A 216,570-nucleotide genomic window follows, 5' to 3' on the forward strand; every position below is an offset into this window, starting at 1 on the left:
TCTCGGACCCTTTCTTATGCTTGATTTCGAGATTGTATCCCTGAACCACCAACGACCAACGCATAAGGCGTTGATTCTGGTTGTACATTCTCGCAAGGAACACCAACGGGTTGTGATCTGTATAGACGACTATAGGGACACTTGAAGAACCCAAATACACTTCAAAAAATTGAAGGGCGAGCAGCAAAGCCAGAGTTTCCTTTTCAATAACGGAATAATTTCGTTGATGCTTGTTAAACTTTTTGGAGAAATAACAAACGGGATGATCTACTCCGACATTATCCTCCTGCAAAAGCACTGCCCCAGCTCCCACAGCGCTTGCATCAACCTCAAGTTTAAAGGGACATTCGAAATCTGGAACAGCTAAAACAGGAGTATTATACAGTAAAGCTTTCACAGTTTCAAACGCGCTTTGACAATCCTCAGACCAGATAAAAGAATGAGCAGGGCTAAGCAAATTTGTTAGTGGACTAACTACCGTAGAAAAGTTCACACAAAAACTACGGTAGTAGCCTGCCATACCTAGAAAACGTCGTAATTCTCTCCGTGAGGTAGGCACGGGAAACTCGGTAATGGCAGTCACCTTAGCCTCTACAGGTTTTACCTGTCCTCCGCCCACTTCTTTACCCAGGTAAGTCACACTCGCCTTACCAAAAACACACTTAGCGAGGTTGAGTGTCAATGTTGCCTTCTCTAAACGCTCGAACACGATACGAAGAAGTTTCAGGTGTTCTGACCACTCCGTTGAATATAATACCAGATCGTCCAAATAAGCATTGCAATGGGGAACTCCAGCCAGTACAGTTTGGATTAATCTTTGAAAGGTGGCAGGTGCATTTCGTAATCCGAAAGCCATCACGTGATACTGCATGAAGCAATCTGGAGTTACGAAAGCAGAGATTTCAGATGCACGAGATGTTAACGGCACCTGCCAATACCCTTTCAGTAAATCCAACTTGCTGACAAACCGGGCTGATCCTAAATTGTCAATGCAATCTTCCATTCTAGGAAGTGGGTAACAGTCAGGAACTGTAACTGAATTTACACGGCGATAGTCCGTGCAAAAACGAAACGACCCATCAGGCTTATGCACTAAAAGGCAAGGAGAACTCCAAGGGCTACTGCTATGCATAGCCAACCCATTCTCCAACAGATATTCAGTTTCCTGCCTCATTATTGTTCGTTTTACAGTATTCATCCGGTATGCATGCTGTTTAATAGGTGATGCGCCATCAACATTAATATCATGCTGCAACACCGTAGTCTGCGACGGCACATCTCCAAATAGAGATGGAAAATCAGTGATAACACCCACAATATCCTGCACATGAACATCAGATAAGTGAGTAAGATGCATCGGCAAATTCTTCAGAACCTCAGAGTTTTCCAGCTTAGCACACTGCTGAGAAGTATTTCGTAGGACTATATCATCAGCAGCACTAACCTCATCCTCCAGATTTAATGGTAGTCCACAAGTCAGAGCCACAGAAGCTTCCATGGGCCCTATGGTTCCCTCAGTAGATCTGCTCCGTGAACCATCTCTGGTGTGATAAGACTTGAGCATGTTAATATGACAGACGCGCGACTGGCGCCTTCTGTCAGGGGTTCGAATGATATAGTCAGTCTCGCTAATTTTCTTTAAAACTACATAGGGTCCTGAAAAACGTGCTGATAATGCCGAACCCAGAATAGGCAGCAGTACTAAAACCTCATCACCAGGGTTAAAAGAACGAGGCACAGCTTTTACATCATATCGTTTCTTCATTCCAGACTGAACGCTCACCAGGGAATTTTGTGCAAAACTACAAGCATGATGCAGCCGTTCCCGAAATCGACTGACATAGTCCAAGACATGAACCTCTGACCCAGAATTAACCTCCAGCATTTTCTCTTTCAGAATTTTTAGTGGTCCCCTTACAGTGTGTCCGAACACCAATTCAGCGGGACTAAAACCCAGTGACTCCTGTACGGCTTCTCGTGCCGCAAATAACACGAGAGGAACACCCTCGTCCCAGTCATTACCCGTCTCTAAACAATATTTCCTGAGCATTGATTTCAATGTCTGGTGAAATCGTTCAAGAGATCCTTGACTTTCAGGATGAAATGCGCTGGATACTCGGTGTTCAATAGATAATGATTTCAAAACCTGTGCAAAAAGTTTTGATAAAAAATTAGTTCCCTGATCAGTTTGTACGACTCTGGGAAGTCCAAACGTGGAAAAAAATTTAAGCAATGTTTTAACAATCACAGGAGCCGTAATTCTTCTCAACGGGATGGCCTCAGGAAATCGAGTGGCCCTACACATAATCGTGCACAAAAATTGGTTACCGGACTTTGTCTTGGGTAACGGTCCGACACAATCTACAAGCACCTGTTCGAACGCTTCACCCACTACAGGAATGGGTACCAGAGGAGCGGGTTTAATTACTTGATTCGGTTTTCCCGATACCTGACAGATACTGCACGTTCTACAAAATCTAGCCACATCCCTCTTTAACCCTGGCCAAAAAAAATGTCTTAGAATGCGATGGTACGTCTTTGTCACACCTAAATGACCAGATAATACATGTTCATGCGCCAAAGATAAAATATGTCGACGATACTCACTGGGGATGACAATTTGATAGACAGCATTCCAATCTGAATCGGAATCAGCGACAGAGCTCCATTTACGCATTAACAGTCCAGCGTCTATAAAATATGCGGTGTTATTGAGTCCGTTCTCAACAGTCTCAGATCGAACAACATTAGAGAAACACTTATTTAAGGACTGATCCTTCTCCTGTGCCAAAATAAGCCTCCCGCGAGTTACAGGCAACTCTAAGACATTATGATCGAGTACACCGTCAAAACATTTTAAACTAGACTTTTTCTCTGGGGTAGCTGTCTTTCCTTGAACAGGTAGATTTTGTACCATAAAAGTATCTTCCAGATCGATATCAGTGATCTTTTTCTTTGACTGCGCGCGAGTAGTTACGCACGCCGAAAACACCTCCGGATAATCCCGAGTTAACTCGTCAGAAGGGAGACACATGTTAGGGGTATCTGCTACTTCTAGCATAGGTATAACTTTACCCCCTGCCAAGTCATTCCCTAAAATGAAAGTTATTCCTTTCACCGGAAGCGATGGGCGTACTCCCACCTGAACGAACCCTGTAACAAGCGCACTCTTCAGGTACACCCGATGCAGTGGTACCTTAACCACGCTCATTTCAATACCTCTCACAAGAACACTAGAACCACTGTATGATTCGGCTGACAAGGGTAATACATCTGCCAAAACAAAAGAGTGACTTGCTCCAGTATCCCTCAATATATGGATTTCTTTTTGGTCATTTCCATCATCCGATAACGAAATAAACCCAGTAGTCACAAAAGGTTTATAACTTACGTCAGGAACATTCTCTTCCTCTGCTAGTTCCACATGAGATAGACCAACAGCGTTTACCAAGCCAACACTTTTCGTCTGACCAGTCTGTTGTTTCCGTTTCAAGATGTTACACTCGGCAATTAAATGGCCTTGCTTATGGCAATAAAAACACTCACGAGCTTCTTTCGATGACGACGAAACGAATTTCGTTCTGGGAGACTGATCAAAATTAGGAGAATTTTTAACTACAACCGTAGTCTTGTCTATACGTGGAGAAAACACAGTCTTGTGCGTAAGGACAAATTCGTCTGCCAAAACAGCGGCTTGTGACAGCGTGGATACCTTCTGTTCGTTTAAATAAAGCACAACACGATCAGGTAGACAACCCTTAAAATCTTCCAGCAAGACCAATTCTCTCAGTGACGCAAAATCATTGGCTTTATTTGCATAACACCATTTATCAAGCAAATTACTTTTCTCTCGGGCAAACTCGACAAAAGTAGAATTAGAATTTTTTTTATGACTTCGAAACCTCTGCCTATAGGCTTCAGGAACCAATTCATACGCACGGAGAATTGCCAGCTTCACGGTCTCATATTTTAAACTTTCTTCAATAGGTAGAGTCGAAAATACCTCTTGTGCCTTCCCTACCAATCTACATTGGAGCAGGACCGTCCACACTTCCTTCGGCCAAGCGAGCGAGGTCGCAATACGCTCAAAGGCACAAAAATAAGAGTCAACCTCGGTTTCCCTGAAATGAGGTACTAACGATATGTATTTACCTACATCAAATGTGTTTGTTGCCGAACTTGAGACTGGAATCGGAGGAGCACTCATGACTACAGGAGTAGCGCTCGCAGCTTCAGAAGGAACGGGCTGCACAGCTACGCCACCAACAATTCTCATAGCGTCTAACTCTAGTTGCCGCATCTTTACTTGCTTCTCTGCCTCAATCTCAAGGGTGCGTATTTTGAGACGCATATCCAAATCTGCCTGTCGGTTATGCGCTTTATCTTGAGCTTCCATCTGTAAACGAGCTAAACGAACTTTTAACTTCGTATCTTCTTTAGACGAGGGGGAGACAGGTGAAAATGGTTCAAACGGCGATAAACCGGTCCGCCTCTCAGTTCCAAACACAGAATCGGTAACCTCACTTCGCGCACTATCTTGATCCGTTAAATTACGATCAGGAGGACCACCCTCCGCACCATCAAACTCGTCTGACACAGGCCCTACTAATAACTTTAATTCCACTAGACGATTCCACACAGCAGTTTTAATTTCCCTCTTAAGAGCCTGTCGCACTACCGGAATCTGAAAATGACCCGCAATGGATAATAAATCATCCTTTCTGCATTTCTCAAACTGCTCTAAAGTTGGACTCTCAACAAAAGTTTGTAAGTTAAACGAAGTCATGATTATTATGCCTATCCAGTACACTATATTCCACGACATGAACGATACCAACTTACAAATTCAAACAATCCATGACCTGTACCATTACAAAATTTTCCAGTACATGAACAATATTTATATTATCGGGAAAAATTATAAATAACGATCCCGGACGAGCCCCCATTAATGTTACAACCTTATTTAATATCTAGAGGGATTAAGGAATGTAACATTAAAATAATGAGCGTGTACTGGAAAACATCAAACACAACACCCGATTGAGTCTTTTTAGGGAAGTGATTTATTACAATGAGTCTCAACATGAGAAGGACACCTCAAAGTAATTAGTTAGATTATAATAAAGAAAGGTAAAGAGAAAAGAACTAGATTTGTGCCAAATCAAAGAACTAAATAAAACCAAAAACCAGTCTTACTAAAGAACAAAAAAACAATGTAATCTGACTAGATCAGCGTCCAGCAAGAACCAAAACAAAACATCTTCAGCGTCAACAAGACGCCCTAAATAAACTATTCTTACTAACAAAAACAAAACTTACAAGGAGTGGCACAAGTCACTAAACTGGTGTTCTAAACACAAATTGATCCCTCAGTGTGGCATATGTATATCACGTGATATCTAAGCTGTTCTTTTCTCTTCCCCCATTTAACAGTAGATCAAACCACCAGACAGAATAAATGGTGATACTCACAAGGAAAAAAACAGCGCAAATGAGCCTCACTTACAGAGGTCTCACTACTGAGTTCTCAAAGAACACAATCCAATTAATGGTACAGGTCAGGCAAACTAACAAACGAGAGCTCTAGCGTGCGCAAAGTCATCTCCCGCCTCCAACACAGGTGCGCTTCTTATAGGCACATGGCGCGCCCTCATTGGTGTAGCCGCGTTGAATCATCATCCAACAGCAATGATGATGATGACGTCGCCCGGATGATTGACAGATGGATAAGCCAATCAGGTAGCCGCATCGTCCTGCTGACAGTGAAAGTGAAGCAAAAGAAAGAGCGTACGGGAGGGAAACAAACAACAACAACTCCAAACAGATGACAGTATAGGACGTAACATGATGTAATTGCTAATAGAAATGCCATCTTTAGATCAATGCACATATTCGCTGCCAATTCCAAAGGCTTGAAAGGTGCCAAGGACAACCCTTCCAATGTGATGGCTAGATCCCAGGATGGGACTCATTAAATGAGACACCAAATGGTGCTTCCCCAAAGATACACCACCCACATGTGCGTGGAAGGCTGCAATGGCCACCACAAAAACTAAGTGTGGACGGGGAAAGACCAGCAAAAAGCGTTCTTGCAGAAACTCCAGCACTGAAGCCACTGGGCAGTTAACTGGGTCCAAACTGTGCACTCTGCACCATAAAGTGAATACTCTCCACTTTAAAATATAAAGTTTCCTCGTAAAAGAAGCTCAAGAACTGAGAATGTTCTCTATTTGGTGGAGAAACCTGCATTTAGGAACTGATCCCCTTCAGAGGCCAGACCCAAAGTTTCCACATCTCCTGCGGGGGGTGAAATATTATGCCCACCGGCTGTGATAGAAGGTCCCTCCTCGCTGGAATCTCCCAAGGGAGACCGTCTAGGAGAGCTGACCCCAAGTGCTTGATGTGGTTGAGCACGACATCTCCTGAGACTGATGGGCTAATATTAACCAGTCGTTTATATAGTTATATGGATACCCTGGAGTCTCAGAGGAGCCAGAGTTGCATCCATACACTTTGTGAATGTGTGAGGGGATAACACTAGGCCGAACGGAAGAACACAATATTGGTATGCTTTGCCCCCGAAAGCGAACCTCAGAAACTTCCTGTGTTGTTGAAGGATGGAAATGTGGAAGTATGCATCTTTCAGATCAATCGTGACAAACCAGTCCTCTGACCTGACTTGATACTCAATAAACCTGTAAACCTGTACCCTAAACCTATATCTCCTCAGAGGCCGGTTCAAATGCCTCAGATCTATAATGGGACGCAACCCCCCCATCCTTTTTCGGAACTATGAAGTACCGGCTGTAGAACCAAGGAATACGCTCTATGGCCCCCTTTGCCAGAAGAGAAAACACCTCCTGTTCCATAACCAGAGCCTGCTCTGAGCCCATTATCATGATCAGTACCCCATTGAACCTGGGTGGCTGACGCCCAAACTGGATTCTGTATCCTTTCTGTACTGTACGCAGGACCCACTGAGACACATTTGGTATAGCTCTCCAGCCTGCCATAAAGTCTACTAGAGGAATAAGTCTCTCGAGGCTGACCTCGGGTGTATTTATATTTAAAACTTTGGTCCCCTGAAGCGAATGTACGCCAGGGAAAACCCGAACTGATATTTCTACAGGCCTCCTTGAGGAGGATGAACCCCCCATGACCGCAGGGTTTTCGGGCGGACAATGAGGTTCGGGTTCGTTGGAAATCGGTGTTGCCCTGAAGCGCCACCAACAAAGTATGGAATGGCTTGGTGAGCAATGTCAGGGCTTTCAGGGATGACACAGCGTCAGGGGAGAGATAAGCAGCCAAAGTCTCTTCAACCCTGGGCATCATCCCATAACCATTCTCCTTAAGCCCCACAATCGAAGAGTAATGATGGACTGTGTGAATAGATATGCTGGAGGAGAATGGCTTTTTCCACAATCTCGACACCTCAGTGTGGAGAAATCATTCTCATTGAATTATAAGAGCAGACTGATTCCTATAAAAAGAGGGAAGTGCTTCCAATCATTGTGTTCTTGTGTTCGCAATGGTTAACTCCAAAGAAAGATGTGCAGCCATCATCGCTTTGCATCAAAATAGCCTCACATGCAAGGAAATTGCTGCAAAGAATATATCATTTACAGGATCATCAAGAACTTCAAGGAGAGACGGCTGTCTTCTCCTGAGTCACCTCTACATAATCATGTCTCATCAGTGCAGAGCTGGGTGTCAACAGCCTGGTGTCAAGAAGGGCAGCAAAGAAGCCACTTCTCTCAAAGAAAACCATCAGGGACAGACTGAAATTCTGTAGTTTAAGACTGCAGCAGAAGACTGGTGCAAAGTTTTTTTCTCTGATGAAGCTCCCTTCCGACTGTTTGGGACATCTGGAAAATCTATTTTCCGAAGAAGGAAAAGTTGAACGCTGACATGAGTCCTGTGTCGTACCAACAGGGCAGCATCCTGAGATCATCCATGTGTGGGGTTGCTTTTTATCCAACGAAGTGGGTTCTCTCACAATTCTGCCCAAAAAACACTACCAGGAATAAAGAATGGTATCAAAACATACTGAAAGAGCAACTTCTCCCACCGATCCAAGACGAATCTGGTGATGATCTGTGCATTTTCCAGCATGATGGAGCACCAAGTTACAAGGCAAGGGTGATAATGAAGTGGCTTGGAGATCATTACTTTGACATTTTGGATCCATGGACAGGCAACTCCCTGGATCTTAATCACATAGAGAACCTGTGGCCAATCCTCAAAAGGCGAGTGGACAAACAGAAGTTCACAAATTGTGATCAACTCTAAGCACTAAGAATGTTTTTGCCAATTAAAGCCATTAAAACTTATGAAATGAAATTCCAGTATACCATAGAAACGTGAAAAAAAATATATAGAGAGAAAAACTGAAATACGAAACATACTTTTTAAAAGTATGCTAGTGTACTTTTTTTTTACAACGGAAATTATGACAGAATTGTTCATTTTTGGATGAATCATTCTTTTAAGGGTGTTTCTTCAAAAAGTTAGTTGACCCCTATATCTATAACTAGATCTGTTCTATCTTCTCTATGCCAGAAAAGAAAAATGTGCCATCCAGATATGTGTAAAATGAGCATGTGATGAGTTCATCTTATAAACCTCACATCTGATCACTGTGATGCATTTTGGTAGTCCACAAATACTTTATAAATGTTGCTGCGGCACACAAACATATTGATTTGTCTGATTAAATTGAAATGAGGTTATGTTTTCTCACATACACCAGAAATGTGAGGGCAGAGTTCCACTTCCACTGTAGCTATTATTAGTCACTCTCATGTTCAGGTGAAATCACCACAGGTGTCACACAGATGCTGTGGATTCATTCTTGCCTGGACTGACATTATACAGTGTTTGGTATATGTGTCATACCTCAGAGCACCTGTACACACTCAAGTGTGCTTTACTGCCAACAAAGACACACAGAGCACAGTCTAGTGCACTAAACCTCTTACACTCCCACCAACAGCATTCACCAGAGCAAACCATCAGTGTGCTTCTGTGGAAAACATTAATATTTACTATTTGTAAATACACTTCATGAACATTACTTACAGTGCCATTGCATTACATTAAAACAAGTGTCATTTTAGATATGCACAAAAGCATGAGATGATTGAGAGATGGAGAAAAAAAAAACATTCCTCGAAAGCCTGATGGACATTTTAACATATTTGTTTTCTAAATATATAGTGAGAGAGAGAGAGAGAGAGAGAGAGAGAGAGAGAGAGAGAGAGAGAGAGAGAGAGAGAGAGAGAGAGAGAGAGAGAGAGAGAGAGAGAGAGAGAACAAATATGTTAAAATGTCCATTAGGCTTTTGAGGAATGTTTTTTTTTCTCTCCATCTCTCAATTGTATTACATTGCATTATATGTTTTAAAAATACAGAGCTTTGATCATAAAAGTCAGCATTTAAATATAATCTTACTAAAGCCCTATTTGCATGTGATTAGTATTATCTGGGGACCTCGTGTAATTTAGATCTGAACTTTGTTTGGCGCATTCGCACAGCATAAGCAAAGCCTGTGATTTTTCTCGAATTTACTGACTTATCTCCCGGATGTCAAGGCTTTGCGTAACATTGAGAGTCCGGTTGGTTTGGTTAGATGGATTAAAAAAAAGAAACAAATAGTTTTGTGCCCTGTGTCACATACATTTCACCAGGTTAAAATCTAATAGCTCAAGCTTTACGCTTGATTTATTTGTAACACATTAACCTCGAATTATGATGTGAACTCACTTGATTGTGCACTATTTTGGATAGGCTATTGCTTGGAAATATTTTGACGTTACAGGTCTAGCTGTATGATAAATCATAAATAGAAGAATATTCCTTACCGCATGCTGCTATACATGTCATCCATCTCCATTCTTTTTGTTTTCACTCTTCTGATGGTTTTCAGCTTTCTCTTTCTGCAAATTGTTTAGTTGTATGATGTATAGCGATATGACCCAGCACCCAAAATACTATCAAAACACTCCAACGCAGCCTCCATTCTTCGCGAAAGATGGATAAAAAGGCGCACAGGAAACAAAAACCTTGAGAATGATATGTGACCCCGCCAAATCCTGGCCAAATCACAGAGATGAAGATTCTGTGAAATATGGTAGGTCATTTGCGGGGAAATATTTACTTTACAAATTACAGACATGGCCGATTATAAAGATCTCAATGATTCACATTACAAGCACCATTACAAGGCCTTAGGCCACTTCACCACCAGCATGATGGCTTCACCTCGGGCCTCCAGGCCCATTGCTCCACCTCAGCCTGTCAGCCCTCCGGCTCCACCTGGGCTCTGCTGTGGTCAGCCATCGCTCAGGCTCCATCGGGCTCCCTCGTCCCTCCGGTTCCTCCTTGGTGTCTCGTCATCCTGGTTTCACCACAGACTTCCAGGACTCCAGCTGCGCCTCTACCCTCCATCCTTTCGGCTCCACCAGGCTCCTCTTTCCTCCGGCTCTGCCTTGGTCCTCACTCCCTCCTGTGTCGCCCCTGTAGTGATTGGTACTCACGTCACCACTGATTCTGTGATTTTTGGATTACGTCACTTAAGGTGTGAGTACATCATATGACCACTTCCTTCCTCTTACTTCAGGGCACCATCAAGGTCTTTTACCTTGGCAGTATGAGAACACTCCCAACAGGAGGCTGTTCAATCATTCAGGATTAATGTAAAGTGGAGGGAGTTGGTCAGCTGATTTATCTAAATGATTGGTGGGATATCATTAACTTCTAGAGCCTCTTCTGTATTATCAGCACAGGGAAGACACAATTTTACTACTAAATTAATACCATGAATGATAAAAGAATAAAGTGCATAAGACGCATAAAATACAAGTGATTAAGTTGAGTGTGGCTATGGAAGAGTTATCTTATAGAAAGATAAACTGTTGTTTCTCTGAAACTAATAAGGTGAAGAACATTATGCATCAAACAAATAAATTAATTATTATTTGTTATCAACTATCAACTAATTACCTCTAATGTAAATTAGAAACTGATATACTGATAATATACAATGCCAAGGTCTCTGGAAAGAGGTTTGGTAAAGTGATATGTCTGTGGGAAGCATATCTCCTGGAGCACCAAAGGGTCCTAAAATCTAGAGCATGCAGATGAAGGTTTCTTCTCCTGAGCTGAACCTTGTTGCTAATGTCTCTGTGTGTCTTCTGCTTCTCAGACACTCAGAACTCGGTCAATCCGCTCTCGTCTCTCTGGCATGGAGACTCGGGATGTGCTGTAGTCGTTACTGTCTCGCTGGACGAAAACTCTGAACGTAGTGTTTGCTAAAGTAACGGCAGCCTTGGTAAGCAGAAGAGACTTCTTTCAAAAACATTTTAAACTCCCCCTGTAGTCAATAATTGTATCCCTAAAAACTCACCTTTGACCACTCACCAAAATATCATATTTAAAAAAAATGTTGGGTTCTATGAATATGATCCCCGCCTCCACTCACTCACAGCAGCTCAGAGATCCACTCGTTGACGATCGCATGTTGATCTGATTGGTTACAAATCAAAGCGTGTTTTTGAGACTGTCTTCGGTTCACTGCAGTTTTAAGGAGAAAATACTCAGCAATGGTGTCGACTTATGAGTTTACACATGGTTTGTCTTAAAGCATATTAAAAACATCACATAGACATATAAACATTAAAGGGTACATAACATGCACAGTTTCACCTAATCTCATGTTAATCTTGAGTACCTATAGAGTAGTAGTGCATCCTTAATATCTCAAAAAAGTGTTTAGTTTTATTATATTTAGAAAAGAAAAATACAGCTTTCCGATTCTCTCCGGAAAAAGCCGAGGTCCTGGAGGCGGAGCTATAGAGTCAAGCGGTAGTACCGGTACTTGATTTCCAGCAAAAGACAGAAATCTGATCCAGTTGTACTTACATGAATGGGGTCTTTTATCACTGGGACCGCTCCACGTTTTAATAGCAAACGATTTGCAAATCCAGCGTCGACCTGAGCCTTGTTAATAAAACATTCGTCACTGAAATGGCCAGAACACACAACCGCACTTCCTACACTCCGTTGCTGCCCCGGAAAAACAAACGGCATCCACTGTTCCTGTAACACTGGGTTCTTTGGAAAACTGAACACGGTAAGCTTTCCCTCACATCCAAATACACACTTTTTTGGAGACATTCTTGAACAAATCCTATGCAGCGCTGCCGATGATTTCCTGTTGAAGCGCGTTGATGTGCGCGGTCTCGCTCTCCTCTAGTCGACGTGCGCGCGGGCGAGCTTTTCCGAGAGAAATGCTCATATAAGGAGTTGCACTCTGATCTACGTCATTAGGTCCACGATCTAAAAAAAACAGCCGAAACTTGTGGTGCGTTCAAGTCATCTCGTATAGATCGTATTTACGAGTTGAACGCACATGAACGCCACCACAATGTCGTAAATACCAGTGGGGAGCTCGGGATTTTCTTTAAGCCCCGATCTGTACGAGTTGGGGGCGTGTCAGTGATTAACATGGCGGAATACACAATACGTAAAGGTATTTAGCTGTGATATTGTCAGGCTTTTCTATTTACAGAGCAGTTAGCTAATCGCCAACACAGAATATGATAGTATTATAATATAACAATGCAACATATAACGATGAGCTGGCAGTGGCTTTATAAATTAATTAAAAACATAAGAATACAAAGTACACCTGATGCACATTTCTTTGTTCTTCATTTTCTAGAACAAGAGTTTAAGAATCTTACTGTATTTTTGTGTAATTAATTAAGAGAAAGTACTCCGCCATCTTGCTCCGACGAAAGTGACTTGAACGCACATGCCGTTACAAAGCACGACTTCCCACCTCGTACGTACGAACTTCCCAGGAGGACTTGAACGCACCATTGTACCAACCCGGAAGTAAGATTTTCAGCATAGAAATTCTCCGTTATTCGTCCAAAATATTTTTTTTAAACTTTGCCCATGTTTAGCATGAGAATCTATCTCTTTAACACTGTAAACAACTCTGAATACATGAAACACCATTGTACCCCCCCTTTAAAAGCTTGATCTTCACCACAGGGGGACTTTTAAAAAATCTCACTGATCCCAAACTTTGAAACAGTATTGTATACTTTAATCAATATAATTATTAAAAATGATATATTCCATGCCAGAAATAAACAATTCCTAACAAGTATCTTAAACAACATGAGATAATAAAAACTGTGTGTAATTTTAATAAAATAATATTCCGATGATGGATATTTTTATAAATTCTGTTTTGGAAAATGTCACACTGCAGGATCCTGCTGCCACGCTATGGCATTTCATATGTCAAGCGTTTTAGACTTTCGCCATTAATAATTAATGCGTTCCTCTGAGTAATGACAATGGAATGATGTCGTGTTTCTGTCTGTGTTCTGGCATTTGCGGCCATACATAAAACACGGTTTCTTTTTAAAGAGAATATCTGACAGAGACGACCAGAGATGATAAATATTTGACTAAGGTTTTCATGCTTCTATTAAGAGGCCCGTGTCAGAAAACAGGAAGCCGCAGTCATTTTGATGCAGCTATTTTGGTCGACGGTGCTGGCATTGAGAGGCCAGGTGTGGAAACTTCACCATGATATTCAGTGATGGTGTGTGTAGGACAGGCGCACACACGGACACACTGATGGATTACACAGATTAAAACATCCTGGATGACAAAAGAACTTGTCAACCTAAAGAAAGGATGGAGCTCAGAAACACACACTGAGCCAGCGTTAACTTCACCCAATGATGATTTTCATAAAAACAAGCACAGAATTATTTACTTTACTAACTAGAATTACAGTGTCTATGATGAACGCTTGCTATATGAATCGTTGTCATGCTGCGCTCTAGTGGCCTCTTTTAGTAATGCTTTTCTTTAAAGAGACAGTACACTCAAAAATAAATCATTAAATTAACATTTCTTCTGATTACTGACATTTAATATACAACACAAAGAGTTATATTGAAGCTATTTTTCATATAATGAAAGTAGATGGTGACAGCGCCTAATATAAACCTACATAAGTATGATATGATAGCATTTTTTTTTTTTTTTAAATACAAACATGCCGCATGAAAATGTTGCCATGCTAATAAAATCAAATAACAAATTTGCTTACATGGTTGCAGTCCTTTTGTTCCACTTTTTGCAGTCAGCAATTATTCAAATTGTATGTCCATAATTAATGTGTGTGATATATATTATTTTAATATAACAAAAATCTTTTTTTTTTTTTAAGCCATAGTCACCATCCAGTTTGATTGTATGTTTATATACATAATCATAATCATCAATTACAATCATCACAGTTTTCCATTTTCATATAGGGAGTTGTATGGACTAACTTTTGGAGTTGGACAGCTCTTGTCAGACTCCGCTATAATTATTAATATAATAATCATAATTCCCCATTTTAATGAACACAGCGGCACTTCAAGAGTTTTTGACAGATGACATTTAATTCAATTGACATCTGACATTCAGATCACTACTGGCTCGCCCATTGTGTTGACAACTAAACCTCCAGAGTAAATCTGAGACGTCATAAATAGACAAAGCCGAAAACTAAGAGCATTAAACAATTGTTACAAAAGCTTTCAAGTCAGTCTTCATGTTTATTTCATCTAGCACAATGCAGTGAGACAGTCTGACATGTAAACTACATTTAGTGAACCGCAGTGTGCGAAGAGAAAAGCTCTAGATAAGTGGTACAGGCACAAGTAATTCTCCTATCACGTCTGAATACAGTATATATATACATACATACAGTATCTAGAGTGTTTATCTGAATGCTACACAGACCCAATAGGCTTAGACGGCAGAGGAAAGAGGTTAATAGACTGATGACAGCACAGATTGAGAGTGAGGAGAGTGGGATGTGACAGTTTCTATATTGTTATGCTCTACACTGATCTAGTATATTATACGTGATATTAGCAGAAAGATGGGTTCCACATTGACACCAAACACACCAGTTCATTTAAGGTCATGGTGATTCCAGTTGGGTGAAAAGAAAGAAAAATCAGGGTCATAATTCAACCCATAAAAAAGGAGAAAAACTTCAGAGAAAAGAAATTACATAATGCAAAAACGAAGCAATTTTTAAGCTCAAAATGTTTTTTTGCGACAGGAAGTTTCAGCGTTTCAAGTTTTTTGCAATTGTCATTCTTAATAGTAACAGTACCAATACATAATATCTAGTTCTTGTACAGTATTATAATAAATATATTACTATTAATGATACATAATATATAATTATATAACTGAATCATTACATAATCATTATACAATTAAGTGTGTGTGTGCATATGTATGTATGTATGTGTGTTTGTGTGTATGTATGTGTGCATGTATGTATGTGTGCATGTATGTATGTGTGCATGTATGTATGTATGTGTGCATGTATGCATGTGTGCATGTATGTATGTATGTATGTATGTGTGCATGTATGTATGTGTGCATGTATGTATGTATGTATGTGTGCATGTATGTATGTGTGCATGTATGTATGTGTGCATGTATGTATGTATGTATGTATGTATGTGTGCATGTATGTATGCGTGCATGTATGTATGTATGTATGTGTGCATGTATGTATGTGTGCATGTATGTATGTGTGCATGTATGTATGTGTGCATGTATGTATGTGTGCATGTATGTATGTGTGCATGTATGTATGTGTGCATGTATGTATGTGTGCATGTATGTATGTATGTATGTATGTGTGCATGTATGTATGTATGTATGTGTGCATGTATGTATGTATGTGTGTTATGTATGTATGTATGTATTTATTTATATATATATAAATATAAATAGGTATTTATATATAGGTATATAGATATTTATACACAAAATAATTAGAATGCGATTTATTTCCATTACAGTAATAAGAATTATGGGGAAATGTGCCTAATTGTCTATAATGCAAAATAAATTTCACAATGCAAAAAAAACTCGTTGTGTACTTAAAACAGCCTTAATTTTCTTTAAGCAAAAGATTACTTCTTTTTTTAACGTTACAGTGAGATTCACCCAGTTAGTCCACAGACATCTCCATCGCTCCTCAATGCTCTGTTGGTTTCCCAGAACCGGAACGCTGAAGCCAGCCACAGAAGATCCGGTTCCTCTCCCTCAAAGCCCAACAGAACTCCGCGTCTCAGTGCCATCTTCATGATTGTTAGAATTAACCAAGCTGACATTTAAGGACAAAGAGCTTTTTTTAACATGTGACGTTGACCTAATTGTGGGGCATCACTAAAGACGCAATGAACTCTGGGAAACATCCAAAGGAACCATAGTGAGAAGATTCCGATTCGGGTAGATTCTGTCAGGATGTGTGTGTTGGATGCCAAAGAGTCAACTGGATATCCGTGTTTTATTGGTGGGGTCAAAGTGCAAATGTCTTTGGCAGCTGCGTTACCGTGGTAACACTGCAGTGGCGTTCGCATGGAAGGAGTCATCAGTTACTGACGCCCTCGTCTATCGAGTCGGCCACATCTGTGACCTCCAGACTTCCTCTCGCACGCCAGATCTTCACTGTCCGGTCACTGCGGGGCGAGAGGAGAGGGGTGGTAAAGTGAAGGGACTTAAGGAATATGATTCTGTTTCTGATTACATTTTTATGTAATAATCCTAGTGATGTGTTCTAGTACCTCTGATGAGGAGACCCCCTTTAAATAATGGGTCCTAATTGTACACACACACACACACACACGTCTGGTTCACTATCTTTGTGGGGACTCTCCATAGACGTAATGGTTTTTATACCGTACAAACTGTACATTCTATCCCCTTACACTGCCCCTGCCCCTAAACCTGCCCATCACAGGAAACATTCTGCATTTTTACTTTCTCAAAACAACTCATCCTGTGTGATTTATAAGCCTTTTGAAAAGTGGGGACCGCTGGCTGGTCCCCACAATGTAGGTGATCTCAGGTTTTACTATTCTTATGGGGACATTTGGTCCCCATAATGTAATATAAACAAGGGCACACACTACACACACACACACATACAGGCACAGACACACACACACACACTTTTGTATTTTGTATTGGGTCAACGATCATGAAAATGACAGTCGAGAAAAAACGATTATTGTGCAACAATCTGTTCCTTTCCTTTAAAGCGGAGCACTTTCGACCCTCTTTAAAAGCCCAAAATTTTATTTTTTTATATTTATTAATTACTGAGCAGGATTTATTACACTGTAATCGATTGTCGAGTTCACGCGCACTGGTTTAGTACCTATGATCATGCACGTGAACTCGACAATCGACTTCTGTGGACTTCAACCGAAAACAGGATGTAAATACAGGTATGTGCGCTGGCTGAATAAACATCATTTTTATTAATATCTTTCACATCTACTGCAGTCAGATTCACCGTGTTCACTCTGAAGGAATCACTCACATGACCTGTTCACTTGTAATGACACATCAAGGATGTTAAGAGGCTAAAAGCAGGTTTAAAACTTGCCCCATTGAAGTCAACAGGGTGCAAATTTTAAAAAGAGGATAACACGGTGTAGGCAACACTGATTTTTGTCGTTGTTCTCTGTATTGACAGCACTCCAAATGTACAAAAAAATGAGCTCAATGTTAAAATTTACCGGAGTTCTCCTTTAAGACATTCCAACTTGTAAAAAGCGGTCACGTCCTCGCAGAACTCGTAATTACAACTTGTAACCTGGGAATTTTCTTAGAGCTCCTACTTTGACCATGTGACCTGTGTACCACCTGACCTCTGCAGACTCATTTGGATGTTGATAGTGTTTCCATAGAAACGCATAATTCCCAGTCTTATTCTCAGTCTAATTCTTAACATCTTAAAATAGAACGTCACGTGTTGTCATCACGAAATTACGGTAATCATGACATGTTATGACAACGCAGCAGGAGTTTCAGGGCTGAACTAGAATATTATTGCTAACAGGATTTAGAATACTAAATCATAATAATGAGCCTTTAAATAGTTAACTCTTTACCTGCCAGCGTTTTTGATCATTTTCACAAACTTTTCATGGACCCCCCCTCCCCCCTCCCCCCTCCCCCCAGAATATTTTGTTGTATGAATTTCTGAACATGCAATATATCAAAAGAAAGAACTGACACAGCTTTCATTTTAGCTTAATGCATTATTATTATTATTTTTTTATCAACATTTGATTGTGGATAAGTTTTAGCAGCAAAAAGCTGAGAAAATTGAGTTTTGGTCAAAGACTACGTCCGGATGGGATTCAGAACGATGATCAAAACATAGATGGAGTAGATCGAGTCCATCAACACCCTCAAAGCTTCACAGTCCTGGGTCGACATTTCATTAGGTAACATAAGGCAGTTATGATTTCTGCAGCTAAATGTTGATGATCGCGTTATTTTACATACGCATGCTTACATATGCATAAGTTTCTGCTTCTTCGCCTGTTTTGATCAGGAGATTCAGTACTTATTCAGAAGATGCGTAACAGCGCCCCCTACCGCATAACACGGAAAACCGGAAATATCCGTCAATGGCGGGAAAGTGTTGTCTCATAAATTATAGAAATGTCCACCAATGGCAGGGGACAAAGTCAAATGCTAAAGTACATGCATAAAGCTTAAAAAATGCATAAAAAACAGGAAGGAGACCGTCTGAACATTAATAACTTATTAATAAACTTTCAGGAGTCAGAGACGGCTGCAAAGATGAAGTTGACAGTCTTGAATCATCATATCCGCAGTATAAGTGGATGCGCCTAACAATAGCGCACATTTATCTAGGTGAGCGTTAGAGCGAGCGGACACAAAGTGGCTAATGTTAGGCTACGGTTTCAAACGATAAGCCATGTTTAAGGTCAATGAATGATGACTTTTAATGCATTCTACTTCTTTCTTTGAATCTACTTTGCAACAATGGCTAGGGTTTTTGATTTAGGGTCCTTTGATTTCAGAGCAAATGACCCAGTTATACTCCACCATGTATTATTTGGTTGTGAATGAGAAGCAGTTCTCGATTCCCAGTCATAGTGTCCTGCGTGTAATACTCACTCTGAGGCGGTAAACAGAAAACTGCTGTTGGTAGAGATGCTGTTGATGGGACTGTCATGGCCTCGGAGCTCTCCCAGCGGACTCAGGGTGTCCGTGTGCCAGAGTTTGAGGACTCCTCCCCTACAGCCGCTCAGCAGGATAGCAGACGCAGGCACGACTCCCAGAGCACAAACCCAGTCACGATGAGCATTGGGTACCTGCTGTAGGGCAAACAACATGTCAACTCATCAGACCCAGGACAAACACAGTTTGAGCCCTGATTGATTCACGTCCTGATGAGGTAATTAGCCTCTTCCTGATTTTATCCTCAGCACTGATTAATCAACTGATTGGCTAATTGTCCTTGTGGAAGCTACTAAACTTGCATTATAAATGTTGCCAGAGTGAAGCCAAAAAGTATTTGGAAACTTAAGTGACACTTTATAGTGAATAAATATATAAATATAAATCAGTCATGAAATTCTGCAGCCACTGAGATTGTTTTCTCAACATTTGAATAATGTGGTTCAGTGTTCATTACAAGCTGGTCATTGTTCCTCTGAACCCCTCCACCTCCCCCAGCTCCACCTGCCTAGATCTGCTATTGGATATTTGTATGTGTACTCATGCAGCAGCAGCAGCATATCTTACATGCTCACAGAAGTGTGTCTGTGTATCTATTGGCAGTAGCAAGTCCAGCTGCAACAGTGTGTGTAGCAGATCTATTCCGCCAAAACTGAATACATTAACATTATCATATCTATTAACATGCTAAATTATTCAGAGAGCTGACATGATCTCAGGCAGATTTCTGTGCAGAGAAAAACACAAATGAGCAAAGTCTAGGCTACTTTGAACTTCGGATGCGTGCCTTAGCGGTCAATGACACACACAAACATCTCAAAATGGCCGCCTTGGCAAGCACTGCATCCGTGTCAGTATATCAGATCCGTGCATTCGGTCTTAAAGAGAGACTGCAGAAAGTATATTAGGCTGCTGTCAGTCAATAATGTATCTGTGGCTTTATGGTCGATACGCAGCCATTATACACACATACATATATATATTTAGTTTAATCATGTATAATGTTGTTAATATAGCTTGTCATACCTGCAGTAGGTCCTTGCGGGTCAGGTCCCATTTCTTAATGCCGTTGTCTCTGGAGCCGCTAAACAAACAATCACCCTGAACCACCAGGGACTCGATGCCATCGTAGTGGGGCGGCTCGAAGTTATGAGTGGGGCTGATACTACCCACAGCACCCTCCGTCACATCAAACATCTGCAGACACAAATGACATCATATTTGGTAGGGGTTAAAGGGGTTTTTTTCAGTCAACATTTATGTGATTAAAGTCAAGTTAACATCGATTAGTCGCCAATGAAGAAATAAGCCTGAACCTCGAGCCGAGCCTCAGGCGTGGGTTGCCTTGTGTGCAGATATGGCGTATGACACAGCGCTGCCCACAAGGCTATTGCTCCTACGTAACAGCTTATTTTTATCACTTCACTTTTGTCTTTGGGTCGGTACATTTCTCACAGATTTCTGCTCGCTCTAAATCAGAATCAGATAAAGCAGCACAGTGAAGATTACATTTATATAATGCATTAATGAGAGAGAGCGATTGCCTGTGAATTAATCCTGGCAGCGTCTCTCTACTAATAGTGAAGCTGTGGGTTTTAGTTACTAAGAAATACATGCTAGATTTTTTCAGTGTCTAAGCTATTGGTAACACTTTACAATAAGGTTCATTAGTTAACTACATTAGTTAGCATGAACTGATAATGAACTGCACATATACAGCATTTATTAATCTTTGATAATGTTAACTTCAACATTTTCTAATACTCTATTAAAATCTTGTTAACATTAGTTAATGCACTGTGAACTAACATGAACAAACAATGAACAGCTGTATTTTTAACAAAGATGAACAAATACAGTAACAAATGGATTGCTTATTGTTAGTTCATGTTAGTTTCAACATCAACTAATGAACCTTATTGTAAAGTGTTACCAAGCTATTTTATTAATAAATCACAGAACAGTGTTGACTCTACATTTCTGCGCTACTGAATGTTTCGGTGTGCGCGATCTGGACGTTAAAACGTGCATTCTCCTGATCAATCTTGAGCATCCAGAAGGTATAATCAAACACATCTTGTGGAGCGCTCTCAGAGTGTGCATTTATTAGTCATTTTAACTGTTGGAAACAGAGCGTAAAGGTGGACTTCAAAGATTTATTATCCTGTTGCGCCCTCTATAGGTCACGATCAGCGGCGTCAAAGCATAAAGCATCATGACAGAGCATTAAAGTCAGTGCAACCCCTAGTATTTGCCAAAAATGAAACTTTCTGCGCATTTACCAGACAAGTCTGAACAAGTCTGACTCGCGCATGCGTGAGGTGGAGAATTTTGTAAAGTCATCTTATGTGAGATTCCGAGTTACGAGGGCTGTATATGCTCGGTACGAAGGGTACGAAACAACATTTATGGGACAGTTCATGTCAGATTTTGTTGCTGATTTGAAATATGTTATTTGATTGTGAGTTCGCCAAGCAGTTTTTGAGATTTCAGGATTCCCCTGTTCAAATAGATGGGGCTTCAATTCAATTAATCGCACTTCTTTTTCACAAGGGTACTCATTCTAACACATTTTTTATTTTTTGTTGTTGTCCAATTTAATTGAACATATATTTTGATGTGTATTTAATGCTTGTTGTTAGAATAAAACAAAATCAAACAAATCAAGGTTTTAACTATATTTACTGTAGACATTTCCAAAACTTTTGGTAACAGCAGGGTTGAAAATATTAAAAATCTCTTCTATAGGAAATAAAAGTGCTCTTGAGGCTGAGCATCTCCTTTCACTGATCATTTGTTGAAATGGAAAAAAAAAAGATAGTCAGTGTCTATTTTGTAATTATTTATGGAAAACGCCAGCTAACGTCAACCAAATCACCGTTACAGATAGATATACAAACCTTGATGTAGTGATCCTTAGAGCCTGTGATAACTAGATCCTGTCCATTGCCAGTCTGATCAACAGTCAAGCACATGACTGGACCGAGATGGCCTGTTAATTTTCCTGTAGACACAAACCTGACAAAAACAGGTGGAAAACAACTGAAACTGTCAGATATATGATGCGGCAAATGATGTATAGCTCTCAGAGTGGGTGAAGTGAAGGACGCGGTGTCGAAGTCATACCGTCTCAGGTCCCATACGCGAACAGAGTTGCCCGCGGCAGCATAGAGAACGCTTCCAGACGGGTTCAGAAAGATCTGGTTGATCTGGTTTTCCCCGGCCGGGATGGTCACAGTGCGGTTCGTGCTGGCTGCACATGGGTCACCAGAGTTCACCAGACCTGACGATCTGAAGGCAGAAACACACAATCACGGAGGGAGAAGTTTTGAAAACCAGGACACTCAATGGCCATTTTGATCATTTAATAAATACATTTACAATTACTTCAGTACAGGAGTGTCCAAGCTGGTACTGGAAAGATTTTAATAGATTTTTACCAACATGGACTCAAGATCATCTGACCCAAATGTGAAGGAGATCTGAAGGAAGGTGTTGGACAAGCCAAATTCCAAATGTCAGATTTGTATAATATGGAATAGTGACGAGAATTCAGGACTGCTTTTATTCTGTGAACTGAGACGTGTTTGGAGATTCATCTTCAGATCTGGATGATCATACCACAGTGGTCATGGACTTTATTCGGTACTGTGTAAGTGACTGCATACCCAATAAAACAGTTCGCTCATTTCCTAACCAGAAACCGTTTGGTTTTCTGCTGAAACCCGTTACAAGATCCGTGCGCGCACTAGCGCGTTTCTATCTGGTTCTTCAGAAATACTAATGTTGTACACATCCTTTTTTTTCTTTTTTTTTAAAATCTGATTCCATGGAAGCTTGTTTCCGCCACAATAAAAAATAAAAAGGTAATTGCGACTTTTTATCTCACAATTCTGACTTTTTATCTCCGAATTGTGTGATATAAAGTCGCAATAGTGAGTTATAAAGTCAGAATTGAGTGATATAAAAGTCGCAATTATCTTTTCAAATGTTTTATTCTGTGGCGGAAACAAGCTTGCATAGACTCCATCAGTTTGAATGTCGAATAAATGTACAGGACCAGTTTATTTGTAGTACACTGACTATATAGTTTTAAATAATTCGTTTACAAAGGGATGCTTACAGAAATGCATTATATGATCAAAATAATGTTTGCAGGCTGAAATAAGGAATTTCCTTTGAAAGTCAGTTGTCCCTGTATTTTGCTAACCTGCTTCATCAAACCAAACTATCATCCACATGGGCCATTTATGCTTGGATCCCGATGATCGTCGCTTGCAGCTTCATTTTGAAGAATTAAATGTTTGTGCTTGTAGTTTCCGAATGCATGTCTGATATGTTCAGGAACTCACGTGAGCGTCCGGATGCACTTGGCCGAGTCACGGATGTCCCAGACTTTGATGTAGGAAGTGGAGACTGTGAACACCAGACTGGAGCTGTAACGCACAGACACCACGTTGTTGGGGTGTCCGCCTAGAGACATGATCTCCTGTCCCGTCACCAGGTTCCACACTTTACAGGTCCGGTCTGGGAAAAGGAAACAGGGCCAGGTTATAAAAACTGGCTGGACCAATTATTCTTACTAGTAAGTAATAAAATAAAATAAAAAATGTGAAGGAACTGAAATTTTTTAATTCTTTACAATCATTGTTGTAAAAATGAAAGCTAAATATTAATATTAAATTGAAAAACTTAATGAAAATTAGAAATGTTTGCATTGGCAACTAACTTAAATGAAAGAAGTTTGTTTAAAACTGAAATAAAAATTAAAGCTAAATAGAAATATTATATGTGAAGCACATAAAATCACTAAAGCACTTAAAAAAACTTAAAATGTAAAAATAAAAGCTAATTCAAATTATTACTAAATACTATAATGGTACATAAACATTCATAAAATAACTTGGTTTACGATTCCGGTGAATTTGTGAATATTATTCTCCAAACTAAAAATCCAAAATCATTTTCTTTTTGTGAAACAGGTCGAGTGAGCACAACAAAATCCTACTAGCATACAGTACATGCAGGCAAGAATAAGGCATATAATGCAGGTTGACTGGTGTTCTGACCTTTTGACCCGGTGAAGAGGAGGTCATCTGTGGAGTCAACACACAGCACAGCTTTACTGTGACCCTCGGCTATGTGAACACACTGCAGAGAGCCGCCACGACTGCTCTTCGACACAGGAACAGGGTTGATCACACCTCTGACGCACATCAAACAATCAACAATCAGAAGATTCCTCCATCAAAACTCGTGTGTCGAGACATCATCGTCTTCTATCCACACATTGCTGCAGATACAGTGCCATAAAGTACTTTCCCCATTCCCTCTTTAACTGTATATTTATCTCCATGTTTCATATAATCAAATTTTGACTCCGGAAACCGGAGTAAACAAAGCATAGTTTTGAAAAAGACTTGGAGAATACTTTCAGAAGTTAATTTTTTTTATCATTATTCATTTTGTAATTGACAAAATAGATCAAAGGGCCAAAGCTGCATCACATCGGGAACATTTTAAAAGATTCTAGAAAAACATTAAAAAAACAGTTACCATATCCAACATCAGCTAGTCGCAGTGTTTATGATTTAACAACAAAAAACACCCAAGTGTGTCATTTAGTTCTCAGCATAAACAATGAAAGAGATCCTGAATGCAAGTCATTTTTTTTTCATGGCACTGTATGATTTTGCCAAAATAGTTTGTGAAGCAAAATATGACAGGGCATGTGTGCCAATGAACGCTGTCCAGAAATTCATCCACATGCAGTGAAATAAACATTCATGATGCAAAATCAAAATAAATAAATAAATACAATAAAAGGAATCAGAAAGTTAAAATAGGGTGGAGAGGTTGACGCACATTAACAATAAAATTGTCTGATTTACTGATACTGTTGAATGCATGAATCAATCATGCTGGTCCGGCCCATCCTCCCGTAACTACTGAAACCACTATAAATGCATGAACATCCACATATTCACAAACACTCACAGAAATGTGGTCTTCAATTAACTTATGAAAAATGCCTAATTTAAGTTCAAATTAAAAACCAAAAACACTTCAGATGCAAATAATCAGAGTAGTCAGCATTTACAAGGCAAGAACTTCTCACGACCCCTGGTATGTTCCTTACTGAGGTGAATAGAAGGATTTTAGTTGCGCCCGGACACCCCGTTAGCGACATTTCATTTTGAAAGGACAGTTTTTGTTTCAGACCAGAGTTTATTTAGGCCCACGCGACAAGTTCTGCAGGGCAAAATCTATGACATCTTTTAAATCCAAGCCAATTCGGCATTTTGTGGCCACTTTTTATGTGGACTATAAGTCATATTCTGAATTTGAAAATGCCATGTAAAACCATTTTCTGGATTACTGTCATATGTCTAAGTTGGAATTTCGAGTTGTACACCATTTGTGAACCAGATGTTAATGTGCATGTGAACGAGGATATGAGTGGGATTCTTCTCATTCTTAATAAAGCGAGTAGTATGATTATTGCAGTCAATGTAAAGTTACCAGTGTTTTACATTTTGGTGTAAGAGTCAGAGAGCATGCTTCTTCAAAACAGTTTTTTTTTTTTATCTTATATGCCAATCTTTCTACACACAAATCCTGTTTGCAGGATTCGTAGGATTTATAGTTTGCAGGATTTATTATTTTCACAGTAGACTGTCTTAAATCCGACACAAACAGGCAGAAGCCGAAACCCTCCATAAATTGCAGTAGTAGCTTGCTGCCACTGGGGGGTGCTAGCTCTTACTGTGTGATATCTTTGGCTTTAGCCTTGTCAGCCATGGCTTGTCCCTTGTCATAAGTCTTCCTGCGAGAAAGAGGGGATGGTTCCGGTACTCTCTTTTGCCCACCTGCTGGAAGTCTGTTGCCAGAGCTGCTACTTTAAGATCCATTTGCAATGTGAAAGACAGAAACATAAAAATAAAACACAAGGACTGAAAAAAAAGAAACACAAACATAATGTGGGCAGCATGCATTAAAAAAAAAATACACAAATAAACCTAACATTGTCTGTTTTTTTTAAGCTACAAAAAGCTAATGAAACTCAAGTTACTACAGCAAAAACTTTATTTGCTGGTTAAAAAAAGACAAAAGAAAACATTGGCAACCATGCAAACCTACTGGCAACCAATTCTGTGGCGAATCACAGAAATATCTGCCACTACTGGCAAACCGTTATTTAGAAAATATTCGCCAAGACTGGCGGCAAACCTGTGGCAACTATACAAAAATTTCTCACAGCTGTTAAACTTTTCACTGAAGTGAAATGATTATTGAACTATTTGATTATTATTGAAATAATAAAAAAAAAAACTTTCAAATAACTTTCTATGTTTGGAATGTTTGTGAAAAAGGAGTTCAAACAGATGTCAGATTGTGATTTAGTTAAAAGAACATGAACGGTAATTAATGTGTTATTGTGAATAACACCCGTCTTAACCTCTTGCTGTAGATCATCACAGTTGATGTTTTTCTTGAACATGATCCTTTGCAAAAACTGTTTCTGGTCAAACTTGAAGTAAATTTCTGGTAAACCACAAATAGTTGCCAGAAGTGTACAGTTCTTCCCACTAAAAAGTAGTCCCCACAACTCACGCATGCTGTTATCTAGCCATCAGTAGTCCAAGTTGCAAGAGAAATATTAGTAATTGTAAATAACTATTTACTTTAATGGTCTGAAATCTTTTGAGACAAATAGATTGTATTGCCAAATCTGACTCTAGACTATAGCTTTGTTGTTTAGTGTTGTTAGCCACTCACATGGAACAGCAATGAAAGTCAATTGAACAAAAGTGATGAGAGAAAACCATTTTTGAAGTTTTTTAAACTTTTGACTAAACCGAAATTAACCAGATGAGATCAGTCTTAACAGTATAGCAGAAAAAATATTAGTGTGACATCAAAGCATCTTTCTTTAACAAGGCACAACATTTGGCGGAAACAAAGGACATTTTAAAGTAAACAAAGCAGGAGTAGTTAGTTCATGCATGATGTGAGATGGCGAAGTAAGTAAGCAGAGATTTTAGTTAGCAAGGTTTTAGGTTACTTTACACTTACATGCTACCCATTCTAGAGGACAATCCGGCAGGGGGGAGCATGTAGTCCCGATCTCTGACTGTGTTCCCAGCAGACTCCAGATCACTCGCTCCCTCAGAGGTCTCAGTCATTGGGTGTAAAGGGATGAATTCTCTTGTCGGTGTGTCCGGGCCAGAGTCGCAGTTGTTCACGTAGAGTAACTCCATCTGAGTAGTGGTCCTCCTTCGGGCCTTTACAATTATTGCAAAAACAAATGGACAAGGCAAGTTGAATATGGAACAGGATATGCAAGGAAATGGTTGTTATCTAAAGTCACTTATTAGGTTCAGTCCAACTGAGATGAGGTGTCTTGATTAAAGGCACGGTGATCATAGCTCATGGATCAACCTTTGAATGGTTTGCACATAAAATCTCTTGGTTACCAAGCTTTCGGTAAGGTAAAATTCAGGTAATTTGTCCCATACCTTAGTCCTAGATTTAGTTTCGCCACATAACTTCATGAGGTCTGAGGCCAGGGTGCTGAATTATGGGAAAAGATATTAACTTCGGTTTGTTCAATCATTAAAGCACAGTAATGAAAACAAACATATTTGCCATTGGCAGATTAACTTACTTTCCTTCCACTGCAGGACTTGGGGTCGACTCGTCGCTACTACTGTCGTCTCCATTTTCTAACGAGGAAAAAGAAATGAGAGTGGATATTCAAGCAACCACAAATGGGTGTCTAACTTGCACCAGAAGAATTGGAAGAACTTGCAAGATACTTGAATTAAGGCAAAAAACACGCCGACACTGTTATCTGTGATGTTTAAGAGACTTTCGAGAGTGTGGTAGTAATACAAAGCAAATGAGGATAAAGTATGCGCAGCGCTACCATGCTAGTTTCTTTAGTTGCCGTGAACGCTGATCCAAACCGTTTTCTGATATCAGCTGTGACCAGAAAGAGGCTATCGTCAAAGTTAGTGCAAAAAGGTTGTGGAGAAGAAGGATGAGGGAACACAAATGGTAAATCATTCAAAAAGGAGGAAAAAATTAGTTGTACATGGTCTGGAAGAATCACTTGTTTTCCTGCTGCTGGACTGCGATGTAGCCTATGCTATTGGTGATAAGTAGTATGTTGCTAGCTGGGGATTGATGGTTTAAAATGGTAAGAACCGGTAGAGGAGGTGTGGACAGATGAACAGAAGCCTCATGCACCTGCGGATGGGACCGCTAGCCTGTGGTTAGTCCAAGGAGGTAGACCCATGCGCTCATTACAGAGAGAGTGTGGCTATTGGTACTCACCCAAGGGCATGTTACCTAGTTCTGTTTAAATCAGGCAACAGGGGAACAGAAAAGATGAAGTTATATGGTATGATGGTATTCATGGATATACCACAATACAATGTGAATATGGAAAATATATGTCAAGGGTTTCCACACTTTTTAACCAACCCATTTCTATGACTTTCCCATGATTTTCCAGGCCTGTGTATCACAATTTTACAATTCCCTGATTTTTAAGGTGTTTAACGACTGTGGAAAGCCTGTACATGGGGACACCGTACAACCTTTCGTGGGGACTGATTGATTGTTATTTGACTGAAGTGCAACTTTGTTATATGTAGGTCCATTATTGTGGTCTCAGAGGTGTCCAATCCGGCTCCTGAAGGGCCAGTGTCCTGCAGAGTTTAACTCCAACCATAATTAAACACACCTGAACCAGCCTATCAAGAATTGCAGGACCTCCGCTAGAAATTTTCAAGCAGGTGTGCTTGAACAGGTTGGAGCAAAACTTCGCAGGACGTTGGCCATCCAGAAGCAGGACTGGAGACACAAAATTTAAGGTATCAAAAAATTAATTCTGGTCAGACATGTCAATAAGACAATCTCTTCCTGTCTAAAAAAGGTGGTTCTTGGGCAAAAAAAGCTGCAATGTGGAACACACTTAATGCTGATGCTGAGACCACAAACTCAACACAACAGAGTTCAGTGCTGTCGTCGACACCAGCTCATGTTATTCCAAGTCCAGGCCGAGACCCGAGTAGGTAAGGTCAGAGTCAAGGCCGAGCCCCATAGAGGGTCGAGTCAGAGTCAAGACCGAGCCCCATGGATGGTCGAGTCAGAGTCAAGACCGAGCCCCATGGAGGGTCGAGTCAGAGTCAAGAACGAGCCCCATGGATGGTCGAGTCAGAGTCAAGACCGAGCCCCATGGAGGGTCGAGTCAGAGTCAAGAACGAGCCCCATGGAGGGTCGAGTCAGAGTCAAGGCCGAGCCCCATAGAGGGTCGAGTCAGAGTCAAGACAGAGCCCCATGGATGGTCGAGTCAGAGTCAAGACAGAGCCCCATGGAGGTCGAGTCAGAGTCAAGGCCGAGCCCCATAGAGGGTCGAGTCAGAGTCAAGAACGAGCCCCATGGAGGGTCGAGTCAGAGTCAAGGCCGAGCCCCATAGAGGGTCGAGTCAGAGTCAAGAACGAGCCCCATGGAGGGTCGAGTCAGAGTCAAGGCCGAGCCCCATAGAGGGTCGAGTCAGAGTCAAGACAGAGCCCCATGGATGGTCGAGTCAGAGTCAAGACCGAGCCCCATGGATGGTCGAGTCAGAGTCAAGGCCGAGCCCCATAGAGGGTCGAGTCAGAGTCAAGAACGAGCCCCATGGAGGGTCGAGTCAGAGTCAAGGCCGAGCCCCATAGAGGGTCGAGTCAGAGTCAAGAACGAGCCCCATGGAGGGTCGAGTCAGAGTCAAGGCCGAGCCCCATAGAGGGTCGAGTCAGAGTCAAGACAGAGCCCCATGGAGGGTCGAGTCAGAGTCAAGACAGAGCCCCATGGAGGGTCGAGTCAGAGTCAAGACAGAGACCTGAGGAGGGTCGAGTCAGAGTCAAGACAGAGCCCCATGGAGGGTCGAGTCAGAGTCAAGACAGAGACCTGAGGAGGGTCGAGTCAAAACCAAGTCCAGGTGCTTCCAAACCCATGACAAGACTCCAAACAGACTTGTGTCAAACAATACTTATAGAGTTGCAAAGGGCACCCTGGCCTGCTCTTCCAGTTAGCCATGAGCACCCGGGACTATGCACATGATCTGGGTTTCAGCCATTAGCCTGTTTTATATAATATTCAGGCTCACACCACTACAAATGAAAGTGCATATCTTCATCACAAGATGCATGCTGCTTGCATTGTCATAAATAGTGCATACAACAACTACACATACTTCTAGTTTCTGTCAGGTTCTGGGCAATACTTGAATTGTTTGAGGCTGGGTTGAAAGAATTTTGGCTGGTGCAACTCCATGACTAGTCATCAGAGACTCAACACATCAACTTGTCAGAACATGGCAGAACTAATCAGCTACTTAGTGCAACCCCTAGACCAGGATTAGCAAATACTGCTCCTAAACCACTTTTCCATTGGGGCTGGTGCAGTTGCTGGAGCCAGGGCTTGCCCAGGGTGCGTTTTCCAATGATCAATGACTGACCAAGACCAGCAAGTTTTCAGGGCTGGTTTGGAAACAAGATTTGGGCACTAGTCCAGGGTTTTGTGTGTGGAAAAGCACAGCCTGCTTCCAGATTGGGCACCGACTCCAGCACCAGCCCCAGTGGAAAAGTGGAGCTAGAGGGTTACCTTCCTACAGACTTCATTTCCAAACCTGCTCCAACACATACTTGATATTTTCAAGTAATCCTGAAGACCTTGATTAGCTGGTTCATGTATGTTTGATTAGAGCTGAAGCTAAACTCTGCAGTATAGTAGCTCTCCAGGAGCAGGCTCGGCCACAATTGCACTTTACCTCAGATTGGAAAATAGTGACTGTCAGACATCTGGCATCTTTAGACCAAATTTTGTGATTGAGTATTTGCAAAATCACAAAACACTTCCGGGTTTCTTATGATTAGCAAAAGTTTTCATTATGGGTATTCTGGCATGCTAACAGGGCTGAGCAGTACCGCTAAGGTCACTGTTAAGGTCTTAGGGCCTGGGGTCAAATGGCTAACAGATAAGTTTCAGGAGGAACGTCCCTACCTTGCAGAGCATTCCCCAACAACGCATCCAGTTCCGGGTTAAACTCTGCCTTCTCTTTCAGCATGTGGAAGAGCAGCTGGTTTTGAGTGGCACTGTTGATCTCAGTTTGCTTGAGCCGCCCCTCCATCACCTTTATCTGAGATTCCTTCACAGCTGCCTGTAGACCCTGAAAGCATGTGGTCAGGCTAATGTTTTAAAAATGAATGAATCTATTTATGAGAATTGAACTTTTAACATTATAGCATGTAACAGAGAAGACCAAAGCAGCGTAACAGTTTTGTGATTGGATACCTTGTTGATGGCCATGGACATGAAATGGTCCAGCAGGAATCGAGATTCAGCCAGAGTGCAGGAACCAATCACAGACGAGACATCAATAACATCACCCTCTTCCTACGCATGAAGAAGAAAAAAAAACAGTATATAATTTTTTCAATACTAGTGGTTTGATTTAGAGTAATTTGAGTGAATTCATTCGAGTTTAAAAGCAATATTCCAGTGGTTTGATTCAAAGCTGCAGTCCGTAGTTTTTCCTCTTTGGGTTTTCTGTTCGAAATCTGCAATTGCAGTTATTCGCGGAATTTATAAACTTTACGTGGGTTGTGCCTCGGCACGGCACAGCGCGGATGAATTCAGTGTTTTGAGGAGAATGTGCGGCTGTCAGTCGCCGCGCCGGTGTGGATACTGGCATTCGCAATCACAGATTATACTTTTTGGACGTATGACCAACATAAGAATTTTCACCGGAAAATGTCGTCTGAACAAGTAACATCCACTTTTGTTCTGACCAACTAAGGGGAAAAAAGCATTGCAGTAAATTGCGCTGATTAAATCTAACGATCGCTTATCATATCACGTCAAACGTGCAAATTATACTTTGTTCTCAAATTGTTAATGTTCACAACATCAGCATTGCATGACTACATTTAATGCCCTTCCGATATTTATCCTTGTATTCGCATGGGTCGTTTGCAGTCTCTTTTTGTCTGTAGCCGCTCCGAAGTCCGAAGTCTTTTGCATTTTACAGCGGGTGAATCTCCTGGTGATTGTCGTTTGAACCTTTCTGGATCCTCCATCAAACTGATAAGTTTATATCAAGTGCTGTGAGAAAAGGCTATACATCTCCACCTCCAACATCCTCATACACAATATAGCCTACTAGCCGGGACCCCTTCTTCTCAAATTTTTAACCCCAAAAAGTTATGGACTACAGCTTTAAAGGGGCCATGACATAAGACATGTTCCTTTATCTTTTGACATATAAGAGGTCTTTCCCAGCTCCAGTTTTAGGCTGTCTACACTGAAAACATCAAAGTATACTTTGTAAATTGTTAAGTTTGTCTCTCTGAACGAGTAAAGATGAAGCTGTGTGGTATTGAAGCATCCACTGTAGCATGTGACATCGCAAGGCCCTGTTCGCTTTGAAGGTCTAAATGCAGTGAATTTTGTCTTGAACTTCTGTAACCGACGCCGAATGTCTTTTCCCATGCAACAAAGAGACTGACAGATCTGAGTGGATTGCTCTCAATGTTTGGATGGTGCTTGAAGGCCCAATGTTTACACCTTTGGGGGAGATAATGCACAATATGCACAATAAACTGGGTTAAGAGAACGTATTTTAACATTCCAAAAAAATAATCTTTTAATGCCAGTGACCTGATTCAGAATAGTTTCAGTGAACTGATGCAGTGTCATTACAGTGAATTGATTCAGAACATAGAAAGAGTGTTTCATTCGACTGTAAGTGCCCTGCAAAGAGTATTCACAGGATATTCCACCATCTTAAGAGAATTTCCAATTCGAAAGAAGAGAACATGTTCAGTTCAAAGGGCACTACAAACAGCATAGGGAATAAGAGTACACCAATACATCACTTAACAGGAAGTGGAGGGAGAAATTTACCCATCAGCCATTGCGTATCACTCCAGCACTTTCAGAAATGTGAATTAAATAAAGGCTCCACTGCTTTTATTGAGGAGTGGTTTGTATACAGTTGTTTGTGGGTTGTTCGCAGTTAGTGATCATGAGTACGTTTGAATGAGATAAAAATATACATCTAATCTACCCAAATTACGTTTATTTTCACATTAAACATCGCAACAGATAATTATCATTCATCTTAGAGCTTTCAAATATGACATTTAATATTTAATTAATAATAAAGGTATATTTCTCTAAATACACAGCATTATATACACGTATTTTACGAATGTATAGTAATTTATATTATTTTTATTTACAGAAGTATATTATGTCATCGCAGTGTAAACTCCTCTAATAACAAGTTTACACTGCAAAGGTGGTGTAGAAGCACTTCTGAAGTGGCATCTAAGTGTCTTTACACACTGTTTAATGCTGTTCAGAGGTGGCATAAATGCATTTGCACATCAATTACAACTGTATGATTTGACACTAGGGGGGTGAGGTGGGTCAGAGCAGACATAATTAAGTCTGGCTTTTATACGGCATTGCATCTTTACACTGAATTTTGAGCATGCACAGAGCAGCCTTAACTGGTCTGTGTAAAAAAGCCTTAATATACACAAAGTTGCATGGGCATAACGCATTTTGTCAAGAGACCTTGAACAGAGATCCCGTGCTCAGGGAGAAGGGAGCAGTGGGAGTTGCCTCACCTTGGCTTCCTCCATCTGCATGATGTTGGCCTGACAGTCAGAGATGCTGTCGTTGATGTAGTCGATGTTGGCCAGCAGAGACTCCAGCTCCTCATTCAGAGACTGAACATCTTTTTCTACCTCCGGTTCTTCCGCCAGCAGTCTCTCTCTCTTTCGGTTTATCTTATCCCGCCGACGCGTCAGCTCTTCACGTTGCTGTGGGCGGGATTTCAAACAATGAGAAGCTAAACAAGTTTGTACAGAGCTATTATTCTAGGAATGTAAATGCAATTAAATTTCAAAAAAGTTTCATATAAAAGTTTTTTAAATAAATGTGATCAGTGTATATATTTGTATCTACAATATTAGCATTCAAGGGATACTTCACCGATTAGCATTTAGCTTTGTATCAGTAGAAACCCGGTAGTATTTTCGAATGACCGTGCTTCCCTTCCTAATGTCCCCCTGAGACGAGAGATTTCTGTATTGTGTGTCTGTAAAAAAAACTCATTGTGCATCATCAGAGGCTTTTTTGTCCAGAGGCGAGAGACTCCAGCCAGTAGGAGGAGCTCGTCCCGCATGTCTTCAACCCGCCCATAGGGGGATCTCACGATAAAACGGCGCCTTTTCAGTTTCGAGTCGACTAGTAGCCTAGCTGTATCATTTCTTCCGATACTGCCCTCTGTAACCGGGAGGCGTGGCTTGGGAGTGTCCTCGTAGGGCAGCGAAGCAAGTGCACTGGGAGTTGTTGTCTTTCATCCACATGAGCCAAAAATACATTTTCTGGCTTTTCTCAGTCTAGAAGGCACCAACTTCTAAAATAATTTCACATTTCTACTACAAAAATGACCCAATTTAAATACACATTCATCTTTCCAGCGGTGAAATATCCCTTTAAGGCAGATTTGACATTGTAAAGTAAGCGTTTCTCGTGATAACAGGTTGATTTGTACCTTAAGAAGACGATTCATGTCAGTCTCCATGTTGGAAATTGTAACGCGCTGCATGATAATATCGGAGATACGGCGTTCCAGACTCTGCCATTTCCCACGAGCCACTCGGGTGGAGTATATCCCAGCCGGCCTGCGATAGTATAATCTAAAGCAAACAATTGTCAGTCACAGGCATAATAAAGTCATATGAACATATTTACAGTGCTCACATGAGGCCTGTATAATGTACCTGGTTCCATTAGGTGCTCCTGAGCCCGAGTATGTCCGACCCGCGGGAGGTCTGTAAGAGAAGTCCTGGTTTGACTCTAGATTGACCTTTCGTGTGACCTTTCCTGATATAGGCCGCACCTGTCTCCTTAGAGCGGTCACCTGAGAGACACAGCAGCAATCACTTCAGGAAACTTTTGAAAATCTGATATTGCCAAAATGAATAGGCAAGTAAAAAATAATCAACAGATGAATTGACAATCAAAATAGCTGTTATCTGCAGGGTTAAATTAAAGCATTTATATGATACTTTTCCACTCACATAAAAGTAAATATATATAATATTCAAATGTATTACCTAAAAGTATTTAGATAATAAATATAAATGCAGAGTGGCCCCAAAAAGAATCTGGGCACTTAAAAAGTATAAGTGCATTATAGTATACAAGTTCATCACTGTTATTTTACTATTATTTATATACTAATACAGTATAAAGTGAGGAAAATAAGTATTTGAACACCCTGCTATTTTGCAAGTTCTCCCACTTAGAAATCATGGAGGGGTCTGAAATTGTCATCGTAGGTGCATGTCCACTGTGAGAGACATAATCTAAAAAAAAAAAATCCAGAAATCACAATGTATGATTTTTTAACTATTTATTTGTATGATACAGCTGCAAATAAGTATTTGAACACCTGAGAAAATCAATGTTAATATTTGGTACAGTAGCCTTTGTTTGCAATTACAGAGGTCAAACGTTTCCTGTAGTTTTTCACCAGGTTTGCACACACTGCAGGAGGGATTTTGGCCCACTCCTCCACACAGATCTTCTCTAGATCAGTCAGGTTTCTGGGCTGTCGCTGAGAAACACGGAGTTTGAGCTCCCTCCAAAGATTCTCTATTGGGTTTAGGTCTGGAGACTGGCTAGGCCACGCCAGAACCTTGATATGCTTCTTACAGAGCCACTCCTTGGTTATCCTGGCTGTGTGCTTCGGGCCATTGTCATGTTGGAAGACCCAGCCTCGACCCATCTTCAATGCTCTAACTGAGGGAAGGAGGTTGTTCCCCAAAATCTCATAATACATGGCCCCGGTCATCCTCTCCTTAATACAGTGCAGTCGCCCTGTCCCATGTGCAGAAAAACACCCCCAAAGCATGATGCTACCACCCCCATGCTTCACAGTAGGGATGGTGTTCTTGGGATGGTACTCATCATTCTTCTTCCTCCAAACACGTTTAGTGGAATTATGACCAAAAAGTTCTATTTTGGTCTCATCTGACCACATGACTTTCTCCCATGACTCCTCTGGATCATCCAAATGGTCATTGGCAAACTTAAGACGGGCCTTGACATGTGCTGGCAATTTTGCATTGGCAATTTCCCCGTAGCCCTTTCCAGCCTTGTGGAGGTGTACAATTTTGTCTCTAGTGTCTTTGACAGCTCTTTGGTCTTGGCCATTTTAGTAGTTGGATTTTTACTGATTGTATGGGGTGGACAGGTGTCTTTATGCAGCTAACGACCTCAAACAGGTGCATCTAATTTAGGATAATAAATGGAGTGGAGGTGGACATTTTAAAGGCAGACTAACAGGTCTTTGAGGGTCAGAATTCTAGCTGATAGACAGGTGTTGAAATAGTTATTTGCAACTGTATCATACAAATAAAGTTAAAAAATCATACATTGTGATTTCTGGATTTTTTTTTTTAGATTATGTCTCTCACAGTGGACATGCACCTACGATGACAATTTCAGACCCCTCCATGATTTCCAAGTGGGAGAACTTGCAAAATAGCAGGGTGTTCAAATACTTATTTTCCTCACTGTATATGAATATTTTGAGTTCGCTATTGATTTTATAAACGCAGTTTTAATTTTAGTCATTTTGTTTCGTACTTTTGCCATTTTTACTTTTAATATTCTAGTTTAGCTTTAACTTTGTTTTGGTCATTTCATTATACATTATACATATTTGATTTGTTAGTCGCCAAAGCAATATTTCTATAATAAAATGTGTATTATAGTGTAGTGCATCAGTGTTGTTTCAGTATTATTTAAATACTATTATAAAATTTATTAATATTTAGAATTAGCTTTAATTCTTATTTGTTTTAATTTTGGTTTTAAGTTTGATTAATTTTGTTATGTGCTTTTGTCATTTCTATTAGTTATATATATATATATATATATATATATATATATATATATATATATATATATATATATATATTTAGCTATAATTTATTTTATCTCAGTTTTTGTTTTAGTAATTTTAGTACTTCAAATTTAATTTATTTTTTTTCAGTTAGCTGCCAAGGCAACATTTCTATTTTTTTTTTTTTTTTAAAGTTTAAGGTTTCATCTAGGGATGTCCAACGCTGAGTTCAACATAATCAGAATGTTAATGCTATGGGAACGTTTCTGCATGACTGTGTCAGAAGCACGTGTGAAATCACTCCAATCTCATTGGCGAAACGTCATGTGACAGATGACGGCGCAACCGGAAACTATAAAGAACACCGTACCAAACATTGTCAACTTCTGTGCCTTCAGTAAGTGCTCTGAATAAATCGATTGTCTTGGGAAATTTGGCGGTTTGGCACTGAGATGTCATCCTCACCCACATGAGGTGCCTGGGTTTAAGACTGAACTCCAAGAAGAGTGTGTTTTCTCCACTACGGAGAACTACTTTTCTAGGGGTGGTACAGGTATGTGACTTGACTACGAGTCAGGCACGCCAGTCTCCTGCTCTTATATCAAATCCATTCTCTCAGCCCTAGGCAAGATCAGGCTAGGCCAAGCTGTCACTGTAAAACAGTTTCAGAGACTGTTGGGACTCATGGCAGCTGCGTCCAACGTGATTCATTTTGCCCTTCTGTACATCACCTTTCAACTTTATTTATATAGCGCTTTATTAGCAGTTCAAAGCAGCTTTACGGGGATAAACAGGACAATATGATGCAAACAGGGTTCAATTCTCCTGTAAAGCTGTTTTAAAAAAGACAAAAGTGTCATTGTTCAGCTAAAGTTGATTCAGTTCCGCTCAAAAATTGTGTAAAGATCACCAAAAATGCTGCAATAATAATAATATTGTTGAATATTAAAGTGCCCATATTATGCCATTTTAAAGTTTTCCTAATGTTGTTTTGGAGTCTCCTACAATAGGTTTACATGCATCAAATGTCAAAAAAACTGTTTTATTTTCTCATAATATACATTTGCACATCACTACATTTTCAATGATTCTCAAACGACTCGTCAGGAGAATCAATCTCTCTAAATCCCTCCTTTCCGCGAGCTGCTCTGCTCTGATTGGCCAGACAGCTCAGTCTGTTGTGATTGGTTTACAGTGTACAGCGCATCGAAAACAAAAACACCCATTGCCATAACAACGTCAGCTCTGCGTGTCCTGAGGCCTCCTACACCGTAAATTAACACAGTAACGAACGATGACGTCGATTTTAACATATCAATGCGAGCGTGAGTCCGATGATGAAACACTGGAAGAACTAGTTATTCAATCCGAACCTCCATCGCAAGGACGACTCGAGCAGGACTCAGTGTTTCTCAGTGATGCACTACTCAGTTTGAGGGACATTATATGAGATGTTGCAACTGTAATTCCTCAGCATCAGCATTAACAAGTGCATGTCCATCAAACGAACCGATTATTTTACTTGTACTAATTTATTTACTGAGGATTTTTCTAATTTGTTGTGGTTAACTGTATCAATAACAGTGCATACATTAGCCGAGCTCCAGCGTGAATGACTGACAACACAAACGTTGGTAAAACAAATCTTGCTCCATGCTTAATCTTTCCTCAAAGTAGTGAGAATGACAGACAATCTGCATTAATAGACATAGTTTTAGGTAATAGTTTTAGGTAATAGTGGCCCACAGCTGATCAGCAGAAGTATTTCAGTAAGACAGTGATAACGTGAGTTAGCCAGTTAGCAGGAGGCCTACATAATATAAAACTCAAAACTGAGTATTTTGAACACCATCTTTCAAGAGCAAGTGGTTTGCGAATCCTGCATTGAACTCCGAGATTTGAGAAGCAGTCGTCAGTGAAATAAAGGGAAAGTTTAGGATTATACTGCTGTGATATCACGGTAAAGATGAACTTTAACCACTGATTCTTCACTTGCTTGACCTTGGGCAGTGAAAAGAAACTGGCTTTACCTTCACATTGTAGAGCACAGCGTCTTCTCGAGATGATGCTGTCCAGTATCCACAGGAATCAGCTGCTGGTTTGAGATTCAAGTTTCCCTGGTGTCTGTGTGCACAATAAGTGGGCGGGCAATATGCTAATGTTTCGTCTTGATGTCACAACGAAACGGCTTATGACCCGTTTGAAAAACAATTAATTTCGTTGACTCAGAGTCGACTCTTACTTTTGAAAGACAATAACTTTATATACGGTGCACTTTCAGGTTTAAAACTTTGCAGGATGTTTTCATTCACTTAGAGCTGTTACACACTACATGAAAGGTCATTTTCAAGAATCCATAATAGGGGCCCTTTAAGTGTCCCCAACTATGCAAGCCAGAGGACATGGTGGCAAGGAACCACAACTCCATCTGTGACAGAAATGGAGAAAAAAAATCCTTGGGAGAAACCAGGCTCAGTTCTCCTCTGGCCAAATGAGCCAACATGGTGTGATTTATGATTCCAGGCTGCATCAAGTCAGTTGCCTTTTGATTATGGTTGTATTTCTAGCACTGAGATATTTCCTCTCGGTTGCAGAGCTCCCATGTTCTTGTCCACTCAGACAACACATCAGTAGTCCCCTTTCTAAATCACCAGAGGGGTCTGCGGTCGGCCCTCTATGTGGTTTAGCGCAGCAAATACTCCTCTGGGAATCAGGGAGCAGACACCCAGTCGATGCAGGGACCCCGGGAATGGAGAGAAACAGTGGAACTGATTAAAAGAAGTTTGCCAGGCGGAGGTGGACTTGTTTGCATCAGAAGAAACGATGGACTGTCCGTTCTTGTTCTCCTTCACGCATCCAGTTCAGTTGGCTCCTCTATATTGAAGGTTTATGTGGCGGCCTTTACTGCTTCCCACACACCTTTCGGTGGTGGTTCATTGGGGAGACACCCTTTAGTGTCCCGTTTTCTACATTTAAGCCAGATGGCGAAGCTCAAGAGATGCTCAATTTGCTTTGCCCAGTAAACAGGCCCTGTATTGTTATGTGTACCACTCATCTTGGTGGTGTAAAACTGACTAGTTGTTGTGCTTTGATTCCCCCAGGTGTCCCCCTCAGTTTCCAAGCAACTATCAATCGAGGCAATTTCTGTGGCTCACGAGGCGTGTGATCTTCCTTCGCCCTTAAGTCGTAAGTTATAAATATATAAAACTTAATTTCAATATTTATTTGTTATTTTTTGCAATATGTTGCAGAAGGGTCTGTTGACCACTGGGAGGCGCTGTTTATTATGAAATATTTTGTGTTGTAATGGTGATTCAGCATTTATATATATATATATTTATATATGGAGTATGGGCATATGTGAATATGGGACTACTGATATAAACTTGTAGTTTATATTTACAATAAGCAGAATAATTGCAACTAAATAAAAAAAAAGTGAATTTAAGGTTAAAAAAGTGCGAACGCTCGTGGTGTCGGAATGCTAGTCTGTCTGGACGAAGGCACAACCCAAAGCAACGCGTTATGGCAACAACGTCTCAGATAGTCTGACGGCAGATACAAATAAACAGTAAATAAATTACTTTTGAGTGATTTGTTACAAAAATGCGCATCAAATATGTTAAACAAAGAAGCTTGAACATGTGCGTGTGACGCGCTCGAACAGACCTCATTGGTTCTCGTGCATCACATACACACACACACATTTAAGCTTCTTTTCCCTTTAATAGCGGACGGCAAACCCACTTGAAGGTGCAATTAAAGCATCGGGCTAAGGATAGCCGATACCAATAAGTGAAAAAAAAGCTTAATTAGCCACGACACGATACTTGAGAACTGCTCGGACATCCCTAGTTTCATCTAATTTGCTTTATTTTAATTAACAAAAACTATTTTTAATAGTTTAAGTTGACAATAACAACATTGAAGAGCATAAGTGCATTTTATAACAAAAAATACCTAAGTAAGTGAGTTATTTTCAGGGTAAATGCATGTTTAAGGAAATGAAATGAATTACATTAGGATTTTAATATTAATGTAAGTTAATAATATATTTTAAATACATTTTAAACATTATTTTATTATATGATTAAACAAATATCAATGTGTCACACTTTGTAGGTCCAGTAGAAACAAAATTCGGCTGAAAAATGTACCTCTTCAGTTTTTCTCCGCAGAATGAGTTCCTGTTGTCTCTTCTGAGCCTCAAGCAGTTTCATCTGATGCTGTACAAGAGAAAAAACATCACATTGAACAAATTTCATTCTCAGTTTCCTACTGTGCCAGTGTTATTTTCCCATCATGCACCTCCTGTTTGCGCTGGTCCTTCTTAAGCGTGGCGATCTCTCGGTTCCTGCGGGATTCGGCCATTCGGTTCTTCTCCTGCTGCTCCTTCATCTGCTTCATCAGACGCACCTGACAACAGTTCGTTTCAATACTAGTTTAGCAGGAGGATTTGTGCAACAGAAAGTGGATAGTGATAATTAGACAGATAATTGCCACTATGAAGAGTATGGACCTGGTTAGAATAGCTATTATACTGCTCATACTATTCCTGCAGGATGTGTACTGTGGACAGGATGGACATTTTCTCTAAACATGAAATAACCAGACAACCTACTGAGAACATGGCACACTAAATGAGGTACTGTGCATACAACGCTATGCATTTGCCTTGACTGTTAACTTCCAAGTGTAAAATTAAACTCATGCATCAACGTAACGTAAGTAACAGCTGTGTGTCATTCAGAAATGAATTCCAATTTGAATTAAGGCAGGAAACAAGGAGCGTAAAATAGAATAAAATTCAATGTCTTCATTTTCATCTTAATTGTCTCATTGATTATGAGAGAAAATTAATTGAGTAACTATGACAAATTCAAGTACATAACTGCCATATCATGTTATTAATTTGATTTTGGCCGACAGTCCTAATTTTAGCTTATATATTTGGTTACACTTTATTTTGATGGTCCCCATTCTGTTAAACTTAGGTAATGTTGCACCTACATGTCAACTAACTCTCATTAGAGTATTAGTATTACTAGACTGTTAGGGTTAGTGGAATAAGTTGACATGCACTTGCGAAGTAACTTATAGTGATCAGAATGTCTAAAGGGGACCATCAAAATAAAGTTACCATACATTCTATATATTCACATTTGCTCATTTTATGAAGGGTGGTAATAATTTTGGAGCTGACATTATATCTAGACTTGCCATCTTATTTAGCAGTACAAAATTAATGTAATTTCATTTGGACTATGGGAATTGCTGATAGACACGTTCATTATTAATATTATTAATATAAAAATGGCATATTTTAAACAACAATAATATTAATACAATAATATTATTTGTATAATCATCTATAAACAACTTAATTGTTTGGGTCCGTTGACCACTGGGAGGCGCTGTTTATTATGAAATATTTTGTGTTGTAATGGTGATTCAGCATTTCTCAGTGATTCAGCATACAGTCTTGTGCAGTCTCCATGGTGACACTCACTTTGGTTTTCTTCATTTCAGCCAGATCCAGCTGTAGTTTCTTCAGTTGCTTCTCGTACTGTGACTGGTTCTTCAGAAGGCGAGCGTGTTCTTTCTGAGCCGCCTGTAGTTTCTGCAGCTCTTTGTTCATCACACCGAGTTTCTTCTCGTATTCTGCTTTTATCCGCTTGCTCTTGTCCTCAGAGCATGACTCCACAGAGCCTGAGACAAACCAAAAAAACAGAATAGAACAAAGCAAAATCAAACAAAACCAAACAAAAATCAAAACAGAACAGAACAGAAATAAAAACAAATAAATAAAACAAGAAACAAAACTATTTATTTAGCTTTTCTCAGGGCATATTGTAGGCCGGACTCAAACCTGATCTACATGTTAGGAGAATTGTGTGTGTGTGTGTGTGTGTGTGTGTGTGTGTGTGTGTGTGTGTGTGTGTGTGTGTGTGTGTGTGTGTGTGTGTCTGACACAGTGTCATGACTCTAAAATTTAGAGAAATAAAAGCATTTAAGAAGTCAAAGTCACCATGAAATAAAAAAAATGATATTTACTTAAAGGGGCTATAAGAATTTTCAAGAATTAATGACTTTTTTATGGCCAATGTGTGAACAGCTTGTAACGAAACTTAACAAAGAGACCTTCCCCGACACCGTAGGTCCTCTATGAAAGCCTGTAGACTGACTCAGGCCAGTTTCACTAGGAAAATCAAATTGATTTGACAGTTTCACACACTCCCAAGAGCATCTCTTCCGAAACGAATGCTTGTACAATGTTCAGGTTAATGCCGAAAGAGCTGTAATGTCAGTGTCATGCAAAGAAAAGGGATTCATTCAAACTATAGTCTCACATAGCTAGATCTATACAGTCTCAAACATGCTTTATATTCAAACTATCATAACAGTGTAAATTGAATGACCTCATCTGTCGGCATGATGCTGGTGAATCGCAAACATTCACATCATTATGATCAGATGCTTTCTTAACTGCTGTTTTCTCACCGCTGGCATTTTTGTTTCGTGTGTTTATTTTGTACATATTCATCAGCAGCGCGGACGGCGTCGGGATGTTCGTTAGCAGTACATCGCTGTAAAGGTATTTTTAACTTCTTTTTATTTCTAAGCGAAGAGCGAAAAAGAACTTTGCCATCAGCATATCAGGGCCTTGAATCACGTTCAGTCTCTTGTACAATACAAGCAATAAGTTGCTGACTGCAGTTCACTTAACGGCCACCGGTGTCGCTAATATCAAGGGTTTCTGAACTCTACATAGAGCCCCTTTAATGTATGTATCTGGCCTTATTGTGAATGACTCATCAATGCATGTTGTTCCAAAGAAGAAAAAAGTTTGTGCTTTTCATAATCTGTCATTAAACTTGAATGACTGAAAGTAAGAACTTTACCTATTACTTATTTTTCAACGTACCCATGTTCTGCAGCACGCGGTCTCGCTCCACCTGTGTGTCTCTGATTTTGCACTGCAGCATCATGAGTTTCTGTTCATACTGTTGTTTGAGTGTGTGTAGACGTCTCTGACTGTTCTCAAGCTCATCGATCAGCTTCTGCTTGATGGCGATCTCACAGGTGATGTTGGCCAGATCTGCCTGGAAGTCCTCTGGTCAACGCAACAATAATGAATAAAAAAATTCAATAAGTTTACATACAGATAACTATTAAACAGACAATATCTTTACATGAAATATTAATAATTCACATTATATATGTGCTACATAATATTATTTAAAAAAATACCAATATTTTATTTGTACGTCATTACTTTAAAACGAATAGAATTTGCATACTGAAATACTGTTTGTGTCCTAATATTTTTATTATGACGCTTTAAGGGTGTTTTAAAAAATGTGTTAAACAGTCATTTGTTTTACAGTAAACATCAGTACCCTTCTCATCCAGTTCAGAGTCAGACTCATCAGAGCTTTCCTCAGCATCCATTTCCTCTTCCTCAACTTCCTCATCATCTTCCTCTCCATCCCCCTCCTCACGGTCACTGGCCTCCTATGGGAAACAATTTCATATCAAAGACTGAATGATGAGCTCCAGCCTTAAAATATGTTCTGATAGGGCAAGAGGACTGTCAATCATACCATCTCTGGCTCCTGATTGGTCGATTCTAACTGCTCTCTCTCGCTAATCTTCTGTTCGCCATCAAGCGTTTCATCTTTGTTGGCACTGCAGGGGGAAATCAAAACTAGAAATTAAAAATCTATTTTGTAAAAACACCTTTTTTTTTTAAATATGCAGCATAGGTTATCTGAAACAAAACAGAAAACAGACAATTAGGGGGGAAGGAAAGAAAACATGGCATTATGATGGAGATGATGCAACAGAAAAGTTAAATGGTTTGAAATGGTTAAATGGCTCTTTTGAAAAAATTGGCAATTCATAACTTCCTCTCTAGTTCACCCAGACTATTAAAACATCTGATTCAGAAATCTTCATGGTATGATGTCACACTGACAGCATGAGCTAATTTGCATATGCTCGTCCACATTCACATTTCAACACTTACTCAGAAAATTGACCCGCCCTGATGAACGACACTGTGAACTATTAGTGAAAACTTTTAAAAAGCACTTTTGGTTATTGAAATAAAGCTAAAATATAATAGAGATATTAAATGAAAGCTTCAGGGCAACTTCACACTACAGATCATGCGGCGATAACATCAAACAGGTTTGAAAATATTGCGAGCCTATGACTGTTCGAGACCGGCTCAGATCACGTCACTGACCTGCTCATACTTGAGCACCGATTTGGCCGTGATCCAGGGTTTCTGTCACAGACTTTGGAAAACAGCAAAATCCAGGCGAAGGTCGTGTAGTGTGAGCTTCCCTTAAAGGGTTACTTTTAAATCAAATCTGTCATTAATTACTGTACTTCATGTCGTTCCAAACCCATTAAGACTTGTTCATCTCCGGTACACAAATGAAGATATCTTTAATGAAATCTGAGCAAGTATTGACAGCCTACGCAACTACCACTTTGACGCTTCAAAAAGTTCATAAAGAGATCATAAAACGAATCCATATGAATTAAGCAGTTTAGTCAAAAAAATGTTAAGAGACTAGATCGCTTTTTATGATGAACAGATTTGATTTAGGCTTTTATTCACATATAAACATTGATCAGATTCAGAGAACATAAACAGCAGCTCAACCATAAATGAACCAATGAACCTCATTGGTTCTTGCTGAAGCTCAAACGTGATGCGTAACACAAGAATGAACCTCATTGGTTCTTGCTGAAGCTCAACCGTGATGCGTAACACAAGAATGAACCTCATTGGTTCTTGCTGATGCTCAAACGTAATGCGTAACACAAGAATGAACCTCATTAGTTCTTGCTGAAGCTCAAACGTGATGCGTAACACAAGAATGAACCTCATTGGTTCTTGCTGATGCTCAAATGTGATGCGTAACACAATAATGAACCTCATTGGTTCTTGCTGACGCTCTAACGTGATGCGTAACACAAGAATGAACCTCATTGGTTCTCGCAAGTCAAGCGAACATGCAAATACATCATTTGTATTCCGAAGACTCTTACGGGTTTGGAACGACATGAGGGTGAGTAAATCATGACAGAATTTTCATTTTTGGGTGAACTATCCCTTTAAATTGAAGTTCTAAAATGACTAAAACTTAAAGGTGCAGTATGTAATATTGACAGCTAGAGGTTGAATTTGGTACTGCAGTCCAATTTACAAATATTGGAGAATATTTTATGGTATTTTTATGCTTTAGTACAGTCAGATTACATACAACACCTTTAATATAAAATAAATTAAATATTAACAGAAATATTAAAAACAAACAAAACAAAAAAAAAGCAAAAGCAAAATTACTAAAAATAAAATTAAAACCAAAACTTAAAAAACTTAAAATAAAAGCTACTTAAGTAATAAAAACTATTCCATAAAAATAATAATAAAGTAACAATTAAAACAGAGGTTATTTACATACAGGTACAGCAGCAAAATGCCTGTTGTAAGGTTCAGATAGAAGGTGGAAAATGATCAAAAAACTAAATTCTCAGTGTTTATGGTGAAAGACTGAAGAAAACATCATGGAAATGTTGAAATGTCACCGGGACATGCTCTTAACAGGTTTCGTGAGATTCACCCATTACTTTGAATTACTTTTTTTTTACCCAAATTCACTTTAAAGTACATGAATGAAGTATACACATTTTCTGGGCTGTTCTCCAAGACTGGAAACTACCTGCCTGAAAGACAATCAAAATTTAAAGGTTGCAAGCAGAGACGGAACACAGGGGGTTATGGTTAATTATAGAGGGGAAAGAGAGACACAGGGACAAACCTGTCTTCCTCCACCTCTTCCTCCTCATCCTCCTCTCTCTTGTCACCCAGCAGCTGCTGGAGTCTTCAGCGGTCAGAGGTCAGAGGTGAAGGGTTAAAGAGAAGAAACGAGGAGCATAGAGAGAGACAGATAGGGAGGGTACGGTACAGACATTAGTAAAGACGTTGTTGATTACATGCAAACGTTCATTGTGGATAAGAACGCTTCTATATGATGATTTTATCTATATCAAGGATATCATGGCTGATATAATATCTCTCTAGGTTTATTTTGTTCACTGTCCCCCCTCCCCCCAGTTTTAAGTTTAGTCTTCTGTAAACCTTTGAACCATTTATTTGAGAGAAATATAACAGAAATATAATATAATATATATATATATATATATATATATATATATATATATATATATATATATATATATATATTATATATATATATATATATATATATATATATATACAGACCCTTTCCAAAAAAATTTTATATCATGGAAAAGTTTATTTATTTCCATAATTCCATTCAAAACGTTAAACTTCCATTGATTATAGATTCAGGGCCCACAACTTAAAAGATTTCAAGTATTTAGTTGTTTATTTGTACATAATTTGGGCTTCCAGCTCATAAAACCCACGAAAACAGGATTTCAAAAAATTAGAATATTACATGAAATCACACAGTAATTACACAGTGATACCATGGTCATTGAACCAGGTTTTGGTTCTTTTGGCAGTGTGGGCCGGTGCAAATCCTGCTGGAAAATGAAGGAAGCATGAAGTGCTCTGAAAATGTCCTGGTAGACGGCTGCGTTGACTCTGGATTTAATAAAGCACAGTGGACCAAAGTCCACCCTTTTCTGATGAGAGCAAATTTTGCATCTCATTTGGAAACCAAGGTCCCAGAGTCTGGAGGAAGAATGGAGAGGCACACAATCCAAGATGCTTGAAGTCCAGTGTGAAGTTTCCACAGTCTGTGTTGGTTTGGGGAGCCATGTCATCGGCTGGTGTTGGTCCACTGTGCTGTCCACTCAACGCAGCCGTCTACCAGGACATTTTCAGAGCACTTCATGCTTCCTTCAGCAGACAAGCTTTATGGAGATGCTGACTTCATTTTCCAGCAGGATTTGCACCTGCCCACACTGCCAAAATAACCAAAACCTGGTTCAATGACCATGGTATCACTGTGTAATTACTGTGTGATTTCATGTAATATTCTAATTTTTTGAAATCCTGTCTTCGTGGGTTTTATGAGCTGGAAGCCCAAATTATGTACAAATAAACAACTAAATACTTGAAATCGTTTAAGTTGTGGGCCCTGAATCTATAATCTATGGAAGTTTAATGTTTTGAATGGAATTATGGAAATAAATAAACTTTTCCATGATATTCAAATTTTTTGGAAAGGATCTGTATATAGTGCTTGACATTAACTATTTTGCTCAAAAGTCACTGTGGCTAGTGGTTTTCTAAAGTTACTAGCCACAATTATTTTTTATACTAGTCACAAATATTTTAAATATTATCTCATAATTTGGCAGCAGGTATATTAGGCTGATGTTACTTTCAAGGAGTCACAACTTGAGAAATCGAATTTTCCTTGAGCTTTTGACATATAAGAGGTCATTATACCATTAGAATATCCTGTAAGTTTCAGAACTGAAAACTTCCATGTTAGTCCAAAAACAGCTTTTATTGTAACCAAGCCCAGAGAACGACTTGTTGTGGAATGTGCCTTAGACACCTCTGTAGAAGAAAATCAATGCCTACTTCATCATTGCAACTTTGGCCCTGGCCACTGGTGCGTTAGTGAGATGACGAGGAGAGAAGTAAGATGCAGGATCACTGGACTACACATAACATTACCTTCCAAAGGATCCTAATGCTAGGAATGTGGTTATTTATTTTCTAAAATGTGAATGTCTCAGTTGATCATTGTTTGTTTGTTCGGTACATTTCACAGTGAATTTTTTGGTAAATCAGTCGCAATTTCGGCGCAGGCTTTGCAAACAGACTTTTACTTTAAAAGATATGGACCCGACAGTAATGCAACAACATGTAAATAACCGTGTTAATTCTAATGCCTGATCTGTGATCAGAGATTTCATATATGTAATGAATAATGTATAGACAGATGTTCTTTGTCTATGTGTCAGTAAATCAAACCAGTGACTAAATGGTCAATTTCACATTATTTCTCTGAGTATGATGAAAATAATCTGTTATTTAAACTGTGATTAAATTCTATATATAGAAAGCGATCAAAGAATGCTCCCTTTGCAATCGCTGTAGCTGTCAATCAAACAGCGCGAGTTTATCAGTGACTCTCGCCAAAACTCCCGTTATAATCAAAGAATCTCTTATTTACATATTGTTTGCACTGTTAGTTATGATGAAAGCATTCGTGAGAGTGCAGAAATCAAGTTGAATGACGAGATTCATGCTTCATTCATGACTGCATTCATGCGCTCAACATGTCTGTGATCAGCTACATGCTCATCACTGCAACCTTTCATGTCACAATCTAAATATAATGCTATAGATCTAAATATAATGCTATAGATCTAAATATAATGCTAAAATGAAAAATGTTCATGATTAGTTACCCTTGAGACTGAGAGCTGTAATAGTAAAATGTGCTAAAAGTTTGAGAGAATTCCACATGTAATACTTATTTTATATGCAAAGATGTCAGCCAATCACAGCAGTGGGTGTTTACACTGAAGTCTCACCGCAGACACGCCCCTTCAAACAGAGCGTTCAAATCAGAGGCATAGAAAATCAGCATAGAAAATGGCCTTTTATTTCGAAATTATGATTTTTTTTTAATCATACTAATATTACAGGAACTAACAACCCCAGGAAACATAAAATAATAAAACAATGCCGTTCATGAACCCTTTATTTAATTTAATATTCAACAATAATATTGATCTGCCTGCACTGACACTATTATACAAGAACTGAACTGAGTTGGACTATGATATCACGGATTACTCTGGCTATATATATATATATATATATATATTTTAGTGGTGCACGATATATCGGCCGCCGATATAATATCGGCCGATATGGTCATTTTTTTACACATCGGTATCGTTCCGATGTCAATATATGGCCGATTTGAACAGGCCGATATTTGACGTGTGAAGTTGAAGATGAAGTTGACGTAGAGAACGCGCCTGAGAGAAATACACATTTCATACAGATGACATAAGCAGAGAACAGTCTGTTTTCTTTCGTTTTGAATTGTTCTGTTTAAAAATAGACGTTTCAAGCTTTCTATATATGTCTCAGGTCTGTGAGGCAGGTAGGTTTCGGTTCATTTATGAGATGCGCTCCAGGTTCACGCGCCATCGCCTCCGTGTCCTGATTAAATATTTTCTACTATATTATACTTCTTATTTATTAAATCCAGGCAATTGGTTGATGAAACATTGATCAAAATTAAGATACGATTAATACAAAACGAAATTAAATTTAAAGACAGGCTTTGTGCTTTCTGCTTGAGGTCTCTGTGAAAGTTTTAAAGGAGTTTTTAAGTGCCGCTTTCAGAGCGCTCACGTCCGTAACGGAGAACTGGCCTGTCCGTAACATTGTTAACGCAGTCCAGTGGGACTTGTGTTTTTTTCCTCTTCATGACACATTTTTGACTGATCGTTTTTTGACTCGTAGATATTTGAATATATTGCTTGATATTTGATACCCGTTCGAATTTGATTTTTCTCAAAAGTGACAGCACGTGTGATTTGTGGATTACTGATAAGCGCGAGTGGAGAAACAGGCGTTTATTTATTCATTCTCAGTGTTGAGAAACGTAGCCTTCATGTGTTAGTGTTGAGAAACGTAGCCTTCATGTGTTATTGTGTTAATAATAACTAAAGTAGCCTACCTAATTATGTTACATATTTATTTTGTATGAAAACTAGCGCGTTCGTTACTTATGGATTAAAAAAGTAGGCTACCGTTGTATCAGTGCTGCGCGAGTGCTTCTTGCTTGTTTGTTTTTTTTTCTGTCAAAATGTCAGAAAGCATTTTGTATTATCCATCCGTGTTTTTAAAATTCGTTAAATGACGGACGTTTTACTGTTAACACAGCCCATATGTCGGATTCGTCTTTTAGCCTACTTGTTATTATTTTTAGAATAAGTGATTCGTTATGCTATTATTGGACTCCTGTCTATTCATTGTCAACTGTTTTCTATAAATATGTTTGTATTGGCTAACATTTATTCAGCTAATGCGTGTCCTGTTTAAAATGTGCAATATTCAAACGCAAAGACACGTCACAAGAAGCCCTTTTCTCTGTGGTATTTTTTTTTTTTTTTTTTTACTGTTTTCTAAGGGTTTCTTAATTTTAGACAATTTGACCAGCACACATGCAATGCAATATAATGCATGTGTGTCGTATGTGTGACATATTTTGCTCACATGAAGGTGCCCAATATCAGTCATTTCTAAAGTAAAAAAATGTGTTTTGGAAAATTGCTCTTTATTTGATAATCATTAAAATTTGTTTTCTATACAGAGATATCAACATTGGTAAATATCGGTATCGGCCATAACAGCAATATTAATATCGGTTATCGGTATCGGCCACAATTTTCACATCGGTGCATCACTAATATATATATATATATATATATATATATATTTTTTTTTTTTTTTTTTTTTTTTTTTTTTGGGATGCAACAATACAGTTAGCCCACGGTTCAATACATACTTCGGTTTTTTAACCACGGTTTTCGGTTCGGTTTGGTTCTGATGGCTTGACACATAAGAGTGTTTTTTTGTTATTCTATGCTTAGGTAATAGGAACAGTAAGAGGTTAAGGAGAAAAAAATTACACCGATTTATTGCAATACTCCTTTATTTTACTAAAAAGCTAAAAAAAGTCCACTAGTTCCTAGTGTATTGTATAATATAAAATTAACACTGACATCTCACAGCTGCTGGTAGCCCATGTACAAACTGTATGCTGTATGTATGCTGGAAGGATTCAGCGAGGGACTGTTGTTTTTTGGAGGACTTTATTACCTGCTCTGCTATCCTGCCTTCAGACAGTGATATTGCTGGGTGATGGCACCCAGGATGTGCAGTCATGTTGGAAGTGTTTCCATTTGAGTAGGCTACACGTGTAAAACACTGCTTGCACACAGTCATTTTTTTGTTTACCGTTTTTTCTTACTCGGCATTATACTCAACGGCAAAACCGAAATGTCCCCACACCACGGATTTGAAAGACGCCGGCGCTTCCTCGAACTGTAGCCTCACTTCACCGCCGCTCGCCATGTTAAAGTGTGGAATGATGGTTAAGCGCCCCCTAACTTTAGAGCATAGTGATTGAATATTTACTCGCGGGGAGGAGTTTCCTCATCTCAGCTCGTAGACTTACAGGCACACACAAACAGTCAATTCGGAGAGAAATAAAACGCACATAAATTATTTAAACATAAAACCGAAAAAAACGCCCATCACTGAACTTACTGTGACTTTTTCTTCTGGAAGCAAACTTTGTAGCATTATTTTCCTGTTATCTCTGTAAAGCTGCTTTGATACAATCTGTATTGTAAAAAGCGCTATATGAATAAATGTGACTTGACTCGACTTTAAGACCTGACACACAGATCCATTATACTGTTACACATGCGCTTTCTTTCTCAACTGTTTACGTTCATTTAAAATATAACTGACTGTGTTTATGTGAATACTCGCCAAGGCCGGCATTTTGACTTTATTTAGTGTGTATTTGACTGTTTAAGCGCAATAAGAAGCAGAAAGAAACTCAGTTTTGCACTGAGAGGTGGTTTTAAGTGCTGCACTTTGAGTGCGAGCACAAAATCTGCAGGAATGAGTAAAATGATGCGCAATACCACGCCGAAATTCAAGCCCTGTAACACCAGCAATATATTAATACGGAAAAAAATAAACAAGTGAGTGAGGGGAGGCGGGTTTGTGTGTCGCTGTCGGAGAGATGAGAGAGAGAGAAAGAAATCACTGCTGCAGAAAATGAGTATTGGAAGCGTTTCAGATATTTCTATATATTGCACTTTTTGGTTTATTATTTCAGATGGCTTTTTAAAAGACTACAATTGAAAAGGGCTGTGAAAAGATTAATCGCGATTAATCGCATCCAAAATAAAAGTTTGTGTTTACATAATATATGTGTGTGTATGTGTATAGTTATTTTGTATATATAAATACACACACATGCATGTATATATTTAAGAAAAATGTGTTATTTATATATAAAATATTTACATTTATAATATATAATATAAATTATATATAAATATATACAGTATATAGATGCAAATATTTCTTAAATATATACATGCATGTGTATGTATTTATATATACAAAATAACTATACACATACACACACATATATTATGTAAACACAAACTTTTATTTTGGATGCGATTAATCACGATTAATCTTTTCACAGCCCTAATATATATATATATATCTTGAAAGGAACTTGTGCAAAAAACAACAAAAAAAACATCCATTTCTCTCTGCCATTAGCAGGTGTGGTAAAAGATCCCTGATTACAGTCTATGCGATAATGCCTGATGTAGTAATTACACAGCTGAAAGAACAATACAGCTCACCATGAAACCAGACAAATCCCACAATGTTTTTGTTTCACTCAGCTAGAGTCGAGGGGCAATTATTCATAACACACTCCCTTTCTGCCAGTTACCACGGCAACAGCCCCTCCAGATACCACCTCACACTATGATCGCTCACACCCTTTTATTACCTCTTTTTTTTCTTCTTCTCCTTCCTCTTGAGTTTCTCCAGATCTTTCTTGGCGATCTCAATGATGTCGGTGGTCTCCTGGCTCGGGTCGGCCCCCAGCAGGGCGGGAGAGAATGATCCAGAGGGTCCATAAAACTGAGGGCGGCTGGACACTCGCGTGAGGTTACGCCTCAGGTTCTCATTCACCGCTTCGCTCTCCAGGAGTTTGGCTCTGAAATACACACAAACATTCAGAATACTTATTTTATAGAAAAACTAGTTCTCTTTTTATCTAGCCAGGACGTTGCTATGCAATTGCCATGGTGTTCTGGTTGGTTGCTATGGTGTTTTTAGCAATTCATTTTTCCCATAGGGATTTGTGAAAACCTTTTTGTTAAAGCACTATAAGCCATGAACCAAAACAAGCAGATATGAGGTGAATCATAAAATTACAGACTTGTATATAAAAGCAAAAGAATATCTGAAAATCAGACAAAAAGACAAAGGTACAAGACAGCGTACTTAATGAGGGAAAGAATTACAATCCCATGAAGCATTGCAAACAGCATAATAAAATGAAAAATGGTGAAATGGTTTAAAACGTTCATCACATAAAAGATAAAGCTTAATTTTGTGCTCTGTGACTCATTTTTGTGTTGATTTTTATGTTTTTTTGCATAATTGTCTTGATGGAAGATCCAACCACGGCACATTATAAGATTTTTAGCAGAGCTGGTCAGGAATTGATTTTTGATCTGTTGGTATTTACTAGAATCCATGATGCCATGTCTCTGAACAAGAAGTCCAGGACCTCCAGCAAAAAAAAAAAAAAAAATAGGGACACAACCTTAAAGATCCAGCAGTGTATTTAACCGTGGGCATGAGGTACTTTTTATCCCTGTTTTAAACACTAATTAAAAACAGGTGTTTAAAAAAAAAAAAAAAAAAAAATTATATATATATATATGGCGTTGAAACTGAAACACTGGCCAATATAGCGGAGGTTTCACGCTGATATATGCATTTTCACTGATTTCAGAGTGTGAATGTTGAATTAGCAGAGCAATAGCACAGCTGTACATAAACTACTGAAATCCACACAACATAATAGGAGACATATCAGAGTTCAAAAGAGGACAAATTGTTGTGTGACTCATGTGTGACCAGGACAGCAAGTCCTTGTGGTGTATTGAGAGCTACAGTATCCAGGGTAATGTTGGCGCGCCACCACAAACCACATCCAACGGGAGAAACTGTCGAAGCAAGAGGAAGCTGTCTGAAAGGAATGTAACCCGGATTGTATCCAAACAACATGAAACACAGCTGCCCAACTCACTGCAGAATTAAATCCTCCTGTTTCCACCAAAACTGTTTGTCAGGAGCTCCAGAATCAACATTCATGGTCGGGCTGCTATAGACAAATTAAAGTGATGCTGGGTGACGTCACTTCTTGTTGACACAAAGTATTGTCAAACAAAACTGAGGCTAGCTCGACCCTCCCTCCTCCTCATCCGCACACTAACCCCCCAAACCCCACCCCAAATTCTTCTTGTCAGTTATTGGCTGGAACAGTTTGTGTTTCGTGGTGCGGGTTAGCCCAGTTTGTTTTTGTAGCCGTTTGTGGAGCCTGTAGTGTCTGCAGAGACCGCGTTTTTCTATAGTGTGTTCAGGGGACAGGCAGCTAGCGGATAGTGAGGAGATGTTTGCTGTATGTGACAAAAAATGTTTGGCCTAAAAAGCGCGTGACATCGCTTAGAGCACCTTTAACTAAACAATCAAATTTCACTTCAAATAAATTTTTTTCCCAAAGATGTTTTCTGTCATTTTAGGTAGTTTTTAATCACGCTGATGTACGTTTAAGTGTTCGTTTTTTAAAATAAGTTTGATCTTAGTTCGTTATTTGATGCTATAGACCTTATGTAGCTCCGCCCCTTTGCAGCACTGCGCTCGTTGTCTTTGCATTTCCACAGCAATCTTACGTATTTATGACTGAACTGCCCGTTTTAAAATCTTCCCGGTCTACTGACATTTGTTAAGACGTCTGCTTTAAACATTACTCGTGATACCTTTCGTTAACTCTACAGTAAGTAAATACACTTCACCAGTGAATTACTCCTCGACAGCGATGCCATAGAGATATATAGAGCGACCGCTAAACCAGAAGTTCAAAGACAATATTCTAAAGATGGCTGCGCACTTGTTCCTCTGGCGCATAAGGTCTATAAAAACGGGAATGTGACGTCATGATTGACAGCTTCTTTAAACAAAGTAGTCACTGAGGCACCAACAGACTTTTTGGGGGATTTTCGGGAGGAGATTGGAGCTTCAACTTTAATTTCTACATATCCATAACTGTTTATTTCAACCAGTAAACTTTGTACTAACTGTTTGTGCGGGAGTGTGGGCAGGACCTTGATATCACGGCTTTACTTCACACTCACTAGTGCGCAGAATCAGGTCCCGCGTTCACTACTGCGCAGACTCGTTCACTACTGCACAGAATCAGGTCCCGCGTTCACTACTGCGCAGACTCGCTCACTACTGCGCAGACTCGTTCAATACTGCGCAGACTCGTTCACTACTGCGCACAATCAGGTCCCGCGTTCACTACTGCGCAGACTTGTTCACTACTGCGCAGACTCGTTCACTACTGCGCAGATTTGTTCACTACTGCGCAGACTCGTTCACTACTGCGCAGACTCGTTCAATACTGCGCAGAATCAGGTCCCGCGTTCACTACTGCGCAGACTTGTTCACTACTGCGCAGACTCGTTCAATACTGCGCAGACTCGTTCACTACTGCACAGACTCGTTCACTACTGCGCAGAATCAGGTCCCGAGTTCACTAATGCACAGACTCGTTCACTACTGCGCAGACTCGTTCAATACTGCGCAGAATCAGGTCCCGCGTTCACTACTGCGCAGACTTGTTCACTACTGCGCAGACTCGTTCAATACTGCGCAGACTCGTTCAATACTGCGCAGAATCAGGTCCCGCGTTCACTACTGCGCAGACTTGTTCACTACTGCGCAGACTCGTTCAATACTGCGCAGACTCGTTCACTACTGCACAGACTCGTTCACTACTGCGCAGAATCAGGTCCCGAGTTCACTAATGCACAGACTCGTTCACTACTGCGCAGACTCGTTCACTACTGCGCAGACTCGTTCACTACTGCGCAGAATCAGGTCCCGCGTTCACTACTGCGCAGACTCGTTCACTACTGCGCAGACTCAAGTCCCAAATCAGCGCTAAATGTCAGCGCCATATTATGACTTTGTCGGCTTCACTTCTCACCAATGGAAGAGAGTGAAGTGGCGTCGTCCATCTTTTTTTACAGTCTATGGTGCCAGCACAGGAAGTCTTGGGCTGTGGACAATGCGATACATGAATTGTTCTCTGACGAGTCCTCCTTCACCGTCTCACATCTGTGGGAGTTACAGTGATCACTCGGACTGTTGCTGCCCAGACTGAAGCACGGCGGTGGATCAGTAATGGTTTGGGCTGAAATATCATGACATTCCCTTCTGTGATGATTGATTGCCAAGAATCATTGAGCTGATCTGGAGGATCTTGTGCACCTAACGGTTCAAACACTGTACCCTGAAGGGGGTGACGTGTATCAGCATGATCATAATGCATCAGTACAGCAAGACTTGTGACAGAGTGGTTAGATGAACACGAAAGGTAAGTTTAACATCTCCCATGACCTGCACACCAGATCTGAATATGACTGAGCCTCTTTGGGGTGTTTTGGAGGAGCGAGTCAGAAAACGTTTTCTCCACCAGCATCACATAGTGACCTGGCCACTGTTCTGGAGGAGGAACAGCTCAAAACCCCTCTGGCTTCTGTGAAGGACCACTATCTGCCATTCCCAAGATGAAATGAAAAGGAGGCCCTACACTGTACTAATAAATTATTGTGAGATAATATATATATTTAAGAGCTAAAGAGCTATTTTTATTTTTTTTCGACTCTCTGATTGGTTTAATCTTCTGTACAGCATCATTGGTAATGTAGTTTTTCACCAAAAATTTCAATGTTAAACAGGATTATTATAAAATAAGCTGAAATAATGCGGTTCACGGCTTAAACATAAGCAAATACCATCGATTAACAACCTCGTAGCTCACAGTAGATCTGCCTTTAAAGGTTTATCATTAAAAATCTGTTTCCATTTGGAGAAAATGAATGGAGTTTTTCTTCTGGAACCAGACTGTGGCACTCTATTTTACATTATTAAGTGTGGAAAAACAAGGAAAAAACTATAGATTTTTAATAACAGTCTCAAAAAATATATAAAAATACTAGCTACTGTATCAGACAAATATTTAATCAAAGGTTGTTTTACCTCAGATCCTCTATCTCCTTGATGTAATTCTGAATCATATTTCCAATCTCCTCACTGCCTTCACCTGAAATAAAAAGTCAATATTCTGTCAACCATTCTTCCAAGGTCCTTTGATTGCTGTAACCTGACATGAGCAGCACTGATGTAGTGCGGTACCTGCTCTGGAGAGCACCTGATTGGCCCGTTCGCTGAGTATCTGCGTGAGTCGAGCGCCCTGAGCGTCGATGGCCTCCTGCATGGCCTTCACACGCATGCGCAGATTATTGTTCTCGATCTGCAACATCGAGTTCTCGTGGAACATGTCATTGATGCTTTCCAGCCCATCCTCTCCAACCATACGCTTCCCCTGAGAAACAGACACAGCTTTACTTCATTTAGCAAACATACACACAAACTATGCATTTGCTGCTTAATTTTCTTAATAAACAGTATTAACAATTGAGTACCAATAATAACTGAGCAGCAAATCAGCATATTAGAATGATTGACACACTGAAGACTGGAGTAATGATGCTGAAAATTCAGCTTTGATAATAAATTACACTTTCAAATATATTCACATATTTTAAATTGTAATATTACTGTTTTTTACTGTATTTTCAATATAAATGCAGCCTTGATGAGCAGAAGAGACTTCTTTCAAAACATTAAAAAAGACATTTATAAAAAAAATGTAAGACCTTGCTTTGCTTTTCATTCTATTGCTCATGTCTCATATTTTTAATGCAAAAACATGTTTTTGCCCATAACACAACCAAGAGTTGGCTCTTCAAGTGACATTAAGTGGTGAGTAAATCTGAAGATTTAAAAAATAAATAAATCCATCTATCAAAAATCCCAATTATTTCAGGGGTATTTTGTTGGACTCCTGTAACTAGTCATTCTTCAAAAGTGCTTTTTGTAGTAGTGTGGTAACCTATAAACACAAATTTGTTTCGCAAAGAGCTGAAATAAACCTGACCACCCTGACTCCAGGAATCACGCAGAAGCCAGCCAGTCAGATCGCTTGTGAATTTGGAAACTTATTTCCATTTTTGAGTGTGATATCCCTCTGATAGTCCAATCTCAGTAATTCTACAGTATCTGGGTCACCCGTGCTTTGAATTGAACATGCAAACTCTGTGTTAGTAGGTCAGATCTTTAACCACCTTTATTTTGGGAATACTCTGAAGACAACATGCCAGAATTGAAGTCCAACTCACGGAAACCTTTCTCAGGTCTAACAGTGGATAACCTCACCGTCCTGTACTCCATGAGCTCCATCTGCAGTCGGGCGATCTCCGTCCTGAGGGCACTGATCTGCTGGCTGGCCTTGTCCTGGTTCACCATCACCCTGTTCTTGATGTTGCGAGCTCTATTGGCGTACTTCAGCGTGTTCAGCGTCTCCATGAAGTCCTGATCCGATGGGCTGATGCAGGCGATCATCATCGTTCGACTGAGAGACCAGAGAAAATGTCAAGATTTATTAGTTTCCTCACATTGCCTAACGCTCCAGTGCCAAATAAAGCATTCGATCTGGATGTGGATCAATTCTGAAGTAAATGCGTTGATGAAAATTGCTATTATCCTGTTAGAATTCTGTTATTATCTTGTTATTATGCTGTTACTACAAATGTGTATGCTGTTCATGAGCAATACTGTGAATTAGTGCAAAACAAAGGGCTTCATTTCAGTGTTTAAAGAATTTTGATTGAATTTAAATATTTTTCAGATAAAAATGTACTTTATTTCAAGTCTTCTGAAATCATGATTCCTTTGACCGAAGTTTGATGTTTAAGTTGTTATTCAGTGATGTATTGAAATATTCACTGAAATCAAATATGGTGCCAGTTTTTTTAGGTTCTACGTCAATGACATTTAGTCAAGAGACATGCAAGAACAAATTTTGATGATGTCCTTGATGTCCAATCTGACATTATGTTCTGTTAAAAGGCTACATATTTGATTTGAAACTGACATCCGCGGTCAAGATTATCAGTGATTTATCCTTTCAATTTTAGTCTGCTTCTCACACAAAGCTATTGTATGACTTCAATAGATTTAGAATACACTACTATGCTTTATAGAGCTGACAGACTTTGTCACTACAAATGCTCACTGTATAAATAAAGAGCTTCTTTAAAATTACTCTTAGTGCTTTAAAACAAAACAAAAAACAGCGTTCTGGTTTAAAACCAAATGAACGTGAGAAAAAAAAAAAGACAAAACTTAAGATTTTTGTTAAGTCCAGAAATTCTGACACAGACCTGTTTCCACCCAGTGAATCCTGCAGAAGGCGAGTGAGTTTGGAGTCTCGGTAAGGCACATGCGTCGATCGTTTGCTTCGGTCTCCTAAAGCACTGATGACGTTCCCCAGCGCCAGCTAACGTCACAGAGATAAGTATTATAGCTTCTGTTACAGTTCACCTTACATTAACTAGTTCTAGCCTGAATAGATGTGTGGAAGATTTGTTTTTATTATTGAATAATATTACTCGTTCTGACCAATCCACAGTTAATGGAGATGCCCTCTTTGGCTCGGTCCCCGGTGGCCCCCGTCCTCTTGAGTCGCTCCGATCCAGCCAGATCCACGAAGTGAAACTTGGCTGTGAGAGTTTCAAACTCTTCCATCTCAGACGAGCTGTTGGCCAGTCGATTGTCTGTCTCATTGTCCTGCTCTGGGGGCTGAAAAAAAAAATGAATAAAAGACATCAACATAGACTATAGATGGAACGTATTCAAAAAAATGCATTTTTTCTACTCAATATGGCTGCTAAGCCGTCATTTAGATAAAAGAGCCTGATCTTTTTCGTGAAGAAGCGAAATTTATGCTAGATTTGACATTTTATTGTTGATTTGACATGTTATTGAAACATCATTTTGCTAAAAAGTTTGGATTTTGTTTTCCTCTATTCAAGTAGAGTAGTGTTCGTATGATATATCTCCAATACCAATATATTGGCTGATATTTGGAAGCGTGACTTTATATCAATATATTGGCTGATATTTGGAAGTGTGACTTTATATCAGTATATTGGCTGATATTTGGAAGCGTGACTTTTTATCAATATATTGGCTGATATTTGGAAGCGTGGCTTTTAGCACACCAGGGTGACCAGGAGCATGAACTTGTCCAGCCATAACTTCTTGTTTCACAGGGGTATAAATATGAGGAAACACAAAGGCCAAATTCCCTTAATCATCCATCACAATGAGTAAAACCAAAGAATATAAATCTGATTGTTCAGCTTCACAAAATAGAAAGTGTCTGTAAGAAAATAGCTCAAGCATTGAAAATCCCCATTTCCACATCAGGTGGAATCAATAATTAAGAAGTTCCAATCAACTAAATATTTTACGGATCTGCCTGGAAGAGGACGTGTGTCTATATTGTCTTAATGCACGGTGAGGAGGAGAGTTCGAATGGCCAAACTCTCCAGGGATCACAGATGGAGAATTGCAGAGATTAGTTGAGTCTTGGGGTCAGAAAGTCAAAAGAAAAATCCTCCTCGCTCATCCAAAAACAAACTCCAGCAAATTCAGTTGTCAGACATGACTGGAACTTCAAACAGGACTTTTATAGGTTTTTATAGTAATGTTTTGGTGCACACAGGGATAAAAAGTACCACATGTGCCTTTTTTTTTTTTGCTGGAGGTCCTGGACTTCTTGTTCAGAGACATGGCATCATGGATTCTAGCAAATACCAACTGAGAAAAAATAAAAACCTGACCAGCTCTGCTAAAAATCTTATGATGTGCCGTGGTTGGATATTCCATCAAGACAATGATCCAAATAAACAAACACAAAAATGGTTCACTGAGCACAAAATGAAGCTTTATCTTTTTAGTTGAGTGTGATGAACGTTTTCAACATCCCGATATTTTCACTGTGCACTGAATATGAAATTAGCATTACCTTGTCTTTATTTGAGAGAAGAAAAAAAATAATTCAAGTGTTTACCAGATTCCTGCGTGCATGAGGTCTAGGCTACGTTCACACTGCAGGGCTTAATGCTCAATTCCGATTTTTTGAAAAAATTCGATTTTTTTGCAAGGCCGTTCACATTTCCAATTAAATGCGACCTTTTGTGATCTCCTGTGTGAACGTGAAATGACCCAGAAGTGACCCGCATGCGCAGAAGAGTACTCAACGGTCAACGACGTCACTTGTTGTTTGCGGAAGTAGCTAAACTTGAACTAACTGTGATTCTCTCACACACACACACACACACACGAGCGCGCGCAGCGACCGTTACACAAAAGCCAGACAGCAGCCGCTGACCTATCTAATATCAGATTCAGCACAAATAAGTTAACATAACGTATATATAATGGCCGTGGGCTTTTTTAAAAAAAATTTTTTTATTAACGGGCTCGTCGAGGTCGACCCGTTCGGCAGATTTACCTCAGCTCGACGAATATGCAGTCCGTTTTCAAACCGACGACTACAGAATTATGACGTTTTTCGCGTATTAATGACGTGCGGGTCGGATACATGCGACCTGGCCGTTCAGACTGAAGTCGCATTTCAAAAGATCGGATATGTATCGGATTTGGGACCACATACCCAAGTGGCCTGGGTCGCATTTGAAAAGATCGGATCGGTGTCGTTCAGACTGTCATGAAAAGATCAGATACAGGTCGCATAGGGGCAAAAAAATCGGAATTGGGTCGTTTCAGCCTGCAGTGTGAACGTAGCCTAATTTCTGCCACAAACGCACTAGCTAATCATTTAGTAAATAAGGAAATAAATAGCCTGAGATATAATCCATCTACTTTCTAAGGGTGAGTGATAGAAGCAATAACTTGCATGATATTATTTTATAAAAAAAAAAAAATAAAAAAAAAATAATAATAATAACAACACAAAATACACATTTTATGAAAACTTGATTAAAAATGAAAAAAAAAAAGGCCTTTTCAGTCGAGGTGGTACTTACGTTTTCTGCGGGTGCACAAACACGCACTTGGCAGATGTGAATGGTGAAGATGGCATGAGATCGAGAGCTCTGTACATTCATCTGAGTGCTGGCAGTGGTGCGGGAGAGAGCGCCCAGCTTCAGACACTGGATCATCTACAGCACGTGGGTAAAGCAGTAGATTACACTCATTTTATGCATAATATATGGACAGAATATCTCAGAAAATAATCAATGACGCTCACTTCTGCCTCTGAGAAGACGTTGCGAGTCGTCACGCCTACAGTGTAGATGCTGCCGCTGGCGTCCTCGTGGATTTTAATATGAGATTTCTGCTTTCTCATCTCCATGTCACGTGTGGTGTCGAAAAGATCCAACACCTCCTCATTATACAGCTGAAGATACACATGGAGAGAAAACACAGACCATACAATATTTATAATAAAATGTATATTATTGAACTGTTTTTTGTATATAATCTTCCTTAAATAAACCATAACTATCATATTACAGCTTTTCAAACAGTCTATTACTTTAGTAATATTATTATATACTATTATAGAATTAATTCTCTTTTATTTTTATATAAAAATGTATAAAAAAAATGTATGTTATGTACTTTTGTCGTTTTTAGTAATTTTAGTTTACTTCAGTTTTAGTTTTAATTATTTTAGTACTTCAGCTTAAACTTTTTCAACGTGTTGTTTACATTTTTTTTACGTTTACGTTTTTATCTAATATTATATTTATTAATATATTTTACAGCTTTTTTTTTTTCAAATACCAAAAACTATTTTTAATAGTTAACAAAAACAACACTGCTTTGAAGATGTCTTCATGGAAATCATAAACGGTTCTGTTTGTTTGGGCAGCCAAACACACCCACTTCTGGCTCAACCAATGGAATGAGTTTGGGCTTTTTTTCTGACCAATGGTAGTTGGAGAGGAGTATCTGTCACACAAAAGTGAAGCATCATCCACAAGCACTGTACCTCCAGAAACTGTGCGCTGATCTTGAACTCCGGGACGGGTCGGCCCTGATCTGCAGCCGCCTGGCGTCTCTGCTCGACGCCTTTAAAGAGGTGACCGACCGCCCGCGGGATGATGCCCAGCTCCTCGTCTAGTATGGACATGTCAAAGCCCGTGCCCATCGTATACGTCTTCCCTGACCCTGTCTGAGATACAACATCAAAACATATTAAACTCTAAAATACATTTTTATAATTTTACAGTATTATACAAATTGTGCACGTTAAAGGAGAAGTTCACTTTTAAAATGAAAATTCTGTCATCATATACTCACCCTCATGTTGTTTCAAACCTGTATGAATTTCTTTCTTCTGCTGAACAGAAAGGAAGATAATTAGAAGATTATCAGTAACCAGACAGTTTTTGGGTCCCAATGACTTCCATAGTAGGAAAAAAAATACTATGGAAGTCATTGGGACCCAAAAACTGTCTGGTTACTGATAATCTTCTAAATATCTTCCTTTCTGTTCAGCAGAAGAAAGAAATTCATACAGGTTTGAAACAACATGAGGGTGAGTATATGATGACAGAATTTTCATTTTAAAAGTGAACTTCTCCTTTAAACCCAATTAAAGTTGTGTTGCAAGATTATGTGATTGCATATGTGAAGTACATTCATGTCATCACATAGACTAATCTTGTTTTTTGTCTACAGGAGTAGAGTTTGATGTGTCTGTCTGGCAGATGAGTGAGACTGTTGATAAATCTGGATTAACACAGTGGCAGAGAGACAGACAGATATCAGAGCTGTGTGCTGGTGTTTGGGGGAAGTCCGCCATGAAATGCAGGTCACGGGCAACGCTAGCCATATAGAGAGAACATGGAAAATACAGAGCTTGTGCAAATAAATACCAGGCCAAATAAACTCCTTTAACCTGTAATCTTAAATGATGCTGAATGTATAAATATCCCTCACCTGTGGGACAATACATTACCAGAAGCATCTTAAAGTCAAAATGAAATTGTACTAACAACCTGAAGAAAAATTAAAGGGATAGCTAATAATAATAATAATAATAACAATTTCATCATATTTACTTTATTCTGTGAAACATAAAATAGATAACTTTGGAGAATGATGTCATAAATTAAATTTTAGGGTGAACTAGGATTGATTGGATGGTATCTCCGTGTGATTGGAGGGGAGGGGCTGAAAAATAAGTCAAAGCTATTACATTTTAATGTTCACTTTCAATCAGACTGAGACCACTTTGGTCAGGCAATCTCAGACAGACTGTTTTTGTATGATTCTGATAATGACCGCCATGTTTGTACATGCCTGAATGAACTGAACAAATCCAAATGACACAGGTGTGAAAATGCCCTGACTTAAAGCTGCACGTTTAATCGTTAAAAGATGGCGATTCCGATTCAAACACCCGCGTGATCTCATTCCTAAATGACAACGATTCTACTGCGTTTCAGATTTTGTCACATTATGATGTAATATTGCGATGATAGATGCCTCTGCAGAATCAGATCAACGCCTACTTCTACATCATCATGTCTTTGGCCCCGCCCACTGGTGCGTTAGTGAGATGAGAAGGAGAGAAGAGAGATACAGGATCACTGGACTACAAATAGCTTTACCTTCCAAAGGAATGTGGTTATCTATTTTCAACTGTGTGAATGTCTCAGTTGATCATTGTTTGTTTGTTTCGGTGCATTCCACTGTGGGTTCTTTGGCCAATCAGTCGCAATTTCGGCGCAGGCTTTGCAAACAGACTTTTACTGTAAGATATGAACTTGACAGTAATGCCACAACATGTATATAACAGTGTTAATTCTAATGCCTGATCTGTGATCAGTGATTTCTGATATGTAATGATTCATTTACAGTCAGATGTTCTTTGTCCATGTGTAAATCAAACCAGTGACTAAATGGTCAATTTCACATTGTTTCTCTTAGTAGCATGAAAATGACCTGTTAAATTGTGATTAAATTATATGCAAAAAACGATCAAAGAACCTTCCCTTTATAATCACTGGACACAACGCTAGTTTATCAGTGACTGAGTGCACCTCAGGAAACATTATAAAATAATGAAAAATGCAGTTAATGACCCCTTTAAACAATCAGTTAAACAGTTCCCTTTAAATAACGGTTCACTCGACATTGCGTCAGTAGCTTCGGTTCCCTGAGATAGACTTGATTATATAATATAAGATTTAGGGAAAGAAACACAAACCTGTCCATAGGCAAATATAGTGGCATTATAACCCTCAAAACATCCTTCGATGAGTTTCTCAGTGCAGTTGGCATAGATGGTGTCCTGCGTCGAGTCCATGTCAAACACATAGTCGTACGTGAAGGCCTTGTCCTTTCCCAGAACCACCTGGGGTTCGCCAGGGGTCACAAATGTACAGATGTGGCATCCTTCAATCTTTTCTTTTGCCAGCTGAGGACGAATCCTGTGACAGAGAGAGACATGAAATGTACAAAAATAACATGCCCATTCAGACGCTGAATAACAATGAGAACCTCCTGATGTGTTGATAAAGTGCAAATTAGTCGTCTAAAATAAGCCTATAATCACTGGGTGTCTCACTGCACAGAATAAAATGTCTACAAATTAAATATTTGTCAATTTGACCTAAACAATACATCCTCACAATCAGCAAGATAAAGAAAAACGAAGATAATACACACTACTACACAAGGTCGATTTCACGTGCTTCACAATTTTATGTTTTATTTCATAACGTGAAACACACGTTCAGTTCCATGGAAAATTCACTGTAATAGGAAAATGCATAAATTTGCCATTAACAGCGTACAACTTATTTTTGCTGTGAAATAGCCTACATAATAACACAAGACAGTTTGATTTCAAAAGAGTAGGTATAACCAGTATCCCTGACCATATGCAATATGAGGTATCATTAAGAGCTAGAGAGAAGGAGATGCGCTGTTTGTGAAACTACAGTCCGAAAGAAATATTTCAAATTATTATTATTATGTCCTCCATTATAAATGTGGAGCTTATCGCGAGCTTAGCTTATTATACTGGAAATCGCGAACCGAAATTTAGGCCCTGAAAATATACTTGATGTATTGATACAATATCCTCACGCAAAATATCAGAATTCTATGCTGTATCGATTTCCCCCCATTTACTATGAAAAAAACATATTATATTCAACATTACATGTACTTCAATGTATTGTTCAACTTGTTTTTTATTATTCTAGTATTATTATTCTAGTTTTTTATTAGTAAAAAATACAAACCACCTAAAAGAAATTTACCCGAGTGTCACTTTACTTGAAAGATTGACCGATAATCAGTTTCACCAATATGTTTTCCGATATTTAAACATTTCCCCTTTAATGTAAGGATGTTTTATTGTTCACCAGGCAAAACATTGTCAGTCTGATCACTCAGAAAAGTAACTTCAAACCTTTTTTTAACAAGCGGCATGATTTGAGGTATCATTAATGTCTGTAGCACACTAAGTTAGTACGTTATAATACGTTTAAAATCACCAACCAGCAGTAAAAGTGATTCTTGGTTTCTAAAAAACACCACTAAAAAGAGACACTGATGTCATTTTCTGTGTGCGCACCTGACAGCAGAGGCTGAGCCTTCGCTCTGACTGTGAGAGAACGCTTTTGTTCAGAGCACAATTCACTGACAGAGGCACAGAGAGAGTATTGTGTGTGTTTGATACTGGATCTATCCTGTATTGCACAAGAGAGTGAGACAGAAAGAGAGAGACAGATATGTGGGTGATAGACACATGAGCAGAGGATGGGTTGGAGACAGTCTGTAAGATCTGTACTGTTTGAGTTTCAAACCAGGACAACATCACATAATTCATTTCACAGTTCTATAATGGGTGACATAATAAATAACGAACAGACTGAAATGTGTGCCATCATTCACTAATCTCTACATCTGTTCGAAGTAGCAATGTCTGATTTGAGAGGGAAAAAATATTTGCAGGTCTGAATGATCTACTTAGTATATGGAAAAGAATGGACAGGACATTCTTCAAAAAATACACCTTTCATGTTCTACAGAAGAGAGGCATACAACATAATAAACAGTTTATCCAGGACCAGGCTCTGGTGGCAGAGGGGTAAGTCCAAACCTCTTTTGCCCTGGCAACTTCCCCCAGCTCCTCCTGAAGAATCCCAAGGGGTTCCCAGGCCAACTGAGAGATATAATCCCTCCAGCGTGTCCTAGGTCTGACCCTGATCTCTTCCCAGTTGGACATACCAGGAGCACCTCCACTGGTAGGTGTCCCGGAGGAATCCTGACCAGATGCGCAAACCACTTGAACTGGCTAATTTTGAAGGGTAGTCTCTCCTGGATGTCTCCTATGGCCGCGTTTTCACCGAAATTACCCGGAACAATTTGTTCCAGGAACTTTTTTCCCCCAGACCTGTTGCTAGCCGCGTTTCTACCGCGGTCTAAAGTACCGTGAAGATTAGACAAGTAGTCCAGTGATGTAGAGCTGCGCGCGACTTTACAGTTCCCACTGGATTTCATCCTCTGAATTTAAGCTTAATAAAGCCTGAACCTCGTCGTCGGTCCATCTGTCGTATTTTTTTAACTCCATTGTTGATTCGAATAGCAAACGACTGTTACTGCACGCACCGCAACAGATGGTGGCTGAATAAAATGCTGCGTGGAGTCAACCAATCAAAATGCGGCATGAACTCAACCAATCAGCATGTTCAGGGCCAAAGTCCCACCCCTGAAAGTTCCTGAACTTTGAAAAAGTACTACCTCGCGAGCAGGGGCTTTCGGAGGGGGAAATATTTACCCGGAACTTCATTTAGACCCTGGTTCCTGCGCTGTAAACACACCGAGTACCACCCCAAAGTTCCTAGTTCCTGGGGAAAGTTCCTGCGGTGGAAACGTGGCTTGTGTTAAAGCTTCTCAGCCCATCTCTCAGAGTTATCCCAGACACCATCCTAAGAAAACTCATTTTAGTTGCTTGTACCCGCAATCTCATTCTTTCTGTCATTACCCAAAGTCCATGACCATAGATGGGGGGTCAGAAAATAGATCAACTAGTAAACTTGAGTGTAAGAGTGCAAATCACACTTTCGCCGGGATGATAATGTCATGCTCTGTTTCGTTCTTTAACACCACTAGAGCCTTCCGTGATGGATGCTGAGGTAGGATTGGTAAGCAACCTCTTACACTCTCTTACAATACCTTTGCTTCACCACACCGGTCCGGTACCACAACCGCATTACTGCCATTGCTGCACCTGACAATCACCTGAACTGCCTTCACTTGTGAACAAGACACCAAAATACTTGAACTCCTCCATTTGGGGAAGCAACTCACTCCCTACATGATGTGGGAGAACCGTTTTCCGGCTGTGAACGATGGCTTCAGACATGGAAGTGCGGACCAATATCACCAGGCAAGGTCAGCAAGTTCACGTCCTGACTTACAACAGCCTGGACCAGCCCAAGCTTCTCCCATCTAAGCCATCAGATGGTTTGCCAGAAACAACCTTTCAGCCACAGCTCGAAGCAGCCTCTTCCGTCATGGAGGCTTTGAACAGATCTCACGTGGGTTCTATGTCTCTTTAGGATGACAGAATAGCTTCTTTGGGAATAGGAGTTAAAGATCTTCCAGGCAGGATTCTCTCCCAAATGTTCCCAGTTCTCCCTACATGATTATCCAACTCACCACCAGTTGGCAATCAGTTGACCGCTCTGCTCCTCTCTTTAGCATGTGTTCAAAAACATACGGCCACAGATCCGATGATACAACTACAAAGTCAATCATTGAACTTTAGTCTAAATTAGTCTGGAACCAGGTACAACTGTGAACTATAACTATGTTGCAACTATAACTGCATGTTCAAACATTAGCCCCTTTCACACATACAGTCTTTACTGGTAAATTACCGGTAACAGATCATGTGTGAACAGGACCTTTTCAAATATACCGGTAAATTTGTACCGGCAATTTACCAGTAAGGGAAGTTGTAACATTACCAGTAAATTACCGGTATATGCCCTGTGTGAACACGGAATGAAGTTTACCGGTATTTTACATGTACGCGATGACGTAAAAATTGATTTGGGCCAATCAGAAGCCGTTGAAATAGCAACGGCTCTGGGCCATTCATAAAATTATAACGCAGATGACGCGTTTACTCAGCACTGTTTACAAATGTCTTCAGATTGGAGTGATACCGAAACTAAAGAGATTCTCCTCATCCGGGCGGATGAAGAGATTTGTCAACAACTTTAGAGGTCACTTTCAGTTAATGACATCATCACAGAGTTTACCGGTATTTTGGAGCTAATGTGTGAATGGTCTGTTACCGGTAAAAAGTCAGAAAGCTGTTGCTTGTGTGAACAGCACATTTTTTAATTTACTGGTAAAGTCGTTCTGGCAATTTTTACGGTAATTTACCGGGATTGCTGTGTGAAAGGGACTATTGTGTTTGTTATGACCATTCCATGCTGAATACAGAAGTCCAACAACAGAACACCACTCGGGTACATTTCAGGCAGGCGTTCCTGCCAAGCGCTCTCTTCCAGGTCTCTCTGTTGTCACTAACATGGGCCTTAAAGTTGCAAAAAGTACTACAGAGTCCAGGCAGTACCTCTTCCAGAGCCACAAACAGGGTCTCCCAGGCGGGAGGATACTCCAGAACTCCGGTTTGGCGCGTGAGCACAGAACAGTCAGAATCTTGCACTCCTCAACATGAAGTCACTTTGAGGAGAACCTCTTGTCCGTCTGGTTAAACTTCAAAACCATGATGATGAGTCAGGGACTTTTTCGAAACATTTTTGGCCCCTCACGCCCTGAGCAACTGTAGTGAAGGAGAGTTCAACCCTATATCTAGTTCCCTATATCTAGTTGGTGTCGCTCAAACTCTTGCACCAACTCCGAGTCCTTCCCCACCAGAGAGGGTCACATTCCATGTTTCCACAACTAAGGTCCCGTCTGCATCGGCACCCTATTTGTCTGCCACCCTTTGTACAATGCACTAGTACCCACAAGGGGAAGGGGCCCCACATTGTTAATCGTTTATTTTTTGGGCTGAGCCCAACTGAGCTCCTTGGGCCCGAACCTGTAAACAATTTAATAATTTTACATTTCACATAACTGGTGATGTAGGATATAATATGAACATAAATGCTATGGATAACACCACAGACTAAACTAACAAGCATAATTTAAAGGGTAACTAAACCCTAAACCAACTTTTTTTAGTTAATGATCTGTAAGAATGGGGCTTTATTAGTGCTGTTCATTGATTCGAGTAACTTTTTTGACATTTGGGTACAAAGTGTTTTAATTCTACAATATATGGTGTAAAAACGTCTGAGTGCTGCCCTCTTCAGGTTGAACGGTGGCTACTGCAGTTGAATTTTCCTATTGGATGTTGCGGTACTGCATGACGTAAGCGGTACTGCGTGACGTAGGCAGGTTCCAGCTCACCACGCCCTACCTTGGTACGAGCTACCACGCCCTTGGATGAGCTAGCGTAGATTAATCTGTATTTAGTACAGTGGTAGGTGTAGTGTTGCTGGGTGCAACAGCACTGCTGGACTGCATAGCTTTCCAGCAGACTTGGAAATTAGGCGCCAGTGTTTGCATGCACTTGGCCTGGAAGACCGTGAGTGTGAAACCTGCATTTTACGCGGAATTGCTTTTCCAACGCAATCGAGGTGGAAATTGGCTTCTCCACACAGCTCGCGCTGAACAGCGACGCAGTGCCAAACGCTGCTCCTCGATCCTGCATGGACTCCACCACCGCAGCGGCGTCTTGATGTGAGTGATCATATATATTTTAATCACAATTTATGGTTAGGCTAAAGTTAATCCTCTGTGGTCGACAAACGCGTCGGCGCATTTTGCTTGATTTTTTCACATAGCAGCGGCAAAATATGAATATGCATATAGAGAGCGCGCGCTATTGACATCAACTCGATAAAACTCATCAGATGCATATTTACGTCGTCTTGCGACCCTGTGAGCAAACTCTCCATTTTAGAGAGTCTGACAGCGGGTCTCAGGTGCTGAAATCTTGATATTGCAAATAAATAAATGAAAATAAAAATCAAACTAACCAAACAAACAAACAAACAAACAAACAAACAAGTAGCCTAGATTCCAGCAATTAAAATGATCCTTTGCAAATTGATTCCAATGAAATGGGGGGAGATAGAACTTAAAATAGCAACATCTGCATCAACCAAAGTATCATTTAATTGTGATAAATGAAAACGGACTAATATAATTACAAAAAATATATGATGCTAGTTAAAACACTCTGCAATTACTGAGAACCGACTAAGAGTTCATGTTTTCCTCCTGAAATTAGACGTCTGAGGACAAGTCTCCTCCTGTCATGTTCACGTCCCTGAGGCGGCTTCACACAGTCTGTAAATCATTAAAGCATAAACTTTCACTGTAGCCGGTAGCATTTTATGAGGAACTTGGATAATCTTTCCCTTTCCAAAACTCCAAACTATATCTTTATAGTTGAAATGAATCAAAAATGGACAAAAACTAAAATTACAGCACCAAACTAGAACTGTGTAAATATAGAAATTGTGGCCAATATCAGGCTTTGTTGTTGATGTTGTTTGTTTAACAGAATCCAGATTTTCTGCAGGCATCAAACATTATTATCATAATTTTGAAATGAGCCCAAAAATGCTGCTGCAAATGTGCGTAGTGATCTTTCTGCAATTCATATTACACCCAATGAAAGCAGTGTAACAAGAGCATTCAAACCACTGAAGGAGGAAGACACAAATGTTTAGTGGATTTGACTGTGCATGGACAGTCTTGCATTATGCAGGAACCAGCAGCACATCTCTCTCTCTCTCTCTCTCTCACACACTCTCTCTCTCTCTCTCTCTCTCTATCTCTCTCTCTGTAATGACTCTCAGAGAGAAAGTGTGTGGTTTTCCTGACCGAATGTAGGCCACTCCTGGATCTACTGCTGTTTAACCTTAATTCCTCATTCACATGCACTCATGTCTGAGTTCACAGCGCTTATTGAGTTTCAGCTCAAATGAATGATTATTATTGCATAATCCACATTCATGTTTCTGACGGTAAACACATTAATGAAAAAAACGACCATCACAATCTTTATCAGAAATGTTGCTGTTTGCAAGCCCGTGGTTTGTTTTATATTTATGCACTGCATTATCAAAATGCATATTTTTTTGTCATTTCATAAAACTGTGACTTGCTATATGTGAACCTACCACACAAAATCTCCAGAGCTGCTCGCAAACATTTCAGCATTTTCATTTGGATTATGTATCTCATTAAAAACCAATGATCCTTTGCCAACTGTTTTCAATGTGACATTGTAATTAATGCCAACTGTTTTCAATGTGAATGTAAGAAAACATCCAACATTAACTGATTTAAGATATGGCAACAACATTTCTAAATATTAAATATTCCTAAATATTAAGTTTAATATTTGATCCATTATTCAAGGGGGACATAAGAATGTGAACAGTGTGACCCGGGAGTCGTAGACTCGAGAGCGAGTCTCTATGCGACAGAGCCATTGATGCAGTGCAGTGAGGCGGCACAGCTCTTCACATTCACACACTCACAAACACACACAGCGTGTGTGAGAGCCAAGAGACCAGAGCGGCTCACTCCAGGGAGAAGACACCCTAAATACAGCCTCAGATATAACGGGAGTAAACACATATCAGATGGACACAGATGCATTCTGGGATACAGCAGAACAGGCTGTCTGAAATAATCGGCCTGTTCTTTTCTGTCCTGGCAGTTTATCAAATGTTTCTAGCGAAATCAGTCTCAGAGACGTTTGGAAAAACATGAGAAGTCAGAGGGCAACAGGTACGACGGGTGAAAGAGAGAGAGAGAGAGAGAGAGAGAGAGAGAGAGAGAGAGAGAGAGAGAGAGAGAGAGAGAGAGAGAGAGAGAGAGAGAGAGAGAGAGAGAGAGAGAGAGAGAGAGCGTTCTTTGTTCTTTAACTAGAGCACGGTGTCCAGCTCCATCTAAATGGGTTTGACTTGTTGCCATTTACATTACAGCAGGAGTGTGTAGAGCTGTCAGACTGATGCTTCACTGGGTTAAGGAGAAAGATACTGCACACATCCCTCTTTACGAGCATCATTACATGTGTCAGGTCAAAACACGTCAGTGCGCCAACATCATTTAATCTAATAAAAGAAGAGCACTGAGAGGAAACAAATGTACTAGTTCAATGAAGACGACAGATAGATCTTTTGGAAACTGAACTTAATGCCTTAATTAAAAAAATTAGGAAAAATCCAACCTTTAAGGACACCAATTTTCTTAGTGAATGAATAATGTATCGTAAATAAATAAATGTTCTTCCTTAAAATACAGGGTGCATAAGTTTGGACACCCCTATGTTAAATTCCCATAGAGGCAGGCAGATTTTTATTTGTAAGTATTTTTTTTTTATTTTTTTTTTAGGATACTATGCATCCTGATAAAGTTCTCATGGCCTCTGGAATTAAAATAGCCCCACATCATCACATAGCCTTCACCATACCTAGAGATTGGCATGGAGTACTTTCCATAAGATCATCTCTCAATGCAAATCAAACTAGCTATTTGGCTAACTGAAATAAAACCATGCCAATCTCTAGGTATGGTGAAGGCTATGTGACGATGTGGGGCTATTTTAATTCCAAAGGCCAAGGGAACTTTATCAGGATGCATAGTATCCTGGATCCATGAAGTAACTGGCCTTTAAAAATAAAAATCTGCCTGCCTCTATGGGAATTTAACATAGGGGTGTCCAAACTTATGCACCCTGTATTTTAAGGAAGAACATTTATTTATTTACGATACATTATTCATTCACAAAGAAAATTGGTGTCCTTAAAGGTTGGATTTTTCCTAATTTTTTTAATTAAGGCATTAAGTTCAATTTCCAAAAGATGATTTTTTATTCCTCTTTTTAGTCAACTTTAGTATGGGTGTCTAAACTTATGCATAGCACTGTAGATAGATAGCAAATCATCTGATTTCTGAAGGATCATGTGACACTGAGGACTGGAGTAATGAAGATGACAATTCAGCTTTGATCACAGGAATACATTTCAGTTTAAAATATCTTCAAATGAAAAAGTTTTTTGAAATTGTAATAATATTTCACAATATTACTGTTTCTTGTTGTTGATGTTTTTTTGTCAAATAAATGCAGCCTTGATGAGCATGAGAGACTTCTTTCAAAAACATTAAAAATACCTTAATTATTCCAAACTTTTAGTTCATCAACAGGCCACCGAGGTGAGAAACGAATACAGCAGGTTAATGTTTTTAAAACATTTGACTAAATTAACATTTACAGCCCTAATATACAGCATTTTAAACTCCAGCTTTGTATAATCTTTGGGGTTTTTTATTGCATCAACATTGTATCTAAATTTTAATATATAAAAATGTCCAGGCTAAGAGAGCCCGTGATTATCATATTCCACAGTGTGGCCATGAGGAGGAGAGACTGAAGCACATTTAGAAACAGTGTATGATGACATCTATCTTTATGTGCTCTAGATATATACATAGACTGGACTGGAATCTGTTTGCATTTGCCCGAGCGTATATTCATCACTCACGATAAGGCGTTTGAGCTCTAGGGAAGCTGACAGAATGAAGTAAAACTTGTGATGCAAAACAAACAGAACAAAAAGGCCCAGAATGTGAAACTCAAGCACGCATGAAGTGGCGTTCGCTGGGCGGGGTGAACGTGGCAGAATCACCACACGTCTGTTCTGCTGCTTTCTAGACAAACTACAATTACAGAGCACAGATCGTGTCCCGCCGCAGACCGAGAGCGTGTCCACATGTGGAGTCTGGAGGACCGTCACAGGGGTCACCACAGACAAACAGCTCCAGCTCATGCTAAACATCTAGAAAACATCGAGGAGAAACGAGACTCGTACAGCGAGGCTTCCAGATGCTAATACCAGGATATGTCAGTTGGAAATTTTAATTGGATAATACAATACAAAATTATTATTATTATCTAATGTTAAATTATATAATTATACTATCTATATATCATTATAAATAAACTTAAATTAAAATGTTGAAACTAAATAAGTTTTAAAATAAGTCTAGTTTTCCTCTTGTTTGGCGCATCAGGGTTCAGATGGCAGCGTTCGCACTGACAGAACAATCACACCAGTTTATTTTAATCCAACCAAACATGCCAAGTGAAAACACACCCTAAATTAACACTGCCCTGCAGAACGAAAGGAAAAACACTTACTGACCCCAAACTATTTTACATTTCTTTCTGGTTTAAAGTTATTCTGGTCACATTTTAGATTAGGGTCCAATTCTCACTATCAACTAACTATTAACTATGACTTTTGCCTCAATAAACTCCTAATTAATGACTTATTAATAGTTAGTAAGGTAGATGTTAAGTTTAGGTATTGGGTACGATTAGGAATGTAGAATAAAGTCAAGCAGAATGAGGCATTAATATGTTTTTGTATTTTTTATAATAGCCAATATAATAGTAATATGCTAATTAGCAACTAGTTAATAGTGAGAACTTGACTTTACTGCCGCTTTAACTTAACCAAAGCATATTCACAAAATTAACATAATATTGCAACTTCCAATTGCACAAAAGGCTGTGAATGGAGAGACCTTGACTGTGTTAGTCATGAAGGTGTAACTATGTTGTGGACGAACAATGACGAACTTGGCCCCGCCCACAACATTTGAGGTCGGGAAGTTCGGTCTGGACTTGATCCGTTGTGGAGCAACTACGAACCAGAGCTGTTCGGACCAATCAAATTGTCAGGGCGGGCTTTATACGATGATGGACAGATGATCAACAGTAACGTAATCATCCACATCACCAAAGAGCACTTGGGTTGACAACAAAGATGACTGCTGCTGGATACATCGCGTCTGTTATAGAAGATATTGACAGCACATTCATTTAAAAAGAGGAACAGAGAACCGCGATCAAGGCATTTGTCGATCGGAAAGATGAATGAAGAACATGCATCACTTACTCCGTTGCTCTGATTGGTTGTAGGCAAGGGGGTAATCCAGCACCCGGAAAGCGTACCTTCTATGGGGGCATCCATTGGCTAACAAGCCATCACCCGCTGTTAGCATCCCATTGACTCCCATTAATTTTGACGTCACTTTGACAGCGAATAACTTTACATCTGAGGCGTTTAAAGACTCTATTTGTCCATTATTTATTTCTAAAGAAACACGGCAATGTATAAAAGGCTCCATTACCTTGTATCTTACGTTATGGCCCCGTAGAAGCAGTTTTTGTAAAAATAGGCTAACGATTGCGTCATAACCACGCGACTCTCTCGCGCACAGTAGAGAGATTACCGTATAGACAGGAGAAGCTTGCAGGCAATCGGGGGGACGTGGAGGCATATAAGGTCCGATAAAGTCAAGGGAGAAGCCCATAGAGAGTCATAAAGTTGCTCCTGCTCCTCGCTCATGGACAGCTCCTACTCACGCTCTCTGTCTCGGCAAGATTCGGAAGGGAATGATTCAGATTTCTCTTGACACAGCTACTAGAAGACTTACAACTGTCAGACAGGTTGCTCACGTTACATCTACGTCATCAAGCTCAGTTTGAGTCTGCAAAGTACGCTCAGCCATCAAGAAGTCTCCGTTGAAGTCTATGGGGTCGCTGTGTCCATTTCTTTTACTGTCTATGGTTGTAGGTCTATCCAATTGAGTGCAGAGGCGTTTTCTCTCCTGGTTCGGTTGAAACACGCCCCTTAATCACAGCCCAATGGACAGGCTTGGGAGGGTTACTTTAAAAATGTATTCCGTTACAGTTACAAATTACTTCCTAAAAAAAGTATTCAGTAACGTAATCCAAGAACTATAATATGAAAGTAATGTAACTGATTACTTTTGGATTACTTCAAGGTCACATATATAAATAAAGTCAAGCAAGAAGAAATATTATAAAAAAAATTAAAAAAAAAACTTTTATTTATTAAGAATTTGGTCCAGTGTACAATATTTGCAAAATATACACACAGGCCTGAATATATTTATGTAAAGGGATATACAGACATCTAGTGGCTAATGTATGGTATTACAGATTATTTTGTTTTATTTTTAACTAATTTTTAACTAAAAAATAAAAACACAACATTTAGTTGTGTAAAATAGTTTATTTTAAAATAGGCCTACATGTTGACTAAAGCCGTGATCTTTCTTAATTTGCCTGACTGAACTTGGGGCGTTGGCAGTGGGAGTTCCCCTACGTTACCTAGACAGCGAACATCCCGTTACGTGAGAAAAGATTAAGAAAGGACATTTTGGGTACTAAAAAAGCTACTCTCCTAATTTCTACAAAATAGCAGCGGAATTTCCATTTCGTTTCTACTAGCAGCAGTGATTCAATCTGCGTCTGAGGAGATTGTAGAAGGCTGTTATTTGCGCATGCACCAGCGAGTGGCACACGTGAGTCATTACTGGCAACAGAACCAGGAACTACTGTATAATCAACCAGCGCTTAATATAGTGTTATTATGCCAAAATACTTATTTATTTAGTTTCAAATGAAACCATTGTAATCCTGAAAGTAAGCCCCCTTTTTTCAAAATGTAACTATAATCTGATTACAACGTTTTTTGACGTAACTGTAACGGATTACAGTTATTGGATTTTTGTATCCTGATTACATAACGCCGTTACATGTATTCCGTTACTCCCCAACCCTGCCAATGGAGCAGTATCAGACTCACATTCTGACTAGAATCTGAGTATGACGATGTCAGGCTTGCACTTAACAGAATTTTCCTTGATTCCAATCAAGCAATTTAAAAGCATCATGGTGAACAGTCAATGCGCATCTGAGCACTCAGCTGGAGGAGATAATACATTCTTTATCATCTTTAATGTTCAGACTAATTTCTTATAGGGCCAATAACTATAACATTAAAAATGAGCATATATCGGCTGATACCGATATGGTGGCCGGAATATCATGTATCCCTAATATTTATTATGACTGTATTTCAGTGTCATAACAACGTGCATCAGTGGACTAACTAGATTACCATGAGGAAGGACATCAGTCTGTGTCTGTGAGAGAAGAGACGCTGACTCACTCGACAAAACTGCACCGTCACACACAGCTGTCTCTCACACTCATGTCACGATCTACTGTTCTGCTACCAGTCCTGTAAACACACGGATGTGTAGTGTTTGCATTCAGGATTACTGTATCCACACAATGAGCTTGTTTATCTTCACTAGATAAAGGCAAACACACACTTTAAAATACACAGAAGGTGAAAAAAGCACAGCTGATTTATTTTCAAACTTGTATGCATTTAAACATTAAAAAATTGTGAAAAATAAATGAAAGTCAAGATTTTTGGTGCAAACAAAAGGAACAGGCAGAATGTATCAATAGATCAAGGATCATTGATGTTTTGGTGGATAATATTTGAGTATGTACAAATTGTGCTTTGCAATTGTGAATGTGTTTGTGCAAATAAATGCTGGGAGTATTATGAGGTTATTATGAGTTTGTGAATTGCTGTTTGCAGATATATAAACTTTTTATGCGAGTGTGAATTAGATTTTGTAAATAAACTGATTTAGATTTTTAGCTAAATAAAAATGATATCTTTGTCATTTTAACTGTAAATTTCTGTTTTTGAATACGGTGTTTGTATTTGTACAAAAATCACAGGTATTGGTCATTAGTCATATTGGCCATTTGCGTTATCATCAACCTACCGTATATGGGTCTTTCAGTGGATGTTGCTGATACCATATTCTGATAGTCAAAGGCTGTAATGCGCTGAAATGAAAATTCTGGGCCAAAATCAAAAATTCAGGATGCACTTGACCGAAAGCTGAAACTAAAAATAAATAATAAATGAATAATCAATTAATTAATCAAACCTGTTTAATAATAATCAACACTATAAAATAGCTAAAACCGAGTTACACAAACATTTAAATTACATAAGGCAGTTTTTATTTCAACTTTTTAATAACAGAATTATATTTACTCCGCTTTGGAATATAAACATTTAAATGACAATAAACTGTAACAATTTGTTTTCACGACAGTATAACCAGTTGAGAAATGTATAAACATGTATCCAGTTTTCCCATCTCAAGATTTTCCTTTTATAATGTTTGGCCTATGCATCGATTCAAACTCTTGTGGATGAATGTTTCAGAATTGCATAGTTTGGTTAACCAAAATCACGTGTAGCATGTTTGGTATTTATGAACTCCAATTTTCATTCCCTATTCATTACTTTATACATTACATTTTGCTAACTCTGTGACGCATTAGTATTATAAGAATCTAGAAGCTCCTCTTAAACACCCAATCAAATTATCAAATGCCCTGCCAGAACACAGAGTCGTAAAGTTTCCCTCCAAAGGAACAGCTTCTGATTGGCTCACTCAAATCCAGAGGACATCTTCACACTTAAGAGCTCACTGACCACAAGATCACGCATGTTCTCTGTTTTTTCTGAGAAATCTTGATGTGAAGATGATGCTGAAGGAGTCCTAAGCTTGTGCCAGGCTGCGGCCTTGTCTTTCCATCCGCCAAAGATCCTCTGACTCCCACTGGTTCTCTCTTATCAAGACAACATCAGCAAACTGGAGCCTCGACAAATTGCATCAGGACTCATTATTTGATACATTAAGTATCCTTACCCCTTTTAAAGAAGGGCGTGTTAGAACTAAACTGATGGTTTGCTCAAGGCTGTTGATCTGCTGAATTTCAAACTATAACTTCTTGCTCTCCTGTATTCTGCTTCAGCTCTCTTTCCCTTGGTAAACTGTATGCATGCATGTATCCGTATGTTAGAGTAGTTTAAGTGTTTAGTCTAGTTAATAAAGTCTTGTTCATCTCACTTGTAAAGCTGTCGGTGTTTCATGCTTATATACTGGAGTCCCTAATCATGCAGATTTTGACTACATGCTCTGAGTAGAACTGTATGAAAGTTATTTTCCCATACCCCGGAAATTAACATTTCTTAGAATTAATGTTGTAATTGAGTGTTCATTGGACGAATAGGTTAGTTCATTGTGGTATTAAAGGTGCTCTAAGCGATGTCACGTGTTTTTAGGCCAAAACATTGTTTGTTACATACAGCACTCACTATCCACTAGCTGCCTGTCCCCTGAACATACTGTAAAAAACGCGGTCTCTGTAGACAGCCCAGGCTCCACAAACGGCAACAAAAACAAACTGGCCCAGCCTGGACCACGAAACATAAACAGTGTTCCAGCCAATAACCGACAAGAATAATTTGGGGGTGGGGGGGTTAGTGCGCGTGCACATGAAATCCAGTTTGTTTTTTCTAAATGGTTCATGACTGTTTCAGGAAGCAGGGAAGGGAGGGGGAGGGGACGGGATGAGGAGGAGGGAGGGTCGAGCTAGCCTCCATTTTGTTTGACAATAATTCGAACATCAACAAGAAGTGACGTCACCCAACATCGCTTAGAGCACCTTTAATTCTGCTCAATCAAGTTAATCCGATTAACTGATCCAAATATAGGCCTACTGTAATTGAGACATTCAAGAAACTCATTACGAACAGAGAAATGTAATGTCGGATCGGGATCCGAGAGAACGTGGTTTAGCGTTAAGCATGAGCGGTACATGAGTGGAGCGTGAGCGATTGAGCGGATCGAGATATTGAGCACATGCTCCGTCACTCTGACTGGTATTGACTTTATTTCCCAGTAACAGACTCTGAGATTTGACTTTGAGACCAGTAAACTATGAACGCATCTCTGAAGACGTCTGAAACACTGAGATCTAAAGAACAGATTCATCAATAAATCTCTTCTTCCATTGATCATCTGTCAGTTAACTGTCTACTTTTAGCACAGAATGACACTAAAACCACTAACACACACAACTAAAATCCTTATCCCTGAAACAGTTTTTGGTAAGTGTCTGAGGCTGATGCTGACACAGCGGTTCACACACACCTGCCGTCCTCAGTTGTGCTGGATGCCGTGGGTATCATGTGCATGATTACATCCTAACTCAGGACTTTCATTTAGAAAGAAAAAACAATGAGCTTCATAAACTATAGAGTGAATCTCGTGAACAGTCTCAGATTTTCTTCAGCTTTGGTTTAAAGTGGCTTCTGTGTGAGGGGTCTCTATGTATTGGCTACACTATTGACAATTCGGCTAAATTTTCACGAATGTGACCGCTCCTTAATAAGAAAACATCTATATTACTGCAATTGTAAACTATTTCTAATAAACTATCAAATAAATAGAAATAGCTTCTCAACCGCAGTATCAGGCATCAGGTCACATGGGCAACACAGTCTTCACTCCCATTGGTTGTCGGCACATTGTCATGCTGCGCATTTGCATTCACTTGAACTTTGCATCGCCAATGTGCTCGGCCACTCAGGTTTCCAACTCTTGATGAAAATGAATGACGTAGGCCAAAAACATCCTAAATCATGTCCTCTCATTACAAACGGAATCTGGACGTGCTGCATTTCATCATGTGACCGACCAGCGTCAGTTACGTCACTCTACTGTCAGTCACAATCCTCTCCCACAGGGCGGCGCTCAGTTTTCTAGGCACTTGTACAGTGTATTGCTTTGGGCTCTCGGTTGAAATCGAGTTCAGAGCCCCCCAATGCCAGTGGACCCCCATCCCCCCCCTCTAAGCAACGGCCCTGCTCTCCCGTATCCTCATGGGATAGTAAAGTGTCCATCATATGTGCACTACTCCTTTCACGTTCTAATTTTCGCTTACTATACAGTAGGGATTAGGGAAGTATGCAAGTTTGGATGAAACTGCACTTGCTGCAACTGAACTACACAAACACAGTCTCAAAACAAAAAATGAGCTTCAAAAAAAGTAAGCAGCATCTGTATTCGCTAGGGGTGTCACAATATATCGTGTCACAATATGTCGCAATACAAAAATGCAACAATATATATCGTGGATAGTGACAATATTTATTGTGTATAATTCACCCACAAAATTACTGTGTGAGAAAGAATTCAAGTTCACAGAGTTTCAGTGTCAGTACTACATTAAACTATTATATAATGTTGAATATAATGTATAATAATGTAATGGGGGAATATGTGTGTGTCCTGATAATGCCAGATATCTTCTGTTACCAGTAAAAAGTGGCCTACATTATTTTAAATATATCTAGTCAGTGAGTGCAAGCATATTCGTCTAAAATTATTATGTATTTTCAGGTCCAGAATCAGGAATATTGTAATATGTATCGAAATATGTATTGAATCGTGACATGAGGGTATCGTTACACCCCTAGTATTCGCATGTAGAGTATGTTGTTTGCCTTATGGTCACTGCAAATCCCTGTTAGTCAAAACCGTCCCATCCAGGGATGACAAACACACGACTTTGCCGTTGCTTCTTTTATCCACCTTTTTCCGAACATGCCCACAGTGTTTAAGATTTGGAAAGCACATCCGGTTTGGGGAAGTTCCACTCAGAAAGACTGAAAAAATTTATTTCAAATCATAAGGTTGCACTACAAATAATCCTTATCCATCAGTTTCACTGAATGAGCTGTACAATTTCCTTCATGTTTTATCAACAGCGTTACGCTTCGTATTTTATTGTGATATATGGTATCACAAGAATATCTGTGGGAGATTTTGAAAATGCTTATTATTCGCGCAAAGCATCATGGGGCGTAGGAAAAAGTTTGCGCCGCGTTTGTTTGCCCCGCCCTTTGTGAAATCTCATTGGTCAAATATAACCCCGGTTACGCGTGAAATATCATTTCTGGCTGGAAGTGTAATTTTGTGCGTAGTTAGGCGTTTTCAACATAGACATGTTGCTGAAAACTTCCCATCGGAAATAATTTTGAATTAATTTTGCAGTGCAAAAAAAAAAATGTTAGTCTTAATTATTATGCAAACCACAACATACTCTTAATTGTTTCTATTAATTCTAGGGTGACTGTGCTTCGCACACGTGCATGGGTGCAGCAGGTGACAGCATGAGTGCACATCAGTAACGCACACTAGCTAGTGCCCTACCTGAGCGCCACCCGGACTGTGCTCTCGTCCTGTCCGCTTGACATGATTCAGATCTTCATCGATCGCACAGCAATCCGATCGATCCTGAAGTGCGCAGCCTCTATGCGGCGTTGACCGAGTTCAGCTCATGTGCGGATCCCCTCTGCCATGTCTCAGGCTGTGAGTCCCTGCACCAGCTACAGCAGAGATGCAGCACGATCACGCATTCTCACTCGCTCATGCAGCGCTCCTGTGCTGTGCGTGTCCTGATCTCATCTGATCTACATGCTCACTTCATGAGGTCCCAGCCGCAATGCGTCACCAAACCACGCCTCCTTCACGACCCTTGGAGGGTGACGTCATTATTCGCATGCAAATCTGTCTATTCGGCTTCTATTATGATCGATATAATAGCAGTAGAGTCTAGGTATAATTCCTTAATCAGATATGTATTGATCTCCGAACATGCAGATATCAGTTGCAGTGATATGCCTATTACTTTTTTACTCTGAAGTCATTTCTGTAAAATTTATTTGAAACCTAATTATTTTATCTGGTCAAATTCATACACATACAAGCAAATATGACAAATCTAAACGATGTTTTAATATTTATTAAAATAGTTTAATAAAGTTATCATGTTACTAAATGTATTTTGTTGATTTGGCCTCTTATAAACAAGTAATATATGTGTGTGTGTGTGTGTGTGTGTGTGTGTGTGTATACAATTTCATGTAATTGAAGAGGAATAATTGGTATGTAATTTATTTATTTGTATTATAAATTTTGTTGAATATTGTATCATAACTAAATATATCTTACACTGTAACCCTATACTTTTGTGTGGATTTTTTTTTTTCTGAGACAATAACAAAATTCAACTAAATAATAAATTAAAACAATAAAAATGCACCACAGTTGCAAACTGGGCAATTCACTCAATTCACTTGTCTTAACCACAATTTATTGTTCAGAAAATTAGCTAAATTTAAGCAAACACAGTACATAAACAACCATTGCTCTAAAACAAACAAACTTCAAAGACAGAATGAAGTTTGATATGATGAATCATAATAAAACACGAGTTGCATGAGCGATTTCTTCAAAGATCTGCTGAGAAATATAATAATAAATGCATCTGTAGCTCATGAGGAAGAGGAGGCTTCAGCTGCTGCTTCACTGCGAAACTCTTTTAGGAGAATATTGCAGAAATGAAAAGCTGGTATTTTTGCTCCTGCTCAAACTGCAAACACAAGAAGAAGTGTCTTGAGAACGAGTCCATCAGGCTCATGTTTAGTCCAGATTTCAATGTTTGGTCTCACATTAAACTCAAACGAACCGGGAGACTACTTTTTTTTTTTTTTTTTTGCTATTTTAATCATTATCTTAGTAAATACAACTTAATGTATATTACAATAGATATTAGTGTTTAAAACAATATTAGAATTTTAGTGTAAATATAAATATTTGTATTGTTTTATATAATAATAAATAAGCAAAAAATCACATACTGTATATATTAGCAGTAAATCGTGTTGATGATGATGATGATGATGGTGTTGATGGTGATGATGGTGTTGGGCGCTCTCCTGTCTTGCTCATTCATTTGATCTGTTTTTTAAGCCCAAATCAATGCATTGAAATATTACAATAAAATAGCGTTGGTTTATTAATAGCACATTTAAATATTAACTCAAGTGCATGTATTAGACACACGTCACACATCTTATAAAAGGGTTTTGGTGCAATGTTTGTAAAGTTCACTGGTTGTCACAGTGTCATTCAACAGTTTCCTTAAACTCGATGCACTTTCAACTGTAAATCACTGAGTGCATAATGAAGGAAAGTTCGGCAGCAGGAGCTCTAGAGTCTCGACCTCCTGCCAAACTTCAGTGTCCAGTTACTGGCTCTCAGATTACCAGAGCCGGCCCTCACTGCAGGAGACACACACTGAAGTACAGTACAAGTGCTACACACACTTTACACCAATACTGTACACATCAGCTCCCTGCTAATGAGACACACTGAAGCCACAAACCCCATGCTGTTTGTTGTGAGAACTATACTAAAACTAAAAACTAAAAATGTAAAACTTTTTATGTGTTTTGGTCGTTCATTTACACGACAACAGAGGTTTGGGGTCTGAAAACGCAGCGTTTTGAAAATGGGTTTCAAAGTGCAAGTTTTTGAAAAGATCATTATAGTTTCCGTGTAAAAAAAAAAAAACTGAATTTGTGAAAGTCTATAGGTGAGTGGCATCGCCAACTACTGGCCTGGCATGAATAATACAGCGTTTTTTAATCGTTTTCACGGATCCCTGTGTTCTATGGAGCTTATATTATGACAAAATGATTTGAATTTGAATTGTGTAAATTTGAATTATTTGCAAGTGTAATCTAACAAAATTGAATTTTAGGTGGTAGTTTAAATAGTTCTGAATTTGATTTTAAACGAATATTGAACATTTGAAATTTAACAAATTGAAATGTTTTTATGGCTGAATTTTATAGACATGTATTTTCAAACAGCTTGTTTTTTTGTTCTGAATTCTTATACTGCAAATATTCAGTTTAAAAAAATACAGATTCAAGTTTTCAAGATGAAGAAATTCGGAACTTCAAATTCAGTTTTCTAAAATTCAATCTCAAAAATTCAAACTCAAAAATTCAGATCTTACAGAAGGTCACAGGTCATCCACAGGGAAGAGTAAAGGATCTCAGATAAGTCGAACAGAGCATTTTGGCTAGTTTTCTGCCGCAAACGCGGTGGTGGTTCAAGAGAATCCGTGTATCTTTCGGTCAGTGGTTTTTTATTTAATATTAAGAGTAGAAAAATGAGAAAACAGCTTGAGTATTAGATTTCTAATATTCTAGTAATAATAGTCCGCTGCAGCAGTTGCACGGAGCTTACAAAACTTAACGCGTGTATTGCAACTATAGGCTACATTTCATTTTCTCATAAAACAACTAGACTAACGAATGGCTCGGTACAACAGAAGAGCCTAGAAAGGGCTTTTTCTCTGTGTAGACCAGCAGTTGGTCTGAATTTGCTATAACTATAGCCTATTTTCCGGACTGTATAGGCTAAGTCAAGTTTTATCATGAAACACGCTGTGATTTATTCCAAAGTGACTCAGACATATATAATGCATTTAACGTTAAATAATCTAAATGTTGACTTTCAAAAGTAGGCGCGCCAAGAAGGCTATTCGCTGTATTTTGGTTCATTTTTGGTGAGCGCCAGAAAGATCTAAAGAGACCGAGACGCGCTAAAGCAGCGCATCATGTTGTTTTATTTATTTTTCAATGGCATGAAAGTCATTGTAGTCATTTTGAATGTACACAAATAAAAATATACATTATATATATATATATATATTATACATACATCAAGATCTGAATTTTTGAGTTTGAATTTTTGAGATGGAATTTTAGAAAACTGAATTTGAAGTTCCGAATTTCTTCATATTGAAAACTTGAATCTGTATTTTTTTAAAGTGAATATTTGCAGTATAAGAATTCAGAACAAAAAAACAAGCTGTTTGAAAATACATGTCTATAAAATTCAGCCATAAAAACATTTCAATTTGTTAAATTTCAAATGTTCAATATTCGTTTAAAATAAATCAAATTCAGAACTATTTAAACTACCACCTAATTGTTGTCGTCTGTACACGAGGAACGCAAAGAAAAAAATTTCTGTTTTTCATCATTGTCGTGTAAACATACTCTTAATCTATTGTTTAATAAACCTGCCATTGTATATTATGATTATTGCTTTTGTTCCTCATTTGTAATAGCTTTGGATAAAAGCCTCTGCTAAATGCATAAATGTGAATATAAACATAAAATTAGTCCAGTATGGTCATTTTAAACAACTAAAAAAAAAAAGGAATTGTAAAAAATGAATGAACATGAAATAATTTATGTCAAAATGTGTTGTATTATTTAATTCAAATGAATCTTAAACATACATTCTTCAATTTTTTATGTTTATAGCTAGAAAATACAAATTCACATTTTATAATCTCAAATTCAATCCTAAATCCCATATTTGCAAAAATCGCAAACCTCATGTAAAATGATACAGAAAATAAAACCGCTCAATTCACTTTGATCTCCTGACAATCAACACTTTACTCAAATCTTACAGTGGGATTCACATTACAGAATATACACTGAATGACCAAAGAAGAACAAGAAAACAGATTCAAATAGGCAAATCTTTAAGAGTCAATGACTGGATCATTATTGCAGTGATTATTATTTCTAGTATCTTATTTCTTCTAACCCTGACTGATGGAGTGTGTAGCTTTTCATTTCTTAAACAACCATGTAGGAAGACACATCATGTTCATATTCCAGATTCATATGTCAAGATTCATCAGACTCAAACTGTGGAACAATGGTTGAGAGGGAGCATGAAGAATCATTTTCACAGATATATTAGTGTATATTATACTATGTTATATTAAGTAAATTTCCCTGTGGTCCAGAGGTGTGAATATACCACCAGATTTGATGTTCACACAGTATTTTGTTTGTAAGTCAGTGAAACAGAGGGCTGTGGATCAGTGTCCTGCACCGGGCTAAATGAGGGGAACAGGGGCCAGAGCAGGTCAGAGCGGGTCAGAGCGGGTGAGAGAGGGTCAGAGCGGGTCAGAGCGGGTCAAAGATGGTCACAGAGGGTCAGAGCGGGACATGACTGAACAGGTTTCAGCCCGACGGAGCCGAGACCTGCTGAGTTACAGACTAACTTGACCACCTTAAAAATGGATTTATTCATGAAAATGAACAAATACAGGATTGCAGTTTTCAGCAGCAATTTGATCTTCATAGAGTCACATCAGGAACTTAATCTACACATTAGATCGCGTCTAAACTATTGAGATGTTCTGTGATCGAGAACACCAGAATCAGAAGTAACAACAAGCTCATATAATTTGATGCATGTAACAAAAATGACGTGTGCACAGAAAGACACATATCAAAACTCCTAAATAAGTACAAAATCTGCATCAGAAATGAAATATGACACAACAGTTTGATTATTTCCAATGAATCTTCAAGTCCACATGCAACGGCATCATTACTGCAACTGCAGCAGAGAAACAGTGATCAAACAACAACAGTTGATTCACAGATTGAAGCTCTACTAACATCTTCTAATCACCACTGAACCTTTTTCTTTTTACTTGTTCCCCAGTTAATAATAATAATAATAATAATAATAAGTAAAAATGTGGTATTTAATGCATAACAATATTGTATGTAATATTATTTGGAGTGTGGAAAAACGTTTGTACTGATACTCACAGATATGTAGGAAATTCTGCCCTCTGGTTCCAGAGTGGAATAATGCAACGCTCCAAACTCCAGTCGGGGCTGGAACAGCAAACACTGCCAGCTTCATTCAACTGCAGTCTACAATGTCATACTGACACCAAGGGCCAGATTTACTGAACAGGGCAAATTAGCATGAGCGTGCAATTCCCCCCCCTCCATATAAAAAAAGTTATTATATGAAATAGATATATTCCAAAACACGTTTCACTCTAAAACGGTGAGAAAATCAAAGCCATAAATCTAAACAAGTTGTTTTTCAAATTTGAGGCTGATATCTCAAAGAATTAGCTTTTAGTAAGAGTTTGTTTGGCTGCAGTACCAAACGCTTCCACTAGATGAAATTCATCTCCTATTGATTTCCAATGCGTTCATTTTTGTCCACGAACAATCCAAGCGTGAATATTTTTTTCAGGACCATTTAACCTTTTCGAATCATGTCTATGATGTTTGTGTGTGTGTGTTCACACAGCAAGTGCAAAACCATTACCAAGTTTCGTACCATTTCAAAGAAGTAAAAAATTAAACAACAACAACAAAAAAAAAACGTAAAATGTTTTGGGTCAAAAATGACCAAGCAGCATCAAAGGTTTAAGACATGCTTTTTTGGGGCGGTAAATAATGGCGCAAACGCCGGTAAATTGACTAGCTCAACCCTTAGTAAATCACCTTGCATGACTCATTGAAATATTCTCCTCCCATAAATTTTGCGTCTGAAATAGGAAAATCCAACAAATGCATATGCAATAAGATCAGCTGCAAAAATCACATCCAGTGCTAATTTTTCACTGCGTGTCTTTCGTTTTTTTAACGCCAAAAAAGGGGTTCTGGTGCAAGCTGTTAGTAAATCTGGCCTCAAGTGTACAAACTCATTGTTCACCACCACCACCACAACCTGCCCGCATCCTGAACCACGTCCACAATTCAGCCAACATGAAAAATCTGCCATCATTTATTTCCAGTTTGCTGTTATTTTTATTTAATTTTAAATCATATTTTTTTATACAAATGTTTATATATACATTGTATACATATTATACATATAATTCATGTTTGTTTTATGGTGCTTTTATAGTGTGTTTTGTTGGAGCTCATTGTCACTATAAACTGTCACTGTATGGAAACAAATATATTTAATTCTTTAAAAAAAAGAAAAATTGGAATGACACGAGTGGGACAGAATTTTCATTTTTGGGTGAATTATTCCTTTAAATATGGGGTTCAGACCGTGTGTGTTCATTTTTGTGTACAATATGAATTCAAAGTTTAGAATTAGAATTTCAAGAAGAGGAATGTTCAGCAGTGAAAAGAACAAACTCCCAATAGTTTAATCATGTATTAGTATATGCACATGGCTCGCACTCCAGAGCGCTGATTTGTATAACAATCACTTCCTGTTATCATCAATCCAGTCAGTCCTGCTGCGCATGACGCATAACTTAAGTAAACAAAACCCTAACACTGCCAATCTGTACATGTGCAAATACAACCACCAGAGAAATATCAGATAACATCTTGATAAAATCTACAATGTTTAGGGAGAATCAATGTATTTGAACTGAATCAGTTCAGTCAACTAGACTGTTGAATCTCTGGAATGAGAACCACAGCATCCCACACACCATGAATCATCTCATCAGGAAAGACAGAGCAGAATCTATTCATCATCCGTGACGTCTCCGTCAGAGTGGTAGTTTCCTCCCGTTACCCTGGTGTAGTGAACGCCCTGACTCCCGCTGGCTCCACAGCTGCAGAGTCGCCCACCGAACCGAGACTCGATCTCCTCCAAGCGCAGACCCTTGGTCTCCGGCAAACAGCCCAGCACGAACACGAAGCCCAGCACAGCCAGACTGGAGTACAGGAAGAACGCACCTGGACAAAAGAAACATTCAAGAGGAAAACTAAGATCATTTTCACATTTTCACATTTCAACAATAGTCTACATACAACTATTAACCACATTAGTTGTTTGTGTACATTGTTAAATTGTGGCGTCACTGAGGTCAGATAAATCCCATCACATAGAGACTCTTTCACCAAGATATCATCATATAGAGACTGTGTCTGTTCCCCGAAATAGGAAATACAAAAAACACCCAAACCCATTTAAGGGTAAAACTTTTATCAATTTTCAACAAATAAAAAAATAGAGATAATACAGATGAGCAAATGCTAAAGCTTGGGTTGCTGAATATTCGATCCCTTACTTCAAAAGCACTCATTGTTAATGATATGATTACAGACTATAATCTAGATGTGCTGTGTTGACAGAAACCTGGCTAAAACCAAACGATTACATGACTTTAAATGAGTCCACCCCACAAGATCACTGTTATAAACATGAGCCTCGTCTGAAAGGAAAAGGGGGAGGTGTTGCTGTAATTTAGCAATATCTTCTGAGAGTAATTAAACACTGAGCCAATGACCAAACCAAACAGAGAATAAACCAATAACAACATAACACAGAGCAAAGGAAGCACATGACATAACCAGGAACATGACAAAACTAGGAACTATGACAATAACACAATAAAAGACATGAAAACCTAAACGTGATTCAAAACCCAAAACCAAACCTGACAACAATGCACTATTATAACTACCAAGAACAATTTAAAAACAGCATAGCAACATACCTTAAACAGTCAGAACACCTTAGCAACAACCCAGCTAGAATACTCCAGCAACCGCATTGTAACACACAAGAAACCACCTGAACACCCCATCAATCACATACAACAACCTAGCAAAGTGCATAACAACATGCTTACAAACACTCAGAACACCTTAGCAACCACCCAGCCAGAACCATCCTAGCAACCCACCAAACACTACTTTAGAAACCACCCGTGCACCCAATTGACTGCATAGCAACTACCCAGAACAACCTAGCAACTGCATGATGTTATTGATATATTCACATAACTATAGAACCAATTCTTAATGCGCATGTGAACGCCATCAGCGTTTCTCACAGGTTCGCGTTTAAAAGTCTGTGTAAAGAGAATGGTGTCTTCTTGGCGGCCCCTAATTTAATAACAAATGATCGTTGCGACGGAAGTGAATCAATCAAAACTAACTTTAGCTGGAAAATAACTTTATTAAAGAACCGCTATAAAGCCAAAACAATCTTACCTTAAATTATACGTTTATCTCTGTAAAGCTGCTTTGAAACAATCGACATTGTTAAAAGCGCTATATAAATGAAGATGACTTGACTTGACTTGATGCACAAAGACACTCAGAAGATCTAAGCAAATTTGGCAATGCCCTGGCATACACATAGAATAGCAACCGCAACACAATGTCCTAGCAACCACCAAGAGCACCCAAGCAACCATATAGATCAACTCAGCAACAGCATGACAACATGCTTTACCTTTAGCGACCCTAGCAATGCCCTGGCAACCACCCAGAATGCCTGAGAAACTACATCACAATGTCTTAGAACAACCTAGTAACTGCATAGCAACCCCCTAGCAACCATATGGCAATATTCTGATGTCCAGTGTTGCTGAGCAGAAATACATAATCATGTTTGGCTTGTTCTCCCCAAGGTTGCGTTGGATTTTCTCCTCAGCGTAAAGGTTAAGATGTTCATCTGTCTCTGTTTTCCATTTTCGTAGAGTTAGTTTGTGGAGTAAATATATAGACTATAATCTGTGTGTTTACACAGCTTTTTTCAAAATGGTGCTGGTGTTTCGTGTGCGTTCGGCCAACCAGCGTACACTAACGTCACTGTAGTTCCTATAGCGCTGGCTTAGACTGACTCTGAAGTAGGAGCTGAATTAGTTCTTCCAAAAGGAGTTCCTAGAACTAAAATAGTTCCTAGTTCCTGCGATGCAAACATGCCAAAATGCGGGTACTTCCACCAATAGTTCTAGGAACTATGAAAAGGTTCCTCCGGTGAGAAAGTTAATCTGGTCCTCCTTTTGTCTAGATTGGACATTCAGAGGCTCCTAGTGAACGTGATCACGTCATCAAGCTAAGATCAGCATTGTCATTAGATTTTTATTATTCATGTTGTGTTCAGTGTCTTGTGTGTGTGTGTCGTGTGTTGTACCATAGTATGTGAGGTACTGGGCCACATGGAGAAATGTCAGAGACACAAGGACGTTGCAGATCCAGTTGACCCCGGCAGAGCAGGCGTTCCCTGTACTGCGAGCCCACAGCGGGTAGATCTCAGAGTTCACCGTCCAGGGCATCGGACCCATTCCTGCTCACACACACACACACAATCTGACATCAGTGCAGTGCCTACAGACGCCTCGAACTTCATTAACAGTTACTTTAAACTCCAGCTGAACTGAGAGAAGTCTCACCTGGGGCAAAGAAGGCCAGATACAGCACCAGACCCAGCAGAACAATCCAGGAATAAGACGTTGGGCAGTAGTTATAGGCCCAGAACAATCCTGCGCTCTCCTGTGTGCCATTGGAACACCTCCATAAAACATGAACAAGACAACACTTAATCAAACTACAATATAATACTGTTCATTTCAGTAAGTAGAGTTGTGAAATTCAACATTTCGGTTGTTCTTTTTAATAAATCATATGCACCCTCATGAAAATGAAGTTCACTTTAGTATACTTTTAAAAAAGGAGTACTATGGAAATAATATACTTTAAAAGGTTATACTTAAGTGTGAACTGAATGTAATGTTATCGGAAACTTAATTGCATGTTCTTTATAATTGAACGGAAATGTGTTATAGTTTAAATTTATATTAAATGCAATTAGTTGAACTAAAGAGTGCTTTTTGACCCACTTATGTACATACTTTTATGTAATTTCATAATTACTTTTTTGAAAATACTGCTGAATGTACTGACAAGAATTTAGCCTATGGTAAACTTTAATATACATTAATGTAATTTCTATTGAAACTTGTATGTCATGCATTTAAATATATTTATAACTACACATTTGTAAAGACGAAGATACAATTTAGTACATTTAAAATATATTAACTGTATTAAAATGTAATATTAAATAGCACACTACAGTTAAAATGATAATCAAGCACTTTACATGTGCTTTTATGTTACTCAACACATTAAAAAAGTGCACTTCAATCTTTCTTGACGAAAGATTATTAAACAATTATTTAAAATGACTTTTAGTTTGACATTATAACAAAGTACACGTTAATTTTTCTTTAAGTGTATAGGGAAAGTAAATACACTTAATTGGCCTTCTATTTCATTACTATTATATTATTTGCATGTACAGTTTTGATCAAGTGCACATTCGGTACAATTAAGTGGAAAGTGCACTACTTTTTCCCAAAGGCAGGGATTGAAGAGAGGTTTCACCTGCCGGCTGCAGAGGTCTCAGTGTTGGCCGCAGACACAGGCACACATGAGGACTCCACCACTGATGTGCCGTTCACACCGTAGCAGAAACCACACGCAGGATCCAGCATGCAGGATTCACAGAACCTTCACAGAAACAAACTTCATTTAAATGTCAAGTAGAACATTCAAGATTCAGAGTTTTACAGAATTCTGAAAGGAAATTTCAATTTACTGAACTCTTAAAATCCACATAATAAACAATTACATATAAATCGTTCAAAATACATCTACCATAAGCTAAAGGCATAGTGCACACCAAAATAAAAAGTCATCATTTACTTACCCTCATTTTATTTCAAAAGTGTATGACTTTGTAAATGATGATAGAATTTTCATCCCTTTAAGTTCAGTAGAAGCACACAAGTGTGACCAACATTTTTACAAAACTGAATAATAGTGTAATTCCAGCTGAAGAACTACACTACCCATAATCCCGAAGAGAGCTTTACAAATCAGAGAAGTTGCTGTTATACAGTTGGAATGAGACAGTGCCAGAGTATTGTTGATAACATGAGTCTCTTGCACAGTGTCCTAACCAGAAGCAACCCGGCGACACAATAAAAGTTCTCTTTTCCATGTTAATCAGAGTGTTTGTCCTAACAAAGAACACCAGGGGATTCTATTTTAGAAACGGTTTCCATTTTCGGAGACATCATGGCTAGAACAACATACAAATACTGATTACGTACTTTATTTAATGTTAAAAGAATTTAATGTGAGTTTGAATATAATTTTGCGCGACTTTTATAGTCATACTGAAAGCGACATAATTCACCCGAGATCTTGAAAATAAACTTAAAGGTATAGTTCACCTCAAAATGAAAATTCTGTCATTAATTACTCACCCTCGTGTCGTTCCAAACCCGTAAGACTTTTGTTCATCTTCAGAACACAAATGAAGATATTTTAATGAAATCTGAGAGCTTTCTGTCCCTCCATTGACAGCTACGCAACTACCACTTTGATGCTTCAAAAAGTGCGTAAAGAGATCATAAATCTAATCCATATAATTGAGCGGTTTAGTCTGAATTTTCTGAAGACACTTGATTGCTTTATATGATGAACAGATTTAATTTAGGCTTTTATTCACATAAACATTGATCAGTGAAAACATAAACAGAGGCTCAACCGAACCTGCCTGACGTGCGAGAAGAAACCTCATTGGTTCTTGCTGATGCTCAAACATGATGCGTAACACGAGAATGAACCTCATTGGTTCTCGCACGTCAATCAAACATGCTTGAGCTTCTGTTTATCATAACCGTGAGTTGATGAATGTTTATATGTGAATAAAAGCCTAAATTAAATCTGTTCATCATATAAAGCGATCGTGTCTCTCCAGAAAATTTGGACTAAACCGCTCAATTCATATGGATTATTTTTACGATCTCTTATAAACTTTTTGTTGCGTCAAAGTGTCATTTGCGTAGCTGTCAATGGAGGGACAGAAAGCTCTCAGATTTCATTAAAAATCAAGATGAACATGTGGAAGGACATGAGGGTGAGTAAATGATGACAACTATCCCTTTAACTGTGAACTCAGTGTGAACAAAAAGCAAGTGACAAAGATCGTTTCAGTCTCTCAGTATGTATTTTTAATAATGTTAAAATGGTGTAATATTTGTGAATTTGATTATATAAGCAGATATTTGTATATATCTGAATATTCAGCAGTAATCTTCAAACATATTGTATGGTATATTCATTTCATTTGTCTTTATTTTTTTCTAATTTGTGGACATAGTCCTAATCCAGGTACAATCCTTAGGTCAATCTAGTCTACTAATATGTAAAACTCACCCATAATGAACGCATGTGGAGTTGTGGAGGGAGGTGTCACTAGGGTGAAAGGTCACGGGTGGAGAGGCCTGAGCCGAGAGCAGAAAACCAGCAGCGAGAACCATCAGACTTACAGCGGTACCTGAGGAATTCACAGCCAACAATCATTACTACATACTTAAAAACATTTGGAAGAAATGAAGATGGTTTCTGTCATTTTAGGTAGTTCTTATCACGCTGACGTATATGTTCGAGTTTTCAGGGAAGTGGAGACGAGTCGCCCATCTTTGTTACAGTCTATGGTAAGAACCCATGTCTGTGCTTCTGAATCCTCACCTAGTATGCTTCCTAGAGTCAGCTTCCTGCGGCCCACCCTCTCCACGAGCCAAACGCCCACCAGAGTAAACATGAAGTTGGTGAAGGCTGTGGCGGCCGCCAGCCAGATGGCCATGTGATCGTCCTGCACGCCAGACATCTGAATAATGGTGGCACTGTAGTACCTGCAGCATCCAACCACATCATCTCATTCCCTTCAAATACACTGTTACATAAGCGGACTTCACGGAGCTCATTATCTTCAAAATAGCATGTTATCACACTAGTACTTTTCCGCAGTATGCAGTATGTATAATGTGAACAGTATGCATATTTTCTCTATCATACCAACTGAAAGCTGCCTGGTTTGAAAGTAATGCATCACTTCACTATTGACAATGGACCCTTTTTGCCGGCAAAATCTGCTAATGTGAACACGCCTTGAGAACAACAACTCTACTTAAAAAAATTAAGTACACCGTGTAAACTGTGTAGTATGCAGTAAATTATTCAATTCTGGAATATAGTCTTATTACAGGGAGTCATATGGACTCTGATGAAGTCATGTGACTCGTCACCTACATGACGGTGTTGATTCCCGAGAGCTGCTGGAACATCTGTAGGCCACATCCCACGATGAGCGCTCGACGTGTCGGAGCGTATGTTAGGATTCGCCACAACACTGGACCACCTACATCATCATCAAGAATCAATCAGGACATCAGTCAATCAAATGGTATCATCGTTCTACACAATTGTCAGAGTTTACACAAATTAAAATCTAGTAATTTGTGATTACTTGATTAGGTTTTTAAAAAAGTAATTTTGATTCACTAATGAGGCTTTCAGACTAATTAGTGAACTTCATGTCACTTAGGATTAATCAATTCACTGGATTCTAAAAGTTTGGAATAATTCAGATTTATTAATGTTTTTGAAAGAAGTCTCTTCTGCTCACTAAGGCTGCATTTATTCGATCCAAAATACAGTAAAAACAGAAACATTGTGAAATATAACAATTAAAAAAAAAAAAAAGGTTTAATTTGAAGATATGTTAAAATGTTATTTATTCCTGTGATCAAAGCTGAATTTTCAGCATCATTACTCCAGTCTTCAGTGTCACATGATCCTTCACAAATCATTATAATATGAAGATTTGCCACTCAAGAAACATTTCTTGCAGTTGTGCTGCTTAATATTTTTGTGGAACTGTGAAACACTACCATTCAAAAGTAAGATAAACATATAAAAAACTAAATATTCAACATGGACACATTAAACTGATCAAAAGTGACAGTAAAGACATTTATAATGTTACAAAACATTTCCATCTCAAATAAATGCTGATTTTGAACATTCTATTCATAAAAGAATCCTGAAAAAAAAAAAAAATCACGGTTTCCACAAGAATATTAAAAAGTATTTTCAACATTGATTTGATAATAATAACAATCATTATTAATAATTTAGCAGCAAATTATATTGCTTTCTGAAGGATCAAGGAGACTAAAGACTGGAGTAATAATTCTGAATATTAAGCTTTGATCACAAGAATAAATTAAATTTTAAAATATAGAAAATTGTAATAATAGTTAACAATATTTTTGTTTTACTGTATTTTTGATCAAATAAATGCAGCCTTGGTGAGCAGAAGAGACTTCTTTCAAAAACATTACAAATCCAAACTTTTGACCAGTCATGTATAAGTGTGTGTTAAATGAATATAAATTTTAAATTATTTACTCAAAATTCACTTCAAAAGAATGATTCACTGACAAATCTGCTATCACTATGGCTTGTGAGCCATGGCCTGAAAAACACAATTTAATATAAGATATTTTCCAGGTTTTCTGTGAAGGTTCATCATGCGATGTCATCATGATCTCACCAGAAGAATCATTCCTCTCCTCCTCAATGCTGCTCCGTATGCTCTCATACTCGTCCTCCACATTTACTCCTCCGCGGATCTGACTGAGCACCAGCCGAGCCTTCTGGGTCTCTCCGTTCTGCAGGAGCCAGCGAGGACTCTCGGGGAGGAAGAGGAATCCCGAGAACTGCAGGGCGGCGGGAACAACAGACAAACCCAACATATATCTATACATAAACACAAAAATCATTCAAAAATCATTACAACAAGTCCTTTTGCACCTCGTTTTTAATCTCACATTCTCATTTTTAACTCTACGCTACTTTTCCTAGAGAATGTCTGAAGCACTGTAGCTCAATAAACAGAAGATTGAAACGCTTTGATTGATTAAACATGAATATTAAACGCATCACTATGACAATATGTGGTTTATCTGAGTTCTTCAAGTCTTCTTGGGTATTTTCATGATAATAAAATATATTTATACTTCAATGCTAATCGACATAGCCATTATCACTGTATAACAGTTTCCATTTCCATCGAGGCAGCCGTAGCACTTTGTATAAAAGAAAAAAATCCTAAACACTCAAAATAGTAATCAAAGAGGTTAGATCAGATGTTTTAACAGGCTGTTTTTTTATTTTACATTTAGACACCTTTGTGTATAGCACATTGAAGGCCTTGGGACTGAGATACATAATGGGGGTGCAGGGTTTACCTTTTAAGAAATGTTATGGAAATGGTATGGTTATGGTTTTAGATTTTGCTCAAAGCAATAAACTAATAAAAACAATGTACATAATCTAATAATCAAAATCAAAACTCATAACATGAGGACAAAAAGTCATTTCAAAGTTGTTTTGTCTTCCTTTGCCATCTCTAAATCATTTTCCAAATTCTAACATTGTTTATTATGAAATGCATCTGCAGCTATGACGCTTTATGTTTTTAGCGAGAGAAGCAAAGCACACGGAGCGGAAAGGGCTTGAATGATGCACTTTTGGCTCTAGGTGAAAATATTGTAGATATAGCTCCAAAAGATCATTACAATAAACAACCATGAGTGCTTGTGGTGTGAACCGCTCCGTTGTTTTGACACGCTGCTAACTGTAAACTGTGGAAACTGTAAAATGTCCCGCGGTCCGGATGGAATCCTGCCCTGGTCCACCATTTGAATAACACGGCTGTATAGAATACTATGAAATAATATGTTGTGTGCCTTATTCTGTGTAAGAAGCCACATTGGCTCACAGAAGGATGTTTTCAAACACTCAACTGACGTTATGAAGTGAGTTTGGAGTAAAAACCTGTTGTCTTTTGTTGGACAAGAGGTTCATAAATGCTTTTCATGTTTGGAAAGATGTTTGACGCGTTGCTTTTTCAAATGCATGTTATAAGCGACTCAAACATGCTTTCAGATGAAGCAGCGTTTACTACTGATCACAGAGCCTTGCTGCACTGACAAGCTGCGCATCATTTATATTTCAGGGTGCTGCTATGCAGTTGGTAAGGTGTTTTGGCAATAAGTCTGGTCACTCAGTTTCCCTGAGAGTAAGAGAACGGGTGTTGCGCCTAGCTAGGCACTAGGGCTGAACGATATTCTGTTTTAACATCGACATCGCGATGTGCGAATGAGTGATAGTCACATCGCCGGAACATGCGATGTGAAGGGTAGAAGCACCCATAATGTATTAAGAGAACGGTAGCACCAGGGTAGCACACAGTAAACACGAGTTTGTTGTATGGCTTTTTGCTGTGGTGACTTACTTTCCGCGTGCCTGCACAGTGATTGTTTCGCTGTGCCGCAGCTCACCGCGCTCACAGCCAACATTAAAAATGGGCGACGAAGAGAATCCGCCACAAAAATAAATAAAAATGAAGTCAAAATCAGCTATTTGGGACTATTTCGTCTACAAAAAGGAGGATGTTGACCAAAAAGAGGTACTTTGCTGGAGTGTTATAAAGTTGTGGATGGTTGTCTTTTTAAAAAAGTCTTTTATTTTTCGTGTTCACATTTATGAGGAAAAAACAATGTTACGTGACAGTTCTCCATTACGGACGCGACCGTTATGAAAGCGGCACTAAAAGACTGCTTTAAAACTTTCACAGAGACCTCAAACAGAAAGCACAAAGCCTTTCTTTAAAGCGAATTTCATCTTGTATTAATTGTATCTTAATTTTAATCAGTGTTTCATTATCCAATTTCCTGGATTTAATAAATAAAAAGTAAATATAGCAGACATAATCACGACACGGAGGCGTCAGCGCCTGAACTGGAGCTTGCTATCATCCATGAACCGAAACTCAGCGTATAAGGTAGCCTACTCGCCTCACACAGCTTAAAAAAAAAAGAAAAAAAAAAAAAAAGAAATATATCTATTATCTACAGAAATCTCTACTTTTAAACAGAACCATTCAAAACAAAATACAACTATGTAATCCGTATGAAAAGTGCATTTCTCTCCTGCGCGATCACTACTGCGAAGATCGCGAGTCAGTATTGTCAACTTCATCTTTACAGAAAACACTTGTTTATTAATATACAATTAAAATGTCTCATTGTAATATTTTACATATTCATAATCATTACTTTTGCTGGTTCTTTGTGACAGCTTTTAGGTGCCGTTTACATGAACGCGTCACTGCATCAGCACTGAAAACATACGAGAGAAAGAGAGAGAGAGAGAGAGAGAGAGAGAGAGAGAGAGAGAGAGAGAGAGAGAGAGAGAGAGAGAGAGAGAGAGAGAGAGAGAGAATAATATATATTTTTTTACTTATTTTGAGGAATTATAGCCTAATGAGCAACAAACTGTTAAGAGCGTCGCCACGTTGGATGGCGTAGAATGTTCACCGAATTCTGACAGAAATATGTTCTAATTTTGGAATAAAATATTAAGTGGCCTTTTTGTCACTTGTAATGAAGCTTGCTTATTAGTGAAATTATTAATATCATGGAATGGTAATTATTGACTTTAGCCTGGATTGATGGCTCGCAATATCGCAATATATATCGTTGGGAAAAAAATATCGCAATGTAATTTTTTTTCCAATATCGTGCAGCCCTACTAGGCACTATGGGAAATGCACTCTGGTTGAGTGCAGCTCTTGAGTGGGCGAGGTCCAGGCACGGGGCGCACTCGCTGTGACTGTCTCCGTCGTGCAGAGGGGCTCCGCACGTGGCACAGTCGGTGAGAGGCATTTGAAACAACACTCTCAGAAAATTTGCTCTTTAGCAGGTGTCGCGGCGGCTTCTCTCGCCGGATAGCTGCAGGTTAACGGCGAATTCAGGGAGCCGGTGCCGGTCCTCTCACTTTGCTTAGCTGGCAGGTCACTCGTTCCACTCCAAGATGCACTTCGACGCGAGATCTTTGGAGAAGTCAACGATGTGAAGGTCGCTGAAGGAGATTCAATCTGATTCCATGGCGAGCTGGCCAGGCTTATATAGTCATAAACCACGCCCCTTGGGGCGGCCTCTGACGCGCAAAGCTAGACACTCTGCTCTATGCTCGCTGTGCAGCTGCACTGCGTTTTAAAATAAAGGCTTCAATATTCTCGAGAAAAGGAGTTTTCCCATAGCGTCAAGCTAGATGCAACACTCGTTCCCTTACTCTCAAGGAACCAAGGTTACGTTAGTAACCGAATATGTTTATTATTGTTAACTAAAACAATTAAAAATGTTTTTTTGTTCAATTAAATAAAGCTGGAATAAAATAGAATATAATTATTAAAGGTACACTGTGTAGGAATTTCTCCCATCTAGTGGTGAAATTGTATTTTTGCATTCAAACGAATAGTGCTCTCTAGCGCCTCTCTTTCTCAAATGCGTGTTGCAACTACGGTAACTGTTATGTACCAAGAAGCTATGACAACATGTCTTCCAATAGCACTTCATCGAGTTTAACTATACATGTTCTACTGTTATGCTGCCTATATAATGAATTACACAACCAAGCAATGAAAAAAGCTTGTAATTTAGACTGTAACATTGACTTACCTGTCGAGAAGAAAGCAGGCAACTTCCCTTTCAAAGTCTTTCTCCTTCATTAGCTCTTTCCACCTGGGAAAACCTATCCCGATATTTACCCTCGTTTTTTGAATTCGCCAGTCACGTTTCCTTTTAAATTCTATTTTTTGTTGAAAAAAATTTGCTTTTGTTTTTGTTCTCCTGTGGCTCGGCATAAGTATGATCCTGCATTAAGAAGTACCGTGCAGTGCAGTCTTTCAAATTTGCCAGGGCAGTGACAAGCGCCTCTCACTGATCTCCTTGTCCGTTTCAGCTGGTTTCAGTCACTTGACGCTGGCTCTGAACGAAAACGCGTTGTGGAAACACGTTGAGGTAGGCTAATGCTTTTTGTCCCTCTCTGTTATTATTGTTTTTCAAAATGGCGGAACGACATGGAAGTCTCCTTGGACTTACCCGTCCAATGTAAATAAAGATAAGAAATTCTTCGCTTACGAGGATAAGTCAAATCATTGACAGAGGTAATTTTACACCAATGAGGACATATTTATGAATAAAGACATTGATTTTAGCTAATAAAATACTTTGTGTAAAATAAAACTACACAGTGTACCTTTAAGCTTTAAAAAACTGTTATTAAATTTAATATGTTGACTTGGCAACTAAATGATATAAAATAAGTTTAAGTATACTGAAATGACTAAAAATGAAATAAAAATGAAATATGTATAGGCATGAGCCACTTTAAATTCATTTTTGAATATTTTGTTATATAATATTAATTACATATATTTTATTTAAAATAAATTATAAATAATAATAAATAATAGAAAACTACTGAGCTCTTTTTACGAATCGTATTGTGTTGGAGCATTTTTGCCACTCAAAGTAGATAATTCTGAGCTGATGGTAGAAAAAATATACCTGTTGTAGCACAATAAAATATATATAAAAAAAATGATTGTTGTTTTTTTTATATAGAAAAAGATTTAAGAGGTAAAGCTTCCATTTGAACCCACCTCCAGCCATCATGGGGCAGGTAGCTAAAGACCCCGTCCACCACGCTGGCTACGAACTGCCCACCAGTGATAAAGAGAGTGTTAATGGTGACCAGCTGACCTCGGAGATGAGAAGGGGACACCTCAGCGATGTACACGGGCACAGTCATGGATGCAATTCCTAAAAACACAGAAGACGTGAAAGAAGGAAAAGGCACACAAACTGAATTCACATAGCTTCCCATATACTGCAGTAAGGCTACAGAATGAATTACCTATGCCAAAGCCAACTGTGAGCCTTCCACACAGAAGAACCTCTTTGCTGTGTGCGACACTCAGGATGATTCCTCCAGCAGTGAAGATGAAGCTAGCGAGCAGAATGCAGATTCTTCGGCCGAAAAGCCCGTTGAGAAACCCTCCAGCCAGAGCGGAAAGAGCCGCAGCGCCAACAGTGATGGAGACCAGCAGCTCCTGCCACAGAGAGCTCAGGTTCATCTCTCTCTTCAGCAGAAGCATGGCTCCAGACACCACTCCTGTGTCATAGCCAAACAAGAATCCACCCAGAGCCGAGAAGAAAGCCAGGGTGTACACGAAACATGGGGTGGCGTGCTGGATCTGATCTGTGGATGTGGACACGTCATTTTCTTGGTAGTTGGTTTGGACATTAGATGGCGTTTTTATCAAACTCCTTTCGTCCTCAACTCTCCTGTCTCCTGTCAGCTCCTCCATTCTCTAGACATTACCGTACGCACATTGACTCCTATGACAAAGAAAACACCTTGAGATCATCACATGACATGATCAACAAAAGCCATTGCCTAGCCCAACCCAGAATGCACACGTTGACATTGCACACACCTCAAACCACAGTTAAACATAAATTTGCTAATTAAATATTGGTTACTTGGCTTAAGGCCTATGCTAAAATTCTTGCATAGCATTCTTCAACATATGCACTGTACAGCGAAATCAATCTGATGTTGTGGAAAAGACTATGAATATTCAACAATACACTTTAACAGTAATTAGCGACCAAATTGTTCTTTTGAATCGGTTCTATGTAATAATTCAGTCGAACCGATTCGTATTATCGTTTGCGAATGACTCAATAGTAGGCTAGCATTTGCCCGTTGGCACAATATAGCCTAACATCTAGTGATGGACTACAGTGTTTATTTATTTTGCTACTTTGGCACTAGCATAGCGGACTACTAAATCGGACTCAAATGAATCACTGAATCATTTTAGGAATCTGTTCGCCATGGCGAACTCTTTGAACGAACCGATTCGCTAAAATTAAGTGGACTTTAAACAAACTCCGATTATAATAGAAAAGAAACTCGAGTCGAAATTGCGATTTAGCGTGCATGTAAAAAGGTTTCACTTCGTAAACACGATATTTTGCTGTGTTTATACTACAAAAATACATCGAAATTAAAAAGTCGCGAAATACATATTTACGTTGATACGCATGTTTTAGCATTCCATTAAAGATTTGTAGTATCTTTATTCATAATCTTAAAATATTGATTCATAAAACATGAACGTACCACGTCCTATGCACACTACACATACTGTAGCAATAGCTAACGTGCTAAAAAATGAAAAAATACAGGTTATATGCATGTGAAATAACTTCAAATCCGTATATTTGCCTTCTCCCTCTGTAACCTACCAGCAAGACGCTTTTCTGGGTGCCATTCGCTTTAATAAGGGACTCGGGTTTTCTTGCTTTCACTCTGTTGTGCTCGAACAGGAAGTTTGTGAATTCTTGCAGTCATATGATTCATAACGCAGCGCGAGGAGGACCACAGCTGCTAACATGACCAGGATCTCTTCTTTACCAAACCGAGAATGAAATCGGGAACTAAAGATTAGTCATATCAGTCTTTACAGTAGCATAACTCGTGTTGTGATTTGCATAAATATGTCAGAAGAGCGTGTGCGCTGTGAAACAGATGATGGTCTGCAGGAGCAACGCGGTGTCCACATGGTCAGTGAGGATCAGAAGGGGCTTTAAAGCTCAGTTTGATGTCAGATAGCAGAAGATCATGGCTGATAAAGAGGAGTTGGGGATCAGACTGAAGAAGCTGCTGGTGAGGTTGAATCTTCAAGAGGGGAAACAGCTGGGCACCATGGTCCAGATCATACAGGACCTGCTGTTCCTGTCCCATACAGATCACTGTGGTGAGTTCTTGACCACCGAAACTGGAAATCTGTAGCCTGTGCTTTGTTAACATTTCTGATGCTTTCAACTAGTCTTAATATATAGCTAGACTGAGAGCAATGCAAACTTTCAGACCCCCCTCTCTGGGCTTTTTCCAAAGGGACATTTATTTTTAGATTTGTGTTCTTCTTTTGTCCTGCAGTTGAGCTGTTTGCGGATCAAAACGTCCATGTGCCTCTGATGCTGGTGCTGTCATCGCATCTCAACAGCAAAGTTCAGAAGGTAGTCATCTTTTTTTTGGCTGCACCAATTTCCTGGCAAATGCTTAATATTTAACCCAGTGCTTGGATTAATATAGTGATAAGATATAGTGGAATCTATATCTTTGGTGAATCTATCAATTTGCCAATTCTATAATTCAAAGTGACACCAAAAACCTCAAATCCCTTAACTCTAAGGCTATAAATGTCACAATCAACTGCTGGGTCATATTTAGTAGAACAAAATAACTATATGATGTTTCTGTCATTTACTCTGATAAGTAGCCTAGTGTAAATCAGAGCTGTCTGCACTGTAAACAATATTTTCTTGATTTGAACTTAAAAAAAAAAAAAAAAAGTCAAATCAGCTTAGGTTCACAAACATTGTTCACATAATATAATTTTGTATCTACTAAAAGTTTTAGTTTAAATGAACTTTTTTTTTTTTTAAGGCAAACAGGTTAGGCTACTTTAAGTTCAACCAACAAATCATTTTTTCAGTGTGATATTATCTTTAATCATTGCATGAGGTTAATCTAAAGCCACGTAAAGAATACTTTCAAATGAAAATAATTTACGTTCCATTTTCGCTTGAGGAAAACAATTTGTGATGAGGGGTGAATGCAGTGCATACTTTACAGTGGACTCATGAGAAACTGTCTCCAACATTACATGATGTAAACAAAGAACTGCAGATGCAGATATCATGAAAATATCAATAAACACACACCTTGCCCTCTGCTTCTGACGCTGTGCCGCTGCAGACTGATGGGTGGCTGAGTACAAACAAGGGCCTCAAACAAGTCCGTACTGGCCCACTTCGAGCACTGCGTTCACTCATGTTATTCTAAACCATATGACTTTTATTTTACTGTGGAACACAAAAGGAGATATTGATAAGAATGTTCACGCTGCTCTTTTCCATAATGAAAGTGAATAGCGAGTGAGACTTTCAAGCTTGAAAATGTAAAGGGGTCAACTGCTTTTTTGTAAACTGCTTTTTTATTTTATAATGTTTCCTGAGGTGCACTTCTAGTGTTAGTATGATTTTTACATAAAAACTGTCATAATTTAGAAATAAAAGGGATTTTTCCTACTCTGTTTGAAGGGGTGTGTCTGCTGTGAGACTTCAGTGTAAACACCCACTGCTGTGATTGGTTAACATCTTTGCATTTGAAATAAGTATTACATGTGGAGCTCTCTAAATCTTTTACTACGTTTTTACTATTACAGCTATCGAGATTAACTAATCGTGAAAAGTCCAGATTAGCATTTTATTTAGATCTATATGAAGCATCGTAGCCGATGACAGACATATTGAGCGCATGAATGCTGTGATCTTGCGATTTCTGCACTCTCATGAATGCTTTCATCATAATTAACAGTTAAAATACGTTGTACAAGAGTTTCGTTGTCCAGTGTAGACAGCGTCATTGATTATAATGGGAGTTTTGTGAAAGTCCAGAACTCAGTCACTGGTAAACTCGCGCTGTGTGATTGACAGCTCCAGTGATTATAAAAGGATGGTTCTTTAATCGCTTTCTGTATATTATTTAATCACAATTTAAATAACATATAATTTTCATGCTACTAAGAGAAACATTGTGAAGTTGACCATTTAGTCACTGGCTTGATTTACTAAACAGCAATAAGCGATTTTGAGACAAAGAATATCTGACTGTACATGAATCATTACATATCAGAAATCACTGATCACAGATCATGGCATTAGAATAAACACGGTTATTTACATGTTGTCGCATTACTATTGAATCCATATTTTCATATCTGTTTGCAAAGCCTGCGCCGAAATTGCGACTGATTGACAAAATAATTCACAGTGAAATGCACCGAACAAACAAATAATGTTCAACTGAGACATTCACACAGTTGAAAATAGATAACCACATTCCTTTGGAAGGTAAAGTTATTTGTAGTCCAGTGATCCTTTATCTCTCTTCTCTCCTTCTCATCTCACTAACGCACCAGTGGGTGGGGCCAAAGACATGATGATGTAGAAGTAAACGTTGATCTGATTCTGCAGAGGCATCTTTCGACGCACTATTACATCATAATGTAACAAAATCCAAAACGAGTTGTTTTCGGAGCTTGGTTCAAATAAAATATGTTTTTGGACCAACGGGGGAAGTTTTGAGTTCTGAAACTCTACAATATTACAATGACCTCTCAAAGTCTACGTTCACACTGTCAGTCCAAATCCAAATCATGTCTCCCTTTTAAAATCGCATTTCTTGAAATCCATTTTAGTCTGATTGCTGTAATCATATTTTGCGTGTTTTATAACTTCCTCACACCATGTAAAACGTAAATATCAGACGTTGTTATAAGAAACATGCTGAAAGTCACATGTGATTTCAAACCACAAATGAATTTCATGTGATTAAACTTTTTTTTTTTTTTTGCTAAATATGATCGGATTCCAATCGAATTAGCACAAAATTCGGATTTGGACTGACATTCTGAATGAAGTCATGTGGGTTTAGAAGGACATAAGGATAAGTAAATGAAAAAAAAAAAAATTATATATATTTTTAATGTTACTTGTAACTTCTTTTTTGGTGAAAATTTAATTTCAGCTTTATTGACTAAGAAAGGTGATTTAGGATCCAGAAAAAGAGTGATTTACTGCTTTGATCATACTGCAGGTTGGCTGGTCTCTGCTGTGTCGTCTGATGGAGATTTGTCCAACCACTCTGGATAGTCTGACCAACCCAGTGGACTATGAGTTTATAGGGGTGCACAAGTAAGCCTGAGTAATTTCTATGAGCTTATATGGCCATACATTCCTGTTTACATAGACTACGTAATTGAAGCAACTTTCAGTGGTTTAAAGCATAATTATCATTGCCTTCATTTAATAAGCCACTCTCTGTATCATTCTATAAAACTGAAAGTACAAAAGTAAAAGAGAATTCCTTTGTTCTGCTGGTTAAGATTAAAAGTAATTGACTTGGAGGATATATGCATTGGTATAAAATAATTGTGCATCAATTTAGTTCAGTTTATTTCTATAGTACTTTACACAGTACATATTGTTCTAGAAGAGCTTTACAAAGAAAGTGCCTTAAAGGGAAAGTTTACCCAAAAATTTAAATTCTGTCATCATTTAATCACCCTCAGGTTGTTCCAAACCTGTATAACTTTCTTTGTTCTGCTGAACACAAAGGAAGATATTTCGAAGAATGTGGGAAAACTGAACAGAGCATGTAGAAGAAAAACAACAAAGGGCTCAAGACCGAACCTTGTGGCATATCATATTATTATATGTTATTGCAAATTGTAGGCTATGTTCTAATCCTTTTTTTTTGTACTGAACTGATTGTTTAACAAAAACAGAAAAAAAAGACAACTTTTAAAGGCACTTTTAAAAAAGCGATCTTACAGGTAGGATCTAATCCAGGCTATTCTTCTGAACGTGATTGGCTGAAACGGATAGCTGACAGTTTGAATGGAATTTGGAATATGTCCTCTAGAGAAGGAATGGGTAAAAACATTTAACACTGGCTGAACAAGTATAGCTATCACTTTTTTAATAGTTTGGTTGTTATTGGATCAAGCATACAAGTTAAAGATTTTGAAGCTGCAAGACGTTTTGAAAGCCCAGCCTTACAACAGTAAACAGTTTAAACTGATCCTGGGTTGTAACATGTCATGATGTCTAAGATACTCAAACCGGTTTTTAATGAATACATTCATAAATTCATTGCTGCTATCCATGAGTATTTGCATGTTTGTTCATAGGCAGATTCTTAAGGTGCTTTCAGTGTATCATAATGACGCCAAGATGATGATGGTGGGCCTGAGAGCTCTGGCTCTGCTACTTAAGTCAGGTAAGACTTCAGGTTGCTTTTCCATCATGCTGTTTATACAACCATTTTAGAATATTGGTTCCTGACGTATTTTTCGCATTTATTTCATCTCCATAAGGATTTCAAAATATTCTTTTAAAAAATGTTAACCAAACCACCCAGCTCCCATATGAATCACAACATTACAACAAGGAAACACTGCACTGCAAGTGTGCCCAAACCGGTTCCTGGACATCTACTCTCCTGCAATGTTTAGAGACAACCCTGATAAAACACAACTAAACCAGCTAGATAAGAAGCACTTGATAATTACAGTGTGTTAGACCAGGGTTAGATCTGAACTCTCCATAGCCGTGTTTGTTTCCACCGAAATTACTCAGAACAATTTGTCCCCCCCCCCCCCGAGACCTGTTGCTGTCTGTTGTTTCCATCGTGGTCTAAAGTACTGTGAAGATTAGGGAAATATGTCCGGTTGTTGATTCGAATAGTAAAGAACACTTACTGCACGCATTGCAACAGACTTTTAAAAATGATGGTTGAAATAAAATGCTGCGTGAACTCAACCAATCAGCATGTTCAGTGCTCAAGTCCCACCCCCGAAAGTCCCTGAACTTTGATAAAGTACTATGAGTAGGGACTTTCTGAGGGGAAAATGTTTTTCCTCATTAACTATTCCCTACGTTAGTCCACTACTGTTCACTTGAAGGAGTGAATGAAAACGAGACAGCCGTTGAGCGTACATCGGTTGTACTATCCAAACTAAAATCATTTTTGTCATTCTACGATTTGGAGAAGGTTATTCATGCTTTTATTACTTCTCGCCTGGATTACTGTAATTCTTTGTACTTGGGTCTTCCTCAGTCATCACTTGCTCGGCTCCAGATGGTCCAAAATGCAGCTGCAAGGCTGTTGACCGGGACAAAGAAATACGATCATGTCACCCCAATTTTAGCTTCGCTTCATTGGCTCCCGATCCATTTTAGAATTCAGTTTAAAATTCTGTTGTTTGTTTTTAAAGCTCTTAATGATCAAGCTCCCCTATATATTAGAGATCTTCTTACTCCTCTTGCACACACTAGATCTTTAAGATCTTCAGACAGAGCTCTTTTATCTATCCCTCGATCCTGTCTAAAATCTAAGGGAGATAGAGCCTTTGCTGTTGCCGCCCCACGTCTATGGAACCAATTGCCTCTGGACATCCGCCTTGCACCTTCTATTGCTATTTTTAAATGTAAATTGAAAACCTATTTTTATTCCCTGGCATTTTAATTATCTCCTGATGCTGTTTCTGTCTGTGTTGTTTGGTTGTTTCTATGTTTTATTCTATTTGTTTTTACTTTGTTCAGCACTTTGGATAGCTCTGCTATGTTTAAACGTGCTATATAAATAAAATTTACTTACTTACTTACTTACTTACACTCGTAATTGCGGTGCATTGTGGGATTGAATAAGTGCACTCAATAACGTCCACTATGGTTTCGGACACCACTACAGATGGCTGTCCCCTCAAATAACGCCCTATTCGAGGGTATAGGGGGGCGATTTCGGATTCAGCCACCAAGTACCATCCCAAAGTCCCTAGTTTCTGGGTAAAGTTCCTGCGGTGGAAACACGGCTCACGTAGGCAGATCTCCAGGAACAGGATTGGGCAATAACATATTTCATGAATGAATGAATGAATGACATAATTAAATCAGTAATGACAGTACATTATAACTATGGATATCAGGAAAATATATCATACATGGAGTTCTTCTTGTTTATTATTATGAAATAGCCACATTCCCCTTACACAAACGTATTTATGATGATGGTTAGATTAGCATGTTTCATTTCACTTGAGGTACACCACCATTTTGCCGCATTTTCGCACTCCGCTCCGGAAATTAAAGAAATACTTGGTGTTTGTGGGTCAAATGTGGTCCTGATGGATGTGTTGCTTGTTTGTGGGTCAGGTGAGATCGTGAGGCAGGTTCTGGATGAGGAGGAAGTGGATGTGTTTTTCTTGGTTCTGGAGGCCATGAGGTCTTTCAGTGACAGAGAAGAGGTTCAGCTCCAGGGATGTGCTGCTTTACAACTACTGCTGCAGACAGGTAACTGTGATCCGGTACAAATCCCTCTGAGGATAAGCAATAGTAATATAAGACACTATGATTTCCCCATCCGCAAAGAGTCCAGGCAGAAATGGAATTTAATGTATAATGTGCAATGTCACATAATTTGGCTAAATTGAACAAACTTAATTAAATTGAATAAATCAAAAGTTGGGCTATACACTTGTATTTGAATATTAAAGCTCAAAAGGCTGCATTTCTCTGTGTGAATGAGCGGCGCAATTTATATTTCTATTACATGTACTGAAGCACATGTGGCACTCGTTTTCAGCATCTTCCGTCCGAATATATAACGTGATTCGACATGGACTTCTTCTCCAGAGCTGGAGTTCACAAACGTTTCACCACTTTATTTGATAAAACTATCATCAGATACACACAGAAATCCAAAGGTCTTCACTACAGCCCGCCAAAATAAAAGTTAGAACGGACATGTATTACTGTTGGACAGCAGAATGTACTTCTCAAAGTAATAATTACAATATAATACAGTTTATATAAAATAATTTTTAAAGAAAATCTCACAATATGTTGCCTTTGTTGTGCAAGACATTTTTGCCATAAATGAAAGGAATCGTTCAAAATTAGTTTGATTACATTTGATACAATTATATTGTTAAAGTTTTATGCATTCTTTTGATTGTCAAAGTTTTTGATATTAAATAACACAACACAGAATCCTGAACAATTAAAATGTCTGAATTCACAGAATTTCTGTATAAAAAAAAATGAATAGGACGCTATCAAATTTATTGTAAAGAAAGTCTATGCTCCTGCGCACATATATATTCAAACGCGCACACCTATAGACTAAACGCATGATATGCATGTGCACGCCATCAGCGTTTTCACAGATTGCACGTTTTTCAAAAAACGTGCACCTTGGAATCTATTTCAAAGTTTGCGTTGTCATTAACACATTAAAAGTTTTCTGTTGGAACGGTGTCGTGTTAGCGGCCCCTAAGTTAATAACTAATGATCTTTGCAACGCAAGTGAATCAATCAAAGCTAACTTTAGCTGGACAATAACTTTATTCTAGAGCTGCTGTAAAGCCAAAACAATCTCTGTCACTTTGATTTCATATTATCACTGTAAAGCTGCTTGGAAACAATCTATATTGTTAAAAGCGCTATATAAATGAAGGTGACTTGACTATTATTGTTAACAATTTAATAACTGATTGAATTGTTAAAGTGAGCTGCTTGGTTGTCAGTTTCTGAGGATCATCTGGTGGAGTTCGTTGAGAAGAAGGACCATGAGGTGGTTTTGAATGCTCTGAGCCGGTTCATGGACAGTGAGAATGTGGTTCTTCAAGTGCTCAGGGTCCTCGTACCACTGGCTGCTCCGGGTAAAACACACTGCTCACTCAATGCTTTATGATCAATGACTAGGATTATCATTATTAACAATCCTAAATAAGCTTCTCTTTCTTGGATCTAGCCAGCAATGTTGAGATTCTGATGTCCAAAACCGTGAAATGCTACAGCCTAGCGTGTCAGGCTATGGAGATGTGGCTCGACTCTGAGCCGATACAGGAGGCTGGTTGCTGTTTGTTACGGAAATTGACATCAGGTGAGCCCAGGTCAAAGGTCATGTTGAAACAAGGATGTTCGTACAACATTTAAAAAGTGCTGTTTAGTTTTAATACCTTTTTTGAGTTGTGTTGTCTTGTTTTTGACTTTTACCAGAGAGTTACTACAATATATTGGTGCTGAATGGTGTCCATAAAGTAGCAGTGAAAGCATGTGTCTCGTATCCTGAGAACGCCACAGTGCAGATCCAAGCCCTCTCCTGCCTGAGCGCGCTCGGTGAGTACATATGATTAATATGAACATGATAGTACAGTATAAACGGAGAACCCGGCCCTCCATTGGATCCCTTAGAGCCCACACTTCAGATATATGCTGCTTTATTATGATTATTGTTTGTCAGACTGTTTGTACATAGATTTGGGGATTTTGGACATTTTCAGTGACCAGTCCTCATTTACTTGTGAAATTCAAATAAACAACCCACAATTTAATATTAAGTCATGATTCAAGGCGACAATGTCTTGTTTTTGTTTTTTCTCAGTGGAGTGTATTGTACAGAATGAAGGGTTGGAGAAAGAGTGTGAGGAAGAGGACGAGGTGGAACAGAAAGTTCTGGTAAAGAATGAATCCACTCAAGCGGAGGAGATGCTCGTGTGGAGAGAGGCCTGTTATACGGCTTTAGAGAGACATGCTGAAGACGCCACAGTACAGGTGACCTGATTGACCCTACAGTGCAGAAACACCTTATCATCTCAATATTTTGGTTTTACTAATGTGGATATGTAACTTTCTATCTCGTTGCCCAATCAGGAAGTGGCATGTTGGGCCTTAAACAGCTTTCTGCTCCACTGCAGCACGTCCAACCATGTGGAACTGGAAGGAAGGTTGGCATTCCTTCATATTCTGTGCTATGTAACTTTTTTTCTCCCGGAATTTCTTTTATAATTAAAGGCTGAGACCATTATAATTGTTTTACTAACAATGTGATTATTATACAGATAATTTTTGCTCAAGGGAATAGGGCTGTAACGATACCCTCATGTCACGATTTGATACATATTACGATACTGAACTCACGATACGATATTATTGCGATACTCCAAGACATATGGTAAAATATTCCCCCATTGCATTATTATACATTATTAGTAGTTAAATGTAGTACTGACACTAAAACTTATTTTGGGTGAACTATACACAATGCATATTGTCACTATCCATGATACATATTGTTGCAATTTTGTATTGTGATATATTTGTGACACAATATATTGTTACACCACTATAAGGGAATTATTTTTAATAGTTTTATTCCTGCATTTTGACACAATAATAAAATAATAAAAAGAAACATAATATGTAGTATTATTATTATATTTCTATATGTATAAAGGTTATGACCTTCTACATACTTGTGTAGTTAACACTGTTATCATCAAGTTGCTGAATACTGAATAGGTGAAGATATTTAAATGTAGGCGGTCACATGTTAATGAGCTCAGGTTGTGATGTCGTAATTATGAATGTTTGATTAGTTTCTCCGTCACACAGGCCTCCTCTTCACACTCTCATCATGGCTGCGATGCTCCTGCACTCATCCAGTGTGGGTGTGTTTCAGGCTGCTACCTGTACATTACACACACTAATACAGCACCACAGTGAGTATGCAGTGATTTTTATTACATAATATTATTATTTGGCATGTATAATCCACAGTGTAATTTCTGATGTGATGCCTTTAGATAAGCACTTCCTGAAATCTTATGAGAATACATTTTCCACCATTCTCTAATGAAGTATATATATATATATAATTTTATGTAAATGTTACAACAATGGTTTAATGCCATAATTCATAAAATTTATACAAGTTAGAATCCAACTTGTCATTTTCTTATTATACTCCCCTGCTTGTCCATATCATTTTGTATGTACATACTTTTCACACATATACTAGTTCTTTGAATAAGTATTTGGCCAATGTTACACAAAAACAATAAAAAACGGACTATTTTTACAGAGATGTATGATCCCTTGTGAAAAAGAAGTGTGCTGAATTGTATTTAATGCGTACTTCTAGTGTGCTTCAAAACTTAAAAGTATATTTTTAAGAAGCTGTACTTGCAGATTCTTGTTTTTTAGCACACTTATTGTTAGTACAATTTGTAATAAAATCAAATAAAGTTTTACTTTAAAGTACATTTTAAATCATTGTTTGATAATCTTTTGTCGTGCTTTGAAGAATTACACTTATTTTGATGTGTTGACTATCATTTTAATTTTAACTGTAGTGTGTTATTTGATATTACATTTAAAGATAATAGATTTTTTCTTTATCTTTAGAAATGTGTAATTACAAATATATTTAAATACACCCTACAAGTTTCAGTAGAAATTACGTGAAATTATATTGCATATAAATTAAATGCATATTGCATTTTCAGGACACTTTAACCATATTTCAATGAAAATAGAAGTAATTATGAAATTAAATTTGAAGATGTACTTAGGACCTACTTAAGTGGGTCAAAAAAGCTCAACTTGTTGCATTTTATATAAATTTAAACCATAGTACATTTTAATTTCATTGCAGTTAACATTCAATTAAGTGTCCAAAAAATCAGTTTGCCCTTAAGTATATTAACTCCATAACAAATACTCTTTTTAAAACTATACTTCTTCACGAGGGATGTCTCTCAGAATTCGCTTAGCTTGTGTTGTTGTGACTTCAGGAAGGATGAGAGATCTGCTGCTATCACTTGGCATCCATTTCAACATTGTGGATCTGATGCGGAAACACGCAAGCTCCAGTGACGTGTGTGAAAGTGCCTGCAAACTACTTCACACACTCTTTCAGGGAGCGTAAGCACACACACTTCCCACCTCTGATCAATGACAGTTTATTATGACGTATGACAGGCAAAATTATGAAACTGGACTCATAATTTTGTGTTACTCCAGGAGGGCCAGTCTTGATGAAGGGGCCCTGGTTCTCGGCCAGATCCTGATTGCTCTGAAGGCACACAACTTCGTTCCTGAAGTTCAGCTGGAGGGACTCAGAGCCAGTTTAGTTCTGCTCAACCCAGGTAGAATGTCTGTCTACTTGCTGTAATGAAATATGCCTGCGTGATTTCTGACTCTGTGTCTTATTGTGAACACAGACAGGAGTTTAAGAGAACATGGCAACTCTGTCGAGGATCCTGACACGGTGGGTGTGTCTCTGCGGGTCCTGAAGAACCAGTGTGTACTGGAGGGAGCTCACACTGTCTATCTAGAGGCACTTAATAGGGTAAATACTTTGTTTCTTACAAGCTAAAATAGTTCAATAATTCAACATGGACCATAATGCTAAATCTTTTGCTCAGGAGAACTTAACGGGATGTTCCTGGTTCAATGCATGTTAAAGCGGTGTACATTTTCAAATGTTAAACTATTTTCTCCTATCTCTGATTAATATGAAAAGACAACTAGAGTATTTCCACTAAAGTATGATTTAAAGGGGTCATGATATACTTTAGTGTCATTTCTATTTAAACTTGTATGTCATGTATTTAAAGTGCTTTATTATGCTATTTTAAAAGTTCCTAATTTAGTTTCGGAGTCTCCTACAACAGGTTTACTGGTCAAAAAACACTTTCATTTTCTCATAATATTGCACATTACCACATTTTTCAGTGATTCTCAAACAACTCGTCCAATGATTCCCTCTCTCTAAATCCGTCCTTTCCGTGGGCTACTCTGCTCTGATTGGTCAGATGACTCAGTCTGTTGTGATTGGTCTACCGCGGACAGCGCCCGTCGTAAACGAAACGCCCATTGCCATAACTGAACTTCAGCTCCGGAGGCTTCCTAAAGCTCAGCAATTGCACACACTGTAAAGACAGAAACGATGGCGTCCATTTTACCATATCAATCCGAGTCCAATGATGAAACATTGGAAGAACTAGTTGACCTACCCTACCTTTAAAAGGGTCATGACATGAGAAATCAAATTTGCCTTGATCGTTTGACATATAAGAGGTCTTTGTACCATTAAAACATCCTGCAAGTTTCATAGCTTAAAACGTCCTCCTCATTATAAACAAAGCATTTATTTAATCAAGCTTCAAAAACGTCTCGTTTTGATATTGCAATATCTGTGACGACACACAGGCATACGCCTGCCTCCAGACCAAGACATCGACAAATGGTTATACATCATTGCACCATAGGCCCCACCCACTGGCGTTTACACTTTCAAAGGCTCTTGTGCATCTTTAAAACACAAATAAAGAAATATTTAATGAAACCTGACCAGTTTTTTATTCTATATGTTAATGTGTTTTGAAGATGAACGAAAGTCTTATAGGTTTGGAAAAACGTGTCAGTGGGTGAGTACTGTAACTGCATGACAGAATTAGCATTTTCAAATAAACTATCCCTTTAATTTATGCTCTTAAACAAAAATATGAACTTGACATTTCTGTTTTTAAACCTTCTTGAATGCCACTCCCCATAGACTTCCATTGTAAGTTCATTACTGTAAACAATAAAAAACAAAGAAACAAATCTAATTCTGCCAGAAATGCTGTCAGACTTTACCTTGCAATGGACCCGTAACATTCCTTTTGTAACACTGGACTTGTGGATTTTATTTAACTTTTAAGTAAATGTGTGAAGTGTTTCATTTGATGTTTGTGTGTTTAGTTTATCAGTAGTAAGGAGATTCAAGAGTGTGGACTTGGCGTACTCTCAGCGCTAGCCGACTGTTCTGGAGCTGTGGACCTCATGTGCCAGCAGGGGGCGATTGACACGGTTCTTCATACGATGCAGATGTTTCCACAGGAACGCGGTGAGTATAACCACTTCTCCATGCCAGGAGATCACAAGCCTCTACTTCTTATCCCAGCCAGACTTGAGCGTCGGCATAAGGTCTGGTCTACATTGCTGCTTATTCTGGCCAAAAACTGCCCACTTAGGACCGTTCTCACAGAATGGGTTTTTGAGTTCCACTGTGCTGCATTTCCGGTGCTGTCCTAGATGGATGTTTAAACATTGTGCTTGTGTCTCTTGAAGAATCTCTCGCATTACATATTATTCTAAAAATAATGAAGTTAAAAATGTGTCTTTAGACCTGAAAGGGTTAGTTCACCCAAAAATGGAAAATTTTGTCATAATTTACTCACCCTCATCTCATTCCAAACCCATAAGACTTTCGTTCATCTTTGGAACACAATGTTATTTTGTGATTGCTGCCCCTCCATTGAATAAAAGCCTAATCTTAATCTGATCATCATATAAAGCAATCGAGTCTCTTCAGAATATTTGGACTAAACTGCACAATTCATATGGATTAGTTTAACAATCTCTTTATGAACTTTTTGAAGCGTCAAAGTGGTAGTTGTGTAGCTGTCAATGGAGGGACAGAAACCTCTCAGAATTCATCAAAAAGATCTTCATTTGTGTTCTGAGGATGAACGAAAGTCTTACGAGGGTGAGTCATTAATGACAGAATAACTATCCCTTTAAGTTTTCCTTCAACTTCCTTCTGTCTCACGTTTTTAAACATAAAAACACATTCTGTGTGTATGGCCCCTAAGACAGGAAGAGACCATCTGACTGACATAAAGGTTTAAAAAAATAAATAAAAACGCATCTTACAGCACAACTATATAATACAACTGTATAATAATCGAAACTCATCACCATTTTGTAGATATTCACTACTGGGCTCTTAGTCTCCTGTTTCACCTCATCTCTAAGAAGAAGCTGTCCCGCACGATGGTGCCTGTACTGGCCTTTGTTTTGGTCAGCTCTGTACGGCAACACAAAGAGGACACAGTCATGCTTCTAAAGGTAGTTCACTACAATTATTATCAGTTCAAATCAATATGATTGTTGTTGTTATTGTTGTTCCTAACAGTGTGTTTTTGTCATTAGGGATTTCAGGCGGTGTGGAAGTTGTTGGACACCTGCTCAAGTGCCGCAGCATGGCTGCAGAAAGAAGCTTTCGAGAAAGAGATCTTTCAGGTCCTGCGGGAGAAGACGGCAGACCAGCGTCGAGATCCAGTGAGAAAATTTAACTAAATGGTTTTAGACTGAAACAAACCAAATAAAAGCAAGATCCCCTGATAAATCACAATTGTGTTGGGCTTCAGTTGCAGGGAATGAGTTGCCTGTGCCTGTCTAAGATGGTGGCGGACACTGAGATCATGTACATGCTGCTGGAGAGAGCGTGCGAGGATGGAGATGTGGACATGGCAGAATGTCTCATTAAGCTGGGTGCTGACATCAACAAGAAAACAAAGAGCGATTCGCTCATATATCAGGTCTGATTTATGAATCGTTAAGGAATATTTACAACAAGGAAAAATCATAGTTTACTCATTCTGTGGTTTTAAAGGGGGTGTTTTTACTATTTTCACATTTGCCAATCATAAAAGTGGTTATTTACATATAGCAATATGGCAACAGCCCGTTTAATTCTAGTTGGATGGATGGTTAGAGAGGATGGATGGATGGATGGATGGATGGATGGATGGATGGATGGATGGATGGATGGATGGATGGTTAGAGAGGATGGATGGATGGATGGTTAGAGAGGATGGATGGATGGATGAATGAATGAATGAATGATCGATGAACAATCGATTGATGGATGGATGGATGGTTGGTTAGAAAGGATGGATGGATGATGGATGGATGGATGGATGGATGGATGATCGATGGATGGATGGATGGATGAATGATCGATGAACGATCGATTGATGAACGGATGGTTAGAGAGGATGGATGATCGGATGGATGGATGATCGATCGATTGATGGACGATGGATGAATGATGATGGATGAATGATCGATGGATGGATGGATGGATGGATGGATGGTCGATGAATGACCGATTGATGGATGGCTGAAATTTGATGATGGATGGATGGATGAAATTTGATGATGGATGGATCTCAATCAGCTACAGTACACCCAAATCGCTTTACAATCATATCGGCGTCTCTCCTCAAACACCACTGGTGTGCAGCGTCCACTTGGACTCATTCCACTTCACCATATTCAAGAAAGCTTGACTGACATTATAACAGGATCTTCATTGTCATTCCTAGCACTGAAGAAGATGTTGCTGTGTTTGTTCAGGTGTGTGATCGGGGGGCTCCTCTGGCCTTGCTGGAGCTGCTGGTTTCTGCAGGTGTTCATGAGCAGCAGTTGCGTGGAGCTCTGAGCGTGTGTGTCAGGAGGGGTGAGGACCCCGTGGTCACGCTCCTGCTCAGGCGTTTGGGCCTGGACCGCTCCAACAGCGCCCTGTGCCTCGGGAGCTTCCGCCTCGGACAGATGAAGGCAACGTGGCTCAGCGCTCTGCTCTCTGAGTGCAAGACTCAGTCTCCAACAAGCAACAAGAACAGTGAGTCTATTCACATGATCTGGCAGTGCCCAATGTTGTTTGAAGTTTGGCATGTATTTGACATACATATTCTGGGGTCATTATTCGCTATAAAAATGTCTGAAATTTAAAGAGATTTCTAAGCCATTTTCTAAACTCATTTTGAGACGCCAAAAAAAGTTTTGAATATCAGAAAAAGAAAAAAGAAAAAGAAAAAAATAATTTTATTCACTAGCACAACTAAACATTTTGGGATTGCTCATATAACTTAATTAATTAATTATTAATCTCGGGACTCCGTTGTGGGGTGAAAGCCTTCTGCATCTCCTACCAACAACGCCTGAGATGAGAGGTTCTCTGATACACACGTCTGAATTTGGGGTTCCACTGCGGGGGAAAACATCTCACATCCCCAGGAAACAGTGCACCTCATGTTTGAATCCCCACTGAGGGAAGAAAGCATCATTCTTGGGGGCACAACCCTCGTCTGACACATTTATGAAATCCGACATGATGCACGGCTTCCAGCAACCAAGAACAATATTGCGCATTTAAGTATTTTGCTGACCGTACAACCAGCCTGCAGTCGACTGAAGCACGTCTCGCGAGCAGTACTGACAGGCCTGGCTCTGGAGGGGAGCGCAGAGAAAGGCGAATATGCTTTGGCATTTTGACCTTCTTCTTCCTGGCAAACTAATCAGAGATGGCTCTGTGTTGCTGAAGGCCGGTGGAGCTTAGCTGCGGATATCAGCTCAATTACCCTACGAGAGTGCTGAAGCACAGAGGGGCCAGAGGTGATGGACTCAACATCTCACCAACCTTAGCTCCTTCAGTGGGAGAGATCTAACTCCGAGAGATCCAGGGTGAGAGGTGTACTCATTTGCCGGGATGCAAGCATAGCCCCGCTCCACTGAACCAATGAGACTGGTAAAGTCAGGCTGAGCAGCTGCTTCCACAATCTTGACACCTTGATGTGAAGATCGTTGATGAATGGCAGCTTCTACACGCTGAGCAGGAGTGAGAGCCACTCGGGAGGCGCTGAACATCCCGAGCTTCCTCTGGCCAGTCAATATTCAGCTTCTCCGTGGCTCGAGCAATCATGTCAGTGAGCTGTGTCAAAGCGTCAGCTACAGTCGAGTAGAATCAAACTCAAATTATTTGCAGTCAAATATAAATATTTTAAATTATATTAAATGGAAATAGTTGAACTTTAGAAGCACTTAAGTAGGTCTTAAGTACATTTTTATATGAAAACAGTGTTGGGGAAAGTTACTTTGAAAAGTAATGCATTACAAAATTGCGTTACTCCCTTAAAAAGTAACTAATTGCGTTACTTAGTTACTTTTTTAGAAAAGTAATGCGTTACGTTACTTTTGCGTTACTTTTTTCCCCCACAATTTTGGGTTGGGCTTGTTTTTTTTATAACAAAAAAGTTATATTTTTGAGCAAATGTAAAGACCCTTTCACACCAAAAGTGAAATAATGCAAGTGAGATTAGTAAATGCACGATCACATTTAGTCTAGAACTACAATAACCATCATGTTTACACACAACGCCTCTGCACTTCGATTTGTTTCAACATTGGGATAAGAGAGCTGTCAGTCAATATATGTGAAAACAAAGTAACTTGCTTTACTTATTTAAAAAAGTAACTCAGGTATTTTTACTTTAAAATAAATTTAAAGTATTTTACATGATTACAGTTAAATTTATAATCAAGTACTTTAGATGTGCTTTAGTTTGTTAGTCAACATATCAAAGTAAGTGAACTTAATTAAGGCATGACAAAAGTTTATTTTAATTATAATTAAAAATGTACTTTAAAGTAAAACTTTTGATTTAACATGTACAAACTATTCAAAAGTGTACTTAAGTTTGTTAAAAAAAAAAGTGTGCAGCACTTGGCCTAAATAAAATCGTCAAATATTTCCTAAGAATACAAAAGGGGAGGGTAAACATCCTAATGCTTTCAAATGAGTTATTATTAGGAAAGGAGCACATAAGGCACCACAACAACATGAAATATGTACCACATACACACAATGCCTAAACATTTGAACCCTCAATAAATTATGGCAACTTTCAACATTTACATAAGAGTCCATGCACAGTTTACCAAGCACAAGATGAGATATCAGACACTGAATAATAAGGGAATTGGTATACAAGGGTTATGAACTTGATAACCTGAAACTCCATCGATGAAAGAAATTCCATGAATTGCAACGCAATGTCCACAAATGCAAATAAAGGAGTACTGGCAAAAGTGCAATTATGCTAATGTCTCAGGTCCCAAAGCAAATATATAATCCACAAAAAGAAAATTACACCCACAAATGAGGAAGTCAATAAAATGAAAAATAGTGAGGGTTAAAATAATTCCGACATGAAGAGATGTGTAGGAGCACATCCAATTGGAGTAAGCAGGTTTGCTTCATACAAACAATATTAGTATGCTTAACAGTCTTAAACGAGTGCTGAACTAATAGTTCCTCAAGGAAAACCACAGCATGCTGAATAGCTAAACCACCATGTGGCTCTTGCTCATAGACAGTAATAGAAATGAACACAGCGACCCCATTGGATTCAACAGAGAAAAGTGAAGTCAATTAGAAGCACTCACTTCCTGATGGCTGAGCGACTGCGCAGACTCAAACTGAGCTTGACGACGTAGATGTGACGTGAGCAACCCGTCTGTCTTCTAGTAGCTGTGCCAAGAGAAATCTGAATCATTCCCTTCCGAAACTTGCAGAGACGGAGAGTGTGAGTAGGAGGTGTCCATGAGCGAGGAGCAGGAGAAACGCTTGCTGTGTATTCTGATTAATAATTTTGTCATTTTGCCTCCACGTCCCCCCGATTGCCCGCGAGCTTCTCCTCCTGTCCATAAGGTAATCTCTCTACTGTGCGACAGAGTCGCGTGGCTATGATGCAACGTAAGATACAAGGTAATGGAGCCTTTTATACATTGTCGTGTTTCTTTAGAAATAAATAATGGACAAATGTCTTTAAATGCCTCAGATGTAAAGTTATTCGCTGTCAAAGTGACGCCAAAATGAATGGGAGTCAATGGAATGCTAACAGCAGGTGAGGGTCTGCTAATCAATGGCGGCGCCCAGGGAAGCTTAAATTTTTTATGAAACATTGCCCCCCTGCTCTTGCTCCCACAAGCCTCTCTTCCTTGTGCTTTTTATACCTGGAGTCCTACTCTCGTTAGGGAGGTTTGCCCCTACTGACTAGGAAGAGAATTACAAGGAAGTAACAGAGAAAATACCTGTTAGAAGTGTACTCTCTTTAAGTACACTTAAAGGAGTCATAACCTGCAATTTTCACTTTTCCACGAGAATCAATGTATGTTATGATTGCCTAACGATTATACACTGGCCGGGAAGCCGATATTTAAAAGTGAAGCGTTTGTTTACCTCAGGGTAAATAAACCAGCGCGCGTGCACGCGCACTCAAATACGAGATTTTGATTTCAGCCCCGTCTTGACGTCATGACGGGGCAGGATATACCATATATGGACACCGCAAACCTATGCCGCGGGAAGCCCGCCCCTCTCCCCCTCCCCCTCCCATTCAGTTCAGTCGAGAAAGATGGAGAAACGAGTACACACCTGAGTTGCTCTGTGGTTGACTGCCACAAACAACATGTAAATGTGTTTTCTCTACCAAAAACGGACCAAACTATCAGGGACCAGTGGATGAAATTCATTTTTAATGACGCTGTCCCAACAACCCTTTCAACTGGCTTATCGTTAGGAGTCTGCGCTAAACAGTTCACACAGGAATCATACACAAATTTGGGGCAATATCAGGTGATGTTGGCCTCGAAGCTCTGTTTGGAAAAAGGTGCAATTCCAACCATCAGAGACTTGCCTGAAATTGAAACGGTAAGACTGAGTTTTTATTGCTCTACTGTGTGTAAGTTAACAAACAGCAGCTAACTGCTAATGCGGCTATTGTATGCTAGCGGGAGTATTAGCTTCGAGGTAAACATGGGGAATGGCTGCTAACGTTACTTTGCAAACAACAAATGACTGAGATCATCATGAAGTCGGCTATTGTATATTGATTGCCTAACGCTTATATATGAGGCGCCGTCTAGTTTGTGTGTGTGTGTGCTCGCGTCTTATATGAGTATGTGCGCGAGTTTGTGTGTGTGTGCTCGCGTCTCATATGAGTATGTGCGTGGAGAGTTCATATACATGTATGTGTGACTACTTAGTATGTATGCAAGCGTGTTTCATATATGTGTGCGTGAATGAAGTTTGATTTAAGCCCTAAACGGCGCCTCATACTTATACACTGGCCGGGAAGCCGGTCGCGGCCAGGTCGGGTAAATTCATAACTTGCGCCATGATGTCATTTTGTAATGATATGCTAAAGCGTTACCTGCGATGTCAACCCCCCTCCTTCCTGCCACCAATCAACGCGCCCCTCATTTGCATTATTAAAATGACCGTCCACGACAGCCAAAATATCGCATCAGATCTCGCGAGACAAGAATGCCTTCAGAAATAAGGGTCTGAGGAGCTCTGTGTTTATTTTTTTTCCACTTTTCTTTTTTAGAAGGGCCTGAAAGACTATAATACAGCAGTAGGTATCCAAGGTAATACTAGGTTATGACTCCTTTAAGGGACCTTTTATTTCACTCATTTTATATGATCTACAAGTACATTTAAAAATAAATAAATAAATAAATATTTATACTTTCAAGATTTGAGGGCACATTCAAGTGCACATTCAATAAAATTAAGCACACTTTTTAGCGCAATTTTCCACCGGACAAATTGCGATTGTTAACTCATGATTTCTGTTCTGTGCGTCTGTGCGCACCAATCTTGCACTTCTATCTACTCCTCAACCAGACCACCTAGAGACTTCGGGTTTTCGGCATTATGTTAAGGAAGGTCTAATCTCGGGAACGCACAAAAAAAATCCAGGAAAAGATTTACTATCTCTTAGTGTTGTGATCCCATGAGGTGAGAAAATTGCGCTAAAACACTCACTGAGTTTTTATTACTTGTTTAAAATTCTATGTCTAAAAAACATGGGGCTTGTCTTTACTGCTTAAAATAAGTAAAGGAACGCCAGTTTTTACACCATTGACAGATGGAAAGAAAATCACTTGTCACTTGATTTGTGGCTTCTAGAGAATCAGTTTGTCATTACTGTTACTATACTATTATAAGTATGTGGGGAATTTAATTCTACATAACAATAACTAGCCTGACTGTTGATGGTACATCTTTTCTTTGCGTCTCTTAAGGTAAAGGTCAGTGTTTGGCCAGACAGATCTTGTCACTCCAGAGGAGGAGAGTCAGTAGATTACAGAGTGATGTCAGCACATTCAGATATTTTACGGATGAGGAAAGTGACGACTCGCACATTTCCTTAGATGAAAGCTTAGCCTTCATGTTTGATGACTTGGAGAGTGACGGTAAGATGATTCTCATGGAAACACCAAGCCTTTGCAACCTCATGATATGCTGAAAAAGTTTGGATGTATTCATAATTATTGAATTATGCAGAATCAATGTTGACATAAATTATTATTGTAGTTGATTAAACAATATGCATATCCTGTTATTAATTTAATACTGTTAATTGACTCACAGCAAGAAAATTACACTTACAATATTATTTATCTGAAAGAATGAATGTGTTGTTCCATTGGTAGGGAGTGACGGACCTCCACATGGAGTGTTGCCTTTCAACGATTCTCCAGAAGTGGGCAGAAAACCTGCTTGGAGAAATCACAGTCGACGTAGACGTGCCAATTCAGAGGTACCGGATCGAACAGATGCACTTTTGGTGGGCTGTGTGCTTGGGTTTTAACAATGAGGGTCTCTGACTTAATATCTTTTGCACAGGGAAGTCATCGTGAGACAGATCCAAGCATTCCTCTGTATAAGCGGTTTAACTCTCACAACACCAGAGGTACATACTGTATAACAAGCTGTCCGACATGTGAACTAGTCCGTCAAATTTCACCCGATCAATGTGTCTTCTATTGTGTTGACTCTACAGGGCAGGGTTTCGTGGAAAGCTCGACTCCTGGTGCAGTTCCTCTGGCCATAGACAAAGACCCCATCCGTCTGCTCGACCTATCAGGGAATGAGCTGAGCAATCTGTCCTGTTTGACGGATGTGAGCTCTCTTAAGCGACAGATTGAAAACCTTCTTCGGCTTGATCTGAGCAAAAACAGTCTATCAGAGTTTCCCAGTGTTCTCTGTCAGGTGTGTGGAAACATTTTACAATACAATACAATACAATGTTTATTTATAAAGCACAATTTAAAAACAACCAAAGTGCTGTACACAAAAAACAAACAAAAAAACTTAGGTGTAACACACGAAAACACACAGTCATAAAACAGCAAGTCAAGATATATTAAACGCCAAAGAAAATAAATAAATGAGTCTTAAGAGTAGACTTAAAAGTAGATAAAGTTGGGGCAGTTCTGATATGAACCGGGAGACTATTCCATAGTTTAGGGCCGATGACAGAAAAGGCACGATCACCTCTATTTTTTAGTCTTGTCCTGGGAACTTGCAATAGTCCAGAATTAGCAGATCTAAGTGACCTTGACTGAGTGTAGGGATGGAGCAGATCTGACAATATTCTAAAATTTGTATCAATTATCATATTTTGACAGTATTATTAAATTAGTGTGTTGTCAAACAGCGTTCGAAACCCATTCTGGAATGTTTCTACAATGTATTCTATTCACAATGTTAGTTACTATCGATTTTAGTACTATGATCTAAAGCAGAACATAAATTAAAGGAACACGCCGACTTTTTGGGACTTTAGCTTATTCACCGTATCCCCCAGACTTAGATAAGTCCACACACACCCTTCTCATCTCCGTGCGTGCCGTTACTCTGTCTGACGCACCCACTGCTAGCCTAGCTTAGCACAAAGACTGGAGGTAAACGGCTCCAGCTAGCATACTGCTCCCAATAAGTGACAAAATAACGCCATGAGACATAGCACTGCTACTTCGCCTTCTGAGAATATAGTTCCCAGTATGTATACGGTTAGAAGATGGCTGTGTCTCATGTGACCTTGTTATTTGTACACGCTGTGACTATACAAATCACAACATGTAAAAAGGAAAATGTTGGAGTTATTTTGTCACTTATTGGGAGCAGTATGCTAGCTGGAGCCATTTACCTCCAGTCTTTGTGCTAAGCTAGGCTAGCGGTGGGTGCGTCAGACAGAGTTACGGCACGCACGGAGATGAGAAGGGTGTGTGTGGACTTATCTAACTCTGGGGGATACGGTGAATAAGCTGAAGTCCCAATAAGTCGGCGTGTTCCTTTAAATGATGTTAAGTTCCCTTGTGAAATAGAAGTACACTTAAGCATACTTTTAAAAATAGTTCATGTTTTGGAAATGATATACTTTAAAAGAACTTTAAAAGGACGCTTAATTGCAATTATATACAATGTATTATAGTCAGGGTTACTTGAAACAAACTAAACCTTAACTGAAATAAAGTAAAATATTAAAAACTTAAACTTACTTGATTTCAGCTAGTTGCCAAAGCAACATTTCTCATTTTCATTTAGTTTGACTTGATGTACTATCAATGATAATACAATAACACTGATTATAGTTTACATTTATATTAAATGCAATTATCTGAATTTTTGAGTGCTTTTTGACCTACTTAAGTAGTCATAGTAATAAGGTTAAAGTGTACTTTATTTTCACTGTAATTTGTATGTCATGTATTTAAATATTATTTCATATTTTTTTAAGGAAGTTGCAGTTTAGTACATTCAAAGTATATTAACTTGAAATGTAATCAAATAACACACTACAATTGAAATTATAATCAAGTGTATGTGCTGTAGTTTGTTAGTCAATTACATAAAAAAATGTATTTCTTTAAAGCACACAAAAAAATGTAAACATAATGATTTAAAATGGAATTTACAGTAAAGCTATCAAGAGTTGCTGTAGTAAGCGCACGGCAATGGAAGTGCAAACAGTCTTAAATAATAAATCCACAAAGGGAACACGTAAAATAACACCAGGAAAAACATGAATTAAAACGCACTCAACATGTGACATATATACTTTTAAGATTTGAAGTACACTACAAGTGCACATTCAGTACAAATAAGCTTATTTCTTTTTACAAGAGTTATTAACAATAACTTGTAATTACATTTTCTACTAGCATAACAGTGGCCCAGTTGTAATATTATTATAATTTTATAAATAGTTATTTTCTGTTCCTTAGAGTTTAAGAAGTCTAACCCGTCTAGATCTCCAAGGGAACCAGTTGCAGTCACTTCCTGGAGATCTCCTGCGTTTGCCCGCTCTGAGCGCGCTCAATGTGTCACACAACTGCATCGGTCCACTTCTGCTGCTGGACCCGACTGTGTGCAGTCCATCCTTACGCCAGCTCAACCTCTCCTTCAACCAGATCACCGTCTTCCCCTTCCAGCTGGGTCAGGCCACGGACAAACTGGAAGAGCTCTCGTTGGAGGGGTATGTTATAGGATGATCGTTTTTCTAGAGGGCTGCATTGCTGTCATTTCTTTCATTTGTTCTTCTTATACATTTTTTGGGGGGATATACATAAGTGTAAAAAAGGTTGTATGCACACATAAATAGTATTTTTTGTTTTGTTTTCAGCAATCAGATATCAGAACTGTCTCTCCCTCTCTGTCTGGCTGAGTTGAAAGTTTTAGATGTCAGTAAGAATCAGGTTAAAATGGTTTCAGAAGACTTCCTCACTGAATGTCTCAAGATGGAAACTTTCATCGCTTGTGTTAACCAAATCAGTAAGTCTGCCAACTCTTTAAAGCGAACGTGAACCAAAATTCCTGATTTTACTGTCTTAAAAATGATTTTGTAATATTTCATCAAAATATATTAACTTGAGGAAGAATATCTTATTGGCTATGCTTCACGAGCTGTTGGTTAATGTTAGTCAATAGGCAAACATCTATTTAGTCATTGTTTTAGACCAGTGTTATTTTACAGTTATTTATATGCTATTATAGTATTTATTGAATTTTTGAATCACATTTTTTTTGTTGCATTTTCAGTTTTCTTTTTCTATTTTGTCATTTATTGTTTTTATTGCTTTTGATTATCTCTATAAAATTTAATTAATTTTGTTTTAGTTTTAGTAATTTTGCTACTTCAACTTCATGAACTTTTTTCAGTTAGCTGCCAAGACAACAGTGCTAATTTTCAGTCTAAGTTTTAAAGTTATTCATTAAATACTTGCATTTATAATGGAAAACAATGTTTAATACTTTTAGTTTTGGCTAACAATAAAAACAATTGTTTTAGGATACTGTTGTAATTAATGCAGCCTTTCTGCAATCTTAACAATAGTTTACTCTGTAATTTAATGCCAGTTAACATTGCTATAATACACATTAACACATAGTTACAGCATTAATAACAGCTGCAACAAATGGTATTGGGTGCTTGCTTTCACCATCCAATCAATTCACTTTGGATAAAATCAAATATGTCACATGACACATTTTAAATATCTTTAAAATGTTGTTTCATGAAAACTAAGATGGAAAATCATGTTCTGTTTATTGTTTCTGTTGTTATTAACAGTCTTGTTTTCATACAGGTTCATTGTCACACCTTCCCTCAAAAATAACCACAATTAAATTATCAATGAACAATTTTACAAGTGTTCCTGAAATAATCATGAACTTGCCATAGTAAGTGTGTTTTCTCTCTCTCAAATGTACATATTAATAACAATACATACTTCTGATTTACAAACAGCACCTGTGATATGCTTTATACATTTTACATTTAAAAATAATTTTAACTTGTCCTTAAGTTTGTAAAAACGTTGTGTCTGCAATAAAGCACTTACAGTATGAGCAGGGCTCCAGACTAACATTTGAGAGCACCAGCACCTGATCTGGGAGCGCTGGGGGGATTTTTAATCATAAAGTTAATTTAATCCTAAAATTTGTATTCTTTTGCATTAATAAGTGCAGTTACTAATAATATTACATTTGTTTATTGGAAATTTGACAGTAAAGCACTGAGCTTTAATTGAGATGTAGATAAAATTAACTTTTATTAACAACAGTAACTTGCAAAAACCTCTCTTTGTTAGGGGAAGTTAAATATTCTACTCATATTAAATGTACCATTTTTCTTCTATAGTATCATGCTGAACTGACCGACTGCTTAAGTGATTATAAAAGAAGCGCTATTTACTTGCTTTGTGTGTAATTCACAATTTGAAGAAAACTTTGTTTTTCATGAGACTTTGTGATGACTTGTTTTCCGAATATTAGGGAGTGGAAATGGCTAAGTCAATAAGTTCTCCTCTGCCACCATCTACTGGTTATTACATTTACACTTACATTTAATAATTTAGCAGATGCTTTTATCCAAAGCGACTTACAAATGAGAACAATAGAAGCAGTTAAACTAACAATTGGACAACAATATACAAGTGTTATGACCCTTCCCAGTTTAATCTAACGCAGTACCTGTATTATTATTTTTTTTTTTTTAAAGATAATAGATATAGAATAGAAGATAAAGTGTTAGTATTAATGGATCAAGTGTTGCCAAGTGTTGTGGTTAAAGTGGAAATCTCTCTTTTTTTTTTTTACTACAAAGTGTTCTTAAATCTTTAAACTTTTAGTTTTACAAATCAATACATAAAAAAAAAAAAAAAAAAACACATTTAGAACTTTGAAGAGCAGGAAAAGTGTGAAGCACTTGAAAGCCCTTGAAAGTTGCTTGAATTTCACTCTCAAATGTTGTACAAACCCTGAGATGAATAATAATAATAATCATAAAAACATTCAACTATTTCTGCCACAATACCATGGTTACAGTTAGCCTTACAAATTTTTGTAAACTAAGACTTAAACATTAAGCTTTTTACAATCTAACATGAGACAGTTTTGGTTGCTCGACATTACTGGCAGAAATTCCTAATCAATCATCACCTCTCCTAAAGTCTTAATAATTGTATAATTTGCACTCTGGCTAAAGATGCTATTAATAAAGCCTGACTTGTTTTGTTTTGTTCCTTTTTATATCGTTTTGTAACTCTCTTTTAACACGTCTCTTTGTCTGTTAGTTTGCGTTCGCTGGACATGAGAAAGAACAGCATTAGTGTTCTTCTGGGTCCAGCTTTGTGGGTCAGTGTAAACCTGAGAGAGCTGATGTTCAGTCATAATCACATCTCCACACTCGACCTGAGCGGCCCGGTGTACAAGTGGGCCCGACTGGAGAAACTTCATTTAAGCTCCAATAAACTCACTGAGGTACGATTCATCTCACACTCTGATTCAATGAAACACTGTGGTTGTGGTCTGTCTTTGTGCCTGAAAGGGTATATTTGTTAGAAAATAATGAGAAGTTAGTGTTTTGTGCTTTTGTTCTTTAGATCCCTCCTCAGATTGGTATGCTGGAGGACCTGACGTCTCTAGATGTCAGTCAGAATGAAGGTTTGCGCTCTTTCCCTGATGAGATGGGAAAGCTGGTTCATTTATGGGATCTACCTCTAGATGGTCTGCAGCTCCAGCTGGACCTCAAACACATCGGGAGCAAAACCAAAGACATCATCAGGTCTGAGTCTACCTGCATGTCTCATTTAGACAATGTCCCTTTAAAGTAAAAGACTTTATGTTGTTTGTAATTTAGCTTTTAAATACATCAGTGACCGTATCTGTATTGTTTAGAATTGATGATTGCCATTTTATTTAGTTTTTTATTTGTTCGTTTTTTTTGTTTGTATTGTCGGTATTGGCAGATGATAATATAAGATCTTATTTTTCAAACAGTATAGTCATCTTCTCATGAATTTACTTAAACCTCTGCATGTAAACTCCTGGATTTGCAGAATAGTGCGTTTAGTATTCAATTATTTGTTATAGTGCAGTTTTATAATATTACCTATTAAATCAGTTTAAATATATATATATATATATATATATATATATAATCTGAAGTTTAAAGACAACATGAAATTGAAATTGTAGTCCTTGCCTATTCCTAACATGTGTGCTTCTAAAAGTTGATTAAATAAACTTTTAGCAGTAATACACTTTTTTAAAATCTTTTAGTATTTCTCTTCCGGCAAAAAGGGCAAAACATTTTGAGGACTCATCTTGCACTAAGGGGCGTCTTCAATTGTTTTGCCTAATAGAATGCTCTCTAGAGTATTTCTAATTACAAATTCCATCTGCCTCTAAATAGCAGTATCGTGATCGCTGTGGTTCTTACAGGTTCTTGCAGCAGCGTCTGAAGAAAGCTGTCCCATATTACCGCATGAAGCTCATTGTGGTGGGCAGCCCATGTAGCGGGAAGAGCTCTTTGATTCAGCAGCTGATGAGACTCAAGCGCTCTCAGTGGCGATCTGATCAGCACACCATCGGCGTCAGCGTCCGAAACTGGGCCGTCAGGAACAAAGAAAAGAGGAACGTGCAGCTGAATGTTTGGGAGTTATCTGGTGAGCATCTACACAATGCTTGCAACAAATCAATTGTGGGAAAATATCATTAGGAAATTGCAGATTTTCATCTTTCTATTATTGTGCAGGTGCTGAAGAATGCAGCGGGTTTCACCCTCACTTTATGAGCTCCAGGGCTCTCTATCTAGTGCTGTATGACCTGAAGAAAGGACCCAGTGAGATAGACACCATAAAACCCTGGCTCTTTAACATTAAAGTAAGTTTAACCTTTTACTCCTTCCAGCAAGCACATAATACTTTTACAACATTTTTACATCATGTATATGTACATTAATATGTACACTATGTCATGACTCATGATACATTTAACTACATTTAGCAGATTAGAGCTGTGCGATTAATATAGTTTACACTTTTATGACGATCCAAGCAATTAAGCAGTTGGGGTATGCTGTACAGCACAGGTGTCAAACTCAGTTCCTGGAGGGCCACAGCCCTACACAGTTTTGTTCCAACCCTGCTTCAACACACACACACCTGCAGTTTTCAAATAAGCCTGAAGGACTTGATTAGCTGATCAGGTGTGTTTAATTAGGGTTGAAGCTAAACTCTGCAGGGCTGTGGCCCTCCAGGAACTGAGTTTGAAACCCCTGCTGTACAGTATAAAGTAGGGGTGTAACGGTACATGTATTTGGTACGAGTCTTTCGGTTAGGTACGCACGTGTACTGAACAAATACAGTGTTTTTTTTTAACTGCTTCATGTGCAGAAATTCATTTGAAACTCCTAATTTTAAAGATCTTAATTTTAATGAATCAATTTCAATTCTTAAATTCCAAAATCTTTTAGTCTAAACTGTTTCAGTTGATGCGTCTTTAAAACTTCACAAGACATTATATAGCATTCCTACCATCCAATAATTACCGAGTTCTGGCATGAAACTCTAGATGGCGCAGGCTGATAGTTCTAACTCATTTGGTAGCGATCATGTCATTATCTACATAGCACAGCTGATTGGTTGTTGTTGCATCAGCGGCCAATGATTCAAACAAATACCGGTAGTGTTGCTGGTAACAGTCTGCAGCACGCTTTCAGGAACCCTCCACCTTCCCCAGCTCCACCTGTATAGATCTGCTATGGGGTTTAAATAATGTATGTTACATGTGCAGCAGCAGCAACATATCTTACATGCTCACAGCAACGTCTGTAAATGTATTGGCAGTAGCAAGTCTCTGTATCAGATCTATTCCACCAAGACCAAATACATTAACATTGCCATATCCGTTACCATGCCAATCTCTATTACCATACCAATCTCCCGAGAGTTGTCATGACAGAGTTGCAGTAAGCGCTGTGTTTTGTCACTTTCGATAAGAAACAAAGTCTCATCTTTCAAGTTTTGTTCATTTATTTTCAGGAAATTCAAACAATAAATGCCGTTCTGATGCTCTTTGATGTGGCGTGAAAGATTGCTATATAAGCACCGCAGTTCAATCGGCATCATAGAGCGCGAGTGAACGTGATCATCACTACCTCTTTACTACTAGTTATAGAATTAAATAAACATGAATGGACATCTAATATAATCACTCAATCAGTGTTTCACCCACTGAAAGACGTCGAACAGCTTGTAAACAATGAAGCATTACATTTACTTCAGGCAAGTCATTCATTGTCCACAGCTCGATAGTTCACTAGAGGAATGAACTTTAAAGGGGTTTAAACTCTTTAAACTTTAAACTCTATTATGCTTTTTCACTTTTTCAACTTTAGTTAATGTGTAATGTTGCTGTTTGAGCATAAAAAAGATTTGCAAGGCTACAAAGCTCAAAGTCCACTCCAAAGGGAGATATTTTATTTAACAGAATCCCCTTTCCAAGAACTACAACGATCGACTCGTTTGGACTACAACGCGTTTTTTTTATTGATCTTATGAAGTCGCAATGTTACTCATTTAAATAATTCCCGCCCACGGAATATGCAAAAAGGAGACGAGGCCTGGTTGAGCTGCATTAGAGAAGACTGTGTTGTTGCTATGACAAAGAGACACTGTTTTTTCCACAATATTTCCAAAACTCATTTGTTTGACCTTCCTAAGGCTGATGAACTTAAAGTGGTTAAAAACAATTTTAAACACTATTCTTGAACATTATAACCCCAACACTTATCTGTGTGCTGCACATTTTATGGAGAAGAGCTTCCAGAACCTAAGAGAGTACAATGCAGGCTACGCACAAAAGCTTCTCCTGAAATGGAGCAGTTCCCACTTTGTCGGGACAATCTGTTGTTTGTGGATCACAACTTGCAAGTATGTTTTATTATTTGTAGTTGCACTTGTATTAACAGTTCCAATTATAAGTTTTATGTTATTGTTGCGATGTAAAACAAGGACAAAGCTGTTAGCCTCCGCTTTCCAGCTAGCTAACATCTGTGTTGATGTCTGTGTTGTATTTACTGTTGCTTTTGTAAGCTCTCGCTTTTGTAAGAGTGTTCACTGCCCCTTAGGAAAATCAATCATGGTTTTTTTATCGATTACTGTTTGTATTATACCATAGTTTTCAGACAAGTATCATGATTAAATGGTGTATAACTTTGTATTTAAAATGTATTCGAGAAAAAAATTTAAAAAAATCTCAGGTTACGACTGTAACCTTTTTTCCCTGAGAACAGGGAACGAGACACTGCATCGATTGCTGCTTTGGGGAACGCCTCAGGCGTGACAGGTGTCTGAAATCACTATCAAATCACGGCAATGACATTGACTGGCGACAGCCGCTGACTTCATTAACGTGCCATTTAGGAATGTTGTTCAAACTGTAGATTTTCCTTTGGTAGCATCAAAACGTCAATATAAAGTTTTTACTATGAATACAAAACCAGACCGAACGTTTTATGTGGAACATTTGGTTTAGGTTTTAAAATGACATGATTTGCATATTTAAATAAAAAAACCCTGTTTCTCTCAGGCTGTAGCTGGACAGTCTCCTGTGATTGTGGTTGGAACTCATGCAGATGTGTGTGAAGAGCGTCACCTACAGGAGTGTGTTCTGAAGCTGCGAGAGGAGCTGCTGTCTCAGCCCGGGTTTCCAGTGATCAAAGAGAACCACATGCTATGTGCCTGTGAGGAGTCCGAGTCCATCAACAAGTTACGCAAAGCCATCTACAGAGAGCTCATTGAGTTTAAGGTGATTTACAAATTCAGTTTATAATGGCACTTATTAGCAAATATTATCAATGATATTAACCAATAAAACACCATCAATTTATCATTAAAGTAGTCAATATAAATACATATACATTTTTCTGAAGCCATACAAGTTTTTTTTGTACACTTTGATGACTGTTCCTTAACATACATTCTTATAAAGTATACTATAGTAATACGTACAATATGGTACCTTGTACCTTGTACCCATACCTTTACCAGCAACTCGATCTACAGTATGTGGCTGTTACTTGATCACTTTTACAAGATTTGATTTATAGTCTAGAAAAAAAGGGGGAAAAAAACCCTTAATCTTAAACTATCTTCTACTTTGTTTGATGCATCACCAATAACATGCTTTAGATAATGATGCAATTGGAGATCTCTATAACCATACCATCAGTGGATCAGTGGTTATCTAAGGGATTTGTAACATTCTGAGATGAAAAGGCCCTGTTGACTTATTTACTCCTTGTAATAGCAAATTTTAGTTCTTCATCAGTTATTTTAGATAACATTCTCTTTTTGTTTCTTGCAAAAAAATGTAGGTAGATTCAAAGATTCAAGAATTATCGTTCCTTAAGAATTTGCATCTATTTTGTTCTGGACTGGTAGTATAATTTCTTGTAAAACATCTCAAAATTATTAAGAATTTCATCTGAGCCATATTACCGTATTCTTCCGAATATAAGAGGAAAGTATCTATTTTTTTTAAGCCTTTTTCCAAAATAAAATAATGTTCATATTTAATTTTTTTCATATTAGAATTTTTGTATTGAAACTATGGTAAATACTGGTAAAATGTACTAACAATCACATTTAAAATTCATACCATAAAAATAACATGTAATTCTTATTAGGGCCCGAGCACCGATGGTGTGAGGACCCTCTTGGAATTGCTCTGTTTATTAGGGCCCGAGCACCGATGGTGTGAGGACCCTCTTGGAATTGCTCTGTTTATTAGGGCCCGAGCACCGATGGTGTGAGGACCCTCTTGGAATTGCTCTGTTTATTATTATTATTATTATTCTTCTCCGCATTGAATTGCATTTTTGAGGGCCTAAACATGCGCGAAAACTCACGAAACTTTGCACACGCGTCAGAACTGGCGAAAATTTACATCTGATATAGGTTTCAGAATTGGACGGGGCAAAATGGCTCGATAGCGCCACCTATAAAAGTTCAACGGAGTGCGCCTCCTGCAACGTTCCACGTACGTGCACGAAATTCGGTACATACGTGTAATGACCTAATACCTACAAAAAAGTCTCTTGGAGCATAGCCCTAAACACAACAGGAAGTCAGCCATTTTGAACTTCCTCTCAGATTTTTGTGCAGTTTTTGCCATTTTCAGGCCTCGTACTTTAACGAACTCCTCCTACAGTTTTAATCTGATCATCTTCAAATTTGGTGAGTGTAATCTTAAGGCCTTTGCGACGTTAAATTGCGAAGATCTTGAGTTTTCGTCGAAGGGCGGGTCCTCGGCGGCCTTACAAATTTCGATGTTTCGCCATGAAACAGGAAGTTGCTGTAACTCAGGCATGGAATGTCCAATCTCCCCCAAACTTCACACGTTTGATAAGAGTTCTGTCCTGAACACATGGCCATGCTCATATTCAGTTATAGTCATAGCGCCACCTGCTGGCAACAGGAAGTGACATGTTTAACACTGTTATGGACTCCTAATAACATATAAAAAAGTGCCAGCAAGTGCGAAACATGCTAACAACATACTAGAAGCATGCTAAAACATGCTAGCAAACTCTTAGCTAAGTGCTAAAGCATGCTATTATTGCAATTAAATAGGAATTTGCTGTAACTCAGGCATGGAATGTCCAATCTGCCCCAAACTTCACACTTTTGATAAGCGTTCTGTCCTGAACACATCTACATGATAATATTCAGTTATAGTAATAGCGCCACCTACTGGCAACAGGAAGTGTCATGTTTAACACGTTGATGCCATTCTAGCAACATGTTAAAAATGCCATTGAGGTCTAAACATGCTAGAAACATGTTAAAACATGCTAGCAATACTTAGCTAAGTGCTAAAGCATGCTAATTCAATGAAACAGGATGTTGTTGTTACTCAAGAAGGCAATGTCCAATATGCGCCAAACTTCACACTTTTAATAAACGTTCTGTCCTGAACACATGACCATGCTCATATTCAGTTACAGTCATAGTGCCACCTGCTGGCAACAGGAAGTGACATGTTAAACACTGTTGTGGACATATAAAAACATATAAAAAAAGTGCCAGCAAGTGCTAAACATGCTAACAACATACTAGAAACATGCTAAAACATGCTAGCAAACACTTAGCTAAGTGCTAAAGCATGCTATTGCTGCAATTAAATAGGAATTTGCTGTAACACAGGCATGGAATGTCCAATCTGCCCCAAACTTCACACGTTTGATAAGAGTCATGGCCTGAACACATCTACATGAGAATATTCAGTTATAGTAATAGCGCCACCTGCTGTCAACAGGAAGTGACATGTTTAACACTGTTGTGGTCTCCTAATAACATATATAAAAGAGCCAGCAAGTGCTAAACAGGTTAGCAACATACTAGAAACATGCTAGCAAACACTTAGCTAAGTGATAAAGCATGCTATTACTGCAATTAAATAGGAATTTGCTGTAACTCAGGCATGGAACGTCCAATCTGCCCCAAACTTCACATGTTTGATAAGAATCATGGCCTGAACGCATGCCTATGCTCAAATTCAGTTATAGTAATAGCGCCACCTACTGGCAACAGGAAGTGACATGTTTAACACGTTGATGCCGTTCTAGCAACATGTTAAAAATGCCATTGAGTTCTAAACATGCTAGAAACATATTAAAACATGCTAGCAATACTTAGCTAAGTGCTAAAGCATGCTAATTCAATGAAACAGGACTTTGTTGTTACTCAAGAAGGCAATGTACAATCTACCCCAAACGTCACACGTTTGATAAGAGTTATCTCTTGAACACATGTCCATGCTCATATTTAGTTATAGTCATAGCGCCACCTGCTGGCAACAGGAAGTGACGTTTAACACTGTTCTTGACTCCTAATAACATATAAAAAAATGCCAGTAGGTGCTAAACATCCTACCAACATACTAGAGACATGCTAAAACATAATAGCAAACACTTAGCTAAGTGCTAAAGAATGATATTACTGCAATTAAATATGAATTTGCTGTAACTCAGGCATGGAATGTCCAATCTGCCCCAAACTTCACACTTTTGATAAGCGTTCTGTCCTGAACACATGACCATGCTTATATTCAGTTACAGTCATAGCGCCACCTGCTGGCAACAGGAAGTGACATGTTTAACACTGTTGTGGACTCCTAATAACATATAAAAAAGTGCCAGCAAGTGTTAAACATGCTAACAACATACTAGAAACATGCTAAAACATGCTAGCAAACTCTTAGCCAAGTGCTAAAGCATGCTATTATTGCAATTAAATAGGAATTTGCTGTAACTCAGGCATGGAATGTCCAATCTGCCCCAAACTTCACACTTTTGATAAGAGTCATGGCCTGAACACATCTACATGAGAATGTTCAGTTATAGTAATAGCGCCACCAACTGGCAACAGGAAGTGACATGTTTAACACGTTGATGCCGTTCTAGCAACATGTTAAAACATGCTAACAATGCTTAGCTAAGTTCTAAAGAATGCTAATTCAATGAAACATGACTTTGTTGTTACTCAAGAAGGCAATGTCCAATTTGCACCAAACTTCACATGTTTGATAAGAGTTCTGTCCTGAACACACATCCATGCTCATATTCAGTTATAGTCATAACGCCACCTACTGGCAACAGAAACTGACATGGTTAACACAGTAATGCAGTACTAACCACATAATTATTGTGTACTAAGCATGCTAGAAACAGACTGAACATGCTAGCAACACTTAGCTGAGTCATGAAGCATGCTATTATCACCATTATACAAAACATTTTGTAACTGACTTTGACATACTCTTACTATATATACCTCCTTAAATGTACATTTCCCAACCATGCTCTGCCTTCCTAAAGCCACCGAGTGTTGATGGCACGGGTGCGAGGGCCCTTTCATCGCTGCTTGCAGCTTTAATTAGGGCCCGAGCACCGATGGTGAGAGGACCCTATTGTTTTTGCTCCGTTTATTATTATTCTTCTTCTCCAAAGTGAATCGCTTTTTAGAGGGCCTAAACATGCTCGAAAACTCATGAAACTTTGCACACGCTTCAGAAGTGGTGAAAATTTACGTGTGATATGGTTTTCAGAATTGGGGGGGGCAAATTCGGTAAATTATTGCCCCCACATTTTGCCCCGGCTCCTGGTTTCACGTACAGGTATGAAATTTGGTACATACATGTAATGACCCAATACCTACAGAAAAGTCTCTTGGAGCATAGCCCTAAACACAACAGGAAGTGAGCTATTTTGAACTTCCTCCTGGATTTTGGGCATTTTTCGTAATTTCCTGATGTTGTACTTTAACGAACTCCTCCTACAGATTTGATCCGATACTCTTCAAATTTGGTGAGTGTAATCTTAAGGCCTTTGTGACGTTAAATTGCGAAGATCTAGAGTTTTCGTCGAAGGGTGTGCCCTCGGCGGCCTGACAAACATCTATCTATAAATTACAGGAACGTCTGTCTGTCTGTCTGTCTGTGTGTGTGTGTGTCTGTTCCTCGCATATCTCTCGAACCGTTAGTCCGATTGATTTCAAACTCGACAGGTGTCTCGCCACGGGCACGAGTAAGTGCAGTGCCAAGTTTGACATTGTTTGGATGAGAAATGCAAAAGATATCGTTAAATATATCATTTTTAGAAGGTTGTGGTTTAAAAATAAACATTCTGACATTAGAGAGTTGTATCGGTCAAAGAAGCCCCAAGAAGGCTGTGGTTTAAAAATAAACATTCTGACATAAACACTCAGTCAGCTACACTGTTTACTTCTGAATATTATAGTTTGGTTCCCGAACGTGATAAATCCATCTATCTATAAATTACAGAAACGTCCGTCTGTCTGTCTGTGTGTTATTCGCATATCTCTCGAATGTGAGATAACCACTAAATGTGTGAAAACCACTATTTTCTGTTTCAAACTTTCACATAGAATCTTTAGGTTATAACAACATTGAAAATCAAAATCTGGATTTGAATTTTTTAAGATTTATTATAAAAACGGATTATTTTTTCCCAAAAATGCAATAAATTCATGACTTTTTTTTTTTTTTTCAAAATGCTATTAATCCATTGAATCAATATAAAGTTATTTTTGATCATATTGCCATCGCAAGAAATATCTCCTGAACTTTTTTGACGGCGATCAGCTCACAAAAACTGATTTTGCACGGGCACTTTGCACTGCTCCCTGAATCGAGGTGCTTATTCATTTGTGGATGTAAACTGAATCTGTATGTCAGCTATGCTGTTAGTGTTTACTTCTGAATATTATATTTCATTCTGGTGCGCTTAACGTTGTCGCTACTGTGTAATAATAGCCTATGCTATTCACCAACTAAACATATCCTATTCAATGCGTTCACAGTCTCTTTCACGGGCATCATTTGTAGTTGCCTATTCACAAACTGTTTGCTCAAGCATAGCGTTTTCTCGGAGTTCACTGTGTGCTTTTTACCATGCACAAATAAAAATGTCACTGAACTTTTGCTGTGTAATTGTAACAATGAGCACACACCAAACCAACAATTACTAAAAACACACACAAAAACTGATTTTGCACGGGCATTTTTTGCACTAGTTCACCCAATTTCGGCCTTTTGGTGATATATGCATGATCAGATAAGTTCAATATTAATGTTGCTTGCAGTTCTGATGTTGCTAGGCAACCACAGACAGCCTGCAGTAACTCAGGCATACAATTTTCAATCTGCCACAAACTTCACATGTTTGATAAGACTCCTGTCCTGAACACATGCCAATGCTCATTATGATTATAGCAATAGCACCACCTGCTGGTAGCAGGAAGTGTGGCAAATACAAAACGTGCTCGAAAAATCATGAAACTTTGCACACGCTTCAGAAGTGGTGACAATTTACGTGTGATGTGGTTTTAAAAATTGGGTGGGGCAAAATGGCTTACTTATTGCCCCTACATTTTGCCCCGGCTCGACGTTTCACGTACAGGTATGAAATTTGGTACACACATGTAAAGACCCAATACCTACAAAAAAGTCTCTTGGAGCATAGCCCTAAACACAACAGGAAGTCAGTTATTTTGAACTTCCTGTCAGATTTTGGGCAGTTTTTGCCATTTCCTGATGTTGTACTTTAACAAACTCCTCCTACAGTTTTGATCTGATCCTCTTCAAATTTGGTGAGTGTAATCTTAAGGCCTTTCCTAAAGGTGCCGGGTGGCGGTGGCAGGGGTGCGAGGGCCCTTTTCATCGCTGCTTGCAGCTTTAATTATTAGGGCCCGAGCACCGATGGTGTGAGGACCCTCTTGGAATTGCTCTGTTTATTATTATTATTATTATTCTTCTCCGCATTGAATTGCATTTTTGAGGGCCTAAACATGCGCGAAAACTCACGAAACTTTGCACACGCGTCAGAACTGGCGAAAATTTACATCTGATATAGGTTTCAGAATTGGACGGGGCAAAATGGCTCGATAGCGCCACCTATAAAAGTTCAACGGAGTGCGCCTCCCGCAACGTTCAACGTACGTGCACGAAATTCGGTACATACGTGTAATGACCTAATACCTACAAAAAAGTCTCTTGGAGCATAGCCCTAAACACAACAGGAAGTCAGCCATTTTGAACTTCCTCTCAGATTTTTGTGCAGTTTTTGCCATTTTCAGGCCTCGTACTTTAACGAACTCCTCCTACAGTTTTAATCTGATCATCTTCAAATTTGGTGAGTGTAATCTTAAGGCCTTTGCGACGTTAAATTGCGAAGATCTTGAGTTTTCGTCGAAGGGCGGGTCCTCGGCGGCCTTACAAATTTCGATGTTTCGCCATGAAACAGGAAGTTGCTGTAACTCAGGCATGGAATGTCCAATCTGCCCCAAACTTCACACGTTTGATAAGAGTTCTGTCCTGAACACATGGCCATGCTCATATTCAGTTATAGTCATAGCGCCACCTGCTGGCAACAGGAAGTGACATGTTTAACACTGTTATGGACTCCTAATAACATATAAAAAAGTGCCAGCAAGTGCTAAACATGCTAACAACATACTAGAAGCATGCTAAAACATGCTAGCAAACTCTTAGCTAAGTGCTAAAGCATGCTATTATTGCAATTAAATAGGAATTTGCTGTAACTCAGGCATGGAATGTCCAATCTGCCCCAAACTTCACACTTTTGATAAGCGTTCTGTCCTGAACACATCTACATGAGAATATTCAGTTATAGTAATAGCGCCACCTACTGGCAACAGGAAGTGTCATGTTTAACACGTTGATGCCATTCTAGCAACATGTTAAAAATGCCATTGAGGTCTAAACATGCTAGAAACATGTTAAAACATGCTAGCTAATGTTAAAACATGCTAGCAATACTTAGCTAAGTGGTAAAGCATGCTAATTCAATGAAACAGGATGTTGTTGTTACTCAAGAAGGCAATGTCCAATATGCGCCAAACTTCACACTTTTAATAAACGTTCTGTCCTGAACACATGACCATGCTCATATTCAGTTACAGTCATAGTGCCACCTGCTGGCAACAGGAAGTGACATGTTAAACACTGTTGTGGACATATAAAAACATATAAAAAAAGTGCCAGCAAGTGCTAAACATGCTAACAACATACTAGAAACATGCTAAAACATGCTAACAAACACTTAGCTAAGTGCTAAAGCATGCTATTGCTGCAATTAAATAGGAATTTGCTGTAACACAGGCATGGAATGTCCAATCTGCCCCAAACTTCACACGTTTGATAAGAGTCATGGCCTGAACACATCTACATGAGAATATTCAGTTATAGTAATAGCGCCACCTGCTGTCAACAGGAAGTGACATGTTTAACACTGTTGTGGTCTCCTAATAACATATATAAAAGAGCCAGCAAGTGCTAAACAGGTTAGCAACATACTAGAAACATGCTAGCAAACACTTAGCTAAGTGATAAAGCATGCTATTACTGCAATTAAATAGGAATTTGCTGTAACTCAGGCATGGAACGTCCAATCTGCCCCAAACTTCACATGTTTGATAAGAATCATGGCCTGAACGCATGCCTATGCTCAAATTCAGTTATAGTAATAGCGCCACCTACTGGCAACAGGAAGTGACATGTTTAACACGTTGATGCCGTTCTAGCAACATGTTAAAAATGCCATTGAGTTCTAAACATGCTAGAAACATATTAAAACATGCTAGCAATACTTAGCTAAGTGCTAAAGCATGCTAATTCAATGAAACAGGACTTTGTTGTTACTCAAGAAGGCAATGTACAATCTACCCCAAACGTCACACGTTTGATAAGAGTTATCTCTTGAACACATGTCCATGCTCATATTTAGTTATAGTCATAGCGCCACCTGCTGGCAACAGGAAGTGACGTTTAACACTGTTCTTGACTCCTAATAACATATACAAAAATGCCAGTAGGTGCTAAACATCCTACCAACATACTAGAGACATGCTAAAACATAATAGCAAACACTTAGCTAAGTGCTAAAGAATGATATTACTGCAATTAAATATGAATTTGCTGTAACTCAGGCATGGAATGTCCAATCTGCCCCAAACTTCACACTTTTGATAAGCGTTCTGTCCTGAACACATGACCATGCTTATATTCAGTTACAGTCATAGCGCCACCTGCTGGCAACAGGAAGTGACATGTTTAACACTGTTGTGGACTCCTAATAACATATAAAAAAGTGCCAGCAAGTGTTAAACATGCTAACAACATACTAGAAACATGCTAAAACATGCTAGCAAACTCTTAGCCAAGTGCTAAAGCATGCTATTATTGCAATTAAATAGGAATTTGCTGTAACTCAGGCATGGAATGTCCAATCTGCCCCAAACTTCACACTTTTGATAAGAGTCATGGCCTGAACACATCTACATGAGAATGTTCAGTTATAGTAATAGCGCCACCAACTGGCAACAGGAAGTGACATGTTTAACACGTTGATGCCGTTCTAGCAACATGTTAAAACATGCTAACAATGCTTAGCTAAGTTCTAAAGAATGCTAATTCAATGAAACATGACTTTGTTGTTACTCAAGAAGGCAATGTCCAATTTGCACCAAACTTCACATGTTTGATAAGAGTTCTGTCCTGAACACACATCCATGCTCATATTCAGTTATAGTCATAACGCCACCTACTGGCAACAGAAACTGACATGGTTAACACAGTAATGCAGTACTAACCACATAATTATTGTGTACTAAGCATGCTAGAAACAGACTGAACATGCTAGCAACACTTAGCTGAGTCATGAAGCATGCTATTATCACCATTATACAAAACATTTTGTAACTGACTTTGACATACTCTTACTATATATACCTCCTTAAATGTACATTTCCCAACCATGCTCTGCCTTCCTAAAGCCACCGAGTGTTGATGGCACGGGTGCGAGGGCCCTTTCATCGCTGCTTGCAGCTTTAATTAGGGCCCAAGCCCTGAAAGGGCGAAGGCCCTATTGTTTTCGGTAGGATTATTGTTTATTAGGGCCCAAGCCCTGAAAGGGCGAAGGCCCTATTGTTTCCGTAAGGATTATTTTTTTTTTTTTTCTTCATTATTTTTTTTTTTGCCTTTTTGACACTTTTGGGGCCCTTAACATGCTCAAAAACTCTTGAAATTTTGCACACACGTCAGAACCCGCGGCCATCAGGGCCGGGCTGAAGCTGGTACCGGGGCGTGGCAGGGGGGCTCGACGGCGCCCCCTGGAATGGGGTCCGAAAACTTGGTCCATAAATCAAACACGCTTGCGTGTAATAATATGAAACTCAGTACACATATAGATCTCATCGGGCCGAACAACTTTCGTGCTCTAAGTTTTACAAAAGCCCAACAGGAAGTCGGTTATTATACGTTGTTTGGAAAACGCATACAATGGAATGTGAAATACTCCTCCTAGGGATTTCATCCGATCGACACCAAACTCGGTGAGAATAAAGTCAAGACATTGAGGATGAATTCTTGCGAACAGATTTTTGATATCTCGAACGGTTTGGCCGTGGCGAGGAAACTAATTTATGGCGAATAATGGGACACAGGAAGTGTGTTATAACTTCTGCATACATTAACTGATCTTGATGAAACTTCAGCAGTGTATTCGTTGTAAGAGGCCGATCACATGGATGTGACTATTGTGAGTCAAAGTTATAGCGCCACCAACAGGCAGCAGGAAGTGTGTCACTTTCAAAATGCTTTGAAGTCACCCTCTTACTTTTACCCGATTTGCTTCAAACTTTATGTGTATAATGTAAACACACGGCAGATGTAGACCTGTGAAAGGATTATTGATATCTTAGATACTGTTGCCGTGGCAACGCATCAAATTTTAATGTTCTTTTCGGATGCGTTTGAGACTCTTAGCATGCTTGAAATTGGATGAAACTCGACAGACACATAACACTTATTAGCCAGTAGACATGTGAAAAGTTTCAGAAACGGGCGTGGCAGGGGGGCTCAACAGCGCCCTCTTGAACAGGGTCTGAAAACTTGGTCCATATATCAAACACGCTTGCATGAATTAATATGAAACTCGGTACACATATAGATTTCATCGGGCTGAACAACTTTCCCTCTGTCAAGTTTCACGCCAGCCCAACAGGAAGTCGGCTATTATGGGTTGTTTGGAAAACGCTTGCTGTGGAATGTGATGTACTCCTCCTAGAGAATTCATTCAATCACCTCCAAACTCAGTGAGCATGAAGTCAAGACATTGAGAATGCTAAATTGCGGACGGATTTTTGATATCTCGAACGGTTTGGCCGTGGCGAGGAAACAAATTTATGGCGAGAAAAGAGAGGAGACGAAGTGTTATAACTTCTGCATACATTAACTGATCTTTATGAAACTTTAGCAGTGTGTTCGTGGTAAGAGGCAGATCAGATGGATGTAACTATCGTGAGTCAAAGTTATAGCGCCACCAACTGGCAGCAGGAAGTGTGTCACTTTCAACATGCGTTTGACAAAAGTGGGTGGGTTAGTTTTACCAACAGTTACAAAAATCAGTATATATATTGGTCTCACCGAGCCGGACAACTTTCTAATTTACAGTTATTAGCTCAGAGCAAAAGGAAGTCAGATATTTTGGTTTGAATGTGGATTTTTTGGATATTTCAGACTCTGAGTTTTTAGCTACTCTTCCTAACTGGTTTATTTTATTCACACCAAACTTTTTCAAAATGATAAAGATACATTAAAGATGCTAAATTGTGAACGGATATTAAACATCTCAAACGGTTTTGCTATAGTGAGGGACTAAAGTAAAGTAACACTTAAAGCCTCATCTTCTAAAAATGTAATTAAACACCATTTATTTCTATATAAAAGTATAAAAATATCACAACTAAACCCATTTTATTCTTTTTTTTTTCAATTTAATAAATATTTATAAGTTTAAAAATAGTAATTGTACTATTTAGTCCCATAAAAGTCAAGTCATACATAGGGCTATACTGCCCTCTTATGTTCAAAATCAGGTAGGCCTATTGTATCTACTTAAAAATATACTAGGTATGTGACGGTGAGAATATTTTACCACCGGTTAATCGACGTGTGACACCGCTGGGGGCTTTTGAATCGCCAACTTAAAAACGAAAGTAAAATATGTTCGTCCACACTGACATTGATAGTGGTTGAGCGAGCGTTTCAAATTAATTCCTATGGAAGTAGGAATTAACTGAAAAACATTCACTCTGTTCTGCTCGTTCCTCGCCGTGGATGCGCACCGTTATGAATGCCCGTGCAGCCATGAGCATTTTAGTTTCATTTTAAAATTAGCGCCTTTCGGGGGTTGATTGCTTGAAATTATTTTACAAAAGCACAATGTTGTGTTTTATTGCGACTGTACACAAATATAAGTTAACACTTTGCAGTTTGAATGTCGTCCTGTATAATGACGGAGTATGTTTTTATGTGTCCACTGTTCCATCGCGCCCACGCCACACACACACACGCACACACACACACACACACACACACACACGGTTTACTATCTTTGTGGGGACTCTCCATAGACTTAATGGTTTTTATACTTTACAAACTGTATATTTTATCTCCTCACACTAACCCTACCCCTAAACCTACCCATCACAGAAAACTTTCTGCATTTTTACATATCCCAAAAAACTCATTCTGTATGATTTATAAGCTTGTTTACCCATGGGGACCTCTATTTAGGTCCCCACTGTGACACGAGTCCCCATGAGTCTGTGTGAATTCAGGTTGAAGTCCCCACCGGGATAGAAAAACATGAACACACATATACACACACACACACACACATTCCAGCATTGCAATCTTGACATCGCAGCCTGATCATTATAGCCTTAATAAAATATAATAATAAAATAGTCAACCTAACATATAAAAATTACACTGCTCTAAATAGTCAGTAGAACAATTCGTACATTCACAGTAAGCACCGCTCCACTGTGATGTTTCCAAGCACATTTTTGCGCATGTGAAGAGGATGATTTTTTCCATCAATATTGGAACACGAGTGAAGAACAAAGCCTATAATAAAGAATAGTTTAGCATCCAAATACATGGCAAATGTTGAAACATTTTGATTCTAATGAGAGGGTTACGTGAACCCAACACTGCTTACTTTCATTTTTATTTTTACATTAAATTTAAAGGATTTGGTGTGGAATATTTTGAGTGTATCGTAAAATCAGAATAAGGTAAGTCAAGTAATATTTTCTGTCTTTTATATATTTATATATGTGTGTATATATATATATATATATATATATATATACTGTATATATATATATATATATATATATATATATATATATATATATATATATATATATATATATATATAAATATAGCTGCGAGCAGCGATGAAGGGCCAAAGCCGGCGGTACCGCCACCCCGGTGCCTTTAGGTAAAGGCACCGGGGTTGCGGTGCCACCGGCTTGGGCCCGTAATCGCTGCTCGCAGCTATATTTATTATTATTATTATTATTTTTTTCTACTTCTCGGGCACTTTTGGGGCCCTTAACATGCTCAAAAACTCTTGAAATTTTGCACACACGTCAGAACCTGCGGCCATCAGGGCCGGACTGAAGCTGGTACCCGGGCGTGGCACGGGGGCTCGACAGCGCCCCCTGGAATTATGTCGGAAAAATTGGTCCATAAATCAAACACGCTTGCATGTAATAATATGAAACTCAGTACACATATAGATCTCATCGGGCCGAACAACTTTCGTGCTCTAAGTTTTACACCAGCCCAACAGGAAGTCGGTTATTATACGTTGTTTGGAAAATGCATACAATGGAATGTGAAATACTCCTCCTAGGGAATTCATCCGATCGCCACCAAACTAGGTGTGAATGAAGTCAAGACATTGAGGATGCTAAATTGCGAACGGATTTTTGATATCTCGAACGGTTTGGCCATGGCGAGGAAACGAATTTATGGCGAATAATGGGACACAGGAAGTGTGTTATAACTTCTGCATACATTAACTGATCTTGATGAAACTTCAGCAGTGTGTTCGTTGTAAGAGGCCGAACACAAGGATGTGACTATTGTGAGTCAAAGTTATAGCGCCACCAACTGGCAGCAGGAAGTGTGTCACTTTCAAAATGCTTTGAAATCACTCTCTTATTTTTACCCGATTTGCTTCAAACTTTATGTGTATAATGTAGACACACGGCAGATAAAGACCTGTGAAAGGATTATTGATATCTTAGATACTGTTGCCATGGCAACGCATCAAACTTTATTATTCTTTTTTGATGCTTTTGAGACTCTTAACATACTTGAAATTGCATGAAACTCAACAGACACATCACACTTATTAGCCAGTAGACATGTGCAAAGTTTCAAAAACGGGCGTGGTGGAATGGCTCAGTAGCGCCACCTTTAGTCAAAAATGGGGCCTTAGTTTTTCCTAGAATCACAAAAATCGGTATGTATATTGTTCTCATCGAGCCGGACAACTTTCTAATTTACACTTAATAGCTCAAAGCAACAGAAAGTCAGATATTTTGGTTTGAATGTGATTTTTTGGAGAATTTTCTCTCTCTCTCTCTGTCTCTGAGTGTGTGAGGGGTGGGGGTGATTTGTCAGTTGAGTGAGATTTACTTTTTCATTTGTTTTTCAAGGTTTCTGGGGCTTTTGGGTCCCTAAACGTGCTCGAAAACTCTTGAAACTTTGCACACAGGTCAGAACCCGCGGCCATCAGGGCGGGGCTGAATCTGGTAGCCGGGCGTGGCAGGGGGGCTCGACAGCGCCCCCTTGAACGGGGTTCTAAAACTTGGTCCATATATCAAACAAACTTGCATGAATTAATTTGAAACTCGGTACACATATAGATCTCATCGGGCCGAACAACTTTCGTGCTCTAAGTTTTACGCCAGCCCAACAGGAAGTCGGCTATTATGGGTTGTTTGGAAACGCTTGCTGTGGAATTTAATGTACTCCTCCTAGGAAATACATCGATTCGCCTCCAAACTCGGTGTGCATGAAGTCAAGACATTGAGGATGCTAAATTGCGGACGGATTTTTGATATCTCGAACGGTTTGGCTGTGGCGAGGAAACGAATTTATGGCGAAAAAATGAAACAGGAAGTGTGTTATAACTTCTGCATACATTAACTGATCTTGATGAAACTTCAGCAGTGTGTTCGTTGTAAGAGGCCGATCTCACAGATGTGACTATTGTGAGTCAAAGTTATAGCGCCACCAACAGGCAGCAGGAAGTACATCACTATTAAAATGCTTTGAAATCACTGTCTTATTTTTACCAGATTTGCTTCAAACTTTATGTGTACAATGTAGACACACGGCAGATGTAAACCTGTGAAAGGATTATTGATATCTTAGATACTGTTGCCGTGGCAACGCATCAAACTTTAATATTCTTTTTTGATGCTTTTGAGACTCTTAACATACTTGAAATTGCATGAAACTCGACAGACACATCACATTTATTATCCAGTAGACATGTGCAAAGTTTCAGAAACGGGCGTGGTGAGGGGCTCAGTAGCGCCACCTTTAGTCATAAGTGGGGGGGTTAGTTTTATCAACAGCAACAAAACTTGGTATGTGTATTGTTCTCATCAAGACGGACAACTTTCTAATTTACATGAACCATCTCCGACCAACAGGAAGAGAGATATTTTGGTTTGAATGTGGATTTTCTGAAGAATTTTCTCTCCCTCTCTCTGTGTCTCTGTGTGTGTGAGGGGAGGGGGGATTTGACTATTGCTTTTATATTGTTAATCAAGGTTTCAGGGGCTTTTGGGGTCCTTAACGTGCTCAAAAACTCTTGAAACTTTGCACACAGGTCAGAACCCACGGCCATCAGGGCCGGGCTGAAGCTGGTACCCGGGCGTGGCTGGGGGGCTCAACAGCGCCCCCTTGAACGGGGTTCTAAAACTTGGTCCATATATCAAACACGCTCGCATGAATTAATATGAAACTCGGTACACATATAGATCTCATCGGGCCGAACAACTTTCCCTCTGTCAAGTTTCACGCCAGCCCAACAGGAAGTCGGCTATTATGGGTTGTTTGGAAAACGCTTGCTGTGGAATGTGATGTACTCCTCCTAGAGAATTCATTCAATCACCTCCAAACTCAGTCAGCATGAAGTCAAGACATTGAGGATGCTAAATTGCGGACGGATTTTTGATATCTCGAACGGTTTGGCTGTGGCGAGGAATCGAATTTATGGCGAGAAAAGAGAAACACGGAAGTGGAATAACTTCTGCATACATTAACTGATCTTGATGAAACTTCAGCAGTGTGTTTGTGATAAGAGGCCGATCAGATGGATGTAACTATTGTGAGTCGAAGTTATAGCGCCACCAACTGGCAGCAGGAAGTGTGTCACTTTCAACATGCTTTTGACAAAAGTGGGGGGGTTAGTTTTAACTACAGTAAAGAAAAAATAGTTTGTATATTGTTCTCATCAAGCTGGACAACTTTCTAATTTACATTCAATAGCTCTGGCCATCAGGAAGTCAGATATTTTGGTCTGAATGTGATTTTTTTTTGCTAAATCAGCCTCTGAATTTTTAGCCACTCCTCTTAAACTATTTATTTTATTCGTACCAAACTTTTTCAACATGATGAAACTACATTAAATATGCTAAATTGTGAATGGATAATAAATATCTTAAACGGTTTTGCTATGGCGAGGGATTAAATAATGTCCAAAAAGGAAACACTAAAAATCTTCTAAAAATGTAATTATATACCATTTATTTCTATATAAAAGAATACAAATATCACAACTAAACCCATTTTATTCTGTTTTTGCAATTCAAGAAGAATGAAAAAGTTAAAACAGGCTATTTAGTGCTATTTGGTTCAACAAAAAAGCAAACATATAGGGCTATACTGCCCTCTTGTGTCCAAAAGGACATCAAAATAGTATATAAAACTTTTAACCAGGTAGGCCAATATTGTATTTAAATATACATTTATTAGGTATGTGTCTGAGGATATTTTCCCACCGGTTAATCGACGTGTGACACGAGTGGGTGCTTTTAAATCGCTAATATAATAGTGAAAGAAAAATAATGATAATGTTGCACACACAAATCACACACATGTGGGAAAGAATAAACAACACTAAACCGCCATTAGGTGTCGCCAGGCATCCATCTTAATAAGCGAGTCATTGATTCATTCGTTCAAACGATTCGTTCGAATGAGTCGATCATGATTAAGACAGATGTTTATGGATTGATCATTCAATCTTTGAGTCAACCGATTCGTTAAAAATGCTGAATCGTTCAGTTATGAGAAAACACGTGATAAGTGATGGTTCTGCCGTGATCTTTGTTTAACTATTTTCGCTGCTGAAACAGAACAAAAACAGTCAACATTGCATCTAAAATGTAAGTGACTTAATTGTAACTGTTTATTTGTATGAAATCTAGGGGTGGGAGAAAAAAATTATTCTTAGATGCATCGCGATGCGGACGTGGACGATTCTGAATCGATTCACAAATGTCAAAAAATCGATTCTCTAAAAAAATATTTTTCTAATAACGTAATATTGACGGAAGGCAAAAGGCGGAACTCTAAGCGGACGTGCGTGCAGTCTGTGGCGCGCACATAACAGAGAAGTTTCTTCTGCTCACCAAGGCTGCATATATTTGATTAAAAATACAAACAAAAACAGTAATATTGTAAAATATTATTCCAATTTAAAACAGCTGCTTTCTATTTTAATATATTTTAAACTGTTATTTATTCCTGTGATCAAAGCTGAGTTTTCAGCATCATTACTCCAGTCGTCACTGTCACATGATCCTTCAGAAATTATTCTAATATGATGATTGATACTCAAGAAACATTCATTATTATTTTAAATGTCGAAAACAGTTGTGTACAGTCTTTGATGAATAGAAAGTTCAAAAGAACAGCATTTATCTGAAATCTAAAGCTTTTGTAACGTTAAACACTACCGCTCAAAAGTTTTGGGTTAGTAATAATTAAAATTTTATTTTTGGGGTAAATAAATAAAATAAATCAGTACTTTTATTTATGAAGGATGAGTTAAACTGATCAACAGTTACAGTAAAGACATTTATAATGTTAAAAATATATATATTTGAAATATATGCTGTTCTTTTGAACTAACATTCATCAAAGCATTTTGAAAAAAAAAATCTGTACACAACTGTTTTCAACATTGAAAATAATAATGAATATTTATTGAGCATCAATCATCATATTAGTATGATTTCTGAAGGATCATGTGACACTGAAGACTGGAGTAATGATGCTGAAAACTCAACTTTGATCACAGAAATGAATTACTATGTAAAATATTTAAAAATTGAAAACAGCTGTTTTAAATTGGAATAATATTTCACAATATTACTGTTTTTGTTTGTATTTTTAATCAATAAATGCAGCCTTGGTGAGCAGAAGAGACTTCTCCTAAAAACATTAAAAATCTTACTGACCCCAAACTTTTGAACAATAATTTATATATATATATATATATATATATATATATATATATGTATGTGTGTGTATATATATATATATATATATATATATATATATATATATATATATATATATATATATATATATATATATATATAAATATAGCTGCGAGCAGCGATGGAGGGCCCAAGCCGGCGGTACCGCCACCCCGGTGCCTTTAGGTAACTAAAGGCACCGGGGTTGCGGTGCCACCGGCTTGGGCCCGTAATCGCTGCTCGCAGCTATATTTATATATATATATATTTATTATTATTCTTCTCCGCATTGAATTGCATTTTTGAGGGCCTAAACATGCGCGAAAACTCACGAAACTTTGCACACGCGTCAGAACTGGCGAAAATTTACATCTGATATAGGTTTCAGAATTGGACGGGGCAAAATGGCTCGATAGCGCCACCTATAAAAGTTCAACGGAGTGCGCCTCCTGCAACGTTCCACGTACGTGCACGAAATTCGGTACATACGTGTAATGACCTAATACCTACAAAAAAGTCTCTTGGAGCATAGCCCTAAACACAACAGGAAGTCAGCCATTTTGAACTTCCTCTCAGATTTTTGTGCAGTTTTTGCCATTTTCAGGCCTCGTACTTTAACGAACTCCTCCTACAGTTTTAATCTGATCATCTTCAAATTTGGTGAGTGTAATCTTAAGGCCTTTGCGACGTTAAATTGCGAAGATCTTGAGTTTTCGTCGAAGGGCGGGTCCTCGGCGGCCTTACAAATTTCGATGTTTCGCCATGAAACAGGAAGTTGCTGTAACTCAGGCATGGAATGTCCAATCTCCCCCAAACTTCACACGTTTGATAAGAGTTCTGTCCTGAACACATGGCCATGCTCATATTCAGTTATAGTCATAGCGCCACCTGCTGGCAACAGGAAGTGACATGTTTAACACTGTTATGGACTCCTAATAACATATAAAAAAGTGCCAGCAAGTGCGAAACATGCTAACAACATACTAGAAGCATGCTAAAACATGCTAGCAAACTCTTAGCTAAGTGCTAAAGCATGCTATTATTGCAATTAAATAGGAATTTGCTGTAACTCAGGCATGGAATGTCCAATCTGCCCCAAACTTCACACTTTTGATAAGCGTTCTGTCCTGAACACATCTACATGATAATATTCAGTTATAGTAATAGCGCCACCTACTGGCAACAGGAAGTGTCATGTTTAACACGTTGATGCCATTCTAGCAACATGTTAAAAATGCCATTGAGGTCTAAACATGCTAGAAACATGTTAAAACATGCTAGCAATACTTAGCTAAGTGCTAAAGCATGCTAATTCAATGAAACAGGATGTTGTTGTTACTCAAGAAGGCAATGTCCAATATGCGCCAAACTTCACACTTTTAATAAACGTTCTGTCCTGAACACATGACCATGCTCATATTCAGTTACAGTCATAGTGCCACCTGCTGGCAACAGGAAGTGACATGTTAAACACTGTTGTGGACATATAAAAACATATAAAAAAAGTGCCAGCAAGTGCTAAACATGCTAACAACATACTAGAAACATGCTAAAACATGCTAGCAAACACTTAGCTAAGTGCTAAAGCATGCTATTGCTGCAATTAAATAGGAATTTGCTGTAACACAGGCATGGAATGTCCAATCTGCCCCAAACTTCACACGTTTGATAAGAGTCATGGCCTGAACACATCTACATGAGAATATTCAGTTATAGTAATAGCGCCACCTGCTGTCAACAGGAAGTGACATGTTTAACACTGTTGTGGTCTCCTAATAACATATATAAAAGAGCCAGCAAGTGCTAAACAGGTTAGCAACATACTAGAAACATGCTAGCAAACACTTAGCTAAGTGATAAAGCATGCTATTACTGCAATTAAATAGGAATTTGCTGTAACTCAGGCATGGAACGTCCAATCTGCCCCAAACTTCACATGTTTGATAAGAATCATGGCCTGAACGCATGCCTATGCTCAAATTCAGTTATAGTAATAGCGCCACCTACTGGCAACAGGAAGTGACATGTTTAACACGTTGATGCCGTTCTAGCAACATGTTAAAAATGCCATTGAGTTCTAAACATGCTAGAAACATATTAAAACATGCTAGCAATACTTAGCTAAGTGCTAAAGCATGCTAATTCAATGAAAAAGGACTTTGTTGTTACTCAAGAAGGCAATGTACAATCTACCCCAAACGTCACACGTTTGATAAGAGTTATCTCTTGAACACATGTCCATGCTCATATTTAGTTATAGTCATAGCGCCACCTGCTGGCAACAGGAAGTGACGTTTAACACTGTTCTTGACTCCTAATAACATATAAAAAAATGCCAGTAGGTGCTAAACATCCTACCAACATACTAGAGACATGCTAAAACATAATAGCAAACACTTAGCTAAGTGCTAAAGAATGATATTACTGCAATTAAATATGAATTTGCTGTAACTCAGGCATGGAATGTCCAATCTGCCCCAAACTTCACACTTTTGATAAGCGTTCTGTCCTGAACACATGACCATGCTTATATTCAGTTACAGTCATAGCGCCACCTGCTGGCAACAGGAAGTGACATGTTTAACACTGTTGTGGACTCCTAATAACATATAAAAAAGTGCCAGCAAGTGTTAAACATGCTAACAACATACTAGAAACATGCTAAAACATGCTAGCAAACTCTTAGCCAAGTGCTAAAGCATGCTATTATTGCAATTAAATAGGAATTTGCTGTAACTCAGGCATGGAATGTCCAATCTGCCCCAAACTTCACACTTTTGATAAGAGTCATGGCCTGAACACATCTACATGAGAATGTTCAGTTATAGTAATAGCGCCACCAACTGGCAACAGGAAGTGACATGTTTAACACGTTGATGCCGTTCTAGCAACATGTTAAAACATGCTAACAATGCTTAGCTAAGTTCTAAAGAATGCTAATTCAATGAAACATGACTTTGTTGTTACTCAAGAAGGCAATGTCCAATTTGCACCAAACTTCACATGTTTGATAAGAGTTCTGTCCTGAACACACATCCATGCTCATATTCAGTTATAGTCATAACGCCACCTACTGGCAACAGAAACTGACATGGTTAACACCGTAATGCAGTACTAACAACATAATTATTGTGTACTAAGCATGCTAGAAACAGACTGAACATGCTAGCAACACTTAGCTGAGTCATGAAGCATGCTATTATCACCATTATACAAAACATTTTGTAACTGACTTTGACATACTCTTACTATATATACCTCCTTAAATGTACATTTCCCAACCATGCTCTGCCTTCCTAAAGCCACCGAGTGTTGATGGCACGGGTGCGAGGGCCCTTTCATCGCTGCTTGCAGCTTTAATTATTATTATTATTCTTCTCCGAATTTAATCGCATTTTTGAGGGCCTAAACATGCTCGAAAACTCACGAAACTTTGCACACGCATCAGAACTGGCGAAAATTTACATCTGATATAGGTTTCAGAATTGGGCGGGGCAAAATGGCTCGATAGCGCCACCTATAAAAGTTCAACGGAGTGCGCCTCCCGCTATGTTCCACGTACGTGTACGAAATTCGGTACATACATGTAAGGACCTAATACCTACAAAAAAGTCTCTTGGAGCGTAGCCCTAAACACAACAGGAAGTCAGCCATTTTCAACTTCCTCTCAGATTTTTGTGCAGTTTTTGCCATTTTCATGCCTCGTACTTTAACGAACTCCTCCTACAGTTTTAATCTGATCATCTTCAAATTTGGTGAGTGTAATCTTAAGGCCTTTGCGACGTTAAATTGCGAAGATCTTGAGTTTTCGTCGAAGGGCGGGTCCTCGGCGGCCTGACAAATTTTGATGTTTCGCCATGAAACAGGAAGTTGCTGTAACTCAGGCATGGAATGTCCAATCTGCCCCAAACTTCACACTTTTGATAAGCGTTCTGTCCTGAACACATGACCATGCTCATATTCAGTTACAGTCATAGCGCCACCTGCTGGCAACAGGAAGTGACATGTTTAACACTGTTGTGAACTCCTGATAACATATAAAAAAGTGCCAGCAAGTGCTAAACATGCTAACAACATACTAGAAAAATGCTAAAACATGTTAGCAAACACTTAGCTAAGTGCTAAAGCATGCTATTACTGCAATTAAATAGGAATTTGCTGTAACTCAGGCACGGAATGTCCAATCTGCCCCAAACTTCACACGTTTGATAAGAGTCATGGCCTGAACACATCTACATGAGAATATTCAGTTATAGTAATAGCGCCACCTACTGGTAACAGGAAGTGTCATGTTTAACACGTTGATGCCGTTCTAGCAACATGTTAAAAATGCCATTGACTTCTAAACATGCTAGAAACATGTTAAAACATGCTAGCAAAACTTAGCTGAGTGCTAAAGCATGCTAATTCAATGAAACAGGATGTTGTTGTTACTCAAGAAGGCAATGTCCAATCTGCCCCAAACTTCACACTTTTGATAAGCGTTCTGTCCTGAACACATGACCATGCTCATATTCAGTTACAGTCATAGCGCCACCTGCTGGCAACAGGAAGTGACATGTTTAACACTGTTGTGAACTCCTGATAACATATAAAAAAGTGCCAGCAAGTGCTAAACATGCTAACAACATACTAGACACATGCTAAAACATGCTAGCAAACACTTAGCTTAGTGCTAAAGCATGCTATTACTGCAATTAAATAGGAATTTGCTGTAACTCAGGCACGGAATGTCCAATCTGCCCCAAACTTCACACGTTTGATAAGAGTCATGGCCTGAACACATCTACATGAGAATATTCAGTTATAGTAATAGCGCCACCTACTGGTAACAGGAAGTGTCATGTTTAACACGTTGATGCCGTTCTAGCAACATGTTAAAAATGCCATTGACTTCTAAACATGCTAGAAACATGTTAAAACATGCTAGCAAAACTTAGCTGAGTGCTAAAGCATGCTAATTCAATGAAACAGGATGTTGTTGTTACTCAAGAAGGCAATGTCCAATCTGCCCCAAACTTCACACTTTTGATAAGCGTTCTGTCCTGAACACATGACCATGCTCATATTCAGTTACAGTCATAGTGCCACCTGCTGGCAACAGGAAGTGACATGTTTAACACTGTTGTGAACTCCTGATAACATATAAAAAAGTGCCAGCAAGTGCTAAACATGCTAACAACATACTAGACACATGCTAAAACATGCTAGCAAACACTTAGCTTAGTGCTAAAGCATGCTATTACTGCAATTAAATAGGAATTTGCTGTAACTCAGGCACGGAATGTCCAATCTGCCCCAAACTTCACACGTTTGATAAGAGTCATGGCCTGAACACATCTACATGAGAATATTCAGTTATAGTAATAGCGCCACCTACTGCTAACAGGAAGTGTCATGTTTAACACGTTGATGCCGTTCTAGCAACATGTTAAAAATGCCATTGACTTCTAAACATGCTAGAAACATGTTAAAACATGCTAGCAAAACTTAGCTGAGTGCTAAAGCATGCTAATTCAATGAAACAGGATGTTGTTGTTACTCAAGAAGGCAATGTCCAATCTGCCCCAAACTTCACACTTTTGATAAGCGTTCTGTCCTGAACACATGACCATGCTCATATTCAGTTACAGTCATAGCGCCACCTGCTGGCAACAGGAAGTGACATGTTAAACACTGTTGTGGACTCCTAATAACATATAAAAAAGTGCCAGCATGTGCTAAACATGCTAACAACATACTAGAAACATGCTAAAACATGCTATCAATCACTTAGATAAGTGCTAAATCATGATATTACTGCAATTAAATGGGAATTTGTTGTAACACAGGCATGGGATGTTCAATCTACCCCAAACTTAATATGTAACATGCAAGAAACATGCTAGCAACACTTAGCTAAGTTCTAAAGCATGCTATAAAAGCTCAAGGAAGTTGTTGTAACTTAAGCATAAAATGTCCAATCTACCCCAAACTTCACACGTTTGATAAGAGTTATCTTTTGAACACATGTCCATGCTCATATTCAGTTATAGTCATAGCGCCGCCTGCTGGCAAAAGGAAGTGACGTTTAACACTGTTCTGGACTCCTAATAACATATAAAAAAATGCCAGTAGGTGCTAAATATCCTACCAACATACTAGAGACATGCTAAAACATACTAGCAAACACTTAGCTAAGTGCTAAAGCATGATATTACTGCAATTAAATATGAATTTGCTGTAACTCAGGAATGCAATGTCCAATCTACCCCAAAATTAATATGTAAAATGCTAGAAACATCATAAAACATGCTAGAAATGCTAAAGGAAGTTGTTGTAACTCAAGCATACAATGTCCAATCTGCCCCAAACTTCACATGTTTGATAAAAGTCCTGCACTGAACACATCTACATAGCAATATTCAGATATAGACATAGCCCCAACTACTGGCAACAGAAACTGACATGGTTAACACAGTAATGCAGTACTAACAACATAATTATTGTGTACTAAGCATGCTAGAAACATACTAAACATGCTAGCAACACTTAGCTGAGTCATGAAGCATGCTATTATAACCATTATACAAAACATTTTGTAACTGACTTTGACATACTCTTACTATATATACCTCCTTAAATGTACATTGCCCAACCATGCTCTGTCTTCCTAAAGCCACCGAGTGTTGATGGCACGGGTGCGAGGGCCCTTTCATCGCTGCTTGCAGCTTTAATTAGGGCCCGAGCACCGATGGTGAGAGGACCCTATTGTTTTTGCTCCGTTTATTATTATTCTTCTTCTCCAAAGTGAATCGCTTTTTAGAGGGCCTAAACATGCTCGAAAACTCATGAAACTTTGCACACGCTTCAGAAGTGGTGAAAATTTACGTGTGATATGGTTTTCAGAATTGTGGGGGGCAAATTCGGTAAATTATTGCCCCCACATTTTGCCCCGGCTCCTGGTTTCACGTACAGGTATGAAATTTGGTACATACATGTAATGACCCAATACCTACAGAAAAGTCTCTTGGAGCATAGCCCTAAACACAACAGGAAGTGAGCTATTTTGAACTTCCTCCTGGATTTTGGGCATTTTTCGTAATTTCCTGATGTTGTACTTTAACGAACTCCTCCTACAGATTTGATCTGATACTCTTCAAATTTGGTGAGTGTAATCTTAAGGCCTTTGTGACGTTAAATTGCGAAGATCTAGAGTTTTCGTCGAAGGGTGTGCCCTCGGCGGCCTGACAAACATCTATCTATAAATTACAGGAACGTCTGTCTGTCTGTCTGTCTGTGTGTGTGTGTGTCTGTTCCTCGCATATCTCTCGAACCGTTAGTCCGATTGATTTCAAACTCGACAGGTGTCTTGCCACGGGCACGAGTAAGTGCAGTGCCAAGTTTGACATTGTTTGGATGAGAAATGCAAAAGATATCGTTAAATATATCATTTTTAGAAGGTTGTGGTTTAAAAATAAACATTCTGACATTAGAGAGTTGTATCGGTCAAAGAAGCCCCAAGAAGGCTGTGGTTTAAAAATAAACATTCTGACATAAACACTCAGTCAGCTACACTGTTTACTTCTGAATATTATAGTTTGGTTCCCGAACGTGATAAATCCATCTATCTATAAATTACAGAAACGTCCGTCTGTCTGTCTGTGTGTTATTCGCATATCTCTCGAATGTGAGATAACCACTAAATGTGTGAAAACCACTATTTTCTGTTTCAAACTTTCACATAGCATCTTTAGGTTATAACAACATTGAAAATCAAAATCTGGATTTGAATTTTTTAAGATTTATTATAAAAACGGATTATTTTTTCCCAAAAATGCAATAAATTCATGACTTTTTTTTTTTTTTTTTAAATGCTATTAATCCATTGAATCAATATAAAGTTATTTTTGATCATATTGCCATCGCAAGAAATATCTCCTGAACTTTTTTGACGGCGATCAGCTCACAAAAACTGATTTTGCACGGGCACTTTGCACTGCTCCCTGAATCGAGGTGCTTATTCATTTGTGGATGTAAACTGAATCTGTAAGTCAGCTATGCTGTTAGTGTTTACTTCTGAATATTATATTTCATTCTGGTGCGCTTAACGTTGTCGCTACTGTGTAATAGTAGCCTATGCTATTCACCAACTAAACATATCCTATTCAATGCGTTCACAGTCTCTTTCACGGGCATCATTTGTAGTTGCCTATTCACAAACTGTTTGCTCAAGCATAGCGTTTTCTCGGAGTTCACTGTGTGCTTTTTACCATGCACAAATAAAAATGTCACTGAACTTTTGCTGTGTAATTGTAACAATGAGCACACACCAAACCAACAATTACTAAAAACACACACAAAAACTGATTTTGCACGGGCATTTTTTGCACTAGTTCACCCAATTTCGGCCTTTTGGTGATATATGCATGATCAGATAAGTTCAATATTAATGTTGCTTGCAGTTCTGATGTTGCTAGGCAACCACAGACAGCCTGCAGTAACTCAGGCATACAATTTTCAATCTGCCACAAACTTCACATGTTTGATAAGAGTCCTGTCCTGAACACATGCCAATGCTCATTATGATTATAGCAATAGCACCACCTGCTGGTAGCAGGAAGTGTGGCAAATACAAAACGTGCTCGAAAAATCATGAAACTTTGCACACGCTTCAGAAGTGGTGACAATTTACGTGTGATGTGGTTTTAAAAATTGGGTGGGGCAAAATGGCTTACTTATTGCCCCTACATTTTGCCCCGGCTCGACGTTTCACGTACAGGTATGAAATTTGGTACACACATGTAAAGACCCAATACCTACAAAAAAGTCTCTTGGAGCATAGCCCTAAACACAACAGGAAGTCAGTTATTTTGAACTTCCTGTCAGATTTTGGGCAGTTTTTGCCATTTCCTGATGTTGTACTTTAACAAACTCCTACAGTTTTGATCTGATCCTCTTCAAATTTGGTGAGTGTAATCTTAAGGCCTTTCCTAAAGGTGCCGGGTGGCGGTGGCAGGGGTGCGAGGGCCCTTTTCATCGCTGCTTGCAGCTTTAATTATTATTATTATTATTCTTCTCCGCATTGAATTGCATTTTTGAGGGCCTAAACATGCGCGAAAACTCACGAAACTTTGCACACGCGTCAGAACTGGCGAAAATTTACATCTGATATAGGTTTCAGAATTGGACGGGGCAAAATGGCTCGATAGCGCCACCTATAAAAGTTCAACGGAGTGCGCCTCCTGCAACGTTCCACGTACGTGCACGAAATTCGGTACATACGTGTAATGACCTAATACCTACAAAAAAGTCTCTTGGAGCATAGCCCTAAACACAACAGGAAGTCAGCCATTTTGAACTTCCTCTCAGATTTTTGTGCAGTTTTTGCCATTTTCAGGCCTCGTACTTTAACGAACTCCTCCTACAGTTTTAATCTGATCATCTTCAAATTTGGTGAGTGTAATCTTAAGGCCTTTGCGACGTTAAATTGCGAAGATCTTGAGTTTTCGTCGAAGGGCGGGTCCTCGGCGGCCTTACAAATTTCGATGTTTCGCCATGAAACAGGAAGTTGCTGTAACTCAGGCATGGAATGTCCAATCTCCCCCAAACTTCACACGTTTGATAAGAGTTCTGTCCTGAACACATGGCCATGCTCATATTCAGTTATAGTCATAGCGCCACCTGCTGGCAACAGGAAGTGACATGTTTAACACTGTTATGGACTCCTAATAACATATAAAAAAGTGCCAGCAAGTGCGAAACATGCTAACAACATACTAGAAGCATGCTAAAACATGCTAGCAAACTCTTAGCTAAGTGCTAAAGCATGCTATTATTGCAATTAAATAGGAATTTGCTGTAACTCAGGCATGGAATGTCCAATCTGCCCCAAACTTCACACTTTTGATAAGCGTTCTGTCCTGAACACATCTACATGATAATATTCAGTTATAGTAATAGCGCCACCTACTGGCAACAGGAAGTGTCATGTTTAACACGTTGATGCCATTCTAGCAACATGTTAAAAATGCCATTGAGGTCTAAACATGCTAGAAACATGTTAAAACATGCTAGCAATACTTAGCTAAGTGCTAAAGCATGCTAATTCAATGAAACAGGATGTTGTTGTTACTCAAGAAGGCAATGTCCAATATGCGCCAAACTTCACACTTTTAATAAACGTTCTGTCCTGAACACATGACCATGCTCATATTCAGTTACAGTCATAGTGCCACCTGCTGGCAACAGGAAGTGACATGTTAAACACTGTTGTGGACATATAAAAACATATAAAAAAAGTGCCAGCAAGTGCTAAACATGCTAACAACATACTAGAAACATGCTAAAACATGCTAGCAAACACTTAGCTAAGTGCTAAAGCATGCTATTGCTGCAATTAAATAGGAATTTGCTGTAACACAGGCATGGAATGTCCAATCTGCCCCAAACTTCACACGTTTGATAAGAGTCATGGCCTGAACACATCTACATGAGAATATTCAGTTATAGTAATAGCGCCACCTGCTGTCAACAGGAAGTGACATGTTTAACACTGTTGTGGTCTCCTAATAACATATATAAAAGAGCCAGCAAGTGCTAAACAGGTTAGCAACATACTAGAAACATGCTAGCAAACACTTAGCTAAGTGATAAAGCATGCTATTACTGCAATTAAATAGGAATTTGCTGTAACTCAGGCATGGAACGTCCAATCTGCCCCAAACTTCACATGTTTGATAAGAATCATGGCCTGAACGCATGCCTATGCTCAAATTCAGTTATAGTAATAGCGCCACCTACTGGCAACAGGAAGTGACATGTTTAACACGTTGATGCCGTTCTAGCAACATGTTAAAAATGCCATTGAGTTCTAAACATGCTAGAAACATATTAAAACATGCTAGCAATACTTAGCTAAGTGCTAAAGCATGCTAATTCAATGAAACAGGACTTTGTTGTTACTCAAGAAGGCAATGTACAATCTACCCCAAACGTCACACGTTTGATAAGAGTTATCTCTTGAACACATGTCCATGCTCATATTTAGTTATAGTCATAGCGCCACCTGCTGGCAACAGGAAGTGACGTTTAACACTGTTCTTGACTCCTAATAACATATAAAAAAATGCCAGTAGGTGCTAAACATCCTACCAACATACTAGAGACATGCTAAAACATAATAGCAAACACTTAGCTAAGTGCTAAAGAATGATATTACTGCAATTAAATATGAATTTGCTGTAACTCAGGCATGGAATGTCCAATCTGCCCCAAACTTCACACTTTTGATAAGCGTTCTGTCCTGAACACATGACCATGCTTATATTCAGTTACAGTCATAGCGCCACCTGCTGGCAACAGGAAGTGACATGTTTAACACTGTTGTGGACTCCTAATAACATATAAAAAAGTGCCAGCAAGTGTTAAACATGCTAACAACATACTAGAAACATGCTAAAACATGCTAGCAAACTCTTAGCCAAGTGCTAAAGCATGCTATTATTGCAATTAAATAGGAATTTGCTGTAACTCAGGCATGGAATGTCCAATCTGCCCCAAACTTCACACTTTTGATAAGAGTCATGGCCTGAACACATCTACATGAGAATGTTCAGTTATAGTAATAGCGCCACCAACTGGCAACAGGAAGTGACATGTTTAACACGTTGATGCCGTTCTAGCAACATGTTAAAACATGCTAACAATGCTTAGCTAAGTTCTAAAGAATGCTAATTCAATGAAACATGACTTTGTTGTTACTCAAGAAGGCAATGTCCAATTTGCACCAAACTTCACATGTTTGATAAGAGTTCTGTCCTGAACACACATCCATGCTCATATTCAGTTATAGTCATAACGCCACCTACTGGCAACAGAAACTGACATGGTTAACACAGTAATGCAGTACTAACCACATAATTATTGTGTACTAAGCATGCTAGAAACAGACTGAACATGCTAGCAACACTTAGCTGAGTCATGAAGCATGCTATTATCACCATTATACAAAACATTTTGTAACTGACTTTGACATACTCTTACTATATATACCTCCTTAAATGTACATTTCCCAACCATGCTCTGCCTTCCTAAAGCCACCGAGTGTTGATGGCACGGGTGCGAGGGCCCTTTCATCGCTGCTTGCAGCTTTAATTTCCATTAGATTTCACAATGAACTTTTTTATGTACAGTGACAGATGCTGGCATGCAAAAAAACGCCTGTGTCTGATCCGCATTACCTATATGATCCAAGGGATATGAATGTTTTTTCCTCAGGCTGATCACACAGTGCTAAAAAAAAGACAGCAGTTTCTCCCTGAAGTCGGAGGGCAAGCTCCGGGCAAGACTTGTTCTGCGGTGTAATGCTAATTCATTACGCCGCATCAAAGTAGCCGCTTCGAAGATATTGACAGGCAAGTGTGTCAGTACGTAGCCAAAATAAGAAATGAGGGGCTTCGCTGGTGGGGATGTTCAGCTCTTTGGCAATATCCGGTGCTTTCTTCTGGATGACTGCTCTGGTTATGGGCAGCCCCTCATGCCTTTTGTCGGCTACGTACTGACACACTTGCATGTTAATTTCTTCGAATCTGCCACTTTTAGGACCACTGTAAGCTTTTCTTTTACTGTTAACATTTTTAAGACTGTCTTTTTTGGGCTAGCCATTTTCTAACATTACACTCTGACACACCATATTTCTTGCCTGCTTAATGAGAGGTTTGATGACTCCGCTGCGTGTATCACCATGAGCTTAAGGTTTGCATCATAACCTCTCCTCAGTTGCTGGTTCACTTGCCTGACTTTTTAATTGCTCTATTCTGGACAGTCATTCGCCATCATTTGGCACTGTAAGCTACCGGTAGTTTACAGGGGTGTGTCGCTTCAGTCCAGGGGGGCACACTGGTTTTACACGCATTTTGCGCTACCTATTGTTGCGGGTGTATTATTGACGTAAAAGTCTAGACCCGATATTCTCAGATCGGTTTCAGGCCTCATTCATATGTGGAAATAAATCTGATATGAATCGGATGCGTGCATTTGCATCTGCCATGTAAACAGACAGATCGGATATTCCCCTCTCAATGCGAGCCGTACATCATTGAAAACGCGATGGTGGCGAATGATGTCAACTCAGGTGGACACCAACCATGATCACATGCCTTTTTCCAATGGCGCAATGGAGGATGAAGGCTCAATCGGTTTTGCTGACCTTTAAAGATGGTGCGGAAAGTAAAATCTCATATTATTTCGTTTGAGTCCATTGCAAATTGCGTGTTTTAACTTCATTTTCGGCCTAAGCTTTTCGGGGTCAGTACGTCTACCTTGGGTTGTTTCGCCAAGTGTAAAGTGTAGATGCAGCTCTTTTAAAAGAAGATGTTAGCTTGTCGTAAAAAAAAGATCATATAAGTTCAACAAATCAGAATTGGACATCAAGACCTGTAGTGTAAATGCGGCCTAAATGTTTTGCTGTATTTATGAAGTCTCTCCTGCCTAATATGTTTGAGTAATGAATGGTTTCAGTAATCTACCCCCTCATCACCACTTTACATGGATCCCAGAACATGGGTGATGAGACCTCCCCAATATCATTATTTTCCAAGTCTTTATCTGTTATTAAGGCTGTTTAAAATACTAGAGTTCAATCTCCAAAGTGCAGACCTTGTTTTGCTGTCAAAGATGAACGTGAAATATGATCAGAAAGATCTATTGTTCCTATTGATCTATGGTTTCTTTCTTGACAAAAAATGAAGAAATAGTTGATTATTGAATAAACTGAACGAGGAGAAGAAAAATTAATATAAATACAAATAGTAGGATTAAGATCTCTCCACACATCCATGATCCCCAAATCTTTCATGACCGCATTCATTTTCTTACCTATAGGCTTAGGCTGAAGTAAACCTCTCCAAGAAGAATCCAATCTTGGATTCAACTAAACATTAAAGTCTCCTCCAGAAATAGTAATACCCTGCGGATTAATAGCCATTAAATAAAAAAAATGTGTACATAAAAAAGCCAGTATGATTCTGAACTACACTGAGAAAATTTACTAGGGAGCCATCATAATATATCTTTTTGTTACGGTAAGCAGACACTGAGAGAAAGATGGCAGGTGAACAGTGAGTTTATTGAACAATAAAGGGGAAGAGATGTGGTGAGGAGGTAAATGAGAGTCCAAAGGTAGATCTTGAGGGAGACACAGAGGAATGGAAGACACTGGAGATGGGGAGAATAGTCCACTTGGCATCAATGGACCGTGAGCTGGGGTGAAGTGTGTGTATATGTAGAAGCAGTGATGAGGGTGATGATTAGGTACAGGTGTGAGTGATTGGGAAATGGCATGCAGGTGGGAACCGAGGAGAGTGATGGGAAATGTAGTGCAGAGGATGGTGACTAGGCTGATCTGTGACACTTTGTTTGTGTTGGTTGATATATGTTCAAAGTTGAGCCTCTTATGGTCATATTTAGAGGAAGATGGAAAGAAAACTGGATTGAAAACCTTCTTTTAAATGGATTGAGCACTTCATTCAAGTTAAAAGTTATCACCTTAAAATTATATAACATATTTTCCTATGAACACACAATTCGACCTCCCCAAAGGGAATGGCCCCCATTATCTCGCGCTCATGTGTCAGGTCGATAGATATATTCTGACATTTGTTATTAAACGCCTCATACAAGGTGAAAAAACTAGCATAACTTTATTATTGAAAATGAGTCCATTTTTAAGCATTTAAGCATTTTTAAGTCCTGAATAATGAATAAAAAAATATATACATCTAATTGTCAGTCCCATCTCTAATCAAAGCAAAAATATACAAAACCTACATTTTCTTTAGGTCAGTAGAATCAGTGTTCAGGGTGCAGAAATTCCCTCTCAGCTAAATGTTTCGTTGCTTCTTCCACTGTGTTGTTTAACTGGATCTCATCTAAAAAAAAAATTTAAAAAATAAAAACCTTGACCAGAAAGGGGGTTTGGAACTTGATGATCCTTCAGTTGATTATTTGCTTTATTTGCCATTTTGTATTTAATGTCAGGAACATAAAAATCCCTTCTTCCTCCACACAGTTCCTCCATCATTCTATAACTAAGTTCACCACGATTGATCTCGGCTGAGCTTTTTCTGGTAGCCGGAGAGCAGTGTACTCTCTCAATATGAAGGGAAGCATATGTTTCATATGTTTCAAATTCAAGTTCATCCATCAGCATATCTTCAACAAAAGTGATCATAGATGGCAAATTGCTCTTGGCCCCTTATACGACCCAGTAGACCCTGATATTGTTTTATCACGAATGGCCTTTTTGGTCTGTTATCCTGGTTTTTAACTGTGTCTGAAGTTAAAGAAATTTGATATGCTTTACGTTTATGTGATTTCTCCAACCCACGATTAATTTAGCTTCTTCCAGTCGGTCATTGGTGTTTTGGATATCCTCCATAATTTATTTCAGCTGATCTTAATTGTCTCTCCTAAAGTCATGCAGTTTGTGGATGATCATAGCCAAGCTAACTGTCTCCTCAGATTCGCCGACACCTCCCCGGTCCAGCATGGTATCATCTGGGCAGACATTTAATGGCGACTTTGTGTTTTGACCCTGCGTTTTTTTCTCTCTTAATTTTCAGATTGTAATTGCTTCTTTTGTTTTCGCCTATTATGTACTTGAGCCCTGTCTTCCATGTCGACGACAATAGGATATAGTAATAGCATCTAATAGTAGTTGTTGTTTCTCATGTTTTGATGCTTATTTATATCACTTTGTTGTAGAACCGATCTTTCAAGCTGCCATCACGTGACGTTACCGGAACCGCATTGTATTTATTTAATGAGTCATGTCTATTGTGCTATTGGCAGATCCAGGGTCAGCCGGTAATGGGGCAGCTGATTCCAGACTGTTATGTGGAGCTGGAGAGGAGAGTTCTGCAGGAGAGGTCACATGTGCCCGCTGATTTCCCAGTGCTCAGGCACAGCAGATTACTGGAGATCATACAGGAAACACAGCTGCAGCTAGAGGAGGGAGAGTTACCCCACGCTATCCACTTCCTCAGCGAGGCCGGTGAGAGTTGCTTCACTCCTGAATCTCTTTCTGATATCTTCCTGCTGCTGTCTATGTCCAATATTTGGGTGTTTCCAGGGCAGGCACCACAAGGGGTTGGGGGTGGCATGAGGAGGTGATGACTATCCTTCCCCCTGAGTCAAGATGAATGTGAAAAGGGATTTTTTTTAATCATGAATATCTATTAATCTATATCTACAATTGCCAAGTGCATTGACTTTCTATTATTAGATTACTATAGCAACATTTTAGTTCAGGACATTCTGTTTCACAAAGTCAGAGTTTGATTGGCACATTTGACGTTGAACTTTCTGCATATGATGAAATATGTGTATATATATCATATATATACATATATACACGTATATCATGTTTAAAGTGCTAGAAAATTGATCATAGTTAGTTTAATTAGATAATTTCACTGTATACTGTTATTGTAAATGGGTCTAAATGAGTGTGTTGCGTTAGTGAAGCGGTTGCAATGAACGTGTGTTTTATAGTAAAGCAGACACAATTAATTATATTTTGTGGTGGTGATATCATGGTAACTTGTCTGTATTCATGGAAATTGTGTATCTTAGATGTATTTATATCGGGTGGTCTAAAACGTGCTTATATCGGGGATAGCGAGTCAAATTATTTGGTCTATCTTTTTGTTTTATGTAGTAATATTATTCAATGCTCTGCCATCTGTAAGTTGATCAGTTGCTTTTAGTTTCATAGTTGTAGAAATTACAGGTTTGTTTATGGCTGAAAAATATGTGAATGGGCCACTTCACGTATAGCTGTGTTTTTACTACAATTGCTGAAATTGAATTTATATGTATTTTACATAATATTTGTGTATATATTATATTATATATAATATGTATTTTTACATCATTTGAAAATGAATTATATGATTTTTCTTTTTAAAAGCAGGAAGTTAACTAGTTACACTTTTTCGGTCATTAGTCACTAGAAGCATCAAGACGGATTAGTGTTTACACTACAAATTTGATTTTTCAACTTGCAAATGTAGCTTGAATGATTGTTCAAATTGTTTTACACCTGTATTAAATTGTGATCACTTGCAGGAGTAAATAGGCCCTCTTGTCTGTATTTGTCTCCAGGTGTCCTGCTGCACTTTGATGATCCAGTGCTTCAGCTAAAAGATTTATACTTCATTGACCCACAATGGCTTTGTGACGTCATCTCACAGGTTATACACTCATATCTTACTCCACTTTTTGGCAAATTCACACTTTCACAGCAGTAACGTCTCATCTGTTGTGTTGATGAACAGACGCTGACACTGAAGAGCACTGATCTGTGGGACAGCACTAGAGGAGTGGTGCAGCGCTCCACTGTAGAGAAGTTTTTGGACAAAAGTCGCTGTTTCCCCAAGAATCATCTGACTCAGTACTTCAAACTTTTGGAGAAGTTTCAAATAGCCTTGCCCTTTGGAGATGACCAGTTACTTATACCTAGCAGGTAGCGATAGGACTTTTTTAAATTACATTTATAAAAATTGTTGTATAGTGGTCATTTTTTGTGATTGGTATATGCCTAGATTGTCAGATCACAGGCCGGTGATTGAGCTCCCTCACTGTGAGAATTCAGAGGTGATTATTCGGCTCTATGAGATGCCGTACTTCCCCATGGGATACTGGTCCAGACAGATCAGCCGTCTTTTGGAAGTGTCTGCTTTCCTGCTCTACGGCAGAGGTAAAGTAACACAAACTTTCAGTATAAGTCAATATAAAGTATTCACAATCAAACATTGTGCTAGCCTTGGCAAGGTCATAGGTTTGATTCCCAAGGTACACACATACTAATATAATGTATAATAAAATGAATGCATTGTAAGGTGATTGGGATTCAAAAATCTGCCAAAATGAACAGGATGTAAGGTGGTAAACTGTGTGTATTCTGCAGAGAAAGCATTAAGACCAAACCGGATCTACTGGAGGAAGGGCATCTATCTGAGCTGGTCTACTGAAGCTTACTGTCTAGTGGAGGCCTTGTCTCTAGAAGAGAACTCTGCTAGCTTCATCAAGATCACTGTGCCCTGCTCTCGCAAAGGTAAGGGAGGGACATGGTTGTATCACAGTGTTTGGGCCATTTTAAACACTACAGTAATGGTAATGACTAATGTGATTTAACAAAATTAATGTAATGGTGATGATGGTGGGGACTATGATTGAGGTGATGATGTAATGTTGAAAATAATGAACTGTAATAGTAAAAATGTTGGTGATGATGTAGTTGTGGGAGTGATGATGATGAATAATGACAGTCATGATAATGTGATGATAGTTATGATGTTGATGGCAGTGATGATGGTGATGTGGGGGTGATGATAGTGTGGTAAAGGTGTGATAGTGAATGATGTTGATGTTCTGATGGTAACGTGATGGTAATGATGTGGTTATGGTGGTAATTGAATATTGGACATGATGATGTAATGATGATGTCATGGTGATGATGGTGGTGTTGATATGATGTGATGAATGTGGTGATGATGATAGTGATGGTGATATGAGGCAGTCATGTTTGTGATGATGATGATGGTTATGATTTTGATGACAGTGATGATATGATGGTGTGATGGGAATGATTATAGTGATGATGATGTCAGGGGGTGGTGATGATGGCATAATGGTGATGTGATGGCAATGATGATAACTATGTGATGGTGAATTGATGGTAGTGATATACTAACTGATGGTGGGGTACTGATGGAGGTTATGCTGATAATGGTGTATTTAGAATATATATTCTATGATTTATTCCTACAGAGCAGTGACAGAAATTACTTTCCCATTAGGGGTATTCTTTTCTAACCTTTTTTAAGTGAATCTAAGAGGTAGTAGTGATGGTCTAACCCTAATGTCCAAAATCCTTGCTTTGCAAATTGTGCATACAGCAAATCACCTTTATAAATATGGTCAAGTATTTATATCCAAAAGAAGCAATTATGGGATAGTTGACACGGTCTCTGCTAACACTTCAGGGCTGTGTTGTCGCCGTGTCCACGCGCAGGTCCTTCATCTGATCTGGACACGGCCTGGATTCGGCTGACTATGGTAAACCTCAGGATAAACAGAGAGACTAATATTAGCGTAGATGCCATTCTTCTTATGATGTAATGAGTACATCAGGTGTTATAGGAACTGTTCCCAGTTCCGGCTGACCTAATTTATGCAGCCTAATAATCATTTTACATGATTTGAATAATAAAAATGTATAATGTTCTATGTATATGCCGGTTAAAGAGATGTGTTTTTAGTCTAGATTTAAACTGACAGAGTGTGTCTGCTTCCCGGACAATATTAGGAACAGATTGTTCCAAAGTTTTGGTGCTAAATAGGAGAAGGATCTACCGCCAGCAGTCGATTTTGATATTCTAGGTATTATCAACTGGCCCGAATTTTGAGATTATAATGCGTTAAGAGCTCGTTTAGACTATTTAGTGCTTTGCAAGTAGTTAGCAAGATTTTAAAATGTATACGATGTTTAATAAGGAGCCAGTGCAGTGTTGACAGAACCGGGCTAATATGGTCATACTTCCTGGTTCTGGTAAGAACTCTCGATGCTGTGTTTTGGACCAGCTGTAATTTGTTTATTATGCGTGCAGTGCAACCACCCATAATAGCATTACAATAATCTAACCTTGATGTCATGAACGCATGGAATAACTGTTCCGCATTTGTCACTGAGAGCATATGTCATAGTTCAGATACAGTATATTTTTAAGATGGAAGAATGTGGTTTTACAGATGCTATAAACGTGGCTTTCAAATGAAAGATTGGAATCAAAGAGCACACTCAGGTTCCTAACCGACGACAAAGACTTGACAGAGCAGCCATCAAGTGTTAGACAGTATTCTAGGTTATTACGTGCATGGGGTTTTGGTTTAATAATTAGAATCTCAGTTTATGGTGATAATGATGCATTTTATAGGATGATTGTGGTGATTATGACATGTGGTGATTTTATAGTAGTGATGGTTGTAATGATGTGATGGTGATGATGATGGTGTTGATGACGATGATGGTGACAACAATGTTGAAGTCTCTGTCCTATGCAGGTCGTGTGTTGTTTGGGCAGGTGGTGGATCACATTGACTCTCTGCTGGAGGAATGGTTTCCAGGCCTTCTCGCCACTGACGTCCATGGCACTGGGGAGACACTGCTTAAGAAATGGGCTCTGTACAGCTTTAGCGATGGACAAAACTGCCAGAAGATGCTGCTGGAAGATCTACTCTCTAACATCAGCGCAGGTCTCTGTCCATTCTGTTCAAATTCTGAAACATTGATAACCTGCTGTATAAAAATGGTGCAAATGCCACCTGTGCTATCCTGACTGGTTGCTTGTCTGTAAGATGGTTTGCTGGTGAACCCAGAAGACCCCAGCTGTACTCTGCCCATCTCTCAGATCTCACCGGACCTGGTACTGAGCGACCAGCTTCCCAGCACCATACTGGACCCAGAGCAGCTGGAGATGGAGCTCTCTAAAGAGTATCTGTTGGGTGAGTACATAAATAAACCCAGAGACACGAAAAGTAAAGTCTGTAGGACTCATTGTGATTGTCAAGAAAGAAAGTAATGCAATTAGAAACTAACAGTGTTTTGTTTTGTTTTTGTTTTTGAAGGGGATGGCGGTTTCGGGTCTGTATATAAAGCTGTGTACAAGAACGAAGAAGTTGCTGTGAAGATTTTTAATAAACATGCTTCTGCACTTTATGTTCATCGGCTGGTACGACAGGTAAGATATGTGATAGAAAAAGAAACCAAGCAAGTTTTAGCTTGCACCTGGTTGGGACATAAGCAAGCTGTACAAGTTGTGTCCTAATACCAGTACATTGTTGGTGTATTTTCTTGAAAATGGTTTGTCCCCAGGAACTGGCAGTACTTGGCCGACTGTGTCACCCCAGTCTGGTGGGGCTTTTGGCCGCTGGTTGTAACCCGCACATTCTCGTGATGGAACTCGCCCCATGTGGCTCTCTGGACTCGCTGTTTGAGCGTGAAAATGGCAGTCTCAGCCGCAAACTACAGCACAGGATAGCACTGCATGTGGCAGATGGTCTCAGGTGGGTACCCCATCTACACAACACACAAAAACTTAGTCACCTTTAATGAAATGTTCAGGGTGTAAAACAGTGATCTCAAACTCAATTCCTGGAGGGCCAGTTTTGCTCCAACCCTAATCAAACACACCTGATCCAGCTAATCAAGGTCTTCAGGATTACTAGAAACTTCCTTGCAGGTGTGAGTTGGAGCTGGTTGGAGCTAAACTGTGCAGAGCTGTGGCCCTCCAGGAATTGAGTTTGAGATCACTGGTGTAAAACAAGTGTAAGCTTTAGAGCAGCATCTGTGATACGTTTTGTATCCAAACAGATATTTGCACTCTTCAATGATTATCTACCGAGATCTGAAGCCACACAACGTTCTGTTGTTCAACCTGAAGACGGACGCTGAGTTCATCGCTAAAATCACAGACTACGGGATAGCACAGTACTGCTGCAGTATGGGCGTCCGCAGCTCAGAAGGGACACCAGGTCCCTCTTACTTTCCCATAATACTCTATAAAACAGCAATTTAAACAGAAAAAAAAACAGGATTTTTACTTTTATATATTCTAATGTGGATCTTAAACACTTCCAGGTTTTAGAGCTCCCGAGGTCGCCCGAGGTAACGTCATCTATAATGTCCAGGCAGATGTATTTTCGTTCGGTCTGCTCCTGTATGACCTTTTGACCTACGGCGAGCGGATATCTGATGGGATGAAGTTTCCCAGTGAGTTTGATGAGGTTGCTGTGCAAGGAAAACTACCAGGTAACATGCTGGATATTAATCTCTCGGTTTTAATCAATTCTCATTTTGATGTATAGATATTGATTCTCAAATCCCAAGAATATTTTAGTCTATACTGTTTTCATTTGATGTGTGAACAAAACTTCACTAAACATTTGTAGCGCACCTCACATCCGATAAATTGCTATAAGCTTTGTGCTGTTACTTTTGATATGAAACAAAGTCTCAGCTTTCAAATTCTGACAATTTTATAACTATATTTAAAGCGACACTATGTAACTTTTCAACCTTCATAATATATGTCCAAGATCCTTGTGATGGTACATCGACTTACAATAGGTTGAATGACACGTCTGCCATAGCCTGACGGGGTCTGTATCGCTTTTACTGGCACTATGTAACTTCGGGGTTCGGGTAGTAACCAGAGCACAAAAAGAACTACAAAATTCGACTGCTTTACAGCATACGTCACTTCCCCCACCACTTCCTCAAATTTGGACGTGAGAGGCCAACCAGCGTTTGTTTTCGGCTTTCGTGCGTATGTTTTTGTCATGGGGCTGTTTACACCTGGCCACTTCATGCGTTTTCTCAGATCGGATAGCTATCCGATCATGAAAAGTCCAGGTGTAAATGCCCTCCGAAGCGCATTTGAGACGGATTTGAATCCGATCCCTCAAACCACTTCAGGAGGAGATCTGAGACGCATTCCAGACGAAACTGGACAAGTGTAAATGCATCTGGTTGTTGAAACCACATATGCAAATTGTACTCCTCCCAAAAATGCTAAAAAAAAAAAAAAAACGTCTGAGAGCGTGTTATAGGCTATATGTTATATCCAGATATGATGACGCTACTGGAACACGCATCACCGCAAATGAGAAGCTGAGCATCTATTCATAAGCCAACGTGCAAACTATCGCAAATCAAAGTGAAAGTAAGTCGCAGACGCTTAACACACAATCTTCATCATTAAAAGTAAAGAAACGAAATGATCTTACCAGGGCTGTTACTGCTCTCTCTTATTGCGGTCTTTGATTTTGAAGCTGATGGTCTATAAAATGCAGCTCATCTCTGTTGCTTTCGGTGACGTGCACTCCATTAAATCTGCATACAGCGCGGGAATTGAAGATCGGATTTAAATCCGTTTCGCAAAAACACATTTATGTGACCAGGTGTAAATGGAATCGTTTTGACAAATCAGATAGCTATGCCTCACGAATTAGTTTGGCAGCTGAACTCAGGTGTTGTGAGCTGTATTTATCACGTAGTCCTGAGGGATATCAGACGACGCTGTTGATTCTTGCGATTATCATGAGAACAGTTTTCAATATCTCACATAATCAGGACATAAATAAGCCTAACGTAGAGGTTGTTAATAGTGTAAACGAGCACAATTTGCAAACTATTATGATAAATTGCAATAATCATGTCTAATGACATCATAACGGCCAATGTTATGAAATAATGCGACGTACATTTAACTTTATTGATGTTATCTGGCATTTTGTAATGCTTACATTCCAATAAAAACAACACAAATTAAATTATACAGTAGGCCTAGACTATAGACTATTTACTTGTGATTTAGCTGCAATCATGTAAAAACGTTATACTATAATATATTTACGACAGTGCAAGTATTCCACAGCGACTCTAGGGGTCGCTGTTTGACAAAAACACAATTTCTACTTAGTGTGGCTTTAAACAACAAACATGGTTTTGATGCTCTTTAATGTGGTGTGACAGATCTCTAGCACCTCAGTTCAAGCCAAGTGGCAGGCAAATCATCAAATATATATTAACGTTCCGATATTTACATTCCACTTGGAAACATGATGAAACAAATCACACTAATGTGTAAAGAGGCGACGTCTTCCATTGATTGTGCTGGGCTGCGTTGCGTGGGAAGAAAGGAGCTGGATTCCATTTAAACTGCCTTGAACATGGAGTACTGAAAAACTCCCTCTGGCGTGAGAGTTATTTGTTTAGTTTAAAGTTCACCATAAGAACAGTGTCTTTAAGGTTTTTCCTATACACAATTCACTTTCAAACCAATTCCCGATTAACCTAGGCATTGTGCTGAACACAACGAGTCTAAACATGATTGTGTAATGTAAAATTTGTCAAAGTTTTGTATATATATATATAAAAAAAACATGTATACCTTAATAGGCAAGTGTGCATACCTTGTTGTGTCACACAAACAGCATGTATTATGTGTATAGAGTTCTGTGAACAGAAATGGAGAGGATTTACTCTATTTTCTGTCCATTTTGTCTATGAAAATATGTAATTTCTTTGGCCCTGTTTACACCTGGTATTAAGATGCATTTTGGTTGATCGGATTACAAGTGGACGACGCTAAATACAGGTGTAAACGGGGTCTAAACCGTTTTGAGCTTGTCTACTTTCGACCACGTCCAGGGGTCGTTGAAAACACATTCAGCCGGATTGTTTTAGTAGTGTAAAAGCTCATGTGATTGAATGTGTTCAAACAGCCACAAAAGACCGTCTTCTCTCCGCCTACTGACCTAACACGTGAACATTATGGGAAGGGCTCTAGCCAGACAGGATTTAAACTTTATCGGCTGGAGACCCAAGTTTGGTTTGAAGATGAAAAATGTACCAAGCACAATGTTCTCTCACCATTCCTGATTTCTAACACACACTCACAGCGTTCGGCTGGTCTTGCTGCTGTCAGAGCAGAAACTAAAGCTGATGCTCTCCTTATCTTTTTTTGTAATTTGTACAAGCTTATTTTGTCCATTAGATCAAAAGATCTGAAAAACCCATACATTTACCCGCCCATAGACCATCCTCTTGAAGAAATCAGGACAGAAGTGGTTGAAAGTCATGTCAAGTCACTTGTATTTATATAGCGCTTTTTACAATACAGGTTGAATCAAAGCAGCTTTACAGAGAAAACAGGAAAATAATGCAACAAAGTTTGTTTCCAGAAGAATATAGTGTCACAGTCCAGCTTAAGTAAGTTATGTGATGTTTTATTTTTGTTGTAAAAAAGTTTAGTTCATATATATATAGCCGCTCTGAAGAAAACCGTGATGTCATCGTCCAGCTCAGTTCAGTTCTCATATAATAGTGTCAATGCAGGCAGATCAATAATATTGTTGAAAACTAAATTAAATGTTAAAAAAAGAGACGGATTAAAGCAGAAATGTGTCTCCCTCGTCTACTTGTGATCAGATCGACCAAAATGCATCTTAATACCAGGTGTAAACAGGGTTTTTGTCATTTCACTTAAAAGTCCTAAAAGTCCTGAGGAATTAATGATCAATTCACAGAACGAGGGAGAGCAAAGCACTTCCTGGGATTGAGGGGTGGGGGGAATGCTAATGTAATGTAATATTATTAATCTAACATTTTAATTTGATTGTTAATATATAATAATATTAATAACTCTCTATAATCACTGATATAGATCCAGTTAAAGATTACGGCTGTTCTCCGTGGCCAGGGTTTGAGTCTTTGATGAGGGAATGTTTGAGAGAAAACCCTCAGGACAGACCTACATCTACTCAGGTCAGACAGCTGGTTACACCTGAGAAAGAACCACTTCTCTGCTCATTATAATGTGAGTTCAGTGCAAACATGTGAGTAATTCAGCGTCTCTGTGAATGTTTTAGGTGTTAGATCGTCTGAGTTCTGCAGAGATGCTTTGTCTGATGCGAGAGCTGACTCTGATGAGTTTGCCAGGCGAGTGTTTCACTGTCTCCAGTGCAGGTGGAGGGGCAAACGGAGGGAAAAATGCACGTGTGTGGATCGGGGGCGGCAGTAGTAGCCAGAAAATGGGCTGTGTGACATCACTGGATCTGGAGACAGGGGGGAGCTTAAACCAGGTACTAAAGAGCTTTAAAACACCGTTAACTCAACAAATGGCATGAATTATACTTTAAATACACACTAAGTTTTCTTGCTATATAATATTTTATCTAAACAAATATGATTCTATCATCCTCATTTTGGTGTTCTACAGTACATGTAATACTTATCATCGTTTTAAGTTAGATGTCACCCACAATCCTTATCAATAATCCACCCAAAAATAAATTCCATCATCATTTACTCACCCTCATGTCGTTCCAAACCAGTATGACTTTCTTGTGCAGAATACAAGAGAAGATATTTTGAATAATGTTGGTAACCAAACAGTTTTGGTTTTGTATCTTTTGTATGGTATTTTTTGTCCATACAGTGGAAGCCAATGGGAACTGTAACTGTTGAGTTACATAAAATACTTTAACACATTTTAAAGAAAGTCAAACTGACATGAGGGGGAGAACATAATAATATAATTTTTATTTTTGGGTGGTCAATCCATTTAACAGTCAAGTTAACAGTGTTCCCACCCTCTTTTAGGAGATTGACAGCAGTCCTGTCCTCTGCATGGTGATCATCAGAGCTCCAGGGTCATGCAATGACTGGTTAGTCGCTGGTACACAGTCGGGTTCACTCTTCATCATGGACACTATAAACGCAGAGGTTCTGCACTGTCTGAAGAGTGTGAATGACTCTGTGACGTCACTGTACTTTCACACTGACCAGCACAGGTGATTACATCCAAGTTTCTGAGTGAAAAGTGGCATAACTTCTTGGATGATGTACCTTAAGATGAGAGAATAATGTTTCAATTTTTCAGGTGCTTAAAGAATTACCTTTTGGTCGGGACAGCAAATGGGACACTAGTCATTTATGAAGATTCAGTCTTGAAGGTATTAATTATTAAAATTATAAATAATGAAAATTAAGCATTTCAATTTGTATAGAATAATACAGTTGTACAGGTTTACTGGAGAACCATCTGAGAAGGCCTTCTTTAATCAATGATAAATTATGTAATTAAAAAATGTTAAGCTGTTAAACTGTTTTCAACATTTATAATAATAAGATACGTTTCTTGAGCAGATTTTTGAAGGATCACGTGACACCGAAGACTAGAGCAATGTCTGCTGAACATTCAGTTTGCCATCACAGGAATAAATTATATTTTTAAATATATTAATAATAAATAGTTATTTTAGTTGTAATACTATTTCAAAATGTTACAGTTTTTTCTGCATTTTTTTTTATCAAAATAAATGCAGCCTTGGTTACCAAAAGAGACTTCTTTAAGACAGTAGTGTATGTAAAAATGTATGTTATGAAATTAATTGAAAGGATGATTGTTTTTATTTTTCAGAAGAACAATAATTTCTACCCAACAGTTAGTCTAGTAGATTCAAACTGTTTAATGTTAAAAAACAAAATACAAAAAAAAAATCTCCCACATTGTTTTTAACAAAATATATATGGATGATATTAAATTTTGAGATGCTGAAAATTCAGGTTTGCCATCAAAGGAATAAATGATATTTAAAAAAAATATTACCGGTATATATATTTTTATTAATTGTAATAATATTTCATAATATTACTGTTTTTGTTGTTTTTTTATCCAATGAATCCAGCGTTGATGAGTGTAAGAAACCCCTAAACAGCGCTTTGTCAGACGCCTGATATATGTGATGTTTTCTGACTTTAGGTAAAGAATGGAGGTCCAGTGAAGACCCTCCAGGTTGGTGATGTAAACACTCCTCTGATGTGTATCGGCCCCTCCAATCACCCTCAGGAGCGTAAAACGCTGTGGGCGGCCTGTGGCACCAGGGTGATCTGCCTCTCAGTGGATTACAACATCTATAGCAGCATAGACACCAAACCCAAACAGCTCCTCCTGTAAGTACCCCTAACCTTCTGAAAACAAGCACAACTACACCTGTCAGTGTAACTCAGTGAGCATTAGGTTCAGTTTTTAGGTCTAGTCTAGTAAGAATTAGGATGGATAAATTGGATTTGCGTAAATGTGACATTAAAAAAAACACACAGTGGTTTCTGGTCGCTTTACATGTCAGTTTAGCGACCACTTCCATGGATTTTTATTTCTGGTGATGTTGTTCAGTTCTTAAAGATGTTGATCTGTTTGTTTAGGCAGCTGGGTCGAGTCAGCAGTGATGCTTGTATATCACGGTTAGCGGTGGACAAACATGTGTACGTGAGTAAAAGAGGAAGCCACACTGTGGAGGTCTGGGATAAGAAGAATGGGAGGATGGTGAACCTCATCGACTGCATGCAACTACTTGGGTGAAGTGGCACACACGATCATATAACTCATTAGCACACTTTTGACTCCTTTTACATCTGATGTTTATCCATTTAAGCTGATCTGATCACAAGTGAATAGCACTACAATACAATAATTTGCCTCATTTCAGCATGCACTGACACTGATCATGTGAAGCACATGTGAAGTTAAGTTGTTTTGTGACTAAAAGGAAAATACACATTTTGTATGAAACGCCAATGTATGAAAATGTAAATGTATGTTTTGAAGCAACACTTTCCCAACCTTTTGTACTTTTGTAACAGCAACATGCCTCGGTTGACCCCTTGTGAACCGATCACCTGAGACAGATGTTAAAAGTAGGTTTAACTTGACTTCCTAACTTACAATTTATATCCACAACAGATTAAGTTCCACCAAAAAGCCCAAAGCCCAGGATGAGGACCAGTCTAGACAAAAGGTGCCATCTTTGGCCATTGTCAAAGCTCTGTTGGTCCAGCACAGTGGTACTCTGTGGATTGGGACTAAAACAGGACACATGCTGTTGGTGGAAGTCTCCAGCTGTCAGCTACTGCATACCTTCAGCCCTCACTGCGACTCTATACGCTGCATGGGCTCGGTGATGCTAGGTACACCTTCTGTTCCTGTCTCTCCAGTTACATAGAAAGTGTCACTAGTTGGTAAAGAATTTGGCGTCCCTTGTAAAAAAAGAAGTGCACTTGTGATGTGCTTCAAATATTTTGTATTCAATTTTTTTTTCCAAATATATATATAAAAAAAAATATATATATATATATATATAAAAAAGCTGTACTTGCAGGGATAATGTTACTGAAATAAAAGGCCACTTAAGTGTACTTAAAAGAGAGTCCACTTTCAAAGGCAATAGAAGTAATTATGAAATAATTACATAAAAATGCACATAAGTCCTGCTGAAGTTGGTCAATAAAGGACACTAAAGTTCAGATCTTAAGCACTTAATATCTGTTAATATAAATTTAAACTATAATACATTTGAATTTAATTGCAATTGACAAGTAATTAAAGGATTAGTTCACAATTTTCAAAATGAAAATTTCCTTATAATTTACTCACCCCAATGCCATCCAAGATCTTTCCTCAGTGGGAGAGAAATTATGTTTTTTGAGGAAAACATTTCTGGATTTTTCGTCTAACAATGGACTTCATTGGTTACCATCGTTTTTTAAGTCCAAATCAATGCAGTTTCAAAAGTCTTTGAAGTGTTTAAACGGGCTGTACGCGATCACAGCTGAAGAAGAGGTTGTTATCTAGCGAAACGATTGGTCATTTAAAAAAAAAATTATAATTTATAGACTTTTTAACTTCAATAGTTCAGATTGAGCTGATAAACAAATGGACAGGGAACTACATCATCATGTTGAAAGGTCACGCCGGCGCCGGCAATACTATTTGAACTACTATTAATATTCATCAGAATATTATTCATATTCACTGAATACTATTACTATATACAGTGCTATGCATAAGTTTAGACACCCATGCTAAAGTTGACTAAAAAGAGGAATAAAAAATCATCTTTTGGAAATTGAACTTAATGCCTTAATTAAAAAAATTAGGAAAAATCCAACCTTTAAGGACACCAATTTTCTTTGTGAATGAATATTGTATCGTAAATAAATAAATGTTCTTCCTTAAAATACAGGGTGCATAAGTTTGGACACCCCTATGTTAAATTCCCATAGAGGCAGGCAGATTTTTATTTTTAAAGGCCAGTTACTTCATGGATCCAGGATACTATGCATCCTGATAAAGTTCCCTTGGCCTTTGGAATTATAATAGCCCCACATCATCACATAGCCTTCACCATACCTAGAGATTGGCATGGGGTACTTTCCATAAGATCATAGCTATTAGGCTAACTGAAATAAAACCATGCCAATCTCTAGGTATGGTGAAGGCTATGTGATGATGTGGGGCTATTTTAATTCCAGAGGCCAAGGGAACTTTATCAGGATGCATAGTATCCTGGATCCATGAAGTAACTGGCCTTTAAAAATAAAAATCTGCCTGCCTCTATGGGAATTTAACATAGGGGTGCCCAAACTTATGCACCCTGTATTTTAAGGAAGAACATTTATTTATTTACGATACATTATTCATTCACAAAGAAAATTGGTGTCCTTAAAGGTTGGATTTTTCCTAATTTTTTTAATTAAGGCATTAAGTTCAATTTCCATAAGATGATTTTTTATTCCTCTTTTTAGTCAACTTTAGCATGGGTGTCTAAACTTATGCATAGCACTGTATATAATAGCAAACAATACTATTGGAACTATCCTCCTATGTACGGTCGCGTTGTAAACCGTGGGGCGGTACTTCTGCCGGCGCCAGCGTGACCGTTCAACGTGATGTCGTAGTTCCCTGTCCGTTTGTTGATCAGCTCAAGTCCATTGTTAGAAGAAAAATCCAGAAATGTTTTCCTCAAAAAACATCATTTCTCTCCCACTGAGGAAAGAAAGACATGGATATCTTGGATGGCATTGGGGTGAGTAAATTATTAGGAAATTTTCATTTTGGGGTGAACTAGTCCTTTAAGTGTCAGTTCATTTCACACTTAACTACATTCTTTTAAAGGATTTTTGTCTGTAATAAGTACTCTTTTTAAAATATGTGAAAGTGTACTTCTTTTTCACAAGGAATACAGTTTGCTATACAGTTTAAAGGGCTTTAGTGGGTTTTAAATTGAGCTGCAATTGTTTTAACTCAGAATTAATGTCATACATGTTTATGTTCTTGTGCAGACATCCTAAACCGAAAGAGTGTTGTTCTAGTATTGGGTAGACGGCAACGCATGCCACAAGACCAAATCAAAATGCAATTAGGTAAGAATTTTATTTTAAATATGGAAATTTTAATTATTGAATAGTTATTTTATTAATTAATATTTAATTTTCATTATTTTAATTCCATGAGTAATACAATTAGTTTAATATATATTTAAGTAAGTCCACTTATAATTTTAATACCAAATTGTGTGGCAAAAACACTAGCGCTGACCCTTAGAATCTTAGAATTCTTTATATCAAGATCTTTTTATCTTAAAAGAACAAGGACATTTCGCCACCTTGGAAATTACAGGCCCTATCGTGCATCCGGTGCAATGCAGCGCCAGGTGCAACTCAAGCGTTTTTTGCTAGTTTCAGCCCGACGCAGTTTTCATTTTCACGCCCTGCGCCACGTTGTTTAAATAGCAAATGCATTTGCGCCCATGTGTTCGCCCATGGGTGTGCAGGTCTAAAAACACCATGCGCTGGCTGTGCCGCATAGTGATATTCACAAAAGTGGATTCGGACGCCCTCAGTGCGCTTTAGACCATGAGCTTTGATCGCTTAAATAGGGCCCATAAGGTTCTGTCTGTATTCTGAGCAGTTTTGTGATACTGAGCTTCAAAGTTTTTTGCAATCCATTTTTTGTTTTCTAAATAAAAAGTCCCAAAATGTACACAAAACAAATAAAAAACATCACATAATGTAAATAAGTTGTCACAGACTAAGAATATGTGAATAACTCAATTTTGACAAAAATGTCAGATAGAACCTTATAAATCCAAGGTGACGATTTTCCTTCCATATTATTTCCTCTGATCACATGATGAATGTTTGTAACCTGTCCCGTGTGTTTGTGATGGTCTCAGCTGAGGATTCAGTGCTGACGGTGTGGAGTAGTTCACTTCCTCTTGAGGTCAGAGATCTGATCAGACACTGTGAGCTGCGGGACAAAATCACCAGCAAAATGAGAGAAACACTCCACAACTGAACACACTCTCTGTCTGCGCATCATTTCCTCTCATGCATCAGCTGAGACACATGTAACATTACGGTTTATGAAGTCGCGGCCACTTTAGCAAAACTTCAGCAAATCAGCACTCACACAGAAGTCACTTTCAAACCAAGCAGATTTCTGATGGTCAACACTGCGAATTTCCAGGAAAACTTCCCATGCCAAATCTGTGTGGGGAAAAATGTTTTGTCCTTACGAAAAATTAAACTGAAATGACTGGATTTCATCTGCGTAAAATGAAGTGTGTTTGCTCCTTTGCTTTTATGAAAAGGGACCCACGTGTAAAATGCATTTAGCATGAAAGGTTATTTTTTGCAGTCAAGGGAAACACTTATTTTTGTTAGATCTCATATGTAGCTGTCCATGGATTTATTTGGATTGTATGGAAACTGATGTGCAGCCTAAAGGAAAATGGCAAACACTTCAGTTAGCTTTATTATTTCAGCTTTATCATGTTAAAGTATTTATTTATTCATGAGCCAGACGAACAGAGACAGCCATACTTTAGCAAAGAAATCTCTAGTACCCCTTACGCAAAATCATTGCGTGTTTTCGCTAGAAGACCAGAGCTACTACAGTGATTGCTATTAGCAAAAAACAATGGACTAAATACTAGTAGGAACTAGCGCCACTGTCATAAAAAAGACTTAACCCTCTGGTGCTCTTCAGTCATTTCTGACCAAACAATTTTACGTTTTGTTTTTTTAGAATTTTTACTTCTTCAGAATGGATTAAAACTTGGTAATGGTTTTGGCACTTGCTATTTGAACACACACACACACACGCACGCACACAAAACATCGACATGATTTGAAAAGGTTAAAAGTGCATTTGAAATGAATGGGAAACTAATTTCATTTAGTGGAAGCATTTGGTACTGCGCCCAACAAAATCTTACTGAAAGCTCATTTTCTGAGATCTCAACCACAGGTTTGGAACACAACCTGTTTAGATTTATGGCTTTGAATTTCTCCCGGTTTTGAAGTAAAATGTGTTTTGGAAAATATATATTCCCCCAAAAAATTTCATTTAAAATTTTTGCTTAAAACAAAAAACCTGCCTTTAAAAAGAGACTAAACTTGGTCTGTGCTCCAAGATTTACTACAGTCTAAGTTGAAAATGTCATTTTCAGGTTGATGCTCAAAAATGGTTAACAGGTAATAAATGGATTATAACTACTGCATAAATATGATTTAGAACCATAATAGTCACTAAAAATTCAAAATAGTGCATAAAAACATGAGCAGCACCAATGGGTTAAGATTGAAGGAACTTAAATCTTAAACTTTCTGAAGGAAATCCCATATTAATGTTAAAAATGAAGTATAAATTCAAATAATTTGAATTTCTGAATTTCAGATCATGTTTAATCGTGCATGTATGAACTGTTTCAAAATTAAAAAAGGCCTATGATGTAACTTTAGAAGACAATTCATTGCTAAATCCTGATCAATCAACTATAAGCTATAGTTACACTACACCTTTTTTTATTTTTTATTACAGTCACTTTATTTTTTTAAGCCGATTAGCCTACATATTTTTTTTTTATAACTTTATAAAGTTAAGCACAACTAAATGTAACTGGAGAATAAGCCATAGATGAAGACCTGTTTCTTTTATTATTTGTTGTTGTTTTCTGATGTGGGAATGCAATTGTTATCGATGTTTGTATTTTGCATGCCAAATATGTTTTTAATAAAGTTTTGTCATTTTGTGTGATAACTCTTGGTTCTTTTTTCATCGTTAATTTCCCATCATTGTAAGAAATATTTCATTATTACAGTTATAGTCCAGTCATTTTATGAAAAAAGGTTGAACAAATTGCAACAGAAGCAAACTCAACTGATGTTGTATCCTCAGTATGTCCTGAGTAAGGAAACAAAAGCCCCAAAGAATCCCATTAGGGGGAAGTTTCGAAAAAGACCCAAATAGCCTATTCATTCTTTTTCTCACGTGAAAACATTTGAACCTTTAGATATCACCATGAAAATTACTGAGTTGATTACTTACATCAAGACAAACAAAAAATATATTACACGTTTTTTTACATCGTTTGCAACGGTGCATAATCTAATTACGTAAAATACTTAATGTTAAGGTCTGAATGGAACCCATAGGCTACCCATGAGCATTAATACATAGAGGCAGCAAGAAGTACTTTAGAAACCAGCCTTTATTAATTGTTATTGCTGAGATGGGGTTTGGGGCTCAATTTCAATTTCAAACAATTTCAAAAAACTTTTCATACAATTTTTGTTTGTCTTGATGTAAGTAATCAACTCAGAAATTTTCATGGTGATATCTAAAGGTAAAAAATTTGACCCTATTCACGTAAGAAAATAATGAATTTGGGTCTTTTTCGAAACTTTCCCCTAATGGGATTCTTCGGGACTTTTTTTTGCTTAGGATATATTGAGGGTACAAAATCAGTTGAGTTTGCTTCTGTCACAATTTGTTCAAGGTTGACCCCCATTTTGGCTTAAAATGACTGAACTATTATTCAGGTGTGAAATAAACGGCGCTGTCACGTCGCGACTGTTACTTTTCTCAGCGCTGATCGCAGCGAACTAATCAGGATTGTTTGTGATTACATAAAAAAAAAAACACTTCGCAGATAGAGTGGATTCCCATTTGTTTATCAAATAAATATAAATCCCTTAAAAGCTATTTAAACGATTTCAAAACGATAGAATATAACAGCAAAACATGATTTGTTTTTCAAAACATTTGAATGCGTCTCAAAGGAGGATTGGTGTTTCTCAAGCGCCCCCTGGAGGACGTTTATGAACTTTCTGCCTCACAGGAAACAGCCAGGCTCAAGGCCCCGCCCCTTCGCGATCACGTGACACAAACAGACCTCTATCTGGCTATGTACGTCACGCTGACACACTTCATGACAGCAGAGGTTATATCACACTGATCAACTCCAAACTTCATCTAACATCTTTTATGAGACCCGCAGACACTGACATTGGCATGAAACTTCTTAAACCTTTCATTCTGCTCAGATCCTAGTGTCAGACTCGAGTCGTGAGAGAGAAGTCGTGTTTAGAGGAAACTCGGACAGTGAGTTCCAGTAAGTATGTCTGCCGTTAGCGCGTGTGTAGTTCAGCACTGTACTGTCTTAGCACTGCTTTCGGCATTAACGCTAGACATGTTGGTGTCAACTTTTCATTTAATAAAATATATGACACGTCGTGTAGTTATAGGCCTTGTAATGATTGAATGATAATTATATCTGACAGCACTTTGCCACTACTTTATATTTGTGGCATTATATAAGTACGTAATACTGTAACCTATGTGTGTAACGTTATTTAATTTAGACTCTTATTTTTCTCACCAGATCTGCTTTTAAATATGTCCTGTTCATGCAGACCTGCAGCGAGGGTGATTATAAAGTCAGTTCATAAAGGTGAGTCAACCATATATTTAACACTCAAACAAACAAACAAACAAAAAATCTGTTAAAGTAGGCTACATTTATCTTTGCCTCTGAAGCCCGACTAACAGTATTTAGTTCCCAGTTATTGACAACCAGGGTGTTTAAAAAAACAACACAAAAACACCTGCATGCAAAGTATTGTTGTAAAAAACAAAACCTAAACAATAACCAAATACAGATGTTCTAGGGACATCATGTGTTTACTTGACATAGATTGTCAAAACCTAGTGAGCTGCCTACCTAGCCAGCATTTTTGCTAACATAAAATCGACAGTTTAATACAGTAATATTTGCATAATAATTGTAATAATTAATGTAAATGTTCAGTTAAAAGCATTTTGCCAATCATATGCAGCATCGTATCCTGGTATTTTGGGGCATTACTGCGCTCCGTCATTCAATTCAAAGTATTTTTGAGCATTTTAACATTTTGCACCATAGTTGTACTCAAATATTCAATACAAACATTTGAATATCACTGACATGCTTAATTATTCATTTTGAACATTTAAAGGTATAGTGGAGGATCTTTCCGAATTTTAGATAAGACCCGCCCTCTCCACTTTTTGAAAAGTTTGATTGATTCACCAGAATGATTGACAATTAGGAGGACCAATAGTATGGGTGATCCACCCGGAAGTAAAAAATCCTCCGCTATACCTTTAAATAGTATGTGCTTTACATGCTTGAACATTCAGTCATTGGCATCCTCGAAAGTTGCCTATGATATCCACAAAGATGTCTAGATAGGCAGCTCTACATTTTGAAACACAGCCAACACAAGATAAATCAACAGACAGTGTATTAGTATTATTATTCTTTCATACATTCATTACGACTAATGTTTACATCACAGTATTGTAGTGTTTCTACTGTACAGTAGTGGTGTTTCTTAATAGGGTCTACTTTTATTGACTTTTTGTTGTTTTCACGATTGTTAGGCTATGTTTTTATGACCTTTGTCTGTGTCTGAGGTGATGGTTGTAGCATCAATAACATACAAGTACAAGATATTATAATGTTGTTTAAACTTGTGGTAGTTCGTGTGAAATAGAAATACAGTTTAGCATACTTTAAACAAAGAGTACTTGTTTTAGAAATAACATACAATCTGTGAACTAAATGTTTTGGATACTTACAATTAAATAAAAATGTATTATAGTTCAAATCTATATTAAATGCAGTTAGCTGAACTTAAGCGTTTTTGACCCACTTAAGATTGAAATATATAATTTCATAATTACTGTTATTTTCTTTAAAATATGGTTAAAGGACTGTAACCATGATTTAAAATTAGGGCTGTCAAACGATTAATCGCGATTAATCGCATCCAAAATAAAAGTTTGTTTTTACATAATACATGTGTGTGTACGGTGTATAATTATTTTCTATAATAGACATAAATTATGTAAACACAAACTTTTATTTTGGATGCGATTAATCACGATTAATCGTTTGACAGCCCTATTAAAAATGTATTTTAATGTAAAACTATTAATTTGACATTACAAAGTGCGATTTTTAAAAGACGAAGTCGAAGTTACGAAACACAGTCATGAAAGTACACTTAAGTGACCTTTTATTGCATTATTATTATATTATCTGTAAATACACTTTTAAATTTTGAAGTACTCTTCAAGTACACATTCAATGCAATTAAAGCACACTTCTTTTTCACAAGTGGTTGTATTTTCAGTGGCAAACTCTATAACAGGGAATACCATCAAGTGTAATCGAACTGATTTAATTGGTGTCTTCTGCATGTTTTCGTTGCAGGTTTCTCTCGTTCACATGTTCAGCTCTTCAGCCTCACTAGACCAGTGTGTGATGAAGTTCATCTACCTCTGTTCGTGCTCAACCGATCGTTTTCACAAACTGCAGTGTGTTTCGCCTCTAAAGAAAGCTCACCCAGAGATGGCGACGGCGGAAAGGTCATCATCTCATCGAGTTTTCTACATTTACGTGAATGTTTGTTGGATGTATAAAGTCTTCATAGCTACTGATGCTGTTTGCAGAAGGGCGTAACTGAGGCGGGTGGAAAGCGGGCGTCAGGCGGTGGGGGTGCAGGGAAGGGTGGCAGTCAGCTGAGGTGTCCCAAATGTGGAGATCCTTGTACACATGTGGAGACTTTAGTGTGTAAGTATCAAGTATTTGATGTGCATTATGTTTTAGTAATAACCATAGAAATAAAGTGCTAGATTACATATTAGCATTCACTTTCTTGTGCATTACAGTGTTGCCATTTTAAGGGCAGATCAATGACGGAAGGAATGAAACATCTAGTTTAAAACACATGTGCCATGTTCTAGAAATATCTGTTTGTTGCTTTTAAATGATTTTGTAAAAATATGAATGCCATTTTTAAGAAAAGTTAATGTTGTGTAACTATGAAGTAAAAAGTTATAACATTCTCTGTAATAACTATAATGGTAACATGCGTCTAATAATAGTAAACATCCCCCGCATACACAATTAGATAAAACATAGGCGATATTTTTCCCTTCAAGGCTGAGTCAGGACTTCACTGGAACAGAACATGAAGTCTACATCCACACAGAGCACTGCGATAAACTTCTACACATGAATCACTCTCATAGTTTAACATACAGTGACCAATGGTGATCATTACACATGCGGAGTATTCATGTGTTTATGAATACATGTAGTGTGTTATTGACCCTCATCACCTTATAGACACAGCTGTCTTGACATGTCTCTCATGCAGCTATCATGAGAACAGCAGAATAAAGTTCAGACTGACAATTCTCTTTCTAAAAAAATATAACTCTAATTAATTTGCTCATACAACCGAATTAATCAAATTACAAGTAAATATTTATTCTCTGTAAGCCGGGCTAAATGAGTAAACACTGTCACTGCATTCCTGACATGGGTCAGATCCTCAGTCACCTCTCAGATACCAAATACAGACATTGCTGTAAGAAATATCAGAATAGATGCACTGGTTTTAAGAAAACTAAGATTTCCAATTCATTACTGTATAAAATACAAGAAGAGGATTGTAAATCCTCCCCCTTCAGCTAGTTCACATAGAAACACAACTTACCATAAACAGCTTCGACAGAGCTTTATCATTGTCCCAAAGCAGACTTCTTACGTCAGCGCGTTTTGACCTTGTACTTGCTCACACCAATAATCTTCATTCTTTGTTCACCCTCGGCATCATACCGGTAATTTACTGGTAATGTTATAACTTCTCAAACTGGGAAATTACCAGAACTGATTTACAGATATTTTCTGAAAAGATGCTGTTCACGCATGATCAGTTAACGGTCATTTACCAGTATAGGCTGTACATGTGAAAGGGGCTATTAACTAACTACTTTTCTTTTTTTTTTTTTCATCATTGTGATTTCAGGATAGTTGAAACACCGTCACATTATCAACATTATTCTTACAATAAAATATAAAAATGTAGAATTTAAACCATGTCCAATATAGAATAGATGCATTCAAGTTGTTAAAAATGCAATTCATACGTAAAATGTGTCTTTTAATAAATGAAAAGATAGGAAAAAGAGTGAGAGTCGCATCATTGACCTGGATGTTTTATTTTTTGTAAAAACTAATGTGCTTTATCTCCACATGATGCCTAAAGTAAAATCTGGGTCCTGAAGCAAAGCCAATTGAAAACCAATGGCATATACAGTATAGATTATTATATGATATATGATATTAAAAGGTTAGTTCACCCAGAAATGAAAATTCTATCATTATTTACTCGTTAATTTCCCGTAAGACTTTTTTTTTTCACCTGTGGAACACAAATGAAGATCTTTTTGATGAGATTTCTGTCCCTCCATTGACAGCTACGCAACTGAAACTTTGCAGTTAATTCGGTTTAGTCCAAATTTTCTGGAGACACGATCACTTTATATGATGAACTGATTTAATTTAGGCTTTTATCCACATAAAAACACTGATTAGTGAACCTAAACAGAAGCTCAAACTAACTTCCATGACGCGCTAGAACAAACCCCTTGCTCAAGCGTGATGCGTAACACGAGAATGAACCTCATTGGTTCTTGCTGAAACTCAAACGTGATGTGTAACACGAGAATGAACCTCATTGGTTCTCATGTGTCAAGCAAACATGCTTTGAGCTTCTGTTTCGCACAACTGATGTGATGAATGTTTGTATGTGAATAACGGGCAAAAATAAATCTGTTCATCATATAAAGCGATCATGTCTCTTCAGAAAATTTGGACTAAACCGCTCAATTCAGGCGGATTAGTTCTACGATGTCTTTATGAATTTTTTTGAAGCGTCAAATTGGTAGTTGCATAACTGTCAATGGAGGGACAGAAAGCTCTCAGATTTCATTAAAAATATCTCAATTTGTGTTCTGAAGATGAACGAAAGTCTTACAAGTTTGGAACGACACGAGGTTGAACTAACCCTTTAACTGCTCAAACTATGTTAAATACAGAATGCAAATATTTCCAAATGGACCCTAGTATTCATGTCTATGCTAATCACTTGTGTTTTTACATTAACTGAATATCTGTCTTGTCTTTACTCCATACAGCCTCCACACGGTTTGTGAAATGTGAAAAGTGCCATCATTTCTTTGTGGTTCTGTCTGAGACTGACTCCAAGAAAGGTTTGAACAAGGAAGCAGAGAGCTCTGAGCATGTTAAATTTGCATTTGCTCAGAAACCCCCTCCGCCTCCTAAAAAGGTACGATTCCAACACACCATACACAGTGCTGTTATTATTATTGCATTAACTTAGTTCATTTTTGTGTAATTAAATCAACTTTTTGAAAGTAAACTTCTAAAAGCCAATCCTGTGACAGCAGTTCTGAGAATTGGAATCTTGGAAATGCAGTAAACAAATCTGACATGGGCTTCTTTTGTCTCAACGTCTTTAGATTTATGCCTACCTTGACAAATTTGTTGTTGGCCAGTCGTATGCCAAGAAAGTGTTGTCAGTTGCCGTCTATAATCATTACAAACGGATCAACAACAACCTCCCAGCAGCGGGCCGACAGCAAGCGGAAACAGAGAAACAGAGTTCCCTCTCTCCCAGAGGTTTGTATTTTATCATGATTTAGCATTTATTCATAAAATCAATATATAAATAATGCCAAAATGCCAAAATTGTTATTCATTGCTCATGATATTTAATGCATTGACTAATGGTAACAGATTGAATCTTTCTGTAAAATGTTATCACTAATTTTAGTCTTTTGACAGCAGTACGGGTCTTAAAATGTCTTAATTCACTCAAATTAAGATCTTAAAAGGGTCTTAAACCAGAGCAGGAAGTCTTAAATTAATTAAGTCATGGAATTAAATGTTGCATGCACTGCAAAAAAATGATATCTTCCTCAGTATTTTTGTCCTGTTTTCCAATGCAGACGTCTTTGATTCATTTAGTTGAGATACAAAAGTCTTGAAAAATGCAACAAAATTAAGTGAGTTTGAATTAAGTGAGTTTCCAAACATTCGTTCGGTATTTGCGCGGAAATTTTTTTTGCGTGCATTTCACCCTTTGTGTGATGTACTCAGGCATTGTGTGTCTGTGTATTTTGGGGGCGGAGCAATGAAGGGAGAGTGTGTTTCTTTGGGTTGATTTCGAATATCAACAGTTTCTCTCAGAAATCGCTTACTGCACCTTTAAGAATCTTTAGACATTTCAGCATCACAAGGTGGGCAGGAGTCCTCGGGAGATGATGATTCGGCTGTGCTGCCGCCTTCGGGCGTGCCAGCACTGTCCGAGTCAGATTCTGAGTTGACTGCCATGCTTTCCCGGGCAGCCGTGAACATCGGGCGCCGAGTAGAACCCTCCACCCTGTCCTGAGCGCTCGTGGCTGGACGATTGGTTTTTGGGTCTTAGCCTGCTCCCAATACCTTTCTTCCCGGAAGTGCATGAGGAGGTCACGAGGTCCTGGAAGGCACCATTGTCTTCCCGAAATTGCTCGGCGACCTTCTCCGCCTTTCCTCCCCTCGATGTTTGCAGCGATCGACCTGAAGGACGCCTAATTTAACTTCTCCATTCTTTCTCGACACAGACCGTTTCTGCGGTCGCTCGCATTGCTTCATATGAGACCGCTTCAGCTCTGGCAACAAGGCACGCTCCGAGTTCCAGTTACTCCGACCTGCTGTCAGACCTTCACCCCATGGACAAACCTCAGCTTTCTACGGGCCGGAGTGCCCTTAGAACGAGTTTCCAGGCATGTTGTTGTCTCAACAGATGCCTCCACCACGGGCTGGGGTGCCATCGAGTTGCTGCCTCAAGTTGCTGGCTGTACGTTTGGCTCTGCACCGCTTCTGTGCGTTGCTCAAGAACCAGCACGTACTAGTCCGCTTCGACAATACCGCGACAGTAGCGTACATCAAGGTGGTCTACGTTCCCGTCTTATGTCGCCCGCCACCTCTTCCTATGGAGTCAGAAGCATATGAGGTCGATTCGAGCCATTTATATCCCGGGAGACCTGAACCGTGCAGCCAATGAGCTCTCACGGTTTCAGCCTCTTCCTGGAGAAAGGAGACTCCATCCCCAGAAGGTTTAGCTGATTTGGGAACAGTTCGGCGACGCACAGATAGATCTGTTTGCCTCCCACGACTCTTCCCATTGCAGCCTGTTTTACTCCCTGACCTGCGGTGGTGGCTACCATCACTTCCGCTAGAGCATCGTCCACGAGACATGCCTACGCGTTGAAGTGGAATCTCTTCGTCACCTGGTGTTCTTCTCGCCGAGAAGACCCCAGAAAATGCCCGATCAGTGTCGTGCTTTCCTTCCTGCAAGATGGGTTGGAGTGAAGGCTCTCTCCCTCCACCCTCAAAGTGTATGTTGCCGCTATCGCCGCACATCTCGACGCAGTTGAAGGTAAGTGCGTAGGGAAGCACGACCTGGTCATCAGGTTCCTGAGAGGAGCGAGGAGACTAAATCCTCCTCGCTCTCCTCTTGTACCCTCTTAGGACCTCGCACTGGTTCTGTCCACCCCTGCAAAGTGCTCCCCTTGAGCCTTTGCAATCAGTCGAGCTTAAGTTCCTGTCAATGAAGACAGCGCTCCTGGTTGCATTTGCCTCCATCAAGAGGGTATGGGACCTGCAGGCATTTTCGGTTGCTGGAGTTCGGGCCGGCCTATTCTCACGTGATCCTGGGACCCCGGCCTGGATACGCGCCCATCACTCCTTTTCGAGACCATGTTCAAGCACTGCCCTTGGAGGAGGCAGACCCAGCCTTGGCACTGCTCTGTCCAGTACGCGCCCTCCGTGCTTACGTAGACATAATGCAGTGTTTCAGGACCTCAGACCAGCTGTTTGTCTGTAATGGTGGGAAGCTGAAGGGAAAGGCTCTCTCCAAGCAAAGGTTGTCTTCAAGACTAAAGACTGACAGAAGAGCACATGGTACACAGAAACAAACACAAATCAATTTGCATAATGTCCACCTGTCCTCCCTCATTACCTGCCATGTTTCCTTCCCTATGTATAATGCACGTCAAAAATAAATGATAGAAGAGCACATTGCAAACAAACCCGACAGAAGCCATGTGCTCACAAAACCACAAGGTACAGAAGAGCACATGGCAGACGAATATGCTCATCTGTCATGTGCCCAAACAGAAAACAAGACACAAGAGAGAAGTGCAGGGAGCATGGATGTCAGAACCCCGACACCGAAACCAAGATTAGACAGAAGTGTCAGGATCCAGACACCCTGCCCCAAACACTCAAGACACATACATAAGAGCGCATGGCCCCAAACGCTCAGCGCACGGCCCCAAAACCATGCGCTCACACAAACATGAGACACATGCGTGCCAGGATCTTTTTGATCTAAAAAGTAAAACAGATCTACAGTAAAAACTGAAATATTGTGAAATACTATTAAAATTTTAAATAAATGATTTCTATTTAAATTTATTCCTGTGATCAAAGCTGAATTTTCAGCATCATTACTCCAGTCTTCAGTGTCACATGATCCTTCAGAAATCATTCTAATATGATGATTTGATGATCAAGAAACATTTATCATCATTATCATCAATGTTGAAAACAGTTGTGCTGCTTCATATTTTGTGGAAACCATAATAAAAAAAATATTTTTAGGATTCTTTGATGAATTGAAAGCTCAAGAAGCATTTATTTATTTGATTGTTTCAGTTTTGCTTTAAATTATTTTGTTTTGGCTTGTTTATAGTTAAGCTACTTATATATGTTTTATTCTTGTTCCGTTCTAAATACCGTTACATTTAAAGGATTTCATGGTCTATGTTCATGGTGTTTATAATGTTTGTAGTTAGCCTGACTACGTCAGACTTCGTACTTCCGCTCAATTTCAGTTCGCTTCTGTACTCAGTCTGAGATAGCGACCGATCTTCCCGTTTTCCTCCGGCCTCAAAACAGCCGGCCAATCAACGAACAGAGGGCGGGCTGAGAGCCATGACGTAGACGCTGATTGTACCGTGGATGCGTAAATTTACTTCACATAATCTGCAAAAGTCGCGCACAGCCATGTTCACTCCGGTATTTCGCTCGATGGTTTTGTTTTGGCATCATACATGTGTTTACAGTGGAAGTTAGATGCGGCTGAGCATGCGTATAACAGACGTCATAACCAAATGTTATGTGATTGGCTTACGGGTGACCAAAACGGGCTTACGGGTGACCCCCCCCCCCCCCCCCCCCCCTGCGAGAAAGAAAACGCTTTTCAATTATGCCCTTCCAGACTCTGTCTACGAAGCAAAGCGAAGTAGCAGAGTTTGGTATTACCAGGCTAGTTTGTAGTAGGCCTACATTATAACATTTATTTACCAGTATTATTTCTTAATGCAATAAAATGCCACTTATATGTGACTTACCTGGTTTTTTTTTTTTTTTCTTAAAAACAAACTAAAATATTTGTAGGGGATTTTTTAAGCATGCAGCAAATGATAGTAGGCTATTAATTTGTTAAAACTCTTGCTGTCGGTTAACCGGTTAATCAGCATCTTTGTGTATATAGCTAGATCAAAATAGTGCAGAATCAACTTTGCATCAAGGATCTGCCAGTGCATCATCAAAAGCGGTTGTTAAGAAAAGTGCTGAGCTGAATTTTTGTGCCATCTAGTGGCTTAAAGGAGAATAAAGTCAAATGCACCTTTGGCCCAGTTGTATTTTTATGCTTGGCTTGACTTGTTTGAATGTAAATGGTTGTACGCCTATATATGGGTCGCGTCAATTAAAAAAAATAAAAAAAGGGTTGCTTTTAAAAAAGTTTGACAACCACTGTTCTATGCTGTCACAGTTTGACCTTTCCCCTTCTGTTACTGTTACACAACTCATTTTGTGGCATTAGTAATTTGACTGTCCTTCTCTCTGTAGAATTAGAGATCAGAAGGCGTGAAGATGAATACCGGTTTACAAGTAAGTGATTGTTTAATGTACTTCACTTTTACATAAAATAACGTATCAGAGGAAACACCTTTTGTATTGGTTTGTTACACAAACATTATAAGACACAACATGACTTTTATGTTTATGTACACATATCAGCCATCTGTGAACAATACAGGCCACTTCAGGATCAGTTGGGCTCATCGCTCACCTCCATAAAGTTAGATAAAGTGTTTCAGTGTCCTAGTTACTGTCTGAGCTTGGCCAGGACATGGTCTCTGCCCATTCCGATGTCACACATTATTTATAGCATGGAGATGGGCCAGTAGGAGGGCTCCCAGTCTGGCTCATACTGGACACGCTCTGGAAACTAGGCCAGTCTGATGACGTCATTATGGTTTGAGTAAGAGTGACAGCTAGCCTAAGATCCTGAGATATGTGTCAGCTCAGGTATAAAAGTGACTTATTTATCAAAAATAGATTCTAAATTAAAATCTTTGTTAAAGCAATAGTTTTCCCATTATTAATAATGATCTTTTTTTTTTTCTTCCATAAAATACAATTAGATATTTTGTGAAATGTCACACAAAAAAAAATACTCTTAAAAAAAATAGCACATTCCATACTTGACCAAAAGTAGAACTTTGAGGAAACAAAATCTCAGCCACATCTGTGTTTGGTTATTTCATATTTTTAGAGAGATGTAGCCCACAGGAGTTCAGCGTTGACAGCAGAATTCCTGTGGAGTCATGTTGCTTTTCTGTGTTTAAATAAACTACACATGCTTTACTGGATTGAGATGAAGTGAAGTGGTGGCGCTGTTCTTTCAGAGCTGCTTCAGATCGCTGGCATCAGTCCCCATGGCAACGCTCTGGGTGCATCGGTTCAGCAGCAGACCAATCAGCAAGCTCCTCAAGACAAAAGGGGCGGGGATGTGCTTGACTCCACCCACACTGATATCAAACTGGAGAAAAGCAATGTTGTGCTGCTGGGACCTACTGGATCAGGTTAGTACAGGTTTTCCACATAACACTTTATTGCACCATCTTGTGGACATTTCTTTACAATAATTGGTGCATAGCCTCTTGTAGACAACCCTAAGGATAAGGAAGGAGGACCTGCCATTTACAATTTAAATTAACAGCTGCCTGAACTTGATTGACTATATTAATAAATATTTATCCAATTTATATTTTACTGTGAACCTCATGAAAATACCAAGGATTTTCCACAAATATGAAAATGTTTCGAAGCATTAATGAACATTTTCATGTTGAAAAATGAAAAGAAATTTATACCATTAAGATTTTTTTCCCCCCGTTCTATATTTTTATGACAGTTAATCTAACTTCCGGTCATATTTTCATTACCGTAACAGAATATAAAATGTTATTTAAATTGTATTCATGGTAATATTTTTGTACTAAAGTTAATTATAATTATAATCTGTGCCATGTCTGAATAAAAAAATCAAATGAATGAAATTTGCTCATTTTGATGTTTATTGAAGCTTGAAATTGTGTTAATCCTTTCGTGATATTGTTCACATTGAACCAGGTAAAACCCTGCTGGCTCAGACTCTGGCTAAATGCTTGGATGTGCCCTTCGCCATCTGCGATTGCACCACCCTGACCCAGGCGGGATATGTAGGCGAGGACATCGAATCTGTCATTGCCAAACTTCTGCAGGATGCCAACTACTCTGTTGAGAAAGCCCAGCAAGGTCAGACTCTCACACTTCATCTTAACACCTCAACATGACACCGTTTTCAACTAAAAACTTTGTAATGCGTTTGGCCGTTCATTTACACCAGTGGTTCCCAAGCTTTTTAGAGTGGCGAACCCCCTGAGGCATTTATCATCCTTCTCGAACCCCCTCTCTTCCACTTACTCTGCAGTCACGCTTTTTCCATTAATGGACAATATTTTCCCCCTTAAATAGATTTTCAGGTGCTTTTTTTTACCTTTATAAGGCAAATTTTTCTAATTTCTAATTAAATGTATGTCATGTTTTGTCAAATTTATTAATATTAAGCAATAAATTAAATTAAATAATTTCAATCAAATGAAATCAGTATCAAAAAAAGCCATCTTTGCATTGCAGTGGCACAAGCTGCATCTAGATGTCTTCAAACACTGTTTGATGCTGCTCAGAGGTGGCATGAATGCAGTTACAATGCCATGAATAATGTTTTAGATATTGTTTTAAAGTCCCCCTGTAATAAATCATTTTTCCTTGAAAAAAAATCTTCATGCCTTAAAATATCTTGAATGTAACTCGACACCCATGCCTCATTTAGTATGCGCGGTTCTATGAATATGCAAATGAGCCCCGCCTCCACTCACTCACTCCAGCTCAGAGATCCACTGGTTGACGATCACACGTTGATCTGATCTGCTGTGTGGATGCAGTCGGTTTTGATGAGGTCATTTGATTGTCATGTTTTTACGGCACTATAATATTCCCAATTTTATACTAGATGTGGCATTTTGCCTGTTAGAAATACATGCTTGGTTTTAATGTTATTTAAAGATGGACCTCAAATATCCCAGTTTGGGAACCACTTGTTTACACAACCACAGCGTTTTGTAAGCCTGAAAATGCACACTTTTTAAAACGGGCTTCAAAGTGCATGTTTTTTTAAAACAGAATTGTTATTGTCTTTTTGTAAATTACAAAAACGTGAATTTGTGGAAACGGTGACTTCATGCACATGCATGTTACGTGTTCAGTTTATAGGCGTGTAGTGTTTCTTTATAAAGTAACATCAACTACTGGCCTGGCATGAATAATACAGAGTTTTTAGTCATTTTCGTGAATCCTTGTCAGTAAATCATAACTGATTTATTTGGTGTGCATTAGAGAAGGTATTTAAAAAATGTGTGCCATAAAATGTTTTACTGTAGTAACGAATGGAGCTGAAGATGGCCAGACTGATTGCGTACTTTTATAACACTGTACATTTATGTTCTGCATTCCAATGAAGCAAGCACACTAAAATAATGCCACCCAACTATATAAAAACTCAATTTAATAAGCAATGACACATTTTTTCATTATGAGGAACAGAAGTTGACTAATATAAAACAGCTCCATGCTTGACCTTTAAACATTTCACTGAAACATTTTGATTCCTCTTTCTCTTTTTAGAGTTAGAAATGAACCCTTGTCTGTGATTTGTCGTTCGCGTTCTCTTGCAGGCATAGTGTTCCTGGATGAGGTGGATAAGATCGGCAGTGTGCCTGGAATTCATCAGCTGAGAGATGTCGGGGGGGAAGGAGTTCAGCAGGTACGTGATTATATTTCAACCACATTCATCTCTCCCAAAGCTGTATGATGCCGTCACTGCCAGTTACTGGCCTACTGAACTACTTCACACTGCTGTAAATCTCTTATCAGAGTCACTGTCTGAACGAACGTCAGGAATGTTGCGTATACATAAATTAATGTATTTTGTTTTACAACTACTGATAAATAAGTAGTGCACTAAAATGGTGCAATTTTAGTTATTGGTTAACTCATCATCACATTATGTAAATGTAATCTAAAGAGCTACGAGCAAAATAAACAACAGACATTTTTGTTGGTCAGTTGGATTTCTCTTCCATATAGAGCTGGTAAGTCCCGCCCCCTCCGCTACCCCCGCTGGACCTCTAGGTTGAAAAATCGTCAATGCAAGTGAATGGGAGAAAATAATTATTTTCTGGTCCCGTTTGAATTGTGCCATGAATGTGACCATATGTTGTCTGTGAATTTTTTATATAACTTTTCATGTGAAGAATGCTACAATTTAGCGGGTAGAAGTTTGATACGGTTAGACTTTGTGTGAGAGCACTTTGTGGACTACAACTCTTCGCTGCTTTCGACGCGTTTGAAACGTCACCACCACTCGCACACGGACACTAGCTCACGGATCCCGCTAAACATGGGTGTCTTTGGTGCACTTCACCGCCTTCTTTCAGGGAGAGGACAAAATCGTTGAGGTTGGTGAAAACCACGAGTAAGTCAACTTTATGGGGTGACGTCACATAGGCGACATGTAGTCTTTCTCGTTATGTCTTTTCCACAACTGCTAGCTGAAGAATCATACCATATACTGTCAAACTCGTAACATGAAAGATTATATAAAAAATTCACAGACAACATATGTTCACATTCATGGCACAATTCAAACGGGACCAGAAAATAATTATTTTCTCCCGTTCACTTGCATTGACGATTTTTCAACCTAGAGGTCCAGCGGGGTTTTACGGAAGGGGTATCTTGAGATGGAGCATCTCAGTTGGTCTTAGTTGCTCGACTGTTTTTTTTTTTTTTTTTATTACCTTGAAATGTGTTCTAGAGATCGTTTTTTGTTCCAAGGAGCTCAGACCATCCTGAGCTGCGATATTGAGGTTTCTGTAAATGTGCATATAACAAATTTGTCATGGGCAATGACACAAAAACGCCCATTGTGGTTAAACAAAGAAAGTAAAAAAAGGGGTTTTCCAATACCAATACCAACTTTATCATTTTTGGACCATTTTAGATGGGCTGGTCCTAAACACTTTTAGTGTGGACAGAAAAATTACATGTTTCTGGAAACGTGTTACATTGTGCCTGGTTAGCGAACATTGTACATTACTGGGTTTAATATGAAAATTAACATAAAAAAATTAAATGATCAATAATAAAGGGGGCTGCTCTCTCACTGGAATCTGACAGATCCAGACAATGTGGGAAACTTATATCAAACAGTGAAATGAGCTTAAGAAGTGTGACTGGGTTCATTCAGGATCAGATGTACCGTAGCATATTTGTTAAAGTTAATTGCACATACCAGGTGGTCTGATAAGTAGTCAAGGTAATGAAACACTATCTCCTCGGTTAATTGCTGACCTACTTACTAAATAATGGTATTGTGTTGAATTGTCTTGTCTAGGTTGAGTTGCATCCAGGGCAAGATTCCATCAAGTCAAGATTTGTTGATACACATACACTGGTTGAGAGGCAACAATAAGTTAAGCTAAAAAGCTTGGAAAACAGTGTGTCTTAATGAATGGTCCCAATAGTATTGTGTGTATTGACAAAAAAGAAGCGGACCAAGAACTGAACCTTGAGGTACCTCGGTGGCCTACTGTAGCTGATGTGACCTCGAAGGACTGACCTGTGAAGTAGGACACAAACCAGCAAAGAGTAATTCCTGTGATGTCCAATGCAGAATAGGATAGACAGAAGAATCTAGTAATTCACTGTGCCACAAGCAACAGAAAGGCCTAGCGGGATCATATTTCCTGTACTGTGTAATTCCTGTGATTATTGTCGATGTTGAAGTTTGTGTGTGTCTGCAGGGTTTGCTGAAACTGCTTGAGGGAACGGTCATTAGTGTCCCAGAGAAGAACAGCAGGAAGTTGAGAGGAGAGACCGTGCAAGTGGACACAACCAACATCCTGTTTGTGGCATCGGGAGCTTTCAACGGGCTGGACCGAATCATCAGCCGGAGGAAGAATGAAAAGGTGACTTTTCTACAGTACAATTATTTGCAGGTTGTTTGACTCTCAGTGTGTTATAGTTTCTTCTTGTGCCCTACAGTATCTTGGTTTTGGGACGCCCTCTAACATGGGCAAAGGACGTAGAGCTGCAGCAGCTGCAGATCTGGCCAACAGTTCAGGGAATGAAGTGGACGCAATGGCCGAGATTGAGGAAAAGGACCGGCTCCTGCGGCACGTTGAAGCACGGGACCTCATCGAGTTCGGCATGATCCCAGAGTTTGTGGGCCGTCTGCCTGTGGTGGTCCCACTGCACAGTCTGGACGAGGAGATGCTGGTGCAGATTCTTACCGAGCCTCGTAACGCAGTGGTCCCTCAATATCAGGCCCTCTTCAGTATGGATAAAGTATGTATATCACACACGTGACATTATGGGCACTTTCAAATCTAGTTATTTATCTTCTGGTTTTATGATTTTTTTGCCAGTGTGAGCTGAATGTAACCCCAGATGCATTAAGGGCAATTGCCCGTTATGCACTGGAACGGAAGACAGGAGCCAGGGGTCTCCGCTCCATCATGGTAAACAGCAGAAAACATTAATCTAGTTATGAATGTTCTTCTAGTGTCTCTGATGTGTGTATTCTCTGGTCCTTCAGGAGAAGCTCTTGCTGGAGCCCATGTTTGAGGTGCCTCAGTCTGACATCATTGCTGTGGAGCTGACTAAGGAGGTGGTCCAGGGAAAGTGTGAACCACGCTACATAAGGTACAGCAAAATGTTTTTAAAACGAAGTGCCATTTTAATTCGTCTTGTTAATCACTACACTAACATTTACTATAAAAGGAATATTTCACCCAAACATTCCTATCAATGTTCCATGAAAAAATCCAGCAATGAATGACTAGTAGAGTAGGGCTGCCCCTTAATAGTCCATATTACGCGAGAAGAGGCTTCGTTGACCAAAATTCTATTAGTCAGTTAGTCACAGGAAAAAAAGTCACGCAGTCCGTGAGGGACAGATCGTTAACGGCGGGTCCTTGTGGTAATTACAGTATTTCGGGCAAAGAATCCAAACGTTCGCCTATTATACATCGACCTCAAATATGGATTATCATCTGAAACATGTAAGTAACTTGGCCGTTCGCTCTAACGTTAACCTAGATAAGTGTGCGCTATTATTAGGTGCATATCCAGGTGTTTGTGCGGAGTGAGGAAGCTGAAGTATAGCGCACTTACTGCATGACATGGAGTGCTTTAAAACCAACCAATTCAAATCGAACACGAATTATGAAATCCGTATGAAAGGTGCATTTCTCTCTAAAGGTCCACTCTACAGCGGAGATGGTGAGTCAGCATCGCCAACTTCATCTTTTCTGCCGACACTGACTCAGAATACACTAGTTTATTCATAAATAATTTAAATGTCTCCTTGCTATTTTTTCCAACACATTCATAATCATTACTTTTGCTGGTGCTTTCCGGCAAGGTTTAGGCGTGCGCTTGAGTGCGTAATAGGATATATATGGTTTACTATTCCCCCCAGTATACATTTAAGTAATTAAATTCATATAAACGTGAGATTAGTCGACTAAAGGCTTAAATGAAGGACGACTAGTCGACTAGAACATCTTTAATCGGGGGCAGCCCTACTTATGAGCCTTTTTTTTTTTTCAGTTGTATTCCTTTTAGTTCTTCAAATCACTTTGATCTGTAACTTCCATAATTCATTCATTCATCCACAAAACTGAAGCATGAACAAACTATGAGTGATTCTGTTATTTGGCAACTCTAAAAGTCTTTTGACTCTTAAATATTTCATTTTAGAAGCCAATGGCCCCATAGTCAGTTTTCGATAGTCAGTATGTGCAAAATAAACGTTGATTTTTTTGTGTATTTGTAATCCAGAGCTCCCAAAGAAGCAGAGGAAGAGTTTGAGGAAGACAACTGGATCAGGCATGCTGACGCCGCCAACAACTGAATATGAATTGCTTCAACATCATGTCATTATTGCTCAAGACCGCAAAATGCCATCATTATGGAATCCTTCCAGCCGGACCTACAGTAAACAGAGAGCAGTGTTTGTAGATTTTTAAATGACAGCACAATGATAACCAGTTTAAAGAACATGTATTACCATTTAATATGGTGCATTTAATACCCTAAAGAGGAAAGATATGAAAGTGTCATTTAAAATAAAATAAAAATACACTAACATAGTAGAGCTCTAGCTTATTTTCAATCTCTGGTGATCTGTCTAAAGAATTATTATGTTAATTGGTGATTTTCTTTTTTTTTTCTTGCTTTTTGTTGGTGTGTGAACATTCTAATGGAAGTGTGCTGATTATGTGAAATTTCAAAATGTTGAATTTTTGTATTTTTGATGCACAATACAGCCATGACATTGGTCTTGTTTCAGCAGGACACACTCTAGCTCAGTGATATCGCACATGTGATTTTCGTGTGCCTCTGTTTTATCCATGACGTTCAGTTCTACAGCACAAGCCTCTGTGTATAGTGTTACGTACATCTAGTTTTTAGGTTTTTCCATTTTGAGACTACTGTTAACTTAATAACTGAACAAAAACAATGTGATAATAAACTTGACAGAAGTTGCACACGTTTTCTATGCAGTCGGTCTGTGGTAGTCATTTTTCATTTTCTGTTGCTGTGGTTTCTTTGTGCTATATATTGTGTACTCAAATCCCATTTTGGTTTCTGTTGAACTCTTTGGAAAACAAATCAAAAGACAGTTCTATCATTCTCTGGTTTCTCTTTTGTTCTCATTTTTCTGCCCACCATTTATTTCCACTTTAATAACAGAAACCAAATCCTTCGAGATGACAACTGCAGCATGCATTTTTGAGTGATGAAAATAACATTGGAAATACCCTAAAGAGCAATGAAAAAACAAGTTCTGTAAATTCATTTGTTTTTGTTTATGAGGCATTCATATCATCATCATTCATTGTCCCCAGGGTGGCAGCATAGAGCAACATCACTAGTATTATGTTTTGGGGGATTGCCAATTCGAATAATAAAGTAATTCAAAGTTTAGTTAATAGTAGAAATTGTATTACCATGAACATAGGCTTAAAAATACATCATATTATTATCATGAGACAGGCTGAATAGGAAAACTGCATGTATTAACAAAACAAAAAAAGGTTGCATGGTTGTCATGCTGTACTTGTCAAATTAATGTTTTTTATGTAATTACACTGTGATAATGCTATTAAGTATGTAATTACACAAATAATAGCAAATAATGCTCCTTAAATTGTTGTAAGTCCCTAGAATCGTTCCTATCTTTCACAACATTAACTGTTTTGCTATAACAAATACAACAAGAAACCCAGTAGGAAGTAAATAAGCAGACTTCCAGGTTAATTTATTTAGAAGTGTGATACCGTCACATAATATAAAGAAAAACATTTTTTAATAAGCGTAAAATAAGTTAAGGCTTTAGTTATTTATGTGGATGAAGCAAATGGGAGTCAACCTACAAGAAACTGTCAAAATAGCGGAATACATTGAAATGTCCTGCAGGATAACATGTTAAATCCATCTAAATTACTTTAAACAGCATTTAAAAAAATAAGTATTAATTTTTTTTTTTTGTGCAGTTTTTATGACTATATTAATTGAGAGAATATTTGGATTTTTTTTTAATCCATTTGTCACATCACTGGACTATTGAAATGTATAGTGAAGTAATTATGAAGAATTCTGAAATCAAAAAGCTGATTTAAAGAGGTTTAAAGGAAAAAACAGTGACCAGTTACGGCATCAAAACCTGCAAGCATGTACTCGTTCCCTTATACACATATATAAACTTTAAGCTAAAAAAAATGTTGCAAAATAACGTCATTTGTCCATTGGTCAGCTACCCAAATATTACACATCCCTACATTTTACATATCCCTGAGATTACAATTTTGACTGCAGAACAGTGACAGGAGAGAATTGGAGAATAGTGACATTGTAGGTAAGAGACACTGGATGTATAGGAAATGTTTTGTGTCCAGAGTGTCAGTGATGATACTGCCTCCTATCCACGGTCATCCTCCTCATCACGTCGCTGCTGAACTGGTACGTAAGTTTCTTCTTGACCTTTTTGACCTCGCCGGTCTTGCCGTAGTTGCGCAGGGCCCTGGCCATCTTCTGGTAGGTCATTCTCTTGCGGTTGCCCTTCTGCTGACCCCAGCGGCCGGCGAGTGTCTCCTTGTGTTTGGAGGAGAACTGAAAGATGCCTCGCTCTCTGTCCACCCACCAGATGCAGTCCCGCATGTCTCCGTCCTGCAGGAGGTCCAGGAGGAACTGATAGAGACGCACTTTCCGTTTGTTTCCTGTAGAAAATGACTCATTTTAAAGTCTGGATGGCACACAATCCCTTTGGCTTCCCTTTTGATACGAATTTCTTTTCAAACACAATTTTTAAAAGGGATGTTGTGGGTTAAGTACACTATGAGATCTGTAGATAGCATTAGTGAACTGCTGTTAATTACCATATAAATGTGCGTACAATAATGTTTATGGGGAAAGATATTCTGGAGTGTTTAAAAGTAGAAACCTGGTATTTTGGTAATGTTCTTACAGTATATTAAAGGGATAGTTCACCCTTCCCAAATCCAAAAATTATCCCTCGATTTACTCACCCTCAAGCCATCCTAGGTGTATATAACTATCTTCTTTCAGACGAACACAGTTGGAGATATATTTAAAAAATTTCCTGGCTCTTCCAAGCTTTATAATGGTAGTGAATGGCGGTGCTGATTTTGAAGTCTAAAAAAGCGCATCCATCCATCATAAAAGTAATCCATGCGACTCCAGGGGTTAATAAAGGCCTTCTGAAGCGAAGCGATGCAATGTGCAAGAAAAATATCCATATGTAAAACTTTATAAACTAAAATAACTAGCTTCCGGCAGACGGCCTACGCAAGTCGACTTACGCCACAAGAGTAAAACTTGACGTTGTATGACGTAGGATGTAGGAGTAGCGTAAGCTTAGACGCCTCTCGCGGTTCAAACAAACAGGGCTGGGCAACAAACTCAAGCTCCTCCCACATTTCTCTGTAAAAATTCTCGTTTTAGACTTCTAATTCGTGACTGGTGTTTTGTTTTGTTGGTGTTCTGCGCTTCCGCGTTCATCAATGCATCAGATCAAGGGTCTTCCACCGTAAATCGATGCGTACGGTCGTCTGCCGGAAGTTAGTTATTTTAGTTTATAAAGTTTTACATATGGATATTTTTCTTGCACATTGCATCGCTTCGCTTCAGAAGGCCTTTATTAACCCCTGGAGTCGCATGGATTACTTTTATGATGGATGGATGCACTTTTTTAGACTTCAAAATCAGCACCGCCATTCACTACCATTATAAAGCTTGGAAGAGCCAGGATATTTTTTAATATAACTCCGATTGTGTTCATCTGAAAAAAGAAAGTCATATACACCTTGGATGGCTTGAGGGAGAGTAAATCATGGGGTAAATCAAGTCGAGACCAGAAGAGGGTTGAGTCCGAGACAAGACCATAAAAACCTCACGTTGGACTGGGGCTCGAGAGCTCACCTGATAGAGTGCTGGAGGTGCACGGATGTCCATCGTGGTCCTCCTCTCCTTCTGACACCTCAAAGGGTGGACTGCGTCCCCCGGGGTCCTCCTCATCAGTACTGCAGTGGGGGAGCGGGGACCGCGGGTACAGTGTGTGGGGGACGTACGTATACTGTAGAAACACGCCAACAATCATTAGTCCTACCTCCATATGAAGATTATCATGCTGACCATGGCACAACTCACAAAATCAAAGCAATCAATGACCAACTCAAGAGAAAACATGATTTTTAATAAAAAAGCATGAACCTGCAACCCTAAAACTAACCCTCAGTGGGGCGTGAGTAGGTCATACGAAAACATGTGAATGAGATTGTACGAATTCATATATATTTCTCAACAATTAGCGGAAAAAAAAAAAAAATTTGTCATGAGACTCATTTCATTGGATAAAGGAAAATATAAAGCAAAATGTCTGACAAATGCAAATGATCAAGCAATGTTTTTTTCTGACAAGTTTATCAAATGTACATTCCCACACTTATTTCTGAGCAGAAAATGCTGGTTTAGCATAATCTTATATTAGTGGTACCAAATACTCGGAAACCACAGAATTGCTTTACATTGAAAGAGGAAGTGGAAAAACTCAGTGTCAACAGAAAGGGACACACAATGATGTGGTCCCACATTTACAAATCAAGTGCACATCACGTTTTGCTTCCAAATCATCCCGGAGAGCCACAAAGTTTCAATTCTATCAGCAGAATCCTACCAAACAAACACATATCGGTAAACTTTTCATATGGCCTGTTTATTATTTAGCTATGTTCGTAATCATAGGGGTGTATCTAAAATGAAAGTTTACTCTTATTTTAAACTCGTTTAAAGAGATGTAATACCTGTTATCCATTCATCTGATTGAAAGTTGCCCTCCTTTAGCTCTCAAATCTCATTCAAAAATGCCGTGCTTAAATGCATTGAGGCAAGGGGTAAAGTTTTGACTGGTTAGCATGATCAAGTTAAGTTAGTGCCTACTGTTAGATGTCGCAACTAGCAAAAAAACAAACTAACAAACAAAACATTGGTCTCCATTGTTGGATGTTCAGATGTGACCTTGTTTATTGATGAAATGGATCACAAATATTTGATATGCTTTGCCAGAGAGCTGTATTTGTGCAGGGCAAGTTCGGTAATGGCGGACTTCAGCCATCATATAATCAGGACGCCATTTTACTGTGGACCATAAGCCTCGTGGTGTTACGGCTCTGCTGATTGGCTCAAAATATATATTTCTGGAACTGGAACCTCGCAAAAAAAAAGATATATAAAAAAAAAAAAAAATTATAGTAAGTGGCTTTAAGTACAATGTACTTACACTGAAATAATTTGATACAATGGACTTATTGTGAACATACATGTTTTTACATTGTACTTATATTTTGAAAAAACCTACATGTAATTACAGCTGTAATTAATTTACGTAATTACACTGTTGACCCTTCCCTTACACCTTAACCCATCCTTTTACCCATCCATACCACCACACCTGTCCCTACAACCTGAACACACTTATTTTTCGATGTAAGTACATAGTACTTAAAGCCACTTAATATAAAGTGGGACCAAAAATGACAATTATCTCGATTCACTCTGCGTGTGATCTACTGACGACGAGCAAATTAAAGAACACATCGTTTCCATTAATGACCAACACAATCTACCAAGACCAGCGCAAATCAGCGACATGATTGTTTTGGGAGATAAATAATGGCACAAATACCAGTAAACTCACGAGCGCAAGCCTTAGTAAATCACCTTGCATGATTCATTTAAGTTTTCTCCTCCCATACATTTTGCGTCTGAAAGGGAAACTCCTACAAATGCAAATGCTATAAGATCAGCCGCAAAAATAACCCTGTTACAGCGCTAATTTTTGCAATGGATGCAGGCGGTGTAGACATGATGTTAGAGTTAGGAGTATTTGTTTCAGTGTTATAGGCAGTCATCACTGTGATTGACAGGACTAATAACTGGCACTAACTGGTTTTAAACAACAACAGAAGCTAATTTGTATGGATTAGCCCAATTTTATGAGGCTTTTATTGTGTGTTTTTGTCATTTTTGGAGCTTCACAACACCTAATTCACTTTTGTTTTATGGAGAAGAGCAGCTGGGATATTCTGCTAAACATCTCCATTTATATACTTTGTCGAACAAGGACAATAATTTTTCTTTACAGTAATTGTACTGTATGTTTGTGACCTGCTCTTGGTCAGACATTTACATTCAAATGGCTTATTTTACTAAATCAAATTCAAAACTCCTAGTTTGCAGTAAACTCAGAGGCTGTCATTAGTTGAGGTTTGACTGTGATTGTGTTTAGCGAACGGTGTGTGTGTGTCTGTGTGTGTGTGTGTGTCGTTGTGTAGCAGCAACAGTCTTTAGTCAGGAAAGACCGTGTTGAGCAATCAGTCTGTCTCCTCCACTCACATCCTGTCCATCTCTCTTTCTTTTCCTTTATCATTTCTTTCTCTCAGACCTTTTCACTGATTGCAGTACTCTATTTGTTACTAAATTATTATTAATGATTAATAATAAAAAGGAATATTCATTTTTTAATTTTTAGTAAAGAGTAAAATAGACACACTTCTAATGTTTTTCTTATTTTACTGAATTTAATATTTGTCTTCATTTTTATTGTGTTGAGAGGCCACAGTTAATAGAGTCAACACACTAAAATCTATATTTACCTAGCAACAACAAACCATCTGGAAAACAGAACAATTTCAGTACATATAAGATTAAAATAAATAAGTAAATATAAGAGATGTTATACCATTATGACACTAACCTGTGGAGGAATCACAGGTAGAAGTGTTCCCATCCCTGCGTCCACAGACGGGTGGAAGGACTCCACGTCTCCATAGCGGTATGTGGTGGGATGAAGCTCAGTGAAATGGTTTCCTTGAGGCGGCTCAAATTCACTGTGATGAGCGTGAACACTTGTGTAGTCCCAGCCACTTTCTTCCATCAGAAACAGCAAGGGAGAACAAAACTGAGCTCAAAGTTCACTTCAAAACTGTTTCTTTTGATTGTTTTTCTGCTGTGGAATGACTTGTTTTGTATCAGTATCAGTGACCAACAAACCAGTTCTGGATATTTAGCACCTCAGACAGAGAACCAGTGGGAAATGACGAGGACCATCACACTATGAGATAACAAGAATCAAAAATGAATATTAAAAAAACTCACCGGGATGAGTCTCAGGGTCAGTACTGAGATATGGGTAGAAGTCATATATCGGCCGGGCGTCATGGTCATACGGAATTATTTCTTCAGACAACTGAAAAAAAAAAAAAGCTTTTTCTTTCACTTTTTTATTTTTACCCGTTTAAAATTAGTTACAAATTTACTAAATGTTCTCCAAATTCGACTTCTATAATTATACTATGCACAACTTAATTACATTAAAAAAAAAGATAACATTTTACTTTAACAAAAGTTTTTTTAGTTTTGCCTGGAAATGTTTAAATTGGAAAGAGAAAGAGAAGACAATCTCATATACTTACAGGAGAAATAACACAGCTTTCCATTCTGTAATGCAACATGAAGCCCTTCAATCATACAACTTCTTTTGTGGTGTCTATCTCACAGTTTCACACTTATTTACAGAATATTGCATAACGTGGAAATTACTTCACAAGAGCGCTGTACTGTGGTATCTCTTTTCAAATGGGCAAATCTTGTTTTTAAACTCTTCTGCCTTCAGCTTCACTGTCCTGATGTAAAAAAAGACTAAATTTCCTGTATCGCCCATGAGCGATTAGCCTGACTTTACTGACAGATCTGGCCTCTGATAGGTCAAATGTGGCGATGACTCGTGATTTTTACTTTGTGACACTCTCAAGGGATATTAACCAATCATGATCCAGTTGATGGGATGGCCTTATATGCATCTCCACCTTCTCTTAGATTATTAATTTCTTATAATTATTATTTGTTATTAGAAAGAGTTGGCAGATGATGCATTTGACCAAAAATGTTCATTTTAGAAAGATTATTGAATGAACTGAATGAGGCAGGCCTTCATTAAACGGCATCTACTATAAAATAGATTTTTTAACTATTTTCATTGCTTCAGATTTTTTTAAGGTCTCACTCATGGATTATATTCAACAGTTTTGCACCACTGTGCTAATAAATTACATTGAGTTGTATTTGTAATGACTAGCATGAGCAATAGTCTGGCCAATGGAAAACCCAGAGTTAGGTGAACAGACCGTGATGTTGTGGCCTTGAGTCAGTCAATCTGAGGGACATTTTTTACATGTGCTATTGTCTGAGAATCATAAACTTCAGCGTTTGGCCAAAGTGAAGTTCCGAGAGAACTTTGTTCCCTTTTTAATCAAAGCATTGTACTGTTATCGGAGGTTTTGAGGAAGCAACTACTATTGCAGCAGAGACAAATGCATTATTCTGTGTTTGACTTGATTTTCATATGCTAAACTCGGTTGACATTAGGTGATTGTTTTGAAAGGGGAAAATCTATCTATCTATCTATCTATCTATCTATCTATCTATCTATCTATCTATCTATCTATCTATCTATCTATCTATCTATCTATCTATCTATCTATCTATCTATCTATCTATCTATCTATCTAATCCCTTAACCCTACGTATCACAGAAAACTCTTTTACATTTTCGGAAAACACCAGTTATTATGATTTATAAGCTGTTTTTATCATAAGGATCAAAACATGTCTCCACAAGTGTAAGGATTTCGGACCTTATACCCACATCCGGGGACTTTTTGTTTCCATATTGTATAGGGTATACCTGAACCACACACACACACACACACACACGTTGTGTTTTCATGTTTTATGGGGACTTTTCATAGACAGAATGGTTTTTACACTGTACAAACTGTATATTATGTCCTCTTACACTAACTCTACCCCTAAACCCAGCCGTCACACAAAACTGTCTGCATTTTTACATTTTCAATCACTTAGTATGATTTATAAGCTGTTTTCTTCATGGGGACCAAAAACATATACTCATAAGGACAAGGATTTTGGATATTGCCATCTCTGTGGGGATATTTTGTCTCCATAATGTATAAGGTATCCCTGAACAACACACACACACACATGCGCGCACACACACATGCGCGCACACACACACACACACACACACACACACGCACACACACACACACACACACACACACACACACACACACACACACACACACACACACACACACACACACACACACACAGTAATTGGGGAAGTTTGGAGCTTTCACATTCACTTCCCTAAATGTAAATGTGACAGCCTTAAATGGACACTTGTGTAATGTCATCTCTTTTCTGGAGTTGAGTACTCTGCAAGTATTTTATTTTTGTATTTAAAAAAAGAAAACTGACCTTAATTGAGATTCAAATGTTCTTTTTACACAATAAACAATTTAATAAATGAGCTTTAGATTGTGATTTTGTTCTGAGTGAAATGAAATGGTATTTTGAAGTGGCCAGTGTTGAACTAGCTGACCCGCACACTGTGACTCCTGAGTGGGAACCCAAAGGTTTTGTCTGTGTGCTCTCATGTTTTCCCAATAGTGCATTGCAGGGTATTTTCAGGCACCACAGGAAGTCCGTTACATCTACACACACACGCACACTCTCTCACACACAGTCACTGTCTCTATTGCACAACAGCCCGAAGTGCTGTATAACTGTCTCACTCTCGAACAGAGGACAATAGCCACAACATCACAACATTAAGCTTGATAAGATTCTATAAGAATACTGTATATTGTTATTATATACAATAAGGAAAAAGAAAAAGCAATGAAAATGTTGTATGTAAAATGGTCAAATTAAATATGAAAACTTTGGGAGTTTTTTGTCATAAGACCTATTAGATATGCAGGTCACACTTTATATTACGTGTCTTTAACTACTATGCACTTGCATTAAAAGAATACATACAGTGTTTATTGTGTTGTTGTTGTATTGTAAAACACTTTTGCTGATACTGAGGTGGATACGGGTAAGGGTTTAAGGGTGGGTTAAGGTGTAAGGGAAGGTCAGCATTATAGTTATAGATGGAAATAAAGAAATTTTAAATTAGACATTTTATTTTAAATACAACGTAAAAACATGTATGTACACAATAAGTGCATTGTATCACACGATTACAATTTTTAATTGCTTACAATTTCTATTGTAACTATGGCTCCTTTTCTCTTAACTCTACACACAAAGCCACAAAACATACACACACACACACACACACACAACATGCCAAACATCACACATCTCTTGCAAAAGCAAACACTTTATACAAAACTA

General features: G+C 38.7%; 5 protein-coding genes across 11 annotated transcripts; 2 read left to right on the plus strand and 3 right to left on the minus strand.

Annotated features, from left to right (window-relative positions):
• Nucleotides 1–14,461: 14,461 nt before the first annotated feature.
• Nucleotides 14,462–84,284, minus strand: kif21a (kinesin family member 21A). 6 transcript variants are annotated; one of them, XM_079859581.1, is made up of 35 exons: nucleotides 83,970–84,268; nucleotides 66,142–66,364; nucleotides 63,916–64,098; nucleotides 63,169–63,318; nucleotides 62,945–63,079; nucleotides 60,510–60,689; nucleotides 60,272–60,387; nucleotides 59,265–59,460; nucleotides 58,182–58,371; nucleotides 58,026–58,089; nucleotides 53,695–53,904; nucleotides 46,933–46,995; nucleotides 44,698–44,782; nucleotides 44,494–44,608; nucleotides 44,019–44,207; nucleotides 42,603–42,802; nucleotides 41,402–41,509; nucleotides 41,251–41,319; nucleotides 34,962–35,101; nucleotides 34,733–34,877; nucleotides 33,801–33,995; nucleotides 31,459–31,560; nucleotides 31,168–31,333; nucleotides 28,456–28,476; nucleotides 27,785–27,842; nucleotides 27,636–27,690; nucleotides 27,193–27,401; nucleotides 25,883–26,011; nucleotides 24,186–24,322; nucleotides 23,469–23,643; nucleotides 22,243–22,407; nucleotides 22,017–22,134; nucleotides 20,143–20,313; nucleotides 19,054–19,253; nucleotides 14,462–16,571 (listed from the first exon to the last, which is right to left on the minus strand). In XM_079859581.1, exons 1-35 carry the CDS (start codon nucleotides 84,011–84,013, stop codon nucleotides 16,484–16,486), a joined length of 4,794 nt encoding a protein of 1,597 aa, XP_079715707.1. In that variant the 5' UTR covers nucleotides 84,014–84,268; the 3' UTR covers nucleotides 14,462–16,483. The 6 variants fall into 6 exon arrangements, with proteins under 6 accessions (XP_079715707.1, XP_079715706.1, XP_079715710.1 ...); XM_079859580.1 differs by having other exon boundaries at nucleotides 25,883–26,014; XM_079859584.1 differs by lacking the exon at nucleotides 46,933–46,995 and having other exon boundaries at nucleotides 83,970–84,284.
• A 3,589-nt stretch (nucleotides 84,285–87,873) lies between these two features.
• slc2a13b (solute carrier family 2 member 13b) lies at nucleotides 87,874–105,381 on the minus strand. Its single transcript, XM_079860178.1, has 13 exons — nucleotides 105,244–105,381; nucleotides 103,844–104,328; nucleotides 103,590–103,749; nucleotides 98,631–98,836; nucleotides 97,325–97,433; nucleotides 96,764–96,927; nucleotides 96,449–96,569; nucleotides 94,607–94,732; nucleotides 93,613–93,731; nucleotides 93,354–93,506; nucleotides 90,999–91,162; nucleotides 89,264–89,332; nucleotides 87,874–89,045 (listed from the first exon to the last, which is right to left on the minus strand). Exons 2-13 carry the CDS (start codon nucleotides 104,295–104,297, stop codon nucleotides 89,037–89,039), a joined length of 1,854 nt encoding a protein of 617 aa, XP_079716304.1. The 5' UTR covers nucleotides 104,298–104,328; nucleotides 105,244–105,381; the 3' UTR covers nucleotides 87,874–89,036.
• lrrk2 (leucine-rich repeat kinase 2) lies at nucleotides 105,334–187,698 on the plus strand. Its single transcript, XM_079860177.1, has 51 exons — nucleotides 105,334–105,755; nucleotides 105,938–106,017; nucleotides 108,662–108,759; nucleotides 109,758–109,846; nucleotides 111,781–111,918; nucleotides 113,154–113,288; nucleotides 113,381–113,512; nucleotides 113,629–113,748; nucleotides 114,014–114,183; nucleotides 114,283–114,356; nucleotides 115,024–115,130; nucleotides 116,205–116,334; nucleotides 116,434–116,558; nucleotides 116,634–116,761; nucleotides 118,159–118,303; nucleotides 119,168–119,307; nucleotides 119,392–119,520; nucleotides 119,610–119,780; nucleotides 120,601–120,865; nucleotides 126,115–126,285; nucleotides 126,526–126,632; nucleotides 126,719–126,785; nucleotides 126,876–127,084; nucleotides 129,103–129,353; nucleotides 129,501–129,649; nucleotides 130,465–130,558; nucleotides 131,953–132,139; nucleotides 132,262–132,443; nucleotides 133,103–133,326; nucleotides 133,416–133,543; nucleotides 136,253–136,471; nucleotides 170,461–170,662; nucleotides 171,775–171,863; nucleotides 171,948–172,135; nucleotides 172,215–172,369; nucleotides 172,580–172,726; nucleotides 174,736–174,927; nucleotides 175,030–175,176; nucleotides 175,300–175,412; nucleotides 175,547–175,737; nucleotides 176,045–176,205; nucleotides 176,312–176,482; nucleotides 179,901–180,001; nucleotides 180,106–180,318; nucleotides 180,839–181,029; nucleotides 181,119–181,191; nucleotides 182,001–182,191; nucleotides 182,444–182,596; nucleotides 182,982–183,205; nucleotides 185,360–185,440; nucleotides 186,253–187,698. Exons 1-51 carry the CDS (start codon nucleotides 105,620–105,622, stop codon nucleotides 186,372–186,374), a joined length of 7,605 nt encoding a protein of 2,534 aa, XP_079716303.1. The 5' UTR covers nucleotides 105,334–105,619; the 3' UTR covers nucleotides 186,375–187,698.
• A 715-nt stretch (nucleotides 187,699–188,413) lies between these two features.
• clpxb (caseinolytic mitochondrial matrix peptidase chaperone subunit Xb) lies at nucleotides 188,414–207,417 on the plus strand. The gene is made up of 15 exons (XM_079858698.1): nucleotides 188,414–189,474; nucleotides 189,745–189,813; nucleotides 191,620–191,774; nucleotides 191,859–191,979; nucleotides 194,394–194,545; nucleotides 194,739–194,898; nucleotides 199,180–199,221; nucleotides 200,022–200,198; nucleotides 200,749–200,913; nucleotides 202,392–202,480; nucleotides 204,522–204,686; nucleotides 204,763–205,065; nucleotides 205,146–205,238; nucleotides 205,316–205,422; nucleotides 206,563–207,417. The coding sequence occupies exons 2-15, from the start codon at nucleotides 189,759–189,761 to the stop codon at nucleotides 206,633–206,635; spliced, it is 1,857 nt and encodes a 618-aa protein (XP_079714824.1). The 5' UTR covers nucleotides 188,414–189,474; nucleotides 189,745–189,758; the 3' UTR covers nucleotides 206,636–207,417.
• spi1a (Spi-1 proto-oncogene a) lies at nucleotides 207,412–214,076 on the minus strand. Of its 2 annotated transcripts, none has more exons than XM_079858700.1 (5): nucleotides 213,777–214,076; nucleotides 213,460–213,550; nucleotides 213,059–213,231; nucleotides 210,226–210,379; nucleotides 207,412–209,003 (listed from the first exon to the last, which is right to left on the minus strand). In XM_079858700.1, exons 1-5 carry the CDS (start codon nucleotides 213,813–213,815, stop codon nucleotides 208,687–208,689), a joined length of 774 nt encoding a protein of 257 aa, XP_079714826.1. In that variant the 5' UTR covers nucleotides 213,816–214,076; the 3' UTR covers nucleotides 207,412–208,686. The 2 variants fall into 2 exon arrangements, with proteins under 2 accessions (XP_079714826.1, XP_079714825.1); XM_079858699.1 differs by having other exon boundaries at nucleotides 207,426–209,003; nucleotides 213,044–213,231; nucleotides 213,777–214,067.
• Nucleotides 214,077–216,570: the final 2,494 nt, after the last annotated feature.

Source organism: Squalius cephalus (genome assembly GCF_949319135.1).
Source record: "Squalius cephalus genome assembly, chromosome: 23".
Lineage (NCBI taxonomy): Eukaryota > Metazoa > Chordata > Actinopteri > Cypriniformes > Leuciscidae > Squalius > Squalius cephalus.

Coding starts and splice junctions, on each gene's coding strand:
- slc2a13b (XM_079860178.1), bottom strand. CDS start 104,297: ATGGAGGAGCTGACAGGAGACAGGAGAGTTGAGGACGAAAGGAGTTTG. Junction 96,928..97,324: donor TCGGGAATCAACACCGTCAT/GTAGGTGACGAG, acceptor TGGATGCTGCAG/GTACTACAGTGCCACCATTA. Junction 89,333..90,998: donor AGGGCGTTCACTACACCAGG/GTAACGGGAGGA, acceptor TTGCTGTTCCAG/CCCCGACTGGAGTTTGGAGC.
- lrrk2 (XM_079860177.1), top strand. CDS start 105,620: ATGGCTGATAAAGAGGAGTTGGGGATCAGACTGAAGAAGCTGCTGGTG. Junction 120,866..126,114: donor TCCAACAAGCAACAAGAACA/GTGAGTCTATTC, acceptor GCGTCTCTTAAG/GTAAAGGTCAGTGTTTGGCC. Junction 170,663..171,774: donor CCACTTCCTCAGCGAGGCCG/GTGAGAGTTGCT, acceptor ATTTGTCTCCAG/GTGTCCTGCTGCACTTTGAT.
- spi1a (XM_079858699.1), bottom strand. CDS start 213,815: ATGTTGCATTACAGAATGGAAAGCTGTGTTATTTCTCCT. Junction 213,551..213,776: donor AAAGCTGTGTTATTTCTCCT/GTAAGTATATGA, acceptor TTTTTTTTTCAG/TTGTCTGAAGAAATAATTCC. Junction 210,380..213,043: donor CACAGGTTAGTGTCATAATG/GTATAACATCTC, acceptor GTGTTTCTACAG/TATACGTACGTCCCCCACAC.
- clpxb (XM_079858698.1), top strand. CDS start 189,759: ATGTCCTGTTCATGCAGACCTGCAGCGAGGGTGATTATAAAGTCAGTT. Junction 191,980..194,393: donor ACATGTGGAGACTTTAGTGT/GTAAGTATCAAG, acceptor TACTCCATACAG/CCTCCACACGGTTTGTGAAA. Junction 205,066..205,145: donor CCCTCTTCAGTATGGATAAA/GTATGTATATCA, acceptor TTTTTTTGCCAG/TGTGAGCTGAATGTAACCCC.
- kif21a (XM_079859580.1), bottom strand. CDS start 84,013: ATGTCAAGCGGACAGGACGAGAGCACAGTCCGGGTGGCGCTCAG. Junction 58,090..58,181: donor TCAGGTGCTCTCCAGAGCAG/GTACCGCACTAC, acceptor TTTTTATTTCAG/GTGAAGGCAGTGAGGAGATT. Junction 22,408..23,468: donor AAGTGCATCCGGACGCTCAC/GTGAGTTCCTGA, acceptor TTCTGCCTTCAG/ATCGTCAGGTCTGGTGAACT.